Here is a 226,075-nt window from a genome sequence, read left to right as displayed (position 1 = left end):
TTCACATTCTGCACCCCATATAACTTAAAAAAAAATATGTCTATGCATTTCCTGTATCACTAAGCCTTAGAAGGTTACTTTTCCAGAGAAGAAATGATAGAATAAACCTCCATGTAACCATCACCAAGCATCCTGTTACCTTCATTCAAACAGTTCTTTTTAGAGACTAGCACATGACGGCATTCAGAGCACAAGCGTGTGGTTAGACAGTCCCAGTCCTCACTCTGCCACTTACCAGCTATGGGACTTTGCATGGGTCATCTATCCCCTCTGAATCTTTGTTTCCTTCTTTGTAAGTCAAGCTAGTCACATGTCTGTCTTCCCTAGGGCCGTAGCAAAGAGGAGATGAAAAACAGCAACAAAAAGCATGATGCTGGTGCCAGGGCGTCTCATGAACAGTCACTATGCCAATCTGTTTTGGTGGCCTTTCCCCAGGACCCCTCTGCCATGGGCAGGCATGCCGGACAGGGAGAAGACGTGGAGCTGGACAGGAGAGGGTGCTGACTGGGAAGAGCTGAGGAGAAACGAGCTGGGGACCAGGCTTTGAGGAAGCAACACATGGACTCTGGTGGCAGCAGCAAGGAAACCCAGGAGAGCAAGTCTTAGCACAAAGCTAAGCCAGAAAGCAAGTGTGGTTATTTTTTACTAACATACATGTGGGTAGCAACAAACAAAACTATGACTCTGGGGCCAGAGTCCTGCAGTGAGGTGCCTGCCATCTCAGGTTGCTAGGGGGCAGAGGCTCCAGAACCTCCCTGCTCCACCTCCTCTGCCTTGACCCCTTACCACTGCTAACAGCACCAAGTTTTCCAGTATGTGTGGGGAAAACTCCTCTCTTCCTCTATAAGGGGTGGAGGGGGATGGGGTCCTAAGTATGGAGAAAGGTCCAGCACAGTGGCTCCAGCCAACCGGGAGCCTGATTTCCTTAGCAAGATTAAGATCTGGACCCAAGGAGTGGTTTAACCCAACCCCCAGCCCTTGGCCCAAGAACTTCTGTCAGACACTTTTCCTCCCTGCAACTCCCTAGAGCAAGGCTTCTTCAGGGCTCTTCCCCCATTTGGCAACTCATGGAAAGCTGCTTGAAATAGTAACAGCTAGGTCTGAATTAGTAAAGAACTCCCGTTACGGGTGGGCTTGAGCTAAGAAAGAGGCTCTGTGGGCCTCCTGGTTTATTTGGGCCCTGAGAACAGACTCCATCAACACTGGCCTCATTCTTGGAACTGAGCACTGAATTCTGTCCTTCAAGGGATAACTGAGGGAGGTAGGCCAAACTCTCCCTCCCTCTCCTCATACCAGCAACCTTCATTCCTGCTGGAGAAATATAGCAGGTAGGTTCTGGAGTCTGGAGCCAGGCACATAGCATCGTGGAAAAAGGAAAGCTAATTAAGAGTAACAGAGAGTAACACTCAAGAGTCAGAGCCCAGGTGCAAAATCCCAGCTCTGTCTGTCTTTTGCTGGCTGTATGGCCTTGGGCAAGTCACTTCACCTACAAAAGGCTAATACCAACTGGTTTGTTGAAGATTAAACAGAAGTAACATCTGGGAAAGTGCTTGGCATTATGCCTTGCCCACTTAAGGGCTCCATAAGGGAGGTCTACAATTATCCTTAGAGCCTTAGAAAGAACAGGGGCTTTGCTTTGCAGGCAGATAGACTAAGTTTGAAGCCTGCCTTGACCATTTACAGACTAGCCTGGAATAAATAATACTTAAGTTGTTTTTTTAGTTTCATGTTCCTCAGTGGGAAAACAAGGTGGATAAATGACAGGAAAAACATCCTTTGGCCTTTCTGCCCCTTCCCCACATATACTCAACACTGACAACACAGTAGAAAAGGAAAAAGCAGTTAGGGAATCTGGGTGGCTCAGCTCATCTCAGGGCTGTGAAATTGAGCCCCACACTGAGCTGTGTGTTGAGCCCTGTGTTGAGCCTGCTTAGGATTCTCTCTTCCCTCCCCTTGCTCCCCCTTTGCCCCTGCTGCGCGCTCTCAAAAAAAAAAAAAGAGAAAGACAGACAGACAGACAGACAGATAGAGCAGAGCAAACTGTCCCAGGGCTTGGTCTGTCCACAGGCTGTGACGGAAGCTGAGGGGAAGATGTGCATTGGAGGGAGTCAGTCATGGCCTGGTCTTCCAGTGAAAGTAGAAACAAAACAAAACAACTGTTTATTTTTCCTTGAATGCACTGCTGGCTGAAATGGCCAGGCAGAATTTTACACAACTTCAATCCTTTAACCAAACATCCCGGCGAAAATGGACAAAAGCCCCTGGGCTTGTCACAGGAGAGCCCTTTGCTGCCAAGTGACCCGCCCCCCCGCGTCACCTTTTGACCTCTTTGCAATCAAGTTCAAACTCAATCTCAACAAGTGTCACTGCAAATTGTTTATTAAAACACAAAGCAATGGACAGTGAAAAACATCCTGATTTTTTTACTTTTTGGTGGGAGTAAGGTGGGGCATGTAAAGGGTAGGGACAGATGGAGACAGCCCAGAAGGAAAGACAGCTCTATCCACCCCTACTGCTTTCCCGGGCCAGCCAGGTGCAAAGCCCCTCAGTCATATCTCACTGTGCTGCTGGAGATGCAGGTTGTGGCTACAGACAGAGTCAGTTTGGCCTCCACAGGGAGAGGATGGGAATCTAGGAGCTACCAGGGCTATGAAGAACTTGACACTATTCTCCAGGACTTGGTACAGAATAGAGCAGCCAGGCCCAATCTGGAGGGCGGGGTGGGTTTCCTGACGAGCCAGGTTAGGCCAATAATGGTTGAAGGGGCTGCTCTGAGCTCAGAATGGGCAGCTGGTCCTAGCGTGTGAGAATATAGTAGAAGGAAAATCCAAGGAAGGGACTAATCCAGGGTCAAATTTTCTTTTCATTCCCTGGATCATGACACACCAGGGAAGAGAAGAGTCAAGAACGCCTCATTCCTGGTTTGCCGTTAAGACTCTCCCTGCCAATTCTCCCCTCCCACCTGGCAACTCGGCTCTCCTTTCCCGACAGTTGTCCTTTGAAAGGACGGAAAGCACACTTCAGTTTGTTGTTGTTTTCCCTCATACTGAAATAAAGCACTGAAGCTCAAAATAGAGGTGAGAATGAAGTTCTGCTTCTCCTGGTGCTATGTGCCCCCATCTCACAAGACTGCCTGGATGTGAGAGGTGCCAGGGCCCTCCCTGCCAACTCTAACAGGACTACTGTTTCCCTGGCTGCCAGCACAATCCTGGCTTCTTGTTTTTATACTCCTGGGGGGTGGGGGTGGGGGTGGGGGGGGGTGGGAGGGGACCATCCCAAGAGATCCATCCTGCTCTTTTCCTGCCAACCCAGCCAGTCCCCAAATCATATGCTCTTATCAAAATGATTTGGCAACTGAAGGCAGGCTAGCCAAAAGGCAGCGGGGGAAGGACAAACTAGATCGGCAGCAAGCCACCCACATACAAAGAAACCCGCCCTAGCTGGGCAGCTGACCCACTGGTGCCAATCTGGGCTCATAATAAAATGAAGAAATCTAGCCCTCTTGCCCCAAGAGAGGTCTAAATACAGAAGGAGTCCAAGCTCGGACGGATAAGGAGAAATTACACTGATCTCTCTGAAGCTTGAACATTAAGGCTTCTTTGCAATTTTCTTAGAGCTCTTTGGACCCTAATTAGATCTTTCCATAGAAGAGAAGCAAACTTCTTCTAAGATTTCTGAACAGATCCCAGGTATTTCTGGTTCTGCTTCTGCACTATCACTTAGCCTTCCCCACAGCAGAAGGAGGCCCAAAGCATCTCCTCCTCCTTCCCTTTTTTTTTTTTTTTTTGAACAGGAGCATCTGTTAATCTCTCACTTTGGAAAGCTCACCTGTTCTCCTAGGTCCTTTAGAGAGGCATGGAGGACAATATTACATGTTGCCACTTGATGCCATTAAGGCTCCTTGAGGCAAGAAGACACTTGAATTAGGTCAGAGCCGGCCAGCAAAGAGGAAAGGGAGAAAGGGATGGGGAATCAGCCCCATGGCAAGGACTGTAAGACCCCGCCCAGACCTGAATCTAGAGGGAATGCCCACCCTGGCTCAGAGCAGGAGAGGAAAAGGCACTGTGCTGACCGGGGTGGGTCCTGCCCCAATCTCCAGGGAGGGTAGAGAACCTATGGACTCTCCCTGGGCTTCCCAAGGTGAGCCAATTTCTAGAGAAAGGAGTATACTTGCTAGGAAAGGGAAAATACTGCTGCTGTTTTCTGAAGTTCAACTGAGATTCTAGAAGCCATGGCCAGGCCTTCTCAGGAGAAAGTAGAGGCAGGATAAGAAGGAAGAGAAATTCCTTAAAACAGAAGCTTCTCCAAAAAGATAAAGAAGTCAAAACACAATTCTGAAACTGGATTAAAGTTTCCAGGCACAGAAAGGGGAGGTAAACTTAAATTTCACCTCATCTCTTCAAAGCCTAATTGACCCCTAATGTGATCCCCCAATTTCAGGCCAGTATCTCTTAGGCAAACTGTGGAAAAAAAGAGAACAAGGTCACACTCTCAAACCAGCCAGTAGCCCTGCAGGCCCTGTGGCCCCCCTGGGAGTCTAACACCGCTGACACTTGAAGATAACCATCTTTCAAGTCACCAAAATTCAAGATATTCACTGAGCAGCTTCTCCTCCATAGCGGAGACTTTACAGAAAAATGGGATCTGGTTTAGGGGACATGGATCCCACAGATTGTTTCCTGTGGGACCCACAATGTTTTAGTCAGATGAGTAAAACCCAAAACAGCCAGCCGACCTCTGACCCAAATCAGAGCTACGACGCTGCAGACTCTCTGGGCTGAGAGTAGACATCTTTGTGTGGTCCACCCAAAAACTGAACCAAAGCCACACTCCTGGCAAAAGGAGTTTCATCTTGACCATATGCTCTTGGCTTTGGGGTCAGGGAAATCGAAAAGCCTAGGAGAGCATGGATCCAGTAGAAGAGCCAGATCTCCCTTTCCCCAGGCCTAAGTGGCCTCCCTCATCACTTCCCCAACCCCAGACAGACTCCCTACAGCACAGCCGCCTGGGCCTAGCATGAGCTCAAAATTTAGGCAGGGGAACAAACAGTGCAAAAAGCAAACGATGAACAGAGTAATCCGTGACACACACAATACAAAAATACAAATAAAGAGTGCCCCACCCTACCCCTTTAACCTAAACTTCATGTACCTATATCATCTTGGAGGAGCCAAAAAACAAAAAACAAAACAAAAAAAAAAGCTTTCAAGTTCAGCATCACGGGCCAGCTATAACCAGCCCTGGGCAGCTCTGTTAGCTGGGTGGGCTTGGCTCCAGGGGACTCTACCCCAGCCCCCACCATACTTCTTCCTGTTTCCTCACTTCTCCTTTAGTTTTTGTGAGCCATAGAAAGATGTTCCTTCCTTTCGGACACAAGCAGAGGAAAATGCCCATCCCTTATCCCTGAACTCAGGGGAAAGGAGTGGGCTTGGAAACAGGGGTAAGCTTGGAAGCAAAGCTGCTTGGCTTACAGTACCATTAGGAAATGGCCCCAGGAGCCAGGGTTTCCTTCTGAGACTCTGAGTCACTGAAAGGATGGGTTGAGGTAAGGAGGCGGGACCCTCCCCTTCCTCAGAGACCCAGGCAAACTAACAAACAAGGCAAAATGGAGGCAGCAAGTCCTCCTTCCTCATCTTGTCTACTCCACTGGCAGTGGCTGACAGCTGTGGGGAGTTGTGATGGAAGAGGAACCAAAGCCACTGTCAGAAGCTCGATTAATAGTCAGGATATTGGCTGCCCCAGGCAGGGGGTCCCCAGGACCAAGGCTAAGGGATGTCATCCTTTAAAGCAGGGAGCTTTGTGAAGCACTCCAGGAAGCGGTCCTCTTATTGCAGCCTCAGGCCAGAGCCATCCAGATGCCCGACTCAATACCCTACTACTGAGGCCTAAGTCACAGCTAAAATAAAGGGCTCCAACTCTCAAAGGACTCAACGTTGGCCCAGAGTAACTCATTAAGAGTCAAAACCCAGGACATGAGCCCAAAGCTACTTACTTTGTCACAAAATGAACAGTTCAAATATATGGAAGCTCTTTAAAAACATTGGGGGGGGGGGGGACAAAATTAAACACATTCTGAAAAGATGGGCCTTGTCTGAGATTCTGTGCTGCTCCAGCCCAAGCAGAAGCTAATCCTGCTGTCTTCCATCCACAAAATTCCTTGTAGTTTGGTTAGGTCCTCCCTCATTGCTGCTTTAACTGGGAAAAGGATAACAGTGACCAGAAAGGAAGGGAAGGGGTAAGCTTCATTTCCTGCAGAAGTTTTTCCAGGGAATTTAAGACAGATGCTTAGATGCTAAGGTTGGCTTCAGAGCTGCCAGGACTATGGCTGACTGGAAATCTTTCAGCCCCGTCATGCCAAGAACCCAACTGTAACTTGGATACGGAGATGAAAGGACAGAGGGGCATACTGTTAAAATCAGTGAGAGGAGCCACTGGGCCAGATACAATCAGTCTAGTTCTGCGGGGGCAACTCTGGGCATAAACCAAAACTGGTTGGCTTGTGCCACAGAAGGATATGGGACTAAATGAACATCAGATACTAGATAGATACTCTAAACAGTGGTCAGTCACTTAGTAGGGCTCAAGTCTCTTGAGGTGGCTCTTAAATTATGCTAACATAAGCCTTTTCCAATCCAAAGACCAGAAGAGACTTTTAAGGTCAAGTGTTCTGTTGCTGCAGGCTGGAAAGCATCCCTGTCCCCTGGCAGCAAGACCCTACAAAGGGGCCAGTAAAAGAACTGCTGGGTCAGGTCCTCCTGGCTGCTGGCTCAGAGATCCAGGGAGGGAGGTACCAACAAGGTGAGGTGGTAGAGGATAAGACATTCAAGCAAAGGGAACCCCAAATCCCCATGTCTCCTTCCCTTCTTGGCAATAATTTAGTGGGATGATTGAAAGAGAGAAAGAGAGAGAGAGACAGAGAGACAGAGAGAAGAGATTTCAAATGAGCCAGATTAAGGGGGGGGAAAATGAGAGGAAATCAAGTCCCCAACAGGCACTGAAATCAAAATGATTTGTTGTGGTAACAAGTCAGAGGCAACTTGAGGACCTGAAATAAACTAATCGTCTTGGATACCAGACAGTCCTCTAACTGGCACATGTCAGGGAGACAAGCAATGACAAAGCGCAAACACTTAAGGTGGAACCATCATTAGGCTGAAACCAGAAAGGCTTCCAAGTAAGGAAGTATCTACTTTTCTTTTCTTTTTTTTAATCCCCCTTCTGTTTTCATCTTTATCATACAAATTATACACCTTCACATATACACAAAGCACACACACACACTTTCAATCCGAGGACATCTGAAAACTTATCTGGACATAACTTCAGAACATACCCAACTCCCAGCACTGGTCTTCTCAGGTAATAAGATGACATTTCCCTGCTGTTAATTTCAAACCTAAAAAAAGGAACCATGTCTGCTCTGGGTTCAGAGTCCTTTCCACTAGATGTGCAGATGAGGATCCGTGACTGTGTAGGATCCGCTTTACCCTAAGTACCCTGGAGAGGAAAGAGATGGCTGGGGCCAGCCACAAAGAGAGCACAGGGAATAAAGCAGGGCTGGGACCAGTGGGGAATGGGGGCTGCTCTCTACCCACTCTGCCTCTTTTTTTCTCCTTTAATTTTTTGTGTGTGGTTTTTGTTTTTTGTTTGTTTGTTAATCATTGTGAAAAATACAGAAACCAAAACCAACATGTTTGGTTTCCTTCCCACACCCTCCACCCAGTTCAGGATGGTATGTGTTCTCACAACCGGCAGAGGCAGAAGAGGGTTGGAATGAAGACTCCGAAGGCCACCAGGATGGGAAACATGAGGCTGCTGTTGTCCGAGGCATAGGGGTTGGGCGTGCGTGGGCCCGACTGCACCCGGTTCTTGTTGGTCTGTCTTTTGAGATTAGACCCTTCATCGTATTCTTCTTCTTCTTCTTCCTCCTCTTTCTTCTCCAGGCCTGGATGAGGCTGCAGCTTTGGTACATCTGACACAATAAAGCAGACACCTTTTAAGTCAGACCCACAGCCTTTAACTGAGACCCTTAAGAACCATAAATGAGCCACAATCAAGAGACGCTATGACCTCAGCAGGGTCCATGGGAAAAAAAAGAGTAGTGGAAATAGCTCCTGGCCTAGAGAACAGCAATTGCTGCAAACACTAGTCTTCTTTAGATTTAACTAAAACACAGTAAAAGCCCTGTGCCCAGGGAGGCTCACTCTCTTCCCTTCCTGTCCTATTTCTTCAGAACTATGGGAAGACCATATTGAACAGAGGCAGTGACCTAACACCCAAAACTTAACCTTTTCCAATCCCTCCTTTGGCCTCCCATGTTCCCTTCTGATCCACACAGCAACTGAGGAAAAGCTGAGCCACAGAACCTTGGGTTGCCTGTCAGCACACACTACCCCTCTGCTCTGCCTCCTCCTTAGGGACTCAAGCTACAAATCTGTTTTTGTGGCAAGACATTTACCTAAATGTCAGAATACCAGTATCTGGGGACACATCAAGACAAGAAGATGAGCTCCTTGGTGCATTCAGGATGAGTTAGGAAAAGGTACAGAGATAGAATAGAGGAGAAAAGTCACTAAGACATAAGCTTTCTCTGCAATAAATCAGCCTGGGAAGCTGGTGCCCAGGATCATCTCAATGCTGAGAAAGCAATACACCCTAAGGTTAGATCCCCAAAACAAGGAGACATTAGTAAGTGAACTTTTGGCCAGTGCAGTCCAGCAATTCTGGACTCTCTCAGAGCAGACCAAAGCGCTAAAGGACTCCTTCTTTTGCTTTTTCCCTTTTTGCCCCCAAGAAATAGATGTCAGAGAAAGAGAGTAAGAACAAGTTTTAGGCAATTCCAAAAGACCGCAAGGTTCAGGGCACACCAGGAGGTACCATTATTAAGCCAAATTTACAATAAAGTTCAAGGAATTTGTCCAAAACCAAAGAGCTGATTAAGTGGCAACAGCAAAATTTGAATCCAGACCTTATTCCAAAGCTTAGGGCCAACACCATGCTACACTTCATCCCCATTCATCTGGCTCTGGATTCCTCACAATTTGGCTTTTTTTTTTTTTTCCTTTTTTTTTTTTTAATTTATTTTTTATTGGTGTTCAATTTACTAACATACAGAATAACCCCCAGTGCCCATCACCCATTCACTCCCACCCCCCGCCCTCCTCCCCTTCTACCACCCCTAGTTCGTTTCCCAGAGTTAGCAGTCTTTATGTTCTGTCTCCCTTTCTGATATTTCCCACACATTTCTTCTCCCTTCCCTTATATTCCCTTTCACTATTATTTATATTCCCCAAATGAATGAGAACATATGAAAGATGAATGGATAAAGAAGATGTGGTTTATGTATACAATGGAATATTACTCAGCTATTAGAAATGACAAATACCCACCATTTGCTTCAACGTGGATGGAACTGGAGGGTATTATGCTGAGTGAAGTAAGTCAGTCGGAGAAGGACAAACATTATATGTTCTCATTCATTTGGGGAATATAAACAATTTGGCTTTAAATGTTTTCACAATACTGATCAGCTAAAGTACTCCCCCAAGGGTTTCCTCAACCATATCCTTCAGCCCAAGGCAAAAAAGACACCACTTACCATCCACTGTCCCAGCCATGATGTAGAGTGCACAAACTTTGGGATTGTCATAGTACCCCTAGGAAATGGGAAACCACGGTCAGTACCACACAGCAGTAAACATTCCCCCGAATCCATTCTTTTTAACATTTTCTCAACTGGGAGGGCAGAGGGAGAGCGTTACCTTAACAAACTCGATATAGAGTTTCCCTGTGAAGGTGGACACCTCCCCTTGGACACTCAGCTTCCCCTTTCTGATGCTCATAGGGATGATTTCATCATGAGCTGTGCTGTGCCCAACACGATCAAAGATATCCAAGTCCTTCACCACGACGTGGCCATTCAATCGCACATCAAATACCTTCCACGATTAAAAAAAAGAGACAATGTCAAAACCATCAGCGTCATACCCCTTTAGCAGTGTGAGATCATGTACCTGCCTGGGTTTCAAATTCAGAAATAATGTTTAAGATGACAGGGCTGGGTATAGTCAAGGGTACAAAGTTCTTTACATGAACCAAATCAAAGCCATGTTCCTTCACTGTCGAGGTCTCATACTGGTCTTAGGGAACAGAGAACAGAAACAAAAAGCTCAACGTGGATAGAAGAAAATTTGCAAAAAGAGGCAGGAAAAGAATAAAACTAAAAACAAGAAGGCACTGACAACCAGGATCATTTAGTTGTCAAGAATGAAGATTCTGGCATTGCCTTCTGTCACCAACCCCCAGAGCCAAGTGCAGCTTAGTGAGCAATGGGACATTGCTTCTCTAGGGGCAGAAGGAATCCAGCTTTTCCTTAAAGCTCACCTGTTCCTCCCTTCTGGGGAGGCTCTTACATTCTCTGGCCCATAGCAGGGGACTATCCAAGAGTGGCAATGTCCCACTGATCAGGCCTCACCTTCTGCTGGGACTGTGCAAAGTAGACCTCAGCAAATTTCAACACCAGCACGTAGTCCCCCTCCTCCTTGATGGGCACTTCGTAGCCAAAAGTCTCCTCATTGTACCGCTCTGTTTGATACAGGATCTGGTCCTCAGGGTTGGAACGCAGGATTGGCAGTTTCATACCATAGTCGGAGGCTGGGGACAAAAGACAAGGAGAAACCACATCAGAGGCAAGACACACAAAAAGAGCAAAGACCCCAGAACTGACAGAGCCATTTCCAGGACAATGCTAGTAACACGCCCAGAAGGGGCCACCCTCTCTGTGCCTGGTTCTAAAGAGACCAGACACAAAGACATTCAAGAATCAGAGACCTGGGATCGAGTCCCACATCAGGCTCCCTGCATGGAACCTGCTTCTCCCTCTGCCTGTGTCTCTGCCTCTCTCTCTCTCTCTCCCTCTCTCTCTGTGTGTGTGTGTGTCTCTATGAATAAATAAATAAAATCTTAAAAAAAAAAAAAAGAATCAGAGACCTATTACCAAGGAAGAGTAAAGTAAAAGAAACCAAACAATAATCACCCCATCAGCTCTCAAACCCTCAGAGTGGAACTTTTAAAAAGCCTGTTAAAATGCCTTTCCTCAGGAATCCCTGGGTGGCTCAGCGGTTTGGCACCTGCCTTTGGCCCAGGGCGTGATCCTGAAGTCCCAGGATCGAGTCCCGTATGGGGCTCCCAACATGGAGCCTGCTTCTTCCTCTGCCTGTGTCTCTGCCTCTCTCTCTCTATGTCTATCATGAATAAATAAATAAATCTTTAAAAAAAAAATGCCTTTCCTCAACTGCTCAGAGCGTGACAGAAGAAAACAGGCGATAGCTACAGCTCCTGGCTCCCTAAGAAGGGAGCTTCAAAGAAACCTCATAAAACAGGGGGGTTGGCCAAGAACTCTGCAAGATGATTAAGTTCAAAGAATGTGTTGGTTGTTTTTTTTTTTTTTTCATTCAGAAAAGCTCGAGTCTAAAACAAACAGGATATGTTAGGAAAGTCATTTCTGCATTGTCTTTACTGCAAGTAAGATACCAGCTTAGTTGCTTTTTATAATTTTCATTCACAAAGTTCCAAGGCTGGTAAAGAGAAACAAGCTCATAAAAAGAAAGGTGTGATGCTTTCTGATTTCCTTTACATGTAAACATCTTACTTCCCACAAACTCACAAAATTCAATTTCACCTATTCTCTTTTGCACATTCCCCCAGTTAAACTAAAAGAAGAAAAAAAGTTCCTACTTTGTCCCCAGCACCTAACAAGGTCCCTGGCACTCAATATGATTTGCTGAACAACAGCAACAAAGGAGGTGCCTGCAGAGCAGTAAAGCCCTGCTATTCGGGGGGATCCCTGGGTGGCGCAGCGGTTTGGCGCCTGCCTTTGGCCCAGGGCGCGATCCTGGAGACCCGGGATCGAATCCCACATCGGGCTCCCGGTGCATGGAGCCTGCTTCTCCCTCTGCCTGTGTCTCTGCCTCTCTCTCTCTCTCTGTGACTATCATGAATAAATAAATAAAATCTTTAAAAAAAAAAAAAAAAAAAAAAAAAAGCCCTGCTATTCTCTCCAGATAGCTAGGGCCATCCTAGCAAGAAAAAATTTGCCAAGGTCCTACTGGCACCTCTGGCCTAAGATGCCCACGTCCTTGGGGAGCCACCTTTCTCATTTCACAGACTGAGAAGGAATAAGGCAGGGTAAAATTAAAAAGTTAGAGGTGCCTGAGTGGCTCAGTTGGTAGGGCATGCAACTATTAATCTCAGAGACATGAATATTCAAGCCCCACATTGGGCATAGAGCTTACGTTAAAAAAAAAAAAAAAGGTGAAAAGTTACATACCTTGAGTCAGCATCAGAAGAGCCAAAAACCACTATTGCCCCCAGCTTCCTCCCCCAACCTTGACAGGAGACAAGACTACCTATATTTTTCAACCCCACCCCCCCAATAACAAACTAAACTGGGGGCTTTCCTCAAACATAAGACACCACACTCCAGCCCCAGAGATGAATAGCTATGCTTCCTCCTTCCAAGACAGAGTAGCTTCTCTGACTCCTTTATCATGTAAACACAATGAGGCTTTCCAGTGCTCCATAAATCTACTCTCCAAACTACAGACTTAGCAATGATTTTGGTACACAGGCCCACTCTCTCCTCTAGCCTGGAATTAAGATTTCAAGACCACCTTCCAATCTCACACAGTGACTCTGAAGATATTTGGCACCTGGATCCTTTGGGAGATGTCCAAAGCAGTCATCCCTGGAGCCTTATCTTCTGAATCACCAAAACTCCAAGGGGATCTTTATCTCCAAGGGAGGTTAAAAGAGTAACTAAAAGAGCCAGTGGCTAAGGTCAAGCCAATAGACATAACGGTTAACAGTTCCTGTAAGTGAACAGTTAGCCATGACATCAGATGGACCTGATGAGACAATGCAACAGGAAACTCACTGCACTTTTGTCTTCAGATTTTTTTCTTCTTGTTTCTTCTCAAGAAATCAAAGAAGGGTGCCTAAGTAACATTAACAAAGGATGTACTGCCAACATGCCTCAGCTCTTTCCCAGGCTCAAACCATTACACCAGAGCACAAACCCATAAAGATTAAAAGACTGCTATTTCTCTTCCACTTGATTTCTAAGAATTTCCTTCTTCCATGAGGACCATGATCTTTACAACTCTGAAACATAACTAGATTTGCTTTTTAGATACACAGAAAATTTTGTGTATGTGTGGGGAATCTTTTTTCTTGCAGAGTGGAAAAAGCGAGAAGCTGACAGAAATGTAATCTGTAACAGCCTTAGTCTCACAACTAACAAAACTCAGCCATGTGAATAAAAACTACTTAACAACCTTGGAATTACCTTTAAATATTTTTCCTTTAAAGCCCAAGTGGCTTTCCCAGGAGGTTTGCCACATACAAAGTTGCATTTGCCCAAGCCCCAAGAGACGCAGCAGCAAAAAGGATTTTTTTCTTTCCCCCTTAGAGTTTACATATTCACAGCTAAACAGATTTCTCTGAGTACAGTGAAGTGTACACAATCAGCACACTGCTGAAGTTGGCACAATATAGGTCAGACAGTTAACCAGAAAGGAAGGGGGCCAAAGGGCCTACATTATGTCTGCTGCTTCTTACCTCAGGGACAATGGAGGAGCCAGGCTGCTTGGAAAATTCAGTCCCAGCTTTACAGTAAGACAAGCCTGGATTTGAATCCTGGCTCTGCCACCTACTGTGTGATTTGGAACAAATTATTCTCTCCAGGTACTTTCTCACCTGTAGAATGGGAATACCACTTACCTAAATTCTCTACCTGTGAACTTCTGCTACTTGGAGGGCCTGTAAATGAAGCCTGCCTCTTAGGTGACAGTATAGGAAGAGAATTCTAAACAAATCCCATGGCCTTAAGCAAATCAGAGGGAGCAGTGACTCTCATCCTCTTTTAAGCTCTTGTGTCCACAAAGTCAAATCCTTCCCCAGGCAAAAAGAAGTCTGCCCAGAAAAGGGTCTTCCTTAGGCTTGCAGAATTAGTAATCTGATAGGCTCAGGCTCTTAGCCACCTTTTTGCCCCTCTGGAGCCATGTTCTGCCCTGGTTGTAACTTCATGTAAAAGGTCACTGAGCACAGAAAAAGTAGAGACACTTTAACCCACTCTGGACATGACAGTTTTCAGACTCAGGGCCACTGATTTCTAAAGCATGATAAGTTATACTAATAAGGAAAACAAGACCCAAAGAAGTAAAGCATGTTCTTCAAAGTCATACAAATGATCACCAGGTATCTTTCTATGAAGAGGAAATACTCTCTCCTAAAACCAAGCCAAGTTCTATGCCCTCAGGCCAAATAACCAGGTCTTTTCCTCCTGAGCCAGGAGGAACCCAGAATGAGCAAGTTAAAAAGAACCTGGAATGTTCAGCATGCCAAAATCCCAAGTTGAGCACTGCTAAACACTTTCTATAGTGGTACTTCCATCTGGTGAGGCACACAAGTTGAAAATGCCTTTCCCAGGCTATAAGTATCTCCTATAAGCACCAGCTATTCTCAAGGCAGAAATGAAATTCAATAAATATTATAAAGTGCCTTTGAAAGCAAAAGCCACAAGGTGCCCTAGGCCACTCACAGTTACAAGAATGCTGAACTACAAAGACACTATAGAGAAACACCAAGTTCAAAAGCAGGCCAAACGCTTATCTGGATTAACTTGGCAACAAATACCTGAATTCAGTCAACATAAAATGAACTTTCTTCAGCATGCTGCAAACAGTAGCACAGGCATGTGGCAAAAGAAATAAGACATACAGCTCCTACTGCAATTACTGTAAATAGCTGCATGAAGCAAGGGTCTCCAAATACCTGGCACAACCTACCTTCTCTGCCTACCAGAGAAGGGCGGGCAGAGTGAACAGCTAAACTTCTCTAGGTGGTGCCGACTCCTTAGTACAGAAAGAAACTAGAGAGTTGCCTCCTGAGAGTGGAAGCTGAATCACATCTCAGCCCCAGATCTAAGGCCACCAAAAGCTACTCTAGGAACCCAGTAAGTGTAATGTTGCAACAAGCTGGTCCAAGCTGCAGCTGACAACCAACCTTCACTCTTCATCTACCCCTCCCCACTGCTCCAATTCATGGTCCATGCTGGTCATACTCTGACAAGAGTGGAGCAGGGAAACGGTTTATAGAGTATCCTAAAGACCGGGGTCCAAGATAGGGGTCCAGTACACATAAGCTTTGGTAGGTAGGTCTCATGAAATTTTACCTGCTACAATAATCTCCTCCAAAGGAATGGCAACCATTGAACCAATAACCCAAGGACACCAAGACTGGCTGACTACTGACCAGCAACAGCAGCGTCCCCCCCCCCCCCGCCCCCCTTCAAAATCACCTGCCCCGGCAGATTAAAACCAGGATTTCTGTATAAGAAGAGAAGCTGGGGACTAAACCTGTATGATCTTAGCTTTTTCCTCTACATAATGAACCTAATAGGATAATGTAACCTATGTGAAGCCTGGTGTCTGTTAAGTGAAAGAAACCATCTGCACACTGTCCTTACCACTACTATCTCAAGAGGCAAAGTCCACAAACGGTCTCTAGTTTCCTCAAGGGATCCTTCCTCCCTGCCCACACCCATGAAGAAAGAGGAAGGGTCCAGGATGGAGATAGCAATGACCTCCCGCTCATGTTAAGCCGAGCTTTGGCTGCTGTTACAAGCTGCTAAAGCACGGAGCCCTGACTCAGCTGAACCCAGGCTACTGAGACCTACATGCCAGGGCTAACTAAATTCCAAGACAAACATAGAACTTCAGAAAACAGTCCTGTGTCCCAACACCCTCACATGTATGGAAGCAATAAACTTGCTAATGTAACAAACTCCAGGACACTGCAATTAACTTAGAAGAACTAAGTTAAACTCTTTCCTAAAGGCAAGAGCCAAATCTGGGCATTGTGGAAAGAATGAGAGAAAGTCTGTTTCTTGGTTTTCTGGAGATGGCATACTGCCAATTTGGCAGCTTCTGAACCCAGCATACAACATAAATCTCCCCTTCTAACACATGAAGCAAGGAACTTCCCTCTTAAACCTGTTGTCCAATCCCACTTACAAAAGAAACAGAGTCTAGAGCAGATTCACCCCACGTCTGGTCTGGGGTGAAGCCTCTGATGTAGAAACGTGGGCTTAATCTATTGGGTCTGGAATTTGCATTTTTTTAACCAGCTCCCACAGCAATTCTTACACTAGCTTTTGACAACTGTGTGGCTCTGTAAAAACTGCTGTTGCTCTGTCAGTTAAGTCAAAATCATTTTTCCCATACACTGGGGATCCGACCTCTCAAGGCCACTTAAGGTAGGCTCTACACACTCTTGGACAGAATACCCAGATCTTACACTAGTTGATCCAGTTGACACTCTATCAGCCTCACGTGCAGGATGGCTTCAGTATAACCACCCTCTGGGGCGGCCTCAGCTTCCACCTTTTTGCACACATATCCCTAGCTCTAGAAGGAGGTGGGGAGGAGGGCAGGAGGAGGCTACAATCAAACTTTTCTGGCCCATCCTCTTCAAAGATTCCTTTCTATTCTGGCTAAGAATCAAGCCCCGCTCCTGAAGAAGGGGTAAGGAAGACGGCTGGTTTCTGGGCTGGCAGGCATCTACCAGGGACTGTCTTGGTAGGAGGGCAAAACCACCCAGGCCTGGGACACTGTTGTTAACCTACAACCCGTGAGGCCTCGAGATGGCAACAGGCCGCCCTCGTCTTCACATTACCCCATCGGGTGGAAGCCAGGGGTTAAGAAACGCAGGATGTGAGGTCCAAATATAACTTCTCGCCAACTCTGCCTCAATCGCTCTTCTCAGCTTGGAGCCAGCGCTAGGCTCTGAGCTCGGACCGGGTCCCTGAGGAAACTGCAGAGAGAGACTTGGCTCCAGAGACGTGGCCCCAGGATCGAGGAGGGGGCTCAGGGCCCGCAAGCCTAGCCCGGCTGAGCCCAGCACGGCAGGCCCTGGATCCCGCGGTTCGGCTGAGGGGCTCTCACCTCGGCCCACCCGGCCTTCCAAAGGGTCCTTGCGGAAGTGGATCCCGTGCACGTCCACATGAGCCTCGCCGCCCGCGTTGACCGCCCAAATGACGCTCTCCGGCAGCCCGGCCCCCGCCGAGCCGACCACGCCGAGCCCCGGCCCCCGGAGCGCCGGCAGCAGCAGCAACAGCAGCAGTCGCAGGAGCGCCACGGCGGCTCCCTCAACCGCCCAGGCCCCCAGCATGGTGGCCACCACAGCGGGGGCAGCCTCCGCCGATCCTCGTCCTCAGCCGGCCGCCAGGCCGCCCCGGACTCAGAACGACAGCGCCACGGGCCGCTGTGCTTCAGCCGCCGGGGACATGTCGCTCTCGGGCCTCCTTCTCAGCCACGGGTGCCGCCTCCCACCTCAGGAACAACCTACCCCGCCGCCCAGCCCCCGGCCACGACCCCGCAGCCAATCAGCGCCCAATCCTCATTAATTACCCATCACCCCGCCAGGAGACGCCCGTCCATTGGCTGCCAGGCGAGGGAAAGGGCGTGGCTACTCCCAGGCGCCGGCCCAACCATCAGGCTTGAGAGGGAGCGCGCGCAGAGGCTGGGAGTTCGGTTGAAGCGGCGGTTCAATGCGGAAGTGGAGGGGTGCAGCGCCCAGGCGGCCCCGGAATCCCGCGGCTGAATAGGAAAGGTGGCCTAGGAGGGAAGGTTTAGAGTAGGGCGCACTGACACGTCGCCAACACTTCCGGTGCTCCAGATCTTGGGACCGAATAGGCTCCGGAGGGGGCGTTGCCGACTTTCCCGCCCCCTCTTCCTCTCTCAGGGAGAGGCGTGAATATAATAAGCTCTAGTAGGAGAAGCAGCGCACATTCTCCCGACCTGAGTCTCAGTCTTTTTCTCCTCGTGAGGCAGAGAACCCCCCCTCCCCTACAGAGGCCACAAGCACGGGTCTTCAGGGCACGAGTCCCACGAGGACGGCACCCCGCCCCCACCCCTTAGCGGGCTCAGAGCCTGTGGTAGCGTCCAGGCAGCCGTCCAATCAGAAGGCTCCAGCGCAGCGGAAATGCGTGGCCTTGTGGGGGAGGGGCTCCAGGCTACCCGTGTATCCATGGCGACGACCTGCGGCCGCCCCTACCAGTTCGGGGCGGGATTGGGGTTTCCCCCGCGCTAGCGTTAGGAGTCCAGCTCGGCGCTCCGTTAGGAGTTCGTCTGGAGGTTCCCGCGCGACCGAGCTGCTTCTCTGCTCTTTAGTAGATCACCCAGCACCTCCCTACACTAGCGATCCCTGCTCTGTGGTCGCTGTCCCAACTCCCACTTTTCAGACAGAAACTGAGGCCCAGAGACGGTCTTAGTGTTGGCCAAACGGTCACACCGCAAGTTTAGGGCACAGCCAAGGCAAATTCCACGAGTATTTTTTTGAGACCATCCTTACTATGGTTGGCAGATTTAGCAGATAAAATACAGGAAGCCCAGTTCAACTTGAATTTCAGATAAACAAATGGGACATACTTATACGAAAAAATAATTCATGTTTTGTTCAAAAATCCAAATTTAACTGGGCTCTTTGCATTTTACCCAACAGCCCTACCTACTGCGTGCCAGGCACTGAGCTTCACTCAGCCTTGAACAAAAATACGCCCAGGGTCCTGAGTGAGAATTGCAGACTCTGAATTTTAATTGTTTAGTTAGAACAGAGAGAAAGGAACAAAATGAGATAACCAAAATGGAGAATATCAGGGGCGATTTAAATGCCCCATGAATCCTTCTCTGGCCCTAGGATCAGACCCTATAGGGGTAACTTTTAAAGTATACCCTCCTGGTCCTACTCCCCCCCCACCCTCCCCATGTTTTGCAAGGATCAGGATGAGCTTGATCCCACAGATATTTTTCCTGTCTCAAGGCACCTCTGGAGTCCTGCACTAGGCTGTCTTATCCTACTCTCTACTCTCTGAAAACTCATCTTTGGAGGAACCTGCTAAGTCAGCACTTGAATAGCCCTCAGAGCAAGGATATGGTGCAAATGGGGATCACAGGTACAAAGACGTGATGGGGGGCTTCCTCCCTCCCAGGTAGTTGACCTGCAGAGCCCATGTTCTAGCCACATATGACATGACCTCCAGAGCTCATATTTATTTTATCCTTAAGCCACTCTAGGCCAGGAGAAACTATCACAAAAATGGATTAAATCTCTAGGGAGGCCTCAAAAGACCTAACCTTAAGCCTCCTTTCAGTTCCCCAGATCCTTCTTCACCCCATGAGATGAAAAAGATACTTGGCTAACCCCCAGTGGGCTCCTCAGATTCTGTTCCTGGCTGGGCTTCCTTTGTACAGCCTGGCCTGGTGTTTTGAGATTCAGTAGCTGGTGGATTAGACTACCTCTTAGGTAAAACAAAAGTTCTGAGACTTGGAGGCATGATGAGCATGGAATCTGAACTAGATTGCCTGGCTTCTCAGCCCTGCTCCACCATTTACTTACTGTGTGGCCTTGGGCAAGTGATATACTCTCTGAGTTTCAGTTTCCTCAACTGTGTAAGTAGTAGTTCCTGCTTTGAAGAGCTAGATCTGAGGTTTTACAGAAGATAATGCAACCATTTGACCTTAGCAATTTCACTCCCTTTTACCCAAGAAATGAAAACACATGTTCACGCAAAAACTCGTACTCAAATGTTCACAGCAGCAAGAGTGGAAGCAACCCAAAAGTCCATCAGCTGAGGATAAACACAATGTGGTGTACCTATACGATAAACTATTGTTGAGCCAGAAAAAGTAATAAAGTACTGATGTACACTATGACGCGGATGAGCCTTGAAAACATTATCCTAAGTGAAAGAAGCTAGACATAAAAGGCCACACGTTGTATTACTGATTTACATAAAATGTTCAGAACAGGTAAATCTATAGAGACAGAAAGTAGATTAGGGGTTGTCTGGGGCTGGAGGAAGGGAGGTGGGGGGATGATAGCTAAAGTATTTTAATTTACTTGAAGCCCACCAGCATCCTCTTGGGACAGAGAACTCGCCTTCTGTGGAGTGATAGGAACTGAGATTTAGGGGTCAGACTGAACGGGGTTCAGTTCCTTTCTCAGTGGCTTCCCAGCTACATCCATTATTCCTTTTCTCTGTAATCACCTCTCTCCTAAAATGCAAATAAGATCATCCACCTTACAGTTGTTGTAAGGGTCAAACAAGATATATTTTTTTAAGATTTTATTTATTCATGAAAGACACAGAGACGGGGAAGAGACATAGGCAGAGAAAGAAGCAGGCTCCATGCGGGGAGCCCGATGTGGGACTCGAGATCCCAGGACTCCAGGATGATGCCCTGAGCTGAAGGCAGATGCTTAACCACCTAGCCACCCAGGCATCCCACAAATGAGATATTTTAAAATAGACACCAAACAATGAATTTTCTGAAAGAGAAATAAATCGATTCCATTCACAACAGCATCAAAAACAATAAAGGGGGCCTGGGTGGCTCAGTCATTAAGCATCTGACTCTTGGTTTCGGCTCAGATCATGATCTCAGAGTCCTGAGATCCAGCCCCACTTCTGACTCCACACTCAGTGAGGAATCTGCTTGGTATTCTTTCTCTCCCTCTCTTTCTCTGCCCCTTTCCATCATGCTCTCTCTCTCCCTCTCAAATAAAGAATATAAATAAATAAATCTTGAAAAAAAAAATAAAGTGCTTGGAGATAATCTTAACTAAGGAAGTAAAAGATCACTACTCCAAAAACTGTAAGACATCAGTGAAAGAAATTGAAGACACAAAATAAATAGAAAGATACTCTATGATCACGGATTGGAAAAACTAATATTATTAAAATGTCAATACGACCAAAAGCCATCTATAGACTCAATTCAATCTCTGTTAAGATTCCAATGGCATTTCTTTCCAGAAGTAGGAAAAAAACAAAAAACTCCTAAAACCACAAAAGATCCCAAATAGCCAAAGAAATCCTGAGAAAGAAAAACAAAACAGGAGGCATCACAATTCCTGATTTCAAGCTATCCTATAAAACTGTAGTTAGTTTAAAAAGTTGGTGTTGGGATCCCTGGGTGGTGCAGCGGTTTGGCACCTGCCTTTGGCCCAGGGCGTGATCCTGGAGACCCGGGATTGAATCCCACGTCGGGCTCCCGGTACATGGAGCCTGCTTCTCCCTCTGCCTATGTCTCTGCCTCTCTCTCTCTCTCTCTCTCTCTCTCTCTCTGTGTGTGTGTGAATATCATAAATAAATTTTTTTTTAAATTAAAAAAAAAAGTTGGTGTCCATCAGTTATTTCTCACTGAAATTGGAAAAATAAGAAAAAATTTAATAGACAACTGGTTTTTTGTTTGCAGAGGAAAGATACGCTTTTTGTGGAAAATATAGACAACTCAGAAGAGAATGTCAAAAAAGGTAAAATTCACTATAATTCCATCCAAAACTGAAAAAAGGCCTGTAAATCCAGGCCCTGATGGATAGTTTCTCAATAACCATTAATTCCCACCCACTAATTCTCACAACCACCACAAGAAGTTGGGAAAATAATGTCCAGCATTTTGCAGATGAGCAGCTGAAGTTCAGTAGGGTTAAGTGATTTGCCCACACAATGAGACTCAAAATCTGGTTTTCTGGCTTCTAATCTAATACTTTGCCTTGGAACCAGGCTACCTCTCAGACACTGTGTCGTGCGAATCACAGCTCCCCCATTAATTACTATGTGACTTTGGGTAAATGAATTCATCTCTCTAAACCTGTTTCCTCATCTGTGAAATGGAGAGAATAATCGTACATACCTTGTAGAATTGTGAAACAAGAAAAAGACATATTTTAAACAAGGAAAATGGACATGTTTTATAAGCTAGCATGGTGGGACCCTGAAGCCTGTAGCTAAGTACACAATATTAGTCAAGAGTGTTTGGGGGCATAGAGCCCTGGATTCAAAGCCTAGCTCTACTTTTTTTTTTTAGAGCTACATGGATCCAGGAGAATCACTTCTCTAAGTGACTTTCTAAGCCTTGATTGCCTCATCTGTACAATGGAAATAATTAAAAGATCCACCATAACTAGGGTGATAGGAGTGCTTAGCAGAATGTCTGGCTCATAGTAGGTCCTCATTGCCCAGTAGCTATTAACCATATAAGAAGGAGTAATTATAGCTTATATAGTAATTATATAAGACTGGCAATTGAATAAATAGAGAAGATCTTGGCCAAAAAGTTGGGAAAAACCTTCCCACACACAGGAGGAGGGAAGAACCAAAGGGAATCAGAGTTCAAAAGTGGAAAATGGAGCAGCTGCTGGTAAGCCCCCCGGAGGCAGTTTCACCTTGACCCACAACACTGAAAAGGGGTGTGTCTTCCTGAATAGATAAGGATCAGAAGAACAAAGCATGCTATTAATTAAGTCTTGCCTATTTTAAGTTTATGGAATATTCTTTCCCTTAAAGATAAGCTCACAATTAAAGTTCAAAAGGTAAACACAGAAAGGGGGTGGGGCCAGTCCCCGCTCTCTGCTCAGCACCCCTTGCCAGCCCCTGGACTAGGAGCTGGGTGGTCTGGTCCCAAAGCCAAGTTTCCTCATCCCAGGGTCTGTAGCAGTCAGACAGCAGGGGGTCCAGATAGACTCAGAGAGCCTGGGAACCAGCCCAGGGTGTCTCCTGGTCCTGGTCCCCAGCGAGCAACTAGAACTGAACTTCAGAGGAGGGAGAATGGAGTCGCTTTTCCTTACTTCCCCCAGGAGGATATGAGTCATAGAGAAGAAGCCAGGCAGCACTGGAGTTGCCTAGGATGTAACAGAAAAAGCAAGCGCCTTCCCATCTGGGTGGCCTTGGGCAAGTCGCTTCCCTTCGGCATCTGGGTTTCCTCCTCTGTAAATGAGCCCCTAGGATTGGAATGAAGATTATAGGAAGCCGACTTTGAGAGAGTGCCTGCCATGGCCATCGTCGTAAACTCTCCAAATAAACTGACTTCTTATTATCTCCCAGATTATTTTCATTGTGTTGACGGTACAGTTTATGGAGTCAGGAAGTGTGTCTATTGTCTATTCCAGGTGTAAGCTTGGCAAGTCACATCCCCTCCCTGCACCTCAGTTCCCTCACCTTTAAAATGAAGTGATTGTAAAGATGGAGTGAATTGATGAATAAAAAAACTTGACCTAGGGATGCCTGGTTGGCTCAGTGGTTGAGAGTCAGCCTTCTGCTCAGGTCATAATCCCGGGATCCTAGTATCAAATCCCTCATCAGGCTCCCCATTGGGGAGCCCACTTCTCCTTCTGCCTATGGCTCTGCCTCTCTCTGTGTGTCTTTCATAAATAAATAAAAAAATCTTTAAAACAAAAAAACCTATACCTAACAATATAAAGCCACTGCCTTCTCCTTTCTGTTCTCTCCCCCAGAGCTGGGCAAATTAGGAAAGCAATAAGAAATACGATAGCCAGCACGATTGGATTGTAAATGGCTAGTTTACTTATCAGCTATCCCTTTAGATCAGAGCTTTCTCTCGTGATGGAAATGTACTACGTCTGTCCTGTCTAGTACAGTAGCCACTAGCCTCCTGTGGTTATGGAACATCTGAAATGTGGCCGGTTGGTCTGGGGAACTAAATTTTTATTTCATTTTAATTGATTTAAATTTAAATAGCCACATATAGCTAATGGCTACCATACTGGACTGTACAGGTTGGGCTGTTAAACTCCAAGAGACTAGTCATCAACTCTGTCTTTTTGTCCTTATATCCCAAACACCCAGCAGAGGACCTGGCACATAATACGTGTTCAGTGTATATTTGTTGACAGAAAGAATTACCAGAAGCAGGGAAGTGAAAAGAAAACATTCCAAGAACTGTGTCCCTCTTCCCTCAAAGTTTCCAAGACTTATCCGGTAAAATGGGAGAATAGTGGTCTCTCTCTCCTAGAGTTATAATGATAATTCACAAGTTAATATTTGTAAAGTGCTTGATAGAATGCCAGCAAGGTAGCTGGTGTTGTTCAAGTGTTTGTTAATTAAAATATAACCCATCTAGGGGTGCCTGGGTGGCTCAGTTGGTTAAGCCTCTGACTCTTGATTTTGGCTCAGGTCCTTTTTTTTTTTTTTTTTTTCTTCTTTTTTTTTTTTCGGCTCAGGTCCTAATCTCAGGTGGCAAGATCAAGCCCCAGGCTTCACCCTCGGCGGGTAATCAGTAGGCTTCTCTTTTTCTCCCTCTGCCTCTGCCCTCCCCCTGCTCATGTTCTCTCTCTCCCTCTTTCTCTCAAAAATAAATAAATAAATAAATAAATAAATAAATAAATAAATAAATAAATAAATAAATCTTTTTTAAAAGATTTTATTTATTCATGAAAGACACGGAGAGAGAGAGGCAGAGACATAGGCAGAGGGAGACAGGCTCCCTGCAGGGGAGCCTAATGTGGGACTCTATCCTAGGACCCTGAAATCATGACCTGAGCTGAAGGCAGACACTCAACCACTGGGCCATCCAAGTGCCCTCTAAATAAATAAATCTTAAAAAAAAAAAAATTAGCCCAGATGAATTTGTCTTTTTCAGAGAGTGTATCTGTTGTATTTAAATTTGGGGGGGGGGGGCGGGGGGGGGCGGATCTCAGGTGGCTCAGCGGTTTAGCGCTGCCTTCAGCCCAGGGCATGATCCTGGAGACCTGGGATCGAGTCCCATATCTGGCTCCCTGCATGGAGCCTGCTTCTCCCTCTGCCTGTGTCTCTGCCTCTCTCTGTGTGTGTCTTTCATGAATGAATGAATAAATAAAATCTTTTTTAAAAAAATTTGGTTGCAAGTGAAAGAAAATCAAAGTTATAATGGCTCTGAAGACACAGGTTTTTTTCTCTGACTTGTGAAGGACTCTGGAGTGAGGAACTCCAGGGCTTTTGTGGGGGGACAGGAGGGGGCTGGTTCCTAGAGGGTGTCAGGGACCCTCTATTTGGTTTTCCATTGACTCCACCTCAGCACTGACTTCTTCCTCATGGTCCAAGATGGCTGCTCAAGCTCCAAGCCTCAAAGCCACATTCCAGCTAGTAAGAAGGAGGAAGAAAGGCAAAGGAACCCAGGTCTTCCTTTTAAGGACACTTCCCAGAAACTGCACATGCTTCTATTCCATCAGTCAGAACTTGGGCACAAGGCCACAGTGAGCTCCAAAGGAGGCTGAGAAATGTATCTTGATTCTGAATATCCTATTAATGGAGAGTTTTATTACCAAGGAAGATGAAGAGAATAGTATTGGTGGACAACTAGCAGTGTCTCCCCAGAATTCAAGTTTCACCCTAGGGTTTGGTTTTCAAGCCTTTGTAGCTACTAATACTAGTAACAATGCATGTGTATATGGGACTCTTCAACCCACACTGGGCTTTCCTGTCTGCTGTCTGATCTGACCACTAAAACCCTTCCAGGCACATATGTCGTTATTGTTGTTATGGTTACTGTTTCCTCTTGAACAGATGAGAAAATGGAAGTTCAGCAACTAGCTCAAGGTTCCAGAGACTACGTGATGGATCAGGGAATAGAATCTAGTCTGTCTAGCTCTTACTCCTTGGTCTGTTTTCCCACTCCATGGCACTGCCTGTGACTTCATGGCTCCCAAAGCACAAGGAAATGATCCAAAAAGATCCAACAGTGGGGCACCTGGGTGGCTCAGTGGTTGAGTGTCTGCCTTTGGCTCAGGTCATGATCCCAGGGTCCTAGGATCGAGTCCCACATCAGGCTCCCTGCTTCTCCCTCTGTGTCTCTGCCTCTCTCTGTGTGTCTCTCATGAATAAATAAATAAAATATTTTTCTAAGGGATCCCTGGGTGGCACAGCGGTTTAGCGCCTGCCTTTGGCCCAGGGCGTGATCCAAAAAAAAATTTAAAAAATATTTTTCTAAAAAATTAAAAAAAAAAAGACCTGACACTGAAGTAGAGGGACATCTGAGGTCAGGAGAATCACTGGGGATGAGGCCTGGAGCCCTTCCTGCATCTGAGGGTGGCAGTCACAAATGGCTGCCACCCTCTGCACCCCCATGGGAGAATAGGTCAGATATGCTTCTCAAAACCAGTCAGGGAAGACAGATGATAGAGGAGCAAACATATATATTTATCTATTCATGGATTTTGTTCATTTATTCAATAAATAATTGCTGATTACCTATTGGACACTGGAGATATTAAAGTGAACAAGGAACAGGTGGTCTCTGCCAACATGGAGCATCCATTCTCAGGAGGGGTTGGGGATGTCACATAATAAACAGATAACCAGGGATCCCTGGGTGGCGCAGCGGTTTGGTGCCTGCCTTTGGCCCAGGGCGCGATCCTGGAGACCCGGGATCAAATCCCACGTCAGGCTCCCGGTGCATGGAGCCTGCTTCTCCCTCTGCCTATGTCTCTGCCTCTCTCTCTCTCTCTGGACTATCATAAATAAATAAAAATAAAAAAAAATAAACAGATAACCAAAAAAGTATTTTTTTTAAGATTTTATTTGTTTATTCATGAGAGACACAGAGAGAGAGAGGCAGAGACACAGGCAGAGGGAGAAGCAGGCTCCATGCAGGGAGCCTGATGTGGGACTTGATCCCGGGTCTGCAGGATCACACCCTGGACTGAAGGCGACGCTTAAACCGCTGAGCCACTGGGGCTGCCCCCAAAAAAGTATTGTAATAAAATAAACAAATCAGGCCATGAATTTCATGAATCTCTAAATAGTATAAATGGGATGTGGCCATGGCTTCCTACCTTCCTTCCATAGGGAAGTCCACAGGGAATACCAGGAGGTATTTAAGCACAGTCCTCAACCGCCCTCACCATGAGAAGGATCCAGCTATTGGAAGAAGTGCAGGGAAAAGCACTTTAAGCACAAAGAACAGCATATGTGAGGGCCTTGAACCTGGCCCCCACTAAGCACTGTGCATGGATCATCTCTTCACCACCACCCCACCAGGCAGATGCAATTATCATCATTAAGAATAAATAATGAGGGATCCCTGGGTGGCGCAGCGGTTTGGCGCCTGCCTTTGGCCCAGGGCGCGATCCTGGAGACCCGGGATCGAGTCCCACGTCGGGCTCCCGGTGCATGGAGCCTGCTTCTCCCTCTGCCTGTGTCTCTGCCTCTCTCTCTCTCTCTCTCTGTGACTATCATAAATAAATTAAAAAAAAAAATAAAAAATAAATAAAAAAATAAAAAAAAAGAATAAATAATGAGGGCAGCCCCGGTGGCTCGGCTCGGCGGTTTAGCGCCACCTTCAGCCCAGGGCGGGATCCTGGAGACCCAGGATGAGTCCCACATTGGGCTCCCTGCATGGAGCCTGCTTCTCCCTCTGCCTGTGTCTCTGCCTCTCTCTCTCTCTCTCTCTCTCTCTCTCTCTCTCTCTCTCTATATATATATATATATATATATATATATATATATGTCTCTCATGAATAAATAAATAAAAATATTTTAAAAAAAGAATAATAAGGCTGAAATAAGAAGACAGACTCCTTGAACTCCTACATGCCTTGACTCCCTTTAGTGGCAGAGCTGGGATTTGAACCCAGGTTCATGTTACCACTGAAGCCCATGCCTCAGTAGCAATGCTCAGCCCCTTTGACCTCTCTCTAAGAAAGACGGGCATCTGTGGAGAATGGGAGCAGGTGGCAGGCACCTCCAGAGGGATGGAGGGATATTCTGGCCCTGCAACCTATGCCGCAGGCACAGCCAGCAGCACCAGGGCCACTCGCCAGGACCGTGCTGTGCTGACAGTCCCTCCCTCGTCAGAGAACCAGATCCCAGGTTTCAGCTGATATCTTGTCACTGTCAATGAGAGACTCCACTACAGCCATTAAAGAATACCATAGCTGGCTCTCTCTTCCCCTTTCCTTGAGAGAGGATTATGGAAGCATGAGGACATATGGGAGAGAATAGTAGGTAAATGGGGAATAACAACACAATAATAACCTCAGAGACTTTTATAATGCTTACTATGCTAGGTCCTGCTCCAAGGGCTCCCATGACGCTAACTTGCTTCATCTTCCAAACAACCCTAGAACAGCATCCACATTTTACAGATCAGAAAACTGAGGCCCAAAGGGTCGTATAACTTAATCAAGAGGACACAGCTAACAAATGGCAGAGCAGGGATTTGAACCCAGGTAGCTGACTCCTGAGCTCACACTTCTTTTAGCCTTTTTATTGCAAAATACGACAAACAAAAAAACACACAGAAAAGTTCCCGATGTGGGATTCCATCCCGGGAATGGATCACGCCCTGAGCAGAAGGCAGACGCTTAACCGCTGAGCCACCCAGGCGTCCCCTAAATCTCTTTCAATCTGTAAGTTCTCCCTCCATTCTTTTCTTTTTCTGTAATTTATTTATGGAAGAGCTTTAGTTGTTTGACCTGCGGACTTTCCCAGCCTGGATTTTGCCAGTGGAATACTCACGGTACAACTCAGCATGTTACTCTGTCCTCTGAATTTCATGCCAACTAGCCGCTGGATCTAGAGGCATGCTCAGACTCAGGTTCTATCCTTCTGGAAAGGCCCGGGGAGGTGGGATGGGGGCGGGGGCCTGGAATGTCTGTTTCCCTCAGTCCTTTGATCAGAGCCCATGCTGTTAACCACATTGCTATAGAGATGCTTCCCGGGTGTCCTTAGTTGCTCCGTGATTTGCTCCACCCACTGGACGCATCTGTCTCCAAAAGCGAGCCTTTTATAGGCAGCATGATTTCTGCTGCCATGGGGCTGGCTGACACTTGAAGGCAGTCCTTCAGAGGTCCCACCTGAGCTTCTCCACACTCCAGGGGCTGCAGTGGATGGGGCCCTGCCTCCCCAGTGAGCGTCATCTCTGTCTGCTCCTCTCTCCAGCCCAGTTCACCAGGCAGATGGAATTCTGCTTCGTTTCCCAAATACCCATGCTCTCCCTTACCACTGGGCCTTTGCTTGTGCTGTTGCCTCAACTAGAAACTCTATTCCTCTCACCTTCCCTGACTGAGCCTGGCTGATCCTTCAGGTCCTAGCAAATTGTCCCTCCACATCACCCCCACCCTGCCAGATTATCTTTTACATATCCTCACTTCTCCTAGGCTAACCTCATAGGTAGCCTAGGAAGCAACACTGATGCCACCACATTATGCTTGTTTTCTTAACTGTTTTCCCTGCTAGTAGAGACAGGGAGCCTGGCACAGGACCTGGTACACAGTAGGTGCACAGGAAATGTCTGTCTGGTGCACGCATGCATGACTGAATGGACTTTACGAGTTATACAGAGGCAAATCCAGGCTCAGATTTAAGGACCTTGCAGATAGTGAGAACCCTTCTAAGATGACTCACACCTAGCTCCTCCCCAAGGGAGGTAGTTAAGCAGTTGTGTGGTTCAGATCAAGAAAGAATTCCCACCTGGGATAGGGTCCATCTAGAAAAATGAGTCTTGGTTCTTGGAACATAGCAGAACCTTCTCTTCAAATGATCTTACTAGGAACCACTAAATATAAGACAGGTTCCAGAGGAGAAGTTTGAGTTTCAGCATCGGTGGAGGCAGAAGCCCAGCCCCTGGGTTTCCCCTTGTCCTGAGCACTAGAGTTTCTCTGAACAGTGGCCTGGCTATATTCTCAAGTCGCTTTATCCTAGCCACTATGTCTGTGATTAGGAGGCCACCACACTGGGGAAAGAAAGTGTCCTAGCTGACACCCTAACTCCGCCCCCTCCCTGTGGTGCCATCAGGGGCTCATCCTATCAGCTGACAGAGATGCCCACAGAAGCCCTCTTTCTATGAACTGTTCCTCTGGCCCTCCAGGCCATTGTGTTTCTGTAACCGTGTAGATCTGAGGGCTCTAGGCTGAGCCAAGCCAATACAGGAGCGGGCAGGGCCGCAGGCCTGCCTCATGGGGCACAGAGCCAAGGGCTTAGTCTCAGAATTGGATTATGAGAATGAATTTGGAACTCCCAGCACCCCCTCTGGCCTCACGGACATGGGGATTACCCAGGCCTCTGGCCGGGGGCCCTCAGGTCTTCCCACATTCCCTGCCAAATCTGAGAACAAGGATCCTGTCTCTGCTGCAGCATAAGGGCAGGGATTTCTCCACTCACCACCCACTTCCAGCCTTTGGCTCACAGCCCCCTGCTGCCTGGAGCACACCTGCTTCCCACATGTCTGGGACTTACAGCAGTGTTATTCAAATTGTGGCCCATTAGGTAGGAGGGCTCTTTTCAGTGCCCTTTCTTGGGGATAAACCTTTTGCTTCCCCCAGAATCTACTGCTTGTCTCTATAGCCTTGACTGGGGGAATTCAATGCTTTGGTGAAGTTTCTATTCTGTTCTCTGGCAAGAATACTCTTCTGTCATGGGCACTCTTGATTTGTTGAGGCTTTTAGAAACCAAACTGTGGTCCCTGACTGACAGCAAGAACATCCCCTGGGAGCTTGTTAGAGATGCAAATTCATGGACCCCACCTCAGAGCCTGAATCAGTATCACTAGGGTGGGGCCCGGATATGTGGTTTAACAAAATCTCCAGGTGATTCTTACATGCTAATGTTTGAGAACCACAGGCTCAAAGTGCACAGGTCCCTCCTGCACACCTGTCTGGTTATTCCCTAACCCCATCAAAAATTCTGGGCAACTTCTACCCACTAACATCTCCTTTATGTGAATGGCAGCCCTAGGAAGGGAGTAACATGATGCCCTGAGAGCACTTCCTGGGGCTTTATTATCTTTTATTGTTCCCCTATTACATACGGGGCTCAGTGAGGGGACAGGACTGGCCCCAAGTCACACAGCAAGTAAACCCAGGACCTAACAACTATACTATCCCGCTCCTCACTCTGCAGAGCAGGCGGTAGCTGTCTGGACATCTGTTCCACACACACACACCCTGAGATTTCCTCCATGGCAAATGCGTTATCCTCAGGAAAGCCTCTCCTGACCTCCCCGGAGTCCACCAGGCCTCCTTAGAGCCTACCACAGGTCCCTGCATTTTTCCCTCCTAAAAGCATCACAATTTGTAACCATGTTATTGAAGGACTTTGTGTCTGTCTTCCCGCCAGGCTGGAAAACTCCGGGAGGACAGGAAGTGGGCAGACCCTGCTGGATGCTCACCCAACATCTATTCTCCTTTTTGTACAGAGCCTGCGTTTGTGTGGGACAGTTGGGTACCCAGCCAGGTCACTACCACCCCCAGGGTCCCCTCCAGCTAGAGATATGGGGTTCTGGCTTCTGAGATGACGGTGGGTACCTAATGGGGTGCAATAAATGCACGTTGAATGCAGGACTGTCGGGCCAGCTCTGGGTGTGCAGTTGGTCCTTGGGGAGTGCGCACCATCTGACCAGGCCCAAGAAGCAAAGACCGCCCGGCCACAGCTGCCCTTGCCTTGGAAATGCTTTTATTGGTTCCGAGAGAACAGGGCTGTGGCGAGCTGGGACGGGCAGAGAGCGAAGGAGGCGGCGAGAGGCTTTGCCCCGGGGCGGACATGCTGTGCGGGGGCTGCTGGCGGCTCCCTGGCCCACCCCGCCAGCAGCAGCTGGGTCCTTGGCACTTGGCGCCCGGCGCACCTCTGCCGGCTTGGCACTGGGGCCTCCTCGGTGGCGGGCGCCCCCCTTTCCAGTTGCAGGAGTTGTGAGTCTTTCACAGTGCGGAGGGGTGGGGGTCCGGGGTGCAGGCAGGCCCCGTCCGCCAGTCCATCCTGGGCTCTCGGCGGCTGCGGCGGGGCGACGCGAGCTCCGGCTCCTCTTCTCCCGCCCGGGAGCTTGGCAGTCCTGGAAGGGCCCCCGTGGCCTCAGCGGGACATCATCCGGACAAACTCTGGGAGGGCACAGGAGCACCGTCAGGCCCGTCAGGCCCGGGAGCTCAGGCGGCGCCTCCAAATCTCCCTCCCGGATCCGAGGCCGCGCCCCCTCCTCCCACGCCCCCCCCCCCCCCCCCCCAGGTGGCCGTCTCCAGCCCTTTGGCCTCTTTCCATCCATCTTGGGCCCCGCAGCTGGCGGGGGCGCTGTCTCAGCTACACAGCTGACCCCTCCAAAACCTCTTAGGGCTCCCTGCCAGAAAATATCCAATATCCTGATGAGGCCTCCCTGCCATGGCCCCAGCTGACGTCTTTCTCACTGCTCACCCCCATCCCTGAGCTCCAGCCACCAGATCGGATCACCCTTTCAGTGCAGCTGGCACCCTCCCCCTCCCTCCGCCTCTCAGCTTGGTCTGCAACCTGTCTCCTCTCTCTTCTCTTTCTTTTAACTAGATTTGACTATTTGGAGCAGTTTTAGGTTCACAGCAAAATTATGCAGGAAGTCCGGAGTTCCATTTAGACCCTGCCCCACACCTGCACAGCCTCCTCCACCATCAACATCCCGCACCCAGAGTGGGACTTTTGTTACAATCGATGAACCTACACTGATGTGTCATTATCACCCAGAGGCCACAGTAACATTCAGGTTCATCCTTGGTGCTGTTCATTCTATGGGTTGGGGCAAATGTATAATGATATGTATCTGCCGCTATCATATCATTCAGAATGGTCTCACTGCCCTAAAAATCCCCTGTGCTCCACCGGCTCATCCCTCTCTCCCCCTAAACTCCTGGCAACCACTGATCTTTTTACATCTCCTTAGTTTTGTCTTTTCAAGAATGTTATACGGTTGGAATCACACACTATGTAGCCTTTTCAGATTGGCTTCTTTCACTTAGTGATATGCACGGAAGATTTCTCCATGTCTCTTCATGGTTTGATAGCTCATTTCTTTATAGTGTGAATAATATTCCATTGTCACAGTTTAATCCACTCACCAACTGAAGGACATCTTGTTTGCTTCCAGGTTTTAGCAATTGTAATAAATAAAGCTGCTATAAACATCTGTGTGCAGGTTTCTATGTGGTTGGAAATTTTAATTCATTTGGGGAAATACCTCTTCCTCCTTGTTCACCTGGTGGCTCCTACTCATCTATTAGGGCTCTACTTATTTATAGCCTCCTCCAGGAAGCCTTCCCTAATCCCCCCTCTAGCTTGGCACAGATGCCCTTTCTGTACCCCACAGCTTGCTGTATTTCCCCCAAAACAACATGGACTATACTGTTGGCTTCTGCTTTCCTTGCTGGTCTCGGGCTTCTCGAGGCAGATCTTGACACACAGTAGGTGTACAACGTATGCTGGCAGAATAAATGGGGGGTGCTTGGCTTAAAGGGAAGGGCTGTCATCTGGGAGAGTGGGGGTGATACCAGGACATAGAACGACCTAAAAATTTCAGATCTGGTGGCAGCAAAGCCTTCTTTCCTTGTAGCCACCCACAATCACTTCAAACTTGGAGTCTACTTGCTCCCCAGAAAAGACCTCCCAACCTTCGTATTCTGGATTCAATCACACTCTGGCACATGTTTATCTTGACTTTCTGCTTAGAATGCAAGCTCATAGAGTACGAAGTCAATGTTTTACTGTATTTTTGCCCTGTCTCCCCTAGTTGTCTTGAATGGTATCATACAGTCTTATGTATGTAGTGGCTGAGATTCCAGATCTGGTGTATGATCCGGCTCTGCATCTTAATAGTTAGGCAATCTCAAGTAAGTCATATGAATTCTCTGAGCCTCCGTGTCGTCATCTGTAATGTGACACAATAATAGTGCAATCCAGAGAGTGAGAATCAAATGGGATAACATATGTAAGTATACTTAGTACAGTGGCTGGTATACAATACATGTATAATAAATGGTAACTATTATAATTATTACTGATTCCTTAAAAAAAAAAACACTTTTACTGAGCATTAGTTATGTGCCAGGTGCTGAATTATGAGGAAATGTAGAGATAAAATGTTCTTCTCCAAAAGTTCCAACAAGCAGAGCTACAACTAGCACCCGAGGGACAGTGTGAAGAATGAGGGAGGGTAAGCCTGAGGTGCCATGAAAGCCCAGAAAAGAGGAATTTGGCCTAGGAACCAGCGAGGAAGTGCCAGAGGAAGTGGCCCCACTGCTGAGTCTTGAAGGATGAAGAGAATTTAATCCAGCTAAAGAACAGAATAAAAGGCATCTTGACAAAAAGAACAGTGCATTCAAACCAGAGCTTGGCAGGATCATGGACCACAAGTACAGGGGTATGGCTTTAAGGTGGAGTGTGAGTAAAAGAACAGCAGGAGCTGCAAATGGGGAGGTGATCTGTGGTCTGATCTCCAGGGACCTGAGTATAGATTGAGCAATGGGGTGCTCCAAAAATATCTACCATGGATGGATGCAGGAGTAGGTGGACAGATAAATGGGTAGAGATGGATGGATGGTTGGATGGATGGGTAGGTGGATATAGATGGGAAAGGATCCCACAAACAGATCAATGGAAGTGTGGGTAAATGTATAGGAAGATGGATGGAGATATATGAATGTATGAACATAGAGGTATAGATGTATGGATAGATAGAGGTACATGAGTAAATGGATGCATGGGTGAATGTACAGAAAAATGAATAGATACGTGGATAGATATGTAAGTGGATGAATAAATGCTAGGATGGATAATTGTTTAGAGATGAATGAGTGGTTAGACACCTGACACATAAAGAGATGCATGAATGAATGAACAGATGGAGAGAGAGATTTGGCAAGATGGATTGATGGATGGATGGGGTAGGAATGAATGGGAAGGTGGATTTGGAAGGTGGATTACAGGGGTGCATGGATGGAGGGGTAAGAGATGGAAGGGTGGGAGCATGGAAAGTTGGAATTTTGATGGATACACAGTTGGCCTGGCTTGGCTTCTCTTGTACATTCAAACCCCACCTACCTTCAAAGTCTACTCGTCCATCCCCATTGAGATCCACATCTCGGATAATTTCCTCTATGTCTCGATGTCCCACCTGATGGCCCAGGAGTTTCCTCATGGCCTCTCGCAACTCACTGGTGCTTATCTCTCCGTCACCATTGGTGTCAAACTAGAGAGGGCAGGGAGCAGAGAGGGGTAGCTCCAATGCCGGGAATGTAGAAGCAGATCCCAAGGTTGGGCTCTTTTTCCAGCCTCATTGTCCCCCAGCTCCAGAAACCCTTCTCTTTCCAAGCTCCTTCCCCTGGTACGTGATCCAGGGCTCAGGTTTCTCTTCAAGTAACCATCCTGGAGTTGGAATCCTAACAATCACCCCACCACCACCTCTGTCTGTCCAGGGCCCATTACTCACTTCTCGGAAAGCATCTCGAAGTTCCTTCACTCCAATCATATCTGCTGTTTCCGCCAGGAGTTTAGGTCCCATTAGCTCTACAAAGTCATCAAAATCCACATGGCCACCCACTGGAGACAGAGGAAAGGGCTAGGTCATTCATCCAACTACTCCCTCATCTCTAATTAGGCAAAGGAAGGCACTGTGAACCTCTCCTTGACCTATTCAGTGCCAGGTCGAGGGTACAACCAAAGGCCAAATGAGGACAGAGAAGTGACCATGGACAGGTGGTTTATCAAAGAATGGCTCAGGGAAGGGATGCCTGGGTGGCTCAGTGGTTGAGTGTCTGTCTGCCTTTGGCTCAGGTCATGATCCCAGGGTCCTGGGATTGAGTCCCACATCAGGCTCCTTGATGATCAGGAGCTTGCTTCTCCCTTTGCCTATGTCTCTGCCTCTCTCTCTGTGTATATCATGAATAAATAAATAAAATCTTTAAAAAAAAATTTTTTTTTTCAGAGACAGAGAGACAAAGACAAACAAGCAGAAAGGTAGAGAAAGCAGAAGTTAGGAGCATCTGGCCCATATGCCCCAGGGCTTACTCTTGTCCTGCAAAAGGAGGCTCACTCCAATAAGATCCCAAAGCAGGTAGGAGTGCTGGAGCAGTGACACACACCCCACCCCTTGCTCACAACACCTTTCAGCCACTGACTGACAAAACACCTGGCTTGGAGAGGCCAGGGCTCTAACCTCAAGATGGGCACAGTACACTAACTCCCAGAGCTGCCTGGAGGAATGAGATTCTCAATACTAGTGGTGCTAGCTGGCTTGAGAGTTCACCCCCTGTGGGCTCCTTCTCTTTGTGGCCTCACTTCCCTATTCCCTGTTGACCCTTCTCTTCACCTTCCAGAGAAACTGCTTGTACCCAAATCCTTGTCTCTGCGGTCTGCTTCTAGGAGAACCCAAACTAAGCCAGAGAATAACAAAGGAGTAATGGCTTCCCTTCTGTTCAACAGCCCCTGTAGGCCACATGCAGGGCTGTGTGGCAGGTACTCCCTCGCTGACTTTCTGTGCTCCTCTCATTTCACAGATTACAGCAGAGGAAACAGGCCCAGAGACTCTAAGCAGTTTGCTCCAGGTTATAGAAGCTGGCCCAGAGCTGAAATCAGCCTGTGTGACTGCAGAGGACTGCGAGGGTAGGAATGGGAAGGGCAGGTGGTGCCCAGGGGAGGGACTCACGGTTCATGTTGATCTGTTGGGACAGCTCAATGAGCTCCATCTCAGTAGGCATGTAACCCATGGTGCGCATGCAGTTGCCCAGGTCCCGGCAGTTGATGTAGCCGTCCTTGTCCTTATCAAATTCTCGGAAGGCCTCTCGGAGCTCTGAGAGAAAGAACAAAAGTGGGCACAGCTAGACAAAAGGATAAAAGTGGGACTTGTGAAGCCTCTGGGCAGAGGCAGCCCAAGCCCCACCCCCACCCCTGTCCCTGAGCCAGAGCCTAGAACTGCCAGGACTACACTCCCCTGATCCTCAGCGCCCCACAGACAATGCCCAGCCCTGTACCAGGCCACATTCCCAGAAGGCCAAGATGTCTCTGCCTCTCTTCACACCAGTATCCCTTCCCTCACCTTCCTGGACAGCTGAGCAACCCTTTCCCCTAAGGGGCTGGGTCTTACCTTCAATCTCCTCTGGCCGCAGTGATCTGTCCTGAAACAAAAGAATGTGTCCTATTAGCAGCTGTAAGGGGCCTAGAGGTCACAAAATGCCCAGGCTGGGGACTATACGAGGGACAACGAGCACACTGGGTGGAGGGAGGGCCAGCACACATCTTTGAGGGGGAAAGGTGCAGCCCACATCTCTCATAGACACAGAAGATGCCCAGGGACCCCAGAGCCCCATTCAACCTGCGTACAGAAACTCTGTGTCCCCATTCCAGACACCAGAATGTGTCAGAGGACAGAGTTGTTCTGGAGGCAAAACCCTGTAAATAAAGTGGAGTGGACGGGTTGCTGTGGGTTACAACAGAAGGAAGGCCTGCAAGGCAATGGGGAAAGGGCTGGAGGGACAGAAAGCCAGAACTGGACAGGCTGCCAGAGAGGGAGGGAGAGGAGGAGGAGGAGGAGCCAAGGGTGTGGAGGCAGAAGTAGGGCATCGCCCACCTTCTCCCACCAGACCCTCATCCTACCTCTTGCCTGTAATGGGACACGGCCTAGGACCCTGGGGGCTGCCGGTGCTGCTGGCTGCTGCCAGGGTCCAAAGCACACATCTCCAGCTTCGCGCAGAGCCCAGGTCTCCTTGGGGACTCAAGGAAACTCTGGGTCTAGGCATCTGGACAGATGGCAGAGAAGTCTCCAGAGAGCAGGCCCAGAGGATACATGGGGTAGACTCTGGCTAGTGAGGTGCCAGTCACCCCAGGCCTTCCCAGGAGGCAGACAGATCAGCATGAAATGGATGCCCAGCCGGACCTGTTCAGTAGGCCCCAAAGCTGGCACCCACAGCACATCCTCCCCACGTATCGCAGCTCTCTGACTTCTGGCAGGTAGAATGTGGCAGGGTGTGCCCACCCTGAGTGAGCACATACCAGATGCGGGCACACCCCTCCTGAACACAGACACGCAGGCGGGCCCCAGTGAGCATGAAGCATCTCAGCTGGGCACGCTGGCTGTTCTAGCCAAGGGGTCAAGGCAGCAAGAGACAGCTTTTGCCCACCCACTGCAAGCTGGCCCCATCGCAAGAGACCCTAGCTATGAAACTCAGAATTTTCTAGAAAGGGGCTGCTGAGCAACATCTCGTGAGACAACCAGGTGCACAGGACCTCAGGCTCAGAAGTGGCTAAATGTGACAGGACAGTGTTGACAGTGTACATGAGCTGTGAATGAGCAGGCTACACACTACCCCGTTCAGCATGTGGCATTTCTAGGTGAGGGCAGGATTCACTGAAGGTATGTGTATGTCTCCGCAAGATGATGGTATGGACTTCCACCATAAAACCTGTCACCGTGTACACTGCGAGTGTTGTCACTCCATTCCTAGTCACACTTGGATCTTGGGTGGCCAAAAATAATGATTTTTGCAAAACCCTGTACCCCCAATAAGTGAAGTGAGTAAATAGGTGAGTGTATGTGTGTACATACCCGTGCAGAGTGTATTCGCTAGGACAAATCACTCAGATATGAGTCCTTTCCCACTCTTCAAGCCTCAAGCAGCCTCTCTTTCTCCAGGACCCAGCTCTACAGGATTGGAGAGGAACAGGGTGCTACCCTACTGCAGCCTCCTCCCCTTCTTGCATAGCTGGAACCAGGGAGCAGGCAAGCCAGGTACCCCTTCTCGGTGTGCCTCTGGCAAAGTCCAGGTGGCCAGCCCTTGGATCACATGCTCCCCTTGTGGAGCATTTGGGGGTATGTGTAGAAGAGCCACAGGTGCACACCAATGTGTTAGGGAAACCGTGAGCACCATCCCCAGGGGTCAGACGGGAGGAGAGTACATGCACATACTAGCACATACTGTCTCCCCAACGTATGCGGTTTGGAAGAAGAGCTCAGCCTCCAGAGCCAGACAAACTCAAGTGCAAAGCCCAGAGTTGCTCCTTCCTAGCTGTGGGACCACAGGCAGGTCACTTCAGCATTCTGAGCCATGGTGTCCTCATCATAAAATAGGTTAATACCAGCACCCATGTTACCGGGCCTTTGCGAGCATCCCATGAGACAATATCTGTAAAGTATTTAGCATGTGGCATTCAACAAGTGGAACCCTCAAATGTTTGTATCTGTAACATCATCACCCTCCTCCTGTGACTGTTCAGATATCTGAAGGAGGCTGCCGGGATATAGTAGCTGCTTGCGGCTATTTAAATTGGAATAGGAAGCAAATGAAATGAACAATTCAGGTCCTCAGTTGTACTAGCCACTCTCAAGTGCTCAATAGCCACATGTGGCTGATGGCTACTATATCGGGCAGCATGGCTTGTAGAATATTTCCATCACTATAGGAAGTTCTCCCGGACAGGCCTGTGTATTCAGAACTGCTGTTAAGAGAACAGGGAGCCTTTGCATCAGACTTCCCGGGTTTGAATCCAACCTCTACACCCACTAGCTGTGATCTTGAACATGTTTATCTCTCCAACTCAGTTTCCTTATCTGTAAATGAGAGATGATAATAGGACTTACCTCTCAGAGCTGCTCTGAGCCTGACATGAGACAATGCACCAAAGCACTTAGCACAGAGCCTCACACAGAGTAAGTGCTCAAGAAGATAAGAAAGCAAACAAAAAAACATTAGCTGCTATGTTACTTCTTGCTGGTGGAGGTGGACTCACCAGTGCTTTGCAGCCATGGGTGGGAAATATGGAGGGTCAGAATCACACATTGAGGGGTTGGGGTGTATCCATGAGGGGACATGGCTTGCTTCATACAGAGCCCCTCTTCTTCCCAGCACCTCCTCATGCCCTCTGAAGCCAAGTCAAGTGCGGCTCCACTGGGGCCAACTTACGTACAGGCTGCCTGTTCTCAGCGAAGCCCTTGCGCAGGAAAATGCAGGCAGGGCCCAGCAGGTTGTGCATGACGGCACAGTTCTGGGCCAGCATCAAGAGCGGTCCCGGGAGCTCACCGCTGGCTGCCAGCCCCTCCTCGCTCGTCTGCACCACTGTCTGCACCACCGTGTAGCTGCTCTTCTCCTCCTGGCGCATCTTCAGCCAGCACCAAGCAAATACAAAAGAGAGGCAGGCTGTCATCTCCCTGCCCCATTGGCCCTCCTGGCCTCAGCCCAGCTCCTGGTCCTAGAAGGGGCTCTCCTCAAGGAGGAGACCCCTGAGAGTCAAACAGTGGGATTCGGAGAGCTCTCAGGATGATGGGAGGCAGGAGCCAAATTGGCTCAACAGATGGAGTCTCTGATCCTTGATTGAAACGGATGCTCCAGGGAGAGCTGGGGATGACACCCATTGTGTGGGACGTGTGCACACACATGCTCACGACACATCCACATGTACAGAATCACACACTCACGTGAATGTGGGAGCTTAGAGACAAGGAGGCGGACAGAGGCTTCTGCTCCAACCAATGGGAAGCACTCACTCAGAGACTGAGTACTGGCCTTGCCACTTGCTCCCAAATGGACTTCCGGCCCTGCCCCCCTGCTGGACCCCACCAGAAGGCAGTGGGGACCGTCAGAGCTGGGAACACACAGAACAGGTTCAGATAGGCTGCTGGACCAGCAAGTGCACACACAGAGGCCTAGCTAACACAGCTGAGCAGGTAGGGTAGGAGGGAAGCCTAGGGCAAAATGGAGACTATAGATTCCCTCTGAAGGGGCAGTATTACTTAATTCAGCCTAATGTTTCCAGATCTTCTGATTTTATGCTCTGCCTGGGCCAAGCAAAGCCCATCTGTGGATCAGATTCTTCCCAATTTGCAGCCTCAAGACTAGACACTCTCTGCCCCCCAGCAGCTCTCCTTCTTCCCCCTCCCGTCTCTGGCTCCCTGCCCAGCCCAGCTTGCCCGACCTCTAGAGGCTGAGGCAGGGGCCCTCTCTGCTTACCGAATATAGCTGTGCTCCCAGGCCCTGGCCCTCCCCTCCTCCTCCCCGATGGTTCCCATGCAGCTATAAAAAGTCAGCACTGCCCACAGACCATCCCCTTAGGACAACAGCAGCATCTAGTCACAACATTCTATTCCACCCTGGCCTCCCCAGGATGCCCAAGGCCCCCCAGGATCCAGGACAGGGCACTCTGCCTTCAGTCCTGAGCTTGGATGCCTCCTCTCAGTGTGAGGATTTGGAGGCAAATCTTCCCAAGGAGAAACAGAGCAGCTATAACTTGCAGGGCTGTCTTTGCCCTAGAACCCCAGAGCTGCATACCCTACTCTTGTATCCTGCTGTACTACACTTCTGCCAGACTCCTCCAGCTCGCAGAAGGACATGGCCAGAAGATCCTGTGACCCAGGGGGCAGCTTGTCCTGCCAGGCTGAGAAGCAGAACAAGTTCCCCCAGGCTTACCTCACCCTCCCTCTCCTCTTGTGTGTCTTCTCCCCAAAGCCCCACACTCTGGGGCTACAGACTGGACTCCCTTCCAACTTCCTAAGCCTCTTCTAGTCTGAGAGGGAGGAGCAGTATCCTGGTTCAGACCCGGAGTGAAGGTCCTCAGCACAAGGCCCAAGTTCAGTGACTGCAATAAGGGTGGGTCTTTGGTTGTCTCGGAACTTGACAAATGTTTAACAGTCCAAGGGCCATTCTGGTTTGATGACTAAAAGAGGTCAGAGCCTCAGCCATACTTGCACAGGCTTCTAGGACCCAGGCTAGAAGGCTTGCAGGTTCTGCAAGGGCGGAACCCGGGAGACTTTCCTCACTGGGAGGCTAGCCCAGAGGAAGCCCAAGAGTAGAGAGCGGCTGGACCCCAAGAAATAATCTCCCGAGCTATGTGTAGAGAATCAGCCTTTTTGTTTCTGGCTGAGCCTCGCACACTTGGCTCACAGTGAGCACAAGCCAGGAGGGAGGAGGCAGCAGGCAGCACAGAACTCTGAGAGGCAATTTAGTACACTGGCTCTGGGCTCAAACAGTCTTGGGGACACATTCTGTCTCTGCCGCTTGCTTGCTATGTGACCTTGGGCAGGTGACTTCACTCCTCTGTGCTCTAGTTTCCTTCTCTGTCCAGCGGGAATAAACTCAGGATCCTTGTGAGAAATAAATGAGCTATTGCATAGTGCCTGGAGCATGGTAAGAGCCGAATACATGGAGTTGCCATGGGGATGAGAATGACGGTGATGACGATGATGACGATGGTGGAGATGCAACATAAGAGATGCAGGGAGCCAGAAGGCATTTACTTCTGGCTCCAGAGGAAGTGGGAGCATATTTGCCAATCAGGGAAGAACTGAGAAGGGATGGAGAAGAACGCGTTCCCACAAAGGAGGCACCAGTGGTGGCTGGGGAATTTCCACTCCATCTCTTTATCATAATACTGCCTGGCACCAAGTTGCCAGGAGGCTGCTGTTCTTCCCTGGCCAATGATAGCACCTGACAGCCTAGTCCTGTCCTGCACAGAGCCCGGAGCAGGCTGCCTCTCCCCCTTCCTGGCTCCCTGGCTACCACACTTGGGAAGCCAAGTGGGCAGTGGCCCATAGGCTCACAATATCTCCTGGCACCAAAGGGACAGCTCCCAAGTGTAGCATGGCAACAGGGTCAGCTGGCCTCATGACCTAACAGCTTTCTAACAAGGCAAGCTATCCAAGAGAAGGCAAGTCAAAGCTCTCTCTCCTTGAAGGTATTCAGTGAGGGCTTGGCAAGGTGGGGGCCAGAATCACTGCAGTGAGTGGGGACCCAGGCACCCTGTAAGGTCATATGTGGGAATCTCTGAATAACACTCCTGACAGCAGGGGAAAGAAAGGCAGCCTCTCATGGAGGCAAAAAATTAAATAAAATAAAAAATAAAATAAAATAAAATAAAATAAAATAAAATAAAAAATAAAATAAAATAAAATAAAATAAAATAAAATAAAATAAAATAAAATACCAAACTATGGACCGGCATTGCAAAAATCTCAACTCCGCTTCCACTCGGCTGTATGACTTTAGGAAAGCTCTTAGCTCTTAAATCCAGCTCCTTTCTCTACAAAATAGCCAAGAGAACTACTTGGTGGAAAAGAGCAAATGAAATCAAAGAGGATGGGTATGTTGGAGCTGTTTAGAAGAAAGCAATTATTACTATTACAAAAAAACATGAAATTAAATGCGGTAAGTTTTATTGTCTTTTACCTTATTCCATGGACTCAAAACAAAACCTCTCCTATTTTCCTTTACCCCCCTTTCTCTGGACACCCAGAGTGGAAAAATTAGGATCATGATGACAGTAATACTAGCTGCCATTTATTGAGGACTTTGTTCCAGGCAGTGTGCGCAGCACTTTATTTGCTTTTAACAATCACTTTAGGAGGTAAATACTAGTATTCCCACTTGGTGGACAGGGGAACTCAGGCCCAGAGAGGTCAAGTAACTCACCCAAGGTCACATAGCTGGAAAGAAAAGATATGAGAAGTGTGGTTCGTAAGCACTCTGCTGTTGGGGAGATGGGTGAGGTGGGGCAGAGGGATAATGCTTGCTCTTAAATTCACCTCTTTAGGTTCTGGACAGAACCCCAGGGAGGGGGGAGGGAAGCTTTCACCCTGTGGTTCTCTAGACTAATTCGGGTCAATTTCTGCTTCTCTGCAACAGCACAGAGGCCACCTCTGATGCCAAAGACTCCCCTAAGATGACAGATGATGTGGGCTGTATGCAAAGAAGAAACAGTCAACCCTGGGAAGGATCCAAGGGACCAGTGAAGATTAAAGGGAATTTGATATGAGCAGCTTAACTAAATGAGGAAGACGATGAGCAGAAAAGCCTAAAATGTCCTAAATTAAGAGACGATTGAACCGACCCAGGAGGTAGTACGGGGTTAGGGACAGACATGCCATTAGTTACCCCAAGACCTTGGGTAAGTCACTTTACCCTGAATGGTAATCAAGTTCCTTGTCTGGAAAAAGACAGAACTGGAGGAAAACATCCCTATCATTCCTTCTTCCTTTAAATAATATCCACGAGTTTCTTTTCTGGCCTGACTACAGAGGGCCAGAAATACAGGCAGAGCCCACGTGCAGCAAAACCCTATAGATGTAAGCCCAGCTTTGCATAAAAAAATGTTTTGGAGGTGATGATTTGCTTTCCAAAAGGAATTCTTGCAAAAGGATATTATCCTGGTGTATAAGCAATAAATCCACGACAAAAAGCTACTTACAGACACCTTTGCTCAACATCCTATTTCTCAGTGAAAACAATTCAGGGCCCCGAACCAGCCTGGTCCTAATTGAGATTCTCTGACCCGATTCAAGAATTATTGAGGGGAGCAAGGCATACCCCATTAGCAATGGGATCTACTTCAAAACCCACAAGTCTGAAGGCTTAGAGACCAGCAGAGAGAGGGCCAGAGACTCAAAGAGATGAATGAGCCCCCAGCTCCACAGCTGGGAAGGAGCCTCAGTAGCAGCAGGCTCAAAAGCCCAGCTCAACCTTCTTCCGATCCAGCAGCCCCCAAGGGGGTCCATCCACTCACATTCTATGGACCTGTGCTTTTCATTTTATGGCTCAGGAACTACGTGGTTTCTTTCCCGAATCTTATGCTAATTCCCAAACACAGCCCCCGGTCCCCATGCAGCTGTAAGTCCCAACTTCAGCTCAGAGCCTGAGACACAGAAAACGGGGATCAGAGGGAATCTGGAGGGAGGAACAGGGAAGCAGCTCTAGACAGAACCCATGGAAAGGGTAGCAAGCTTCAGATGCCCACCGCCTCCATCCCCAACTCTGGGACACATGGCAAGATGTCCCCCTCCCCTTCCCCAGGACTTGGAAACTCCAGAAACATACCTTCCTTGAGAGATTTCTCAGTGGAGACTTGACACAGTTGCCCATCCTAAGCTGAGGCAGCCCCTCTCAGGATCCCCGGGTCCATGAAGGAGGCTTCTGGGGCCTAAGAGACCTTAGTCCCTGTCACGGCCAAACCCCAGCCTCCCTCTGCCTGCGCAGTTCTTCCTCCTGGCCCGTTCTGAGCCCGCTCTCTTGCGCGCGTGCTCTCTTACTCGTCTGCCTGCTCCTGCTCTCTGATTTTTTTTTTTTTGGTGGATTGTGTGTGTGTTTGTGTGTGTGGGTTTAACTTTCTGGACACTTTCTTAAGGAGATGAAGGCAGAAGGGGAGAGGAGAGTGCAGGGTACAGAGAAAATCGCCTGGAGAGCTGATGGCAGAGGGTAGCAAGCTAGGGAAGGCTCCGATCATCTACATCAGATTAGAGCTCAGTCCTCTCTCCGGTTCATTTCCCTTCCCTCAGCCCCTCCTCTCCCGCTGCCAAATCTGCAGGGAGATTGCTTCGGGGAGGGGGGCCCAGAATGGCAGCTGCAGCTGGGAATTAGGCCAGCAGACCCAGAAGGGGAAGCAGGCTAGTTTGGGCCACCAAAGCCAGGTTGCCTCCCAGCTCCAGCCATGTGCATGCATTCACACACACACACACACACACACACACACACACACACACACACACATCTGCACACACATACATATGCAAGCACTCAGAGACAGACACACATCCTAATTGCCCCCTGGCAATCCCAGCTGGATTGAGAGCAGGCAGTTCCAGTTGAGGGCCTGGAAGATCTTGTGACGTCCCCATCACGCTCCATTTTTCACACTTGCTTCGTCACTGAAATGGGATGAGGCTCCAGGGCTGGAAGCGCAAGCTGAGCCAACAGCAGCGAGCGGATCCTTCTGCTCCCTTTGCTATGTGGAGTCTCTCCGACCCAAGAGACCGCGGTGAGGGGAGCATGATGGAGGCAGTGCTGGCGCACAGGCTGTGATGGAGGGCTGCCAACCCTCTAACAATCCTCTGCCTAATCCTGAGCGAGGATCTTTCAAGGTTTCCTTGGGGTGCAAAGCAGAGAGGCCACCCTTTGCTAAGTGGTCTTCACGGTCCCACGACTGGAACTTTTTAGGTGAGCGGCTCTTCCTCGTCCTGGTGGGTTCCAGGTTTGATGTGGACTCATCTGGAGCTTCAGATGTCACATTCAAGACCTACAGACGGAGCCAGAGGACCCAAGAGCGGAAGTGTCCCCGAATCCTTGCCGCCAGCTTCTCCCAGCAGGGGGCACCAGAGAGGATGGGAAGCCTAACTCTCCCCGCCCCTGATGCAACAACCCTTGCACGAGGCACTGGAAGAGTTTTCAGTCCAGAGAGGCTGCTTTCCCAGGGACGTTTGATCCAGCTAGAGTGGCTGGTCAGAAGTCCCATTAGGGGAGTGGGCGGGGCACTGCCCAGGAGGTGCCACAGGCTGGCTCCCAGGGAGCCGGGGGAGGAAGTCCCTGGATAGCTCTTGACGTCTGTGCTGCTGCTGACGACGGAACAGTTTAATCAGGGAAGTTACTCAGCAGCCTTGTTTGGGCCAAACCTCCAAAGGGGGTATGAGAAGGGGGGGCAGCCCCTGAGGGCAAAGGGAGGAGCCTGGGGAGGTGTTGATGCTCAAAGGGCAGGAAAGACACCAGGGAGATGAAACCGAAGAGTGAGCAGCCAACATAAGTGCCTTCTCCAAAGACACGTTCGTTCCTCCACAGGAAAGCATCAAGCAGCCTTTCTGTGGGGCGGGGAGTCAGGGTTATGAGACTCAGGTGCATGAGAAGGGTCTACAGGCCTGGGGTTGAGTCGTGCCTCTGCTGCCAGCTTCTGACTTCTCACATTCTAGAGCTTCTGTTTCCTTGCCTGGAAAAAGGGGGTTTCCCCGTATCTTGCTTATAAAGCAGATGTGGGCAAGTACCCGACACATAATAGATACTTAATGAGTAAGAAATAGTATCATTTGTCCAGGGTTTGTGTGCCAGGCACTGTGCCTGGCTCTGGGAATGCTGTGGGGAACAAGATAAAGCATGGTACCTGCTTTCAGGGAGTTCATGTTCTAGCAGGCAGGCAAGAGCTATTAAAGAGCTATGAATGCACTTACTGAATCACGTTTCAGGTAAATGCTACAAAAGGGAAAACACAAAACCTCTGAGAATGTGAGACAGAGGAATCTGACTTAGTCTGGGGGGATGAGAAAAGAGTTGGAAGATGAAATCTAGTAAATCAACTATCTGCAGACTCTTGACAAGCTGGGGCTCACCAGGGACCCCAGAGGGGAGCTGGGTTAGGTTCCAGGTACAAACCCAATTTATATTAACTACCTGGGCAGATATAGGGAAAGGCAGCACAGTGTCAAGTGAGAGTCTCAATGCTAGCTGCAGATGGTTCTGATTTAATAGGTGTAGATGAGCTCCAGGCACTGGTGGTGTTTAGTGCTCCAGGAATTCTAATCTGCAGTCAGCGTTGAGGACCACTGACACAGACGCTAAGAGCTTAGAATGCAGGGGCAGACAGACCTGGGTTCCAATGTTGCCCTGCTGCCTAGCAAACTCTATGACCTTGAGGACTTGTGAATCCTTCTGAACCTCAGTTTCTTTTAAAATGGGTACACTAGGGATCCCTGGGTGGCGCAGCGGTTTGGCGCCTGCCTTTGGCCCAGGGCGCGATCCTGGAGACCCAGGATCGAGTCCCACATCGGGCTCCCGGTGCATGGAGCCTGCTTCTCACTCTGCCTGTGTCTCTGCCTCTCTCTCTCTCTCTCTCTGTGACTATCATAAATAAATAAAAATTGAAAAAAAAATATTAAAATGGGTACACTAATAACCCTTTCCTCCTAGGGCTGTTGTGAGGAGTTAATGAGATAATATATGTAAAGGGTTTGGCACAGTGCCAGGCACCTAGAAGGTGCCCCCTTCCCTGGCCCAGCATTAGTCTTAAAGGGCCAGCTGTGCCGGCCTTGCCAGACTCAGCAGAACACCCACTCAGTCAGACCTGGTGACTCCTGCCCCCTGCAGGCCAGCCCAGAGCACAGCACCCGCTTGCCGACCTTGGAATATGCCTGTCCTTGGAGGCAGGAGAGGAGACAGCAAGACCAGGCCCCTGTGGAAAAGTCAATAAATCTCATCCTTTTTTACAGGACAGGATGCTGACCCTAGCTTGAAGCAGCAAGGGATCCAGGGATTCAAACTCAGAGCTTTAAAAAAAAAAAAACTCAGAGCTTTGCTAGAGCTATTTGGGGCTGGGCAGGTTAGGCCGTGGTGCTCCTGGGTGACTGGAATAACTGGTGATCTATAGGAGGCAGGTGGCTTGACCTTTAGAAGAAATTTCCTTTTGCATATGTATATATGTATATATATATATATATATATATATATATACACACACACACACATATATACTTTTTTTTTTTTTTTTTATTTTTGAACTTTTTTTTTTTTTTTTTAAGGGCCAACAGGTAGGGGCTTCTCTAAGGAGCAAAGCACATTGCCCAGCCCCACCTTCCCTCTTCACCCCTGTGGCCACAACCCTTGGACTTCCAGAAGCCTACACTATGAGTTCTGGAATGCAGTAACAAGATCAGAGGGATGAGAAGGATAAACCCACTGCTGATTATTCCTGATTAAGAGGGAGGCTGGCCTCCAGCCCTGATCGGTTCTATCACCAGCATTTGAACTTGGATGACAGCCCAGTGTGAACAGGCTCAGGGAAAGCTGGGTCATAACCTGAGAGGTGCTTTGTGGATGCTTCTGACAAATTGGAAACATTCTTATGGGGATGCCTGGGTGGCTCAGTGGTTGAGTGTTTGCCTTTAGCTCAGGGTGTGATCCCAGGGCCCCAGGATCAAGTCCCACATCAGGCTCCCTGCATGGAGCCTGCTTCTCCCTCTGCCTGTGTCTCTGCCTGCCTCTCTGTGTCTCTCATGAATAAATAAAATCTTTAAAAAAAACCACTTTTATGTGACTTCCCACTCAACTCATTCTTTAGAGATCATAGTCCTGCCACTTACTTACTCTGTGGCCCTTGGACAAGCCACTTCCCCTCTCTCAAGACTGTTTCCTCATCTCTAAAATGGGGGGTGATAATGCCAACCTTTACTGGTTGTTGAGAAGATACTTAGGCAATTGTTTAGTGAGCTCTTGGCTGAGGTCTCAAGCCCCTTGTTCCTTCCCCCAAACAGCAAAGGCAAACGCAGCTGTCTTGGAGGACTCTACAGGATTGATATCAACCCCAAGCTGACCTTCTCTTTCCTTTTCCCCAGGCGCCAGGGGAAAGGCAATGAGGGCTCCCACTCTCTCAGAGAGCAGTAGGGAGAGACTTGACAGGAGTGAATGATATACATAGCCCTCATCCTAGAAAAACAGGCCTAGTCTGATTGAATCCATTATGACCCAAAACTTCATGGTCTCACGCCCTCATCTAAACTATAGGAACTAAAGAAACTCTGCAGAGCAGAGGCTGGAGATACTGGTCATTCGCCCATTAGATACTGTGTTCTTGTTATGTGCAAAGCAGTTTGGGAATTGGGCTAATTTATTCAAGTTAGAAGAGATGTCTTTAGAGCTAGAAAAAGGGGAAGGATGGAACAGAGATGCAGGCTTTATACACATCTGACTTCTCTACAAGGGGTCTTAGAGTAAGGAACTTAGAGTAAGGAGCAGAAAAACTGTTCTTAAAATAGTTTTATAAGGGGATGCTTGGGTGGCTCAGTGGTTGAGGATCTGCTTTCAGCTCAGGTCGTGATCCCAGGGTCCTAGGATCAAGTACCACATTGGGCTCCTCGTGGGGAGCCTGCTTCTCCCTCTGCCTATGTCTCTGCCTCTCTCTATGTGTCTCTCATGAATAAATACATAAAACCTTTAAAAAAAAAGAATCCTGATTCCTGTTCCCCTAATGTAGGACCTATCTTGGACCCTTCAGTGTCACTTTGAGCCCTAGCTCTCCTTGACTCTATTACAAATGAAAAGAAGATTCAGGACAGCACTTGGTAGTTAATTGACAGCAACAAGAATAACTATTACGGATGAAGCCCTTGCTCTGCACCATGCACTGGCCAAAATCTGTACATATCTTCATGTCCCATTTAATCCCCCCCAAGCCCAGTGAGGTACTATGATTTTCTTTATTTCGTAGATAAAGAAACAGAGGCTTAATGAGGTTAAGCAATTCAGTTAAGGTTAAAAATATATATAGAACTTGGGAGACATGAGAAATAGACCTTCCCAGGACTATATTTTGTCCTAAATAGATTCTATCTGAATGTTTCTGTATTCAGAATTCCATGTCTCTTCTCTTGGTCCTGGTCCTGAATCTAAGGACAGAAATCTCATTGCAAAGAGAAAGGATGGAAAGACTAATTCTCCACTGTCTCAGGAGACTGGAGACTCTGACCCAAAAGTCCGAGGCTGGGTTCGGTTGTCATTGCTGTTGCTGTTCAAGCAGATGCCTAGAGCTGTCAGCAGGAAGCCCAAACTGAATGTGCTGAGCTTTACAGAAAAAGTCTGCATCTCCAGAAGCAAGAGCTTCCAGAGGGAGGTAGTAAATATTTGATGGGACCTTCCAGCTCTTCCTGACTCAAGTGACCCTGGTGACATTTCAGAACATTGGGCTGGAGGATAGTCCTCATTAATGACTAAGAAAGTAGGAGAAGGGAGAAGGAAGAAAAGGAGGTAGCTGAAATGCTCTGAGCTCACAAAGGCCCATGCAGGCAAATTCTGTGAGACTGGAAAAAGAAGAGACTCTTTTTCTAGTGAAGTCATATTAGCAACAAAATAAATAGCCAGAAAGTGAGTGATTCTGGGCCAGTGAACTACCCTTACAAATTACTACATTGTAAGCTCCCAAACAGCCAGAACTCCAGCTATCTTGTCCACTGGTGTCTCCGCAGTACCCATAAATGCCTGGGTAAAGTAGGTGCCCCCAAATATTTGATAAATGTTTGACTAGATGTCACTGATTCCACAACCCAGACTCACTCCATTGACCACTGCCTGGGACACTCTATGTCTCCCACCTAATACATAAGCCACCGCAGTGAACTTCCACCTCAATATGTCGCTGCACTAATTCTCAAAGCTCTGCATCCAAATCTCTACTCTGGAGAACTGCTTTCAGCTAACGCGGCTAACGAGGGCTCCCCACAGGAACAAAGCCACACACTGCTGCCCTATCACACCACACAGCAGCCCCGTGCAACCCAAATCCACGTGCAGCTACCTTCATGTCAGACCTCCCCTGGCCTCAGCTGCCACGGAGTAGTATTTTGAAAAAGAATGTGCAGATCTGAAGCAGAACACACACGGCCTCCTTGGAATTCTGATCCAGCATGGCAAGTCAGAAGCTTAAAACGGCTTCTCTCCACTACATCCTAACACAGAAACACCCAGGGCCCCTTCTTCCTCCACACACAACGAAAACTCTCCCACCAGACCTCTGCATCACATCCCTCTCTGGCTGCCGCAGAACAGTCTCAACGCTGTGCCAATAAGTTTGAATTAATTATGGGCTCAGACTAGAGGAAACCCTGGCTTTGCTTGGGAGTTCACAGGTTCCTCTCTGCGAACCTCTCTCCCCGGCAGCACGGCCCAAACTGTAGACCTGCACTCGAGGACAGCTGCTCAGCTGCCCAGGACCCTTGAGAGAAAAGCCTACAGGAAACAAGAGTAGCCACTAGTGACTCCTTAGTGACCTTTCTAACCTTAGAAGGCACATCAACTTAGGCTGGGGTGTTATTCCATGTCCTACGACCTGACAACTGCCCAACTGCCATCCTAATGGTATCCATCCCTGGAATGACAATCTCCTTAAAACACCCCAAAGTTCCCATTTGAGCTATAGCTCTGTGTAGCCCCTCCATGCCTACCCAGACACTTCTCTTTTCTTGTATTTTTGAGTCTCCATTCGGCTCTCCTAACTTTTCCCAGGTCTCCGGGGCCACCACAGCCCACGACTAGCGTCCCCCATCCCCAAGCAAGGCTGTGTGCCCCGAGGTGGCCATTCTTGAGTCTCAGACCCCAACCCCCTTGCTCCTTTAGGTCGCTCACTGGCAGTCTTGGCTAGAGACCAGAGGAGTGAATTTGGCGCCACCTGCTCGGAGCACCCCTCCCGACCCCTGCAGATCTCCAGACGGTTTGCGGCGGTCGTTCCCCTCCAGGGCTGGCCTATTCGGCAGGTGGAGGGCGGCGAGGCGCGGGTACCTCGCCCAGAAGAGGCCCGGAGCGTGGACAGCGCTCAGGGTGCTGAATCAGGCACGGGGGAGGAGGAGTGCCGGCCAGGGCGCAGGGCTGCGGGAGGACTACGGGGAGCGAGACCGGGGGCCGCGGGCAGCGGCAGGAGGGCTGTGGGCGCGCAGCCGTGCAGGGTCCCGAGCGCCTTTCCCGGGAGCGCGGGCGGGAGGCGCGGCCCTTACCTGGCCGAAGGCGGAGCTGAGCATGGGGCGCAGCTGGTGGAGGAACGGGTCTGCCTCGGACGCGGAGGCTGGAGCGGAGTCGCCGCGACCCGGGGCTCGCAGCGAGCCCCGGAGGCCGAGCGCCGGGAACAGCCCCCGTTCCTCCCCATCCCGCCCGCGGGCCGGCGGCAGCGGCGACGGCGGCGAAGGTCGGGACGCCGCGGCCGGCAGCGCCTCCCGGGGCCTGCAGTGCGCCTGGGGGAGCCCGCGCCTGCTCCCCCGCGCGCCCTCCTCTCGCGGCGCCGGCCGGCACAGGGGCCTCCGCGAACTGGGGTCCCCGGACGGCGGCGGCGTGCCTGGGCTGGTGCCAGGCAGCCGGCGGCCAGGCAACCCTGGCTCCCGGGCAGGGCCGTGGCGGGGAACCCGGCTGCCCCCGCTCGCCGCCGCCTTCAGCAGCGACGTCTTGGACTCGCTTTTGGCGATGTGCGAGCTCATCGCGGCGGGGCCCGCGCTCGCATGGCCCGGCGGGGGCGGCGCGGTGCGGCGCTGCGCGGGGCCCCCGGCGGGCAGAGAGCGGGGCGCCCGGCGGGAGCCAAGCCCGAGGACGCGCTGGAGGCGGGCGCCGTCCCCCGGCCGCTTAAATGCGGCCCCGTCGCCGCCGCCCATGTGACAGCGCAGCCTCTACGCCCGGAGCCCCGAGCTTCCCGGCGGCTGGCGGTGCGGATCTGGGGGGGCCGCCGGCTGTCCCCGGAGAGCCCACCCCCGGCTCCTCGGCGGCCCAGGTACCGCCGCGCCCCGCCCCTTGCCCCGCCCCGCGCTCGAGGAGCCCCGCTTCCGGGCGGCCCCTGGTGGCGGAGGGGACACTGCGGCGTGGCGCCGGGAGCGCTAGGAAAGGGGCTTGGCGGATGGCCCCAAAGATGCCCCGACCTTGGTGGCCCGCAGGGACTCTTAACACGCCTGGCGGCTCCCACAGTGACCCGGAGCCGCCGGAACCTCCGGAGATGCGGGCGGGATGCTCTCCCAGGGGGTACAACTTTGGAAATGAGGAGAAAGGTGCAGTAAACTGGCGACCTTAGGAGGATAGAGGCACTCTGTGACAGCACTTTGGGCAGACACCAGAGCCAGAATGGCGAGGAAGGACACTGCTGGAAGGAGTGTCTGTGGGGTATTTCATCCACTCCAGTACCGCGGAGTGCCACCAGCATGACCCTGGTACCTCAGCCAGAGAACGTTTTCAGTTGTCAAAACAGAAGAGAAGCCAGGTGGCATCTGTATAACCTGGACTTTGCAGGGCCTGATGATGATCACGTTTCAGGTAGGACCCATTTGCTGCTCCTCCAGCTGTTGGCCCTCCCTTCCCCTTCACATCCTTTTAGATGTTAGAGAAATTCTTGCTCCTTTGGGCAGCCAGGGAATCACAAAGGCCTGATTTGAATCTCAGATCCTAGCTCTGCCACTTTCTGAAATTCCCCAACTTGGGCAAGTGTCATCAACCTCTTTGAATCTTGTTTTTCTCTTCTCTAAAATTCAGGTAACAATCCTAACCAATTCCTTGGTAACATCTAATAACACCATGCACATTAAAGATCTGGCCCTGTACTTGAAACAGGGCCCACCGGCAGTTCACCCAGTTAGTTCCTTTCCCTCTGCACCTTATGAGGCTCCATCTACCATTCTTGTCTAGTAATGGGATACTTGAAATTCGAAGGGGGGATGGGGTGTGAGCTTCCCAGGCTCTCTCCCTATTCTGGTCTCTGCCCTGATGCCATCCATGTGTGAGAATCAGGCAAGTTTAGTCACCGCCTAGCCTCAAGAGGACAGATGGACAGATTGCCAAATGCTACACCTCATTCATGCCAAGGGTTCACCTTCCTCTGCACTGCCTGATTCTTTTGCATCTCCAAATGCAGAGAATTAAGAAAAACAAATGACGTGGGCAGTAAAAGCAACTGCCAGAGGCCAAAGGGAACAAGAAGAGTGCGGCAAACTGTTCCCTAGCTCACCTATAAGGGACCGAGCTACCATACCAAAGTCACTCAGGTTCCTAAAGCATAAACACTAAGGCAGGCTGGGGTGCAGCCCAAAAGCCTCATTGCACTCAGATGTAAAGGGTGTGAAGGGCCTACCTTCTCCGAGTTTGGGGTCAACCAATATCTTACTTATCCCAGCCCTCAGAACAATGTGTGTTCAGCAGGGTTAATAGCAGGTGTACATTCTGTATAAATCACAGGAGATCAAATACCTTATCAGAGTCCCTCAGGAGCTGATCAGAGGCAGTGCGCAGAAAGGTGTTCTAAATCCCTGCTGTGCCACTCTTGATTGTCTTTCTGAAATTCGCCAAGTATTCCTGGGCCAGACCTCTGTTAACAACCAATTTCTGAAAACAGTGAGGAACCTGGTTGTGTCACCTATGATATTAGAATAAATAAAAGCAATCAAGATTATGTTTGTGGCGCAAATGGATGAAACTCTTGCACTCAGATTCTGGATAATTCCTGAATACATGCCAAGATTCCATTTCATTTGTACAATTTGCTAATTCATTGACTTAAGGATTCCTAGAACCAGGCACCATGTTAAACACCTGGGATACAAAGATTCATCCATTCCTTCAACAAACACTTGAGTCCCTGTTATTTGCCAGGCACTCTTCTAGGTACCAGAGACATGGTGATAAACAAAACAGTCTCTCTTCTTGGTGACAAATGAACAACTCTGTAAATGCATGGGAAAATTAATGGTGATAAGCTGATGGTGCTTACTGCCATGAGGAGAAATAAAGCAGCTAAGAGAGGAGGGCTTAATGGAGGGTGCTCTTTTAGACAGTGATTAGAGAGGGCCTCTCTAGGGAGGGACCACAGCGAAGCAAGGGAGCAAGCCATGCACATATCCAGGGGAAGAGCTTTCCCTGGCAGAGGAGAGATGGTTCCTAAATCCTGAGGAGAAAACAGCTTGGCATATTCAAGGAGAAGCAAAGAGACAAATGGGGCTGGAATGAGCAAGGGGGGAGAGTGGTACAGATGAAATTAGAGGGGAAGGCAGGGGCCAGACAGCTGAGGGCTTTGGGTTTTTTTCTAAATGTGAAGGGAAGCCGTTAGCGTTAGTGGGTTTGTGGTAGAGGAGCGGCAGATGGTTGTTTACGTTGTTAAAGGATCATTGGCTGCTTTGCAGCAGGTCCTCTGTTGGACAGCAGTGTGGCAACGTGGATCCGGTCAGGTGCTGTCACATGGAACAGGTGGGAGAGGATGGCAGCTTAACTAGAATGATTGGTGGGGGAGGTGGCGAGAAGTGGTCAGATTCGAGAGATATTTAAAGAATGATGGTGAGATTCAGCCCCTTCTCTCAAGGAATTTACAGAAAAAAACCAAAAGAGGAGCAAAGCCACTATAATGTAATAGGAAATAGGCAATAAGGGAATGATAAACTGGGCACGAGAGTACCAAAACAGAAACCCTTATGGGGAAGGCATTGGAGAAGGTGACATTTGAGCTGTGTTTGAAGAAGTGAAATTTCACCAGATAATTAAGGAAGGTAAAAGGAAGGTCATTCCAGGCAGAGGAAACAGCTTAAGTGAAGGTTTGGGAGCATGAGCCTAGCCTGCACAGTGTGTTTGGGAATCCTTTGGGGACTTGGGGGGAGGGGGGTGGGCAGTAGAGAAGACCAACCTGGAAAGGTGATTGGAACTAGCCTCTGAAGGAATATGAATTTGACACTCAGGAGCACATCCTTTATTCGTTCAACAACAGAGAATTCTTTTTTTTTTTTTTAAGATTTTATTTATTTATTCATGAGAGACACACACACACACACACAGAGAGAGAGAGAGAGAGAGAGAGAGAGAGAGAGGGACACAGGCAGAGGGAGAAGCAGGCTCCATGCAGGGAGCCCAACGTGGGACTCGATCCCAGGTCCCAAGGATCAGACCCTGGGCTGAAGGTGGCACTAAACGGCTGAGCCACGTGGGCTGCCCAACAACAGAGAATTCTTGAAGGTTTTACAAGGATGTACAGGACACAGGCAGAGCTGCATTCTGATGGAGTGGACAAGACGGACCTTAGGGAAGTAGGTCCCATTGATTTCACAAAAACAAGTGAGTGCTCACCACGTGCACCGTGTGCACCATTAAGAGAGTGGTAAATGAATAGCCATCGTGCCTTTCTTTGTGGATGTTCAGTCTGGTGGGGAGGTAACGGGGACTATATATAGAGGCAGGGTCAGATTCAGGAAATATTTCAGAAATACCATCATTAAAACAGGGAAAGTTGGGGATGTGGAAAATGAGGAGGGCTTGCCTTTCTGATTGTGAGATACAATGGGAATACAGTTACTACAAAGTATCCTGCCTCGGAGAAATAATTTTTAAATAATCCATATGAATTATATATACTTTAGAGCTCTGAGAGCATTTTCACATAAAACTTCTCACTTTTCCTTAAGTGTTACACAAGCTGTAATTATTAAATAATTATATGTTGCAATATTATCTGACTGTATAACCCTCGGTCAAAGTGATGCAAAAGAAGAGCTGCTTTGGAGGCCTGGAAAAGACATTCCAGCATATGAGGGCAGTTAGAGAAGATGGGTCTGAGACCTTGGCAGCAGTGTCAAGAGAACAGTGTGCTTAGCTGTCTGTATGTCTTACTTCTAAAAAAAATCCATTCACAAGGAGTAAGGCAGGGCTGAAGGCAAAATTCTGAAAAACGTACAAGGGTCTTCACTTCTCACCCTGATAATGTCATCTCTCTGTAGCGAATCCCTCTAAAAGAACTGTTCTTCCCTGACCAGGACTGTGCATCATATTTAGAGTCTAGAAAAAGGTGGTGGAGCATTTGCACAGTGGTGCTTGAATTAATTCTCCATGACGTTTCTTGTCTAGCTCGTTCCTTTCTGCCTGTTGTCAGAATCAAATTCCGTACTTAATCTCTCCCTTGTTTTCAGATGACAAAATCTCTGTTAGGTTTCAGAAAGCTGGGATTACAAAATGTTCTTATGGCTTTAAGTCCTCTGTGGTGATTGGGGAACTCAGGAAAGGATTGGATGAGTTTTTGTTTTTGGTGGGGAGAGGGCAGCCAGTGGACTAGATAGGGGATCCCTTTCCAGAAATCTGCCTCTGGACCCAAATATTCATCACTTAAGAGGATTCCAAGATTTTTAAAATAAAGTGAAAAGGGATGTGGGTCACAGGAATACGTGTGTGTCAAAATTAAACTGTACACATAAGACTACACATCTCACCGTGTATAAATTATAACTCAATAAAAAGATCAAACAGGCAGGACAGATAGAGCAAAAATAATTAATACTGCCAAGTAGAACCAACTTGGACTGTCTTAGGGATGTGAATTATGATTTTTCAAAATAGTAGCAATTGAACTCTGTTGGTAAGAGTCTCTGACAGTGAGGCCAAGGTTGTCATGAGCTGATTCCTATGTAGGCCACTAGCTCTCCACGGTTTTGTGGGTGCAATTTGTACCATTCATCTTAGCTAGCAAATTCTGTATTTACTTGTTTCCTGGTTCCAAAGACAAAGGTGAAAGAAAGCACAGATGAGGGAAATTCTGTCCCCTATAGATGACTCGTCAGAAGTTACTTTTATTATTATTATTATTATTATTAATTATTATTATTATATTACTGAAGTACAATTGACACCCAATGTGACTTTAGTTTCAGGTGTACAACAGAATAACTCAACAACTCTATACATTATGCTGTGCTCACCACAAGTGTAGTTACCAGCTGCCACCAGACAATGCCATTATGGTACCACTGACTATATGCCCTGTGCTGTACCTTTCCTCCTTGTGACTCAATTCATTCCAGAACTGGTTACCATCTTCTAAGAACAGCATGTCTGATCTCCAAATGTTAGAACATATCATGACCACTGGTCTCCTTCAGAATAGTTCTCCCTTTCCTTCCTTAATCCAGAGCAGTTCTCAGCCTCTCTGAGATCTTAACTGGGTGCAGGAGTGATCATCCCCACACCCTCATGCCTTACTCTTAATACGATACCACACACCCCTGTATTCCATTGGAGGAGATATATACCATCAGCGTACAACACACTGGAAGTCACCATTATAACCGTGCAGTTTCCATTAGCTGAAATGCAACCCATGTTCTGGTGACCTAATGACACTCCAACCACAGTGGCCTCCTTTATTATATGCCCCTCCCCCAAAAGACAGTATGTTCCATGAAAGCAAACACAGGCCTGTTTTAGTCACTACAGGATATCCAGCACCTAGCACGGTAACTGGCACATTATAGGTGGGTCACCTAATACCTAGTGAGTGGCTAACAAATCAAAAGAAGCCAAGCATTCCTGTTTTTATGGCAACAGTCCCCTATGTTTGGACTCAATGAGGGGAAATACAATTGAAAGATGATTCGACATGGTTTGGTCTGGTTTTCCCCTTCAGATAGATCATTTCCTTTGTATGTATATACAACCTGGATCCCCAGTGACCCGCCAGCATAAAAGTACATGTGATCTTTACGGACCAGGCCTGTTTTTGCCACAGGCTGGAGGGTTCTATGTCTTTTAATTGCCTGGAGGTCTCAACCAAAATCAAAGTCAGCCAACAGTGCAGACTGTGAGCAGGGTGGTTACATCTGTGGCACTTGGAAATGCGCCTGGCCCTACACCAACCAGACCTCCTAGTACCAAGAGGTTGGAAACAAAGTGGGTTCAGCAAAGGAAGCTCACAGTGCTGCATAGAATGGTAGAGCTACTCAGGACGTCACCTAGAGTTAGACCCTCTTGGCAGTGAACTTAAGTAGACTGGGAGGCACTGGGAGCTCAAAGACGTAGCCGTTTACCAACTCACGTGGAAGTATTTCAGTATTTTCACAATCGAAAGGCAATACCAGTGTGTATTGTCGGATTTCTGGTCCTGAGTATCAGTAGAACTATCCAGGAAGCCCCTGCTTCCTCAGAAACTGCAACGTCCCAGTTTTCAGATGAGATGTATAAGCAGTGTGTTTGCCTGGACATCTAAACATTGTGGCTCTGGCTGACAGGATCTTGATGGGAGGCTCCTCACCTTACAGAGTTTGAGATCATTTTCCTTTAGCAGGGCTGACATCACTGGCCTGAAGGTAGATTCTACGCAACTGCCCTATCTGGAGAACAATCATTCCTGCTGGTATGTGAGTCACTGAGAGAGAGAGAGAGAGAGAAAGAGAGAGAGAGAGAGAGAGAGAGAGAGAAAATTCAGAGACCTTCTGAAGCAGATCTCTGCTCCCCCAGCACTGACACAGCCAGCTCTGTCCCTGGGCTATGTGTAACCCAGCAACAATGACGGATATGAAGATGGGGCTGGATCAGGAAGTCGAAGGTCTGGAGCAAAAACCCCAAAGATACTCAGCCTTTAATGGAGGGCTTTCAGAAAAGATCCGACAAATTCTCTGCCCTTTCGACTTCACTTTCTGTTCTCTTTTTATCTGCTTTCAGCATTTCCAATTAATCTTGGAATGAGAGCCCAAGGCAAGAAGCCAGTGGTGCCTGAGGAATGCTAAAGAGCAAACCGATCCAGGGAAACAAATGCCAGCAAGGGACCCCACAGCAAAGAGACAGACACTGTGAGCAACTCTCCTGTTACCATGAGGCTTGCGAGGCGTGTGCGCGGGTCTCCGCATTGGCACCATCTGCCAATTCCTCAGGAGGACAGAACAAACCAGCGAGGCATGAAGATTAGATTATGTAACGCTCGAGGATTGCTGTTTTCAAAGAGGAAACAAATGGAACAAATTGATTTGTTTGTCAGAGTCATGTCACTGTCAGAGACCCGTTCCCTCCTTCTCCAAGAGGACCTCATTAAAGGGGGAAATGATTGCACAGATTCACAACATGTGAGACCACAATCAGCTCCATTCATAAGAACAAGTCCAATTTCCAGAGTTGCACTGATAAATCCTGCTCTGTCCCCTTGCCAGAAAAATGACTATTCCCTACTACCTACTAGGTACTGACATGGCAAGGAACGTAACTGCCAGTCGCCTGTCACAAGATTCAGAACCTGAGTGCTTTCCTGAACTGACCTCACTTGCTTCTGCGGGAGCAGTAGCCAATTTTGAGACCAGTGGGGTCATGTTTACTATTCAGAGCTCTAAACAGGTGCTTTGATAGAGTGGGGATGTATTCTTAAAAATACATGCATCAGTAACATTGTATGGTGACAGATGGTAACTACGCTCATCTTGGTGAGCCCTGAGTAATGTATAGAGTTGTTGAATCAGTGTTGTGCACCTGAAACTAAGAGAATATTGTATATCAACTATACTTTGATAATTAATTTTTTTCACTTACATGGGGCAAGAAGGAGAATTCATCGCATGTCTGGGATTCTTTTGCCATTGCTGGGCCTCTCTCAAAATGCTAAGCAGAATAATTTTTATGGTCACGTTCAGTAGAAGAATAAATGAATAAACAATAACCCTGAACCTACTGCCATAGTGCCGTTCCTAAATATTTTGTTTTCTTACTAAAATATCAAGATTTAAATGTCAAGTCTTTACTCAACAAGGAAATGAAGTCTTCTCTACTAGTATTTTCCATTTGCCCCTTCAGATTCATTTTTCTACCCATCCTGCTGTTTGCCCCGGGGTGCTCACCTGTCTAAACTACATCAACTCCATTCCTTTGTCCTCTTCCATTTGGGCACAACAGAAGACTGGAGGGCAGAAGGAGGGTGAGGTCGATGTATTTATTTCTACAGTTCCCTCTCTGCCAGATAACCTCAGGGCTGGGTTGAGTTGGTCATGCCTAGTGGGAACAGGTCATTGATCCTTCTCAAGGGGGCCTTCTCTTTCTGGGTTCTGTAATTTCTCCCTCCTTTCAACTTTCAGATCTAGAAATGATAAAGACCACAACTATGATGAGCCTCTTGGGTACTGCACTATCTTTACGGTTTCCCTACACCCTACTGACCTTTGTAGACTGTCTCTCTATTAAGTCCTCCCCTAATTATCTAATTTGAGTGTGCCATCTGTTTCCTACAGACCCTCACTGATACACCTACCACATGTGTCAGTCTGCTCTAGGCCCTGCCCGCAGTGTTTTTAAAAAGTAGCAAAATTAATAATATGATATGCTACTACTTTATACTTACCCGCAATGTTCACCTTCTCACAAGGCTATAATAACAACTTAAAGATAAAACCTAATTCCTCTTTACAACATAATTGTGCAGTAGAGTTTGTATGAGCTAAATATAATTCGGAGAACAAGCTTTTTCATGTCATCAAAATTCATGTTAACAACTATAAAGAGAGAACTGCAGAACTGATGCCCCTGACTTGAGATTTGGCAGAAAACATATCCCAGTATTTAAATCAATCCCACAAATATTCAAAAGCCTACTATGTGGCCAGAAAGGTGGTCATCTTAGTAAGTAACGACATAGATGTGGGTTCTCATACTAAACATGCTCCTAAAATGTTGAATACAAATTGTATTTCCATAAATCAAAAAATAGGTTGTATGATTGGGGCGAGCTTACTATTTGAATAATTTGGTAAAAACAATTACCCTTTGATCTTTTCAACCAATCCCTATTTTTTCCTCCATCCAGAGTAGTTCAAATGAAATTTATCTTTGGTCTGCAGGGAGGGTTGGTCTTCTTCCGTGCTTCTGGAATAGGAGAAATTGTGGAGTGGAATTTAGAGGAAAGATAAGGGAGCTACCATTTATAGACCACATATAGAATGCTAGGCAGTTTGCATCTGTTAGCACATTTAATCCTGAAGGTATATATGCATTCCATTGTTCTCTTATTTTCTAATTCTCAAAAAAAAAAAAAAAAGATAAATGAATAGATTAGAATGGCAGGTGTGGAATTCAAAATCCATCTTTTTTGAACAAGAAGGCAAGGCAAAAATATTCAATGCAGGACTATAAAGATCACATTATTCCCCAGCTTCAGTGGCTTCCCGCTGTTTAGGATCAAGTCCAAAATTCTTCGCACGGCCACCGTCCCCCAGGACCTCAACCGGCCAGGCTTCCACCTGAGAAGGCAGGCTCTTCGCCTTCTTGGTCCCCAGACTGGTCTGCAACCTCTTCTCCCTTCTTTTCCAGACTAACTCAGACTCATCCCTCTGCTCGCCGCTCGGTTTACACTTCCCAGGGAATGTCTGTCTCCCCAGCGGGGCCCATGTCACTGCATCCCCCAGTGCCGGACGCCGGAGAAGGGCTGCGCCGCCCCACGGTGTCCTATCTACCACTTCCCGGGCCTGCCAGAGCCTCCCTCAAAAACAGAAAGGCCGAAAGAAGTTCGTTTGAGGTTCTAGAAGGATCTCACTTTCTCTCTCCCAATCGAGCGCACATCCAGAAGCTCCAGAACCCGGAGCTTCCTAGAGGTGAGAGCGTAACAGTCCTTCTGGCCCCAACACAGCACGAGGGCCCTCTCGCTTCGCACCTGCGCGCTTGTCTGGCACCAGCCACGTGATGTGGAGGCTGCGCGTGCGCAGAAGAACTGTTCGTCACGTGGTCTCTCCTCCCTAAACCGGATGTCCGGGCGTTTCGATCGGCCCCCCTTGGAGGCCTGGAAGAGCTGGGAGACGGGATTGCGAGGTCACTTAGGAGGTCAGGGTGCGCCTGGGATGTACTTAGCAGAGCCTGGTGGCAGGTACTGGGCTGATATATATCTCAACGAATACTCCCAATGGCCCTGTGTAGTCTAGGGGTTGATGTGTCCCTTTTACAGATGGAGAAACTGAGGCTCATGTAGTAAAAACCCGAGACTTATCCAAAGGTACAGGTAATGATAGTCCTGGGATTTGAACTCAATTTTATCTGTCTCCCAAACACCCATGTCTTCTTAGGCCCTTGCTCCTCCTTCCAGAGTCAAGTCTGTTTTCCCAAAGTGCGGTGGCCATTGGGAGGGAGTGCCCTCTCTCCTTCGCTGTTAAACCCGCGCCAGCTGCCTGCCGGGACTCATGTCCTGGCTGTGTGACTTTGGGCAAATCATGTTACCGCGGAACCTCCGTTTCATCATCTGTAAGATGACAGTTTTGCCCTCTACCCATTACTTATGAAAATTAACTTTTTTTTTTGAGATTTTATTTATTTATTCATGAGAAAGACAGAGAGAGGCAGAGACATAGGCAGAGGGAGAAGCAGTCTCCCTGCAAGGAGCCAGATGCGGGACTCGATCCCAGTCCCTAGGATCATGCCCTGAGCAGAAGGCAGATGCGCAACCACTGAGCCACCCAGGCATCCCCAAAATTAACTTTTCTAACAAAAATGTAGTGATGCCTACCAGATGCCAGGTACTATGTGTGCTAGGTAGGCCTGGGGTGCACCAAAGCAGAAGAGTTCATGTAATTATGAGATAACGTGTGAACATACTGATAAATTCCTAAGCCCACCATTTATATCGTATGCTAGATAATGGCAACTGTAATGAAGAAAAATTGAGCAGAGAAAGGGAGTAAGCAACGTACTTGCATGGGTGCAGTTTTAAGTGGAACGGTCAGTACAATGTCAACTCCTGAGAAGTTGGCATTTGACCAGAGACCTGAGGAGATGAGGGAGGAAGACCTGCCAGGGATTTTTCTAGAAACCTGGGAAAGTTTGGACCCATCTCCCATTAAGAACAGATGAGCTCTAAAAATGGGCCTGGCATCCCCATTGAAGCTCGCAGTTCTGCGGGCTTCCCTTATTGGAAGGTGGGCAGCTCTGCTGTGGGATTCTCACAGCTGGTCCTGAGGAAGTGGAAACAGCCTGTTACAGGTATGGGGATTCACAGCCAACAAGCTTTTTCCTTGCATCTCCAGAGAAGTGAGGGTTTCCATCAGTTAATTTAAGAAGGGTCGACCATGCCCTTGGATGCCGGGAGTGCAATTTCCGTTGGGGGAAAAAAAAAAAAAGAAACAGGAAGACAGAATTAGGACCTGTGCTGACATTTTGCTGGAATGTCCTATCTCAACCAGGTTCCCAAATACATGTTGAGGCTCCTTCACACAAATGCATCTGCTCAAAGCCCCTAACAGACACGAGAGTGCTGGCACATGCTCGCTCACAGGCTTGAACACTTTGCACAGAGAACTCTAGTCTGGGAGAAAAATATCAAGCCAGGCCTTGGCCAGCTCTCCTTTTTAGCAAGTATTCTGGAAAAAAAAAAAAATCTCAGGAGCCAGGCTGAAGGAAGAGATCCATTAGACTGTCCAGGCTCAGAGGCCATGGAGTCCAGCAGATTGAGGCCCAGAGAGGTGAAGTTATCTGTCCAAGCTTACACAGCAAGGGCATGAAAATCTCAGTGAACTCATGCAGTCAACAAATGTTTTGAGCACTATATATGTGCCAGGCACTGTTCTTGGAACTAGGGATGCAGCAGTGACCAAAAGAGACACCACCCCCTGTCCTCCAGAACCGACGTTCTAATAGAAAAAGACAGACAATAAAAGGATAAATTAGTAATATATGCAGTATATTAAATAATGGCAACTGTCATGGAAAAAACATTGAGCAGGGAAACAGAATAAGGAGTGTATGGCATAGGTGCGGAGTCTTTTGTTGCTCTGGTTGTTTTGAGAGAGAGAGGGAGCGTGTGCGGGAGCTCGTGCATGTGCAGGGGGTGGTAGAGGGCAGAGGGAGAAGGAGAGAGAGAATCTTAAGCAGGTTCCATGCTAAGCATGGAGCCTGATGCAGGATTCAATCTCATGACCCCGAGGTCAGGACCTGAGCCAAAATCATGAGTCAGACACTTAACCGACTGGGCCACCCAGGTGCCCCTGCATGGCTGCAGTTTTAAATAGAATGGTGAGGGAAGGCTTCATGAGAAGTTGGTGTTTAAGCAAAGACCTGAAGGAGGTGAAGGAGGAAGATATGCCAGTATCCAGGGGAAGAGTGTCCCAGGAGGAGGAAACAGAGCAGTGGCCCCAAGGCTGCTGCCCTAGTGTGTTCCCAAGAGCAGCAAAGAGGTCTCTGGAGCAGGAGGGAGGGTAGGAAGGCAGAAGAAGTAGGATCCAGATCGTGTATGAGCTTTGTAGACCACTATGAGGACTTTGGTTTTTACTCCAAATGAGATGAAAAAGCACTGGAGAGACACTTTGGGGCAGAGAAATGACGTGATCTGACCCACTAAAAAAAGAGAAATCTTTTTATCTTTTAGATAAAAGATTAAAATCTTTTTAAAGATAAAGATAAATCTGACCCACATTTATTCACTCACTCATTCAGTCATTCAAGTGTCTTAGGTGGCAGGCACTCTGCCGATGACAAGCTAGACAGCCCCAGAGTGAGCCATGGAGCACCTGGGTGTGCACTTTGTGCTGATCAGAGAGTTCAGAGCAAGGAGAAAGGAAGCTCCACTGGTGGCCTTCCCTCACCACTTGCGTTTCCTTCCTTGCCCTATAGCCCAGGGAGAAGGGCTCCAGGTGGCTACAAGGCTCCATGCTCCGGAGGCTGCTAGAACCTGCAGGTTATAAATAGCATCTCCTGTGGCTGGGAATCGAGCTGCTCCGTCTGAGTGAGTCAGAGGCTTGGAGCCACAGCCCCTCAAACTGCAGCATCACTCCCTAACCCCACCATTCCACCCCGGCTCCCTCACTGACCTCTTAATCAAGGCCAGGCCTCTGCTTCTCACCATGACCCTGTCGGGTTCTGTCACTCCCCATTTATCCCAGGCTCTACCTCCTGTAGCTCCAGAAAGCCCACTGATTCCTTAGTTCTGAGTGACAAGATTGCATGATATTGAAAAGCCCAAGATCTGTATTTGAGCCTACCTGGATTTCAGACCCAGGGCTACTCCTTTCTGGCTGTGTGACCTTGCACAAGTCATTTCCCCTTCTGCGAACTCCATTTTCCTCATTCAAAATTATAATAGTATTATGATAATAATATGATATTATGACAATATTATGATGATAATGATAACAGTACCTACTTCATGGAAGTGGTACGGGGATGCAAAAGATACCCCACCTGGAGTGCTTAGCCTAGAACCTGACATATAATAGCTGTTCAATTAATGGAGTGATAGTCCCTGTGCACAATTAGATTATAATCCAGAGAAAGGTAAAAATAAATAAGAAAATGCAGCTTTCATCTGTTCTGATGAGCATCTACTATGTTTGGAAGTACAGGTTTCTGACATATAATGCAGTATCTCTAATCTTCACAACCAAGCAAATGTCACCATCTCTATCTTACAGAGGAAGAAACTGAGACTCAGAGCTGTGTCACTTGTCCTGGGGGGTAGACCCTGATGTCAGCAGAAAGGCAGAACCAGCTCCCCTCAGGCCGTGGGGCATGTGCAGCCGCTTGTTCCTAGCGCCTGCCCCCCCTCCCCGCCCCATCTGACAAGCACTGTGAGTGGAGGGGGGGTAGGGAGGGAGAAGGGGAGCAGGTGGGTGGGGTGCAAAATATCTCTGCTTCCTTTGGCATCCCTTCCACTTCCTGAGAGGAGAAGCTCTCTGCCATTCCCCAAAGCACAGATGAGCTCTCCTTTGGGTGATATAGAGTAAAACTCTCTACCTAATGGCTCCCCAAAAGATCTGATAATTTCTATATGTCACACACATTGTTTAAAGATGCAGGTAATGATGACAATTTGGCTTCATTGACATCCCCATTCACTTTTATCCTCCAGGGTTGTGTCTGGTTATAACCCCAAGCCCCTAGGTTCCAGAGACAACCCCTTAAGTCCATTCTTCCACCATGTTGGAAGCCTTATAAAATAGTAGAAAGGGTATGCATGTGGGGGTCGGATAAATCTGGGCTCCCTTCTGGCTTGGTCATTCCTAGCTGTGTGACCTTGAGCTAGTCACTTTACCTCTCTGAGCCTCATTCACATAGCCATTTATTTAGGGAACGCATATTCAGCAATGTGCGCCCTGTGCCAGGCTCTGCAGAAGCCCCTGGTGCTGTAGCAGTGGATGAGAGAGCAGAACCTCTGCCTTCGTGGAGTCAACTCCCTCTCTGCGAGCCCTATTTTCATTTCGGTAGAGGTGGAGCAGAGACATAAGCAAATAATTTCAGAAGTGGTATGTGAATAAAGCAAATGAAACCAGGCAACGTGCACCCCAGTGGCGTGGGGGCCAGGGTGAGCTCTCCCTTAGATAAGGTGGTCAGGAAAAAGTGGTGCTTCTTCTGAATGATGGGAAGGAGCTGGCTCCTTGAAGCAGACGGAAGCATCAGCACATGGCCTTAGAAAGGAATGAGTTTGGCATTGGAGCTGGCATGGTGGGGGTGAAGTGAGCCAGGGGGAGAGAGCAAGGAGATGAGGTCAGAGAGGTAGGCAGGGGCTAGATCACAGAGCGCCCAATGACGAGAATCCTAGCTCCCTGTGCGCTTGTGCGCATTTGGTGAGATGATGCATACATCTAGCCCAGGACCTGGAATACAGTGGGTGCTCCATATGCAGGAGCTGTTAGGATTATGAGCCTTCTTCTCCTCCTCCTCCTCCTCCCAGGGACCCTCATGTCCCGCCCCTGCCTCTCGGCCTCCTCTGCCCCACCATCTCTCCCTGGTCCCAGGAAAAGGACAAGGACACTGACAAGGATCACAGCAGGAAGGAGGAAGCACTTCCCACCCTCTCTCTCACCCCCTTCCTCCTCCAAACCCTCCCACTGCAGCCCAGTGATTTTCCTGCCTCTCACAGGCGATTTTATTAAACATCTCGAAAAAATATTCTCTCACTCCCTCTCTCTTTATTTATAAAAATCAACTTAACACCCTGCTCCTTTGTTCTATTTGGAAACTGGAACAGCCTGGTTTATATTTAGCCGAAATCCTTCTCCTTTCCCCACAGACTCCAGCACAGCCCAATGAGCTAGAGGGGCTAAGGGAGGAGGAATAGGGAGGATGAAGGAGGCAAGGGTGCTGCAAAGGACAGAGGGTCCCATAGAGGCCTGGGTCTCAGCTAAGTCCAAAGGACCCAGAAAGGTAGGAGCTGAAGAGTCCTTCCCAGGTCATGGGTTGCCCCAAATCCAGGCTTTGCCCGTCATTCACTAGTCGTATCCAGATGTCCCCAGAAGAAAGGGGAGAGAGAATACCGAGAAGAAAAAACCCCAACCCCAATCTGGAACCAGGTCTCAGGGTAGTCAGTACAAAGCAGTCATTATGGGTATGGGTCTTGGTTCAAATCCAGACTTTCCTCTGCCCCTCACTAGCTGGCTGCCCCTGGGGAGTTAACATGTTCATTATGGTATGTGGCACATTGGTATGTGGCACATAATATGGGCTTGACAAGTGATGGTTATTATTGTTAATCACTGTGGACTAAAGGAAACTGCTCACTTCCTCAAACTTCCAGGCTCCGTTCAAAAGCTGCTTCCTCTATGAAGCCTTCCCAGATTAATACCTATCTAGTCAGCTAAGAGCAGTGGGCTAAACACTGGGGCTATGGAGATGAATGAGCCAGAACATACAGGGCCTCCAGTGGGATCAGAAATGGATGTAGACAATCACCAGAGAGCATACTAAGTTCCAGAAGAGACTTTAGTTCCACTTGGGCAAAGCCAGTTCTCCTCTGTTCTGTGCTGTATCTGTAGATCTAAAGACAGCACCTGGAACATAGGACAGCATAGAATAGCGGTTCAGAATATATCTGGGTTAAGGAATTGTGGTCTTTCCATACAATGAAATATTATTCAGCCATAAAAAGGAATAAAATACATATACATGCTGCAGTGTCAATCGACCTCAAAAATGTTATGCTAAGTAAAAGAAGCTAGACATGAAAGGTCACAATCCCATTTATACAAAGTGTTCAGAATAGGTAAATCCATAGAGATGGAATGCAAATTGATGGTTGCCAGGAGCTGTGAGGATGGAGAATGGGAAGTAACCTCTTAATGGGTAGAGGGTTTCCTTTTGGGGTGATAAAGATTTTGGAGCTGGATAGAGGTGGTGGTTGGGCAACGCCACTGAACTGCTCACTTTAAAAATGTATGTTATGTGAATCTCACCCCAATTTTTTTATAAAGGATATATCTTGGTTCTCTTCATGATCATGTCAATTGATGCGAGAAAACATTTGATAAAATTAATACCCATGAATGGTTTAAAAACAAAAACAAACTAGAGCAGCGCCAAAATAAAGAAAATTTCTTCAACCTTTTGAAGGGCAGCTTCAAAATACCTATAGCTGGGGCACCTGACTGGCTCAGTCAGTAGAACATGCGACTCTTGATCTTTGGGTCATGAGTTCAAGCCATGAAGCCAGAGCCTGGGTGGCTCAGTTGGTTGGGTGTCTGATTCTTGGTCTCAGCTTGGGTCATTATCTCATTGGTCATGGGATTGGGCCCCACGTCGGGCTCCACACTCAGCGACAAGTTGGGTTAAAGATTCTCTCCCTCTGCCCCTCCCTCTGCTCACACTCTCTCTTTCTCTGTCTCTCTAAAATGGATAAGATATGCCTGGGTGGCTCAGTGGTTGAGCGTCTGCCTTTGGCTCAGGTCATGATCCCGGGATCTTAGGATGGAGCCCTGCATCAATCTCCCCGCGGGGAGCCTCCTTCTCCCTTTGCCTCTCTCTGCCTCTCTCATGAATAAATAAATCAATCCTTTAAAAAATAAATAAAAATAAAATGGGTAAATAAAATCTTTTAAAAATAAATAAAAGAAATTTAAATTTAAAAAAATCTTTAAGACAAAATACCTACAGCTAACATATGCTGTAAATCTAAATACTCTTACCCCTAAGATTAGGAACAAGGCAAAAATATCTGCTCTCACTACTTCTATGCAACATTGGACTGGAAGTCCTAGCCAGGACAAAGGAAGAAAAAAAATGGGGAAGGTTGAAGTTAAATTGTGTTTATTTGCAGATGGCATGATTATGCATGTAAAACATCCTAGGAATTTACAAAACAAAACTATTAAAATCTCATTTAACAAGATAGAAGGATACAAGGTCAATATATAAAAATGCATTTCTCTATACTAGCAATGAATAATTGGGAAGTTAAATGTATGAAAACATTTCCAATAGCATCAAAAAATGTAACATATTTAGGGATACAGTTAATAAAACACGTGCAAGATTTGTACACTGAAAACTGTAAAATCTTACTGAGAGAAATGAAAAACCTAAAAAAATGGAGAGATATACCACATTCATGTATAAAATGTCCCTTCTCCTCATACTGATTCTTTTTTTTCCCCCATACTGATTCTATAGATTCAGTGCAATCCTAATCAAAATTTCAGCAGTTTTTTTTTCTATTGTAGAAATTATTAAATAGATTCTAAAATGTACGTGGAAATGCAAACAAACTAGAAGGGACAAAACAATTTTGAAAAACAGGAACAGGGGCACGTGGGTGGTTCAGTTGGTTAAGCATTTGCCTTTGGTTCAGGTCACGATCCCAGGGTCCTGGATCGAGCCCCACATCGGGCTCCCTGCTTAGTGGGGAGCCTGCTTCTCCCTCTCCCTCTTCCCCCGTTCATGCTCTCACTCTCTCTATATGTATATCTCAGTAAATAAATAAAAAAAACCTTTAAACAACAAATAAAGAAAAACAGGAACTAAGTTGCAGCACTTAATGCTACTTGATTTCAAGAATTAGTATAAATCTGCAGTAATTAAGACAGTGTGGGGGATCCCTGGGTGGCGCAGCGGTTTAGTGCCTGTCTTTGGCCCAGGGCGCAATCCTGGAGACCCGGGATCGAATCCCACATCGGGCTCCCGGTGCATGGAGCCTGCTTCTCCCTCTGCCTATGTCTTTGCGCCTCTCTCTCTCTCTCTCTGTGTGTGACTATCATAAATAAATAAATATTTAAAAAAAAAAGAAGACAGTGTGGTATTAGCTTAAGGATAGACATATAGACCAATAAAACAGAATAAAGTTCAAAAATCCATGTGCATCCAATCAATTGATTTTGTGAAAGGTGCCAAGATGATTCAGTGAAGAAAGGAAACTGGCACTAGAACATGTCTGTGCAGAAGAAGAAATGAACTGTGACCCCCTACCCCACACCATATCAAAAACTCATTCCAAATGGATCAGAGACCTAAATGCAAAGACCAAAACTATGAAACTTGTAGAAAAAAGCATAAGAGAAAACCTTTATGGCCTAAGGGTAGGCAAAATTTCTTAGGACACACAAAAGCACAACTAATAGAAGCAATTAATTGATAAGATTTCATCAAAATTTTAAACTTCTGTTCTTCAAAACATACTATTACAAAATGAAACTGTAAGCCACAAGCTTACAGAAAATATTCATTTTATGTATATGTATGTGTGTTGTGTATGTGTGTCTCGCAAAGAAATTATATCCAAAATAAAGGACTCTTACAACTAAATAATGAGAAGACAAATAACCCAATAAAACAAAGGCAAAAGAATCAAACAAATACATCCCAAAAAGGACAAATGGCCAATATGCACTAAAAAGATGCTCAATATCTTTAGTTGACAGGGAAGTACAAATTGAAACCACAAGATATACACATTAACAAAATTAATAAGACTGCTGATACAAAATGTTGGTGGGGATATGGAATAGCTGGAACTCACATCCTCTCCTAGTGGGAATGTAAAATGGTACAATTACATTAGAAAAGTTTGGCAATTTCTTATGAAGGTAAATATACACTTACCATTTGATCTAGCAATTCCACTAGCTTTTTACCTGAGATATATGAAACACGTCCACACAGAGACTTTTACATGCAGTTCATACCAGCTTTCTTCATAATAGCTCCAAACTGGAAACAACCCAAATGTCACTGAACAGGAGAAATGGATCAGGGACTTCTGCTGTATATCTATGCAGAATACTACTCAGCAATAAAAAAGAAAAAAATTGGGGCAGCCCTGGTGGCTCAGCGGTTTAGCACCGCCTTCGGCCCAGGGCCTGGTCCTAGAGACCTGGGATCGAATCCCACGTCAGGCTCCCTGCATGGAGCCTGCTTCTCCCTCTGCCTGTGTCTCTGCCTCTCTCTCTCTCTGTGTGTCTCTCATGAATAAATAAATAAAATCTTAAAAAAAAAAGAAAGAAAAATTGCCAATGCATTAACAATATAGATAAAACTTGCAAACATTTTTGTGCAACAAAAGTAGCCAGTCATAAAAGGGAACATAATGTATGGTTTCATTTTTCTTTAAATATTTTATTTATTTATTTGAGAGAGAGAGAGAGAGAGCATGAGCAGGGGGAGGGGCAGAGGCAGACAGAAGCAGGCTCCCTGCCAAGCCAGGAGCCCAACACGGGACTAAATCCCAGGACCCTGAAGTCATGACCTGAGCCAAAGGCAGATGCCCAACTGACTGAGCCACCCAGGGGCCCGGTATGGTTTCACTTATATGAAGTTCTAAAGAGACAAAACTGTCTATAGTGACAGCAGATGAGTGATTGCCTGGAGCACAGCCCAGGAAGAACAATAGCAAAGGGGCACAAGGGAAAATTTAGAGGGGAAGAAAAATGTTCTATAGCTCCATTAGTGTTTTTAATTGTGTGTAAATTATACCCCAATAAAATTGATTTTTTTTTTAAGACCACCTGGGTCGGGGCATGTGGATGGTGCAGTTGGTTAAGCATCCAACTGTGGGTTTTGGCTCAGGCTGTGGTCCCAGGTCATGCCCTGCGCTCAGCACAGAGTCAGCTTCAGACTCTCTCTCTCCCTCTCCCTCCACCCTTCCCCACTGCCCTCCTTCTCTCTCTAAAATAAACAAATCTTTAGGGACACCTGGGTGGCTCAGTGGTTGAGCAGCTGCCTTCGGCTCAGGGCATGGTTCCAGAGACCTGGGATCTGGTCCCACATTGGGCTTCCCTCAGGGAGCCTATGTCTGCCTCTCTCTGTGTGTCTCTCATGAATAAATAAATAAAATCTTTAAAAATAAATAAATAAAATAAATCTTAAAAGAAAAGACCACCTGGGTTGAATTCCTGGCTTTGCTACTGACTAGCTGCATAATCCTGGGCACATTATTTCACTTTTCTATGCTTCTGTTTCCCCAACAGAAAAGTGACAATAGTAATAACAATAATACTTCCCTCATAGGATTTTTGGGGTTTTTTTGTTTCTTGTTTGTTTCTTTTTTAAGTAGGCCTCACATCAGATGCAGGGCTCAAACATGATCCTGAGATCAAGAGTCTCATGCTCCACCACCTGAGCCAGCCAGGCACCCCATGTTTGTTGGGGTTTTGTTTTGTTTTGTCAGATAAGCTTAAAGGATTTTTGGAAGGATTAATGAGTATTAATGAACTGTGGTAGCCAACCTCTAAGAAGGACTCCAATGATTCCTGCCCCCATGGAGTCCCCTTCACATTGAATAATAGGCCAACCTGTGTAATCCACAGGATATTGTCCAAATGATGGTCTGTAGTTTTTGAGACTAGGTCAGAAAACTCATTGAGCCTTCTGCTCTTGGATCACTCTTTTTAGGGGAAGCCAGCCACCAAGTCATGAGGATTTTCAAGCAGCCCTATGGAGAGGTCTGGACGGCGAGGAACTGAGGGTTTCTGCCAACAGCCAGCACCAGCGTGCCAGCCACGGAAGTGAGCCAGCTGGATCTTTCATTCCCAGTCCAGCCTTCAGATGGCTGGCCAACAGCTTGACTGCAACCTCAGGGGGGACCATGAGTCAAAACCACCCAGCTGAGCTGCTCCTAATTCTTGACCCACAGCAACTGTGTGAGGTAAGACATGTTCATAAGGTTTTATTTATTTTTTTAAAAAGATCTTATGTATTTATTCATGAGAGAGAAAGGCAGAGACGTAGGCAGAGGGAGAAGCAGGCTCCCTCTAGGGAGCCCGATGCAGGACTCGATCCCAGGACCTCAGGATCACGACCTGAGCCAAAGGCAGATGCTCTGAACCACCCAGGTGACCTGTTCATAAAGTTTTAAACCACTGAGTTTTGGGGTAATTTGTCATGCATCAATGAACAATACAAGCACTAATGTTAAGAGCTAACATTTCTGAGCATTTATCCATGTGACCTAATAGGACTGCTGCTAGGTGAGAAACTGAATATCTTCCATTTATCTGTCTGGAACTACTTCCACCCTTTTCCACCTGGCTCTGTGCCCAAGGAGACTGATCTGTTCAGACTCAACAGTCTTCTCTATCCTTTGGCTTTTTTTTTTTTAATTTTTATTTATTTATGATAGTCACAGAGAGAGAAAAAGAGAAAGAGAGGCAGAGGGAGAAGCAGGCTCCATGCACCGGGAGCCCGACGTGGGATTCAATCCCAGGTCTCCAGGATCGCGCCCTGGGCCAAAGGCAGGCGCCAAACTGCTGTGCCACCCAGGGATCCCTATCCTTTGGCTTTTAATCGGGTTTGGCCAGTGGTGAGCTCCTGGGGACATACGGGAGTAGGAAGAGTGAGGTCAGGAGAGTCCTTTGTCGGCTCCCTCCACACAGGGCACCTCAGGCTGACTCCGTTCTTCAACAGAAGGTCACAGCTTCTCCCTCAAGGTGGTTCTCTACATACAACCCCTTTGGAGCAGTGAAACTACTCCCTTGGCAGCCAGGCTTAGGCAGGTTAAGAGCTCTCCCACTGTAACTAGCCTGGGAACGCACTATCCCTTGTGATTCCCCAATACCTTGCTGACACCGCAATGGTCCCTTTATTCAGCCTCCCTCAAGTTATCCAATTTGAGCATGCCATCTGTTTCCTTCTGGGACTAACTGGCCACCCTAATTAAAATCCCCCTACTTTACAGAAGGACATAGAAATTCAAAGAGGACCAAGGAGATCACTCAGAAACACATGGAAAAGCAACAGAGGCCACCCAGAGGTGTGTTCTGCAGGCAATGGGTACAGACGGATGCTTGTTGAATGAATGAATGAATGAATGAATGAATGAATGGCTTGGTGGGCACCAGGAAGGACTCATTTCCCCTACTTCCTTGAAGGCTATGGGTGCTAAAACAAGATGTCAGCAGCTGAACTACTTCAGTCAGACAACTGATACCCAGCTCCCCAGCCCAGCCCAGAGTTGGCTTCAGGAAGTCTTGCGTTGGAAGGATTAACACACAGCCTGGGACACCAAGGAAGCAGCCCCCCACCTCAGCGAGACTCAAGAGTTATTTTTGAAAAGCAAGCAAGGCCTGCGGGCGGCCCTGGCAGAGCGCAGAGCTAGAAGAGAGAGCCAGAAGCAGAGAGAACAGACAGATACAGCAGAGCCCACGCCCCGTCCTGTGACGTCAGCCCCACGCACTGTGACATAACACGGTGGCGGCGGGGAGGGGGTGTCTTGCATTCCCTTGGGAATTTTTTATTAGTTGTGGCAAGACATGCATCCCAGATATTTTACCCTTGGGAATGTTTGAGCCACTCCCACCCAAGCTAAATGACACTGGGGAATGAATTCCAACAGGAACAGGGAGTCAGATCACCAGCCAAAAATATTTGTGTCCAAATGTTGTGTGATATTTTGCTCAAGTCTGGAAAAATCCTAAAACTGTAGGGAGGGTCACTGCTATGAGGCAGAGTCAGGGGCCAAGGATTAGGAAAGAGTCAGCATCCCTCACCACACACAAAATAGTGGGAAGGCAGGGAGGGCTGTGGGGCAGGGGAGGAAAGGAGAGGGGAACAGGTGTCGGGGCTGGAGTCAGAGATGAGAGCTGAGCTGTGGTGGTGGTGGGGGTGGCAGGGGAGGGCGGACAGCGAGCAGCCAAACAGTACCTAATGAACCCTGCAGTTGGCAGGAGAGGTGTCTGCAACTGGGGGAGGGTGGTGGGAGGTCAGAGGCAGCCATCAGGCCCCCAAAATAACTCCTGTTTCTGCTGCGAGGCTCTGGAACTAATCAAGGTGGGGATAATCCGAAAATCCATCAGACAGAGGTTGCTGAGAGGGCTTGTGTCTCCAAGCAGGGATTGGAGGGGAAGGAAACCAACAAAAGATGTGGTTTGCAGCGAGGAGCTGTTGTCCTAGACGATGCTGCCGGTGCTGACAGGAAAGCAAGGTCTTCCTAGGGTTCCCATCTGTTGAGCGCCTACTGCGTGCCCGGTGCTGCAGCATATGGCTAAGAATGTGAGTTCCGAAGTCAGCCTGCCTGGGTTTCAATCCCTCCTCTACCTCATGCTGGCTGTGCAATCTCGGGCCAGTCACTTTTTCCCCCACTCGAGCCTGTTTCCTTACCTGGAAAACGGGGCTAAAACTCATACCTGCCCCCACAGGATAGGTGAGAATAAGAACTCAGTGCATGAAAATTTTTTAAAGATATTATTTATTCATGAGAGACACACAGAGAGAGGCAGAGGGAGAAGCAGGCTCCATGAGGGAGCCTGACGTGGGACTCGATCCCAGAACCCTGAGCTGAAGGCAGAGCTCAACCGCTGAGCCATCCAGGCATCCCAATGCATGAGAACTTTTAATAGGAATCTTCCCAGCAACCCTGAGGAGGGGTGAGGTGGTAGGCTTCCATCTCCTTATCTTACAAGGGGGTAAACTGAGGCTCAAAGAGCCCAAAGCTACTTGGTGAATAAGTAGAAGTGTCAGGAGCCTGGTTCAAGTCAGTCTAAGGCAGAAGCATGTGCATTCAGAAGGTCCAGCTGCCCTGGCCCTGCCTCAGCTGGGCCGGATGGAGGGCAGTCATCCCAGGCAGGGCTCAGCCCCTCACCCACTGCCTCCCTCCAGGCCCCACGCAGGGAGGCACAGCCAGCGTGGACATTGGAGACAGCCTCCAGATGAGACATGTCAGGTCTACTGGGGAGAACATTGCCTTTGACTCATTATATGATCTTGGCTGTATCTTTTCTCCTCTCTGGGCCTCTGACTCCTCAGTTGCAGACAAGGGGGTGCTAACAGGTGATCATAGTCCTAGAGAGTCTAGATTCTCCCTCGTTGTTCTCTCCCAGTGCCTGGTGCAAGAGGCAGTGAGGAAGGGAGTAAGAAAGAGACCTGGGCAGGGGTGCCTGGATGGCTCAGTTGATTAAGTGTCTAACTCTTGATTTCAGCTCAAGTCATGACCTCAGTTGTGAGGCCAAGCCGCTCATTGGACTCCCCGACAGCCCACAGTCGGCTTGAGATTCTCTCTCTCCTCTGCCCCTCTCCCCACTTGCACTCTCTCTTATAAATAAAGAAAATCTTTTTTTTTTTTTTTTAAGATTTTCTTTATTTAGGGATGCCTGGGTGGCTCAGTGGTTGAGCGTCTGCCTTTGACTCAGGGCGTGATCCTGGAATCAGGGGATTGAGTCCCACATCAGGCTCCCATGGAGTCTGCTTATTCCTCTATCCCTATGTCTCTGCTTCTCTCTCTCTCTCTCTTTCTCTCTGTCTCTCTCTCTCATGAATAAATAAAATCTTAAAAAAAAAAGATTTTCTTTATTTGCCAGACACACACACACACACACACACACACACACACACACACACACAGAACATAAGCAAGAGGAGGGGCAGAGGGAGAGGGAGAAGCAAGCTCCCCACTAAGCAGAAAACCCGACACGGGCTTGAACCCAGACCCTAGGATCATGATCCCAGCTTAAGGCAGACACTCAACCAACTGAGCCACCCAGGTGCCCCAAGAAAATCTTTTTTTAAAAAAAGAGAGCTGCCACGGGGCAATCCTTCCTTCATTTTCCCTTTCCTCCCTCTAGGGAATGGATCTGGGCAGAGGGAATAGCAAATGCAAACGTCAGGAAATAAGGGCAAGCATGGCATGTCTGGAGGGCTGCAAGCAGGATAATCTAGGAGCCCCGTTAATTCATTCACTTGATTATTCAGCCAGTGTTTATTCCTGTGAGCCAGACATTGTTCTAGGCCCTGGGGGACACGCCAGTGAACAACAAGGATGAACCCACCATCTTTAGGGAACTTGCATTCCAACAGGGGGAAATGAAAAACCCGAATAAACACCTCATCAGGATAATTTCCAGATGGGACCAGTGCTCTAGGCACAATAGTGAACATTTGTAAAGCACCTAATAGGGGCCAAGCATTGTTAGCAGGTGTTAAATAAATGTCATCTTTGTCACAATCCTATGAGGTCAGGGAGATTATCACCACCCCCATTTTACAGCTGTGGAAACCGGCACTTAACCTGCCCAACGCTGCACAGCTAGGAGGCAGTGGGACTGAGATTCAAACCCAAGCCATCTGGCTCCACTGTGCTGGCTCATGAGGACAGCATGAAATAGGGCAATCCATTCAGGGAAGAACACTCTAGAGAGGTAAAATTTGAGCTGAAACACGATAAGACACCAGCCATGGGAAGTGCAGGAGGCAGAAGGTTCCAGATGGAGGGAGCAATGAGTGCAAAGGCCCTGAGGCAACTAGGTTGCTTAACAGTGGAAGAAGAGCAAAGAGGCCAGTTTCAGATGGAGCAGAAGGACAGAACAGGTCAGAGGGATGTGGGGCGGACACGTGGAGGTAGGGAGGAGACGCAGGAGGTCCTCCCAGGATCTTCCCAGCTGGGACGCCGAGAAGCATGTTCTAAAGCGGTTCTGACAGGTGTGGCCCCTCCTCTTCTCCCTTCAGACTAGTTTGGTCCAAGCAGAACTGTGTTTTTCTCTCTGGGTCTGTCGCTGGGAAAGGGCTCCAGCTGGGCTGCCTGCCTGCTGTTAATCTGCTGCTGTACCTCCCCTAGGCAGTTGCCTCCATGACTGGTGGAGACCAGGGACTCCTCTCATTCCTCACCCCCATTCCTAAATCCATAACTTCCTTGGCCTTGGGCTCCCACACACCCACAAATAAGGTCCTCCTGTCCTCCGGCACAGGCTGGACTGCCTTGCCCCTGCCCTCAGGGATCACCAGACCTGAGTCTAGGCCAAGCCAAGTGAAAGAGTGGTCCATTCCTCAGCCTGCTCTCTTCCTATAAGCCAGAGTTAGAATCCAAATTCCATCTCATGTGATCTTGGGCAAGAGGCTTCACCTCTGTAAGCTCTAGTGTCCTCATCCAAAAAAAATGGGAATAATGCCTCATCACCAAAACTGTCTCCAAAGATAAACCCTAACAATCCCTTCCCCTGGCTGAAAGGGCATGCTGACCTCTAGTCAAGAGATGGAGCTGAATGAACCACATGCAAAAGAATGAAGTTAGACTCCTACCTCCCTTCATAGACAAAAATTAACTCAATGGATCAAAGACCTAAATGAAAGAGCTAAAACTACAAAACAAGTAGAAGAAAACATAAGGGTAAATATTTATGACCTTAGAGCAGCCCGGGTGGCTCAGAGGTTTAGCGCCGCCTTCAGCCCGGGGCGTGATCCTGGAGACCCGGGATCCAGTCCAGCGTCGGGCTCCCTGCAAGGAGCCTGCTTCTCCCTCTGCCTGTGTCTCTGCCTCTCTCTGTGTGTGTCTCCATGAATAAATAAGTAAAATCTTTAAAAAATTTTTCAAGTAAAAAAAATATTTATGACCTTAGAGTTGGCAACAGATTCTTAGACTTGACACCAAAAGCACAAGGAACAAAAGAAAAATAGATAAATAGGATGAAAAGTAAAAATCTGTCCATCGGGATCCCTGGGTGGCGCAGCGGTTTAGCGCCTGCCTTTGGCCCAGGGCGCGATCCTGGAGACCCGGGATCGAATCCCACATCGGGCTCCCAGTGCATGGAGCCTGCTTCTCCCTCTGCCTGTGTCTTTGCCTCTCTCTCTCTCTCTCTCTCTGTATGACTATCATAAATAAATAAAAATTAAAAAAAAAATCTGTCCATCAAAGAACATTATCAAGAAAGTCAAAAGGGGCACCTGACTGGCTTAGTTGGCACGGAATGTGACTCTCAATCTCAGGGTCGTGAGTTCAAGCCCCATATTAGACATGAAGCTTACTTAAAGAAATAAAATTTTTAAAAAATTATTCATGAGAGACACAGAGAGATGGAGGCAGAGACATAGGCAGAGGGAGAAGCAAGCTCCCCCACAGGTAGCCAGATGTGGGAATCAATCCCCAGACCCGGGATCATGCCCTGAGCCAAAAGCAGACGCTCAACCGCTGAGCCACCCAGCATCCTAAAATAGATTTTTAAAAAAGAAAAAGTGAAGGACACCTCAAAATCAAAACCATAATGAGATACTACCTCACATCTTCTAGGATTTTTTTTTTAAGATTTTATTTATTTATTTGACAGAGAGAGATCACAAGCAGGGGGAGCAGCAGGGAGAGGAGGAGGGAGAAGCAGGCAGGCTTCCCACTGTGCAGGGAGCTGGATGTAATGCAGGGCTCAATCCCAGGACCCTGGAATCATGACCTGAGCTGGAGACAGACACTTAACTGACTGAGCCATGCAGACACCCTAGAATGGCTTTAATAAAAAGAATACCCAAAAGAATATAAAACAAAAAACTCAAACGGATACTTATTTAGATGTTCATAGCACCATGATTTGTGATATGGTAGGAACAACCCAAATGTCTATCAACTGGTGAATGAATAAACAAATTACGCTCTATCCATACAATGGAATATTATTTAGCCATAAAAAGGAAGAAGTACCCATGCATACAACTTGGATGAACCTTAAAAACATGATGCTAAGTGAAAGAAGCCGGACACAAAAGGTCTCATTTATAGGATTCCTTTTGTATGACATATCCAGAATAGGTAAATCCATAGGGAGAGAAAACAGGTTGCCAGAGACTGGGGAGAGGGAGATGGGGAGTAGTGATGGCATAATAGGTATGTAGGGTTCTCATGAGGTGATTAAAAAGTTGAAATTAAGGAGAGAGGTTGGTTGCAAAACATTGTGAATGCACTAAATCCCACTAAATTGTACAGAAGAACGAGGAGGAGGAGCAAGAGCAGGAAGAGAGGAGGAGGTGAAGGAAAGAGGAGGAGGAGGAGGTGGAGGGAGAGAGAAAGAAGCGATGTTTCCCCCAACCCTTGAATCAGGCGGGTCTTAGGGCTGGTTTTCACCAACAGGACGCAGCAGAAGTAACAATCTGAGACTTTGAGCCCAGCCCTTAAAAAGCCTGGCAAAGTCTGCTTGTCAGAAGCCACCTGCTACTCTGGGAGAAGTGCGAGCCCCATGGAGAGGCTGCCTGGAGGTGAGCTGAGGCCCCTCGCCCCCAGCCAGCAGCCCCAGCTGAACTCCCAGCCTCTGCCAGCCATGCGGGTAAGGCCATTTGGGAGCCCTCTGCCATCCCGGCGCCCCCAGCTGACACCACATGAAGCAGAACTGCCCTGTCACCCCCACAGAATCATAAAAAAAATAAGTTGTTTTAAGCCACCAAGTTTGGGGGAGTGATTCATTACACAGCAATCCATAACCAATTCTACATCTAAAAACTTCACGAAGCCACCCGTTGCTGTCCACACCCACCTCCAGCACCCTAGGCCAAGTCTCTCTTCTCCTTCCAGGCAGCCACCTCCTCACCGGCTCTCCTCCTTCAGTGCAGCCTCTTGAGGATCACCCTCCTCCAAAGTCAGAGGGAAACTTTTAGCCCCCAAGCACATTCTCTCAGCTTTCCAGATAGCAGCCAAGCCCATTAGCGTGGGCAGCAAGGCCCTGCATGACCCGACCCCATCTCTCCCTAGAGCTCTGGTGTCCCTTACCCACACCTCCAGCACCCCCCCGCGACTCACATTTCCTCTAACCCAGCACTACCACAAGCTGTCCATCTATCTAGAACACTCTTTCCTACTCCCTTTCTCTTGTCCTGGCTCTTTTTGGCCTTTGGGCCTCAGCTCAGACATCACCTCCTCCAGGAAGCCTTCCCTGACTTCCCAGACTAAGTTAAGTACCTCCTCTAGGTACCTCGTCTTACCCTCATCTCAGTAGCTGCCTCTGAATTACTGTTGACATTTTAGCAACCTGTCTTTCACCGCACCATGAGCAATTCCAGGGCAGGAACAAAGTCTTCATGTTCTCAGAGCCTAGCACAGGTCTGGCATATACCAAGTACCCATGGAAACCCTAGGGAATTCGGTAGTGCGGGCTGGGGACCACCTCACATGTCATACGGGACTGTCAAGGCTGGGAGAGTGGAGCCCCCCCATGTGCCCAACACTCAACAAAACGACCTGTCTGACTTGTCTGTCTCCCCAGTAAAGAGACAGTGACTGGCCATGGCTACTTGTATGCGTTATGCGGGCTGGCATCTCGGGTTTCAGAGCGTGGCTCTGCTACCTCCTGGCTATGTGACCCTGAAGAAGTGACTTTGCCTCTCTGAGCACACTCCCCTTATCTGTAAAATAGAACATGATAGTGGCTTCTCATAGAGAAATACCTATAGAGATGACATCGGTAAAAATGCCTAGCACAGTAAGTGGCACATGGCAGGCTCCCTGATATGTTAACTGGTCTCTTCTTGCCGCGCTGTGAGCTACAGGACCTAGGCCTAGCACTGTGCCTGGCACCTGGCGGGCGTTCAGCCAATGCCTTAGGAATGAATAGGAATCTGGTGATAAAACAATAATAATCATAACAGCATGCAAGTATTAACTCGTCCGATCTTTGCTACCGCTAAAGGAGGCGGGCACTTATGATGTGCATTTTACAGGTAATGAGACGGAGGCCCAAGAGCATGTAGGCATTAGGTACTGGAGGCTAGATTTGGACCTAGACAATCTGAGTCCTTTCACCCTTTAACCACCACACAGACTGCCTCTTAACACCCAAGTCCTGCTTCTCCTGTCAGCTTGGCTTCTAACCTGCTTTGTGGTCTCAAGCTTGTGAATGTCTCCCCGAGCCTCAGTTTCCCCACCTGCCGAGAAAGAATTGTAGGAGCCAGTGTTGAAGGACACTTCCTATTGGTCTAGGAACCCAGGCCCTAGCCATCATCTGGTCAGTGCTGGGGACCTGGCTGACCAGCCAGCCCCATCCAGGGCAACATTTTCCATGGGCTGGACCGTCACAGGAGGTCACTGCGTACTGACAGCTGCACAATGTCCCCATGTTGGGAGGAGTCTGGCCTCCACTTATTCCTGCCCCCCTCCCCAGGGCCCCTGAGGGAAGCTGAGGCGGCCACCCCCAGATGTCTATTCCTGTCCCTGGCCTAGCGCCGTGCTGGGGAAGCAACAGCTATTTTGAGGCCCTTCTCCCTCCAAGCATAAGCGGTGGGAAGGCGCTGGGAACATCCCGAACCAGGAGACCGCCCGTCGCAGCCTCGCCCTGGATCTGGGCCACACCAGCCCCACGGCTCTGCCGATGTGATCGGTTCTGATCACAGCCACCACAGCGGGTTAACCCAGGAGAAACGATTCCCAAGGACTTTTGCTAGAAGCTGGAGCACAGGGCGGCTGGGCCTTGCCCTCCGGGGAGAGGACCAGAGCGGCCGCAGCTGGACACACCAGCTGGGAGGAGAAACTGCTCTGAGCTTGAAATCAGGGAAGACAACATTCGGGCAATAATGTAAAAATACCTAACGTTCCTTGAGCGCTTATGAGAAAGGCCCTGTTCTAAGCACTTGATGTGGAGGTAAGTCATTTACTTCTCCCAGAGAGGAAAACCTCTCTGAGGTTCAGAGAGAGTAAGTAACTTGCCCAAGGTCACGCAGATGGTGAGTGGCTGAGTCAGGACTTGAACATAGGCAAGCTGGCCCCAGAGTCCAGGCTTTTAACCCTCTGAACCTTGCTTTTCCTCCTTCTGAAACTTGCAAGCCCAAGAGGCTAATATAAATTAGGGGAATGCGCACTGGCTTGAGAGCCACCCCCTCTTGTCATTTCCCAGTCATGTGGCTGGCCAGCCATGCAGTGAGGTCAGCCTCCTCACCTGTAAAATGAGGATATTACCCACCCCCAGGGTTGAGGTAAGGGTTAGCAATAACATGCTTTGGAGCCTGGGGCTCAGAAAGTCCTCTAAATTATGAAACTAACATGTGCACATGGTAAAAAAAAAAAAAGGGGGGGGGAACCCAGTAAAAAGGGAGTTGCCCTCCTACTCCACACCTTTAATTCTTCATTTTCTTCTTTTGTGTCACTTTTTTGGAAATTCTCCATGCACATAAAGAGAAGTTATTTATTTTTTTTTTTTTTAATAAAGAGAAGTTATATTCGCACAGTGATATGATGTAGAATATGGACTGCCAGGGCACCTGGGTGGCTCGGATGGTTGAGCGTCTGCCTTCGGCTCAGGTCATGGTCCTGGGGTCCTGGGATGCAGCCCCACATCATGCTGCCTGCCCTGCCTCTGCTTCTCCCTCTCCCTCTGCCTGCAGCTCCCGCAGCTTGTGCTCTCTCTCACTTTCTGTCAAATAAATAAATAAAACCTTTACAAGAAAAAAAAACGATAATGGACTGTGTGGCACTGCTGTTTACTATCTCTGTGAAGTTCAGGCAAGTTACTTGTTCTCTGTGGTCCTCTGCTTCCTCACCTATAAATGAGTTAATAAAATTAAATACCTAATTTTTTTTTAATTTTTATATATTTATGATAGTCACAGAGAGAGAGAGAGAGGCAGAGACACAGGCAGAGGGAGAAGCAGGCTCCATGCACTGGGAGCCCGATGTGGGACTCGATCCCGGGGCTCCAGGATCGCGCCCTGGGCCAAAGGCAGGCGCCAAACCGCTGCGCCACCCAGGGATCCCCAAATACCTAATTTTTAAAAGATTTTATTTATTGATTTATTCACAAGAGAGACAGAGAGAGAGGCAGAGACATAGGAGGAGGGAGAAGCAGGCTCCCTGCGGGGAGACCGATGTGGGACTCGATCCCAGAATCCTGGGATCACATCCTGAACCGAAGGCAGATGCTTGACCACTGAGCCACCCAGGCATCCCTAAATACCTAATTTAAGGGGTAGTTGTGAGGATTAAATGAGTCAATCTATGTCAAGTGTTTAGAACATTCTCTGGCACATGGTCGTCCTATAAATATACACATACGGTGGATCCTTTCAGATAGACATTGAGATAGCCTTTTGCTATCACACACAATACTGCAAGACGCATCCTCATTCACCTGTCATTTGGCACAAGCACAAGAATCTCTGTGGGATAAATCCCTGGCAGAGAAATTGCTGGGTCAAACTGTAGTGCCCTTGTAATTTCAATTAATTTTTGGATGAGTGAACCCTCTCAGCAGGCAGGGAAGAGGGAAAGAGGTCCACAAGGCAGTGAGGATGAGTGAGGAGTGAGATGCAGTGTCCTATCTCTGAGGTCCAGAGACCTGAAGGAACCTGTTTGTTTGTCCCAGGAACCTGAAGGACACAGCAGCTCCCTAAGCCCCTGGCCAGGCAGATGGAAGGTTGAATTTTATCCAGATTGTTCCCATAAAGGTTTTACAGGGAATTGGTTGATTGGATTAGAGGAGCAAGAGCCCTTAATGAGCAGCAGCTGCTTAACAAAACGTTGATGCAGATACAATGTTCCTGTACCATCATCCACCATGACAGCATCCGAGCCCTGGTAGGGAACCCTGGGATGCCAAAGTCACCTCAGAATGGCACCCCAATCAGGTCCATCTCCTCTCAATATCCCTCTAGGTCCCAGACATCCCAGAAGAGGTCGAGAGCAAGAGGGTAAGAGCACAGGTGTGAGGGGAACAAAAGGTTCTGAAATTTTTTGTCTGCTGAAATTACCATGTGACCTTGGGCAAGCCATTTGCTCCCTATCTCTGAGAAGAATGGGACCCACCTTCCCAGGGGTTGTCCTGAAGGTTAAATGAAGCCAGTGCTTATACAGTGCCTGGCACACAGTGAGAGCCTAATACAAGGAAGCCCTGAAGATACAGATGAATAAAGGCAGCTACTCTGGACCCCACCGCAGAAAGGCCCAGGAACAAGGTACACAGCCGTAGCTTCCCATTTCCATCTTCCCATCCCCATCCAGGGCCCAATTTAGCAGTTGCCCAACTGCATCCTACGGAATGTTCCAGATGTTCCCGTCTGTGAAATGGGATGTGTGACTTATGTTTCCAGTAAGTCTAAAAAACCCTGTCAAAGCTAATATTCCATTTTGTGTCTGATCCAAAAGAGCAAATGGCAACTCTCAAATGAGAAGAAAGGAAGGCACTGGAAGGAAGTTTCCCAAGCACCCCCACCTTCCCTTATTTATCTGATCTGGGATCTACCCTGCAGAGAAGTCCCAGGAGTAACAACAGCCAGTACCCCCGCCAACCCAGGAAGAACCCGAATCGGGTCGGTAAGTGCACGGTTTCCGGCTCAGATGCCGGGTGGCCTGAGTTGTGCGCCGTGAGCGGGGCCTCCGCGGCCTGGCTCCCTGCAAGGCGGGGACGGTCCTGGCCCGGCGTCGGGGAGGATTCCGGGAGAGACGGCCCTGCACGCGCGCCCCGCCGCCCCGCCGCCGCCCTCCACGCCTCCACGGGCGGACTCCCCCGCGGCCTCCCGCGCCGCGCCGCGGGGACCCGAGTGATTGCAAACAGCCGCCGGCCTCATTAGGAGACGTGTAATTAGCGGCTGGCGGAGCCGGCACCGGCTAATTACCGCGGGGAGCGGGCTGCGCCGCCCGCGCCGCCGCCCCGGCCGCCGGGCCCCCGCCGCTGTCTGCGCCCCCGGGAGCGGACCGGGTCCCGAGGAGGGGAAGCGCAGGCCCGCCCCGGGTGCTTGCTCCGGGGGCTACGCCGGGGTGGGGGGGCGTGCTGTGCACTCCCCGCGCCACCACCCGTTTCGCCCACGCGATCTCGTTGAGCTCCTATTCCCGGGTGAGCGAGGCACCCCCGTCAGTCCGCTGCACAGATGAGGAAATGAGCGCCAGGGACGTGAATTAACCTCCCCGCAGCAAGTGGCTGGAAAATAGAGGACAGGCAAAACCGTGCGCAGGCCCGCAGCCGCGTAAGCCAGGGTAAGGACTCGAGTCTCATGGCCTTGGGTCCGAATTCGAATCCAGTTCCTTACCGGATGGGACTTTGGTGTGAGCCCCAAACGCATCAATAAAATGGGCGCGGTGTTGGGACTAAGTGAGTTGAGAGCGAGGAAGTGTCGGAATTATTTTAGGGATGCGAGGCGGCGGAAGGGGTGCTCTGAGGGTCTCTGCTCTGCGCACAACGGGCCTCTAACGCCCCCTGCTGGCAGAAGGGGGTAGCTGGCGAGACCGTGTTTTGGTAAACCGGCTGGGGATGAGGAGAAAAATAGCCTGGACAACTGTGCACTCGGCCTCCTCCCTTACCCTCTTCCCCTCTCTTCCTCAACATCCCTTCTTTAAGGTGGCAAAGGGTTGGGCAGCTCGGGTGGCTCAGCGGTTTAGCGCCGCCTTCAGCCCAGGAGACTCAGGATCGAGCCCCACGTCGGGCTCCCTGCATGGAGCCTGCTTCTCCCTCTGCCTGTCTCTGCCTCTCTGTCTCTCTCTCATAAATAAATAAAATCTAAAAAAAAAAAAAAAAAAAAAGTGGCAAAGAGTTGAGAGGTGGTAAAATTGGGGATTCATTCCAGATTATGCAAATACCTAGCCTCCCTTCATGGACCTCACCAGGCCAGTCAATTCCACAATTCTACAAATAGGGATGGGTATCAAGATCAAGTTACAAAGCTGTGCACCAGAATGCTGGGTATAATTTTAAAATCTAGAACTAACTTGAATGTCTATCATGGGAATATTGACCAATTTAGCAGTGTTATATCCTAACAGTGAACAAAAGGAGCCACACACACAGAAACATATTGTTGGGTTTTTAAATAAAGTTCAAGAACAAGCAAAGCTAATCTTATGATAGAAATCAGAACAGAGCTACTTCTGGGAAGGTTTTGACTGGGAAGATGGCAAGGAACCTTCTTGGGTGTGGAAATGCTCCCTCTTAACCTGGGTGGTAGTTAATACTTAAATAATTTAAGTAATTTAATACTTAAGTATTAAATAATTTAAGTACTTAATAAGTACTTAATAATAAGTACTTAAATAATTTAAGTAATTTAATACTTAAATAAGAGTCTACACATGTATGTAAAAATGCATTGAGCCTTACACTTAATATAAACTTTATGCATGGTGCACCTCAATAATTCGGTTGCAAAAAAAGATATTCAAGCAAAAATAAGTGCAATAAACAGTTTGATCCTATTCTTAATAATAAAAAGAAAATATATTACCATACGGCAGCAGTTCTAAGTTTTTTGTTTCAGGACACCTTTACATTCTTAAATTATTGAGCATCTCAAGAAGCTTTTGTTTTTATAGGATATATTGATACTTATGTATATTAAAACTGAGAAATGCGAGGATTCCAAGTAAATATAACAAAATAAAACTGAGAAGTGTTTAAAACACAATACAAAATCCCATTAGCCATCAGAGTGATAATGTCAGCACATGTCACATAGTTTCTGGAAAACTTTACTGTCCATTCTGAGAAAGTGAAAAAGGCAAAGATCTTAGTATTATTATGAAATTAATTTGACCTTAGGGACACTTGGAAAGAGTCTAAGAAGATCCAGTGGTCCCTGGACCTCACTTTGAGACCCGCTGGCACAGCGGGAAAGAAAAGGAAGAAAATACCTTCATTACATGATAAATTATTCTCTCTCGGTGCTGAGATTACCATTTATTTTTATTTCCTTCTTTGTACTTTTTTTTTTTTCTTAAGTTAAATATAACGACCACGGACTGTTTCTGCAAACAAAACCCGGGGCAATACACTCGTCTCCGTAAGATTGTTGAAAGACCCAAACAATGGCAATACAGTTGGCTGGACAAAAAATTAAACCGAGCTCTAACCAGGGTCCGATTTCCTGTGTCCGTCCCAGGTGTAGAAGCGCAGGGTCTTGCCCTCAAAAGTTCTGCCGTCTAAGCTGCGGGAGCGAACATAAGCGCATACACAACTTTACCGCACGGGAATAGAAAGCAAACTCAGGCAGGGAACAGAAACCCCCATCGCAGCCACGCGCCACGGGTCCGCGCTCCTCCGCAGCCAAACAGCTCCGCGTGGCTGTCAGCGGGGGGCAGGCGCTCCACAGAAGCGGGGGGAGGTGGGGCTAAAGGAAACTGACGCTGGGTTCCGCCAACCCCGTAGCCCCGCCCTCTCACCCTGCTTCCCTCTCTGAGTGGTTGCGAGACTGCGGAAGGTAATTTCCCATTGGCCACCAGCAAAACGGCCGACTTCCGGCTTGTGCGCTGGGCCGCGGGGCGCGGAGGCCGCCATGGTGCGGTTCAAGCACAGGTAAGTGGCTGCTGCCCGGCGTTCGCTGCGGCGTCGAGTCCTCGCGGTCTCGCCCCGCCCTCACTTCCCTGCCGCCCGCCGCAGGTACCTGCTCTGCGAAGTGGTGTCCGATGACCCCCGCTGCCGCCTGAGTCTGGAGGACCGAGCGCTGGGCGGCCTCATACGGGACACGATCGCCCGCGTGCACGGGACTTTCGGCGCGGCCTCCTGCTCCATTGGCTTCGCGGGTGCGAGGGTGCGGGGGAATTGGGCGGTCGGCGGGATTACAAGGGAACGGGCCCTGAAGGGGGAGAGAGAAGGGGTCCGAGCGACCGCAGGAGCTTCCAGGTCCGATACAGCCCCCCTTTATGGTATCGTCCTTTTTTTTTAAAAAGATTTTCTTATTTATTCATGAGAGACACACACACAGAGGCAGAGACCAAGGCAGAGGGAGAAGCAGGCTCCATGCAGGGAGCCCGACGCGGGACTCCAGGATCATGCCCCAGGCTAAAGGCAGGCGCTGAACCGCTGAGCCACCCAGGGATCCCCGACTTCTAGATTGATTTATTCATGAGAGACACAGGCAGAGGGAGAGGCAGGCTCTTCGCAGGAGCCGGATGCAGGACTCGATCCCGGACCCTGGGACCACGACCGGAGTCGAAGGCAGCCTCCAACAGCTGAGCCACCCAGGCGTCCCAGCCACACTAATACTGAAATAATTCCCTTTTACCCTCTGCTTAAAATTGAGTACTGGAGAATTGCATACACATAGGTACAATTCACTTAAATCGGGTCATTCTCCACTGCTTCAGGAACCCAGAGAGTCCAGTTAGAAGAGAATCTTGTGTTTCAGACACGGATTTCCTCTGCCAGCTCCAACCCCACTTTTCAGCTAATCGGTGAATTAGAAGAGCATTTAAAATTACAAATTCATTCACCAGTTTTGAGTGGTGTGCAAAGTCCTGGGTGTATGGTCTATCCCTTTCCTGTAAATGAAGGTCTGTCCCTAAGACTTTTTTCCTTCAGGAATTTAAAATATTTTATTTATTCATGACAGAGAGAGAGAGAGAGGCAGGCAGAGAGAGCAGTAGACTCCCTGTGGGGAGCTGATGTGGGACTCATCCCAATCCCAGGACTCCAGCATCACGCCCTGGGTCGAAGGCAGGCGCTAAACCGCTGAGCCACCCAGGGATCCCCCCTTCAGGAATTTTTTACTCACTGCCTGGCCCATAGTAGACTTTCATGTTACCCTAAGATTAAGTGAATCCAAAGTTTCCCAAGTGATTTTCCCCTTCTGCCGTAGTGCGATACCTCAATGCCTATACTGGAATAGTGCTACTTCGGTGTCGGAAGGAATTCTACCAACTTGTGTGCTCAGCCCTTCCTTTCATCACATACTTGGAAAACAAAGGACACCGTTACCCGTGTTTCCTCAACACCTTACACGTGGGAGGTAGGAGTGCATGTGGTACGGCTAATTTTCAATAGTAGCAGGCTTAGGGTTGTCTTGACGGGTGGGTGGGTCTTCTTGCTATCCTGCCAAGAACAGGAGGCTTTCACCTAGCTCCCAAAGTCTCTGAGGCAGGCCACCTTTCACAGGCTGTTGACCACAGAGCTCTTTCATGTGCCAGGTACAATTAGAACGTGTCAGAAGTTCCTGATTCGTTATAACAGGAGACAGCTGTTAATCTTACTGCAGAACTGCACTGATGAAGGTAAGCAACATCCCCCCAGTGCCCAATGAATGGTATATGGCCTAAGTAAGAGAGCACTCCCAAAGACCTCTCTCATCCCTGCTGCCTCCCTTTTCCAGGAGAACGGGAAGCTATCCAGAAGTCTGTCACCAAAAGCTGTTTACTAGAGGAGAGGTCAGATGAGGAAGAGCTTTCAGACAGTGGCGGTGAGGAGGCTGCTGAGGCAATGGAGTGACCCTCCCTGCAGGCTGTGCTGGGCCCGAGATTCAGAGCCTGCTTGTTGGCACAGGACATTCTGGGAGGCAGCAGCATCTGCTAGTTTGCCAAACTGGAAGACTGCTGACCAGAGGCCAAGGTATCTGCTCAAAATGGAGGACTTACTCACTTCAATTGAAGTTACCTTTACTTAGTGCTGCCTGGCTAAATGGTTCTGCAGGTGGTGAACCCCCCAGTAGTTATACAGTCTCTGTAACTACCTGGCTGAGGGTAGGTTTAATAAATGTACTTGACTTCTGCAGCATTTAGTATACTTAAGTTCAAGCTTGGCTAGGTCTCCTTCCCGCTCTATCCCTGGCCTCAGTGGGAAGACTGGCTCCCTATGATACTAGATGCCTGGCCTACCACCTGAGGCCCTAGGATGAACCCTAAGCAACCCAAGTTATTTAGAGTAAAAGTATTAGTGAGACACAGCCACTGAACTGGCACAAATTTATAGCTGGTCTCAGTACTGACCCACAGGGCCTTAAAAATAACCAGATTCCTTACTAGTACTTAATCAGATAATAACAAACATGATTCTTGCACTACTTTTTAGGGAAAGGCGGGAGGGGCTGGGCCTAGCAACAAAATCTGGCCTTGCCAGACATTACAAAGCCAAGCAGCAAAGCAGCAGCTGCCAGCTTCCAGTCATTTTCTGCAGTTGGACCCTCCCCTATTGTCTTATGCCTGTAGAGCCACGTGAAGACAAGTGACACTGCCACACTCACAGAGGTTAGGAGGGTTTGGGTCCACTACCTGCTGATGACCTTTCTAGGGTCTGTCTTCTTGTATAACGAAACAGATGTTAATGTCCCTTATGCATTTAACAGATTTATAATATTTGCTCTAACATGTACCCTCATTTTCAGGGCTGCACCACCCTCATGCACCCAGGGCAGTTCTTGTCCCAGGATTTCCGAGCCTTTTCCTTTTAAGAATGACAGGTTAAATGAAGTTAAGCCCAACTCAGGAACCTTTTAGGCCTGACACTGGGAAAGATACTGCCCCATAACAGCAGAGTGCTCAAGCTCATGGTAACTGTTACTTTATTTAAGAAGCATGTCTAGCTAAGCTGTAATGAACTTTAAAAAACCAGAAAGCTCACAGTGCTTGTGCAGGTGATTTATTGCAACTATTTGCCTTCACACTCTATTATACCTGAAGGTCACTTTATTAAAGCAGCAAGATAATTCACATCACTCAAATTCAGCTCAAACCAAGGCACAGACTGCTCTAGACAACAAGGAGGCAGTGGGTAATACCACTGCTTTCAAACCTGCCCTGCTGTCTCTAGGTGTGTCAGACTCCTCTGCTCCTACAACTCAGGCTACTGTCACTTAAAACAAGCTTCACCTAAAAGTGGGCAGGTTTCAGGGCTTCTTTAATGATTATAGCTTTCCTTGCCAAACAAGTCACACTCAAGAAGTAAAACCCTTGAGCACGTATGTAAGCAGTCCAGGTCTGGCACCACAGCCTGGCCATTTTTCAAAGAAAAACTGCAATTCAGGCTGGGTGTCCTAAATCCATTTTATTCCCCATCCTCTGTTTCTTTAACAAGAGGAAAACTAAACAGGAAAGGCTCAACTATTTTTAAAAGACGCTGAGCAGTGTGTTGAAACCATGATGCCTTGACATGTCGGTAGAGCAGTACTAGAACACTCTGGGGTTTGGGCTGCTCCAAGGGTTGTTGAAGGGACTCAAACTTACGCGAGTTGAGAAAAACTAATTCTACATGGGTCAAAAAGACTAACCCTGGTACCAAACTAAAACTCTTGGCAGGAAGAGAGCTCTTGTGTCAATACTTTATTTTGGTGTAAAGACGGGAAGCTGGAAAATACACTGTATTTAAAATTTTGGTTCCCCCTCACGCTGTGGAAACCCCCTCCCCCCAGAGCTAATCTGTTCAAACTCAAATACTTAAAAATTACAGCAGCAAAACAAAAGCACAGAAAAAAGAAAACCAGATGGAGAAGGTAGCCAGTAGTGTCACTTGGTGTGGACGACTGAAGTGCTGAACAGGAGCTTTTGTTTCTGTTTTTTCCTTTTCTTTCCTCCTTTCTCTTCTGAATGGAAACAGAGAAAGTTTAGCTTTAAATGCCATCCCCTTGCCCCCAGCCAGTTTTCATTCCTGAGAGTCCCAGGGTGGCAGCTAGGTTCTGGGGTGAAGACAGCCTGGATCCAAATACCAGTCCTTGCATGCTCCAGGTATTGGTACGTCCCCAGACCCATTTCCTCGTCTGTTCAACCCATGATAGTTCTACCTATTTAATACGGTGGTTGGGAGAATAAAATGAGCACAATGCTAGGCACAGAGAGGGCATACCTTAAATGCTGGTGTTCTTCTCTAACTCAATACCCACAGAATGGTCTGGGCTTCCAGCCGGACTTTTTCATCTATTAGCCACCCTACCAAACTTGGCCATTCTAAAATCTACTCTCCGCTACTATGTATTAGGGAAAAAAGTAAAGAGTTCCTCAGAATTTCACCCCCAGGCCTCAAGAATTCATGTGGGGTGGCCAAAAGGTCCTGACATTCCAGATGGACTATTAGCTGACACTAGCATATGAACCTACAGGCTCAGGAAAAACAGTGCCTGACTCATTAGTGGGATCTGCCAATGGATGCACTTGGGAATGACAACCCTGGACCAAGCACTCAGATTCTTTGCCTTTACCAGAGAGGGGATCTGAAGTAGCTGGTGTGTCCAGTTTCATGAAGGCTGCTTCAATAGCTTGGCTGAAGGAATTTTGGAAACTGGGCACAGGAACACGGTCTGAGTTATCACTCTCCCCATCGCTGTCCACAGGAGCAGGAGGAACTAAGCTGTTTTCATCTATAAAATAACCAGTGTCATAATTTTAGAGATGACCCTATAGAAACTTTTAATTTCTGAAAGAGACCGAATTCCTTCTCCACCGAAGGGCCATTCTCACCTTTTTTTGAAGTAGTCTTGGGCCACACATCTGCTTTTGCTTTTCCAACCCTCAGCATCTGTCGGGAGTGGGAGAGGACAGAAAAGGATTTAAGTAAGCAGTCTAATTTATTTTCTAGACTTGTGTCTTAACACTAACTGGCTAGGGAGGACAAAGAACTATCGCCTCTGGAAAAAAGGGATTTTCCAGGTACTTCTTTCCTTAACACCCTATTCCAGTCATGTTCGCTATATCCTGACCAGTAGAACTAGCAGTCAAACTCCCAAGGTGGAGGATCAAAGCCGTTGTTTCTCAGCAAACAGGTAAAGAATAGTGCATAGACAGCACAAGAGGTTCTTACTCAGACTCTCAAGTTGGGAGTCCTGATTTTGTGTCATTCCCTTCTGGTAAGTTTTCCCGCTCTGGAAAAATACCAAGAGATAAACTCCGTAAGATTCAAATAGGAAAGTCCTAAAGTATGTGTTCTAAAGTGAGGTAAGGTAAGAATGGAGTTGGGCTGGCAGAGGTTGGTTTCATTGAATAACTTTTCTTCATCATGTACCACTTTGATGATCTTTTCCCTTGGTCCCTGGGAGTTAGGGCCAAGTAATATGGCATCTGAATCGTTTTACTCCTAAAAGGTCAATAAAATATGTATCACCTGTGTTTTATTCTTGCCAGTTGTTTAAATGTTTAACCTGAACCCACTCATGAAAAAAACAGACCAATCCAATCCAAACTATAGGACACTATTATGGTACAACTGGCATGGATGCCATAGGAAGAAAACAAAACCAAAAAAAAAAAAAAAAAAAAGAGGTTAGAGAAACTATTATGGATCAAAGGAGACTAAAGACAAGGGAATGAGCAATCTGATGGGACCTGACTGAAAATAATACTGGACCCTTAAGACAAATGGAGAAACAGAAATACATATATTAGGTATTCAATTAGCTGAATTTCTTTGATGTGGTCATTAACAACTGTTCTTACACAGAAGAATGTCATGGGGGGACACTTATATTGTACTTGGTGGTCAACTGTCATTCATGAGGTCTGTAGCTTTTTTTTTTTTTTTTTAAGATTCATTTATTCATAGACACAGAGAAAGAGAGGCAGAGGGAACCCTGGGTGGCGCAGCGGTTTAGCGCCTGCCTTTGGCCCAGGGCGTGACCCTGGAGACCCGGGATCGAATCCCACATCGGGCTCCCGGTGCATGGAGCCTGCTTCTCCCTCTGCCTATGTCTCTGCCTCTCTCTCTCTCTCTCTGTGTGACTATCATAAATAAAAATTAAAAAAAAAAAAAAAAAAAAGAGAGGCAGAGACACAGACAGAGGGAGAAGCAGGCTCCATGCAGGGAGCCCCATGTGGGACTCGATCCTGGGTCTCCAGGATCACACCCCAGGTTGCAGGCGGCGCCAAACTGCTGCACCACCCGGGCTGCCCCAAAACCTAGTTTTAAAACACTTAAGCATTTGACATAACTCCTGGGAGCCACTTGCATAATCACCTCTAAAGCCTACCAGTTAATATTTGGGATTGTTCTCAATTATTTCTTCCTCCTTGACTTCAGAATTCTCCTTATCAAAGTCCTCCTTACCGAAAAAATGAGTGGGAAATATCAGAAAGGGAGACAGAACATGAGAGACTCCTTACTCTGGGAAACAAACAGGGTGGTGGAAAGGGTGGGGGGTGGGGGTGACTGGGTGACGGGCACTGGGGGGGAGCACTTGATGGGATGAGCACTGGGTGTTATGCTATACGCTGGCAAATCGATAAATAAATAAATAAATAAATAAATAAATAAATAAATAAATAAATAAATAAAGATAGATAGATAGATAGATAGATAGATAAATAAAGTCCTCCTTACCGAAGTCCAATTTCTGCTTATTTCTCAGCATCTGCTGACATTTGTTGTGAGAAACATCCATTATCACCTGCTCTAAAGAACTGTTAAGCTAATGATTCCAAACTAGCCCCAAAAAATTAATACTCATCTATAATGGGGGTCCTTGGCAAGCTGTCCATCCATCCTCCTTAGTAATCTCAGCGCAGAAAGGCTGAGTTGTTTTTTTTTTTTTTTTTTTTTTTTTTTAAGAGATTTATTTATTCATGAGACACAGAGGCAGGCTTCATGCAAGGAGCCTGATATGGGACTCAATCCCAGGACTCCAGGATCACGCCCTGGGCTGAAGACAGGCACTCAACCGCTGAGCCACCCAGACATCCCAGGTTTGTTGTTTTAAAGATTAATAAAGTGATCTAACACCCGTTTGCCTCGTGGCATGAAAGCAAGATGGATCATCAGCAGCTCTACTGGAGCCATCTGAGGAAATCTGGCCAGGGTTCTCATTCTTGCTGTTCTGCTCAGACCTATATAGTCTGATCCAGAAACAGGGCCTCAGTATGTGCCACCAGTGTTTCCATCAGTATGTGAAGGATAACAGACTTCAGTAAGTTGGACTAAGTGAACTTCCTCAAGGGTCATCCAAGAGACCTACCTTAATGCTAACTCAATGTGCATAAAATAAAAATATCTCAATTATTGAAAAAAAATTTGACATCAAGGGTCACTAGCCTAGCATTCCTCTAACCTGCTGCTCAAGAAAGCTGGTTTAGCTGATTCTAGGACAACCAATACCATGCTTCCCTTCCCAAAGTGAAGAGGAATGATTTATTATATGTAACAGATACAGACTATTTGAATCCAAGGTCCTAGAACTAGGGACCAGCTGAAATTGAATGATGTCTCCCCAGCCCCTAGAGCAGTGCTCAGTACTTAAGTATATAATGATTTGTTAATTAAAGCTCTGATTCTCCTTCAGCTACTCCTGGCCTCTTTCCTTGGTAGTAACTCTACAATAACAGACTAAATCCATGAAATTTCCTCTTAAAAAAGCTTTCCATGATTAGCACCATCTATGCAACATTAGCCTGTCTCTCCTCCAATGGAAAGATTTTCGGAAAGAACAAGCAACAGAGTTCATGTTATATACCCTCAGGCTGTTTTACAAACAAAAGATTTACCTGAGCAAAGGAAGGGAAGGGAGAGTCTTCTTCCAGACTCCCAACGCAGAATGAAGGACTGCCCTGACTGGCAGTGGGTGACAGAGGGGTCAGCATAAAGTCTGAAAGGAAACCAGAGACCTGATTATGTAAGTCAAGCTCCAAAGAGCTAGTCTACTCTTAACAAGAGAGAAAAGATGACCCCTGAATCAGGTCTGGATAATTACCAGTCCCACCTCAAAAAGTAAATTTGATCCACTATCAACTCTGCCAAGGTTTTTGTTCTAAAACCTTATTTGAGAAAATTTGAGAGAGAGAGAGAGAGTGTGAGTGTGTGTGTGTGTGTGTATGTGTATAAGCAGAGGGCGAGGGAAATGGAGGCTTGATACCAGGACCCCGGGTTCATGACTTGAGCCAAAGGCAGACCCTTCTGGTCCACCCAGGACCCAGGCGCCCTAACTCTGCCATGTTCTTTCAAAGTCAAGAACATGGCCTACTCTTCGCATTAGTGACCTACGGAGAGAAAACTTTCATAGTCACAGCAACACTAGAAAACAGGGCAGAATCCCCTGCCACACTAAGAAAACCCTTTCCGTAGCAGCCGACTTTCCAGGCCTGGGTACTGGACTACCATGGACTGGTTTTATGTGAATGAAAAAGTCCCAAGAAAAAAAAAGGTCGTCAGCTTTTATGTTCTGGCTGGATGTCAAAGACCTGGAAATATTCAGTTAGAATCCAAGACACACAAACCAAATCAATACAACGACACAAGCCTTTCCCTGGTGCTCCCTAGGTAATAGTCTTCTCCATCCTTTGTGCCCCAGAACGGAGTATTTCCCACCGGTCTACCCACTGTCCTGATCACTGCTGGGAGGGAAGGCCTAGTCACTGCCCACTGTCAGCAGGGTTGTTCAGTACTTCCATTCCTAGCACCATCCAGCTTCTCCTCCCTAAATACATGGAAGCCCATTCCTTACAAAAGCTAGTATGTGAAAGCACATACACACAATTCTGCTCAGGGAGGATGCAGCTGGTGTTCTGCCACATTCCTCCCTGTAGCTCTCTCCTGAAACTTTTCAAGAGCACGATGGCCATGCACACAGCCCTCAAGATACAGGTTCCGGTCACAGCCCCTCCCATCACTAAACCCCTATCTTAGCCTCAGGCTCCTAATCTGCAAAGTGGCAGGCATATGATCACAAAAGGGTTTCCAAGAGTTTTAAATATTCTGCTCTTGGACATTTTATTAAAATGGCTGGCAGAGAAATAAATTTTAATTATCAAATACTATCTGCCAGGAGGATGAAGATCAGAAAAGGCAGCTCTCTGAAATAATAATTAACACTTGAATGTTTAATCTCATAACACATTAATACATTCTCTCCATATATAAAAAAATGTCTAAAGCCTCTTTGAACAACCTGAATCCTGATCTCACTTCCTAGAGTAAAACACCAGTTTGGAAAAAATCATATCAGTATTTTCCTATACGTTTAGATATTATAAACCCATAACGAAATGCTATTTTTGCATTTTTCTTTTGAAAACCACAAATGTGGTAATGCATGGAACTCAATCTCAGGATCATGAGTTCAAACCCCATATCAGGCGTGGAGTACATTTAAAAAATAAATAAAACCACAAATGGTATCATCTTTTGTCTCGTTCTACCACCTTATCTTAAAGGTCCACCTATTAGTTCCTGAAGACGGCTATTACCCTCTTCAACAAGTGTAAAGTATTTCACAGTATAAATAACTATTTAGTTCAGCCATTGCCTTACCACCAGATTTCATAGGCTCCTCCCACCCCACCTCCCGCTATTATAAACAATGCTACGATAAGGAAACATGTACAAAGATGCTTATGCATACAAAGGGATTATATCACAGGCACAAACTAGAAATAGCTGGGTCACAAGGAAGAATCTAAATTTTACTATCCTGCCATATGACCTGCCTTGAGGTTTTGAGATTTTTGTAAGACAGCAGGGTATAAAGTAGTACAGCCAATGGGCAAGGTGAATCAAATGGGCAAAATTTGATGTATCTCAGGAATATATTAACCATCCAAAGTAATGTTAGTCATCTAAAGATCCCACCATGCTGAGTAGGTCAGAGTTGTAAATTCAGACATTATTAGGGCTTTGACTAAGCTCTGTAACTGGTGGCCAATTTCATTCTTTAAATCTCAACTCATTTACCTGCTTGGGAACCTGGACTTCTGCTAAGAGGAGACAGGGAGAGGGCACCATGGCCCTCGGTGCTGGTGGGACCCAAAGCAGAATTGGAGGTGCAGGTATAGGAATTGAAGGCAGGAAACTGCTGTAGATTCTCTAGGGGAATGTGGACTTCTGGGTCTGCAAAGAAAAGATGAGAATGGTAGGCCAATTTAGAATATCCCTCAAATCTTTTCCAACAGTTGAGGACAGTCAATATGAATCTCCCAAGAGTCCAAAGGATGTACATAGAAGCTTTAAACCCCAGATTTAGGGGCACCTGGGTGGCTCAGTAGATTAAGCATCCGACTCTTGGGTTCAGCTCAGATCTTGATCTCATGGGTCGTGAGATGGAGCCTGCTGGCATTGGGTTCTGCATTCAGAGGGGAGTTTGCTTAGGAATTTCTCTTCCTCTGCCCGTATCCCCTTACCATACTCCTACCCCACTTGCCCATGCACGTATGTACTCTCTCTGAAATACAGAAATCTTAAAATTTTAAAAATTAAATAAATAAAACCCTTGCTCTTACTATTCATAACTGAAGCCAGAAGATAAACAGGGGGTTATTCTATATACTATGAATATTTCCAAAATAAAAAGGGTAAAAAAAAATCCCCTGTTCATGAAACATCCATTTCTTTTCTTTCTTTCTTTCTTTCTTTTTTTTTTTAAGATTTTACTTATTTATTCATGAGAGACACAGAGAGAAAGAGAGGCAGAGACACAGGCAGAGGGAGAAGCAGGCTCCACACAGGGAGCCCAACGCAGAACTCGATCCCAGGTTTCTAGGATTGCACCCTGGGCTAAAAGCGGTGCTAAACCACTGAGCCATCTGGGCTGCCCGACATCCTTTTTTTTTTTTTTTCAAACATTTGGGATATGTGCCAAACAGCTACACAGCATTGGGGCCCCAGTTATATACTTATTCCGGTTTTGTATAAAAATAAAACTTATATTTACCATACTCTATGTAGTCAAGAACAATGAAATCTTTTCTTTTCCCTAGCTGAGTACTCAGTACTTTGTTTTCTGGAGGACAGGTAGGTCCTCATGTCACACTAATCTGGGTTCAAAGAAGCTTACATTGGAGTAGATCAAAGGACTCTGTATTTATTGGTACAAGAGAGCTCTTGAATCTAACCTTCTGTATATTTCCTAGTTTGTCAAGGTTTCTACTATATCAGATCCCCTTGGCAGACATCCTGGGTACAGATGTCCCTTTTATAAATAATTTAAGATTTTTATTTGAGAGAGAGAGAGAGAGAGATTGTGTGCACGCTCACACACAACTGAAGTGAGAGACGGAGAAGCAGACTGCCCTCTGAGCAGAGAGCCCAATGTAGGGCTCATTCCCAGGACTCCAGGATCATGACCCAAGGCAGACTCTTAACCAACTGAGCCACCCAGGCACCCCGAGATGTCCCCCTTTAATACAGTTAAAGGTGGGATCAATGTTCCATCTAGAGTACACAGGAGACAATTATCCCCTAAATTCAGCAAATCTCCCAATTCTCTTCCCAGAACATGTTTTTTCATCCACTATGCAAGATGAATTTAATCTCATCCCTTATTAAGAGCTATGAGCTTTGACTTGCATTAACCCACTTAATTCTCAAATAAGCCTATGAAGGAGGTACCCTTATGATTCACATTTAAGAGCTGAAGAAATTAAGTGACAGAGCTAAAATGTGAACCAAGCATTCTGGCCCCTGGGCTCAAGCACTGAGCCTCTCTATGATGATGCACAGCTGTACTCGTCAATTCTGGGAGCTTCTGAACTTACACTTGCCCTGTTTCTTGTTCTCCTCCATCTCAATCCTGCGTTCCCGGCGGCGTTCCTCCCGAGCCTTCTTCTGGCGCTGACGCTTCCTCTTTTCAATGTCATCTGTGGATTGGTCAGATGGTGAGGAGGCAGACTCAGGACAATCTGGCCATGAACTCCTCCCAGGTGACTAGTAACTAAGGTCACATAAGAAGGCACCCAGATTGGATGAATGGATGGAATGTTTTTGGAAGTATGGAGGCTCATGATGGAGCTCCTTAATTTCTCCCACACCAGGTTTCCAGTCAGAACCCCTGAGCTCCACTATGAAGAGAAACAGAGTGGGTGCAATCTTACCTGAGAATATCTCTAGGGTTTCCTTAGAGACCACAGGAGGCTGCAGAGCTAGTTCACAGATGCTGAACTCACAGGTAAGTGGCAGGTGAGAGAGGTATCTATGGCGCTGTCGAACGTCCTACCATGGAAAAGGGACCAAAACTCAACACTGGGCTGAACTCTGAGGACAGAGGTCCCCAACCCAGCCAACAGTACAGAAACTCACAAAGAGCACCCCAGCTCAAACAGCAGTACTCAAGTTATCACCATTTTTGCAAAGCCAAACAGAAATGTCAATTAACATACAATAAGGTAGAACGAGCAACCAAAAGCAGTTTTTAGCTTTGTGCTACAAATGAACTAAGCCTGGTAATAAATAATCTAAAGCTGATCAGCTGTTTGATTTTCTGGAGCCCACAATTGAGGGGGGAGAACAAGGAAAGGTAAAAAAACTAGTTGGTGGCAAAAAAACCTGGGATCCATTGACAGAATTAATGATAACTAGGAAGGTAGGTAAAGCAGATTTACCTACAAATAAAGTTTGGCCTGAAACAGTAAAAAAAAAAAAAAAAAAGCCCATCAATTTAAGTTTAATTTTCTTTTCCATTCATTTTCTCCATGTTTGATGGAAAGTTTATGGTACTCAAACAGTCTCTAATTTTGAGGCTGTTAACAAATTTGTGATTAATATAAGGATAACTTTCAAACGGCAAAAACTCACATATGTAAATTATCAGACAATAATTAACAAAAATTAACAGACAATATTATTATTATTAATAATTAATTTGGTATCTGCTAAACCAAAAATGTGTTTCAAGCTTGTATAATTAGTATAGAGCCTCTAAGAGCTTTTGGATTCCCTTGGACGTTTCTCCCAAGCCAAAAGGAAAAAGGAGAACAAACTCATCTTGAATGAAAGTGGGTCGAGACATCTATATTCCCAAGCCACAAGAAATGAACCTAGCAGTGGTGACTAATAGAACTCCAGCAAAGAAAGGGAGTACCATTCAATCCCTAAAAACTTTGTGGGTATCATCGGTGACAAAATACTTAGAGGGTAGCCCCAGTGGCCCAGTGGTTTGGCGCCGCCTTCGGCCGGATCCTGGAGACCTGGGATCGAGTCCCACGTCAAGCTCCCTGCATACAGCCTGCTTCTCTCCCTCTCCTTCTCTGTTATGAATAAATAAAATCTTAAAAAAAAAAATAGACTTAGAAATACAAAAGCTAAGATCCTTGAAGGATTATGAGCAGGGCCTGGATAGGCCACGTCAAAGAGATCAAGCTGATGGCACTCTGGAGCCATGCGCCCTTTGGGGCAGGCAGGACCTTACCTCGGACATGGAGTAGCCAGCGATCTCCACCACTACCGCCGAGATCTTCTCCGGGCTCTGCTCCAGGCTGCCGTATTCCCTCACAAGGCAGCGCACATTCACAGGGTGCAGGAACATGTGCTGCCCGTCCTCCGCTGAAGACAAGCGGCTCTCTCATACAACAGTCTTGGCCAGTCCTCAAGACAGTGCCCCCCAGACAGCTAGGCCTACCTCTCCCTCCCCGAGGCCAAAGGCACAACAGACCCAAGCACCCATGTCTAGTGGTAATACCTCCTCTTGCTAGGAGGCCAGGTCATCTCGCTGATACATCTCTACAGCAACCCAGCCCTCCTCTCAGGGACACTCACCTTGGTAAAAGTAGTAACAAGGAGAGCTGCTCAGATGTGTGAAGCCTGGCTTGCTGATGGGTTCCTGCTGGCTGGACTCAGTACAAATGGTCCCCTCTCCAAGACTGTCATCTGCTAACTCTGCGTCATCACAGGCCTCAGGCTCTGGTTCAGACACTGCTTCCTCTTCCTCTACCAGAGGGAGAGCAAGAGGACGAGGAGATCCCAGAGAACAAACTTCGGTGGTCTCTTCATCAAAAGCAGACAGATACTCTAGCACACCCTGTTGAGACAACTCTACATCAAAACAAAGTACCTGTGGCAAAAGTAGGCACAGGAACCAAGCTCTGGGCTGTTTTCCTTAGTTGCCACATTCACTGATTTAACATCCCCAGGTAAAGAACTAAGGAGCACAGAGGAAATGTTCAGAGCCCCCTCTTCTCCCCACAGCGCCCACCACTTCAACAGCAGCACTGAGGAATGGCAGCCGTTTAGTCTATAACCAGGACGCACTAACCTTCCTGGGTTGAAGCACAGACTCCTTGGCCAAGGGAGCCATCAGCACCAGTTGTTCCAGAGCAGGCATAACACCAGCGGCCTCCCCTCTGCTTCCAGGCAATCCTGACAGAGCCTCTTCCCGAGTCTAGATCACCAAAAAACCAGAGAAAGCTAAGCTTCCAGAAACACAATTTGGGCAATGGCTTACAATGGACTCTCAACAGGAGCAGAAAAGGCAACAAAACCCAATGGGAGGAGTTTAAGTACTTAAAATCCTCAATCTTTAAGGAAAAAGGAAACAAAAAGCACTTGGGACTCAAATAGGATGGTATTCTGCTTAGAATCTGTCAGTGACAATGATAACACTACACAGAATCTTTCTGAACAAAAAATCCAAGAACACAGAACTAGTCCTCTAGTTTTTATCAGCTATGCTGAGAGAGAGCCCCAATGCAAGAGGCAGCGGTCTGGTCAACCCCCACCTCAATCTGAAGAGCTCTATTTCCAAAGAGCTTTTCTTCTCTGAAATGCATTTGAACAAATGCTCTGCATTATAGGGGGAAAAAAAATAAATATACAGGACTCTGCTAAAGGAGGACTCAGAAAGAAAAGAATTCAAGTAACAGCTTCACCTCTTGTTAGTACTACATCCTCAAGCAAATTACCTTATCTAACTCATAACTCCATTTCCTCAGCCGTGGTAGGGGAGTTGTTATCTATCACACCAGGATATGAAACTTAAGCGAGATAAACATAAATATAGTACCTTCGCACAGGGCCTATCATATGCCAATTACTCAATACACAAAGGCTTTCACTGTTCTAATTCAGATTGGTAATTCTCAAAATATGATATGAGGATGAACAATATCTAAATCACCTTGGAACTCATTATAATGCAAATTATTAAGCCTACTAAGCTCAGACGAATCCACCTCACAGGGTGGAGTCCAACACCCAAGGATTCTGATGTCTGCTAAAGGGTAGAGAGCTTAGGAAATCCTGTATTTGGGGAATTCCTGCTATTCCAAATCCTCAGCAGGCACTGCTAGGGCCTGCTGGACAAGCCATATTACTCTCTTCAAAATGTCTCTCAAATAAAACATCTCAAATAAAAATTAAATCTGGGGCAGCCCGGGTGGCTCAGCGGTTTGGCACCTGCCTTTGGCCCGGGGCCTGATCCTGGGAACCCGAGATTGAGTCCTGTGTCAGGCTCCCTGCATGGAGCCTGTTTCTCCCTCTGCCTGTTGTCTCTGCCTGTGTGTGTGTGTGTGTGTGTGTGTGTCTCTCTCTCATAAATAAATAAAATCTAAAAAACAAAAAACAAAACAAAAAACCCCCCAAAATTAAATCCAAGTGTTTTCTTAAAAAACAAAAACAAAAAAACCTACCTTACTTAACTAAGCTCATCTAAGAGACTTCACTGACTCAGTTAAAGTTCATTTTAACTTCTTCCTTTCAACACTTTAAAAATCAATAGGTCTGCCCTTCTCTCCTAACACCAAATCCCAGGGCAAATGCTTTTTCAGCTGCTCCCTATTGGGTCATCTTAAATGTGGGACCAAGGTAACTTATCCTCACCATCCTATTGTGTTTGCAGTGTGTCTTACCTTGAGCTCCTGGATAGCTGCCTCAATAAAGCAGGACTCGGGAGTGTGCTTCTCCTCTGCCAGCTGCTGCTCTAGAGCTACTCTCTCTTCCCGAACCACCCGGTGCAGCACCTGCTCCTTAGAGGCCAGCAACAGCTTGGAGTACTGGCTGTGCTGTTCATCTACAGGGGGACCAGCAAAATCAGAGAAACCCAACACTCAGAGCTCTGTGTCCACATGCTACACAACATTTACAGTTTTTTTTTCCTATGTTGTGAAGATGAATTTAGCATAATTTTCTAAAAATAATTTTTTAAAGATTTTATTTATTCATAAGAGACACACAGAGAGCCAGAGACACAGGCAGAGGGAGAAGCAGGCTCCAAGCAGGGATCCCGATGTAGGATCGATCCCGGGACTTCAGGATCATGCCCTCCCCCACAGGGAGCCTGCTTCTCCCTCTGCGTATGTCTCTGCCTCTATCTCTTGTGTCTCTTATGAATAAAATCTTAAAAAAAGAAAAAAGAAAAAGAAAAAAAAGCCCTCGAGATGCTATTTTCCCACCCCCCCGTCCTATACATTTTCTATACATTTATATACTCATGTTCACTTAAAGAAATAAAGGTTTTTCCATAAATGATAAGCTTTTTTAAGTTTTGTTCTGCATTTTTCATCCAACGTGTGCTAAAATCTTTCAAAACCTTTTTTTTTTTTTTTACAGATTTTACTCATTCATGAGACACACACACACACACACAGAGAGAGAGGCAGAGAGACACGGGCAGAGAAGCAGGATCCATGCAGGGAGCCCAATGTGGGACCTAATCCCAGGACTCTGGGATCATGCCCTGAGCCAAAGCCAGAGGCTCAACTGCTGAGCCACCCAGATGTCCCTCAAAATGTTAATACAGGGGCACCTGGGTGGTTTAGTGGTTGAGCCTTTGGCTCAGGTCATGATCCTGGGGTCCTGGGATCAAGTCCTGCATCAGGCTCCCCTCAAGGAGCCTGCTTCTCTTCTGCCTATGTCTCCGCCTATGTCTCTCATGAATAAATAAACTCTTTAAAAAAATGTTAATACAGAGATCTATTCTATTTTTACCTTCTGTATTGTGTTCCACAATAGGATACACCCTACTTTAAGTTCCTTATGGAACACTTAACTTACTGCCAATTTCTATGACACTGTAATAACAAAAAAAATCCTTATACATGATCCTTGGTGCAAATAATTTCCTCAAGACCAGGCACGATGCCAGGCACTATTTTCAATAAAATGAATATTTAAAATGTATCTAACTAAACCATACCTGAAACCAAGAGTTAAACTACTCTGCAAACTCCCCTCTAACCTACCAGAATCCTAAAATTGTTCTGGAAATGCTAGAAATGGCTTGCCCAAAGGCTCAATTTCTGATAGTAGAAAGATATAACCAGTGGCCTTAAAGGATGTACCACAGGATTATTTACCCCTAAATTAACAGAACTCACCTCCTAGATGAATAGGATGGTCTACATTCATCCATTTGGATTTGGGCAAAGCCAACAATACCCCTTTCTCCCTCTTCATCAGCTGCATCGTAATGGTATCGCCAACAACGTACTGACGCGACTCTGTGGCAACAACACTATAACATGGACATTTAGACGGGAAAAAAGCAAGGAGTTAGCAGGTGGGGGTCTAATCTAGTAAAGGTCTCCATCTCACCTTTTGAGATCCTTCTTATGTACTGAACTATAACAGATGGGACATTTACTCCAGGTCTTCTCACTCAGTGAAAGGTAGTGCAGAATGCATGCCCAGCAGAAGATGTGTCCACAACGGGTTATTTTGGCTGCAGTAGGTGGATATAGGCATATTGGGCAAGATGGCACTTCATGGCTACAAATGCGCTGAAACAAAACAGCACAAGTCACACTTTCAAGCTGACATGGGACTGTCAAAGTTAGTCTCTCCTCTGCTATCCCCATCCCTGGTACATCTCAATACATCTTCACAAAATTGTTCAAAAATGCAGATATATAATAACACTTTAAATTGCTAAGGAAACCACAGTAACAGTTTAATATATACCAAGGGGCACTTGGATGGTTTGGTCAGTTAAGCATCTGACTCTTGATTTCAGCTCAGGTCATGATTTCAGGATCCTATGACTGAGCCCCACATCAGGCTCCCTGCTCCACACTGAATCTGCATGTACCCCTCTCCCTATGCCCCTCCCCCCACTCACCTGCACATGTGCACTCTCTCTCAAATAAGTAAATCTTTAAAATGTATCTATACACAAATATAATAACTACATAACAGGTATTTTAGGGGTTCTATATCAAAGAGGAAAAGTGACAAATCAATATATGATCCAATTAATTAAAAAAATTTGTATGTACACATACAGAAAGGCATGAAAAGGGTCAAGAAGTAATGTACCAGTAATTTTCCAACAGATTTTCACTTCACATGCATCTATTTTTTTTTAACCAGTGAATATAAAACAGGTTTCATGGGACTTCTTTGCCATTCTATGATCATTTTATGAATTTTCACAGTTGTTGGGAAGCCAGGGTTTGAAGCCTTTAGCTTTGAAATGATTCCATATCCCTAAAAGCTAAGAGCAGCAAGGAAATACCCAGAGCTCCAAACATCAACAGAAAACAAAACGTGCCAGTGGCTGAGACTGCAGTGCAGCTGGTGACCCATTTACCTGCCATAAGACTGAGGCCTAATTTGATACTGATTACTACAAACGGCTACTAGTGAAGCCATGTCTATGCAGTGAGCCCATCTGAGGTCAGGAGGGTATCCAGCATTTCTCATATATTTCCCTGGTTACTTCTTCCCAGGAGAGGAAGCTGTAGATAGAACCTCAATATTTCCCTGGTTACTTCTTACCAGGAGAGGAAGCTGTAGATAGAACTGTTTTTATACCTTCATTTTAGATAGGAGTCTTCCAATTCCCCAATCCTGTAGGCCAGTGCAATTAGCACAAAACAAACTCCAGGAGAAACCAGGACTGATCTCTGGGGAATGTCTACAGTGTGGCCATGCAGAAAAAGGTATTAACAGTGAAACCACCCCACAGCTGCTGTGTCACCAGGGTCCCTTTCTTTAGTTCTTTCTCCCACTAACAGCTAACAAGTTTAGCTGGGCTACTCACCACTTGTTCCACAAAGTCCCAATTGACTAAAGTATCAGGATCAGCAAAATGAACTGTGTAGTCTTGGTCTTCAGACACTACAAATTGGCAGCTAGAAACAGGGGAAAAGACAAGGAAAAGGCAGACTCTCAGAATCCACCAACATGCCATCAGCAAAAAACCATGACTCCTTGACTTAAAAATCAAATACAGGCCATTAGCAGCCATGGTTTGTGAAGTACTGAACTAGGACTTTAGCCTCAGTTCTCAGCCCTGGCTTGAGGAAATCCAAAGACTTGGCAAGTAGGAGTCTAAATCTATGAATTCTGTTTCTTCTGCTTTCAAGCCCAGTCAAGCTGCTGTAAGCCTCCCTTGAACTAAAATTAACCCAGACTATGGCCCCATCATTCAGCAGGAAGCCAGATTTCCTCCCTCCCCCTGAGAAATCCTGGCATATAGCTAGTCCTCAAGGCAGTACAAAGACTCTTCTCACTCAATCATTTGATTACCAATTTATATAAAGTACTAACCAGATACTTCAGTCTAGATTCAAGGTCAAATCTTACATTATAATTATGACACACAAAAGGAAACAAAAGGGAATCAGTATTTGAGCAAATGTATGCCAAACACTCCAACCTGTCATCCAATTCTCCCTTAGGTAATTCTCCTCCTTTATAGGGGAGAAGCTGAGTCTCAAAGTGGCTAAATTACCCAAGGTTGAAGGACAAAATAAAATTCAAATCTAGGTCCAATTTCAAAGTAAACACTTTTACTACCTCATAATGACACTAAAGCATTATTTTAATTTTATCATTAATTTATATACTTATTTAAGCATTATTTTAAGAACCAGGAACATCCATTTGAAAAGTTTTTCAAGTTGCCCCCACACACAAAGAGAAAGAGAGAGAGAGAGAGAGAGAGAGAGAGAGAGGAGAAAAAGAACCGGACCAATTCCCTGTCTCTCTCCCACAGCAGTTTAAAAGAAGCTTCTTCTAAAAAATAAAAATAAAATAAAAGCTGCTTCTCAGCTCCAACAACTGCCCAGAGGCTCAACCGCACTTCCCACCTAAAAGGAGGCATACTCACTTGGCCTGTAAAAAGAGTTCCTTGTTAAAAGGCTTATGTCCCCACTTGTTCCTTTTTCCCCAGCTGCCATGTCCACTGCCTTCAAAGTGACCCGCCTGGCCACGCGGTTCAAAAGTGAAATTCAACAAGTGGTTCAGATTGATCTTCTTCGGACCAGAGAACTGGGCAGGGCTAAACTCTGCCCGTTGAGCCTCTGCTACCTAGAACAAGAATGAATCAAATATTTCTGATTAGGATGACACCTCCTGATTTATAGTAGAAACTAGAATAACCCCTCCTTCCACATGGTTTAAAATACTAACTAAATGAAACATAGGCTTAAAGTAAACAATCTTCTTAGGAGAGGGTTAACACAAAAGTGTACCTAAGATCCAGGTGGGAGCAAAGTTGAGGACAAAACCTCTTAACATACAATCACTTACACTGTTCAGGCTGCCCTGCTAAAAGGCAATTAATTATTAAATGACAAAACCCAACACAAACTCCTCTAGCTATCTTGGAAGTACAAAGATTTACTTACTGGATTAATCTTTTGACAGTCCCATAGGACTCCTACACCTTCACTCTTATTACCTATTTGTTCTTTGGTCTGTTACTGACAAAAGTGAGTTTGTGGAACTAGAGTCTGGAGGCGACTTGCAGGCAGCTGCTAACTGCCATGGGCTTCAGGATCCTGCCAGAGACCTCCCATCAAAGACACACACTGCTATTCACTGTTAATTAAAACTGACAGAATTAGAACATGTAGGCAGACAATTTCAGTGTCCAGAAATAAACCCAATCAGCAGAATTGAAAGAGTTTAGAAAGTGGCAAGAAACCACACAGGAGAAATACCACTGCAAAGATGGAAGAAATCATGTTGGGGCTTTCTTAACATTCCCAAATTGAAGTGGTAGATACCGGTTATAAGTAAGCTAGTGCCATTTCCTAATACCAATTTCTCACTTAATGTCATAAGCACTGTGTCACGTCAGTCGTATTAGCATATAGTCCCTTTAAATGGCTATATACCACTACATCAGATAGGTAGGTATACTATAGGACACAGATTGTTCGTAGCTTCTCCACCAAAACAAAATAATGTTATGATAAACCTATTTTTGGATAGATCTTTGTGCACAAATATTTGGCCACATACAATTATTTCTTCTTATTGTATAGCAGGAATTACTGGGTCAAAGGAAATACAAATTCAAGGCTTTTGCTATTTAGTCTAAAAATTTAGAGATTAGTAAGCAACATCTGCACAGACATCATAAAGAGTACAGGAGCACCTGGATGGCTCAGTTAGTTAAGCATCCAACTCTTGATTTCAGCTCAGGTTATGATCTCAGGGTAGTTAGATGGAGCCCCCCATCGGGGTCCATGCTTGGCACAGAGTCCACTTAAGACTCTTCTCTCCCTCTGCCCCTTCCCTTGTTCATGCTCTAAATAAAATAAATCTAAAAAAAAAAAAAAAGAATCTAAAGAGTACAAAAAGGAACATGGTGAAAAATACCTTACATTGCAGAGGCAACCAATATGGCCTAAGATAGCTTATGCATATAGACCACAGTATATGACAGTATATATTAAGTACAGTGGCAAACCATAAACAATTTGACCATAAACAATTTCCTTCTATTTCAATAGATCCTGGGAGACAACACCCTCCTCTCCCCCACTGTTTATGTAACTCATCACAAGGAAGCTCATGACTTCCAGGTCATCCCCTGGCCTCTCATTCCCTGGATGCTCATTTCCATGTGGCTCTGCTATCCCCTTCATCAGTCTTCCACCCCCAATGACCCAACCTTAGGTAAGAGCTTATGCTTAATCAACAAAATCCTCCACACCCTCAACCTTTTATCATCACCTTGTTATCCTAGCTGGCCCACTGCAACCTTCTCCAAAACTGGCCATCACAATTCCTAATTATCCTTCGAACACACTGACCCTCTCACAGTTCCTTGACCCCCACTTCATCCAGTTAGCTGGCTCTCAACTCTACCTCAGGCACCCAATTCCCAAGGACATACCATCTAGAGCTGCACCATCCTATACAGCAACCACTACTAGCCAGATGTAGCCACTGAGCACTTGAAATGTGACCAGTATCATGTAATGAAATACCATTTTAGCTATACTTGGTAAAAACATTAAAATTAATTTCACCATTTCTTTACCTTTTTAATTTAGCAACTAGAAAAGTTTAAATTATATATGGACATTTCTACTGGACAGCACTGCTCTACATCTAGACCATAGGGTAACAATCAACACTTCTCCCACCATCTTAACTCTGAGCACCAACATCCAAGCAGCAACTTCCTCCTTTCTTAGCTTGCTCCCGTTAGTCTTGATTCCAATTCTTTAGCCCCTCTGAGATCTCCAAACTAGTGATCCAGTTCACCCTCACAATTTCTTTTCTTACTTGGCCTAGATCCTATGGTCAACTGCCCCCTTCTCTGTCATCTATACTTACCTGGCAAAACCTTCCCTTGATTAATCCAACTCTCTGCCTATATATTTCCACTCCAGCACCAGACAGTTACACACAAGAACACAACCACATCACACCAATCAGTCTCACTTAAGTAGACCCTTAGGCCATCTGGCAATACTACAACCTGATGGCATTTCTGTACTCGCTAAATTCCCCAGTCACCCAGACAACTCCATTCCTCAGGACTTCCAAGGCTCCTCTCTTAGATCACCTTCCTTATTTTACTGAGACAAGAAGATCAGAAAAGAATTCCTACATCCTCCTACCAATACTTCTGCCTTCCTCTTGTTACTGAAGATGAACTGGCAAAGCTCCTATCTAAGCCGATTCCTCCACTTGTATACAAAATCCCAACTCCTCAAGGACTCAAGGACAAGGTTATAGCAATTCTCCCCCTTTTCCTCTGCATATTTGCCCCCTCACAGGACAATCCCATTACCGGACAGATGCTGTAATTTCTCTAAATTTAAAACCTCTCAACTTCACACTCCCTCACCTCTCTTCGCCCCTTTAGAGCAAAGCCACTAGAAAGTACTGTCTGAACTTGCTGTTTCTTCCTCCTATCCTTCCATTTTCTCTAAATCTATGCCAATCAAGTTTTTGTCCTCACTGCTCTACCAAAGCAGCTCAAGGCCAACAACCTACCTTCATATTATCAAATCTAGTGATTCACTCTGTCCTAATATTCCATAACCTATCAGCAGAGGGCAAAACTGGTCACTTTCTCCAAAAGCCTTTTCTCCAAAAGCCAAAAGCCCCCCACCCTCCCCTTTAAAGATTTTATTTATTCATTCATGAGAGACACAGAGAAAGAGAGGCAGAGGGAGAAGCAGGCTCCATGCAGGGAGCCTGACATGGGACTCAATCCTGGGTCTCCAGGATCAGGCCCTGGGCTGAAGCAACACTAAACCGCTGAGCCACCCAGGCTGCCCATCTTTCCTCCCTTTTTGCTCATGCCTTATGATCCATACTCAGGCCTCAGTCCTTAAATTGCCTTTCTGCAGCACTCCTTAACAATCCCACCTAATTCCACAGCTGCAAACACCAAATGCATGCAGATACCTCTCTAGCCTGGGTCTCCTCCCTGAACTCCAGATTCCATTTACTACCTCTCTCTACTTAGAAATCCAGTAACCATCTCAACACAAACATATTCCTAAAATGAAGTTCTTTATCGCAACTCCTCCCTCTTCTCTTCCAACCACCCCCCGCCCAAAACCTGGTACTTCCTGGAAATCTTCCACACTTTGGGCTCCTGCCAAAAACATTCATTTATTCAAAGTTATTCATTTCTCTGCTCAGACCCCATATCTAACATATTTTTAAAAATCCTGTTGGTAAAACAAAAAAACAAAAAAACTCTGTTGGTTCTACCTTCAGATGTCACCCCAATAGGCATGCTTCTCACCAGTTATCACTGTTTCAAAGCTTCCATCACTCTCTTCAGAAATATCTTAAGAGCCTCCCTGGTTCCACTCTCCCCTTTAAAACTCCAAGTCAGATTATAGTACTTCTCTTCTTAAACCCCCAATAGCTTCCCATCTCTGTGAACAAAAAGCAAAAGTCTCATAAGGCCCCACATGATCTGACCCTTCTTTCCCAATCTTAAGCTTCATTCCCTACTTCTCTTGCTCCACTCAAGGTAGCCTACTGTTTTACCTCAAACAAACCAAACATTACCATCTCTGATCCCCTGCTATTTGTGCACTTATTCCTTCCAGCTAAGATGCTCTTCCTCAAATTTATACAGTATGCTCCCTTGCTACATTCAAGACTCTACTCAAACTTCACCTCCTCAGAGCAGCTTTCCTTAGGCACCTTCTAAAACTGTTCTCTTGGGGCACCTGGGTGGCTCAGTAGGTTAAGCATCTGCCTTCAGCTTAGGTCATGATCCCAGGGTCCTGGTATCAAGCCCTGCATCAGGCTCCCTGCTTAGTGGAGGTCTGCTTCTCCCTCTGCCACTGCCACCTCCACCCGACTAGTGTGTGCTCTCTCCCTCTCAAATAAATAAAATCTTAAAAAAAATAAAAACCAGGGCATCCCCAATGGCTTAGCGGTTTAGCGCCGCCTTCAGCCCAGGGCTTGATCCTGAGGCCTGGGATGGAGTCCCACATCGGGCTCCCTACGTGGAGCCTGCTTCTCCCTCTGCCTGTGTCTCTGCCTGTTTCTAATAAATGAATAAAATCTTAAAAAAAAATAAAAATTAAAAAAAAATAAAAATAAAAACTGTACTCTTTATTACTCTCTCTCCCTCTCTTTCAGTCTACTTCTTGTTAATTCGATCAGCACTTACCTTTGGATTTATTATACAGAAGATCCTTGAACAATGCAGGCATTAGGAAAACTGACCCCCTGCACAATTAAAAACCCATGTGTACGGGCAGCCCTGGTGGCGCAGCGGTTTGGCGCCGCCTGCAGCCTGGGGTGTGATCCTGGAGACCCGGGATCAAGTCCCACATCAGGTTCCCTGCATGGAGCCTGCTTCTCCCTCTTCCTGTGTCTCTGCCTCTCTCTCTCTGTGTGCCTATGAATAAATAAAATCTTAAAAAAAAAAATAAAAATTAAAAATAAATTAAAAATAAAAACCCATGTGTAACTTTTGACTCCCCAAAAAAAAGTTAACTGCTAAAAACCTACTGTTGACTGGAAGCCTTACCGATAACAACACGTGTTTTATGTTATAGGTATTATCACTGTATTTTTACAGTAAAGCTAGAGAAAAGGAAGTGTATTAAGAAAATCAAAACAGGGGCACCGGGCAGCCCCGGTGGCGCATCGGTTTAGCACTGCCTGCAGCCCAGGGCGTGATCCTGGAGACCTGGATCGAGTCCCACATCAGGCTCTCTGCATGGAGCCTGCTTCTCCCTCTGCCTGTGTCTCTGCCTCTCTCTCTCTCTCTGTGTGTGTGTCTCTATGAATAAATAAAATCTTTTAATAAAAAAAAAAACAAAAAACAGGGGCACCTAATGGCTCAGTTGGTTAAGTGTCAACTCTTGATTTCAGCTCAGGTCATGATCTCAGGGTCATGGGATCAAGCCCCGAGTCAGGCTCTGTGCTCAGCATGGGGTCTGTGTGAGATGAGATTCTCTCTCCCTCTGCCCCTCCCCCTGCTCATTCTCTCAATAAATAAAATTAAAAAAAAAAAGGGAAAATCAAAATATATTTACAGTACTCTATAAAAAAACAAAAAAACAACCACATAAGGGTACCCATGCAGTTCAAACCTGTGTTGTTCAAGGGTCAAACTGTGTCAACTGTGTTTATCTCCCTAAACTAGAATATAAGCTCCTGAGGGACAATGTTCCACTCAGTATTGTATTCCAAACTGAATGTTATCTGATACACAGTACAAGAAGACTAAATTTTTGGTGAATGAATGAATTTTTCCATGAATACATTAACTCTGTCTTATTCTATAATGGTTTCAGAGTACAGAACATTCAAACAGGAAGATAATTTAACCAGTCCCTTACTAATTTAGGTTGTTTCTGAGATTTTGCAACTACCATCAATGCTATAATGAATTCCCTTGTACAGAAGTCTTTATGCACTTACAAAAGGATACCTAAGAAACTCCTAAAATCAGGGATGCCTGGGTGGTTTCAATGGTTTGAGCATCTGCCTTTGGCTCAGGTCATGATCCTGGGGTCCTGGGATCGAGTCCTGCATCAGGCTCCACAGGGAACCTGCTTCTCCCTCTGCCTGTGTCTCTGCCTCTCTGTCTCTCTCATGAATAAATTAAATCAAGAAAAGAAAGAAAAGAAAGAAACAAAGAAAGAAACTAAGAAACTCCAAAAATCAGACTACCTGAGACTAGGATATAGCATCTTACATTTTGCTAGATACCACAAGGCAAAAGTCATTAATTAAAGTCACTTTATTACCTAAATATCCAATAGGTACCTCTAATTCAGGAGTGATAATAGAAGGACTATACAAAGTAAGGTACCACAAATTTGCTATAATTTATCACAACCCGTGATTATGACTATCTTCTTCCTCCAAGGAAATTTTCTTAACTTGCAAGGGAAGAAAGGAGGCAAAGTTCCAAACCTCGTTAATCCCTAAACTATTTAAGACTGCTTTGGTTATTTACTCTTCCACCTCTTTCTCCCCTCCTCCCCAACTACTGGGACAGGGTGGGGAAGTGGATCAGAGCTTATGCTCCTCCTTATTCTAGAAAGAACATTCTTAAATTCCATACCTCATCTCGTCTTCCACCATTAAAAGAAGAGCTAAAGACTTTGCTGCTGCCGCCGCCCCTCTGTGGAGGCATCTTGTTAAAAGTTTTGCTTTTCTGTGAATTGGAGCGACGGGACTGGTTGCTAAAATTTTCATTTTTGGGATAGGAAGGTTCACGTTTGCGATTAAAACGCTTGGATCCATTTGAGTTCTTTCCATCTGAAAGCAAAGAAAGGCAAAGAATTAGTTAAGAAATAATACAGAGCTCCTGGCTGGATCAGTCAGGAAGAGCATGCAATATTTGATCTTGGGGTTGTAGGTTCAAGACCCCCATCAGGTGTGGACATTACCTAAAAAAGAAAAATCTTTAAAAATAAACAAACAGGGGTGCCTGGCTGGCTCAGTAAGAAGAGCCTGTGATTTCTTATCTCAGGGTTTTAAGGAAATAAAATCTTTAAAAAAGGCCTTGTAGGGCCCTTCTACAAACTCTACGAAATCTAGGTTTGGACCAGAGCTTTGGGCAAGACATCTCTTAGTAAAGTGGATTTTTGTTTTTTAAATGATAAAGACTTGGGACACCTGGGTGGCTCAAAGGTTTGGTACCTGCCTTCAGCACAGGGCACGATTCTGGAATCCCAGGATCAAGTCCCACATTGGGCTCCCTGCATGGCGCCTGCTTCTCCCTCTGCCTATGTCTCTGCCTCTTGCTCTGTGTCTCTCATAAATAAATGGATAATATCTTAAAAAAAAAAAAAAGACAAAGACTAAAGGATCCCTCCCTTCAGAAGGGATACAAATATAGATCAGGGGCAGCCCCGGTGGCTCAGCGGTTTGGTGCCTGCCTTTGGTCCAGGGCCTGATCCTGGAGACCGGGGATCGAGTCCCACGTCGGGCTCCCTACATGGAGCCTGCTTCTCCCTCTGCCTGTGTCTCTGCCTCCCTCTCTCTCTGTGTGTCTCTCTTGCATAAATAAATAAAATCTTTAAAAAAAAATGTAGATCAAACCACAGATTCTCAGTTCATAATGTCTTTTTTACAGAGCTTAACCACTGCTCTTATAAAAGCCAATTTAGATGAAGTGATAGGAAAGGGAACAGCCTGGGGCAACTGGCTGGCTCCGTCAGCTCAGCATACAACTCTTGATCTTGGGGTCCTGATTTCAGGAGCCCCACAATGGGCGTGGACCCTACTTCAAAAAAATTTTTTTAATTAAAAAAAATAAGAAAAAGGGAACAGCCTAACAGGGAAAGTATTTTATCTGGAAGCAGGGTAGAGGACATTATTCTCCTTAAATTACAACAACATAACGAAATGGCTTGGCCTAGGCCCCAGCAGGTACATTCAAGAAACATAACAATAAAATACTTACATATACACTAGACATCAAACTGAGAAGCCATTAAATTGACAAAACAGAAGAAATGGAGTTCTAAGAACATATTAGATCAGCATGAGTCATATGCTTTTAAACAGTATTTCTTGGAGCACCTGGGTGGCTCAGCCAGTTAAGTGTCTGACTCTTGGTTCTGGCTCAGGGTTGTGAGATGGAGTGCCACACGGGACTCTGCATTCAGTAGAGTCTGCCTGAGATGCTCTCTCCCTCTCCCTTTGCCCCTCTCTCTGCTCGCACTCTCTACCTCTAAAACTCCCTCAAAAAATCTTTTTATAAATATATTTTTTTCCTCCAGTTTTAAGAATATATGTTTAATTCTGAAATCTGAAATAATTTAAATTTGCCACTATCCACAGAACAGCAACTTACAGTACATAATTTCCTTTCACTCTCCATTTTTTTTTTTAAAGATTTATTTATTCATGAGAGACACACACAGAGAGAGAAGTAAAGAGATAGGCAGAGGGAGAAACAGGCTCCATGCAGGGAGCCCGACGTGGGACTTGATCCAGGGTCTCCAGGATCATGCCCTGGGCCGAAGGTGGCGCTAAAGTGCTGAGCCACCCTGGCTGCCCCCTAACTCTCCATTTTATACACTTGCCACATATCTTCCACAAAATGACAGACATATAAGATATACTGTCTTCTATTACTCCATGAGCATTTTCATGCATCTCTAGTCTTCAAAGCATGATTAATGGCTACACTGTCTACCATATGTTTACAATATAATCAATCTTCTATTGCTATATATTTAGAAGGTTTCTAGTTTTTTGCTAGTTAGCATTGGGAGCCTGTGTGTATATGATTATGTCAAACTCTCAAAGTAAAAGCAGATTAAATATGATCACTAAGGCTTTTTATGCATCCTCACATTGCTTTCTAGAACCATTATACCTATTTATTTATATCCTAACAATACTATAACGGAAAAAGTCTATGTCACTACATAGTTGACAACATAGAGGTGAATAAACTTTATTAAACTAAAGGGTCAAAATAATTTCTTGCTTTAAATTTGATTTTTTCTGAAGAGTAGCAACAAATACTTTTTCAATCTATTGACCATTTGCATTTTGTGTAAAGAGCACTTGTTCATATTCTTTGCCCCATTTTTTCTACTCAGGTGCTGAATGGCACAGATTAGTTTGTCCCAAACTGAACAAAGAATCCCAACAACACACATTTAACATATGCCAAAGTTTACTGGCTGGGAAAAAAAAAAAAAAAAAAAAAAAGGTAAAATGCGATCTGAGAACCATATATACCTAAATAACTAAAGGTGGAAAAACTCCCCAAATCAGTCTTTGGACAAAAAAGACAACTTTATCTTGTCCCTTTGCCCATTCAGAATAATTTTTTATTTTAATCTCAGAATAAAATTTATTTTAAAAAGATTTCTGTCCTGTCTTAAATTTGTCTATCTTCACTCCATGTTGTCTTATTTCAACACAGAAATCTAATCAAATCAAGCCTACATACTAATTTAATGACTTTCATTTATGCAGAAACTTAGAATGGAAGTTGGGGGACTTTTAATGAAAAAATCCATCAGGCTTACTCTCAAAACTTTAAGGAGGTGGTAGTTTACAAAGCTAAGAGGATTCCACCAAGACCCTCAGATACTACAAAGTTTTTCCCCCAAAATACAGCTTAATCCTGTTTACGTTAAAAACATATAATCCAGGGATGCCTGGGTGGCTCAGCAGTTGAGTGCCTGCCTTTGGCTCAGGCTGTGGTCCTAGAGTCCCGAGATCGAGTCCCACATTGGGATCCCTGCATAGAGCCGGCTTCTCCCTCTGCCAATGTCTCTGCCTCTCCCTCTCTGTGTCTCTCATGGGTAAATAAATAAAATCTTAAAAAATATATATATATGTAATCCATAGAAAAATAAAAAGACACATTAAGAAACAAACTTAACTAAGGAGAGCAAAATGATGGTTATCAGAGGGAGGTGGGTGAGGGGATGAGTGAAATAGGTGAGGGGGATTAAAAGAGTACACTTACAATGAGCACTACTACTGAATCACTATATTGTACACTGGAAACTAATTTACCACTGTATGTTAACTATACTGGAATTAAAATTTAAAACGTAATTTAAAAAAATTTTGGGGGGATCCCTGGGTGGCCCAGCGGTTTAGTGCCTGCCTTCGGCCCAGGGCGCGATCCTGGAGTCCCAGGATCGAGTCCCACGTCGAGCTCCTGGCATGGAGCCTGTTTCTCCCTCTTCCTGTGTCTCTGCCTCTCTCTCTCTCTCGCTCTATGTCTATCATAAATAAATAAATAAATAAATAAATAAATAAATAAATAAATAAATAAATCTTTAAAAAAAATTTGTGTGGGAACTGTTTAAAATTTTAACATTTCTTTTTTTTTTAATTTTTATTTATTTATGATAGCCACACAGAGAGAGAGAGAGAGAGGCAGAGACATAGGCAGAGGGAGAAGCAGGCTCCATGCACCGGGAGTCCGACGTGGGATTCGATCCCGGGTCTCCAGGATCACGCTCTGGGCCAAAGGCAGGCGCTAAACCACTGCGCCACCCAGGGATCCCAAAATTTTAACATTTCAAAAAAAAATTTTAACATTATTAGGTTTGATAACATAATGAAAATTAATTTTCATTATGAAAAATTGGATATATTTGTTACTATATCACAAAAAGGTCAATAATGCCCCCCAGATATGTAAAAATATTAAGCTTTCTTTTTATCAGATATTTTTCAATAAGCATTGACAGTTATGAAGCATATTAATATAATTTATTCTCAGTAAGACTTATAAACACACAAACATATATATGTGTATATATAACTCACAGAAACAGGTCTGCAAAGGCAACACAGCAGGCTGACTTATGTATATAAAAAAAGTTCTGTATACTTACCATTTGGGTAATTTTTAAAACTATTAAGTACCTAGAAAAAATTATTTCTAGATAAGATGACCAGTTTATTTTATAGCAGATTTTAAAAATCCAAGGTGAAGCATATCCTCAAAGAAAAAAAGGAAACAGCTAATAAAATCAGAGTCCGAATTTTGAAAGCAATAGCTTCACACTACTTTTATCACCACCATGGGACAAATAAGAGGTATGCCATCCTCTCCAAACCTGACCAAACCACAACCTGGGAATCAAGCTAACAGGCACAGGAGATGGCAGCAATGTAAACAGAGAACAGATGGTCACAGAAACTCTGCCAGACAAGGTTTACTCCTACCAGTCACCTTAAATCCCAGTTAGAGAAAGTGACTAGAGTTTAATCTGAAGCTATAAACTTAAGAACTACACTTTTACCTACTACTTCAGTCAGCCATAGTTATTGTCCAACACAGCATCACTGGTAACATAAAGCGAAGCTCCAGATCTCTTAAATGTTGTCTTACCTATGGAGTTGATAAGATTTCAAATAAGTGGAAATTCAGAGGGAGAGTGCAAGTTTACCATGAGAACAAATGAGATCTCATGAAAATAGGCATATACAGAAAACGTTAAGTTTCCCAAATCTCATTGCCCAAGACCATCTCAGATGATACTACATTTGACCCTAATACTTTCAAGACAAACACCTACCAGTTGCAAAGATTTAGGTAAAGCCACATTCTACATTTTGAGTGCTCAAGAAAGTTAAGCTGGTACTCAGCAGGCACACTCTTTTCATTTCTTCACTTATTACTACACAGGCAAGGAAGCAGTTTCATCATCTTTACAGAACTGCTCATTTCTAAAACAGATTACAAAACTGACCACATACGGATCCACGATTTTAGTTGCTAAAATCAACTCCTTCATCTTGTTTTCCATTTTCCTAGGGTATGCAGTCAGATATCTGAAGTGAGAGGCCAATTCTTATCTCTAGACCCAGGCAACAGATAGCTAAAAATTGAAGGTGCAGTCAGGCCTGTGACCCAGAGATAAAGTTCAGAGTACTGTTTTTGGGATGTCTTGTAGACAACTTGCCAGGACACACATGTCAATAACATGGGGGTGGAATCTGTCCTCCTTTCTCTGAAAGGAGATAGCAATGAAGATGATCTGCTTCAGATTTTGGAAAGAAAAAAAAAAAAAAAAAGTCAAGTTCCTAGCAGAAACTTATTCTCTGCTGCAAGTTTTAAATTTCAAAGTGGTGGTTCTCAATCCTGGCTACGCAGAAGAATCACTTATAGAGACTTTTAAAACTATGGATGCCAAGGGGGAATCCCTGGGTGGCTCAGCCTAAATCCCAGGTGGTTTAGCACCTGCCTTTGGCCCAGGGCGCGATCCTGGAGTCCCAGGATTGAGTCCCGTGTCGGGCTCCCGACATGGAGCCTGCTTCTTCCTCCTCCTGTGTCTCTGCCTCTCTCTCTCTCTATCATAAATAAATAAGTAAATCTTTAAAAATAAAAAAAATAAAACCATGGATGCCAGGGCCCAAGGATCTAACCCAGATCTAAACAATCAGAAAGAATCCCTAAGTGGGGTGCCTGGGTAGCTCAGTTGGTTAAGCTGCTTTCTTCGGCATGGGTCTTGATCCAGGGTCCTGAGATCAAGTCCCCGCCGAGTGGGGCTCTCTGCTCAGCAGGAAGCCTGCTTCTCCCTCTCCCTCTGCCTGCTTATGCGCACACACTCTCCATCAAGTAAGTTTAAAAAAAAAAAAAAAAAAAGAATCCCTAAGAAAGAGCTCCACACAACCCTATTTTTAAAAAAAGATCCCCGAGAAATTCTGATGCACAAGCCAGAGCTGAGAACAACTGCTGAGAACTACTGTCAAGACACATTCCAAAATGGACAAGACCATTAGTTAAATGGCTCAAATCCAGAACTCAGGATCACAGAATCAACAAGAGACTTGAAAATTTAATCCAGTGTCTCAGTTCTTCCACATTTCCCTAACAGAAAGGTCTCTACTAAATAACACATCTCAGTCCTTCCCCTCATTACCAAATTAAAGACCATCAATTTTTCACAGTTAAATAAATTGGCATCATCAACATTTCTAACTCTAGTTCTAACAGGTGGCACAACCTAGAGGTCAGAATAGCAGCCAGGAAATTTCTACTGCTGATTCATGCTATAATCACAAGCAAGTTCCTAACCCATCACTCAGAGTGGCTGACAAGCACCTCCGGAGGGGCAACATATGGCCTTACTACAGAAACAACTGACAACAAATTGAATCCAGCTGAAATTCTCATTCTGAACAAAAGGGAGAAGTAGTATCAAGAATGACACATGTCAAGTTTCTCACCTGCTAAGGGAATTTATACAAAGGTTAGTTTATAAATAATGCCCAGGACTTCTTAAGAATTCACTTGAGGGGCACCTGTGTGGCTCAGTTGGTTAGGCATCCAACTCCTGATTTCAGCTCAGGCCATGATCTCAGAGTCAGGATGGAGCCCCATGTTGAGCTCCACACAGGGCATGGAGCCTGCTTAAGATTCTCTCTCTCCCCCCATCCCTCTCCTAAATAAATAAAAGAATTCACTTGAACAAATCCTCTCAATCCCCTCTAAAGCCTCAGTTTTCTTGTCCATGAAATAAGGTTTATCCTCTACTATACCTCCTCATAGGGTCATGAAGATTAAAACTTCTGTAAAATGCCTACAACAGTGGTTGGCACAAAGTTTCCATTATTATTTGGAAGACTATTATAATTAATAAATCTAAATAATTCCTGTCAAGAGCACCCACTAGACTTCCAACAAAGCCATATAAACCAAAGACTCCAGCCAACAGGCCCGGAAATTCTTGTAACTTCTCTTAAATGGTTATTAAAAGCTTCAAGTCACCTCAATTTTCAAAGCCATCAAAACCTCCTGGTCCATTTACAGCTTAGAAGCAAGTCTTCAAGGCAGATTACCACTAGTAACCTGGCTCCTGGTACCGGAATAGGAGGAAGTGTGTCAGGATAGTGCTTCATATCATCAACCTCAAAATAACTACTTCATAATACCTGACCTTCCCTTAACCTCCATGGTAGTACCATCCCCCGCCTAGGGGAATGGGGCAAGAGCCTGGTTCTGGGCCAGGTTCCATTGTTTGTCCATAAACTGCTTAACCTCTCTTGCCTCTTTTTACTTTCTTTGCTCTTTCTAAATGACTTTCCCCAAACTTTAAACCACTTTTCTCCTCTGGGCTATATTCTTGGGCTATTCACTGTTAAACATTCTTAGAATTACATCTTAGGCCTACTGAACAAAGCTGTAGGAATAAATCCAAGAAAAGGAATGTTCTGTGAATGTCTAAAGTAATTAGCCAAAGGAAAGAAACTGTGGTATGCCACTATGGCAGAAAAGACCAAGTTAAATCCCAGGAGCCAAATTTACCTATTTCCTGAGTGTGTGAACTTAAGCCAACTGCAGAAACAAAGACTCAAGTATATTAAACATGTAGCTAGGAAGCAAATGACCATTTCTGACATGCAGTTTAGAAAACAGAACAGAGGGTTTTTTTCCTCACCTGAGGTAGGGAAAGAAGAAAGGAGAATTAAATATTTAAAATCTGAACAACCCCTGTTCCTGTTACTTTAACAAAGAAAGGTAAGTTATGTATTTTCACCTCACCCTCCCTTTTCTTTCTTCAACTCAGAGCTCTGAAACTCAAGAGGTCAAGTTTCCAGCAGAATCAAGTACATGAAGTATTGAGTCAGCTGCTAAAATACTACAGAAACCTATGGAATTGGGATCCCTGGGTGGCGCAGCGGTTTAGCGCCTGCCTTTGGCCCAGGGCGCGATCCTGGAGATCTGGGATCGAATCCCACGTCAGGCTCCCGGTGCATGGAGCCTGCTTCTCCCTCTGCCTGTGTCTCTGCCTCTCTCTCTCTCACTGTGTGCCTATCATAAATAAAAAATTAAAAAAAAAAGAAACCTATGGAATTATGCTGAATATGAGCCTACCGTTTTGTTAGAACCCTCTAGAATCAGTGTATAAGAGGTCCTGAATGATATGTGCCATAACAGCATTGGTCTTAGCTATGTTCTATTTTAAATTTTTTTCTTTTTAAGATTTTATTTATTCATTCGTGAGAGAGAAGCAGAGGCATAGGCAGAGGAAAAAGCAGGCTCCCTGCAGGGAGGCTGATGCGGGACTCGATCCTAGGACCCTGGGATCACGGCCTGAGCCAAAGGCAGATGCTCAACCACTGACCTACCCAGGTGCCCCTAACTATAACGTTTTTGGGTTTTTTTTTAAGATTTTATTTATTTATTCATGAGAGACAGAGAGAGAGAGAGGCAGAGGGAGAAACAGGCTCCATGCAGGGAGCCCAACGTGGGACTCGATCCCGGAACCCTAGGATCACGCCCCAGGCAGAAGGCAGGCGCTAAATCTCTAAGCCACTCAGGGATCCCCAGCTATAACGTTCTTAGGGCAGCATTTGCTGCCCTTCAGTTCAACCTTAAAAGTTAGCCGATATCCAGCTTTTCCTAAGCCATTTTTAATTTCTACCTACTCTGCCTTTGATCTGTTTCTAAATGCATGCAGTGGATTATGCCTAATAAACTCTGTATTTAGCTACAAACCTATCCTTCCTATTTGTTAAGGGTACATGGCAGTAGCCAGAAAAGTAGGCATTGGCAATGGCAAACATGCACAAGCTTGCTAACATATTAAAAACTAATGCTACCAGATGGCACACTGCATATTTTATAAAACTTGGCAAAAACTCCTTCCTTCCTTAAAAGCTTTCAATTAAGAAGGTGAACAAGTGTTTTAAGAGCATTTTATACTATTCAACTGTTATTAAAAAATCACCTTACTCAGAAAACCAACAATAAGTATTCTATACAAGTCTATCTGAAACACTAACAAATATTTTCTTGGTCAAACTATAACAATTCTCTATCATCCTGATGGGTAATCAGAGTTAGGTCTAACCAACATATTCAAAGTTAGGGACAAAATAAGTAAAATGCCTTAAAATATCGGTTTTCTTATTGGATTTATTATTGTCACAAACATTCACTACTGCCTCACTACAGAATAAACCAAAGACAATTATTGCAATAGACTCATTATTTTATGTCAGTGGTTTAAAAGGAAGCCCAGAAAAATTAGTTGACAATTCAGACAGCTAGAAAATCATCATCTTTAACTTCACACCTAGGAATAGAGTGTGAATAAAATTTTCCCTGCAAAAGGACTCTAACCTACTAAAAGTAGTTATTTATCAATTACACCAAAAACTTTTAGACTAAACCAAACCAGCAGTTCTAACACTAGCCAAGAGGGGTGGCTACCCTCTAATTCTAGAGGGATATGTGATAAAGCTACACATGGGCAAAACCCCCAAATTAATCTACATAATACTGCCCGAAAGTCCACACTAATCCCTGCTTAGTTATTTAAAGCATTTATTATTGATACAATTGGCCTCCACCTGGAACTCCTATAAACAATTTCTAGAAGTCTTCAGCATACCAGGTAAACAAGTTTGCTATACCCAAAAGATCAACTCTGAACAAGTCAGTCTTAAGATTGTTTTTTCTCTTTGTTTTTAAGCCTGACAGTTTTTAAATCTTAAAAAGTGTTAAATCGGACATCCACATTTGGGGACTTCAAATGTTCCCTGTCTGCCACACATCCTCACTTCCACTGCAAACATCTTCCTGTTACTGCTCATATAATCACAGCAGAAAATAGCAGAGATTTGTACACAGGCTTTGAAGTACTATAGAGAACATTCAACTCCAGACTCTGCCAACTCCTAAACTCCTGGCCTCTCAGCTTTTTCCTTCTTCAGAAATGAACAATTCCACCTTGCTGGACAAGCTAACAATCAGAGTATAGATAACAGAGGTATAAACCTAGCCTAGGCCCTGGTGCATGGTTAAGCCCTCAATAAGCAGTAGCTATCATCACCAAGATGGTCATAACATCGAAAGGCCTGACTACAAAAATAAAATTTTTCCTGCAAAAGGACTCTAACCTACTACAGGAAAACAAGCATGATGTGTATGTGGCGACTAGCTGTCAGGTATTCTTCTAAGCTCTTAGTTCCGTTTGTTTTCTAAGTTAATTTAATTAATTATTATCTCTACCTTCACGGAAAAGGAAATTTGGAAGCTCAAGGTTTGGCAGATCTAAAAAGGCTGAATCAGAGCCCTCGATCTTAACTACTCCTCCACAATGAACAAAGCCATTAGAGGACCAGTCTTCCTCAACAGAGGAATGGATCCGGAACCAGATGACTAGGAAATTTGAGTGTGAAAAGTCCTTGGGCCCCACCCTCCCCTGTTTAAACTTGAACACTCTCCAATGCTAATTCAACATTAAAGGGTAGAACAACTCGGTGGTTTAGAAGCGTGGACTGGTGAGTCAGACAAACCAGCAGGTCTTAAGGCCTGCCGTGAGGCACATACCCTACCTTTTCTGAACCTCAGTTTCCTCATCCACAAAATGGGGATAAGAATAGCACCTACTTCACCAATCTGTTTCGAGTATTAATGCAAGGTTAATGCAAGCATTCACCTAAACCACGCTGCACCGTGTTCATGAAGTGTTAGTGTATAAATAACGGGAGCCACGGAAAAGGGGAGAAAGGTAGAAATGATGGTAGAAAGCGGAGCTGTCCCTGGGTGACCCAGCGGACAACAGAGCGAGGATCCTCCCCAGCCTCGGGGGCAGTCGCCCCCCGCTCCCCGCCCCCCGTCCGGGGAGCACGCCCTTACCGCTCTTGGGTTTAGACTCGCCGGCCGGCCCCGCCGAGGCGGAGCGGGGCGGCTGTTGCCCTTTGCTGCTGCCCGAAGAGGCGGAGGAGCTGCTGGAGCCGCTGTTCTTGTCCATGTCGGAAGCGGTGGCGGCGGCGCTGGGGGAGCTCTGCGGCATCAACGGGGGCCTCGGCGGCGGCGGCGGTCGGAGCGGAGCGGGCGCGGCGGGGACCCAGGCTCATGGCGTTCGGGGCCGGCGGGGGTCGGCGGCGGCAGCGGTTCTCGGCCTTCATGGCGACATTTTTCCCTGTTTCCTTCCTCGGCTTCTCAAACTGGAAAGAGAAGCGGCGGGCGGGGCTGTCGAGCCCGGCGGCGGCGGCGGCGGTGGTGGCGACAGAGAAGGAGGAGGAGGCCGGGGCTCGGAGGTCCGGGCCGGGCCTGGCGGGGCGGAGGCTGCGGGGGAAGGGGAGGCGAGGGAGGGTGCGCGAGCCCCGCCGGCCGGCCGGACACGCTCTCCCGCCGCGGGGCAGGGGAGAGGGCTGGCTGTCTTGGTGTCGGGGACGGGTGTCTCCGACACAGCGACCGACACTCGCCTCTGGGCCGAGGCCGAGGTGCTCCGGCAATGGCGACGAGTCGCCAAACAGCATCTCGAAGAACCCGGATGGACTATATATAGTGGCAATGTAGGAGTGACGCCCTCTGGGAAATGTAGTTTTCTACCTACATCCGGGCCCAGTGAGTTCCACCCTCCCACCCCTCCGTTTGAAAGGATGATGGGACTTATAGTTCAGGTTTTAGTTTAAGTAGGCTAATAATGTGCACAATAATATGCACCACTACTAATAACCCAAACATTGGAATATCTGTGGAATCCTTTTGTTTATTTATTGGTTATGGTTCTTAATCTAGTATGAATATCAATTTATTTATGGCTCTATCCCCCAATATTTTTTAAATTTTTTTTATTGATGTTCAATTTACCAACATACAGAATAACCCCCAGTACCCGTCACCCAATCACTTCCCACCCCCCGCCCTCCTCCCCTTCAACCACCCCTAGTTCGTTTCCCAGAGTTAGCAGTCTTTACGTTATGTCTCCCTTTCTGATATTTCCCACACATTTCTTCTCCCTTCCCTTATATTCCCTTTCACTATTATTTATATTCCCCACATGAATGAGAACATATAATGTTTGTCCTTCTCCAACTGACTTACTTCACTCAGCTATCCCCCAATATTAATAAGGGCAAAAATAATGACAAAACCCTACATTTAATATCACTGCACAGCACTTCCTCATACAAAACTTCATTTCATTGTTAACAAGTCATTTATTAATAGAAGCCATTGTCAGGGTGCCTGGGTGGCCCAGTTGGTTAAGCATTCAACACTTTTTTAAAATTTTTTTTTAATTTATGATAGTCACACACAGAGAGAGAGAGGCAGAGACACAGGCAGAGGGAGAAGCAGGCTCCATGCACCGGGAGCCCGACGTGGGATTCAATCCCAGGTCTCCAGGATCGCGCCCTGGTCCAAAGGCAGGCGCCAAACCGCTGCGCCACCCAGGGATCCCTAAGCATCCAACGCTTGGTTGCAGCCCAGATCATGATCTCAGGGTGGGTCCTGAGATGGAGCCCTGAGTCAGGCTCCTGGCTTTCAAAGTCTGCTTAAGATTCTCTCTCTTCCTCTCCCTCTGCCCCTCACCTCCCCTGCTCGCGTGTGTATGCTTTCTCTCAAGAAAATATATGTATTTCATTGTTAATAGTATTATCTTTGAGAGCTTATCATTAGCAGGCATTGCACTGTGGATTATATGGATTATCACACTTAATACATCAACTCAAACTTAAAGACAAGGAAAATGGTTCAAAAAGCTTAGATCAGAAGCACCTGGGTGGCTCAGTGGTTGAGTGTATGCCTTTAGCTCAGGTTGTGATCCTGGAGTCCCAAGATCCAGTCCTACATCAGGCTCCCAGCGAGTAGTCTGCTGTCTCTGCCTCTCTCTGTGTGTCTCTCATGAATAAATAAATAAAATCTTTTTAAAAAACTATTATAATCTTTGTTCCCATTCCTCAACTGAAATCTCTCCATAAAATCCAAGTCCAGCTATTTTGTACACTGGAGAAAAAGTTCAGTTGGAAGTATGATGTTTTTATTGCCAAGTTGCCTGAGCCAACTCAAAAAAAACTATACAAAAAAATAAGCAAGTGTTCCACACTCTGATAGCTGTGCATGATACAATCCTGAAGGGCTTAGTCTTCCTAAGTGAAATTATGAGCAAGAGAATCCACACAAAACTGGATGGCAGCCAGCTTGTAATAGTTCATTTGGATAAAACATAGCAGAACAATGTGGAACACAAAGGTGAAGCTTTTCCTGCTGTCTATAACAAGTTCACTAGCAAGGATGTTAACTTTAAATTCCCAGAATTCACTTGTAAACAAAACTGACTAAATAACATATCATTCACCCAAAAGAAAGGAAGAAAGGGAGGGAGTAAGGAAGAAAAACTATAAGGAAAGATGGTAACAAGAACTATCATAAAGTTAACACAAAATGCTGACTATAGCAAAGGCTCCAAGGAGATGTACAAACAGTTGAGGAGGTAGAGGAGGGCTTCTCAGAGAGGTGTCACTTGAGTTGAGCATAGAAGGATCAGTGGAATTTCAGCAGTCATATCTGAACAAGTAAATAGATAAAATCCTAGAATTCCCCTCATTGGGTCCTTCTTGGCTTCTTTTGCAGCATCACCATATGGGATATAAAACAATAAGTATGTATATATAAGTCAATTAATTTCTTGAAATTAATAGTTTTAACTCGAATAAAGAAAATGAGATACTAATCTCATATTTTTATTTTTTATTTTTATATTTTTAAAAGATTTTATTTATTTATTCATTAGAGACACAGAGAGAGAAGCAGAGACACAGGCAGAGGGAGAAGCAGGCTCTCAGCAGCGAGTCCAATGTGGGACTTAGAACTCGACCCTAGGACTTCAGGATCATGCCCTGAGCTGAAGGCAGATGCTCAACCACTGAGCGACCCAGGCGTCCCTCATATTTTTTTTAATTTCTTTTATTTATTAATGATAGTCACAGAGAGAGAGAGAGAGAGAGAGAGGCAGAGATATAGGCAGAGGGAGAAGCAGGCTCCATGCACCGGGAGCCCAATGTGGGATTCAATCCCGGGTCTCCAGGATCGCGCCCTGGGCCAAAGGCAGGCACCAAACCGCTGCGCCACCCAGGGATCCCCTCATATTTTTATTTTAAAGATTTTATTTATTTATTTTGAGAGGGACAGAGAGCGAGAGCACGAGCAGAGAGAGGGAGAAGCAGACTCCCTGCCTCAGCAGGGAGACCAACATGGGGCTTGATCCCAGCACCCTGAGATCATGACCGGAGCCAAAGGCGGACACTTAACCAACTGAGCCACCCAGGTGCCCCTAATCTCATATTTTTAAATTTCCTTAAAACAGCCTTCATCAGTCCTTGTCCTGCTTCACCTTTTGCAGTTTTTTCCCCACATGTCATATCAAAATGAGAACAAATACATAATGTTGGTCTGGTTTTTTTTTTTTTTTTAGATTTTATTTATTCATGACAGACACACACACAGAGGCAGAGACAAAGGCAGAGGGAGAAGCAGAGGAAGAAGCAGGCTCCTCGCAGGGAGCCCGATGCAGGACTCGATCCTGGACCTTGGGATCATGCCCTGAGCCGAAGACAGACAATCGCTGAGACACTCAGGTGTCTCAGTCTGGTTACTTTAATATCGAGAAGGAACAACCCCAAATCCTGAGGTCCATTCTTATGTATGACTAGATATGGAAGATAAACTAACTTTCCTTGATGAATTTTAATTTTTTTTAACAATGATGTGAGAACTCTAATTACATGGATGAATCATTCTTTCTATCACTTTTAAAAATAAAAGAGAGGGAAAGAAGAAAAATCCATGCAGCTCTTCCAAAAGAAAGCAGTAGGTGTCCATCTGTCAGGCTACACATTAAACCAGGAAGAGATTTTTCATTTTCAAAATAGTTTCTTAGGGTCCTTGGCACTTTCTCCTTGTGAAGTATTTACAGGAAACATACGTTTAAAAAGAGAATCAAAGCAGAAACATATAGAAATCCAAGCAAAACTCACCACCTCCATCCTCTTTTGCACAAGATGGTCTACATTACCCTTTCCATAAAAAAATACAGGAAAATCTGGGGTTGAAGTAAACATCCATGATACGCCAGTTGGCTCTAGAAGTGTAGCTTTGTGACAGAACGAGGGTAAGTGATGATTGGGTCTGACTCACTAAATAGACACCAGAGCTTTCCTTCCCATTTATGAACTTCTCAGGTACATAAAATGTAAAGACCAAAGAACAATCTTTTGTACGTTTATTTTTCAGAGTAGTCTAGCACATGTTTCTCAAGAATGGTCTGCAAATTCCTTGCATCAGAATCACATGTTTGTGAGTTGCCTGGGTGGCTCAGTGGGTTGAGTGATCAACTCTTAGTTTTGACTCAGTTCATCTCAGGGTAGTGAGATCAAGCCCTACATGGGGCTCTGCACTGGGTGTGGAGCCTACTTTGGATTCTCTCTCTCTCTCTCTATGCCCCTCCCCCTCCAATAAATACATCTTAAAAAAAAAAAAAAGAATCACCATAGACTTTTGTTCAATAAAGATTCCCAATGTCCATTCCATTCCAAATATACAGATTCAAAAACTCTGGTATTTGGGCCCAGGAATCTGACTTTTTTTTTTTTTTTTTTTTTGGAAAGAGACAAAAAAAAAAAAAAAAAAAAAGGAAAGAGACAGCAGGGGCAAAGGGAGAGAGAGAATCCCAAGCAGTCTCCATGCCCAGCACAGAGCCCTATCTGGGCTCAATATCACGACCCTGAGATCATGACCCGAGCAAAATAAAAAGTCAGAGGCTTAACCTACTGAGCCACCCAGATGCCCGCAGGAATTTGCGTTTTAAAGATCAAACCAGGTGATCCTTAGGCACATCAAAATATAAGAGAACTGATCTTGTAATCTCTTCCTTGTAACCACACCATACTTTAGTTTCCTACTTCTGTACCAGAAAACGAGAGTTATTGGGTGTCTTTCGAGTTAGCATTCATAACTGCTGGCTGACAAGATTCAGAGACATGGTCGCGGAGAGGTGATTGTGGGCTCATCCTAAGGTCCCTTCCTTTCTGGTCAATTCTATATTCAAGTGGGAAGAGAGAAGAAGGGATTTCCGGTACTCAAAAACTAAGTAGCCTTTGAATCCCAGGAATCACACTTAATTCCCTAGCAAAGGTTTTCAGGACGCGTTCGGCTAATAATGTCTCCTACCGGCCGCCGTTGGCCCTCTAGTGGCGCAATTCTACGTGCGATCTGTTCTGCCCTCCCATTGCCAAGATGGCGACCCACAGGAGTTGCGCTCTATGGAGCTACTGCGGTCGTAGGTGGTCGCGGGTGATGCGATGCTGCCGGCTTTCCGGGCTTTGTAGCTCCTGGCCCAGCGGTCCGCTGGGTGCCCGGCACTTGTCCCAAGAGAAGCCGGCAACGGAAACACATTTCGGGTTTGAGACTGTTTCGGAGGAGGAGAAGAGGGGCAAAGGTGAAAGGGGCGAGAGGGCGGATGGAGGGATCTGCGATCTAGTTTCTTCTGCTCAGCTGGGAATTGATTTTGACGTCGTTTTGACTCGTATGCGGTAGCCTGACCTCCGAGGAATCCTCCGCCCCCGGCCTGACATCGCAGAGCTTAGATGCCTCCTCTTGTTAAACACAGTAATTATCACTAAATCCCCCAAATTGGGTGTTTATGACGTGCCAGGCACCATGCAGATATTGTTCCCAATTCTCATTTCAACCTCCTGACGATGCTATCGTTATCCCCAAGCTACACATGAGGAAATTGAGACTTAGAAATTAAACAAGAACTTGCCCAATTTAATGTAGTAAGTGGCCGAACCAGTATTCCAACCCACTTTGGTATGACTGCAGAGTTCATGTTCTTCACTTGCTAAAGAGATGGACCATTTTTTTTTTTTAAGATTTTATTTATTTATCCATGAGAGACACAGAGAGATGCAGAGAGAGAGGCAGAGACACAGGCAGAGAGAGAAGCAGGCTCCATGCAGGGAGCCTGATGTGGGCTCGATCCCGAGTCTCCAGGATCACGCCCTGGGCCTAAGGCAGCGCTAAACCGGTGAGCCACCCGGGATGCCAAGATGGACCATTTTTTAAAAGAAAGGAAGGAGGAAACTATCTTCGCTGTGCCTCAGCTTTCAAATTGTATAAGTAGAAATAATAGTAACCTTTCTCTTAGAGTTACAATGAGGGTTAGATTACTTCATACATTAAAGTATTATGAACAATGCCTGGCACTTCCTAATTGCCCAATAAGGGTTAGGTACTGTTGAACAGTTTCTTTGTGTCCAGCATTGTGCTACAGGCATGGGAAAGGAAAAGGACTGTTATATAACTCCAACTGTACCATTTATAATGGGGAGGTATTATGCCCATTTAACAGGTGGGTATGTTGAGGCTCAGACAGTTTCCTTCACTAGGCCTGTGGTCATCCAGGAAATAAACAGAAGGAATTCACAATGGAATAGCCCACCCTCTTAAGGACTACTACGTTATCTTTCTTCTCAACTCAGCCTTACTAAATACATAGCTCTACTGTAACTCTTTGAATATTTATTTTATTTTTTAAAGATTTTATTTATTCATGAGAGACACAGAGAGACAGGCATAGGAAGTAGCAGACTCCCTGCAGGGGAGTCAACCGCTAAGCCACCCAGGGGCCTCCTTAAATTAACATTTATTTCACTGGACTGTGAATCCCCAGAAAGCTAGGATAGTGGCTCATTCATGTCTATATCTTCAGTGCCTGGTGCACATTAAAAGCCTGACAACTGGGACACCTGGATGGCTCAGCAGTTGAGTGTCTGCCTTTGGCTCAGGGCCTGATCCCAGGGTCCTGGGATCAAGTCCCACATCACGCTCCCTGCATGGAGCCTGCTTCTCCCTCTGTCTATGTCTCTGCCCCTCTCTCTGTGACTCTCATGAATAAATAAATAAAATCTTTAAAAAAGTACAGGCAATCTTCCCTTTGCACAATAGCACAGGACTGTAAAAATGACCATGCATGCTGAAATCATGCAGTATGATATTAACAGTTAATGGGAAAAATTACAACTGTTCTATGACTTCTAAAAATTATTGAACATCAGGGGTGCCTGGCTGGCTCTGTCAGTGAAGCAAGAGACTCTTGATCTCAGGGTTGTGAGTTTAAGCCCCACATTGGGCACAGAGTTTACTTTAAAAAATATTAAAAAACGATTGAACATCAAAAACTCTCTTACTGTTAGTTATAAATGTATAGAGAAAAGAAATAAATAGTAAAATTAACATTTAGCAAACTATAATTTAAAATTAGGTTTAATTTTAACCTAATGTAATTAGATTTTTTTAAATTTTAAGCTTGTTTTTAATTAAGTTAAAATTCTAATAAAAAAATTAGAAACATTAAGCTGTTTTATGCTTCATAAAAAAATATGCCAAGAGTAGTTTGAACAGTGTTTGCTACCTTCTGGTCATATGATTTACAGAAGGGAGCAAGCATCTTCTCTATGCCTTGGCAAATTGCCATACTCTTTTCTAAATTTTAGTCAGCTTGTAACATTTTATCCTTTCACTGTCAGTGTCATGAAATATCTCCAAGAATTCCTTTAGTGTGAGATTTTTTGCTGGCATCATTTCCTCTGGGACATCTACCTTTTCATCACAACCACATTCTCATTTATGTCCATAAGTTCATCTTCACATAGTTCTTCCAGCTGCATATCTAGAGTCTCTTGAGTATTGACATTCGCACAGTCAGCTGTTGGTCTATAATCCCATGGACATTTCACTTCCAGTATTACTATTTTTAATTTCTTTGTGGTGCTTTCATTTTCATGGCCAATTTCTTCTTTCAATGATGTAGTTTTGTAAAATACCACATGTGTTTACAACTAAGAGATAAGGAGGTGACACAACTACATGCTTTGCTGTTTGTGTGTGACCTGAATGACTGATGTGTAATGACCTACCAACTTCGAACTGAAAGAAGTGACATGATTGGCTACTGATCATGATGCATGTCTGTTATTTACAGAGTGATTTATGGGCTGAAGACTACCTGCGAAGTTTGTACTTTATGCAGTTACTCACAGTTAATACACCATTGCACTTGAATGATGTTGCTGGGGGACTGTTGTTATTTAACTAAGCCACAGTCACTGAAATTCACGTATATCAGAACCATGCAAAGCAAAGATTGCTTATATTTGGTGGGTTGATCTTTAGTGCCCGTGAATACCCCCAAAACAAAAAAAGCAGACCCTGGGGTTAAGAAAGGCATTCAAGATTGAGTTCGGGGGAGCTCTATACTCAGCTAATTCAGCAGAAGATGTGATGTTTTGAATCTATGCAGCACTTTCATCTGATAAACTCAAAGCATCTCCCCTTCATTCATTACCTAATTCTGCCTTATGACAGGGTGATAGGGAACGGACACTGATTTTTTCATCTTATGGGCAGAAAAACAGGTGTAAAGAAGTTAAAATGTAGCCTGTGCTTTAAAGTGCCTTATTTAAAAAAAAAAAAAAATTTATTTATGAGAGACACAGAGTGAGAGGCAGAGAGAGAAGCAGGCTCCCTGCAGGGAGCCTGATGCCGGCAAGACTCCATAACAGGGGGATCACGACCTGAGCCAAAGACTCCACCACTGAGCCATCCAGGCACCCCACTTTAAAGTGCCTTAGATCGTAAATTCCTTCTCCCACTAGCCCAGATTCCACATTCTCCCTTGATCCTATCAGATTTATGAGAAGATTTATGAGGACCCTATGCAGTGTGGCTTGGCCCTGATTTACATCTGGCCATTCATCTACCCACCCAATTGTACCTGAGGTTTTTCTCTGTGATCCAGGCAGGGACGAACTGAGGCCTCTCCATCCATTAGTCATGGATTTCTAATGATTTTGTTGTTTTCTATTATAATAACCATTAGAAAAATTCTATGCCCTCTATTCTCTAAGAAATGGAACCTACTTAGTACCATGTAGGTGAATGCGTTGTTATGGGGTCATGGTCCTAGGTCCACTAAAGGACCACTAAAGGTAACTAGGATGGCAGAAAAGAGGTTGGCTTCTTACATGAAATAACTTAAGCCTTTTTCAAAAGGAGGTTAAGGGGTAGATATGGGCATCAAGCAGTATAACTTAACTTCACCTGAAAAAGGCAAATTTAGAGAAGAAAAGCTTCAACTTCTTTCATTTAGGACTTCCTCAAGTTAATTTTGTTAATAGCACAATTGTGTTGTATTTCTCCTGTCAGTCTATCATGTGTTTGAAAGTGTGGCCAAGAAGTATGATGTAATGAATGATATGATGAGTCTTGGTATCCATCGTATTTGGAAGGATTTGCTGCTCTGCAAGATGCGCCCGTTTCCTGGAACCCAGCTGCTCGATGTTGCTGGAGGCACAGGTAATGTCTAGAGTATCCTTGAGGATTACTGAGCACCTTTTATAGAAATTAGTGTCTTTTGTTGGGATGAGCTAGCTTACCTACCATTAGGCTGAAGATGGTCATTGGAAATCAATACACTTCTAAGAAAGCTTTACTCTTTTTAAGTAAATGTCACTCAGAAAGCACAAAGTATCAGGTTTATGCCTGTCATTTTTTCTAAAATGCACAAGGTTCCAAAGTAAAAAGATTACTTTTTTGCTCCAGTGACATCTTACGATGTGAATGACTGTTTTATTTTCTGTTTAACCTTTAATTCGCTTTCCCGTTCTTTGGGGGGATGCCCTTTATCATATTCTATAAACTTTCTAGACAACCTTTTCTTTCTTTCTTTTTTTTTTATTTGACAGAGCAATAGAGCCAGACAGCACAAATGGGGTGGAGGTGGCAGAGGGAGAGAGAGAAGCACACTCCCCACTGAGCAGGGAGCCACATGCGGGGACCCAGGACCCCAGGATCATGACCTGAGCTGAAGGCAGATGCTTAACTGACTGAGCGACCCAGGCTCCCCTAGACAACCTTTTATGCCTAATCCACTATCATATCAGAATTCAAAAGCTCAGTTTATGCATGGTCCTTTGCACACTAGATATTTAGGAAGAAAAATGTCATGGGTTTCTAAAATGCATTTTGGTGATGTTATTACATGGTTAATGTATATGCTAAATCACAGAAAAATGTGTCATATAATGTAATGATGTGATAATCTATACCAACAGAATAATATAACAAATTACAGTAGGACAATCTCTCTGTGTGAAACACGTTTATGTTTGGCTTTGCTGGTGTGGTCCTCTCCCCAGTGGAAGCTCAGAAGGTAGTAAGATACCTTGCTCAGGTCGGGAGAGAAACCCCTGCCGCCACCAACATGGAGACCTTGTACCGTGTACCGTTCTTAGTGCTCGAATGCCCCAACCTGAAGCTGAAGAAGCCGCCCTGGGTGCACATGCCGTCGGCCATGACGGTGTACGCTCTGGTGGTGGTGTCTTACCTCATCACCGGAGGAATAATTTATGATGTTATTGTTGAACCTCCAAGTGTTGGTTCTATGACTGATGAACATGGACATCAGAGACCAGTAGCTTTCTTGGCCTACAGAGTAAATGGACAATATATTATGGAAGGACTTGCATCCAGCTTCCTGTTTACAATGGGAGGTTTAGGCTTCATAATCCTGGACCGATCGAATGCACCAAACATTCCAAAGCTCAATAGATTTCTTCTATTCATTGGATTCGTCTGTGTCCTATTGAGTTTTTTCATGGCTAGAGTATTCATGAGAATGAAACTGCCGGGCTACCTGATGGGTTAAAAAATGCCTTTTGACAAGAAATCCGTGGATATTGGATTTGCTCCTGTTAATGAAGCTTTAAGGCTGTACCAATCCTCTGATGTGAAATATGGAAAAAGAGTGAAGCAGCAGAAAAGAAGCATCTCGTGAGAAATAGGAATCATATTAAAGCTTGAACTAGAATGTCTTCTTGGTATCAAAGAGACAAATTTCTCACAGTATTTCTCCTGCTGGCTTGTACTGATACACCAATGATGTTTAGTGGCATTTTCTTCTTAGTTTTTCATTTCTTAAAGAAAATATACTCCCATCTCCACAACTATAATATTGAATACAGTGATTATTTCTTACAGCCCCCTTAACATTTTGTGGAGATGACATTTCTGACTTTCAAAAATTAATGTAAAATCAGGAAGCGAGATCCCATAAGCTGAGAACTCTGATCAGCTTTACCTATGGTGCTTTGCCTTTAAACAGTGTGACAGTACATTATTCAGATATGTGTGAGACTGTTTCTGCACAATAAGATGTATGAAAGGAGCAGAAATAAATAATTTTTCTAATTAAAAAAAAAAAAAAAAGGGGATCCCTGGGTGGCGCAACGGTTTGGCGCCTGCCTTTGGCCCAGGGCATGATCCTGGAGACCCGGGATCGAATCCCACATCGGGCTCCCGGTGCATGGAGCCTGCTCCTCCCTCTGCCTGTGTCTCTGCCTCTCTCTCTCTCTCTCTCTCTCTCTACTATCATAAATAAAATTAAATTTAAAAAAAAGATACCTTGCTCAGTGGAGGACAATTTAACAGAATCTATTAAAATCTAAAATCTTTAGTCTAGGATCCCACAGTTCCAATTCTACATGCCTAGTCTAAAAAAAAAATTTTTTTAAGTTTGCACAAAGATACAGCTACAGCTATTGAGCTGCCTATATCTATGCCTTAACCCATAGCACTACTGTACGCTGTAGTTAGAAGGTAATCCCTTATATTAAAAAAGACATTTTAAGAATATATAGTATAGATATGCTCACTGCATCATTTTTAGTAGTAGCGAAAACTTGGAAATAACCTATTTCTGCCTCAGTAAAGAAATTGTTTTAAATTAAGATACACCCATTCTATGAAATACCATGTAGCTATTTAAAAGAATGTGGAAAACCTATAAATACTGATGGAAAGTTCTCAAAGACATATTCTGTAGGAGGAGAAAGAAAATGAGTTGTATGACTATGCGTATAATATCCCCATGTATGTTTTTAAGTTGTTTCATAGGAGTATATATATACAATATTTAAACATATAGAAAAGTAACTAGAGAATACCTAATTAGTTGGAGAAACTAGAAAAACTTGAGGATATATTTCTGTCAACTAGTATAAGAAAAAGACAAACAGCACTATAAGAAAGGAAGTGGGATCCTAGAAAACATTGGCTTGGCCCAAACAGTATTTACCTGGTCACAATAACATAAACACTTTTGATTTTTAGCTTTTAAACTCCAAACAACAAAGCACAGAAGACATACCTATAGCTGTAGAACAAACAATATGTCGGGGCACCTGGGTGGCTCAGTGGTTGAGCGTCTGCCTTTGGCTCAGGTTGTGATCCAGGAACCGTGGGATCAAGTCCTGCATCAGGCTCCCCAGTGGGAGCCTGCTTCTCCCTCTGCCTATGTCTCTGCCTCTCTGCCTGTATCTCTCATGAACAAAAATTTTTTTTAAAAAAGAACAAACTATGTTATCAGTCTTGACAGAGTAAAAGTACACACAGTAGAAGGTTGAAGGGATTTAAGAGGTACCATCTGTAATTGATGACATAGAAATATAATATTAGTCTGTTATTCTAGTTCCCAAAGGAATCTATGATGGACTATGAAATGTGATCTAGGGGCACTTGGGTGGCTCAGCAGTTGAGCATCTGCCTTTGGCTTAGGTCATGATCCCGGAGTCCTGGGATCAAGTCCTGCATCAGGCTCTCCACTGGGAGCCTGCTTCTCCCTCTGCCTATGTCTTTGCCTCCTTCTCTGTGTCTCTCATGAATAAGTAAATAAAATCTTTAAAAAAAAATGTGATCTAAATATATTGGGAAGTAGAGGCATCCAGAGATGAGGAACAATATATCATTATAAATTTGCTAAGTAAAGAAAGAGCTGGAACCAACAGAAAGCCCAGCTGAAAGGGTTAAGAAAGATGGTTCCTGGGGAGCTGAACTAGGCATAGGAAGTGGTGGAGCAGGGGATCCTTGCTGGTAACTATACCCTCATGTTGCTTTGGTAACAATTATTAGACTAATAGGGTTCTACACTAAGGAGTTAGCACAGGTTAGGTCTGGAGAGGGTGTGGAGAGAAAATGCAACTTTTATGTTTTTTCCTAAATATTTGGGTGAGTCTTTTATAGTGATAATGTGTCCATGTATTACTTAGGCAATTTTTTAAAAAGTTTTTAAGAATATTAGAAGTTACCCGCGCACCTGGCTGGCTCAGTCAATAGAGCATGCCACTCTTGATGCTGAGGTCATAGGTTTGAGCCCCATGTTGGGTAGAGAGATTACTTTAAAATAAAATCTTAAAAAAAGTACTAGAAGTTAAATTATTTTTTTAAGTTACCATTGAAATAAAGAGAAACTTCAATTTTTGTACACTCCTCAAATCCTGTACCTTTGTTGCTCTGTTTGGGTTTTGGAAATGTTGGGTTCGCATTTGTGTTTGTGTTTGCATCTTTCCTCCTTTTGGCTTCCCACAGGTGACATTGCCTTCCGGTTCCTTAATTATGTCCAGGCCCAGCATAAGGGAAAGCAGAAGAGGCAGTTACGGGCCCAGCAAAATTTATCCTGGGAAGAAATTGCCAAAAAGTACCAAAATGAAGAGGACCCCTTGGGCGGTTCCCGGGTCGTGGTCTGCGACATCAACAAGGAGATGCTAAAGATTGGAAAGCAGAAAGCCCGTGCCCAGGGCTACAAAGCTGGCAAGTACTAGGGAGGGTGGACATGGCAGAAATGTTTGTGTATTTATGAAATAAGATGGGATATATAAAATGTTAAAGTGCTTTATTTTAAAAAATGAACCAATAGGCAGAAGTCAAAGATGATTGGTGTGGCTGAAGCCAGTTTGAGTGCTGTTACATGCGTTATTCTGGCAACCCAGGGAGGCAGTCTGATTATCCGCCCCATGTGACAGAGCTGATAATCACAGCCCAAAGAGCTGAAGGGCCCTTACCCAAGGAGCACAACTTTTATTTGTTTATTTTTAAATATTTTATTTATTCATTTGAGAGAGACAGAGCTGGAGAGCACAAGCAGGGGGAGCAGGAGGCAGAGGGAGAAGCAGACTCCCCACCGAGCAGGGAGCTGGATGATGCAGGGCTTGACCCCAGGACCCTGAGATCATGACCCGAGCCAAAGGCATACGCTTAACCGACTGAGCCCCCCAGGCGCCCTGAGTAACACAACTTTTCAATGGCAGACCCAGGCTCAGAGCTTGAGTCTAGGATCTCAGCTCTTGGACTGTGAGATGGAAGTTTTGCCTTCAGTTGCCAGCAACCCCCTGCTGATCCCAGTGCCCTGGTTGTTGGGAGCCATCCCGTTCCTCATGGGTGCTCAGAGTTTGACTGATGTGGAAGCTGAGAAGGGGCTCTGCACTTATAGCAGGAACATGCCCTTTAGACACGGGAATGCAGGCAGCGGGCAGCCACCAGCTTTTACAGCCTTTTAGCTCTGCCTCAGCTTCCCTATGAGGCTCTTTCCTGGCTGTGCTCCCGAGCTCCCTATGGGTTGGCAAAGGCTTTATCAGATCTATACTAGGGTCTCCAGGCTTCCCCCAGCTCAGTCCTGCCTCCTCTTCCTTTTATCTTCCCAAGGTGTTCTCCCTTACATCCTCCCCCCAAATCCCTTTTGCATGCTTCCCTCCTCTGGGCATCTGTTCCTCAGAGGGCCCAACTGGTAGAGTTAAACACCTGGAAACAGTACTACTCTCAGCAGCAGATAGAGAGTGACTACAAAAAAAAAAAAAAAAAAAAAAAAAAAAAAAGGAGAGTGACTACATGTCTCTGGGAACTCACTACACCCTGAAACTGGACAATTTGTGCCCTAGCTTAAAGATGTAGATTTCCCATTTCACTGTCCATCTTCATCTTTTAAAATACTTTTCACCGAACTTTATCCAGTAGAAGTCACAATGGGGCAGCTGTACCACATTCACCCAGCTTCCCAGAGCCACTGCACTGCCCTCTCCCCAGATGGCTAAGCACTGCAGGCAGCCACCAGCAGAGACAGTGGTCTGGGACAGAAAATAAAAGTCCCTCAGGTCAGCATCAGGGGTCCTGTCCTCTCCCTCCCCCACCGGGAGTGTCTATGGTTATTGTAGTTCAATTCTTCCTCCTCCCCGCCCCCCCACCCCCGGACTGAGCTGCCTAGACAGACCACAACCCACTTGGCCTCCAAGATGAAGGGCTCTTTTGTTAACCATCAATGCTGATCAAAAAGCAGACAGTCCCTAGTGTTTTTAGACAAAGGCACTATGTTTCCTTACTCCTTTTTTTTTTTTATTTTTTTATTTATACTTTATTTTTTATTTATTTTTTAATTTATTTATGATAGTCACAGAGAGAGAGAGAGGCAGAGACACAGGCAGAGGGAGAAGCAGGCTCCATGCACCGGGAGCCCGACGTGGGATTCGATCCCGGGTCTCCAGGATCGCGCCCTGGGCCAAAGGCAGGCGCCAAACCGCTGCGCCACCCAGGGATCCCTGTTTCCTTACTCCTACTGAAAAACGTGTTCCCCTTCCCTCTGGTGCTCAGCCATAGAGAGTGGAGAATGAAGAGAGAAATGATAGGCGATGTTCCATTTCTGGAATCATCCCTTCCATAGCATAGCTTGCCTTTCAACCTCTTCTCACTGCCAAGACAAACCCACTGACATAGGAATTACCAAGTGCTGCAGAAGACAGTTTTCCTTACCTTTCCTCCTTGCTCTAGCAATGCCCAACAATGATGCCTTTGTCAAACATATCCTGCAAAAAGAGTTGAAACTAAGGAGGATCCTAGAAATTATTTTGTAATAGTAAGGTGATGTGTGAAAGATGTATTTGTGTGTAGCACTGTTGTGTGTTTTATTTACATTTTATGTGGAGCACTTCCTCCCCAAATGGAAACTCTGTTGGCAGGAGCTTTAAAAAATTTATTTGAGAGGGAGGCGCCTAGGTGGCTCAGACAGTTAAGCATCTGCCTTCGGCTCAGGTCATGATCCCGGGGTCCTGGGATTGAGTCAGGCTCCTGCTCCCTGTGCCGCTCCCTCTGCTCTTTCACTCACTCTCTCTCTCTCTCTCTCTCTCTGTCAAATAAATAAATCTTTTAAAAATTATTTGGTAGGTTATAAAAATTGATATATTTGAGAACTTTGGATTTTGGAAAAGTATTGAGATTTACCTATAATTCCAACATCAAGAGATGCTCCCAGTATTTTATTTCCTTCCTAGCTTTCCCTAATCGTTTCCTTTTTATAAAATTAAAGACTTCCTGTTTATACAATTTATTATCCTACCCTAAATTAGCATTATATCATGAGATTTTTCCGTCATTAAAAATTCCTTAAAATCATTATTTACAATATTCTCCTGTATGGATGTGAGTCATGAAGATTCACATAACCAATTTATATAATCAGTAACCAATTGATCTGTCATTTTTTCTAATGCTTTTGCATAGGGCACAACATTATGATATCCTTATTTGTAAATTTTTGCATGTACTTGTTAACTTTTCTACCTACTGTATAACTGTGGACAAGTGTTTAAACTCTCTAGATCTCAATTACCTCATCTGTAAAAGAGCAGAATAAAAATCACCTTGTAGTGGAGGTTATGTACCATCGCTATTGAAAACAGAAGCTCTGGGATAAAAAAACCTGAGTTCCAATCCACCTGGGTGACCTTGGGCAAGCTGCTTTAACCTTTCTGATACTAGCTGCTTTAACCTTTCTGATACTCCACTCACCTAAAACATGAAGATGATGGTAAGAGCTATCCCATGGAGTCAGTATGAGAACGTGATAAAATAATGTATGTAAAGTGATAATACAAACCCTGCCATCAAGAGCAGGGCAGTTGCGATGATGATGATGATAATGATGTTATCAGTGTCATCCTGCTAAAATCAAATAGCTGGTTCAAAGAATATGGTTACTTTTTTTTAAAGATTCATTTATTTGAGAGAGTGTGGGAACTGGGGGAGGGACAAAGGAAGAAGAGAGGGAAAGCAGACACCCCACTGAGCACAGATCCACCTGGGGCTGGATCTCCAGATCATGACCTGAGCAGAAACTAAGAGTCTGACGCCTAACTAACTGAGCCACCCAGGCGCCCCAGGGTATGTTTTTTTTTTTCTTTTTTTTTTTTTATCCATGATAGTCACAGAGAGAGAGGCAGAGACATAGGCAGAGGGAGAAGCAGGCTCCATGCACCAGGAGCCTGACGTGGGATTCGATCCTGGGTCTCCAGGATTGCGCCCTGGGCCAAAGGCAGGCGCCAAACCGCTGTGCCACCCAGGGATCCCAGGGTATGGTTATTTTTAAGGATTTTGTCAAATACTGCTACTTTGCTTTCCAAGAAGATTTTCTTTTTTTTTTTTTAAGATTTTTTTTTTTTTAATTTATTCATGACAGACACAGAGAGAGGGAGAGGCAGAGACACAGGCAGAGGGAGAAGCAGGCTCCATACAGGGAGCCTAAAGTGGGACTCGATCCCGGATCTCCAGGATCACACCCCGGGCTGAAGGCGGTGCTAAACCGGTGAGCCACCAGGGCTGCCCTCCAAGATTTTCATTTACTTTCGTCTATAGAGCCTTCCTTCTATATTGTATTTTATGTCTAGTTTGCTGCAAGTTGAATAATGTTAGAGCCGAATCAGGATCTTTTAGTGGACATATCTACCCTGTTAAGGGTTTCCCTGAGGTGTTTTCTGAATTTGTGACCAGACTTGGGGTCTAGATACTTTGATTCTCCAATAGAACCAATATAACTAGGGCAGCCCGGGGCGGGGAGCTGTCCAGGGCCTGATCCTAGAGACCCAGGATTGAGTCCCACGTCAGGCTCCCTGCATGGAGCCTGCTTTGCCCTCTGCCTGTGTCTCTGCCTCTCTTTCTGTGTGTCTCTCATGAATAAATAAGTAAAATATTTTTTTAAAAAAAGAACCAATATAACTAGGCTGAATTCCATACTTAGAATACTTCCAATGATCCTCTGAAGTTGGTACTATTAACTCCATCTTACAGATAAGGAAACTAAGGCAAAGTAGTTTATTCAAGATTATACAGCTAATAATCGGTGAAGCTGATTATTTAATTCCTGGAATTAAAACCCAGACAGTCTGGGGACGCCAGGATGGCTCAATGGTTGAGCGCCTGCCTTTGGCTCAGGATGTGGTCCCAGAGTCCCAGGATCGAGTCCCACATCGGGCTCCCCATGGGGAGCCTGCTTCCCTCTCTAGTCTCTGCCTCTCTCTGTGTGTTTCTCATGAATAAATAAATAAAATCTTAAAAAACAAAAAACCAGGCAGTCTAAACCCCAGACCTGGTATCTTAACCACGGTGCTTTACACAAAACACTTAATTGGGTAAAAATTGCTTCAGGGTGGGCATAACTAAGTATTCATCAGGTTCTATTCTAAAACTCTTGGGGAAAGAGTTTCCTGCTGAACTTCAAGAAATTCAGATTCTCCGGATCCCTGGGTGGCACAGCAGTTTGGCGCCTGCCTTTGGCCCAGGGCGCGATCCTGAAGACCTGGGATGGAGTCCCGTGTCGGGCTCCCTGCATGGAGCCTGCTTCTCCCTCTGCCTGTGTCTCTGCCTCTCTCTCTCTCTCTCTCTCTCTCTCTCTCTCTTCTCTTTCTCTCTGTGACTATCATAAGTAAATAAAAATTAAAAAAAAAAAAAAAGAAAAAAAAAAGAAATTCAGATTCTCAAGCCAAGGCAAAACCATGAAGACAGTGGCCAGGAACCCAGCAATGAAGGCAGGTGTGTGATGGTTTCTGATACTACACTTATGGTATTTACCCAGCACCAAACTGTTCTCCAGTTCTCCCACAGCAAATAGGTGTCCAGCAATTCAGTTCATTTCTGACACTGACTCCCAGAGCTTGTCTCAGATTCCACAGACTGCCCTCAGAAGTTAGCCACCAATGGTGTGCACAGGCTGCCCACACTTCTGCTTGGCTGACTACAAATCAGAGGATTCCCACAATGCCCACCTCAGGTTTGGCAGTTTGCTAGGTGCAGAAAAGATCCACACTGAGACCAGGAATGATTTTCTCTTTCAGGACTTGCTTGGGTATTGGGAGATGCTGAAGAACTGCCCTTTGATGATGACAAGTTTGATGTTTACACTATTGCCTTTGGGATCCGGAATGTCACACACATCGATCAGGTGTGTATGGCTGCATCCTCAGCTTGTGTGACTCTTGTGCTATTAGATCTTCCAGAGCGGCCCTACAGGAAACAAAGAAAGAGGGAGAGATTCTGCTCTCTGCCCAGCTCTTGAATGGAATGACGGTTTCAGGTTTAGGGGCTTCAATCCTTGAAGTTGCCAATTTTCCTAGTCATGAAATTAAAAAAGACTGAAACCATGGAGCAGATCCCCATAGAAGCCTTTGATGCTTGAGTTGGTCTTTACATCTTTGAGCTGGCATTCCATCTGTTTCTGCTCACTTGTGAAGTCTGACCCTGTGAGTTTGCAGATCAGAGACATTTCCAAGGTCAACAGAAGGCATTCAAACACTTATTTTGGCAGAAGGTACCTAGAGTCATGGGTTCCTCTATAGGGAGAAGGGAACATTCAGCTCTTAATCTGATGCAGCTTTTTTTTTAAGATTTTATTTTTAAGTCATCTCTGCACCCAATGTGGGGCTCCAACTCACAACCCCGAGATCAAGAGTGTACCGACTGAGCCAGCCAGGCACCCCTAATGCAGCTCTTCTTTATTTCTACTTCAGTACTACCCCAGAGCATTTGAAGACAATGTGCAAACCATATTCTGTTTCTATTATTGGGGGGGGGGGCCCTCCAGTTACCTGGTTCCTCTGCTTCTAGTGGGACATCTTTATGGTGTACTTTAGCTTGGTTCATATGGCCTGCCCTGTATGTAGCCAGTTTATTATTTCTTTTAATTAAAAAAAAATTTTTAATAGGTTCAAAGTACAAAAGGGCATATCAGGCAAAGTATGCCTCTCACCCGTGTGTCCTGACCATTCAGTGCCTCCTCTCCCTGCCTCCAAACATCAATTTCTTGTGTACCTTTGCAAAGATGTTTTATAAATATTGTTTTGTTTTTTCCTTTAATACAAATATTAGCATATGAAAAACACACAAATATTCTGCCCATTGCTTTTTTCCCCTTAAAAATGTATCTTGGGAGATCTTTCCTGTCAGTACATGGAGAGACCTGGCTCTTCCTTTTTTTAAATAGCTGCATCAATTCCATATACACAGACATTCCATCATTTAACCAGTCTCTCGTTGATAATTAAGATGTTTCTAATCTTGTGCTGTTCAAATGGTGCTACAGGGAATAACATCTATATGCATGTCATCTCTACAAAGATGCATTGGTTTTTGTTTGTTTTGTTTTGTTTGGAGGATGGGGAGGAAGAATTACAAGCAGGATCAATGCCCAGCATGGAGACTGATCTCACAACCCTGAGATCTTGACCTGAGCCAAAATCAAGAGTCAGATGCTTAACCGTCTGAGCCAGCCAGGTGCCCCTACAATAGATGCATTTCTATAAGCTAGATTCCTTGACGTAAAATTCCTAGATTAAAGAGGATAGCCATTGTAATTTAAGTAATTGTAGGGGCACTTGGCTGACTCTGTCGGTAGAACATGCAACTCTTGATCTCGGAGTTTTAGGTTCAAACTCCATGTTGGTCAAAGCATTTACTTTAAAAAATAAAGAGAAAAAAAAATCCTGAAAGACGCTTTTAACAAGTAAATAATAAAGAGATGCATGTGAAATTGGCCACCATGTGGTTGTACCAATCAGAGTACTCCAAGTGGCCTTCTCTTTGCGGGCAGCAGAATGCTTATAAAATTTAGGCTACTGTGGGGTTATCTCTGCTACTACAGCTTTCCCACTGAGAATGCACAAGGGATCTATGGGAAATGCTAACTTTTATAATGCCCATCAAAGGTAAAGCTGTTTTGGCCTAATAGAATTGAGTGTGTTCTTTTGTTCCTTGCCTTGCTCAGGCACTCCAGGAAGCCCATCGAGTCCTGAAGCCAGGAGGACGGTTTCTCTGTCTGGAGTTCAGTCAAGTGAACAACCCCCTCATATCCAGGTTGGCACTGTTAACAGGGCTTTATTCTCATTGTCTGGCCACGGGTTTCCTGTTCCACAACAGACAGAAAGTAACCAGTAAGCAATAAGCAAGAACCTCATAGTTCAGAGTCTCGAAGGGACAGTGCCACCTCAGAGATCAGCCAGTTCTGAATGACATCGAAGCCAGAAGAGTTTCAAACCAGCAACCAGAGGCTAAGTTGGCCCACAGATGTATTTGGTTTGAATCATCGTACTTTTAAAAATTGACTTAGATGTTCATATTTAAAAATCAGTTAAGTTTCACATAAAAATCTGAGTTTCCAGCTTCACTTGAGAAATCATATAAGACAACACTTAGCAAGCACACATTCCTACATGGCAGGAGTCAAGAATGGAATCGTACCTGCCCCTTCTCCATTTTATGCTACTTCCTAATGGTACCTGTCACCACATCCTCACCACTCCCTACTGGTCTTGCGCTTGGCCCACATTACTTTCAGGTACTTGCCCCCTAAAGGCATTTGAATTTATAACTCTAGGCTTATACCTTCTTGCTCCTTATCAGGGGATATGTTCTAATTGTAATCTTTTGCCTTTTTTGTTTAGGCTTTATGATCTATATAGCTTCCAGGTCATTCCTGTCCTGGGAGAGGTCATTGCAGGAGATTGGAAGTCCTACCAATATCTTGTAGAAAGTATCCGACAGTTCCCATCTCAGGTACAAAACTTGTATTTTACAACAAAGGCCCTAGAGCTTAAATCCATGTATATCTTTGCTATATCTTTGTGTTTTAGGAGGAATTCAGAGAGATGATAGAAGATGCAGGTTTTGAGAAGGTGACTTATGAAAGTCTCACATCAGGCATTGTGGCTATTCATTCTGGCTTCAAACTGTAACTCCTTTACCATTCTGGAGTGTGAACCAGTCACATCCTGTTGAAAGCCTGGAACTGAAGAATAACCTGGTAATGAGACCAGCAGCAGAACATCTCCTCTTAAAGACGTGTGCCTTGGACTCATGTTCTGATGTGACCAATCTCAAAGTGGAAGAAACAGATCCCTGTCATTCTCTGGCAGCTTTCATTAGGAACTGTTTCAGGGCTTCTCCCAGAAGTATTTGGTTTGTACTTTTTGCTCAACTCCTTCTAATTTTTCTTGGCTGTGCAGCGTGTGTGTGGTTAAGGTAAAACCAATACTACTTTTCATTTTTGAAGTGCATTTGTAGCTTCTGGACTGGTGCTGCCTTCCAGAGGGATAATGAATCATCTGAACTCAATGATTTGAACCAGAAAATGTCCTAGCTCAACCTGAGTCAATCTCTCAGCCTAGGACTAAGTCAGAGGGCAAACAATCACAACTAGGATTATGAACTGAATCACTAAATGGGTTTACAATTTGTGTGGTATTCATGATTGCTTCTTGGGGAAAGGAGTGGTGAGGGAAATACATTATCATCACTCAGTCCTCTTCTACCAAAACTACTATTGGATCAGATTATCAGTGCCTGTCATGAAGAAAACAAACTCTTGATGAAAGAATGTTCCAGCAAACTCCTGGCTTTTGTGTTTTCTATGGAGAGTTTATTAGAACACATTTGAGAGGTTTTATAGCCAAAAAAGAAAACTATCTAGCCTAACCCCCTCTAGTACTAAGGGGCAGAGCTGGGCAGAGCTCTTTTGTCTCCTTAATACAGTCCCTTGTTTGATGTTAAAATGAGGCCAAAAATATTTTGAATGTGGACTAAGCGTATGGTTTTTAAGGAGCTTTGCTAAGACATTGCAGAAAGCAACCTGTGACTTGGCTGGCTATTTAATTGTGGATAACTTAGTTCAAGGCTATTTCAAAAGCTTTAGAGAGATGCTGCTTCTAGGCCCAGCACAGTAGAGGTCATTTATGGACCTTCACTCACAAGATCTTGCCTTGTCATTGTAAATATTTCAGACATAGCTATCCATATACAACAGCTTGTATCTCAAACAACAGCAAAGAGCATTTGACAAAGTGCTAAACCTTAAACTTTTAGTTTACATTTTTTTCAGCCAGCTGGAGCCCATTGGCCTTTGAAATTACAAGTAATGAGGAACAGACGCCGCAAGGAATTTCATAAACCACCAGCCCAATCCAATCTCCCTAGCTGAGTGGTTTTCTCACAGCTAAATCTAAAGATAAAATATTAAAAGCTGCCACTTCCAGGCAGTAGATATAGGCCTGATCAAATTTAACCCCGCAATGTCCAGCCACCTGTAGACTTAAATCAATTCTAGGGTCTATTACCAGAAGACTATTTGAAAATAGGACTAATCGAACAAGAATGATACAGCTTTGGGGACTTCAAATAGAAATACAGCCAGGTCACTAAAGAGGGAAAGGAGTTAGAAATGAATTTTGGGAACATCTTTAGTCTGTTTATATAAATAGAAACCTAAATCACCTCAGTTTTATTTCTATTCCACAGAACTTCATCCTCTCCTACAAAAAGCAGGGGGCGAATTTTTCTCTCATTTTTAACTGCCACAATAAACAAGAAGACATTTTTGCCTTTCTACCCTGAAACTTTCCCAGTCCTAACCTAGCTCAACTTCACTACAATTCCTAATATCCCAAACCTGGTAATTATAATCTCCCCAAGATGTTACAACCTAACGCTGTTCTTAAGATGGAGTCATTTCATCCTCCCCTTCTGTGTAGCAGTAGTTTGGCTGCTCAGAAATCCTGATTGCATCTCACAGATCCAAAGTTTGAAACAAAAAGCCTTATCTCACGTGAACACTGAAAACCTAGAACTAGAAAGCCAGGGCTTTCCTTACAACTTCCCAAGAGAAGTGTGGGTTGTTTCAGCCTCTGGCAGGTTTCCTTTATGCCTACAAAAGCCAAGTCTGCTATATTTGCTTTTCTTCATAGAGAAGACTTAAGTCTTCTTAAAATTGATAGCAGGAAACCTTTAACGAAGATTACTTATCCACAGCTTTAATTGGGTCTTTTAATGAAAGGTTCAATTCACACTTCATTGTTAATGGGTGTTTCTAAGCACAGCTAGTTAAAGCACGGCACAGCAGGCTTACACGTTTAAATTCCTGCAAAGACTTTATTGGAATCACATGGAGGGCTGCTGCTCAAAAACTTTCATTTTCCCTTTTAAGACCACTTTTAATCTTTGTCCTTTTGGGAAAAGCAGGAAAAGGGGGCAGGTGCAAACAACCTAGAGCCCAGCAAACTTCTCATTAGCTCAACTTTGTTTTGGCTTATTTTATAGCCATAAAAAGCTTTCATAAAGTTCTACATATTCATCAGTACTACCTGAGGCCCAAAAGTCCAGAACATTCTACAGCATCTTTTAACAAAACAAGCACTTAAGGATAGTATTTATCAGATTAGTAATAAGATTTAATCCAAAGGTTTCTCTGCCATGCATTTCTCAACATGCACTTCTAAGCAGTATGCTTCCATGCACGGACAGCTGCAGGAGGGGAGATTAAGGACTCAAGAGCACTATGAATAGGCTAGTCTATTATATCCCATGGAAACTCACACTGCAAGGCCTGAAACCCAGTAACCTGCTCAAGATCAAGTGATAGGCCATTTTCAACCCTAGATGTGAACAAATCGTAACTAACACACACTTCTCCAACAGATTTATTTGGAAAGGAATGGATTTTGAGGAGAAAAAACATGGGGCAGAGGTATGGAATAGAAAATAAATACAAATGTAAGCTGTTTTTCTAATTGTTTTATAACCACAACAAATTCGTACAGAGAATGCCCTGTACAAAACAACACAATAAAGGTTCAAAGATCGAGGTGTTCCCCTAGGCAAGGCTGAAGATTTCAGTCTCTGGTATTTGGAATTTAGGCTGCAGTCCTTGGTTTTGGATGGATCACTGGGTGTGTGACACAGTCCATGCTTTTAACCAGATTTGAACAGAAGAATGGCCACTTGGCCCAGGTAGAAGTAGATGAAGTGTTTGGTTTCATGTGTCACATAACTACCGAAGTTCCTCCCCACGATGCAGTGCCAGGTGGGGTTGTACTTCTTGTCAAACTCCTGGTTGGGGGAGAGAAGGGGAAAGAAAAAGAGAATACTAGAATTTCAGTGCTAAACCAGAGGTCAGAGTTTGCCTCCTAGATAAGCAGAGCCTGTAGGGGTAAGAAAGGAGGAACGTTAGCATCTGCAAATTCTTAGCATGAAAGAATGTTCCCCAGCTCCAAGTCGCCTACATAGTGCATTAATGCACACATACTTGCAGTCTGAGCTAAGCTGAGAATGGGGGCTGGGGAGGTAAAAGGCAGAAAGGGCAGCCTCAAAGACAGGGCACTTTGTTAACATGGTAATTTCACCTTCATAGCTCCTATGGTAGCTCAATAATTGACAGTAGGTGATAATAGGTTTAGTTTATCACATTATGTGTAAACAGAAAATTATCCTACTGTAGGTCGCACACCACAAAATCCAAATGGTAAATATTTAGCCCAAAATACCCCATTCCTTAACTGCATGCCAATATCACTAAAAACAAAAGGGCAAAGCCTCAATCAGCATCTAAACCACTGTGGATCAAAATTTAAACGGCACAAGATACCCTGGAATCCACTGTTCCTACAAAAAGAATGCTAGAAGCAGAATCTGAGAGCCACCAGGTCAGATTCTATCCTTAATTATAATTTCAATAGCCCTCTCTTCCACATCTAACCTAATGGTGCTAATCTATCACCTGGTACACAAGCATAGCAAATTGCAGGAACTTTCCCTATTTCCTCAGCCAAAGACACTCTGAGAACTAGAACACCTGTGATAATTTCTTCACTAGGTGACTAGGGCAGGGGCTAAAGCTAATCTTCATGTAATTCTTAAAATTCTCTGTGAGGAGTTACACAAAAGTCAGCTCTCATATTGTATGCAGCGCGAACATCTTTTACATCTACTGGAATTGGAATAACATTCTTACAAGCTAGAGAAACCCACTGCTGCATTTGTCAAAAAAGGTGTTTCTGTTCCATCTGAAGTCTCATCTCCCCATTCTCAACTGGGAACCCTCCCACGGCTTAGGCTGCCAGCTTCCTTCCCTTCCAGAAAACACAGCTCGGAGAAATTGGCAGTCCTGCCAGCTTTCTACAGACTGCCATTTACCAAGCCCTCACCCCAGCCCCCTAACCACCACTACCACCCACTTTCCCTCAACTGCCGACTAACGAAGGCTGGCAAGATCTCTCTCTGGCCCGGCTGGAAACACCTACGCAGCCCCCACCCCCACCCCCAACACCCAGATGGATCCTCCGCGCAGGAATCATGCAGAAGAAGGGGGAACCGCTGCTCCCTGATCCTAGAAACCGTTGCTAGGTGGCGCTTTCCCCCTGCGGAGCTAGGTAATAAAAAAACTTCAGGCGCAGAGGGTCTGGTCTTCTCATCAGGAGCGCAAAATTCATCTGCGTCCTTTCTGGAAACCTCTACACGAGAGCTGCCCTGCGTGCTTCCAAGGATGTCTGCCAAACGCTCTGGGGACGCAGGATCGGAAAGAAGGGCTAAGTTGTGACTCGCCCCGGCTGTGCGCAAACGGCCCGAGCCCCCCCACCCTCGCCCTGTTCTCACCTTCTTAATATGGGCCGCAATGTCCTTCTCTATGTTATATTTCTCCAACGCCTGAGTCGCACACTCCACCGAGTCCTGTTGCATCTCCTCCGACATATCGGCGTTTTTGATCACCGCCTTTCGGTCGCACATGGTTACCTGGGGGGCGAGGCCCGGGCAAGGTGTGAGGAGTTGTGGTGTAAGCTGCGCCCGCAAGGTGCCAGCTCCCCCAGCCCGCTCCTCCCGCTCCTCCCGCCCCCCGCCCCACTTCTCAGAAAGCGCGGGCCGCGCGGACCGAACGGCGGGACAAGTCCAGCGGGGGAAGTAACCAGGCAGCGAGGGCCCCCGCAGCCCCCGAGTCTCTCACCGAGGAGCAGGGGGCGGCTAACTGCAACGGTCTCCTGGGGGAGGGGCTGGCGACGCTCAGACCCGGCTGAAGCTACGGTCGCTACCGAAGCCGTGGCGCATCTAAGGAGCCCCACGCCAGCCGCCGCCGCCTAGTGCCTAGGCCCCGCCCTGCTCCTGCCAACCCCGCCCCCCGCGGCATGTCCCCATTGGCTTGACGCAGCCCCCACGACTCTCCCATTGGTCCATGGACTCAATGGCTCCCTCAGGATCTTTCTCCTGCATTTTGTTGCAGACCACAATGCATTTCTCGCGGCGTCGGTTGCCCCGGCAATGGGTAGCACGCGGTGAGGCCCACATACCCCGAAGGTGGAGCTGGGCGGGGTCGCGAGGACCACCCAGAGACTGGAGGGGTTGGAGGCTACTTTGTGCCCACGCCAAGAGAAGTGCCTCCCCAATTTTCGAAAGTTATCCCAGGGTGTGTTCTCGAATATATTGGGGAGTTGGGTGCTCTACGTACTCCCCACCTGCACCCCGGGTCCAAAGGATTTAGGGATTCTGAGGTAGCCAATCGCTTCCCTGGAAGGGTTATCTCTGAAGCAGGGCCGGCCTTATCGTCGAGTGACCAGGGCCTTCGTAGAAGAGGGGCCCCAGGGCTTGGTTTAATGCTCAGCACTCTCATTCTTGAAATTCTTAATTTTTTTTTTTAAACAAAAGACCCCACATTTTCATTTTGCATTGGGTCCCGCAAATTATGTAGCCGGTCTTCTTGTGGGGAGGGAATGGAGTGGGGGGGGCTTGTCCTTACCCTGCTGGGCAACTAAGACTTCTCTAAGGGGCCAGGGTTACATCTGGGTGGATTTGGGAGTTCTGATCCCGGGTGTGTGTGTATGTGTCCAGGGTGGGGCTTCTTGCTGCACGATGAGGCAGTCTTTCCAATGTGGGAGTTTCTTGGTTGGGGATTTATCTCTAGGGTGGAAGTACCCTAATGGATAGAAAGGCATCCCTCAGAAGTATTTTCCTCTAGCTTTAGGAGACTTACCACTAAGCAGTTAAAAAAACTAGGTCTTGGGGACCCCTCGGTAGCTCTTGGTTGAGCGTCTGCCTTTGGCTCAGGGTGTGATCCTGGGGCCCCGGGATTGGGTCCAGCATCAGTCTCCCCGTGAGGAGCCTGCTTCTCCCTCTGCCCATGTCTCTGCCTCTCTCTGTGTGTCTCTCATGAATAAATAAAATCTTTTAAAAAGCTAGGTCTTGGAAAGTTGGGGAGCAGGGTCAGAACAGGATTTAAATCCCAGCAGTGTCATTTACTAGCATAGCACTTTGAATCTCAGTTTACTTATCCGTGAAGGGGATATGAAGGGAACAGATGCTTTTGAAGTTCCTCAGCGCAATGTGTGACATGTAGTTAAGTGCTCAATGCATTTTATGGAAAACTATCAGCTTATGGAACTGTCCTAAGAGTCACAGCAAGATTTTGACCAACTCTAAAATGCCTATAATGTATGTTTGCACTTTAATAGCAAACTACCAAATTCATCATGCAAATAGAAGCCTTCTGTTTACTTTTCTGCATTTTCCTTCTTGACCACTTACTCTCATTAACCCAGAGCTCCTTACAACGATGGGACCAGACAGGCACACAACTCCAAAGAGAAACAGAAGGGAATAATAAGAAGAACCTCGGGTACAACATATGCACATCAATTAAATAAAATGAAGAAGCTTTTCCCAGTTCCAGGTTTCCAGTGCAGGGATTACAAGTTTCAGGAGTTAAAACAGTTCTGTATGATGTATGGAGGAAGAACTTGGGTTGGTGACAGGGGTGAGGCTGGGTTAGTGCTTCTACCTGACTTGGGTGTATGATTCAGAGCTGTGGAATCTCCTTACAAGGCCAGAGCCTGAATTTTTCTTGGGGGCCTTTACTTTTCATGAATATATTTATATATTTACTTTTTTCAGAAAAGATGTATTTATTTGAGAGAGAAAGAGCCCAGGGTTCTGAAGTAGGAGGGATGGGGGCAGGGAGGAAGAGGAAATCTCTATCTCATAACCCTGAGATGTTGACCTGAGCCAAAACTGAGTCAGACGCTCAACTGACTGAGCTACCCAGATGCCCCTACATTTACTTTTCATATATATTTTTTTCAATTATATATATATATATATATATATATATATATATATAATTGGGATGCCTGGGTAGCTCAGCGATTGAGCGACTGCCTTTGGCTCAGGGCGTGATCCCGGAGTTCCAGGATCAAGTCCCACATCGGGCTCCCTGCATAGAGCCTACTTCTCCCTCTGCCTGTGTCTCTGCCTCTCTCTCTCTCTTTCTCTCTCTCTCTGTGTCTCTCATGAATAAATAGATCTATGGCTTGCCCAGCTTCTCCTTGTTTGAACAGAAGGAATGAAGAAAGTATATGCCTTAATAAGAATAGCAGCTGTAGGGATCCCTGGGTGGCGCAGCGGTTTGGCGCCTGCCTTTGGCCCAGGGCGCGATCCTGGAGACCCGGGATCGAATCCCACATCGGGCTCCTGGTGCATGGAGCCTGCTTCTCCCTCTGCCTGTGTCTCTGCCTCTCTCTCTCTCTCTGTGACTATCATGAATAAATAAATAAAAAATCTTTAAAAAAAAAAAAAGAATAGCAGCTGTTTATTGAGTGGTTGTTTACCACCAAGTGCTTTTATTCACTCAGTTACTCCTCACAACAGCTGGGCCTGGGACGCTTTCCTCCCGTCTTCCTTTTGGCATAGCTGTGTGCTTATTTAGATTTCAGCTCAAATGCCACCTTCCCTGACCTCCCATTTCTATTTGTCACTACCGCCATCCTTCAGTGACTTTCTGCAACATTTATATTTCCACTGTACTTGCTTCATTTATTCCTTCAGAAGAATTCTCTCATATATTTATTTGCTTGGTTATTGTCTCTCTGTCCCTATCTTGTTCACTACTGCGACTTTCAACATCTAATTCAGTGTCTGCATTGAATCTGTATTATGCATTGAATTAAAATTACCAGGTCTTGGGATCCCTGGGTGGCGCAGCGGTTTGGCGCCTGCCTTTGGCCCAGGGCGCGATCCTGGAGACCCGGGATTGAATCCCACGTCGGGCTCCCGGTGCATGGAGCCTGCTTCTCCCTCTGCCTGTGTCTCTGCCTCTCTCTCTCTCTGTGTGACTATCATAAATAAAAAAAATTACCAGGTCTTATATCCCCATTTAACAGATTAGGAAATTGACTTTCTCAAGGTCACATTGTTTTTTTTTTTTAAGATTTTATTTATTTATTCATGAGAGACACAGAGAGAGAGGCAGAGACACAGGCAAAGGGAGAAGCAGGCTCCCTGCAGGGCGCCCAATTTGGGACTTGACCGGGGACCCCAGGGTCACGCCCTGAGTCGAAGGCAGAAGCTCAACCGCTGAGCCACCCAGGTGCCCCTCAAAGTTACATTGTTAATAAATAATAAGTTCCAGGTCTGGATGATTTAAAAATCCGTTTTTTAAAATTCAATTTCTCTCAAATTTAAAATTTGAGAGAGAGCGCATGTGAGAGCATAAGAAGAGGGTAAGGCCAGAGGAAGAAGGAGAGGCAGACTTCCCGCTGAGCAGTGAGCCCAACTTAGGCTCAATCATGGGACTCCAGGATCATGACCTGAATAAAATCTTAAAAAAAAAAGGGGGGGGGGGGGGGGAAGCCCGGGTGGCTCAGCGGTTTAGCACCGCCTTCAGCCCAGGGCGTGATCCTGGAGACCTGGGATCGAGTCCCATGTCAGGCTCCCTGCATGGAGCCTGCTTCTCCCTCTGCCTGTGTCTCTGCCTCTCTCTCTCTCTCTCTCCTCTCTGTGTATTCTCATGAATAAATAAATAAAATCTTAAAAAAAAAAAAAAAGGATCATGACCTGAGCCAAAGGCAGATGCTTAACCAACTGAATCATCCAAGTGCCCCTAAAATCCATCCTCTTAACTTCAGTATTAACATATTTAGCTAAGTTGACAGTCTGCCTTTTTCTTATTTATAACTTTGGAGAAAAGGAGTTTGAAATGGGATGATGTTGGGATTCCGGGTGGTGTGGTCGGTTAAATATGGACTCGGTTTCGGCTACAATCATGAGATCTCTGTGCTTGTGCAGAGTCCGCTTGGGACTGTCTCTTCTTTTCCCTCTGCTCCTCTCCCCCTACTCATGCTCTCTCAAATAAATAAAATCTTTAAAAAAATAAAAATTTTTTAAAAATTTAAGATTTTATTTTTTTTATTTTGAGAGAGAGCATGAGCAGGGGGAGGGGCAGAGGGAGAGAAGAGAATCTCAAGCAGACTCCACACTGAGCCTGACACAGGGCTTGATACCAGTACCCTGAGATCACCACCTGAGCCAAAACCAAGAGTTGGACACTTAACCGACTGTGCAACCCAGGTGCACTAGAAAAGCCCCTTTAAAGGTGCCATGCAGATGTTGCCATTTGGGAATGCTGAGCCAATGTTGCTAAATCTTCTGATTTTCAAGAGGGATGAGACATCTGGATTCTTTTTGAGAGAAATAGCACTTTTAAATGTTAGTCATAAATTGATTTTTAAAAATACAGTGCAGAGTGCCTGGGTAGCTCAGTCAGTTGGGCATCTGCCTTTGGCTCGGGTCCTGATTCTGGATCAGGGCTCCCTACTCGGTGGGGAGCCTGCTCTCCCTCTCCCTTTGCCACTACCTCCTGCTTCTGCTCTCTCTCTTAGTGAAATGAATAAAATATTTAAAATAAAATACAGTGTAGTCTAGATATGGCCTATGGTACTCTCATCCAGCTGAATACTCTCTTTTCGCAACCAGAAGACATACTCAGAGAAGATCTAGTATAAAAAAATATATTATACATATATATATATATATATATATATATACACATATACATTTGATCTTTGTCTAGAGTTTCCTGACACAGAGTTCTAAATAGCCTTGGAATTTTCTGAGTGATAAGAGCATCTTTTGTTATTCATAATGAGCTTCTATTAACCACTGATACCACAGTTTATGCCAATGAGGTGACTGTTTTGCGGGAGGGGGGCTGGATAGCTTGACATATCTAGGTAGCTAGTCACCAGAGGAACCAACCTTGTGATTAGAAGTTTAAAACTTTCCACTCCCTTTCCCAGACATCTCTCCCTCCTTGACCCTCCCTACCTCCTCACCTTTTGGGAGGTGAGAAGGACTGGAGATTAAATCCAATCTCCAGTGGCCATGCCTATGTAATGAGATCGCCATAAAAACTCCCAAACCATGAAGTGTTGTGAGGGTGGCACCCCTGGTGGTGGTGGGAGGGAGTGGGAACTCTGTACCACCACCCCCTTTTGCATCTCTTCCATTTGGCTGTTCCTCAGTTGTCCTTTATAATAAATCTATAATTGTAAGTAGAGTATTTCTTGAATTCTGTGAGTTGTTCTATACAATTATCAAACCTCAGGAGGCCAACATGGGAACCCTCAAATTTTTAGTCAGCTGGGCAAAGTGAAGGCAGCCTGGGAACCTCATTTGCAGGGACATCTGAAGTGGGGGCAGTCTTTAGAATATATATATTTATTTATGGGGGGAGGGGCAGAGAGAATCCCAAGCAGATGCCACTCTGAGTTTAGAGCCTAACATGGGGCTTGATCTCACAACCCCACGATCACAACCTGAGCCAAAAACAAGAGCTGGCAACTCAACCCGCTGTGCCACCCAGGTGGTCCTAAAGTGGAGGCAATCTTATGAGACTGAGCCCATAGCCACTGGGGTCTGTGCTAATGCTGGGAATCAGTGATAGCATTGAATTGAATTGTTGGACACCCGGGCAGCCCCGATGGCACAGCGGTTTAGCACTGCCTGCAGCCCGGGGTTTGATCCTGGGGACCCTGGATCGAGTCCCACGTCATGCTCCCTGCATGGAGCCTGCTTCTGCCTGTGCCTCTGCCCCCCCCCCCCGTGTCTCTATGAATAAATAAAATAAATAAAATCTTTAAAAAAAAAGAATTGTTGGACACCCAGTTGATGCTGGGAGAATTGAAGAATTTGTATGGAAAAATAAGTATTTGCTATTGGGGGGAAAATAGTGATGGAAATGTTATCAGAAAAATAACACTACCGAAGGAAAAGGACCTCATGAATACACAGCGAGTTAGTTATGGAGCCTGGTCTGACTCCAAATCTGGTACTCTATCACATTAGACAGACTGGCTTATCGTCAGGTGCCAGGGATTTTGTACTTTCTAGGAGTGAAATAGAGTGTGGTCTGTGCTTGCTAATTGGCACATAATGTTTGCTGAATGAATGCTGAATAAATGAATGGATATAGCACCAAAATGCCTACACTTCAAGCTGTAGAAAGACAATATCTGGTGTAGTTCTGATTGGCAGCAAGGAGGGGACAACTCATCATAGACACCAGGGAATTTCCCTGGGAAGGGGAGAAACTGGAGACTCAACCTCATTCTTGGTTGATGAGAACCATCTAATCAGATTTAGAAAACCCCAGAATAGGTCATTTTCAGGGTCCTCTGGAAGCTCAGATGACACTGGACCAAATGCAGTATGACTTCACCAAGTAGAAACCCCCGAGAAGTTTCCTAAATCATCTTCATGATTTTTGCTATACCGGCACCCTACCTCTACTACTATTCAATGTTTTTCTTTAATTACACTCTATTTTTAAAAAATAAGTATATATTTTTAAAATATTTTATTTGTTTATTCATGAGAGACACAGAGAAAGAGAGGCAGAGACACAGGCAGAAGGACGAGAAGCAGGCTCCATGCAAGGAGCCCAATAGAGGACTCTATCCCAGGACTCTGGGATCACGCTCTGAGCCAAAGACAGATGCTCAACCACTGAGCCACCCAGGCACCCAAAAATAAGTATTTTTTAAAAAGGCAAATGTATGGGCACTGAGTCCAGCATCAGTCTCCCCGTGAGGAGCCTGCTTCTCCCTCTGCCCATGTCTCTGACTCTCTCTCTGTGTCTCTCATGAATAAATAAATAAAATCTAAAAAAAAAAAAAAAAGGCAAATGCATAAATGAGAAGCCAGTCTCATTTATCATAAATGGAAGGTAATTATAAAACATGAATAGATATATTAGAATATAAAACATTTTGTCCTCATATTGCTAAACCAATCTTGGAGACCATTAGTGATATGGTCCGCAATTTGGGAAATGCCACCCTAAGAGGAGGGTTTTTTAAGGGGGTCCATGGATGAGTTTTACAAGCCCCCTAGAATTATGCATAAAATGTGTGTTGGCTCACAGGCATTTTTCCAAGGAGAGGATCTATAGCTTCCATCAGATGTACAAAGGACTTTAACTCAACATACATAAAGAACAATTGCCCTAGAATAACCCAAACTCCTGGAATGAAGAGCCCAAGCCCACTTGAATTGGCCCACCTGGAGTTCCATAGCCTCATGTATCTGGGCAACTCACTTTATTCCACTCAAGCTACTAAATTTGCTTGAAAAATCTTCTAAGCCTGAAAAATATGCATTTTCTTTCTTTTTTTTTTTTTTTAAGATTCATCCATTTATTTTAGAGAGCATGTGTGCTGGGGGAGGGGCAGAAGGAGAGAGAGAAGAAGAGGCACAGACTCCTCACCAAGCACGGACCCTGTGTGGTCGAGAGGGGCTCAATTTCATGACCTAGGCTGACATAAGAGTTGGATGCTCAATTGAGCCACCCAGGTGCCCCAGGTTCCTGACTTTTTTTTTTTAATTTTTATTTATGATAGTCACACACAGAGAGAGAGGAGAGAGGCAGAGACATAGGCAGAGGGAGAAGCAGGCTCCATGCACCAGAAGCCCAACGTGGGATTCGATCCCGGGTCTCCAGGATCGCGCCCTGGGCCAAAGGCAGGCGCCAAACCGCTGCGCCACCCAGGGATCCCGGTTCCTGACTTTTAAATGGAGATAATACCTTCATCATAAGATGGTGGAATGGATTATATTAAATAATGCATCTAAAGACCTAACCAAGGTCCAAAAAGATTGTAACTATTGCTGTTATGTATTGAGAACTTATTATATACCAGGCATTTGGGACACATTGTCTCATTGCCTCATTGACTTCTCGCAATTCTATGGGGTGGATATCAAGAACTGCTGTTCTCTCCATTACACAGATGAGGAAAATAAGGTTCAGAGATGTGAAGTCCCTTGCCTAAAGTTATACTGTTCAGAAATGACAAAGCTGGGCTGACTCCGCAGTCACATAAAGTAGATGGAACCTCTGAACTGCCCGTTTCCCCAGACAAAGACAGATGATGCATGTTCCTGGAAACTGTAAGTATCCCTGGCTCCTGGCAGAAGCTCCCTACAAATATGTTGGATGAATGGATGGATGGATATTTCAAACAAATTCAATATTGCTTCCTCTCACACTTGACCCTAAACCGGTCCTTGACCGTCTTGATCTTCCCTGGACAAACTACCTTTGTATTTAAGCCACTACACTTTCCCAGAGCCTTCAGAAAGCCCGTTGAGATTGTTCATAAACAGGCGGAGGGATTCCTTGCAGAGCTTGGAGCTCCACCCTCCTACAAACAGGCTAGAAAGACCACAGCCTGCTCCACCTTTACTTGCCACTGGTCTAAGATTACACTGTTCCCAGCCCTGTCCACCAATCACTTTTCAAGGCTTTTCTGGGATCTCCAGCCCTTTCTTGGACCAGTTCTGTCACCAACCTAGCAGCCCTAGCCTCCCTTACCTGAAAGGATATGTGAGATGTGACCTTGAAGCTCCCATAATTGATTCAAGGACTGCTGCCCAGAAAGGATGGGCTCCATGGAAGAGTGCATAAGGCCTGAGTCTGAATCCAGAAGCTTCCTCCCCATGGAGAAGGGCTGGCACCAGCCTGGGGCTGGCAGGGGAACCTGAGCCTTAGAGCCAAGTACTGTACTGCAGTGCAGAGAGCATGAGACCAGACAGGCTAGGACAACTCAGGGAAGAAAAATCTCCTCTCTGGCCAATAGCCAAGCCTTGACTGAGTGGACAGACCCCTCTGAAGGCTCACCGCTCAGCCTCCTGTCCATGGAGGCAGCAGATAAATTTAGGCACACCCAGAGAGGCCTAGTTACACCCCCTCAACTTCCAACTGGTGGGCAGAGCAACTTCCAACACAGAGCAGAGGCTAAAAGTACAGACTTTGAGGCCAGGTGGACTTGGGTATGCATCCTGACTCTATCCCTACTAAGATGTGTAACCATAGATAATTGAACCCACCTCTCTGAGCCTCAGTTTTCTTATTTGTAAAATGGGGATTGTAATAGCCCTCATTTCTCGGGGACAATTTGGAAATTGAGATGGTGCTTGTAAAGTATATACTGCAAGAGTTGGCACATAGCAAAAGTCAATGATGCCAGCTACCAATTATTATTAATGTTACACTAAACCAGGATTTTTCCACCTTGGCACTAACATTTTGGACCAGAAAGTTTTTTGTTGGGGGGGCTATTCTGTGCATTGAAGGATGTTCTCAGCATCTACAGTCTCTACCTACTAGACGCCAATTGCATTTCATTCTCAACTGTCAACCTAAAATGTCTGCAGACAGCACCAAATGTCCTCTGAAGGGTAAAATGGCCCCAATTGAGAACTACTTCTGTAAACAATCTAGACTGAGTCCAAGTGTCACAAATGCCACGTCACAGCCCCATGAAAAGACCACAAGGCAGGAAGGCCTACTATGGATGAAAGGATGGGACATCCAATAATTACAGAACAGGTTCCCTCCAGCATGTAGTAAAAAGTAGGACCTATATTTGCTCTGGGAGAGAACAGCCCCCTCTGACTCGCCAGTGACTTCAGTGTCACTCTTTAATTATATGCAAAAGTGCCCCCCAGTTAAATCTCAATTATTTTAAGGCCCAGACAGAAGGACAAGTAGTGGGTATTTGATTTCTGGCATCTGCATTCTTTTTCATTGACAGGGAGAAAACTCGACTCTCTAGAACAAAGAGTTCATTTGGAACTTCCTGACTGCTGATTTTTTTTAATATTTTATTTTTATTTTTTTATTTATGATAGTCACAGAGAGAGAGAGAGGCAGAGACACAGGCAGAGGGAGAAGCAGGCTCCATGCACCGGGAGCCCGACATGGGATTCGATCCCAGGTCTCCAGGATCGCGCCCTGGGCCAAAGGCAGGCGCCAAACCGCTGCGCCACCCAGGGATCCCTGACTGCTGATTTTTGAGAGAAAACTAGGCGTCCGTCATTGTTCTGGGTGAAGGTTTATGATATTGTGACTTATAATGAGAAATAGATATATCTGATCTTCATCCAGGTTCCTGGCTCAGAGCTCCCTAAAACTTGGAATTACCTGAAAATGGCAACATCTCTTTTTTCTCTTTAAGTACATCTCAGCTATTGTATCATTTTATTTGTAAATGTTTGTGTCTCAGGGCAGCATCTTTTGTCATAACATTTGGTCTTTAGTTTCAGTTCCTCAAATGGTAAAATGGGTGAATTGGGTGTCTTATATCATAACAGGTCCTTCTCTACTACATTTATGTTAAGGTTTATGTTAATAAAGTGACTTTTGGAAAGTACCTAAGGATAGGAGTTGATTGCCAGTTGAGCCAACCATTAGAGGGTTGGAACTTTCAGCCCAACCTCTGACCTCCAAGGGAGGGATGAGGGGCTGGAGGTTGAGTTCAATAATGCCAATGATTTAATCAATCATTCCTACATTTTGAGGCCTCCTAAAAACTAAAAAGAGAGGGTTTGGAGAGCTTCTGGGTTGGTGAACATGTGGAGATGCAGAAAGGCTGGCATGCTGGGAAAGGGCATGGAAGCTCTGACCCCTCTCTTCATACTTTGCCCTTTGTGTCTCTTTCATCTGGCTGTACCTGAGTTATATCCTTTCCTAATAAACTGGTGATTCCATAAATGTTTTTCTGAGTTCTGTGAGTTGCTGTAGCAAATTAATCAAACCCAAGGAGAGGGTCATGGAAACCTCTGATTTATAGCCAGTTAGTTAGAAGCACAGGTAACAAAAAAAAAAAAAGAGAGAGAGAGAGAGAAGACAATGATGAAGTAGTAGTAGCACAGGTAACGTGGGCTTGTGACTGGCTTCTGCTGTGGGATGGGTGGGGCAGTCTTACAGGACCAAGCCCTTAACCTGTGGATTCTAATGCTATCTTCCAGTAGATAGTTTCAGAATTTAATTGAATTGTAGGACACCCAGCTGGTGTTCAGAGAACTGCTTGTTGGTGTGATATAGTATATATAGTAATTGGTAACCGGAACTCTAGTAGGAATGTACAAGAGGGTTGCCTGGGTGGCCCAATCAGTTAAGTATCTGACTCTCTCTTTTTTTTTTTTTTTAAAGATTTTATTCATTTATTCATGAGAGACACAGAGAGGCGCAGAGACACAGGCAGAGGGAGAAGCAGGCTCCATGCAAGGAGCCCGACGTGGGACTCTATCCTGGGCCTCCAGGATCACACCCCGGGCCGCAGGCGGCGCCAAACCGCTGCGCCACCAGGGCTGCCCAAGTATCTGACTCTTGATTTCAGCTCAGGTCATGATCTCAGGGTCACTAAATGGAGCCTCCAAATCAGGCTCCATGCTGGGTGTGGCACCTGCTTAAGAGTCTTTCTCTTCCTTTGCTTCTGCCACTCCCCCCCCTCAATCCTGCTCATGCTTATGCACACATGTGTGTTCTCTCTCTCTAATAAAATACATTTTTAAAAAGGAATGTACAAGAGAACAAAATGAGCAAAATGCCTTCTTCATGGAACCTACATTCTAACAGGAGAATAAAGATAATAAATAAGCAAAAATATGTCATACTCTGATAAGTGCAATGGATAAAAATAAAATAGAAAAAGAGAACCCATGGTGATAGGATGAGTATTGTTCTAAATAGAGATTTCTGGGAAGGACTGTCTGAGGAGGTGACATTTGAGCCAAGATTTGATGACCTGACTACTGGGTGGAGGATAGAGTATGGAGAAGCCATTGGAGGCAGAGAGGCCAGGTAGAGGCTATTGCATCAGATGGCTTGAACCAGGCAGAGGTAGGAAGAGAGGTGGTTGGATATTAGATATATTCTGAGGGTGGAGCTGACAGATTTGTTTATTAATTGTGTGAAAGGTGTGAGAGAAGAGAGTTGTCGAGCATGACTTCAAAACTTGTGGCCTGAACAATGAGAAGAATAGGTTGGGCTGGGGAAGGCTGGCCAAAACAGAAATAAAAAGTTGTTTTGGCCATTTTAACTTTAAGATGCCTATTAGAAACATTCCAAGTGGAGGTATCAAATAAGTAGTTGGATATATGAGTTCTGGGACGAGGTCCAGGCTAGTGCTATAATCTGGGGAGTCATCAGCTTATAAGTGACATTTAAAGCCATGATACTGGATGAGATCACCATGGAGGGAGGAGTACGTGAAGATGGAAGAGGTAATGCTTATTCAGCTAGCAATTCTCTGAGCTTTTAACATGGGCCAGGCCCTAAGGTAGGTGCAAGGTACAGAGATGTATATCCCTAGCACCTGCCCAAGAGATGCTCCATTACTTATTTAATTTTTCCTGTCTAAGTGCTTTGGCCACTTAGAGGATAGACATTGGGAGTTCCTGCCCTACCTCTTAGTCACTTGTTTTTTGTTTTTGTTTTTTTTTCAGCAGATACCTATTGAGCACCTAGTTGTACAAGGTTCCCATCTAGGCACTAGGGTCATGAAAGGAAGTAAGTGAGATATAGCTCCATTGTAATGATGTTTACATTTTGTATGTGGAGGAGGTGGGGACTGAACAAGATGCATATGATGATGTGATTACAGTTGTGACAAATCCAATGATAGAGAATGTAGGCCAGTATAAGAGCTGTTAATGAGGGCAGTGCCCTAGGCTGGCTTTCCTTGGAAGTCACATTTGGGGAGCAATCTAAAGGAACAGGATCTTGCAGAAGGGGATAGGCAGAAGATTCTCAGGTGAAAGGAATAGCACAAAGTTCTCAAGGCTTGAAGGAGGTTGACAGCTGAAGGAAGGCCAACTTGGCTACAGAGAAGTGATCTAGGGGAGTGGGAGAAATGAAGCTAGAATTGGGTGGGGAGGCAACAGCCAGACCTTCAAGGTCTTGTAAGCCTCGCTAAGATATATGGACTCTGTCCTGAGGCCACCATTGGCCCTGAAAGGCTGTAGGTGGGGGCACACGTGATCAGAGGGTCACTGAGAAGACCAGGGCAGGGGGACCAATGAGGCAGCCAGATCACCACTGAGGAAGTATTTGTTGCTCCTTTGCCTCAGTCTCTTGTTTACTCCATTTTAGACATCAGTTTGCAAAGCTCCAGTTCTCTCCAGGGCAGGGAAGGATGTCCTGTCTCAGAAAAGTAGAATTTGGGATCCCTGGGTGGCGCAGCAGTTTGGCGCCTGCCTTTGGCCCAGGGTGCGATCCTGGAGACCCGGGATCGAATCCCACGTCGGGCTCCCAGTGCGTGGAGCCTGCTTCTCCCTCTGCCTATGTCTCTGCCTCTCTCTCTCTCTCTCTCTCTGTGACTATCATAGAAAGAAAGAAAGAAGAATTTTAGGTGCCCCCAAACTTGACATCTGGGGATCTCAAAGCCAGAGCTTAAAGCTGGACATAAAAATCTATTTCTTCTAATCTTCTAGTCTATTTTATGGTGGTGCAAAAGTGATACACATTCAGTTGAAACCAACTTTGAATTTTGATTTTGGATCTTTTCCTGGGCTGGCAATATGTGGTACTATATACTCTTGTGCTGCTGGGCAGTGGCAGCCAGCCACAGCTCACAGTCAGCCATGCAATCGCAAGGGTAAAAATCTGATACATTTACAGCCATTCTGCCTCTCACTTTCAGTACAGTGTTCAATAAATTACATGAGCTAGTCAACACTTTATTATAAAATAGGGTTTGTGTTAGATGATTTTACCCAACGATAAGCTAATGTAAGTGTTCTGAGTACTTTTAAGATAGGCGAGGCCAAGCTATGATTTTCAGTAGGTTAGGCATATTAAATACATTTCTGACTTAGTATATTTTCAACTTATGATGGGTTTAATGGAATCAAACCCATCAAAAGTCAAAGAAGATCTGTATTTCATTAAGCAGAGGTGCCTGGTTGTTCTGGCAGAGCTTCTGTGACTATGACTATTTTCTATAGGAGTTCATATAAATTAGGAATCCTAGATTTACGGCCTTTTACCACCAAGCTATAAAGTACAATAATTAATTAGTGCAGCTAGCTGCACTCAGACTGTTCTCAGTCTCAATGTCACAGCCATCACAGGTGTGAAATATAGAATTTTTAACCAGTTTTCTTTCCATTTTTTGTTAAAAATTATAAAAATAATAAATGGGCAAAGTAAAAGATACAGAAGAACACTAAGAATTAAATTATAACTATTAACTGTATAGAAAAGGACCATTGTAACACCATCATTTTTCTATGCATATGTATATGTATCAATATTCATATGATATCTATCACACTGTAATTATTTTTGTTACATGCTTTTACATGTCCTTTTTTTTTTTTAATTTATTTATGATAGTCACAGAGAGAGAGAGAGAGAGAGAGAGGCAGAGACACAGGCAGAGGGAGAAGCAGGCTCCATGCACCGAGAGCCCGATGTGGGATTCGATCCCGGGTCTCCAGGATCACGCCCTGGGCCAAAGGCAGGCGCTAATCCGCTGCGCCACCCAGGGATCCCTACATGTCCTTAAAAGCCTTCTGCAACATAATTTTTCTTTTTTTTAAGATTTTATTTACTTATTTGAGAGAGAGAGCACACACAAGGGGGGAAGGGGCAGAGGGAGAGGGAGAAGCAGACTCCCCACTGAGCAGGGAGCCAGACACGGTGCTTCACCCCAGGATCCCAGGATCATGACCTGAGCCAAAGGGAAACACTTAACTGACTGAGCCACCCAGGCGCCTCCCACATAATTTTTCAATAGCTTCTTAATAGTCCATCCGTAACTATTTTCCATCCATAACTTTTTGAAACAATCCCTTATCATTGGACACTTGGGTTGTTTCCAATTCTTCAGTATTCTAACAACGTTTTGTTCTGATGAACACCCTTCAAAGTTAAAAATAATCTGTTTTATTCTACTTTCAGAAGTAATAGGTACTCATTGTATAAAAGTCAAACACTGCAGCAATTTAGAATCTGGAAAAGAACGTTCCTGGTAATCTTACAACTCAAAGATAACAACTGTTAAAATTAGATTTTTTAAATGCATAAAACAGTTTTTTTTCTTTCTTTTTACCAAAATGGGATGATTCTGAGTTTTCCATGTCACGACATATAAATTTGCTTCATTCTTTTAATAAGCTTCCTTACATTCCTACCACCACCGCTACCCACCCACGCACATGTATATGCACACAGCCTCCTCTCCAGGTACCAGGCATGAACCATGAGTTCTCCTACCTAAGGCCATCTTCCTTGGCCCTGAGTCCATCTCCTCTCACTTCTGTGATTGCCAGTATGCCAAATCCTGCATCATTAATTTCCCCCATCTACTGGATTATTCCCATTAGCGTACAAACATCTTGCCATGCTCTTCATCTTTAACAAATGCTTTCCTGGGATGCCTGGGTGGCTCAGCGGTTGAGCGTCTGCCTTTGGTTCAGGGCGTGGTCCCGGTCTTGGGATCAAGTCCCACATCAGGCTCCCTGGGAGGAGCCTGCCTCTTCCTCTGTCTATGTCTCTGCCTCTCTGTGTCTCTCATGAATAAATAAATAAATAAATAAATAAAATAAATAATAAATAAAAAGCATTTTAAAAAATGCTTTCCTTAACTATACACTGTCCTCCAGCTATCACCCCATTCAGCTTTCCTCCAAAGAGTTGTCTATATGGTTAATGCCCCCCTTATCCGTGGAGGATGTGTCCCAAGATGCCCAATGGATGTCTGAAACCACAGGTAATACAGAATCCTAGATATATACTGGTTTTCCCATACAGAGATACCTATGGTAAAGTTTATGAATCAGGCACAGTATGAGATTAACAACAGTAACTATACTAACAATCAGTAATTAACAATTAATAATTTATGATAGAACAATTATGACTGTAGAACAATTACAGAACTGTTGTAAAAGTCGTGTGAATATGATCTCTCTCTCAAAATATCTTATTGTACTGAACTCCCCCTTCTTGTGATGATATGAGATGAGAAAATGCCTATGTGATGAGATTAAGTGAGGTGAATAGCAGGCATTGTGACATAATATTAGGTTACTATTGACCTTCCGAGGATAGTCAGAAGGAGGATCATCTGCTTCGAGACTGAAGCTGGAACTGGGGAAAGTGAAACTGTTGATAAAGGAGAGGACCACTATCTCAATATCTGTGATTCAGAACTATGAGAAATGAATTTTGGTTGTTTATAAGCCACCCAGTCAGTGGTATTTTGATATAGCAGCCCGAAAGGACAGAGACACAGCCCATTATCCATTGTCTTCTCAATTCAGAGCACCAAAACAGCTTATCAAGGTGACCAATGACTGCTGTGTGCTCAATCCAGTGACTTTCATTGATACGCTTGTCACAATTTGCTTTCTTCCCTTCTGAAACTCATTCTTTGCTGGGGTTCCAGGACACCCAGGACTCTCACAGTTCTCCTATCTCCCTGGGTCCTCCTCCTTAACTTCATCTGCTTGTTCCACCTCTTCTCCTCTATCTCTGAAGAAGGAGTGTCCAGGCCTCACTTTTGGCCACTTCTCATAGTCCCTGTTTTCTGGCTCTAAAAACCATCTCCATTCTCAGGACTCCTGTTTGAGTCTGCTTGGGCTGCTATAACAGAACACCATAGATCAGGTGGTTTGTAAACAACCAAAATTCCTTTCCACAGTTCTGGAGGTCCGAGATCAGGATGCTGACATGGTTGGGTTCTGACAAGTAGCCCCTGCAAAGATTAAGGCAGGGTCCACTTCCTGGTTTATACCTGGCTGTCTTCTCTCTGTGTCCTCACATGACAGAAGGAGCAGGGGAGCTTTCTGAGGTCTCTCTCTCTCTCTTTTTTTTAAGATTTAATTTATTTATTCCTGAGAGACAGAGAGAGAGAGAGAGAGAGAGAGAAGAGAGAGGCACAGACACAGGAAGAGGCAGGCTCCATTCCATGCAGGGAGCCTGACGTGGGACTCTATCCCAGGTCTCCAGGACTACACCCTGGGCTGAAGGCAACGCTAAACCACTGAGCCACCTGGGCTGCCCTCTGAGGTCTCTTTTTTATAAGAGCTCTATTTCTATTCATAAGAGTTCTACTCTTATGGCCTAATACTTCCCCAATACTTTTTAAAGATTTTATTTATTCATGACACACACACACACACACACACACACACATACACACACATACAGAGGGAGGCAGAGACACAGGCAGAGGGAGAAACAGTTTCCATACAGGGAGCCTGACACGGGACTCAATCCCAGGACTCCAGGATCATGCCCTGGGCCAATGGCAGGTGCTAAACTGCTAAGCCACCCAGGTGTCCCCTCAATACTCCCAATCTAACAGACTTGGGGGCAGGCAGATTTCAACATATGAATTTTGGGGGTACATAAACATTAGATCTGCTGGAAAACCCAAATTTGTAGTCAGCCAGAAAACAACTGTGGGTACAATGGGAACTCCATTTGTGGCCCTTGGCTGAAGTAAGGATATCTTGCAGGATTGAGTCCTTAACCTGTAGGGTACTGCACTAACTCTGGGTAGCATCAGAAGAATTGAATTGGGGTGCCTGGGTGGCTCAATCAGGTAAGCATCTGACTTTGGTCAAGTCATGATCTTGGGATCAGGCTCTGCACTCAGCAGGGACCCTGCTTGTCCCTTTCCCTCTCCCTTTGTCTCTCCCTGTACTTGTGCGTGCGCTCTCTCTCTCTCTCAAATAAAGAAATAAAATCTTTATTTTTAAAGAATATTTTATTTATTCATGAGAGACACACAGAGAGAGAGGCAGAGACACAGGCAGAGGGAGAAGCAGGCTCCATGCAGGGAGCCCGATGCAGGACTCAATCCCAGGTCTCCAGGATCATGCCCTGAGCTGAAGGCAGACGCCCAACCTCTGAGCCACCCAGGCGTCCCAAAATCTTTTTTAAAAAAGAATTGAATTGTTGGACAGAGAGTTGGTGTTGGAGAATTGAAAAAAAAAATTGGAGAATTGATAAGGAAAAATGACACTGTCCAAAACGAAAGAGAGAGAGAGAGAGACATCAGAGGAAGTCATTGGTTATTAGCACAGTGCTAGATACAGACTTCAACAGATATAAAAATTATAAGCCACAAATAGAAAAAAGAAAAGAAAAAAAGGTGTGAATAAATGGAAAGTGACATCAAGGTTCTTCTGGGTGGGAAGGCCAAATATAGCAATAATGACAAAATTTTCCACATGTAAATTTATAGGTTTAATACCATTCCAATTAAAATACCAACAAGATGTTGTACAGAAGTTGATAGAAGGATGGCAGATTATGCTTAGACAAATCACAGGGTGCCTAGATGGCTCAGTTGGCTAAGTGTCTGACTCTTGATTTCAGTTCAGGTCATGATCTCAGGGTTATGAGACTGAGCCCTGGGGAAGGCTGGGTGTGGAGCTTGCTTAAGATTCTCTCTGTCTGGGGTGCCTGGGTGGCTAAGTTGGTTAAGCGTCTGCCTGTGGCTCAGGTCGTGATCCCAGCGTCCCAGGATCCAGTCCCACATCAGGCTCCCTGCTCAGTGGGGAGTCTGCTTCTCCTGCTCTCTCTCTGCTCCTCCTCAACCCAGTCTTGTATGCTCTCTTTCAAATAAATAAATAAAATCTTAAAAAAAAAGATTATCTCTGTCCTGAGGCATCTGAGTGGCTCAGTCGGTTAGGTGTCTGACTCATTACTTTGGCTCAGATTATGATCTCATGGGTCCTGAGATCAGGCCCCTGCCCTGTGTGGGGCTCTGTGCTCAGCAGCGAGTCTCCTTGAAATTCTCTCTCTCCCTCTCCTCCTGCCTCTCCCCCACCCACACTCTCAATAAATAAATAAATAAATAAATAAATAAATAAATAAATAAATAACATCTTTAAGAAAAAAAAGATTCTCTTTCTCCTTCTCCCTCTGACCCCACCCCCCAAAAGACTTTGTAAATCGGCAACACAACTAAGCCTTTCAGAAGTACATATTTGGAGGAAAGTTCTAGACCACGGTCCCACAGTTCTTGCTACCACTGAACACCAACTCACCAAGTCAGGGACCTGAAGGCCATGGAGGGTTTGGCCAAGCAAAAGACTGGGGAGGCAGAAGTGGAGAAATCAATGTTCCAAGAAGTAGCCTCTGCAAAGATGAAATGCAGGCTTTCAGACACAGCAGATCCCAGAGAAGGAGGCTGAGTAGTAGTGGGAGACGAGGAGAAGCTGGGGGAGGCACATGAGGAAGAGCCAAGATAAGGGTGTGGAAACAGGTTTTTCTCCAGGGGGCTGATGCTTTGTCTCTTCTGCTGCTGCTGAGTCCCTAGCATCTAGCCACACAGTAGATGTTCTATAAACATCTCGGAGATCTTTTTTTTTTTAAAGATTTTATTTATTTCATGAGAGACAGAGAGAAAGAGGCAGAGACATAGGCAAAGGGAGAAGCAGCCTCCCTGCAGGGAGCCCAACGTGGGACTTGATCACAGGACCCCGGGATCACGAGCTGAGCCAAAGACAGACACTCAGCCACTGAGCCACCCACGTGCCCCAGAGATCTTTTCATACCTACATATATGGACTTGGTTTTTGTAATGTCTGCATAGTCTTCAGGCTTCCACATTCCAATCCCTGTGACAGGTCCCACTGGATGGACCTTGAGGTTGCTTCCAGTTAGTATTAGGGAATCATTATTAATAAACATCCTAGCGTTTCAAATACAGGCCCCCTGTGGTCTTTCTTCTCAAGATCCCAGGGATCTCCTGGATTTTTTGATTGGTCCTGTTCTGGGAACTAAACAAGCACCCTTTTGCTAGTCATGGTCCCTTCAGAGACTGTGCAATATAGTCCCCTCAGGCTTTTCCCTCCCCCCAGCCTATGCCCCTTTACAATCATCCTATTCAGGGATATACAATAAACATTTGTATGGTAAAGGCAACTGACACGGATTTCTATGGAGCAGCTGAAATACCCTGACTCAGCCAGCCTCTGTTTTTTTTTTTTTTTATATATATAAGGTTTTATTTACTTATTCATGAGAGACACAGAGAGAGAGGCAGAGGGAGAAGCGGGCTCCATGCAGGGAGCCTGATGCAAGACTCGACCCTAAGTCTCCAGGATCACACCCTGGGCAGAAAGCGGCGCTAAACCACTGAGCCACCTGGGCTGCCCCCAGCCTCTGATTTATATTAGGGCTTCCCATGAGTCCCTTGTGATTATAGACGGAGAAAGAACACCCCTCACTCCCAACTCATGGCATTATTGTGCTACTAAGCTTCCCCCAAAACACCAAGCTCTTTTTGGGACCCTCCCAGCTTTCTCTGCACATGCTTTTCCTTCTCCTCTTCTCAGTGCCTGGCTAACTAATACCAGCTGGTTCTTCAGGTCTCAGAAGCTACTCCTTCCAGGAAGCCTTTCCTGAATACCCCACTCCAGCCTGGGTTAAGAGCTACAGAAGCACCCCGTTATTTCTTGTAGCACGTATCCCACACTTTGTTGTAATTCCCTGTTCACAGTTGTCTGTGAACAGTGTGAGGGCACAGTTTGGGTCTTGTTCACTGTTTTGTCCTTGGCGCCTACCACAGAGCCAGGCGGTTTTGTGGCTCAATAAATATCAGTTGAATGAATGCACAAACGTCAAGTGCACGAGGAGTGGGGAAGCCACCAAAGTCCCAGAAGCCACATACACAACCAGAGGCTCTTAAAGCTGGAGACGAAGCATTCCTTAAGGAACAAAAACCTGACTTCTTGTAGGTACCTTCAAGGAGTATGTCATAAGACAAACTGGCAATCCAAGGGAAAGGATAGGATCACAAAAGAAAATAGTCTCCAGCTGCCTAGCTCCAGGGAATGTTTGTCAGTGTGACATTCACAGAAGCCTTGCACATGTGCTGAGGGGGAGAGCCAGCCTCAGCCAGACAGGAGGGAGTTCAGCTACTGTGCATATGTTAGCACTGAGTGATGTGTGGCTTAGAAGCTTCTTGGCTCTGAGTTTCTTTTCTTTCTTCTTTTTTTTTAACAACAACAACAAAAAACTCCAGATATTTCCCAATTTCATATATATATATATATATATATATATATTATCTTTAAGGAACGTTTTTATTTTTGAGGTACTGTTACCAAATTATATTGACTCAGTTCATTAAAAACCATAGTACAGAATTGATTTGAGTCCAAAAGTATTAGGATTCTATTAAATAAATGCTTCTTCTTGCTGTACCCAAAAAAAATCTCATTAGCACCGTCATTAATCATTTCACACCCCTTCAACCCTTTGCTTGTGTCCCTGAGTTACTCTGCCATAAAAGAAGTTTCTGAAGGTATGTGATAAGGTGGAGCATGTTTAAGGAACAGTTCTAGGTTGAGGGTAAGGAATTTGGGGCTGAGAAAGTAAAACTTGTTGAACTTGAGGAGCCCATCTATCATTTTGTGCCTCAGTTCCCCTTTTCTGGAGCTAGAATAGCTCTTTTTTTAAATACTAGTTAATAAAGTCAACAGGTGTTTATTAAGCACTGTTAGAAAACCACAGGCCCAAAATGGTGTCACTGAGATTAAAGCCCCAAGTCAATTAACCAGGACTTAATACTTAACCTAACAGCAGTTTCAACCCCCCCCCCCAAATGTAATCTTTAACCAGTCAACATGGGAACTCTTGGGTTAACACTAGGAAATTTACTGATAGGCCCCTTCAGTGCCCCTAAGGAGGGTGACTGCCTAAAACAATGAACTCTTTGCTAACCATTTGCTTTTTTTCCATTCCTTCTCTAGCTTTAAAAACCCTTCCTTTTCCATAGCCCTTTGGAACTCTTGTTTACTTGCTAGACTGGATGCTGCCTGATTCATGAATCAATTAATAAAGCCAATTAGGGGGCACCTGGCTGGCTCAGTCAGAGGAGCATGTGACTCTGGACAAGCGTGTGTCATGAGTTCAACCCACAATAGTGTAGAGATTACTAAAAAATAAATAAATAAGCTTTAAAAAATAAGGCCAATTAGATCTTTAAAATTTAAGGGTTTTTTTAAGATTTTATTTTTTTATTCATGAGAGACACACAGAGAGAGGCAGAGACACAGGCAGAGGGAGAAACAGGCTCCTCACAGGGAGCCTGATGTGGAACTTGATCCCTGAACCCAGGATCATGCCCTGAGCCAAAAGCAGACACTCAACGGCTGAGCCACCCAGGTGTTCCATGGTATCTTTTATTATTGTTATTTAACAGCACCTACCATGTGCCAGCATAGCATGGCTGACTGGTTGCAGTGGTTCTTAACCTTTTCTGGGGGGATGCAGATTTACAGATCTTTATGGTAGCCACTAGCCACATTTGGCTATTTATTAACTGGAGTGCCTGGGTGGCTCAGTCAGCTAGCCATCTGACTCTTGATTTCATGATTTTGGCTCATGTCATGATCTCACGGGTTGTGAGACTGAGCCCCTTGTCATGGGGCTCCGTGTTCAGCAGAGTCTGAGATTCTCTCTCCCTATCTCCCTCTGCCCCTCCCCCAACTCCTCAGGGGTATATGTGTGTGTGTGTGTGTGTGTGTGTTCTCTCTCTCTCCCTCTCTCTTGCTAAGGTAAATAAATCTTTATAAAATAATAAGAACTAGTTACAATTAAATACAATGAAAAGTTCAGTATCTCACTTGCACTAGTCATTATTTCAAGAGCTCAATAACCACATGATTCTAATGGCTACTCCACAGAACTCAGATATAGAACATATCCATCATTATACAAAGTTCTATTGGACAGCACTGCATGGATATTCTCCCCGGAATTACAACTTCTCTGTTCAATTTGCAATACTTTTTATCCAAATTTACAAGTTTTACAGTTTTTCAGGGTTGGAGTAGGGGTTGGGTGCGGAGGCAGTCAGTCATTCACTGGTCCCTGAGCCCCAGAATCCAAGAAACAGAAGCCCTGATATGACAAGCTTTTGGAGAATTCCATCTCAGAATATAGCAAGCTGACAAAAATAAAGCAATAAAGCTGCTACAAATCCAGTATGCTCACTGCTTTAATTGTACCTCCTCATGTAAAACCAGGAATCCTACCTATCTGGCCATATTCAAAGAAACATCAGCTTATTAGTCAAAAATAACTGAAAACCAATGTTAAGGATTTTCTGTAATCTCTTAAAGAGACACCAGAGGGGAATAATATTCACAACACACTGCAAATCTTCTTGAATTATCTTTCCTATCTTTTTCCTCTTCTCATCCTCCCACACATGGCACTTGCTTCCTGAAAGCTCTCTGCACTCCCATCCAAACCCCCTCAAACCTAGTCTGCCGCTGCTTCTCCCTTTCCTCCCCTGCACAGCAAAGTTCTCTATTATGTAGCTCTGCAGAATATGTTTTATTTTACTCTGTCACACAAATACAGTGGCAAAGAATAACAAAGAGAAAGCTCTCGGGGTGATGTGACTAGGCACACATTCCGGTGACCCAACCCACAGCTCTCCCTGGCAGCCTGGACCAGTTTCTTTGAGGTGACTCATTTTCCCACCAATGATTTACTCCCCGCATCACTTCCTCTTCTATCCACTGCTCCCAAGGACCAGAGTCTGAGAGAAATTCATGACTGAGCCTGACCCAGAAGAAAACATATTGCTGGGATGCTAGAGGGAACTGATGTCATAGGGAAAGGAAGAAAACCAGATGGTCTGGTTCATAGAATCTTTTATCCCTACTGATAATTGTTTTATTATTACTTTTTATTGGGCACTGCCCTACTCCCTAGCAGGGAGTGAATGGCTTGCTGTGGGAAATACATTAACTCTTAACACTCTGCCAAGGTCAAAGACTTCTTTTCAATCTGAAGAGAAGTCCAACAGTGCCATTCTTATCTTCATATTAGAAGTGATCGGTGTTATTCAGCTCCCCTGTATTTTAGGTGAAAACTTAACCCTGTAGGAAGGGCAGTTCTATCCCTTGTATTAGAGAACTCTGATCCTCATCCACCATCATTTGGTCATGCTCCTTGAATTGCTTTTATTTTTATCTTTTATTATTATTTTTAAAGATTTTATTTTTTATTCATGAGAGACACACAGAGAGGCAGAGACACAGGCAGAGGGAGAAGGAGGCTCCACACAGGAAGCCCGATGCAGGACTCGATCCTAGAACTCCAGGATCATGCCCTGAGCTGACAGCAGACGCCCAACCTCTGAGTCACCTAGGCGTCCCATCCTTGAATTGTTTTTAGTGAAGAGGGCACATAGAGCCTAGAACCATCACGTTTCTTATCCTTCCTGTGTTACCCACATGCATCTAAACTCATTGTTGTCCACCCCCTATAGATCACTTCCCTCTGCTTTACTCCCCATCTCAGAATGCTATGACTGCATAACCAGTTCCCTAAGCCAAGAACTTGTAAATCAACCTGGACTCCTCCTCACTCAGCCCCCACAGCCAGTCTATCACCATGTCCTATGATATCGTCTCCTTGGGATAACTCACCTCCTTAGTATCTATCTCTGTCCTCTTACATCAGGCCAGCAGGCATTTCTTACTTCAAGGACTGCAGAGGTCTCCCAGTAGGTGTCTCCCTGCATTGGCTCCCATGTTGCTTCCCCATGTAACCTGCTAGTCCATGGGCCATTTGGGGCTATCCCTGTTCTTACCTATACTCACCTTTAGGCTAATCTGACTACAGTGTCATAAGTTCCCAGAAGAGTAAGAATCCAACTACAAAATCACTAATGGAATATGTAGTTTTAAATGAAGGAATCAGGCAGCCCAGGTGGCTCAGCTGTTTAGCGCCACCTTCAGCCAGGGGCCTGATCCTGGAGTCCTGGGATCGAGTGTCCCTGCATGGAGCCTGCTTCTCCCTCTGCCTCTATTTCTATCTCTGTCTCTCATGAATAAATAAATAAAATTTTTAAAAAAGTTTAAATGAAGGAATCTATGAAGTCCCAGTGGGAGCTTACACTGCAATTACACAGCAATAGTTCCTACACAGACCCCTTGTCTCTTCTCTCCAAGATTCTGCTCACCTCCACTCCCATTTCATTATGGCAGGTATTGCCACACCTCTCTCTCTCACTCCCTTTCCTTTCCCTACTATCCTGCAGCTGCCCTCTAGTTAAATTAGTTCTTGGTTGCCTCCTCCACATTTCTAATCCTTTCAGCTGCCACTTCCTTCTGAGAAGATCTCATCCCAACATAACTCCTTAAAGCCTTCATGGCTACTCACTGCTCTCAGTAGAGTCCACATTCCCTAACATGTTCTACTAGGCTTTGCAAGCCCCGGCCCCAGCTCCTTCCCCTTCTGCCCCAGACATACTGCAGGGCATTGGGGATCACCCCTGCTCTGCTGTCTCTTCTTTGTGGGCAGTCTGTCATGCTCCCCTTTTTCCCTATGATTAATTCTGACTGGTCTTCCAGGGCTCCACCTAAACATCTCCTGGAAGCCTTCCTTATAATCTTTAAGACTGTGTTAGGTGTTAAAAAAAAAAAAAAAAAAAGACTGTGTTAGGTGATCTTGCAGCAGTTTATCCTTAACCATAGCTGTGCTCTCAATGGCTGTTTGAATAGCACCTTGAGGACAGAATTGCATTACTGCATGACATGGCTTCTTACAGGGCCTAAATTATAGTGTTGTGCTCATGATGCTGAATAACTAGATAAGCAAAAACCCAAAAGCATGTCTGTCTAGATTCTGTGGCCTTAGTAGAGAATGGAACCCATGAGACTCTAAAGCATTAAGCTATAATTCAGGCCTTGTTTGTGTTCTAACCTGCAAAGGTTAGTACCTGAGTTCACAGGAAAAAAAAAAACAAAACACATTTGGGGTTTCATGGATGATCATGAATACCTTCTGGCAATTTTGCTGTGTTCCTTTTAATTCTGGAAGGCTGTACTTGCCCTATCCCCACATCAGGACACAACATTTTCTAAGCTAGGCATGAAACCCCTCTGGTGATTGCATGCTGTGAGGTTTTGCATAATATAAGCTGAATCATTACTATTTATAAGCAATCTTCTACCTAGAGTCCTAGTAGACTACTTAGCTGATTCCACTTCTCTCCCTAAGAGACGAAATTGTCTAGCATTGTCCAACTAGCATTTTTTTTGGGGGGAGGCAATCTTTCCAAGCAACAATCATGTAGGAGTGGTAGGAGTCAGATAGTGGTATTAACACACTTAAACACACCACAAAAATGGAGAGGCATCTGGACTTCTCAATGCCTTTGGGATATGTAAGCTTCTATAAGGCTTTGTACTTAAGACTCAAAATCATATTTGGCCAGGACTCTTTCCTGCTTGACTTCTGGCTAGCAAGGAACAGCTAAAAGCTTTACATAATTCAGAATACAACAGATGGTTCTGTTTTATTTTAGAAATAATTTATTGTGTTTTATTCCAATTATAAAAGTAGTACATGCTAATTACAGACAATTTGATATATACAGAAAAACATAAATAAAAATATAGAAATCATTTCCACAAGAGATATCTCTACAAACATTTGGAAAGTTATTTTCTATGCTTTTTTTGTTACAAGCAATGAATATATGTACATATATACATTATTTTTGAAGAACCTCCAATATGTACGTATGTGTGCATGTATGTGTATTCCCTTGAATAGAACTGGATAATACTACTTAAATTTTTGCTTATTTCCCTTTTTCTTTCCAGAATATAAAAATGGGGATGTCCTGGGTGGCTCAGTGGTTGAGCGTCTGCCTTTGGCTCAGGGCATGATCCTGGGGTCCTGGAATTGAGTCCTGCATTCAGCTCCCTGCATGGAGCCTGCTTCTCCCTCTGCCTATGTCTCTGCCTCTCTCTCTCATGAATAAATACATAAATAATTTTTAAAAAATATAAAAATGAAACATAGTTACAATAACTATTTTCAACTTTACAGTAATGTATGAAGCCTAAAGTGAAAGTTTCCACAACTGTATTCTTTACAGGTAACTCTGTCAACCAACTCAATAGATTCCTTGAGAATATATTATTACATGTGTTTAATGTATATATTAAACAACACTTTTTTTTTTTTTTTTAAGTAGACTCCATACCCAGCATGGAGCCCAACCCAGACTCGAACTCACAATTGTGAGATCAACACCTGAGCCAAGATCAAGATTTGGCCACTCAACCAACTGAAACCACCCAGGTGCCCCTCAAACAACATTCTAAATTCATTTTAATTATAACTAAATTAGCAAGACCTTAATATCCTTCAAAATATTGTTTAAAAATTGTGTAACAAGGGCAGCCCGGGTGGCTCAGCAGTTTAGTGCCGCCTTCAGTCCAGGGTGTGATCCCTGAGACCCAGGATTGAGTCCCATGTCGGGCTCCCTGCATGGAGCCTGCTTCTCCCTCTGCCTGTGTCTCTGCTTCTCTCTCTCTCTTTCTCTGTCTCTACGAAGAAATAAATAAAATCTTTAAAAAAATAAATAAATAAAAATTGTGTAACATTCAACATTATTATGTTGAACCACTCCATTATTATCAGGGGTTCAATTTTTTTTAATTGAACAGAATGCAATGAACATACATAACTTATTGTAAGGATTTATTTCCTGATGATAAAATTCTCCAAGTAAAATTACTGGACCAAGAGGTATATGTGTATTATCATGGCCTGATGTATACCATCAATTAACCTTCCAAAAAGGTTATACACTCAGTAGTTAACACGTGGGTGCCTAATTTGTATTTGTTTTTATTTTATTTTATTTATTTATTTGTTTGTTTGTTTGTTTTTATTTTAAAAGGCTCAGAGGTGGGGAAGCTTGGGTGGCTCAGTGGGTTGAGCCTGAGACTTTTGGTCTCAGCTCAGGTCTTGATCTCAGGATCCTGAGTGCAAGCCCCACCTTGGGCTCCCCCCTGGGCTGGAGTCTACTGTAATAAAAAAGGGCTCAGAGGGGGTATAACTACAAATCAACTACTGTACCTTCAGATTAAATGTTTGGTTTTATTTATTTTAAAATATTTTATTTAGTTATTAATGAGAGACACTGTGAGAGGCAGGACCCCATCCCAGGACCCCGGGATCACAACCTGGACCAAAGGCAGATGTTTAACCACTGAGCCACCAAGCGCCCCTAAATGTTTGGTTTTATTCGCTTGCTATTGATAACATTAATGGAGTTTTTAGTTTTTATAAAGTTTATTTGTGGGGCGCCTGGGTAACTCAGTGGGTTAAGCATCTGCCCTTGGCTCAGGTCATGATCCTGGAGTCCTGGAGTGAGTCCCTGTGCAGTAGGAAGTCTGCTCCTCCCTCTCTCTCTGCCTCTTCCCTGGCTTGTGCTCTCTCCTCTCCCGCTCACTCTCTCAAATAAATAAAATCTTAAAAAAAAAAAAAAAAAGTTTATTTGTTTTAGTAATGACTATGCCAACGAACCGTGGAGCCCAAACTCAGAACCCGGAGATAAAGAGTCACAGTGACTGAGCCAACCAGGCAGCCCTAGGGTTTGTTTTCAACAAGTTTCATACCTGCGCCCTAACATTCATTATATAAATTTTCAGACATAAAAAAGGTTGAAAGAATGGTACACTGGGCAGCCCAAGTGGCTCGGCGGTTTAGCACCGCCTTCAGCCCAGGGTGTGATCCTGGAATCCTGGGATGGAGTCCCACATCGGTCTCCCTGCATGGAGCCTGCTTCTCCCTCTGCCTATGTCTCTGCTCCCCACCCCCCATGAATAAATAAATAAAATCTTAAAAAAAAAAAGAAAAAAAGAATGGTACACTGAACACACTGAACGCACGCACCGTCTAGATTCTACAGTTAACATTCCAGTGTGTTATTTTCCTTTGCTTACCCGCCGTGCATCAGTCCACAGAAGATTCATTTTTAATATGCAAGCTCTTTTTAGACCTCTATTTTTGCGGCGTCCCCTGAACTATGGGAAGTAAGTGTGAAAGAGTGCCATGGTGGGAGTCTACCAGCGCTCCTCAGAGGCTCGGCCCACAGGCTGGGAGCGCGGCTTCGGGCCCCAATCCTGACCCCACCAGGAGACACCAATATTCTCTCACCTGTAATACCGGAATCCCACCATCTCTGGTGAGGATTAAAAGCACAAATAATGGGAGGCCCTCTGTAGCGACAGCTGAGATAACTGAGACTCTTTTTCCCTCTTAGTGTCCCCTGAATGTCAAGCCCAAGTCCCCGAAGCCATCTCAGGCCCCTCACACCCAGCTCTTGTCCATCTCAGGCCCTCAGTTCTGAGCAACGGTAAAATGGGGGCAGGGTCGCCCAGAGGGCTACTGACCTGAGTCTGAGGGCCGAGACAGCCCCACCCAGCCCACCGTCCGGGACTCCTTCAGGCCGCAGCGGGGTCAGCCTGCGGCCCGGGCCTGGCTCCCTCCCTCCGGCGCCCCGCACGCAGAGTGACAGCCCGCGCGGGGTCCTCTCCGCCGCAGCTCGCATCACCTCAGAGAGTGCTCACAAAAGCCTGTGAGGTAGGCAGCGCTACGGAAGCAAAAAACTGAGGCCCAAGAAACTTGAGTCACTTGCCCAAGACCATGAAGCTGGCGAGTGAACTGCTTTCAGGGAATTCCAGGAATCAAGCCCAATACGCCCGACTCCAAGCTCTCCCTTTCTTTGCCCCGGGGCGCGCCAGTACCTACAGGGGGCGCCAGCCTGCGCGCACGCGCAGTCATCGCAGCAGCGTCCCCTTTAAGACGATTCCTTTTTTGCTTCCACCGACCCCTTCGCTTCCGCTCCGCCGTTCCCACAATGCAGTGCGGCTGAGCGTCTCCGAGCCCGCGGGGACGCTGCGGGGGGACCCCGGCTGAGGCGGCGGCGGCGACGTGGGCTGCGGCGGGCCCGCGGCGTCGGGCGGTGCGGATGTCGGGCTGGGCGGACGAACGCGGCGGCGAGGGAGACGGGCGCATCTACGTGGGGAACCTTCCGACCGACGTGCGCGAGAAGGACCTGGAAGACCTGTTCTACAAGTACGGCCGCATCCGCGAGATCGAGCTCAAGAACCGGCACGGCCTCGTGCCCTTCGCCTTCGTGCGCTTCGAGGACCCCCGGTGAGGCCCCGCTCCGCCCGCCCGCGGTCTGAGGCCCCAGGCCCCCGCCTTCCCTCCTCCCCCTCCCCTCGAAGGCCTCCCCTCCCCCCTCCGCGCAGACCCCTCAAGGCGCCCCCGGGTGGAGGATGAGGCCTCCTCACCGCAGGCTCAGGCCGTCCTTTGCTCCGTCGTCACTTCCTCTAGGGTTTTTTTTTTTTTTTTTTTTTTTTTTTTTTGGGTACTTAAAAACACAAAAGCTGGGCGTTTGGAGGGCCCAGGCCCGCCCAGACCGGCCTAGGGGACGGTACACATGACCATTCTCTCTCAGAGTGGAGAGGCACCCTTCAGGGGAAGCCGCCCCGGGGCCTCGGAACCTTGGGCCCGGAACCAGTTGGGATAGGACTCCGTGAGGAGAAGTGGCCAGTCGCTCTCCCTGCGCACCCCTCCCCCCAGCCAGAACTCGCCGTTAGAGGGTAACAGACTGTGGGGACGTGGTTGCCTTTGGAAGTCGTAAAGGGTCTCTGTGATGGAACAGATCTCCATCCGCGCGCGCCGCACCCCGCAGGGCTACGGCCTCGTCCTTCTGAAAGCACCAGGGATTTGAAAAAGTTTCTAAAATGGTCTGAGGGGGATCTCTGGTTTCACTTCACTCCTCTCATGAGGGAGGCACCGCCAGATGCTTAGGGCCCCAAGCATTTGGAAGCTTCTCGATCCCTAAACTGGCTCAAAGGGGTCTTTGTGATTTTGCAAACTTTGTCCGCCTGATGGCCAGAAAAGGCCTGGGAACTTTAAAAACTGCAGTTGGTCGTTCTTAGAAGCCACCTCATTGGACAGGTTACTCCATTTGGAGTAAATAGAGGGCCCACTCTGTTTTCCAGCGTTGACCCAGGGAATGCTTTACCTAGTCTGCACCGGCAGGCTTCACTACAGGGACTGTCCATAGGGTGTCTTGCCTACCTGGTGTGCTAGTATGGGGCAAGGAGGGCATCTGAGGACAGGGAGGTAGGAAGCACTCTGAGGCTTTGAGGACTCTGACAGAGCTCATTCTTAGTGTCTTGTCATTTGTCTCAGAAACGGAAGTACGCATTTTCACACCTAAACTGGAGAAGGTTGCACCTCTGTAACAGTTTCAGTGTGGCTTTTGAACTGTGTCAAGTATCACTAGCATTTTCAACAACCTATAAAAGAGGTAGTGTTAGCCACATTTTATAAATGAAGAAACTGAGGATTTAGAGTTGCTGTTAAAAGAGAATGCTATGAGGGATCAAGGTAGGATTTGAACCCCCTGTACTGCCCTTTAAAACACAAACTTACTGTATGATACACTACATTTTCATCTCTTCCATAATAGAAAAGCTGTCTTTTGATGTCACTAAATGCCAAATTTCTAGCAAAGCACTGCACACATAGTATCTTATTTAATCCTTACAAATAACCCTGTGAGATAGGCATATTACATTTAAGAGATGTGAAAACTTGATGTATTTACCCAAAGATAGCTACTAGTAAGTAGCTGAAGAGTGATTTGAACTCATAAATCAGTATTCAAAATCTGCTCTTCAACCCTAGTGGTTCTGCCTCTCCTTCACTTCATTATAAATATAGCCAGGATTGCACTGGTTGTAGTCCTCGTTGCTTTTAACTTTGTGACTAGAATCAGATAAGCAATTATGTGCCTGTGACAACTGAATGATGCTTTCATTAGTACATCTTTGGCTTTGCTTGTCCATCCAAGCTCTGAGGCCATTCCTTCTCCAGTCCAATACCTGACAATCAGCTTGGTTCTCCTAGAGCCCTAGGGAAGACTGAAAATAACTTCCTCGAATTATTTACCTCTTTTGACAATACTGTACCTAGAGAGTGGTCTTCACAACTTAGTTTTCCAAATGATGCTGAAAAAGTACCCATGAGAGAGTTCCATATTCCTCACAAAACACAAAGTGTGTATTTCGAGCCTGATTTTTTTTTTTAATGAATTTTCTTTTACAGACTTGGTGGTACTAGGCTTTGCTAAAGAATATTAAAGGATGAATGTGTGGTGAGCATTTTGATTAACTGCTCACAGGGTTAAAGAAATATACTGGTGAAATCAATCACCTGTCAACAATTTTTTTTTCCTGAATTAGTCCTCTTATAAGTCATTTGTTTACACCTTTATTAATCATTTCATACCTAGAAAACCTTGTGTGTGATAGCTATAAAGCTTAATTCTAATATCATGAAAGGTCTTCACACGAAAGCAGTAGTGCATCAAGATTCTATTTTGTTTTTCTCACTCTAGGTTTCCCTTTTATACTTGTTACTCAGGGCTCTTACTGGTCAGTCAGCACTAACTCCAAACTTTTCTTTGCAGAGATGCTGAAGATGCAATTTATGGGAGGAATGGTTATGATTATGGCCAGTGTCGACTTCGTGTGGAGTTCCCCAGGACTTATGGCAGTCGGGGTGGGTGGCCCCGCGGTGGGAGGAATGGGCCTCCTACAAGAAGATCTGATTTCCGAGTTCTTGTTTCAGGTATGTTCCTTTCAAACTGAATGAGCTGATGCATGTAAAATACTCAGCACACAGTCTGGTCTCCAAGAAATTTAGCTGTTACCCTTCAGTACATGGGACATGTGCGGCTTTCCTTTCAATAGCCTGTGCACAGTCTGTGGTCCTGCTATGTTGCCACTGAGGTAGGCATCTTGCAAATGAAATTGCATCAGTCATGCAGCCTTGGTAGAACATAAACTTGCTTCTTATGAAGGAGTTTTCTAGTGTTGAGAGGGAAGATGGTGGCAAAACCCTGTGAGCTAGAATTCTATAGAGATGTTTCCTTTTGGAATATACTCAGTATCAGACTTGCTAGACATTCCAGGAACCAGATTTACTGCCAAGCATTGGATCCTGAAAATGGTCAGATTTAGGTAGTGGCTTTGGAATTATAGAAAAAAAACAAAACAACTTGGAGTTTTAGGGCTTCTATTGCAGAATATAGAATGAAATGTCTAATGTTGACAAGCAGTGAAATGCCAAGCTCAGGTTTATGCATCTTTTCAAAAGATTAATACAATGGTAAAGACCTGGGGCCTTCTGCACATTGCATGGGCATTTTAGGACCATGATGGATTGAAATGTATTGAGAAACCTGGCACTTTCTTAGATAGGAATGTCACACAGTTACAGCAGATTCCCTTGGTACTTAACAGTGATCCTCTCAGTATCTGCCTATCTTGTGTCCCTTTGTAATTTTTTAACCCCAGAACTCTATTCCCTCCTTCAGGATGTCATACATATCTTTTTTTCTCTCCATGCTGCTCTGAAATCCTGCTTAGAAAACTATTAGGAAATGGCTGCAGTCCTGAGCTGTGAGCGGTAAACACAGCCTTTGAGAGCAGGAGCACATTTCCCTTTCATGACATCAGGTAGGGTTGTATAATTCCCAACTAGTTGTAGCGTCTGAGTCTTACCTTTTCCCCCATTGTATTGAAGAATGTTGGTGATCTTTTAAAAGGTACTTTGTCTGGTTTGTCAGTCATTCACACCTACAGGAAAACAAACTAGATTTTTGTTGTGTTGTCACCTTCAGCTATGCCTTGGTTCCTTCATTGGATAGTTTCAAAATTCCCATGTTCTGAGAACCTAGTCAAGCAAGAGATAATTGGTACTGATAAATTTCATAATGGAAAACATTATGAAACGTTCTTGGGAATTTGATATTAAATGTGAAGGATAAAGAAAGGCTGTGAATTCTCACAAATGCTACACCTGTAATGGAGTGGACTCTTTGCTCTGTTGCAAGGACTTGGTCTCTGGAAGATTAGCCTAGGACTAGTGTCTTATAATGGTTTACCACACATACTTTAGTACTCTTGTCTGGTTTTATGCCCTTTATGATTTGTGATTTGTGGATCCTCAGGATCTGAAAGTAGTGATGGAAAAGGAACCCTAGGTATTGCTGGCTCTTAACAGGTCAGTTAACATGGCTGAAGGATATGGCCTCTTCTCTTATGTTGTCTATGCCTAGGACTTCCACCATCAGGCAGCTGGCAGGACCTGAAGGATCATATGCGAGAAGCTGGGGACGTCTGTTATGCAGATGTGCAGAAGGATGGAATGGGGATGGTTGAGTATCTCAGAAAAGAAGACATGGAATACGCCCTGCGTAAACTGGATGACACCAAATTCCGCTCTCATGAGGTGGGTTCCCACCTTCTGTTGAGCTTTCACCTAGGCCACTCCATCTGAAGCTGACCTAGCAGAAGTAGTAATAGGCCATGTGTTTACCATTTGATGACCTCACAGTACCATTAAAGATCTATCTTAAATGGACAAAGCCAAGAAATTCATCATGCCTAAACCCTGCAGGGTCATAACAGAGAAGTCTGCAGTTATAGTATTTTTAACCCAGAGAGAATACTGGTGCAGTCTGTCATAATGTGGTGAGCTATTCTGTGATACCATCCCTTTCACAACTGGCTTGATCTGCAATGTACCTCTGTGAACCTAATTATTATGGTTGTCCTTTCTCTGGATCTAGTCTGAGCCCTTCAACCCAACCTCATCATCTCAGCTCTTCCAGATACTGCTGTTGGGCCAAGAGGTCACTTCATTCTTCCTTTCCCAGAGTAATGCAGGATCCTCTTTGCAACATTAGTCACTTTGGCATTTTCTTGTAATCACCTTATCCTCAGGACTTAATTCTTGATGTCTTTCCTTTGGAGAAGGCAGCTGCTGCTTTAGATCTTTCAGTCTGATTCACATGTTACCGAGACTAGCCAGCAGACCGACTGGACATTATTTTTTTCTGGTTATCTCGTCCTAACTTACCATGAGGTCTAGATTCATCTGGGGTCCATTTCCTTTTCTAAGGGTTCATATAATTCCCCGATTTTATGGCTTGGAAAGTGCATGGCTTAACAGTACTTTTGCTCAGACTGAATTTGGAGCAGAAACAAAACAGGATCGGGTCCTGTAAAACTGCAAAGTAGGGCCTCAGTAAGGATAAATACAATTAACTGACTTCACCTAGGGAATTCTGCATCAGACTTCTTTCCTTTTAATATCTTTAGATTCTCTGAGAGTGTTGGCTGAGGGCAAAGGGCCTGAAGAGAGGCCAGCCTGGACATGACTCCTGTGCCACTTAATAATTTCTTAGCTGAGCTATTCTCTGAATGCTGGTTCCTCATTTTGCAAAATAAGAACAATAGCATTGTCTCATAAGACTTGCTGGGAAGCTAACTTAAGATAACTGAGTAACTAACCCAGGTCCTGACACCTGAGAGGTGATGAATACAGGTTAGCTTTTTCCATAGGTAGCCATCCAAAGATGCACATATGCGGTGGCAGGGGATTGCAGTGTATGACCTCTGAGATCCTTTCTAGTTAGTTCTTAGTTTCAGGGGTCAGTGGCAATAATTCAGATATGTTAACAGTAATGGCTAGTATTTGAGCATTTAATACATGTGAAGTTGCTATTATTGGTATCACCCTGGAAGAGATAAGAGCATTGTTTTCCTCATTCTTGAAATAAGCTGGTAAGCATACCTACCTTATAGCATTATTATGAGGGTTTAATGAGAACATGATGCCAAACAGTGAGTGCTCAGTACTTAACTATTATTGTTAGGCAGTCGTGTTAAGTTTTAGTGCGCTTTATTTCTCTGGGTCTTATTTTTTCCTTTACTCTTTTTGCTTGAATTTCAGGGTGAAACTTCCTACATCCGAGTTTATCCAGAGAGAAGCACCAGCTATGGCTACTCACGGTCTCGGTCTGGGTCAAGGGGCCGTGACTCTCCATACCAAAGCAGGGGTTCCCCACACTACTTCTCTCCTTTCAGGCCCTACTGAGACAGGTGATGGGAAATTTTTCTTTATTTTTTAGGTGAACTGAGCTGCTTTGTGCTCAGAATCTACATTCCAGATTGATGATTTAGTGTCCTAGGAAATTTTTTTAATTTTTTTTTTAAGGAAATACATAATTTCTACCAGGGCCATATTGGCAGTGAAGCGTTTTAAACTGCAGAAATTGTGGTTTTGGTTCAGAAATAAGTTGTATATTTTTCACCCTGGATTATGGGAAAAAAAAATCAGTGCTGTGTCTTTGTGGGTTGCTCTACTATGGAGATCAGCAGTTACTGTGACTGAGTCGGCCCATTCTGTTTAGAAATATATTTTAAACGTTTAGTAATTGATATGTGTGGTTGTCCTTGATTAAGTTAATAGATTTCACCAAACAGGCACACTGATTAAAAAGAAAAAAAGTCATTGAGTTGTAGCGGCAGCTTGTACCCAATTGGTAAGGAGCAGGAATGGATAACTTTATTTGGGAACAAAGACAGTTGCTGTGACAGTAATTTGAGAATCTCAATCCCAAGAGTCACTCAGGGTTATCTTAGAATGCAAAGCCAAGCTTATAAATGAAGCTGCCTTAAAGAAGAGGGAGCATTTAAGATAGGGTAAAGGAATATAAGAATAAAATAGACTGTAAAGTCACCAGTAGCATAAAGATCATTGGAAGACTCTTAAAACCCACTGTGGCAGTTTGGAGGGGAAAAAATATGCTTAAATTTTGGTTCTGTCACTTTTACCCCTAAATCTGTTTCACTTATCCTTGGTATTTGAGCTTTCTTAAAACACAAAACAAACCAAAAAACTCTTAGATTCTACTCCATTAGTAATCGTGGCGGAGATGGGGAAGCTACTGTGTTCCAGGCCCTGGGGCTTTTTTAAAAAGCCACTTTATTGAATTATGATTAACATGTAAAACGTTGTACTTATTTTATGTATACGATTTAGTGAGTTTGGGGTTAAGTGTATACCCATGAAAGCATCACCACCATCAAGGCTATAAACATATCCATCACCTCCCAAACTTTCCTCCTTACTTCTTTAAGATTTGTGTTAAGAACATTTAATATAAGATCTACTCTCTTGGCAAATTTTTAGTGTACAACATAGCACTGTTAGCTACCCCAGGGCTGTTTTTGTCATAAGTTCTTTTCAGAAAAACTGTAGCTGTGGCTAGTATCCCTTTCGCATGTAATCATTTTGTGGGATAGTGGATGATTGTAGGTTAGGAGTTGCCAAGCTGTAGAGTCTACTTTGAATACTCTTCAGATATTAGGAGAAAGTTAGCCTTCTGCTGGGAACAAAGTGGGCACCCAGGAACAAATTCGAGTTTGTTTAGTAAAGATACAAGGTTTCTTGGATTGATAGAAATAGCAACTAAAAAGTACAACACAGATTTTCACATAGTGATCAGATGCATTGTCTATAGTTACATCAATAGAAAAATTCATTTAAGTGCAGTTTGGTAGTCTGGGAAGAGATAAAGAAGGAGAACATCTTATACACTGAACAGTCTGTGAATAAAATACTTGATCCACTTCCTCGGAAAGTAACAATACCTCTTAAATCCAGTAGCAGCAGGAACTCATTGCCTTGTTTTGGCTAGATATTTCCCAATTCTGTCTTCAGAGAGTTAGTTATTAAAAAATACTTAACAGTTTTTTTCAGGTGACTGAAGAAAGTGGGCATATTCCTGTTCACAGTAACAAAAATACTATCTTTGGGCTTCCACATGTTCACAGGGTACCCCTTCCCAGAATAGCTACTCAGTTGTATGAAAAAGGCTCTTGCTCATCCTGCTTTGGCAAAGAGATATTACCTGTTTGAAAACAGTAACAAAAAAGAATGTTATAGCTGAGCCTGCTTTCCAACTGGTTCTACTGAGCTAACTTATCACTTGGTTTGTCATGAAAAATAAGCAATGCAAGTAAGTGTAGTTATTGTTTTTCTGACTTACCTGGAAGAATAACAGTTGTGAGTGAAGCCTAATAAATGCACACTTTTCAATAAGGAGCAGAGACAGTTATATGCATATAGGAGTGGAAGGAAAAACTAATGATTATGAATTCACTTTGTCTCCAGAAGCAAAGTCTGACATAGAGTTCTTTTTGAGAAATAGCATATGTGATCAATGGATATGTCTGCTAAAATAGCGACAACTGTCAGACTCTGAGAGATTATAAAATCTTTTTATCTCTTTCACAGTTAATTTGAGGTGCTTTAGTGAATCAGAAGCATGATTAAGAGTTGAGCGCACAATTTTTAAGCTTTCTTTCCCATCCTTGCTTCAAGCAAAAGCTTTCCTTTAATTGGCTGGTCTTGATCAAAGAGGTAACAACCCCTGAGCCGAGGGGCTCATGTTTGTTTCCGAGGCTAGTTAAAATGGTTTTCTGAGGTGATCTCCTGAACCTGAAGGTGGTACTTGGAAAACCATCTACCTGAGTGCTCAAGCTAGTCCCATTCCCAAATATCCAGAAGGGTCCAGCAGTTCGGAAAATACATCTCTCTGCAGAGGCGATAAACAGTTCAACCCACCCAAGATTCTGGATTTTAGTATTAGCCCAGAGTTACTTTTAAGTTTTCATTTAAAATAGTCACAGTAAATTTTAAAGATGCAAATCTCAACACCAAGGTTTTAAGCTGATGGCTCACAGGATGCATCTGGCTTGCAGGTATGTTTTATTTACATGGTATTTTATTTTTTAAAAAATCTTTGAATTAGTTCCCATACTTAAAATTTGGAAATACCATATGCACATAAAAATGCCAGATGTCCAGGTTCTCAGGGAGAATGGGCTCATATTACTGCCTGGCACTGAATGAGCAGCAGTGAGTACTAACTGTCCCTTTAGGCAGAGCTCGAGCTCAGGATTTGGTACACTACACATGCCTCCCCACCCCGGTCCTGTTTTGCTCATTCCTATTACAGATTGGTTCCTAAAGGTGAGTGTGACCCTTTGACTCTACTGCCACCACCTTTTTTTTTTTTTTTTCCACTTAATATATGTGGGTTTTTTCATTCCACTTTTATTGAGATAATTGACATGCAACATTGTTTAAGTTGTACAGAGTTAAATATATATAGCAAAATGATTGCCAGAACAAGATTAGTTAACATCCATCATCTCATATGCAGTTTTTTCCTTGTGATAAGAACTTTTAAGATTACCTCTGAGCACCTTTCAAATACAGAATACAGTATTAACTATAGTCATTCTGCTATACATTGAAGTTTGTAAATTTTGACCACCTTCACCTAATTCACACATTATACATCTTAAAGTACTTTCATGTTGCAAATTTGGACCTATACTTTATATTCTTGGTTCACTTAGGTACAATCTATTAAACTATTTTGGGCAACACATACCTGGGGGTGCCACAAAATATTCCTCCACAACTCGATGGGCATTTTGTAGTAGTTCTTCAGCACAGTTGCCTTCTACCACATTGTCAGATCTCAAATACAGACATCTACAAAACCAGAAGCTCAAGGTTACCTTCTCAGAAAACAAGCTTCTGGGGCATTGGGTGGAGGGTCAAGAATGAGAGAAAATGAGTTATGGTCACTGCTCAATGATGGAGGAGCTATGGTCAGCAGTTGACCAAATCTCCATAGATTCTCAACCACTCAGGTAAGTGGTAATTATTCCTCAGGACCAATATGTTCAATAAATATTTTTGCATGATTACAATGGGTAAGCTGCTTCTGGAGGAGACAGGTAAGGCAATTACAGCACAATGTGTTAAGTCTAACAGGTAAGCAAAGCTTGCCAAGGGAGTAAGAAGGGGCACCTAAACCAGCCTGGATGAGGAATAGGTATTTAAAATAGGTGGTGTCATTGCTAAAGGGTGGGCAAGAAACCTCTGGATTGGGATGGGAAATGGACTTCCAGCAGGTGAAGAAACTTGCTCAAGAGTGGTTATAAATGACTTAAGGATATTAGGTCCTCAGTGTCAGGACTGGAATTAGCACAGTTTCATACCCCTAAGATGGGCTGTTTTTTCACTGCAGCCACTTTTGTGGACATGGAGGGCCTGCCCTTGACAGCTCAAGAATCTTCCATTCTGCTCTGGGCTTAGTGGCTTCATTAAAGTGTCCAGATGGTGAATTAGTGAAACCAAACAGGAGTTGAACATAACCTATGGGGCTTTACTGCTGTTTCAAGGTTTAAAAGTGCATGGCAATATGTCAGAGCCTGCTTCCAGATATATGGGCTGAAAAATAAGTATTCTGCTCAGTCACTGATAGGGAAGCAGCCATGGTCTTTCTGCTTTGAGCTAGACATAGACTGAGGGCTTAAACCTAACAGGACAGAAGGGCAAGGACATGACATGAACATCCAGGCAAAGGCTGCAGAGGGTTAAGTTGTCATGATGATTCTTTTAGGAAAGGACTAGTTCTGTTTCTTTTGTGGCACCCACCCTAGGGCTAGACACAATAAGCACTCATGGTATGGACTGTAGAAAACTGCAGTCAGTTCCAGGATCTGGCACTTTTAACTCTGGCCTTGAACAAGTATGGATCTTTCCAGACCTTGACTTCCTTGCCAAAAAAGTGAAGGTTGCGCTTGATTTTTTTTTTTTTTAAACCATATGGGAGCTTATGAAAACTTGGAGAACAAAATAAAAATCATCTGTAAAGGTGACCATTGGACCTTCTGGAGTTTATATTTCTGCTGGGCGGTCTAACAAAATGGCTAACACTTGGGCTCCTGAGTCACAGGTGAATTCAAATCTTGGTGCCACACATGGCACTGTGCAAATTATACTCTCCATGTATCTGTTTCCTTATTTGTGGACTGCTTCATAGAACTGCTGGGAATGTTAAATGTTAAAGAACTGATAATCCAGGGCCTATATTCTCACTGCAATAAGAGGTGGGTGCTAAATAGCACCTGCTCCTTTCAGAAAGTTAGTGAACCTGGGCACACCTCAGTCCCCACTCCTCATTCAGAGTATACCTAAGCACTTAACCTGCTGTCACCATGAACTTCCTGCCTAGTCCCTACATAGTGGAGGCTGCTCATGGTTCCTGGGCTCTTAGAGTTTGATGAAGTGAGACTCTACTACCACCAACAGGTGCTTAAAAGGTACTGCTTCCTCACAGTAGATGTAATAGCAGTTGATTAATTCACTCATTTGATAATCAGATTTCCTATATAAGTAATGTTTCCAGAAGAAACTCCTTGAAATACCACACATTTTCACTTAATTGCTGTTTTTGATGGAGCTGTTTCCAGAAGAAACCCACACCTTCCTATTTTCATAATCATGGGCTATTGAACCCAGGGTCTCTGAGGGTGGCACATCAGTGGTTCACTTGGAAAATTGCTTAACTCAGAATCATGCAAAAAAAACTCCAAACAGGACCAGATGAACCCTTTAGGTGCTGATCAATTACACTGAATCTCACCTCATCTTTCACAGAGTTCTACAAGAGAATTTGGCTCAAATACTATAGGACACCCATTCTGATAATAAATCAACTATGGGCTAATATTAATTATGTACTATCCTGGGAAGTACTGAAAAAAAATCACTTGAGTTTTTATGTGTTCTGGTTCAGATGAAAATTCCTGGTTGAGGAAGGCTTCTGTGAACTAGGAATCCCTGTCCTCTAAAGCTAGCAAAGCACTTTAACCAGTAACTGCAGGAAATTCTAATAAAAAGCAATTTAATGGAGAGCATTATGGCAGCACTAAAGAAGTGCTTATTGACCCTTGGACTGACCAGATAGGACAGCTCTGCTGCTGGTGTCGGGCTGCCAGGAGTCCTTTCTCTGGGCACCACTCTATTTCTATCTACAAGCTTCTTCCCTCCCTCCTAATGAATTTCTAGTTTTATGCAGACTGGAAAGAGAGTTAAGAGGCTAAGAATTTTTGGTTCAGGGGCACCTAGGTGGCTCAGTGGTTCAGCGTCTGCCTTTGGCTCGGGTCATGATCCTGGGATCAGAGTCCCACATCAGGTTCCCCATAGGGAGCCTGCTTCTCCCTCTCCCTCTATCTGTGTCTCTTATGAATAAATAAAATATTTTTTTAATAAAATCTTTTTTTAAAAAAAGATGATTTGGTTCATATAAGATTCTGAGGGACACCCTAAATACTGAAATATTTGGCCATAGGTCCTCATCTGAGTCAGAGTTGAAATGGGAGAAAATAAAGGTTCTAGGGTTGACTTTTTTTTTTTTTAGGATTTTATTTATTCATAGAGACAGAGGGAGAGAGGGGCAGAGACACAGGCAGAAGGAGAAGCAGGCTCCATACAGGAAGCCCTAGGGTTGACTTTTACACAGCATATCTAGAACAGTATTTGTGGGACTCCTAGGTGGCTCAGTGGTTGGGCATCTATCTTTGGCTCAGGGCCTGATCTCGGAGACCCAAATCGAGTCCCACCCACATGGGGCTTCCTGCATGGAGCCTGCTTCTCCCTCTTCCTGTGTCTCTGCCTCTCTTTCTCTTGTGTCTCTCTGAATAAGTAAAATATATATATTTCAAGTTCTGGGTTCCTTTACTACACACTACACCTGTGAAACTTTGGGGCATATTAGATAAACTTTCTGAGCCTCAGTTTCATTTACAAAGGAGATACTAGGGCAGCCCCAGTGGCTCAGCGGTTTAGCGCCGCCTTCAGCCCAGGGTGTGGTCCTGGAGACCCAGGATCGAGTCCCACGTCAGGTTCCCTGCATGGAATGGAGCCTAAATAAATAAAATCTTTTTAAAAATAAAAAAATAATAAATGAGATACTAGTATTTACCTTCCAGAGTTGTATGTGATAATTGAGACAATGCATATAAAATCTTAGCACCTGACACTAAGGGCACTAAATGGTTTTTTAGCTAAAACCAACAGATAGGGTTTTAATGGGCCAAGAGATTTCTAATAGCCAGTCAGTGCTTTTACACCTAGTGTGTCCTAAAATGGTTTAACACTTGTCTTAACTGGGTTCCATTTCAAACATTAGTGAGGCAATATGTTAATAAAAAAACAACAGTCCTGGGACGCCTGGGTAGCTCAGCAGTAGAGCATCTGCCTTTGGCTCAGGGCGTGATCCCGGGTCCAGGGATCGAGTACCACATGGGGCTCCCTGTGAGGTGCCTGCTTCTCCCTCTATGTTTCTCTCATGAATAAATAAAATATTTTTAAAAACAACAGTCCTATAAGTGCTACATCTCTAAAATGGAATAGTTAACTCAAACTGTTTTCCAAGTTTATGGGAAGACTGCAGATCACTGAATATGAAGTCACTATTCCAGCTACCAGATCCAAATCCCTCTTCATCTTTTTCAAACTCTCCTCTGAGCAATAGTGGAGTTCCTTTATGGCTTCCCTCTACATGATCTCGGAAATTCTGTCTCCTCTTTGTGCTTCTATTCCCTCCTTTCCCAAGGATACTAATAAAGAACATTCAATGGGGTGCCTGGGTGGCACAGTTGGTTAAGCATCGGACTTTTGATTTTGGCTCAGGTGGTGATCTCAGAGTTGTGAGACTGAGCCCCACACTGGGCTCTACACTCAGTGTGCAGTCTGCTTGAGACTCTTACTACTACTTGCTCCGCCCTCCCTTCTCTCTCTCCCTAATAAGTAATATCTTTAAAGAACATTCAACAAACATTTACTGAGTGCTCAGTGTTAGATACTGAGAATATGATGAGTAATAACAGATAGTATTGCTCCCTGGAATTTGGATGAGCAGTAAGAGAGGGGGAGAGTCAAATATTACTCAAATATGGTGGAGCTTTTTTTTTTTTTTTTTTTAGATTTTATTTATTCATGAGAGAGAGAGGCAGAAACATAGGCAGAGGGAGAAGCAGGCTTCCTCTGGGGAGCCCAATGCAGGACTCTATCCCACAACCCCTGGATCATGACCAGAGCCAAAGGCAGATGCTAAACCATTGAGCCACCCAGGTGGAGCTTTTGTCTTCATCCTAAAGAACACTGGAGAGGTACCCAAAGAGCTTGGGTAGGAGATGACCTCAGATTTCTATTTTGAAGTGCTATGTAATTTTGAGAAACTGTTGGACTTCTGTAGATCTGAGCATCAGATTACAAAATAAAGAATATAAAGGAACCAAAGACTGGAGGTGAGGATGGGAGGCTAGCAAGCACTTTACAAAGAGGTTATGATTACAGATAGGTCTGGCTCTCCTTATTGGTGCTAATGGCAGCTAATCTCTTTTGTTCCCATCTATACCATCTATATTGAGTGTCTTTTTTTTTTTTTTTTTTTTAAACTAGGTTCCATGCCCAGCATGGAGCCCACTGGGGCTCAAACTCATACCCCATGATCAAAACCTGAGCTAAAGGGATCCCTGGGTGGCTCAGCGGTTTGGTACCTGCCTTTGGCCCAGGGTGTGATTCTGGGGTCCCAGGATTGAGTCCCACGTCGGGCTCCCTGCATGGAGCCTGCTTCTCCCTCTGCCTGTGTCTCTGCCTCTCTCTCTCTCTATGTCTATCATGAATAAATAAATAAAATCTTAAAAAAAAAAAAAAAAACCTGAGCTAAAGTTAAGAGTTGGACACCTCAATAAGCCACGCAGGTTCCCCAAGAATGTTTTTTAATCCTATCAAGGGGGCACATGGGTGGAAAGGTTGAACCTCTGACTCTTGGTTTTCAGCTCAGGTTATGATCTTGGGGTCCTGGGAATAAGCCCCAAATCAGGCTCCCTCTTGAGTGGGAAGTCAGCTTGTTCCCTTCTCTCTCTGTTCCTCCCCACACCATGCCATGTGCCACACTCTAAAATAAATAAATCTTTTAAAAAATACCCCACCAAGAAAAGGGTAAGACAGGGGCATCTGGGTGGCTCGGTGGTTGAGCATCTGCCTTTGGCTCAGGTCGTGATCCCGGGGTCCTGGAATCAAGTTCCACATTGGGCTGCCCATGAGGAGTCTGTTTCTCTCTGCCTCTCTCCGTGTCTCTCATGAATGAATACATAAAATCTTAAAAAAAAAAGGGGGGGGGGGTTGGACAGAGCTGTAGACTGCTGGTCTTATGAAGTACATACCCATCCTTCCCAAGAAACTGTAGTCCCCAAACAGCAAAAACTCTGCTTTTCAAAAAAAGAGCATTTTCTTTAAAAATGTATTAAGATTTGGCAAAAATTGGTAGAAGTGGGGAGAGGCTGCACCCTTTTGGTATAACATTCACAAACTACTTTGTCAAAGACCTGCCCCTCCCTATTGCACTAACCACCTCACTTCTTGTGTTATTACTCTGGTCCTTTAGGTATTTGTGTTTTGCCCCTCAGTATAAAGTGAAAAGTAAGAACTTCCCTCTGCATTCCACTTTCTCTAATCATTGTTAACAGTTTCTTGCATGCTCTGAGGGAACAAAACTTAATGCATACACCAGAATATATCGAATAGATTATGTATAAAAGTATTGTTGGGGCAGCCCGGGTGGCTCAGCAGTTTAGCGCTGCCTTTGGCCCAGGGGGTGATCCTGGACACCTGGGATTGAGTCCCACATTGGGCTCCCTGCATGGAGCCTGCTTCTCCCTCTGCCTGTGTCTCTGCCTCTCTCTCTCTCTGTGTCTCATGAACAAATAAATAAAATCTTTTTAAAAAATTGTCAAATACGATGTATTTAACCATGAAGAACACCTAAACTGTTTCTGTTTGAGGGGTTATATTTTTTTAAATTAATTTAAGTAAACTTTACCCCAAGTGGGGCTCCAAATCATACCCTGGAGATCACTGCATGCTCTACCAACTGAAGTTGCTCCTTCTTGGGAGTGTTTTGTTGTTTTTTGTTTTGTATTATAAACAAAAACCTGAACACCAGTGCATACATCTTGATGTACTTTTACATATGTTTCCATAGGGAACCACTAGGTCAGAAAATATGTATAAGCCATATTTTGAGACAGGAATCCAACGAGCAAGTCAAATATAAGCACAAGAGACAAATCAACAAAAATAAGAAATGGAAGAAAATCCAACAGGATCAAGAGCGGTGACTGTTAAGGGAGAGGATATTTGGAGGAGAAGCCTTCCGGAGGAGATGAACTAAGACCTGCCAAGGAAACAGGCTGTCCAAGAAAAGGGGAATAGCAAACGCAAAGATCCTAGAAGAAACAAATGGGCACGTTGGAGAAACAGTAACGAAGCTAATGTAGCTGGAGTAAAAGAGCAGTGTGTCTGAGTGGAAGGTGGGGACTCTGTAAAGGCCTCAAAAGCGATGGTTACGGTTCCTCATCATACTGGGAGGCCTCGAGGACTTCAAACGGGAGTGACAGGATCCAAAATGAACAAAGGAAAGCATGAAACCACTTAACCCGTGGGGTGACCGTGGCAAGTTCGTGCATCTCGCTAAAGCTCTTTTCTCTTCTGTGAATAGACACTAATAATCGCCACCTCAAATGCCTGCGAAGGCGCCACCGGCAAAGCTTCGGGGTGCGCAGCCGCGAGTATTTACCTGTCCTCCAGTACAGATTCCATGGGCTCCACCCCACCCGTGTCCACGGCGCGGAGCCGGTCGGCAAAGGCGATGGCTTTCTCCAGCCGTGCCACGGCCTCTTGGCTGCCAAAGTCCACAAGCGCCAGACGCTCCAGGTGCTCGATCACCTGGGCCGAGACCCGGCCGTTACCCTGGGGGGAATGAGGTGGAGAATGAGGGTATCGAGTCCTGACTTGCTTCGCCACCCATTTAAACGCCCCCGGCCTTTACCTGAGGATCTGCCTTAGAGGTGAAACCCCGGCGCCAGGCCACCCAGGACCGAAGGCCAAACCTCACCGCCCGCGCCCACATTTCTCTCTTCGGTCGCCGTAGGGCGTCCTCACGTAAAGCCGAGCGACGCACTTTTGAGTGACGACATCAAAGTGCGCCGCTACTGCCTCCGCCGCCATGAATAGCGTAGGGGAGGCCTGCACCGACATGAAGCGCGAGTACGACCAGTGCTTCAATCGCTGGTTTGCCGAGAAGTTCCTTAAAGGGGACGGCTCCGGAGACCCGTGCACCGACCTCTTCAAGCGCTATCAGCAGTGTGTTCAGGTGAGCCCTTAGGCGGCCAGGGCCCTTTCGTCTCTATCCCCTGGCTCCTGGTTCTCCTGCGGTGTCCCCGGCCACACGCGCAGTACCTGGCGGAAGTTGGGGTGGGAAGGATTTGAAGAAAAGCCTCAGTGAGGGCAGTGGCAGGGGCTTTCTCCCCACCATCAGCACTAAGGCCACCCGGTATCTCTCTGAATGACAAATGTTTTTACAATGCTTTACGTTTTACGGAGCACAGGAACATCCTTTGGTTCATTTGGTGCTCAAACTCATAAAGTGGGCATAGTTGTTCATATTTTTATACATGGAACGTTTATGCCCCCAAATAGGAAGTGATTAGTTCAAGTTCACCAGAATCATTTCCTTGATTTTTGAGGTGGTGCACTGTTCCACTATTGTTGGGGGGGGGGGGGGGGGCGAAGCGGTGTGTTGGCCTGAGCTGTTAGACCTGAGGGTCTCATTTTGTTGTAATTCCTTTATCCTGTTCTCTCTCTCAACCCGCTAGGAAATTTTCATTCCAGCTCAATGAATGTGAAACTGCTTTGGATTTTAAGAACCGCACTGAGCACAGCACTCCCAATTAGTTAACTTAAAACATCTTCAGGGTCATTACAAGTTGGTATCTGTATCCCATTTACAGATAGGAAAGTGAGACTTGCTCAGGTTCACTTAGCCAGAAAGTCCTGGAACTCAGGTTTAAATTTGTGTCTGTCATAACAGTAGAAAACTGTTTAAATTCCACGTATGAAACATGGACGACTCATCACAATTCCTTTTTTTTTTTTTTAAGATTTTATTTATTTATTTGGCAGAGAGAGAGAGCCTGCACACAAGCAGGGGGAGCAACAGAGGGAGAAGAAGCAGGCTCCCCACTGAGCAGGGAGCCCAATGTGGGGCTCAATCCCAGGACCCTGAGATCATGACCTAAGCTGAAGGCAGACACTTAACTGACTGAGCCATCCAGGAGCCCCTCATCACAATTCCTTTCCAATCTCTTCTTTGGCCTTACATTTAATTTCTCTGTAATGGTACTTGGGTTAAAAAGAGTACAAGTGTTGAATCATGGTTGGGTGGCCTTTTGGTGTGATCTGATTTACTTCTGTACCATCATATTTACAAAGTTTGGTCCTCAGGCTTCGTATAGACCTGTATCATGTGTTTTCTTCTCCCGTCAGAAAGCAATAAAGGAGAAGGAGATTCCCATTGAAGGACTGGAATTCATGGGCCATGGCAAAGAAAAGCCTGAAAGCTCTTCTTGAACTTGACAGTCACCTTGAAAATAGACTCCTCCAATCAGGAAATTGAGGACACTGGATCTCATCAATTAAGGCCGTGAAAAATAGCCATTGATTTGATGAGGAGTTTAGGAGGAAGTTTTCTTTTCTCCTTGATTTCCTCTCACTTGTAAAAGATGATGAACCATCACTCTTTGCTTTGAGATGATTTCTCACTCGTGCTGTGGCATCTTGCAGGAACCTCACCTGCTAAAACTGAATGATTTCTTGGGATTATGGTTGCAATACTTGGTCTAGGATCAGCTTTAAATATCCTTTGTGTGTAAATACTGATAAACTTGTCAGGATGATCAGGGTTGCCTGACCTCTTGAGTTTGCTTCAAAGGACATTAGGTAGATTGTACTAGGATTATTATTCATGGAAGCAACTGGTTAGGATCTCTCTTCTCTCAGGGAGCCAAGGCTCTGAAAAGGGATTCCAGCACAACGGTTTTAAACTGGGGAACGGTTTTATTTTTATTTAACAACTTTTAAAATTGCTGGTGGACTGGGTTAGCCAAGAGGAAGACAGCCTTAAGAGTTCCTTGCCTTAAGAAAAGGTGTCAGATTTCTGATTAAGGTGTGAAAGCTTGAAGAATGTTGCAGTACACACACCATTTCAGAGCTCATAGTATAGTTTAGGAATTAAGATCCTTGGAGTAACAATGGAAGAAGATCCTAAATTGCAGAGATTTACTGTTCCCAGCTTTCAGCCCAAGTCAATTAATTAGGTCTACCTATATTACCATAAAACTGCCAAAATGCTGCATCTGATTAAATGGGACAAGAGTTTGTTTTATTTGCCTTGTGTACCCACCCTGCCCTCCAATGTCTGTAATCATGAAGACGGAATAAATTGTAACATTTAGTTTCATTATTTGCCCCTGGAGAACTCTGCACTTTACAGAACAAGTATTACACTGTAACCCTATATATCCCATATATTGGGGGGGGGGGTGTTATAACTTAAAGGTGAAGAAAAAGTGAAGATTTATCTAAGGTAGTGTGCTAAAACAATTAGAAACATCATTGATTTCTAAAATTTATTCCTAGAGCAAGCGACGTAAATATGCTTCTATAACTGCACAAAAGATGTCAGGATCAGGTGAGCATTTACACACTTTGGAAAGTTAGGTAGCCACCAAAATTGCAGGTCTTGAGTAATTTGGTTCAATGATATCCACCCAATATGGTATAAAACAATTTACAGAAGGTGGAAATTGTATTATCCTCTCTCCTGTGGTTAGATCACAAAATGGTAAAGATGGCAGGGATCCTTTTTTTCTTACTATAAAAGGCTTTCACACCCTGTGTTTCTATATGTCTCACCTTTGTGGTACTAGTTTACTATATGTACTATGCAATACCAAAACCTGGTAGCTTCTTGAATCTTAGTATAAAACCAGTTGAGCTTCAAGAATAAAACACTCCAAGCCAACCATGTTCTTTCATTGTAATTGCTACTGAAGGAGTAATTTTTTCTGATTGTTCTTTTTCTTAAGGAGAGGGAGAGAAGAGAATCTTAAAAGCAGGCTTCACATAGCACGGAGTCCAGTGCAGGGCTCAATCTCACAAATCTTAGATCATGACCTGAGCTGCAATCAAGAGTTGGACGCTTAACCTACTGAGCCACCCAGGAGCCCAATTGTTCTTCGTTCTATTTTGACTTCATCCTGCCCGTAAAGTGACTCCAACTATCTCAGCTACTTCAAGATTAATTTTGAAGAGAAATTAAGTGCTCTTTTAAGGGTGATTTTGTTACTGTTACTATTGTTTCTCCCTAATTCTTAATGCTACAGGAAGGTTTTAAATCCAGAAACAAATAAAGCTAATGCTATATGGAGAAATGTGTCATACTGCCTTTATTTCTCCAAGAGTTCCTAATCCTTTCACCCTTCAGGGTGCTGAGAGAAGACTCCAAGATGAGAACTTGACACTTTTGGAGACAATTACCTGACTATAGGGAGTATTCTTCAGCAAATGCTGGTATAATGGGACAAGAGAAAGCTAGGACACAGAAAGTATTTCCTCTGGAAAATCCAAGATACCCTTTTCTGTAAATTGCACATATTCTACTGGCGGCCACTCAATATTTTTGCCATCCAAAGTCTGTCAGGACCCAATCTTGATACTTAAATTAGCTCCACTTACGGTCCCTTTGCTTTACCCACCCCCAGACATAAGAAACCAAGGACAAGCCTGTTATAAACAATGTTATCCAGAGGCCTGTATGCAGCAGCCATAAACCTTCATTACATAAAAATAACCTTAATGCTGATTTTGGAGGGAAAAACAAAGAATACAACTCTCAGATCATGGACCAATCTAAGTTATTTATTTAAGCCATCTCCTGCCATAAGCAAAAGGATGGAGGATCAGTATACTGGTCATCAAAGTAAGGAAGGTAAGCTTAAGGTCCCATATACTTTTCTGGTCCGTGTGCAGTCATGGTCCAAACCAGTCCTGTGGTCCCCACTGGGTGGTGGTCCAGGTTCTGTTTATTCATCTTCATAGCCAGTTGGAAGTGGATTCACGTGAGAGTTATGGAATAGAGTATGATTACCATCTCCCCAGGGAAAGGGCTGTGGAGTGAAGATGTCAATTAGCAATTCCAGAAAAGAATTCATAAACAGCACTGCCATGAACTGCTTAAGATAAAGGGGAAGTGACAGACAATACATAACAACAAAATGGTAATTAGTCCTTTAACTACTGGCGTATTTCAGCCTTCCTGTAATTTAATGGAGCTCTCTTATAACTTCCAGGAGAGCCTTTAAAGTAGACAGTAGGAAAAGCAACCTCAAGTTCATTATTCATAAGCCTCTCCCTGGCAATTAGCCTATCAGTGCAATGTTTATGAAAGTATAATCCACACATGATCTGTATCAGAATGGTAGAGGTAGGTAAATGAGAGGAGATGCTTACTTAAATGCAGACTTCTGGGCTTTATTCCAGACCTAAAATAAACCTCTGGATTGGAAACTGCAACCTACCCTCCTCAATTTTTTTTTTTTTTTTAAAGATTTGAGACAGAAAACGAGAGAGCATGAGCAGAGGGGAGGGGCAAAGGGAGGAGAAGAAGCAGATTTCCTACTGAGCAGGGAATCACCTGAATTGTATCTAACTTAACCCACTGAGCCACCCAGGCACCTCACCCTCAATGTTTTTGCTCACTGTCTTTGAAAAACAATGCTATAGGGCAGTGGTTTCCAACCGTGGATTTTGCTCCTCCAAGGACATTGGGCAGTATCTGGAGACATCTGAGACAGCACATCCAGTGGGCAAAGGTTGAGGATGCTGTTAAATATCCCAGGACTCACAGGATAGCCCCTTGCCCCAACAAGAATTATCCAGCCCCAAATGTCAATAGTACTGAGACTGATAACCCTGCTATATGGTTTTTACATCTATTGTACAAAGGTGCGAGTGGGGCTCAGACTCAAAAAATTCTTTCAGAATCTAAGAATCTAGCTTAAGTTGTTATAAGGCCAGTCCCATCTCCTCTAAGTCATGTAATAATTATTAAAGAGCCAGACGGGCCTCTTGTTAAGAATACTTACAACAAGCAATGGAAAACAAATGCATTGCATCTACATCAACAGCAAGGATAAAACACTTGAGAAAATAACTAGCAGAGGTCGGAATAGGAAAAGCTGTTAGTTTCCTCATTATGCAGCTAGTACCTGCCAGATGCCCAGGTCGTAGAAGGGTAAACCACGTTCCCATTTTGCCACTTTAAGGGAGATTCCCAAACATCCAAGTCTCATACAACCGACAACCGTTTCGGGACAGTATCAGAAAGCAGAGATGGGATGGATCAGAAAAGGAAAACTGAAGGACTCTTATTGTATGACCTTGAAAAAGAAAACAGATGTGACCCCCCCCAAGGCTGTTACTTTCCCATAAAACCGGAGAAAATAAAAATTTGTAAGAATTATATGATAAATTGTACACGATCATAGAGAATTAAGAACTTGGACTAGGCATTTGTAATAAAAGGAGAACGGATACTCGAAAGCCTACAAAGGCGTACCTTGGACCTGATGCGGAGATGGGGGTAGGCGATGAACTCAGGTCTCTCGTGCTCTCCGTGATGCGACTTCAGGAAGACGTTCAGCATGCTCACTCCCACGCCAGGGAGCGCTACGAAGTAGGTGAGGGCCTTCCACATGCGAGCTGTGGAGGGGGCACGACTCTTAGGCCTGGTGTGGGGACCCAGCCCGAGGCTCGCCTCCCCCACTCCAAGTCCTCAAGCCAAGGTCACAGTCCTGCCCTGCCTCGCTCGAGTGGGGCTGAGGCCCGCCCCGCCAACCGCAGCTCCAGTACCTGAGCCCTCCTCGCCGTGGGCGCCGCTCGACATGGACCGCCCCAGGGGTGCTCCGGACCGACCTAGCAGCCCAGAGAGCCGGAACACAGCCGCCGCCGACGCCATTATCGACCTGGACAGCCTCAACGCCGGAAGCGGAAGTGGAAAATGGGCTGGGGGTGGGACCACAACCCAAAAGCAAGCTCCTATTGGGCGGAGCCTTAACGCAAGTAGCCTGCGTACTATCCTCCCGGCTGTCGGAGTCCCAGTTAAAATCCTCAGAGCCACCAGTTTTGAGGGAGCATGCGCTCTGCACCTCCTCCTCCTACTGTTCCCACCCTGGTGAGGCGAGGCGAGGATAAGTACGAAAGGGGGATTTATGGAGGGCGCTCCGGCGTCCGGAAGCTGTGTCTTAGTTGGAGTCTGCGGACAGCAGCTGGAGGTTCCGAGCTCAGACCACCCCGTTCCTCCCCCTCCTGTGACGTCATTTTTCATCGCACTTGACACAATCGTCATCGTTATTATGTTTGTCTCTCCTACTAGAATATGAACTCTATGATACCAGAGTTTTCCATAGCAGCCTTCCCAGAGCCTGGAATTGCAGGGACTCAATACAAATGAATGAGTGAGTGAATGAATGAGTAGCAACGGGAACCAGGAGGAGCCCTTGGAATCCAGAAAATCTGGATTTTATTTTATTTTTTAAAGATTTATTTATTTATTCAGAGAGAGCAAGACAGAGGCAGAGACACAGGGCAGAGGGGGAAGCAGGCTCCATGCAGGAAGCCCGACGCGGGACTCGATCCCGGGTCTCCAGGATAACACCCCGGGCTCCAGGCGGCGCTAAACCGCTGGCGCTAAACCGCTGCCCGAAAATCTGGATTTTAATTCCGCCTCAACATCCTTAACTTTTGGCTTCTTTAGTCATGTTAGCCTTCTCTCCATTGAAACTCGAAGCAAAAATTAACATCTGTTTTGTCTCTTCAAGCCCCCTTCCCCCACTTCTTCCTTTTTCTCCCTTCTACTCCTCTAAAGACAGTTTTAAAAATTAAAATTAGGGGCACCTGGGTGGCTCAGTGGTTGAACATCTGCCTTTGGCTCAGGTCATGATCCCTGGGGTCCTGGGATGAGTCCTTCATCAGGCTCCCCGCATAGAGCCCGCTTCTCCCTCTGCCTGTGTCTCTGCCTTTCTCTGTGTGTCATGAATAAATAAAATCTAAAAAACAAACAAACGAACCCAGAGTAGGGGAACAAACAAGAACTCCAGTGTGGGAAGACTAGATTCACATTTTGTTTCCATTCCTTACACCCTGTGACTTTGGGCAAATAAGGTAAAATAAATGTTGTAAGGCTATGCAGTTTCACGAAGACAAAAATTTAGGGTCATGCTACCAGAGAGTTACAATCTGATGTCGCATTAGATCTCCCTTTCTCTGAGTAGGCCGGGTTTTTTTTTTTTTTTTTTAAGATTTCATTTATTCATGAGAGACACACACACAGAGAGAGAGAGAGAGAGAGAGAGGCAGAGACACAGGCAGAGGGAGAAGCAGGCTCCATGCAGGGAGCCGGACGTGGGACTCGATCCCGGGTCTCCAGGATCAGGCCCTGGGCCAAAGGCAGCGCTCAACCCCTGAGCCACCCGGGCTTAGGCTGGGTTTTTACATATTATGGTACGCCATGTGATACATCAAGATTGTCAAATCCCTAGACATCCTCAAACACAGCCAAATGGTACATGAGGCTCCATAGTATGGCCATGGAAAGGGTCCAAGCTCAAGGATCAGGAAATCCTAGGTTCAAATCTTCGGTTTGCCACCAACTGTTTACTCTTCTCTAAAATGGGAATGTAATACCCATTTATTCATCCCTTTATCTAATAAATATTTATCAGAACCCAGCTCTACTTTGGGAAGTTACTCAGCCTCCACCTATAATATAATAATGAGATTTCATTTAATAAATATTAACTAAGGTGCCTACTATGTGCCAGCCATGGGTGGTAGGAACTCCAGGTGTAAGATCTCTCTCATTTAACTTACATTCTAGTGGTGGAGAAAGGATTAAATGAAAAATGTCTGGGATGCCTGGGTGGCTCAGCAGTTTGGCACCTGCCTTCGACCCAGGGCATCATCCTGGAGTCCCGGTATCAAGTTCCACATCGTGTTCCTTGCATGGAGCCTACTTCTCTCTCTGCCTGTGTCTCTGCCTCTCTCCTACTCTGTGTCTCTCATGAATAAATAAATAAAATCTTTTTTAAAAAGAAAAATGTCTGAAATATATTAAAGATTCAACAAATATTCATTTTCTCATAGGGCTTTTGTACACTTCGCAGTGTGGTACTGCTAAGTAAAGATTCTATCATGTGCTTGGCTCACAGCACATACTTGAGCATGATGCTTATGATGTTATTGCCAGGTATGCTCAACATTTCTGAAGCCTCAGGTGTTTGAGTTTGGACAACCCAGGAACCCAAAATCATCAATAAAAAGAATAGCTAATATTTATTGGGCATTTATTTTGTGCCCATATCCATGGTAAGGACTTTACACAAATTGCCCTCTCCACCTCACTAACTGATCACTCCATTCTTCAAGTTAAACACTTGGGAGTCATCTTTGATTCTTCTCTCTCTCTCTCTTTCACACACACACACACACACACACACACACACACACTTTATATCCAGTCCATCAACAAATCCTGCCAGCTCTTCCTTCAGGCACATCCAGAATCTGACCATTTCCTACTCCCCATTGTTACCAATCTGATCAAAGATGTCCTCACCTCTCACCTAGACAACCACCATGGCCTCCCTGACTTGTCTTCCTGCCACCTGGTCCCCCTACAGTCTATTGCCTAAATGGCAATCAGAAGGATTCTTAAAAAAAAAAAAAGATTTTATTTATTTATTCATGAGAGACACACACAGAGAGAGAGGCAGAGACACAGGCCGAGGGAGAAGCAGGCTCCATGCGGGGAGCCTGATGTGGGACCCCATCCCAGGACTCTAGGATCGCGCCCTGAGCCGAAGCGACACCCAACCGCTGAGCCACCCAGGTGCCCCCTAGAGGGATTCTTTAAAGTCTGTCAGATCATCTTCCTCTCTGGCTCGAAATCCTTCCATGGCTTCCATCTCATTCAGAGTAAATACCCAAGTCCTTAGAATAGGCTAGTCCTATACACCCTACCCCCGGCCACCTCTCTCACACCATACTTTCTCCCTACCTCTTGCCCATTTCACTCCAGCTACATTGGCTTTCTTGCCTTTCCTTGGACATGCCATGCATGCCTCTGCCTCAGGACTGCTGCACATGCTCATTTCTCTGCGTAGAAGAGTTTTCTCCCTGATGGCCCCATGAATTACTTCTTCATTTCACTCAGGGGTCTACTCAGAAGTCATCTCAGCAGAAAGGCCTTCCCAGACCACCCAGAAGTGAAATGACTCCATCCCACTCTGACACTTTATCCTCCTGCTGTGCCTTATCTATCTTCATGGCACTTACCACCATCTGCTGTATTAAATATTAATTGCTTTATTGTCTGTTTTCCTTCACCAAACACCATGGAGCAAGGACTATGTTTTGTTCACCAGTATGACCTCAGTACTTGGCCCATGATAGGTATTCACTGAATACACATTAATCCCAACCAAGATCCTGTGAATTAGATACTATTCTACCCACTTTTCACAGAAGGAAACTGAGACTCTGGGAGGTGTAGGAAATTGCCCAGAGTCAGAACTAATTTAGACAAGTGGTGGACCCAGGCAGTTTGGGACTCAAGCCAGTTCTTTTAACCTCAAAGGCATAGAGGCTTTGCTTTAGGTGAAATGATATCAAGCCCAAGAGTTCATGCTGATCTGAGGCTCTGAAAAGAAAAGGAATAACTGTTTGATTTCTGACATCAGTGGGTTTGGAAAGAAAAATCTTTCAAGTTATGGGGTCCTTGAGAATGGACAGAACCATCAAATGTGTCCTCAGGGTACTGAACTGGCAGTTCTCAGCTTGTGCTGCCTCTCACAGTGACCCCCAGGGCACCAGGCCTCTCTGTGCAGGGAGCCTCCCCAAGGCCATGGCCAGCCAGGCCTGGATTTGACGTCATCCTCCCTGGCAGCTGTTGATGTTTATTCTCATGTTGAAGCCACTAAGGTCTCTGATGCTCTATTTCCTTGAAGCAGGGAGCTGGCAGGTGGACATCCCAATCCTGGGGGCGGCTGATGAGGGGAGGCATTGTTGTCAGACTGGGGGAGGCTGCCTAGCCAAGGACAGGGCTTGCTTAGGGAAAAGCTTATCTGGGGGTATCCTGCCTGCTATTCCTAACATGGTTTTTCCCAATAAGAGCACCTCCAGGAACCAATAAATATTTGTCTGCTAAGAGACTAATCCTACGAGAAAGCACTGAAACATTTTTCCAAGCACACTGCAGGGGAAGCCAGGGTGTTATGACTACCACCTCCATCTTCTGAATAACTTATCTGAGCTGTTCAGCATCATTAGTTCATTTAATTAGGGTCTCAACTATGTCCTTGGACGAGGGTGACAGAACTGACCCTCATGGAACACCCAGTCTAGAGGGAAAGACTGAAAAGTAGGCAGTTATTACAACCAGCACGCTGGGTTCTACAATGGGAGGCAGTGCAGCATGGATCTTGGTGTCAAGTTCAAGTCTCACTTCTGCTACTCACCTATGTAATCAAGGGGAAGTCATATTACGCCTTAGATTCTCCACCTGTGAATCAGAGTTATTAACAGAATAATAGTTATTAGCTAACATTTATTAAGCACTTACCATGTACTGGGCCCTTCACATGTACAACAGTCCTATGAGATAGGTGCTATTCTTATTCCTGTTTTGCAGATGAGGAAACTGAGGTACAAAGGTTAAGTCATTTGCCTAAGTTTCACAGCCCTCTAAGTGATTGATTGAGCCAGGATTAAAATCCAGAAAGTCTAGCCTTAACGTTTGCATGTTTAATTACTATGTGATACTGCTTCAATAACTCAAGTAACCTTAACACAAAGTGAACGCTCAAAAATTGTTAACTATTATTATTGCCCTGATTAGGAGAAAGGGTATAGGGTCATGGAAGCAGAGCAGAAGGGCCTGGATTATAGAGGGGCAATCTGAGAAGTCTTTCTGTAGGAGATGACATCTAAGTCATGGTTCCTTCCAATAAATATGACTAAGTCAGGGACAAATTTGGATGAGGAGGGAGATAAGAAGAGTTTTCCCAGCAGACATCACCACAGAGAAAAGATAAGGGTACTGGATCTGGAATTCCAAATGGTGCCTTTAAGGCTGGAGGTGTGAAGGCGTGGAGGGAGCAAGAACTTAAAAGGTCCTGCAGGTCATGCTGAGTTAAGATTTTATCTGAAAGTTAGGATAGAGATGATTAGCTTCGTAATCTAGAAAGATCTCTGGTTGTAGTGCAGCTAGAGGTTTGCAGGGGGATGGATGTGAAATTCTGTCTCTTTGGGGGCAGTTAGAGCAGGCAGATAGTGTAGCTTGCAGGTTAGAGCACTGGATTTGGACCCTGAGCCTCCTTGGTTGACTTTCTTGGCCCTTGTCCTCCCTACTTCAGAGGACCTACAGCAAGGCACTTATCTCTTTCAGGCTTCCTTTCTCTATTTATTGAAAAAATGTATAAACTGCCAATCTTCCAGAACTGTTGTGAACTTAAATGTGATAGCGTAGGTAGAGAACCTGGAATGTGGGGTGTGCACAGTGAAGGGTAACTATTATTTATTTCTTTGGTTCCCCCAACACCCTGGGCAGTTTTTGGTAGGCAGGCTGCAGGTGTCATCCATCTCTTTATCCCCATAGAACTTGGTGCTCAATTATTTTCCCTTACTGGGCCCTGTTTGTTGTCATACACATACCTGCACCTAAGACTTTGCTCAGGCTGGCCCCTCCCGGCTGGAAGTGCCCTTCCCACCCTGTTGCCCATCTATGTCTACACGTCCCCCACCCAGTCCTCACTCCTACAGGCAGCCTTTCCTAATTACATCATTCCCCCTTACTCTGGAGCCTCGGTGATGTTTAAGCTCACTGTACCATGTGTAACGACCATTCTATGTCCTTGTTTCCACTCTGAGCTCCAGGAGAGCCTCTCCCCTTTTCTTCTTCACTCTTCTGAATTCCCACACAGCTGGGCACAGAGCAGTAATAACAAAATGGTTAAGAAGTCATGTTCTCAGGGCACCTGGCTGGCTCAGTCAGAAAAGCATGCAACTCTTGACCTTAGGATTGTGAGCTTGAGCCCCATATTGGATACAGAGATTTCTTTTTTTTTAAGATTTTATTTATTTATTCATGATAGACACACACACACAGAGAGAGAGAGAGAGAGAGAGAGAGAGGCAGAGACACAGGCAGAGGGAGAAGCAGGCATCATACAAAGAGCCTGACGTGGGACTCGATCTCGGGTCTCCAGGATCACGCCCTGGGCTGCAGGCGGCGCTAAACCGCTGCGCCACCGGGGCTGCCCGGATACAGAGATTTCTAAAAAAAAATTTTTAATTTAAAAAAGAACTTATGTTCTCAGACAAGGCCTAATTAAAATCCTGGTTCTGCTACTTTTACTGGACAAATCGCTTCCCCTGCCCACCTTTTTATTCATGTAATTTCTACGTCCAACATGGGGCTCAAACACATAAAGTCAAGATCAAGAGTTGCATGCTCCACTTTCTCAGCAAGCCAGGTACCTCTTAGTTTCCTTTTCTGTGCCTCAGTTTCTTCATCTCAGAACAAAGAATATATTAGTACCTACCTACTACGGTTTTAGGGAGGACTGAATGGGGTGATGTGTATGAAAGATCTCAGCACCTTGCTCAACAAATAGAAATTTGCATTAAATTATGATTAACCTTTCACTATTAAGTTAAAAGCAAAGCCTGTGTATGTTATGTGGAATATATCTCAATAAAGCTGTTAAACACAACAGAGCAGGCTACAAAATGTTACAAAATGTATGTTTCCAATTTTTTGCAAAATGCCAGAAGGACTATACTCACATGTTAACAGAAGTAACATCTGGATATTAATTTTCTTTTAAAATTTGCTACAATGAGTATATATTTCTTATGTTATAAGAACAAAGGCTTTCAGGGGCACCTGATTGACACAGTCAGTTAATAGCTGGACTTGGTTTAAGCTCACGTGGTGATCCCATGGTCATGAGATCGAGTCTCTACATCAGGCTCCCCTCACACAGCGTGGAGCTTGCTTGAGATTTTTTCTCCCTGTCCATCTGCCCCACCAGCTCCTGCTCTTTCTCTCTAAAAGAAATTTTTAAAAACAAAACAAAACAACAACAAAACAAACAAAGGCTTTCACCAAAAAAGCAGATTAGCACTTCTGTTGCTGGTATTCTTCCCATGAGAGTGGAAACCCCATGAGGACAGGGAACCCACTTTGCCTGGCGCAGAAGGGCCCTGAACAAATATTGACACAAAGGTCACTGGACGAGGAGCTTCTCCGGCACCCGCGCCTGCAGTACCGCTCTCTCCCTGTGGGTGGCAGGCTCCGCATGTGCGGGCACCGCCCACGGGTCTGCACCCGCAGGATCAGAGCCTGCGACCTTCAACTTGGCTGTCGGGTCTCGGGATCCTTGAAGGAAGGGAGGAGGTGGAACTTGCGAGAGGGATAAAAGAAGCCTGGCCCTTGCCTCGGGGCTCTTTTTTTCTTTCTTTCTTTTTAAGATTTTATTTATGAGAGGCAGAGACATAGAGGGAGAGGTAGGCTCCTCGAAGGGAGCGTAACGTGGGTCTCAATTTGGGGACCGGGATCACGCCCTGACCCAAAGGCAGACGCTCAAACGCTGAGCCACCCAGGCGTCCCTCCCTCGGGGCTCCTTCTTAAGGCCTTGCCTCTGAAATTTTTCCTGTGAAAATCTTCACTTCCTAGAGAATGTTCCCCAGCTCTTCCAACTCGCGCCTTAGTGGATGGCAGACAGGAGAGACTGAAAAGCCCCCTGGGGCCGGGGGGCGGGGTGGGCGGGAAAGAGAGATCGAGATCATTCTGAAAATCTTCATCTTTGGGGCACCTATATGGCTCGGTGGTTGAGCGTCTGCGTTGGGCTCGGCGTGTGATCCTTGGGTCCTGGGATCAAGTCCCAAACTGGGCTCCCTGTGAGGAGCCTGCTTCTCCCTCTACCTGTTTCTGCCTCTCTCTGTGTGTCTCTCGTGAATAAATAAATAAAAATTTTTAAAAAGAAAGAAAAATCTTCATCTCTGTAACTCATAACTCACAGGGCGCTGCGCTTGGCATTGACTATCCCCACCCAGTAGCTCTTTGATCTTAGGAGGGAGGTGTGTTAGCATCCCCCTCTTGCTAGGCTACTGTGGTTTAGAGAGGTAGTGATCGCTTAGAGAGACAGACCTCAGCTGTGTTTGATTCCAAATCCCTTCCCTTGATCGATGCCTATGTGTCAGGCTGAGATTACCCTTGGTGGGGGCATGTGTGCATCTAACTCACCATTAAATTATTAATAGTAATCGCATCTATTTAGCCTATCCTTACTGTAGGGTTGGCACTCGACATATACTATCTCATTTAATTCTTCCAGCAACCCATGAAGAAGTACTGTTACCGCCATGTTACAGATGAGGAAACTGGACCTCAGAGAAGCAAAAATGGACACAAGTAGAGACAAGTTGACTGAGGCAAGATTCAAAGACACAGCTGACCCCACTCTGCATTCAACCAGTACATGCTCTTTTTTTTTTTTTTTTTTAAGTAGACTCTAGTCCAATGTGGGGCTTGAACTCATGACCCTGAGATCAAAAGTCACATGCTCCAGGGTGCCTGAGGGGCTCAGTTCCTTAAGCATCTGTCTTTGGCTCAGGTCATGATCCTGGGGTCCTGGGGTCCTGGAACTGAGTCCCAGGTCAGGCTTCCTGCTCAATAGGGAGCCTCCTTCTCCCTCTGCTCATGCTCTTGTTCTCTCTCTCTCAAATGAATACATTTTTTAAAAAGTTTTTAAAAACTAAGTGTATTTTTAAGTTTTTAAATTTTTATTATTATGTTTTAAGATTTTATTTACTCATTCATGAGAGGCACAGAGAGACAGGCAGAGACATGGGCAGAAGGAAAAGCAGGCTTCCTTTGGGAAGTCCTATGCAGGATTGATCCCAGGACCCCAAGATCATGACCTGAGCCAAAGGCAGACCTTAACCACTGACCCACCCAGGTGCCCCAAATAAATGTTGTTTTTTTTTTTTAAAGAGTCACATGCCCACTGAGTGAGCCAGCTAAGCGCCCCCAGTATATGTTTTTTTCTTAACTATTTAAGTATTGGAGTATTGACTAGGTAATACATCTCTATGGTTCAAATTACCAAAAAATAAAAATTAAAGAAGGAAAAGTCACCTCCTATCCCTGTCCCCCAGCCACACCGTTTCATTGCAAAGAAAGCCACCATACTAGAGACTTAAAATAAATCTTCTAGAGATATTCTGTGCATAGACGAGCACTTGTTTTACTGCCTTTTATACAGTCACCACTGATTTTCTAAAACACAGGAAGGACTGAGTCTTCTTTAGAACTGAGTGTGAAGGGATACCTGGGTAGCTCAGCGGTTGTGTCTGCCTTTGGCTCTGGGCATGATCCCGAGATCCAGAATTGAGTCCCACATTGGGCTCCTTGCAGGGATCCTGCTTCTCCCCCTGTCTGTGTCTCTGCTTCTCTCTGTGTCTCTCATGAATAATAAATAAAATCTTTTAAAAAATGTCTTGGGCACCTGGGTGGCTCAGTGGTTGAGCATCTGCCTTTGGCTCAGGTCGTGATCTTGGGGTCCTGGGATCAATCCTGCATCAGGCTTCCCACAGGGAGCCTGCTTCTCCTTCTGCCCATGTCTCTGCCTCTCTGTGCCTCTCATGAATAAGTAAATAAAATCTTTTTTTTTTTTTTTAAGAAATGTCTCTTTCATCCTCTCCATTCCCCCTTTAGTTATGGGCACTGTTCACTCTCCCCTGGACTATTACAGTCGTCTCCAGACTGATCTCTCTCCTTGTAGCTCACTGCCCTCTGTCTATTCTCCATATAGCAGCCAGGGTGTCCCTTCTGAAGCCCAGCTCTGACCATATGACCACTTCCACTTTGCACCCCTTCAATGGGTTTCTGTTCCCCTAAGATAAAACCCTTATTCTGACCTCCACCATCCTGAAAGCTACAATCACTGCTTATCCCCACTATTTTTACTAAGGACACTCATTCGTCCTCTGAGCTAGCCTTCTTTCTGTTTCTCTCTGTTTTTATTTCCAACTTCAGGGGTTTTAGTCATGCTGTTCCCTCTGTTAGGAGTGCTCTTTCCACCACTTATCTCCCTAATGTCTTAATACCCTGGGAGCTCCATGAGAGCAGGGACCCTTGTCTGCCTTGCTTACTTCTATATCCCCAACACCATACACAGTGCTTAATATTTTTTAAATTTTTATTTATTTATTCATGAGAGACACAGATAGAGAGAGAGGCAGAGACACAGACAGAGGAGAAGCAGGCTCCATGCAGGGAGCGCGATGCGGGACTCGATCCCGGGATTCCAGAATCATGCCCTGGGCCAAAAGCAGGGGCCAAACCCCTGAGCCACCTGGGGATCCCCTGCTTAATATTTTTTAAACAAGGTGATTGTGCATCTTTATTTTTTTAAGCTTTTATTTATTTATTCATGAGAGACACAGAGAGAGAGAGGCAGAGACACAAGGAGAGGGAGAAGCACCCCCATGGGGAGTGTAATGTCGAACTCTATTCCAGGACCCTGGGATCATGACCTGAGCCAAAGGCAGACATTCAACCACTGAGCCACCAAGGCATCCCAGCTTCCTTATTAAAAAAATAATAATAATAAAAATAAAAAAATATATATATATGTATGTATTTATTTGAGAGAGAGAGAGAAAACATAAGCATGGGAGGGGCAGAGGGAGAAACAGACTCACTACTGAGTGAGGAGCCCCATGCGGAGCTCCATTCCAGGACCCTGAGATCATGACCCTGAGCTGAAATCAAGAGTCAGACATTCAATCAACTGAGCCACCCAGGCACCCCAAAATTCTACTTCTTTAAATTTTGACACAACTTTTAGAGTCTACCATGCAATATAATGTCATATCTTCTGTTTTCATCTGATAGCATTATGCACTCTAACTCTACTGCTATAGCCCAAACTCCACTCAGGAAATCACCATACCCCTAGGTCTGCATTTCCCATGATGGGCAGCACAGTAACAAATATTAATCATTCTTAAAAAATTTATTTTATTTATTTTTTGAAGATTTTATCTATTTGTTTGACAGAGAGAGCACAAGTAGGCAGAATGGCAGGCACAGGAGAGAAGGAGAAGCAGGCCCTCTCCAAGCAGAGAACTCAATGTGGAGCTCGATCCCAGGACCTCATGACCTGAGCCGAATGCAAATGTTCAATTGACTGAGCCACCCAGGCGCCCCTAAATTTTTTTTTTTACCTTGAAAATTTTTATTATTATTTTGCTGTTGTTCTAATGACAAAAGAAAATATGCCTGTCGTAAAAATTTCAGACAGAAATAAATCAGAAGGTAAAAGTCCCCAGTGGGTCCTCCCTATAGATCTATTGTTTGATTTAAATGGCACTTAGGGATCCCTGGGTGGCGCAGCGGTTTGGCGCCTGCCTTTGGCCCAGGGCGCGATCCTGGAGACCCGGGATCGAATCCCACATCGGGCTCCCCGTGCATGGAGCCTGCTTCTCCCTCTGCCTGTGTCTCTGCGCCTCTCTCTCTCTCTCATTCTGTGACTATCATAAAAATAAATAAATAAATAAATAAACCTTACCTGTGATGAAGACCACTCTCACACTTCAGTCAGACTCTAGGTCTCCATTCAACTTTGCGAACGTCAAATGAACTTGAACCCTGATGTGAAGTGGTGAAATTGAAACACTTAATGAAATTCCCGGTCAAACTGAACCCAAGTTTGAATCTTGCCTTCATCACTAAATGTGTCACACTCCAGCAGTTTGGCTTTCTGTTCCTGGAAGAAGCCAATCTTGTTCTCACCTGAGGGCCTTTGCAGTTACTGGGCCCTCTGCCTGGAACCCTCTTCCTCCACCTGTCACGTGGTGTGCCTCCCCTTAAATATCAGCCTTCCAGGAGAGATCTTACCTGGTCACTTTCTCAAAAGGAAGCCCCCTGTCTTTATCACAAGTATCATGTATTTATTTTTTTAAGACTTTTATTTATTCATGAGAGAAAGAGAGAGAGGCAGAGACATAGGCAAAGGGATAAGCAGGTTCCCTGCAGAGCAGGGAGCCCAGTGCAGGACCCCAGGATCAATCTGAGGACCCCAGAATCACAATCTGAGCTGAAGGCAGCTGCTTAACCAACTGAGGCACCCAGGCCCCACAAGTATTTTTTAAATAAAATTTTTTAAAGTTTATTTATTAAATAACCTCTACTCTCAACATGAGGCTCAAACTCACGATCCCGAGATCAAGAGCCACATGCTTCTCTGACTAGGCCAACCAGGCACCACGAAAGTATTTTTTTTTAAAGATTTATTTACAGGGCAGCCCGGGTGGCTCAGCGGTTTAGCGCCATCTTCAGCCCAGGACCTGATCCTGGAGACCCGGGATCGAGTCCCACGTCGGGCTCCCTGCATGGAGGAGAGAAGAGAGGGGACAAAGGCAGAGGGAGAGAGTTCCCAGCAGACTCTGCTGAGTGCGGAGCCTGACACAGGGGTTGATCTCACGACTCTGAGATCATGACTTGAGCCGAAAGTCAAGAGTTGGAGGCTCAACCAACTGTGCTACCCACGTGTCCCAAGCATCATTTTTTCAGTAGCACAAGTCATAACCTGTTTTTTGTTTTATTTTCTAGTTTGGTTTGTTCTTCGTGTAGGTTTTTTTTTTTTTTTTTTTTTTTTTTTTTTAAGATTCTATTTATTTGGCGATCCCTGGGTGGCTCAGTGGTTTAGGCGTGATCCTGGAGTCCTGGGATCGGGTCCCACGTCGGGCTCCCTGCATGGAGCCTGCTTCTCCCTCTGCCTGTGTCTCTGCCTCTGTGTGTGTGTGTGTCTCTCATGAATAAATAAATAGGATCTTTAAAAAAGAAAGATTCTATTTATTTGACACACAGAGAAAGAAAGAGCACACAAGCAGGGGGGGCAGGGAGGACAGAGGGAAAGGGAAAAATAGGTTCCCCGCTGAGCATGGAGCCCCCCCTATGTGGGGCTGGATGCCTGGTCCTCAAGATCACAACCAGAGCTGAAGGCAGAGGCTCAACTGACTGAGCCACCTAGGCTCCCCTAGAGTGTAGGTTCTATGAAGGAATTTGATTTGTCTTTTGTTGCTGTATCCCCAACACTTTGCACTGTTCCTGGGCCTGAATGCTAACATCCAACATTTTCTGTGGTCCTACTGTGTGCTAAGTACTCTTCTAAGTATTTCATAGAAAAATTCATTTTATTCTTAAAAAGCAAAACCTAAAAAAAGCCAACCAAAAAAAAAAAAAAAAAAAAAAAAAGCCCACCAAAACAAAAACAAAAAACAAACCTCATTGGAGATTGTAGGTATTATTACTAGCCTCCTTTGCCAGAGAGGAAACTGAAGCATTGGAAGGTCAAGTAACAGATGTCAAAGAACAGGTACCTAGAAAGTGGCCAAGGGCAGATTTAAATCCGGGTTAGCCAGGGCCAGAATCCTACTACCCATTTCAAGATAAGTTATCAATGGGGACCATGAGGGTTATTCCAACTGGGAAGAGATCCTGCAATTGCTCTGTAATAGGGTAGATCTAAGGAGCAGGTGTTCTCTGGGAACCCTTTACAAAGGAATTCTCTTCCACTTATTCAGATGTCACCATTTGCTGCTGGGTGCTAAGAACTCTAGATAGAAGGCCTTAGTTCAAACAAACAAAGGCTTAGCATTGACAATGGAGGTGAAAACAGCATCCAGATTAGAGGATGATCAGCTTCCACCCACCATTAGGCTGATAAGAGAGGCCTCTAACGTCCTGGGAGACCACACCTCCCAGCCAGCCCGAATTCTCTTCCACGCCCATTTTCTTCACCCAAAATGTAATGAAGCAGATGCTTCTATCTAAGAAAGCTTTGGAAAACAGTCACTTCCTCTGCAAAGTCTTTCTGACACCTCAGGCTGAGTCAGGCATCTCTTCCACCTTTCCTCAGGCCCCTGGCTTCATCATTCCATTAGGTTGTACCTTCCATTCCCGGTTCCCCTGACTGTGATCTCCCTAAGGGCAGAGACCAGCTTCTTCATTGTTGTATCTCTTCCCCCTCTTCTTGCCCTGTTCACTCCTGCTCATTCTTCAGATTTCATCTTAAAGGCCACCTCCTCCAAGAAGCCTTCTCTGGCAACCCTCACAATCTGTATAGAAAACTTACCTGTGCTCTCATGTCTTCAACCAAGCATTGAATATTTCCCAAGGGCCTACTCTGTGCCAGGATCCAGAAGTGAACCAGACATAGTCTCTATCCCTTAACCCCTCCCTCACACTCTAAGACTCTTGGCCACCACTGATAAAAGTTTAGGGCCTGTATTCTGATTCCTTTGTTAACACAGTGTCCTGGGGATAAATTAGGCTCTTCGATTAAGTCTAAATTCTTGCCCCAGTTTGAATGCCCTACTTACTGGAAGCCTTTATTTCCCTTCCCCAAACCTCGTTTTCCCCAGCCTCTAGAAAGAGGATAATAATGCCTGCAGCCCAGAGTAGTTGTGAGAAATAAATAGACTTGGAAGTGTTTTACAAACTGTAAAGTGCTATGCCAATATTAGACATTACTGGCTGGAGAGAGATGAAATAGAAATCAGTTAATAATTAAGAACCATACCACCCCTTTCCTTTAAAAAAAAAAACAAAATATTATTCTGTAGTAGGAGCTTTTATGCAACCTGCTCAAATGAGTGGTTGGTAAGTTTATTGAAAAAGTCCACTGAAACAGGAAATGATAAAAATAATACTTACAACCCTTAAATATCCTATTTTAATGTAAAAACCTATTGCTATATATTCATTCACCAGTCTTTTGATGTTGGGCCAAAGCCTTGTCTTTGAGGCTGATCTGAGCCAGCTGGTTGGAGTTTCCCCACATGCTTCTTACAGGAACCACTCCCCTGAGCTTCTTAAAAGTTGATGTAGATCTGAAGGCCCTGGTTGTCCAGATTTTTAGAATTCCACCTCTATCCCCATCCAAAAGTCTTTCGTTGTCTAAACCACACCTAACCCAATTAACTCCCCCCACAGTCAGTGGCTTATGACAAAAGTTTATTTTTTGCTCATACTGTGTGACCATAGTGGGTCAAGCTGGGGCTTTCCTTCTTTCTTTCTTATTGATTTTGTTTTTTAGAGAAGTTTTAGATTCACAACAATGATTAGCCAAAGATACAGAGATTTCTCATACACTCCCTGCCCCACTCCATGGATAGCCGTTCCCACTATCAACATCCTCCACCAGAGAAGTACCTTTGTTAGAATTGATGAACCCACACTGACACATCAAGATCACCCAAAGTCCATAGTTTACATTAGGCTTCATTCTCAACACAGTGCATTCTATGGGTTTGGACAATTATGTAATGACCTGTACCAACCAACTTTGAAAGAATCTTTCCAGAACATTCAACTGTGTTTATAGAAACATCAGTTTTCTTTTCCAACTTCCATGTTATCAATTTGTCGCATACAATTACATGATTTAATTACAAGAGTAATTGATGGAAGAACCAATCCAGCTGACTCTTGGTAAGCACACAGCCACATCATTAAGTCAGCAAGAGGAGTTAGTTACTGGTCATACTAGAAATGAGTCCTCCAGCTGCTGTGGGCATGGCATCGTTCCGGATTTTACAGTAGGCAAGATGAGTGTTGGTTAATCCGGTGAGCCAGCTTCAGTGAGTTCTTAATCCAGTGAGTTAGTTAATCCAGAAAGCTTCTACTATACCACTGCGTATAACAAAAAGTCATTCTCTGAGTAATTTGCAAGACTAAAGCAGATTCTGTCCTTCCTTCTTATATTTTATATTTTTTAGGGTTTTTTTTTTTTTTGCACCTTTAAAATTGGTGAAAGGTTTTTTTTTTTTTCAGTTAATTAATATACGGTCACATATGCCAAGTGCTAGATGAATATACTAGACTTCAAATTCTTTGAATTGAGCCTATTGTAATAGGATAGGCTGGACGTGACATAACATGCCTAAGTGGGATAATGACAGTGGAGAAATCCTGGTATTAGGCAGTGGTTCTCAAAGTGCACTCCAGGACCCGCAGCAGCAATATCACTTGGGAACTTGTTAGAAATGTAAATTCTCAAGCTCCACCCCCGACCTGCTGCATCAGAAATTTAGGGGTGTGGCCCAGCAATCTGTGTTTGAACAAGCCCTCCAGGGGATTGGGGTGCTCCCTTAAATGAACAGATGTTTCACATCCCAGGTTTATCACTTAGGGGCTGTGTCAGACAAGTCATTGTATTCTCTGAGTCTATTTCCTCTCTGGAAAATAAGAATGGTAACAAACCTTCCTTACAAGGAGATTGCGAAGATTAAATGAGATAATGCCTGTAAAATGCATAGTACAGTGCCTGACCCACGGCAGGGAAGAGTTGATATTATTATCAGAGACTCACAAGTGGTGGCTCTAATTAGGGCTAAAAACATGTGAGAGAAATGGGAAAAGATGTGAGATGTTTTAAAATATTTCTGAGCACCTACACAATAGCATGCACTTTGACCTCATTATGACCCTTTGCCTTCCTAACAAATGTGTTGAACTAGGTACAATTATACTCTCCCCACTACCCAGATGCAGAGACTGAGGCTTGATGAGGCTGAATGACAGCTAAGAAGATCTGAAAGCTGACCAATTCCATGTGTCCCATGTGTCCCAATCCATCCTCTGCCCCAAACAAATGTAGGCAGATTGGCGGCTCCCAGGGCTGGCCCTGCCCCCACCCCCAACCTGTCTTCCAGAGTCTGGCTGTTCTCCCAACTCCCTTGCCTCATGTGGGAGAAGACTTGAATTTCCTGCAGAAGTCATGGCAGGATTGTTTTCTAGGTGCTCCAGAAGTCAGGCCTTTCAACTAATCCCTGCTGCACCAGGATTTCCTAGTTCTATACCCTGGCCATTTCTGCTGCTTTGGACCCTCCCCCAGCTTCAGCCAACACTAGCATGATTCAGTTTCGGACCTCCGACCAGAACTAATAATGCATCAAATCATTAGTTCATCAGATATTCCACCTGTGATGTGCCAGGCAATGTACAGAGAAGAGCAAAACAGACATGGACCCTACTGCAGAAAACCTGAATATTCAAATAAACGACACACAGAAGCAGATAAATACCGTACAGTAGGGTCAGTGCAGACATGGAAATACAACCTGGCTCCACGAGAGCCCAGAAGAGGCACTTGATCCAGTTCAGGAGTGGGAGAGGAAACCTGGAAGGCTTCCTGGAGGAGGTGACCTCTAAGTTGATTGAAAGGTGTCCATCTTAGCGTTTCATCAATTTCTCATTTTGTAGCTGGAGAAATGAGTCCAGAGAGAATGATTTGGCTCATTCATTCATTAAGCAAGCAAATATTTCCCCAGTGTCTACATTTCCCCAGTATGGGGCCCTGAGCCTGAAGATACAGAGGAAATGAGGAAAACAGCCCTGCTTAGAGGCGGAAAAGGTATAGAGAGAGGCCCTCAAATACCCAGGGGACCTCATCAATTAAAGCCCATTAGCGTCTTTGGGGCGGGGGTCTTGTACTCTTGTGGTTTATTTTTATTCGATCATTTAAGGGTCAGGTTATTGCAGTACACTTTACGTAGAGTCAAATTCTCCCTTTTCAGATGTAGAGCTCTGTGACTTTTGACAAATATCCACAGAGCTGTGACCACTGTCGTGATAAAGAAAGAGAACCTCGGGGATCCCTGGGTGGCTCCGCAGTTTGGCGCCTGCCTTTGGCCCAGGACGTGACCCTGGAGTCCCGGGATCGAGTCCCACGTCGGGCTCCCTGTATGGAGCCTGCTTCTCCCTCTGCCTGTGTCTCTGCCTCTCTCTGTCTCTCTCAAAATGAATAAATAAATAAAATCTAAAAAAAAAAAAAGAAGAAAGAAAGAAAGAAAGAAGAAAGAAAGAAAGAAAGAAAGAAAGAAAGAAAGAAAGAAAGAAAGAAAGAAGAAAGAAAGAAAGAAGAAAGAAAGAAGAGAAAAAGAAAGAAAGAGAACATCTTCCGCGGCTCATCGCCCCCACCCCACCCCCGGGTCCAAGCTTACCTCCCGATTCACCGCGGAACCTGGGCGGGTCCTCCCCTCCCTGACCCTCAGTTTCACCACCTGTAAAATAGGGACCATCAGGTCTTTCTTACGGGGATGATGTGCGGATGCCGGGCACACAGTAAGCGCTCAATAAACAGTCGTTGTTACTGGGATGTCCCTCTCCCTCTTCCCGGTTCTAGCTCTTTCCAGCTCTCCCTCGCCCTCTGGGTCTCTCTGTCTCTGTCTCTAAAACACACGCACGCGCGCGCACACACACACACACACACACACACACACAAAGACATTTTTTGAAGCCTCTTGTTTCTCCGAGAGGTTTTATTTATAGGCCGCGCCTCATTGTGAATGTGAAAAGGAGAAAGCCCAGGCCCTCCGTAGACCTTTCATGTGTAAATCAGCCCGGGCCCGGAGCACCGGGGTCACCGGGAGGAGGATTTCACTCTTAATTACTCCTGGAGAAAGCGGGCGGGAGCGGGGCCGGCGCAGACTCCACCCTCGGCCAGGGAGGCCCGGCCTGGGCCCCTCGCTCCGCGGGCTGGGGAGCGGCGGCTCTCCGCGGGCCCCGGGTCCCGGGTCGGCCCGGGGCGCGCGCGTCCTGGCCTGGCCTTGATTTCGGCTGCGCTCGGGCCAGGGAGGAGGCGCAGGTGCCTCCGGGGAGCAGGGCCCCAAGGGGGTTTCTTTGACGCCAAGACGTTTGGACGTGGAAAGAGGGCAAACAGCTTTGGCAGAGTGGGAGGTAGGGAGCGATGGTCTGCGAAAGGCCCAGGGGAGGCCTTACATTAAAAAAAAAAAAAAAAAAGATTCCCCCCTCCAAGGTCTTTTATTCCTTCTTTCTTTTCCTGTGTAAAAATAACATGCTCTAGAAAAAAAAAAAAAAGTAGGGAGGTATTCTCACGGGGCCCTGAACGTTGTTTACCTCGGGGAATGAATTCGGAGACAAGGAGAGGGACATTATTAACACTTTTTGTAACTCATTTCTTTTTGACTTGTTACAATGACTGTGTGTTGTCTTTCATAATTAAAAGAGATATACTTTTCATAATATCTGCGATACGGTTTTCTGAGGAGTAAAGAAATTCATAGTGTAAAACGTTGAGAAAATAAAGTATAAAAACCATCCACGATCCCCTCCAAAGAAAGTCACTTTTAATATTTAAGTAAAAGGCCTTTGATGATTTATTTCTACGCCAAGCTTTTCGGGTTTACTTCTGTGTGTTTGTTTTGCGCACTTGCACTGCGCACTTTTGGCACAACCTTAACACGTTGAGGTTTTTTTCCCCATTTGTCTTTTCATGTGTCTTCTATGTATTTATGTTAATGCATGGCAGTATCTTGAAATTTAAAAATACACAAACCCTTGGATCCCCAACAGTTCCACATCTATTCTACAGATGTGCTCACGGGGTGGGAAAAGGTAAATAATATAAGCAAATACGTTCATTGTAGCAGTGTTTATAAAAGCGTAAGCTAGCAATAATATTGATGCTCACCAGCAACCTCGATGATCATCAGTAGGGGCTTAATTAAAGAAATTATCATGTGCCGTTACAGTAGAATGTTTTGTAGGCATTATAAGAGAATATCACACATGTCAAGATACCCCAAAATTTATGCTGCCTTGAATAACAAAGCAAGTTTCAGAATAATTTATATTGTGTGAATCTCTCCCTCTCCATATATATATATATATATATGATTATACCTAAATGTATATGC

At 45.3% G+C, this 226,075-nt stretch overlaps 11 protein-coding genes and 4 long non-coding RNA genes across 30 annotated transcripts; 8 read left to right on the top strand and 7 right to left on the bottom strand.

Moving 5' to 3' along the window:
- Positions 1-3,719: 3,719 nt before the first annotated feature.
- Positions 3,720-17,635, bottom strand: MLEC (malectin). Of its 3 annotated transcripts, none has more exons than XM_038575331.1 (5): positions 17,469-17,635; positions 10,475-10,653; positions 9,762-9,938; positions 9,599-9,656; positions 3,720-7,972 (listed from the first exon to the last, which is right to left on the bottom strand). In XM_038575331.1, exons 1-5 carry the CDS (start codon positions 17,470-17,472, stop codon positions 7,743-7,745), a joined length of 648 nt encoding a protein of 215 aa, XP_038431259.1. In that variant the 5' UTR covers positions 17,473-17,635; the 3' UTR covers positions 3,720-7,742. The 3 variants fall into 3 exon arrangements, with proteins under 3 accessions (XP_038431259.1, XP_038431258.1, XP_038431260.1); XM_038575330.1 differs by lacking the exon at positions 17,469-17,635 and adding an exon at positions 17,004-17,379; XM_038575332.1 differs by lacking the exon at positions 17,469-17,635 and adding an exon at positions 16,735-16,853.
- On the top strand, positions 17,565-22,921 carry LOC102151575. Of its 3 annotated transcripts, none has more exons than XR_005379276.1 (6): positions 17,565-18,773; positions 18,880-19,012; positions 19,606-19,868; positions 21,318-21,375; positions 22,205-22,262; positions 22,699-22,921. It is a non-coding gene; the product is annotated as an uncharacterized LOC102151575 (long non-coding RNA). The 3 variants fall into 3 exon arrangements; XR_005379274.1 differs by having other exon boundaries at positions 17,567-18,229; XR_005379275.1 differs by lacking the exon at positions 22,205-22,262 and having other exon boundaries at positions 17,569-18,229.
- Positions 22,922-31,266: 8,345 nt separating this feature from the next.
- Positions 31,267-62,159, bottom strand: CABP1 (calcium binding protein 1). Of its 5 annotated transcripts, XM_038575309.1 has the most exons (12): positions 62,117-62,156; positions 61,348-61,449; positions 60,432-60,667; positions 59,420-59,537; positions 58,862-58,975; positions 54,055-54,220; positions 39,521-39,712; positions 36,705-36,735; positions 36,267-36,410; positions 35,052-35,161; positions 34,664-34,811; positions 31,267-31,707 (listed from the first exon to the last, which is right to left on the bottom strand). In XM_038575309.1, exons 7-12 carry the CDS (start codon positions 39,710-39,712, stop codon positions 31,682-31,684), a joined length of 651 nt encoding a protein of 216 aa, XP_038431237.1. In that variant the 5' UTR covers positions 54,055-54,220; positions 58,862-58,975; positions 59,420-59,537; positions 60,432-60,667; positions 61,348-61,449; positions 62,117-62,156; the 3' UTR covers positions 31,267-31,681. The 5 variants fall into 5 exon arrangements, with proteins under 5 accessions (XP_038431237.1, XP_038431238.1, XP_038431236.1 ...); XM_038575310.1 differs by lacking the exon at positions 60,432-60,667 and having other exon boundaries at positions 62,117-62,159; XM_038575308.1 differs by lacking the exons at positions 54,055-54,220; positions 58,862-58,975; positions 59,420-59,537; ... (1 more) ...; positions 61,348-61,449; positions 62,117-62,156 and adding an exon at positions 44,416-45,767.
- Positions 52,653-60,260, top strand: LOC119866176. Its single transcript, XR_005379272.1, has 2 exons — positions 52,653-53,127; positions 59,272-60,260. It is a non-coding gene; the product is annotated as an uncharacterized LOC119866176 (long non-coding RNA).
- A 26,408-nt stretch (positions 62,160-88,567) lies between the features above and the next one.
- POP5 (POP5 homolog, ribonuclease P/MRP subunit) lies at positions 88,568-90,902 on the top strand. Of its 2 annotated transcripts, none has more exons than XM_038575324.1 (5): positions 88,568-88,709; positions 88,794-88,936; positions 89,992-90,141; positions 90,320-90,403; positions 90,502-90,902. In XM_038575324.1, the coding sequence occupies exons 1-5, from the start codon at positions 88,690-88,692 to the stop codon at positions 90,615-90,617; spliced, it is 513 nt and encodes a 170-aa protein (XP_038431252.1). In that variant the 5' UTR covers positions 88,568-88,689; the 3' UTR covers positions 90,618-90,902. The 2 variants fall into 2 exon arrangements, with proteins under 2 accessions (XP_038431252.1, XP_038431251.1); XM_038575323.1 differs by having other exon boundaries at positions 88,794-89,059.
- Positions 90,903-91,747: 845 nt separating this feature from the next.
- Positions 91,748-127,171, bottom strand: RNF10 (ring finger protein 10). Of its 3 annotated transcripts, XR_005379267.1 has the most exons (18): positions 126,562-127,171; positions 115,540-115,736; positions 108,850-109,049; positions 107,779-107,869; positions 106,332-106,516; positions 106,115-106,251; positions 104,648-104,808; positions 103,057-103,182; positions 102,561-102,822; positions 102,214-102,347; positions 100,901-101,018; positions 100,565-100,666; positions 98,766-98,921; positions 96,584-96,684; positions 93,915-93,975; positions 93,575-93,632; positions 93,316-93,474; positions 91,748-92,703 (listed from the first exon to the last, which is right to left on the bottom strand). XR_005379267.1 is itself a non-coding variant. In XM_038575306.1 (17 exons), exons 1-17 carry the CDS (start codon positions 126,716-126,718, stop codon positions 92,627-92,629), a joined length of 2,418 nt encoding a protein of 805 aa, XP_038431234.1. In that variant the 5' UTR covers positions 126,719-127,171; the 3' UTR covers positions 91,748-92,626. The 3 variants fall into 3 exon arrangements, 2 of the variants coding, with proteins under 2 accessions (XP_038431234.1, XP_038431233.1); XM_038575306.1 differs by lacking the exon at positions 93,915-93,975 and having other exon boundaries at positions 91,748-92,700; XM_038575305.1 differs by lacking the exon at positions 93,915-93,975 and having other exon boundaries at positions 92,429-92,703.
- A 4,749-nt stretch (positions 127,172-131,920) lies between these two features.
- On the top strand, positions 131,921-149,245 carry COQ5 (coenzyme Q5, methyltransferase). Of its 3 annotated transcripts, none has more exons than XM_038575318.1 (7): positions 131,921-132,148; positions 135,919-136,068; positions 140,137-140,358; positions 145,701-145,807; positions 147,626-147,714; positions 148,302-148,413; positions 148,491-149,245. In XM_038575318.1, the coding sequence occupies exons 1-7, from the start codon at positions 131,947-131,949 to the stop codon at positions 148,590-148,592; spliced, it is 984 nt and encodes a 327-aa protein (XP_038431246.1). In that variant the 5' UTR covers positions 131,921-131,946; the 3' UTR covers positions 148,593-149,245. The 3 variants fall into 3 exon arrangements, with proteins under 3 accessions (XP_038431246.1, XP_038431247.1, XP_038431248.1); XM_038575320.1 differs by lacking the exon at positions 131,921-132,148 and adding an exon at positions 132,184-132,318; XM_038575319.1 differs by lacking the exon at positions 135,919-136,068.
- LOC100684247 (oligosaccharyltransferase complex subunit OSTC-like) lies at positions 135,926-137,979 on the top strand. Its single transcript, XM_038575325.1, has 2 exons — positions 135,926-136,068; positions 136,458-137,979. Exon 2 carries the CDS (start codon positions 136,877-136,879, stop codon positions 137,417-137,419), a length of 543 nt encoding a protein of 180 aa, XP_038431253.1. The 5' UTR covers positions 135,926-136,068; positions 136,458-136,876; the 3' UTR covers positions 137,420-137,979.
- Positions 149,246-151,312: 2,067 nt separating the features above from the next.
- Positions 151,313-183,286, bottom strand: DYNLL1 (dynein light chain LC8-type 1). 2 transcript variants are annotated; one of them, XM_038575328.1, is made up of 3 exons: positions 182,971-183,286; positions 153,280-153,417; positions 151,313-151,737 (listed from the first exon to the last, which is right to left on the bottom strand). In XM_038575328.1, exons 2-3 carry the CDS (start codon positions 153,409-153,411, stop codon positions 151,600-151,602), a joined length of 270 nt encoding a protein of 89 aa, XP_038431256.1. In that variant the 5' UTR covers positions 153,412-153,417; positions 182,971-183,286; the 3' UTR covers positions 151,313-151,599. The 2 variants fall into 2 exon arrangements, with proteins under 2 accessions (XP_038431256.1, XP_038431255.1); XM_038575327.1 differs by lacking the exon at positions 182,971-183,286 and adding an exon at positions 153,626-153,787.
- On the top strand, positions 153,848-164,996 carry LOC111092567. 2 transcript variants are annotated; one of them, XR_005379271.1, is made up of 3 exons: positions 153,848-154,081; positions 161,733-161,892; positions 163,539-163,676. It is a non-coding gene; the product is annotated as an uncharacterized LOC111092567 (long non-coding RNA). The 2 variants fall into 2 exon arrangements; XR_005379270.1 differs by lacking the exon at positions 163,539-163,676 and adding an exon at positions 164,939-164,996 and having other exon boundaries at positions 153,853-154,081.
- A 178-nt stretch (positions 183,287-183,464) lies between the features above and the next one.
- On the top strand, positions 183,465-189,888 carry SRSF9 (serine and arginine rich splicing factor 9). The gene is made up of 4 exons (XM_038575322.1): positions 183,465-183,736; positions 186,069-186,229; positions 187,722-187,894; positions 189,401-189,888. The coding sequence occupies exons 1-4, from the start codon at positions 183,549-183,551 to the stop codon at positions 189,542-189,544; spliced, it is 666 nt and encodes a 221-aa protein (XP_038431250.1). The 5' UTR covers positions 183,465-183,548; the 3' UTR covers positions 189,545-189,888.
- A 101-nt stretch (positions 189,889-189,989) lies between these two features.
- On the bottom strand, positions 189,990-200,363 carry GATC (glutamyl-tRNA amidotransferase subunit C). Its single transcript, XM_038575326.1, has 4 exons — positions 200,214-200,363; positions 199,962-200,134; positions 192,915-193,018; positions 189,990-191,363 (listed from the first exon to the last, which is right to left on the bottom strand). Exons 1-4 carry the CDS (start codon positions 200,292-200,294, stop codon positions 191,311-191,313), a joined length of 411 nt encoding a protein of 136 aa, XP_038431254.1. The 5' UTR covers positions 200,295-200,363; the 3' UTR covers positions 189,990-191,310.
- Positions 200,356-202,947, top strand: TRIAP1 (TP53 regulated inhibitor of apoptosis 1). Its single transcript, XM_038575329.1, has 2 exons — positions 200,356-200,537; positions 201,710-202,947. The coding sequence occupies exons 1-2, from the start codon at positions 200,391-200,393 to the stop codon at positions 201,791-201,793; spliced, it is 231 nt and encodes a 76-aa protein (XP_038431257.1). The 5' UTR covers positions 200,356-200,390; the 3' UTR covers positions 201,794-202,947.
- A 1,174-nt stretch (positions 202,948-204,121) lies between these two features.
- Positions 204,122-206,527, bottom strand: LOC477508 (cytochrome c oxidase subunit 6A1, mitochondrial). Its single transcript, XM_038575321.1, has 3 exons — positions 206,135-206,527; positions 205,842-205,984; positions 204,122-204,390 (listed from the first exon to the last, which is right to left on the bottom strand). Exons 1-3 carry the CDS (start codon positions 206,238-206,240, stop codon positions 204,307-204,309), a joined length of 333 nt encoding a protein of 110 aa, XP_038431249.1. The 5' UTR covers positions 206,241-206,527; the 3' UTR covers positions 204,122-204,306.
- Positions 206,528-210,800: 4,273 nt separating this feature from the next.
- Positions 210,801-224,619, bottom strand: LOC111092565. Its single transcript, XR_005379273.1, has 3 exons — positions 224,360-224,619; positions 217,921-218,000; positions 210,801-210,842 (listed from the first exon to the last, which is right to left on the bottom strand). It is a non-coding gene; the product is annotated as an uncharacterized LOC111092565 (long non-coding RNA).
- Between the last annotated feature and the right edge of the window lie 1,456 nt (positions 224,620-226,075).

This window comes from Canis lupus, chromosome 26 (genome assembly GCF_011100685.1).
Source record: "Canis lupus familiaris isolate Mischka breed German Shepherd chromosome 26, alternate assembly UU_Cfam_GSD_1.0, whole genome shotgun sequence".
In the NCBI taxonomy this organism is placed as follows: Eukaryota; Metazoa; Chordata; class Mammalia; order Carnivora; family Canidae; genus Canis; species Canis lupus.
Note: the sequence above shows the minus strand (reverse complement) of the source record. Positions and strands in the feature narration are given on the sequence as shown.

What these genes read in the sequence shown, in the direction of transcription:
- CABP1 (XM_038575307.1), bottom strand. Translation starts at nt 52,478, where the DNA reads ATGGGCGGCGGCGACGGGGCCGCATTTAAGCGGCCGGGGGACGGCGCC. An exon ending in TCAGCTCCGCCTTCGGCCAG is followed by an intron (nt 36,736 to 51,833) that starts GTAAGGGCCGCG and finishes CTTTTGTTTCAG; the next exon opens with GACAGATCACTGCGGCCAGA. An exon ending in CCAACAGATCAACATGAACC is followed by an intron (nt 35,162 to 36,266) that starts GTGAGTCCCTCC and finishes CTCTGTCTCCAG; the next exon opens with TGGGTGGCCATGTGGATTTT.
- LOC100684247 (XM_038575325.1), top strand. Translation starts at nt 136,877, where the DNA reads ATGTTTGGCTTTGCTGGTGTGGTCCTCTCCCCAGTGGAAGCTCAGAAG.
- COQ5 (XM_038575318.1), top strand. Translation starts at nt 131,947, where the DNA reads ATGGCGACCCACAGGAGTTGCGCTCTATGGAGCTACTGCGGTCGTAGG. An exon ending in GGAGGAGAAGAGGGGCAAAG is followed by an intron (nt 132,149 to 135,918) that starts GTGAAAGGGGCG and finishes TTCTCCTGTCAG; the next exon opens with TCTATCATGTGTTTGAAAGT. An exon ending in CGATGTTGCTGGAGGCACAG is followed by an intron (nt 136,069 to 140,136) that starts GTAATGTCTAGA and finishes GGCTTCCCACAG; the next exon opens with GTGACATTGCCTTCCGGTTC.
- GATC (XM_038575326.1), bottom strand. Translation starts at nt 200,294, where the DNA reads ATGTGGGCGCGGGCGGTGAGGTTTGGCCTTCGGTCCTGGGTGGCCTGG. An exon ending in CCTCTAAGGCAGATCCTCAG is followed by an intron (nt 200,135 to 200,213) that starts GTAAAGGCCGGG and finishes CATTCCCCCCAG; the next exon opens with GGTAACGGCCGGGTCTCGGC. An exon ending in GAATCTGTACTGGAGGACAG is followed by an intron (nt 193,019 to 199,961) that starts GTAAATACTCGC and finishes CTGGTTTTGTAG; the next exon opens with ATGTCTGTATTTGAGATCTG.
- LOC477508 (XM_038575321.1), bottom strand. Translation starts at nt 206,240, where the DNA reads ATGGCGTCGGCGGCGGCTGTGTTCCGGCTCTCTGGGCTGCTAGGTCGG. An exon ending in CCACGGCGAGGAGGGCTCAG is followed by an intron (nt 205,985 to 206,134) that starts GTACTGGAGCTG and finishes CCCCCTCCACAG; the next exon opens with CTCGCATGTGGAAGGCCCTC. An exon ending in ATCTCCGCATCAGGTCCAAG is followed by an intron (nt 204,391 to 205,841) that starts GTACGCCTTTGT and finishes TTCACTCCACAG; the next exon opens with CCCTTTCCCTGGGGAGATGG.
- MLEC (XM_038575330.1), bottom strand. Translation starts at nt 17,229, where the DNA reads ATGCTGGGGGCCTGGGCGGTTGAGGGAGCCGCCGTGGCGCTCCTGCGA. An exon ending in TTGCACAGTCCCAGCAGAAG is followed by an intron (nt 9,939 to 10,474) that starts GTGAGGCCTGAT and finishes TAATCGTGGAAG; the next exon opens with GTATTTGATGTGCGATTGAA. An exon ending in CATGGCTGGGACAGTGGATG is followed by an intron (nt 7,973 to 9,598) that starts GTAAGTGGTGTC and finishes TTATTGTGTCAG; the next exon opens with ATGTACCAAAGCTGCAGCCT.
- DYNLL1 (XM_038575328.1), bottom strand. Translation starts at nt 153,411, where the DNA reads ATGTGCGACCGAAAGGCGGTGATCAAAAACGCCGATATGTCGGAGGAG. An exon ending in TTGCGGCCCATATTAAGAAG is followed by an intron (nt 151,738 to 153,279) that starts GTGAGAACAGGG and finishes TCCCCCAACCAG; the next exon opens with GAGTTTGACAAGAAGTACAA.
- SRSF9 (XM_038575322.1), top strand. Translation starts at nt 183,549, where the DNA reads ATGTCGGGCTGGGCGGACGAACGCGGCGGCGAGGGAGACGGGCGCATC. An exon ending in TTTCCGAGTTCTTGTTTCAG is followed by an intron (nt 186,230 to 187,721) that starts GTATGTTCCTTT and finishes GTCTATGCCTAG; the next exon opens with GACTTCCACCATCAGGCAGC. An exon ending in CCAAATTCCGCTCTCATGAG is followed by an intron (nt 187,895 to 189,400) that starts GTGGGTTCCCAC and finishes CTTGAATTTCAG; the next exon opens with GGTGAAACTTCCTACATCCG.
- POP5 (XM_038575323.1), top strand. Translation starts at nt 88,690, where the DNA reads ATGGTGCGGTTCAAGCACAG. An exon ending in CGATACAGCCCCCCTTTATG is followed by an intron (nt 89,060 to 89,991) that starts GTATCGTCCTTT and finishes CTTCTGCCGTAG; the next exon opens with TGCGATACCTCAATGCCTAT. An exon ending in GCAGAACTGCACTGATGAAG is followed by an intron (nt 90,404 to 90,501) that starts GTAAGCAACATC and finishes TCCCTTTTCCAG; the next exon opens with GAGAACGGGAAGCTATCCAG.
- RNF10 (XM_038575305.1), bottom strand. Translation starts at nt 126,718, where the DNA reads ATGCCGCAGAGCTCCCCCAGCGCCGCCGCCACCGCTTCCGACATGGAC. An exon ending in ATGGTGGAAGACGAGATGAG is followed by an intron (nt 109,050 to 115,539) that starts GTATGGAATTTA and finishes TTCTTGTTCTAG; the next exon opens with GTAGCAGAGGCTCAACGGGC. An exon ending in GGGACTTTGTGGAACAAGTG is followed by an intron (nt 106,517 to 107,778) that starts GTGAGTAGCCCA and finishes GTTTTGTTTCAG; the next exon opens with CGCATTTGTAGCCATGAAGT.
- TRIAP1 (XM_038575329.1), top strand. Translation starts at nt 200,391, where the DNA reads ATGAATAGCGTAGGGGAGGCCTGCACCGACATGAAGCGCGAGTACGAC. An exon ending in GCTATCAGCAGTGTGTTCAG is followed by an intron (nt 200,538 to 201,709) that starts GTGAGCCCTTAG and finishes TTCTCCCGTCAG; the next exon opens with AAAGCAATAAAGGAGAAGGA.